The sequence below is a fragment of the Myotis daubentonii genome, chromosome X, assembly GCF_963259705.1.
Source record: "Myotis daubentonii chromosome X, mMyoDau2.1, whole genome shotgun sequence".
NCBI lineage: Eukaryota > Metazoa > Chordata > Mammalia > Chiroptera > Vespertilionidae > Myotis > Myotis daubentonii.
In genome coordinates, this window is record NC_081861.1 from 126478350 (window position 1) to 126717183 (window position 238834).

Genomic DNA, 238834 nt, shown 5'->3' on the forward strand with positions numbered 1-238834 from the left:
CTCAGAAAGAAACATGGAAATACAGAAAGGAAGGAAGAACAAATAAAAGGTAAAAATGAAAGTAAATCTAAATGAGTAATGAATATAGAAAATGATGAACATATTTTCTTGTAGAGTTTAAAATATACATATAATTAAATTGCATGACAACACTAGTATAAAAGGAAGACAAGGAGGAGATAAAGTTCAATTCTTTTAAGATCTAGCATTGCCTGGGAAGTGGAAAAAGTAAAAACTTTGATTAAACTAATAAATTAAAGAAGCAGGCCATAGTCTCTGGGGTACCATTAAATTAATAGGAAAAAGATGTATAGCTAACAAGCTAACTGAGATGGGAAACTGAGTAATAAGAAATACTGATTGTCCAAAGGAAGGCAAAATTCGAGAATGAACTAGAAGTACAGGGGACCACTACAGAAACTGCCTGTTACCTTCTAATCCTCTCAATCGCTGAAATTGGACAGAGGTGATCAAGATTCCTAGTGCATCTAGGCATCTGGCAGAAGCAAATGGGAACCTGCTCTGGAGGAAAATAGGATCATCTTGGGCCGCAAATTATTTTTACAATTTTTCAAATACAATGTCCATCATGCAAACAAAAGCAGGCAAGACAACCATGAATTAAGACCAGCAGGGGGGAAAAAAAAAAACAGAAATACAATAACAAGGGAGGATGTTGGAGTTACCAGACAAACACCTTAATATAAATATGCTCACTAAATTCAAAGAGATAAAAGGCAATTGTGAGAATTGCAGCAGAGAAATGAAAACTACACAAGAGATCAAGGTCCTTCTCCCAGCAGCAAAAATCAACATGTCAAGTCCAAAAACAAGTGGACATTCTTTGTAGCACTGGCATATGAAATTATTGATTCATTTATTTAACAGGAATATATCGAGCTCGTTTTCTGTATAAGCTACAGTTAGACACTGTGAGGGAGCTAGGAAGAGAAATAAAACATTAGTACCCTGCTATCAAGGACTTTATATCTTACAGCCTCAAAAAGCACTGACCGACAATGCCTTAAGATTCTCTCTCTGTTGTTTTCTTTAAAGAGAATACGTTTTTATGTTTAAATGGTCTGGTCCTAAATCTATTCTGTAGGGAACTTGCTAAAGATGGATGGATGGGAGGCCATCATTACGTGTACAGGGATGGTCACTTTAATCTAGAATGGCAAGAGAAGAGTCACAATCATTCATACCTCACAGCACAATGGCTTCCATCTAAGTATTATGATCACACAGGACTTCAGGTCAGCACCATTCTTCAGCCCACATAGGAAGCACAAGAAACTAGCTCCCAACTATACGTATTTGAAACTGGATTGATTTGGGGGCTATTGAAAGCAATATATTTCTTTTCAATTTCTTTAAAACAGGAAACTGCTGGGGCCTCCTGGAGAAAATAACCTATTCTCAATGCTGAGAGGACACTTGAATTAAAGTGTAAGTCACTTAACTTCCATGATAAATATCCCTCATTGCAAATATGGCCTTGAAAATTTTCCATTTGGAGCCTGGGAGGGAACAAAGTTATTTCTTAGAAGCATGACTTCTCTAAGCAGATGCATAAAACAAGGGGATTAAAGCTGATCTGTTAAAAGAAAACACATCCTAAAAATCCCCTCTATTAAAGGACTATAGAAATTAGGAAAATCAACGTCCTCTTATACCACTCTCCTAATGTGTGTTCTTGTATAATGGGTAGTCCAATGGTCTAATTAAAAGTAACGTTTCTTAGGTGGTTAGGTCGTTGTTGCGTGGGTTAATATAGATGCTTGGTTAATAGTTAACTTAAGCATATTCTATAAACAGGCAACTATAAGTGTTGGACATGCATAGTCACAGAGAGTTTCAGAGAGATTCCAGATTCTACCATTCTTTTCTACTAGGAAATGGAAAAAAAATCACTGATTAAGGATAATTAAAGATAGCAAGCCTTTTATGGTTGTAATTCACTTTCTCTCTCATCACATTACTGGTGCATTGTACACAAACACATCTCTGTACTGTCCAATGCGGGTCCAAGCTGGTTCATATTGGACTCATCCTGCCCTCATATCAGAAATGATATATATATTTGAGAAGTATTCTCAGGGTAATTTATGAAAATTCAGTGTTTAAAACTCACGGCCTTCATCAAATGCATTTCTATGGCTCCATTTCCATTGCTATTTGCTAGTACAAATGAAAGACATGAAGGTTGTAACTATTCTGCAGTACATCTGAGTTTTATAATACCTTCTGCCAAATCCCTGCAAGGCAAAGCCTTTTACAACGTGTCTGCGGGGGTTCTTCACCTCTCCATCTTTAGACAAGAATAGGGAAAGTTATGGTTTGAAAGTTTCTTACAAGAGTCTCCCCACTACTAAGACCATCCTTATCTGTAAGATTGCTTCCTGTTCCCCACTCTCAGCTCCCTGGAGGCAAGAGCTGATAAGATACAGGCATTGAAATGTTTCTCTTACACTTACTTTATTTAACTGAAGAGGTGAACACCCCTGTTTGGAAACTGGGGACCCAAAGCTTCTAATACAGACTAGACTCTGGAAGTCAGGGCTGGGCACAAAATGGAATAGAGATCACTCTCAACTGGGAAGCATGGAACTGGAGCTGGCCAAACATATTCATGGGTGAAGGTAGACTGAAAATCACACAGACAGTTCAACAGAACCACTAATTCCCAAGCCAGACGGGGAAGGGAAAACAATACAGTCACAAGGCAGACACTGACCACAGTGCTCTGGATGGCTGGGTTCAGAAGACAGATGAGAGGCAGATCTGAGCGAGCACCTGGGATTCTTAAATATAAGGGACTATTTAAAGGACACATCTGGCCTTAACTATAAATGAAAAGGGATACCAGTAATGAAAGACTTGGCAAGTTTAATCTAAAAATAGGCTGTTTTTGTTTTGTTTGTTTTTACTTAAAAATATTTTTAATTCTTCAGTTGACATACAATATCAGTTTCAGGTGTACAACGCAGTGATTGATTAGACATTATATAACTTACTAAGTGATCATCCCCATAAATCTCATACTCATCTGACACTGTACATAATTGTAGTGTGAATGTTACTGGACAGGGACTGGCCCAGAGCCGGTCTGCCTCAGGCTGGGCTGTAGACGGTGAGTCATTGACTTCATGTAGGAAAGATTTCACAGGACGAGTCCAGGGGATTTTGAGAACATGTTCATTAAAGCTGGGGACAGTGAAACAAGGAAGGCCTTAGGGTAGAAGGTGCAACAGAAGAGAGCCTAGGTGGTGCTATGCTTTGGTTCTCTAGGAATGTTATAGGAAAGAAGTGAGCCAAGGAGGGGCTGTTGTCAGCTCACTGGGACGTCAGAGGAAAGGAGTGCCTTGGGGAGAGGTTTAGGGCAGCGGGTGCCAGCCTTTCAGACCTCACAAATCACCAGTGGTCCGCAGACCACCGGTTGGCAACCACTGCTCTAGAGCGACTCACACTGAATCTTTGTCCTGAGGGCTCTTTATTTTTCTTCTATAGACAAGAATCTTAGGGGAGGGTTTCAGGTGAATACTCATTAGCTTTCCAGGTGAATTTTTAATATGCTGATGCATCAAAATAAGCATATAGGGGTGTTTGGGATTATTCTTTGGTCTTCTTCACTGTTTTACTTTTATTTAGGGCCTATCTGGCTTTAATGGGGTTTTTGTTATTTGTCCCCCAGACTTCATCTGTCCTTGGCTTTAGCTGGCACAAAGGCATTCACTGGGTCTTTGTTCTCTATTTTCCAAGGCAGGGTGATTTAAGCTATGTATTCTCTGGTTAGGGAAGAGAGTATAAACCATTTGCTTTCAAGTGTCTTTGGTTGGGGAAGATAAGGTCTTGCGACTCACAAGTTGGCTGTAAGCTGTTCAATTTGTTTGGCCTTGTTTAATTTTCTTGTCTCAGTTTCCCTATTCCACGTGCCTAGGAATTTTCCTAGCTTCTTATCATCCTGCCACATTAAGAAGTCAGTGTAGAGGTTACTCTTAGAATGTGGCACAAGGGACCTTGAGGGGTTGCTGGTTATGTTCCGTTTCTTGATCTGTGCACAGGTTAAATAGATGTGCTCCTTGTGTGATTTATGATTTTACCATTTTCTGTAAGTTTGATATACTGCAACAAAACACTGACAAGATCCACATTATTTATGAAAAAAATGCATAAATAAAACCAGGCTCTTGAGAAAAAATTTTTAAAGTATTCACATTCCCCTTTTTCAAAGATGGATTATTTGATAACACATTGATTCTCTTTTTTAAACATTTAAGCTGCTGTTTCTAATGTACGGACACAATTATTCTCATAGATCTCATGGTCTCCAGCTGCCATCTGGGACATGTTTTCTTGGGTAACCTTGAGTAAAGTTCAGATTTTACATTCAGAACTATAAAATCATGGGGGTAGGGGTACTCTTTTCAATAAAATGTTCTAAATCATCACACAATTTTCAAACCACTTTCTTCTCAAGAAATGACAATAAAAGAGGGAAGCCTTGATCTCTGCAAAGAGTCCATGAATTAAGGCAAAAGGCAATATCAATTTTATTTAAATCTCCCCAAATCAAGAATACATGTTGTGGTAGGCAGAATAATGCCCCCATCCCAAAATGCCCATGTCCTAATCCCTGGAATCTAAATATGTTATGTTACACAGAAACATGGAATGAAGTTTTCTAATCAGGGGACCTTAGAATAAGGAGTTAGCTTGGATGACCAGGTGGGCCCCATGTGATCATGCAGGGCCTTAAATGGGGAAGTGGGAGGCAGAAGTGTCAGAACCAGAGGGATGCCATCATGAGATTCAACCAGCCATGGCTGACTTGGAAGATGGAGAAAGAGATCACAAGCCAAGGAATGCAGGTAGGTAGCCCCTTGTCTAGGATATGGATTCTCTCTAGAACCAACAGAAGGAACTCAGCCCTGCCAACACCTTGATTTTAGCCAAGTGAGACCCAATTCAGACTTCTAGCCTCCAAAACTGTAAGATAATAAATTTATTGTTGCTTTAAGCCACTAAACCTGTGGTGATTTCTCACTGCATCCTATTAATACAAGTGTTGAAATGCTTTGGAGCATTTTGGACTTCCTTGAGGTTGCCCGTCTCTTTAGAAAAGCTGGCCTGGAGGACAGTGTTTCTTGAGTATTCATGCATCTTCTTTCAAATAACCCCCGTGTTTCTTAGCATGCCACCACGGCCAACCAGGATTCCCCTGCCACATTAAATTATTTTCCTCCACACAAACTGCTGGGCTCCACCCCTAGAGTTTCTGATCTGGGGTGAGGCCCGGGAATTTGCATTTCTAACAAATTCCCAGGGGAAGCTGAAGCTGCTGTTCGGGATGTTATCATCGTAATTAGCAGTTAATGTTAATAAAAGAAAGAGAACAAAGGGAGAGTCAGACACTCTTGAGAGCATATACAGCTGGGAAGCAGAGACCTGTTTGCTCCACCAGGAAGGTACAACTTCAGACCCCAGGGAATAGCAACACTGCCCCTCTAAGGGGATTAACACCCCACCTTCCCCCACTCTGGTATTGGATAGTCGGAGGAGGAGGGGGAAATAAGGACATGTACAGTACAAGTCGGGGTGGCCCAGGGTAGGTGCCTGCCTGCCAATCTAACCTGGAGAATAATGGATTGGCTAGGGGGTGGACCCCATCAGAAACACACAAAATCTCGGGAAGTTAAAATCCCCAGATAAGAATTCCCTTTCTCGCCGAAACCGGTTTGGCTCAGTGGATAGAGCGTCGGCCTGCGGACTGAGGGGTCCCAGGTTCGATTCTGATCAAGGGCATGTACCTGGGTTGCGGGCACATCCCCAGTGGGAGATGTGCAGGAGGCAGCTGATCGATGTTTCTAACTCTCTATCTCTCTCCCTTCCTCTCTGTAAAAAATCAATAAAATATATTTTAAAAAAAATTCCCTTTCTCTTGCTCTTCTGCTTGTTCTCTTGATCTCTCTTGCTCCATGACCACACTCATCTGTGTGATCACCTGTTCTCTCTCTATAGCCATGTGGCCTTAAGCAGCCACATGTCCCATGGCCTTGCATACCCCACACACAATGGACTGCAGCTGGGAACACAAGCTAAGCTAGCCAGATGCTGGACTGGACTGTGCTTTAATATGGAGCAGAGATTCTGGCCAGTGACCTTCATTCAGGCCCTGCTGAAGACTGGACTTCTTCCATGGCGAGACAGATGGAGACGAGACCTTGCAGGGGAACCCCCTTAATTTTACATTATCAATAAAGCTTTCCACAAAACCCTCTGTTCCCATGGGGGCCTCAGGAAATTCCTTTCCTCGCTGCCCCCACCCAGAACTGCACTTCCACTGATAACCAGGGGACCACCCTTTGAAACCCACAGTTCTAGTGGAATAGAAAGGAGTGTAAAGAAATAATTAAATACAGTATGATCACTGGCATGATATAAACATACAAATGGTACCATGGTCACAGTGTGGAGGCATCCAAATCATGCACTTGATTGGAGAAAGGCTTTAGAAAGAAATATCGTTTCCACTAATACTGAAAATATATTTTTTTAAAAAGAAAAGACAATGAGAAGGCGGGGGTGAGGGGGAGGGATTTGGCAGAGGGAAACCTGTATGGTAAGACACAAAGGGGGAAACAAACAGCTTTTTAAAGGACACCAAAAAGGTGGGAAATGAGGCCAGAGAGAGAGACGGGACAAATATGAGGGTTTTTTTATGCTAAACAAATAAACTGACATTATCCCAAATGTTAGAGCTGTATTTGTATCTATAAACAGACTTACATGTTAGAGGGCTTACCTGGCAGATGTGTTAGATGAGTGAGACTGATGTGAGATCAGAAGCAGGGAAAATGCCAAGAAGGCTCTTCCAGCAGTCCCAGAGAAACCACGAGTGTCTGCACCACGGTAAAGGCAGAATCTACAGACCTTGGCTACCAATTAAATATGGGGAATGCAGGAGAAGTGTGGAGGCTTGTACATTTGGTTGCCTAAGGGAAATGGTTCACCAAGAGAGGAAACAGTAGAGGAGGCATTTGCTGCTGGGAGATGATGCGGTGATGGATTCATAGGGATTGGGATTGAGGTGCCTAGATCAGGGGTCCTCAAACTTTTTAAACAGGGGGCCAGTTCACTGTCCCTCAGACCATTGGAGGGCCGGACTATAGTTTAAAAAAAAAAAACTATGAACAAATTCCTATGCACACTGCACATATCTTATTTTGAAGTAAAAAAACAAAACGGGAACAAATATTTGTATTTGCATGTGGCCCGCGGGCCGTAGTTTGAGGACCCCTGGCCCAGAAGAATCCAAGGGAAGTAAACCAGATGCGAGTTATAAATACCTATAAGTTGCTAGTATATCAAAGCACAAAATGAAATTTAATGCTCAATCAAATAAAAATGTCTACTTACGGACTTTAAAAAATAACAAAGGTCATTCTATTTTCATCAGATACTTTTCATAGAACAGTATGCAACATCCTTCCAGTCTTCTCTCAATGTGTGGCAAGGCCCTTTCAAAGTCAACAGTATTGGGAAAGAAAAAAGAAAATAGGAAAAGATTTAGTAATCATGTATTTGTGACAGAATAAACCTAATGGTAATTATACTGAGGTAAGTGCTCTTTGTCAAAGCACCTAGTCTGAGTTGGCTAGTACTTAGCTCCTTCTCTCCTATAAATAGGCAACGACTTGAAGATGTTCTGTCTGTGCCCTAAAGAAAGAACTGCTGATTGCAGTGAAACATAGGCAAAGTGTGGAGTAAATCAGAGTTACTGTTTTCAATTTTAAGTGATCATATAGATATTGCCTTAAGAATTTAAATAAGTTTGGCTGGCATGGCTTAGTGATTAAGCATTGACATATGAACCAGGAAGTCATGGTTCCATTCCAGGGCAAGGCACATATCCGGGTTGTGGGCTCAATCCCCAGTGTGGGGGCGTGCAGGAGGCAGCCAACCAATGATTCTCTCTCATCATTGATGTTTCTCTCTCTCTCCTTCTCCCTCTCCCTTCTTCTCTGAAATCAATAAAAATGTTTTTTAAAAAAGAATTTAAATAATTTATTTATATTGAGCCCTAACTAAAACATATCAAATTCCACCACATATTCAAATGCAAATAAGTCATGTGGTTTTAAAAGATAAAAATTAAAAGTTGACCCTCTATAACAAGTTAATTTAATTATTAATAAAGAAAAAGATTGTACAAAAGGTTAAAACTTGAAAACTTTTTACAGAACATCATATAAATGCATGTAAAAATATGTACCAAAGAATCACCTAATAGAATGACAGATAATTTTTTTAGCCTTTCCTACATTGTATATTCAATAATTGAGTACTATTGCTTTTTAAAACTAAAACACAATTTTAAAGCTATTTTCCCTAATAAAAAATAAAAGTATTTTGATTTACATTCTTAAGTATATTCTAAACTGAAAACCTAAGATTATGCAGACATCTGCCCCTATAACAGATGTTTGCCCAACTGCCCTTTCACTGTCTAAAATGCAGCCAAGTGGTATCCAAAGCTGTGTCAATCTTAGTGACAGATATCTGGGTTTATGAAGAGCTGGGGTGGCTAATAGCTTGTTCATATGTGATTGGAATATAACAAAGAGAGATATGGGAAAGCTGGACTACATAGAGAACAGAAAGTTTTAGGATATCTTGGAATATAATAAAGAGAGAGATGGGCAAGCTGTGCTACATAGAGAAATGAAAGTTTTAGGACATCAACTTAGAAAGCCATTTTGGATTATTGGGAACCATGAAAAGATAGGATTAAATGGATGGTTCTTCTTCAAAATAGCCCATGCGAATTTAATGCAAAGATAAAGAATAGGCACCGGGTGACTATGGCTCTATATGCTCCCTGAATACACATCTGTCTGTCATAAAGAATAGAGCTTAATCTTCAAGGTAAGAGCAAGGTAATAACTCAGCTATGGCACAAATGGCTGCCACAATTTTAGGAGATCCCAAGACAGCAATTCAGAAGAGAAAATCTGGAATACGGTTTTATGCTGATAAGCTCAAGACTTTGCATATAGTCTTCAGTAATTTGATCACCAAGACTCTAGGAAACACCAGCTGCATATGTAATGTCTACTTAAGCTTAATTCTCCACAATTTGTTCAAGGTTACTATGCAGTTTATTGAAGGTTAATCATCCTTATAACTTGGATATTAATGGGGAAACTGGGAAATGAATACTAGTATGTGCAGATGACAAAATATGAAGAAAATATTTAGTGTATTAAACCCTTTCAAAGGTGAACTCTCCCCATGTCTGAACACCAGATATTTGTAATTCATGTTTTAAAATATCACATTAGAGCAAATTTTCATTGTAAAACTGAACAGTGTGTGATTCTTTGACTACAAGGAGAAAGTGAAAACAAAAACGGCTTGTGTGAGTTAGCGATCACTGTGTAACAAAGCATCCAAAACTCAGTAACTTAAAGCAATAAGTATTTATATTACTTCTCACAAAACTACAGGTAACCTGGGTGGTCCTTCTGGTCTCAGAGGAGCTCCTGCATGGATCTGCAGTCCAGTGTGGCTTAGGTTGGTAGCTCTGCTTATCTTGGCTGGGCACTCTCACATGTTTTGAGTTTGGCTAACTTTAAGGCTGCTCTAGGATGGCTTTGAATAGGAAAAATGAGCTCTCCTCAATGTGTTCTCTCATGTCCCAGCAAGATAGACCAAGTTGGTGGCAGAACTCTGGAAGAGAGTGGAAGGATACAAGGCCTCTAGGCTCAGAGCTGTCACATTGACACTTCTACCGTATTCTATGAGCCAAAGCAAATCACAAGGCCAGCCCATATTGAAGGAGGGGTGGCGGGGGGAACCAGACTCCTTTGATAAGAGGAATTGTGAAGAAACACTGAAAGGGTAGAGTTATAGGAAGGGGAGACCAATTATGTACGCACATAACCCAAAGAGAAAATCCAAGTCAAATGTTAGGAAAAAGTTAAAATACAGCAAAGCAATGTTCAATGAAGTAAGCAGTCCATTTCTTTCCTATTGTGTGATGACTTGTGATTAAAAAACACACACAACTAGATTCATTCAGCAGAGGAAAAAGGGTCTGTATCCCCACTTCATTCCAGTCATATATGAATTTCATGTATCCCACAGTTTTACCTAGGTCTGACCTTGAAAGATGCTTAAAACATAACTGAGTTCTCCCTATTAGAAATGAAATATCTCTGTTGACTATTTTGTCAAAGAAAAAATATATTATTTTATTCAGCATAATGCTGTTGCAACTGTTATGAGATATGCCAAATTCTGACACCTTTCAGAATGATTCAGATGAAACTCTGCCAAGAAAATTCCAATACCTGAGGCATTTTGCTGAATGTTGCATTTAATTATCTATTTCTTCCCCTTCCTTCATTTTTATAGACACAATCCAAGCAGATTTTATTTTCCCATCTGTGGTTCCTAAGCCATTTGAAAATCAAGAATAGCTGGGTCCAGAGTAATAATAAAAATATTTAGCCCTGGTCAGTGTGGCTCAATTGGCTGGGTATCATCCCTTGTACCAAAAGGTTGCTGGTTTGGTTCCTAGTCAGGGCACATGCCCGAGTTGTGGGCTCGATCCCCAGTAGAGGACGTGCAGGTGGCAGCTGATAGATGTTTCACTCTCACATTGATGTTTCTCTCTCTCTCTCTCTCTCTCTCTCTCTCTCTCTCTCTCTCTCCCTCTCCCTCTCCCCTCCCTTCATCTCTCTATCTAAAAAATCAATACAAATATATTTTTAATATTTAACAAGAAGGATGGCATGGGCACTGACCAGTCAGAATATAGGCTGGCACTGGACCTTGCTATGCTGTGACTCCCACCACCACATCACGTCCCACTAGGAAGAAGGGATGGAAGATGGCCGCCCCCAACCCCCAGCACATGCCCTCCCCCCTCCCCCCCACCCCACATCTGTGTCCAGAGAGCAATTCTTATCAGCTACAAAAGTGATCAGGAAATAATCAATTCTTTAAAATTATAGACAGGCCCAGAAAGCACCAATCCAGTTTCTTATAGCACCAAATCAAGTAAGACCTTTCCTTCTTCCCTCACCTCTCCTGCCCCAATCCCTTGCACTCTGACTCTGGAGAATCAAGACTTCCAGTTAGTGGAATAGGGGGAAATAAATTAAAGAAGATGTCACTAAGGCAAGAAGCTGACCACAACATTCACCCCCAACTGCTAGTTTTCTACCAGCCACAGCTGGGGAAGCAGGGAAAGGCCTGACCCTTAAATCAATTCCAAAGTTTGACCATAATATCGGACTGGACATTTAATTACTAACCACAGGGCTTAACATCATCTAAAAGACTACACAAAAGTCATGAGATAGCCCAAATTTTCACCTGGGGGAAAAGAAAATATAAAACGAAGCAAACAGCAAGAAACAAAATAAAAATATTTTATAATTACATAACACTCTTTGTTTTTCTTTTAGGGACCAATACAAAAACCCACCTGTCTTGAAAATGGCATTCTTGTAGAGGAGACAAAACTAAGAAAGCAGTAAGTTATATAACTGGTAGTGCTAGTGCCATGAAGAAAAATTAAGCAGGATTAGGAGATACAGGGGGAAGTAGGGGGTAGGATATTTTCCACAGGGTAACAAGAAAGGCATTTGAACAGAGACATGAAGTGAAGATCTGTGGGAAGATGGTCCAAGCAGGAAAAAAATAGCAAGTGAAAATGCAGAAGCAGGAATAAGCTTGGTGGTCTGAGAATCAAAGAAAGGGCTATATGGCTAGAATAGAGGGAGGGGGGAAAGCATAGAGGTCATGGGTGTGGAAAATTCACCAGCAGACTAATTGTACACAAAAGTCACGAAAAACAAATTGAACCTGAAGTCTGGGACAAAACCATTTGAGCGCCAATTTCCATTCTCAAATGATTACCTTGGTTGCTGCACACACAAAAAATGATAGACCCCTGAGAATGGAGACTGGTGACTAGTGACTAAATCTGTCAGGCAACTGCTTCCAAATCACCTAGGATACTTGCTGAAAGGGCAGATTACTAAACCCCACTCATCCCCCGAACTTACTGAATCTGAATCTTGTAAGAATAAGGCAAATGATGCTATTTTTGGCTGACTCTCCAGGAGATTCTCTCTGGCTGTCAGATTTACACAGTGACCATTGTATGAGCACCCACAAAAAGACTTCAGCTCAGTATCAGATGTATGCTCTCTGTGAAATGTGTGTATTTTGACTTGCTTCTTTGCTTTAACCACATTTCATCCAACATTAACAATGGTGCATGACCTTCATCTGGTTTAAATTTTTCTGGTTCCAACTTTAATTTAGGCTTGAGTTTATTATTTATTCTACCTTCATTATTATTGTCCATGATTTTTATTTTTATTTCTTATAAATACTATTTTTCAGTATGTATGCATCCATTTTATTGTTTTGAAGAATTAAAATGCCACTTCAGCAACCTTCAGAATAATATAATGCACTGTATATACACTTAATTTAGATTTATGTGCATTAATAGAGGCCTGATGCACAAAATTCTTGCAAGGGGCTTGGCCCTCGCAGTCCCAGCCAGCCCTCACAGCCCCTCGCAGCCCTGGCTTCATCTGGAAGGTCATCTGGACGGTAGTTCTGCTGTTTGGCCTAATTAGCATATTAGCTCTTTATTATATAGGATAGCTTCAAATTCTTTTCTGATATAAGGAAGGGTTCATATTATTTTTTTCCTATAAGAAACATTAACATTAGCCCAGATGGAGTGGCTCAATGGTTCAGCATTGACCCATGAACCAGGAGGTCATGGTTTGATTCCATCAGGGCACATGCCCAGTTGCTGGCTCAATCCCCGGAGGCATGCAGGAGGCAGCAGATTGATGATTTTCTCTCATCATTAATGTTTCTATCTCTCTCTCCCTCTCCCTTCCTCTCTCTGAAATTAATTTTTTTAAAAATAGCATTAATTGTATTATCTTTCTGCACACTACAGCTCTTCAAAGAATAACTGGATGAGTTTACTCCTAATGCCATTTAAAAATTTTATCACAGCATGGAGGGACCTGGAGAGTATTATGCTAAGTGAAATAAGTTAGTCAGAGAAAGACAAGTATCACATGATCTCACTCATATATAGAATCTAAGTAATAAAATAAATTGCAGAATAGAGTGGATCCATAAACATGGAAAAATGGAACAGAGTGTGGAATCTCAGAGGGAAGGCAGGGGAGGGTGGGTGGGTGGGAGGTAATCAACCAAGGACCTTTTATGCATATATGCATGGCCCATGGACACAGACAATGGGATGGTAAGGGCCTGGGGTGGGGGTGGAGGGACTGGAGGGGGTCAATGTGGGGGGAAAGAAAGGGACATATGTAATACCTTTAAAAATAAAGAATTATTAAAAACTTAAAAATTAAAATTTTGTCACTACGACATATATATCTGATCTGCTTTGCTGCATAACATATATTTCCTAAACCTAAATGAAAATAAATCAAGTTTTAAAGTCTGTCTTTATAATAAGTGAAATTTTATCATGATACTTTTTTTTTGGTCCAATACAATGTGTAAGTGGTTTCATACCACATTCAACCCTAGGGGATTTCGAGAAAAGCAGGAGAGCTCTGCATAGATAATGAAAAGACTTAAAGTGATTTTGGCTATTTTCTTATTCCAGAAAACATGGAATGATATTGTATCTTAACAGTAACATTTTAGTGGCTCTTAAACTCAGGCAAAAAAGGGAATCCAGTTTATACCAACCCAAGTACCTACAATAATGTAATAGAAGCATTTACCACCAATATTTCACACTATTGCCCTCTGTGCTTCTAATAACAAGGCTTTCTCACCAGAAAATATTGAATTAACACTGGACTCTCAAATTGCTAGGTGTGAAAAAAATCACTTACTTTAAAAAGAAGTGTGTTTGTCATTTCAGAGTGGTAAAGATTAAAATGTCCATTTATATTATTTCTAACTTCAGCTCTAAGCTCAGAGATGTGTTGCCATTTGATCAGCAAAAATAAGAATTTGTTTTGCCTGTATCCTGCAAGATAAAAATGATAAATTAGCAATGAGTTCATCCTTTCCCCAAAAGAAATATGTTCTAAATTCATATCTATAACAATAAAAGCATAATATGCTAATTAGCTGGACAGCCAGACGACCTTCCAGATGTCCTTCCAGACGACCTTCTGGATGAAGCTGGGCTGTGAAGGCTGAGCCCCTTGCAAGAATTTTGTGCATTGGGCCTCTAGTACTATCTATAATAATAAAAGCATAATATGCAAATCAACCGAACAACCAAACAGCAGAACAACTGTCCGGATGACCTTCCAGATGACCACACTACGACACCTACTGGCGCCAGGCCAGCCAAGGCGGGTGTGATGCTATTGGTGGGGGGCCTGGCCATTGCCCCATGATTGTCCTGCAGGGGGAGGCCCAGGTGATCGATCAATCAGGGGGCTACACAATTGCTCCAAAGAGGGAGGCCCAGGCCACTGACTGGCAGGCTGCGGTGGGTGGGTGGGGCAATCTCATGATCGCCCTACAGAGGGAGGCCCAGGCCACTGCCAGTGGGGCGATCAATTGAGGGGGCTCTACAATCACCCCAAAGAGGGAGATCCAGGCTACCCAGCCGGCGGTGCTGTGGCAGGTGGGTGGGGCCTCCCTCTGTGGGGGCGATCCATTGCAGAGCCCCGGCTGGGTGGGCAGGGCCTACCTCTTTGGGGCCATTGATCATAAGGCTCCTGGACTGTGAGAGGCCGGACTGAGGGACACCCCCCCTCGAGTGCACGTATTTCATGCACCGGGCCTCTAGTAAACTAATAAATTTATCCACATACTATATGTTTCATGTTTATACTATGTACCATTTAGCGGAGGAAATACTTCATGAGGGTATATTCAAATGATTTATAATATCCTAAGAATGTCAATTTATACATATGAATTCTGTATAAAGTGTAAATGGTCATCTTAGCAGGAATATAAGAAGTCCCTATAATGCAAAAGCTGATTGTAAAGCACCTTATAAAGCAGTGAAATTTATATAATTTAGTCATTACTTTTCTACAATAGAAAGTTATCCAGTATTCTTTACTGTTAACTTTATGCTAATATGTTCCAAGTTTAGAATCCTTTACCAATAAAAGAAATAGGAAAGAAATTAATAGCTTCTTTTACTTCAAGTAAGAGGAAAAACTCTTATCACACAGTAATGAAACCAAGCAAATGTGGGTCTGTGACTATAAGAATGCCTATCATTAATAAATTATTCAAATTCCTCCATGGCACTTAAATTGTAATTTAAAACCCAATAAGCAAGAAACCATAAGAAAAGGACCAAACTCTACCATGAAATAAGGAATTATAATAAAGTCTATTCAGCCCTAAGTATTTAGTTGAAGACAATGACTGGAGTAGCACACGCTTCGTCTAAATGACACCATTTCAACAGTGCTAAAATATAATGTTACTTAAGACTAATAAATATGGTACATTATGTGATTCCAACCATTCTGGAAAAAAATGTACTAACAAGTACTGTAACAGCATCCCCACCAGCTTGGAGCCTACAAAGTCAATTACATTGGCCATATCTTTCCAGATGATTTAGGAGTGCCTTTTAACATTACAAACATAAATCTATCACAGTGTTGGAATTCTGATGTATTTTTGTGCTTCTGGAGCTGCCTAAAAATGAAAAGGCATCCAAGTGAAATGCATTATATACTTATTATACTCAAAATTGCAGTGCCTAAAATGTGAAATAATTCTCTACCATTTAGCTGTCTGCCTTACACTATATTCTAGATTGCTACTTATATTTTGAAAAGTTAGTGGGAAACCATGTTTGTTTGTTTTTAAAAAAAGATAGTATGTGGCTGTGCTTAAGTTTATATAAAAATAGCATCTTTACAACTATACTGAAATTTAATCCTACAAAAGGTAACAGAATATATCACACACACACAAAAACACCCCAAAACAAAAACAATACTTTTGAAAGGGAAACAATGTAAATTTATTTCAGGAACTCATATTACAAAAGGTCCTCTGGGTCATTTTACCACACTAAAATAACAAAGTTGTTAAAATACAGCACATTACAGTATAAAACTTGAAATAATTCCTATGAAATAATTCCTAAAGTCATTGGTGTTATAGCTATCTCTATAAGAAGTGCTTTTCGCCCTAACTGGTTTGGCTCAGTGGATAGAGCATCGGCCTGTGGACTGAAAGGTCCCAGGTTTGATTCCGGTCAAGGGCATGTACCTTGGTTGCGGGCACATACCCAGTAGGGGGTGTGCAGGAGGCAGCTGATTGATGTTTCTCTCCCATCAACGTTTCTGACTCTCTATCCCTCTCCCTTCCTCTCTGTCAAAAATCAATAAAATATATTTTTAAAAAAGAAGTGCTTTTCCTTCCCAATATAGTCAAAGTTTAATTATAAGGTTGACTATATTTAAGTCTTTTTTCCTCTTCATCTCTTCAGTTCCCTTGTTAATATGATCTGTACAGTATTTTGTATGATCTGAACTATATGATCCAGGAAGTGAGGTTGGGGAAAGTAGACCTTGCATTGGTGAAGGAGGTAAAAATCTTTTTGATATAGGCCATATACCAGGATTTGTTTCATCTGGTTGTGGAAAGGGAGGGCCCAGAGTTTCTTGGTCTTTAGTTAACTAGGGTAAAAAGTTAGGATTGTGATGGTTGAAAGCTCATTTTCAAGCAAGTGAACCACCATGTTGAGGTAGAGGAGATCCTAGAGGAGAAGAGTTCATATAAGGTGGCACCTGAGCAATAATCTATCCAGGGGAAAAGTTACTGTTACTGGGTATAAAGTCATGGGTGGAGGTGGCTGATCCATTGTGCTTATGTGGCACACATTGCCTAGGACAGCGGTCACCAACCGGTGGTCTGAGGACCACTGGTGGTCCGTGAGGCCCAAAAGGTTGGCGACCGCTGGCCTAGGAGGTGCAGACAGCATGCTGTACTGCTCTGGTGGAATTTGACTCACATGGTCCTTGACCAGCAGCATTACAGGACTATCAGCTGTTGATGAGGAAATACAAGGATGAACCTTTTCCAGTGGAGCACAAGTAACAAGTTTTTCAGTTTCCCTATGGCAATGGTTGATATGAGCTTATAAGTCTCTTTGAGAAAAATGTTTTCTTGCATCCTTGGACAGCGCTACACGTGAAGAGAGAACTGCATGCTCAATTTGCAGCACAGGAACACTACAGCCTGAACACAATCTCCACTTTCAGGGGGATTTTGTTTTGTTTGTTTGTTTTTGCATAAGTTAGCACAGTCATAGCAAAAAGCATGCTTGCAAGGAATCATGTGCCCACAGATTTTAATAGGAAAATCAAATTTGTCACAGAAATGAACTGGTGAATCATCCCTTTTACCTATGATGTTCACCTTAAAGTCTTCCCAAAAGCATTCAGGAAAAATTTTCTGTTTTCTCAACAGTTCACCTCCATTAGAGTCAGACCCTTCTTGGTTATATTCAAATTCTTCACCAGCAGACCTCCTATTCAGTCCTTAGAGTTTGGCATGCAAATCTGCCTTTTGGTCACCTGCTTGAAAATGAACTTTAAAGGAATTCTTCAAAGATCAAGGCCACACAAGGATCCAAAACTCTCAGCACCTGGTAATCAATTCTCAGCATCTGTGGGGTCCATGTTGGCATAATGGAGCCCATTATGTAGCCCAGGAGACAGAGGTTAAATAAGATCTCACTCCCAACCTATGTAGCTATGACCTCCAAGGGCTTTCTTCCTCTCCCCTTCCCTATCACACCCCTCTGAGGAGGGAGTCAGGCATAGTTTGGACAAGGGGAAAAGAAGCTTCGGTGTTCAGGTTGCAAAGGCTCCTCTTCATGTGCCATAAGAGAAAGTGGTCTTTAACTGGAAAAGAGACTGATGGGAACAGGGAAGTAGGCACAGCCAAAAGAATAAGTTCCCAGCAGGTCCCACAGAGCATTGCCTTCTGGGATATCCTGATTTTTATCCGACTGCATTTTTTAAACTGCCTTAAATCTCATGATGGTATATGTGTGCATGTGTGAGAATGTGTATGTGTACACATATATGTATATGTGTATATACATATGTACACAGGTATATACACTGAGTGGCCAGATTATTATGACCACCCAATCAGTACTTCATTGACACTTCCAAAAATACTGAATATTTAAAACTTCCTAAGCAAATACTCTCAAGGTTTTATTATTATTATTATTATTATTATTATTATTATTATTTGCATAACTAATTCACTTCATTGTACTGATGGGGTGGTCATAATAATCTGGCAGGTCATAATAATCTGGCCACTCAGTGTATATGTACATATACACACACACATCTTTAAGATTTTGTCATGATACAATTAATTTAAAATCATCTTTGTCTTGAGGAAAGGAATACCATATTAATCTTACAAAGGAAGAGTCATATAAAAAGTAATTAAAATGGTAATTTCACAGGGGCTAGACATTTGGTATCCTTGCTTAAAGAATGATGATGGGAATTTAGGCCAAATTTCCTCAGGTTTCACCTTCCTGCAGGTAGAAACAGGACCTCAAAAATAATCACTTGGCTCCACCCCGACCTCAGGGGGTCTCTCCTGAAGACATTCACCTTTTTGGCTATGTCAACTGTCAAGTATCCACAGAAAACACCAGGGGAAAAATCACTGATCAATCAGAGAAAGTTTTTAAAACTTAACTGCAGTATAGAAAAACACTGCCTTAACAGAATCTAAATAGTGTCTTAGAAGAAGGATGATAGCAGGCTAGAATCTCCGGGACTGGGCTGGCTGATTTCAGGGCAGGTCTTTAAAGGTTAATTGGGCAGGTTTTATAACATGACAGCTATAGATTGGTAGGCACAGGGAGGTGAGAATACTGAAGTGAATATTAACGGGGACCAGGTTATTCTTGTTAAGTAAACTCTTTTCTTTGGTTCATGATTTTATCTTTTAGGAAAAAGTATTTCCTGGAAAAAATCACTAAGTTTTGCTTATTAGAATTATTTAACACTAGAGGCCTGGTGCACAGGTGGGGTCCCTTGGCCTGGCCGGTGATTGGGACCAATGGGGGGCAGGAGGCAGCCGGCTGGGGAGAGGGACCGTGGGAGGTTGGCTGTGGGAGCGTACTGACCACCAGGGGGCAGCTCCTGTGTTGAGCATCTGCCCCCTGGTGGTCAGTGCGCATCATAGCAACTGGTTGACCGGTCATTCAGTTGCTTAAGCTTTTATATATATAGATAGAAACAGAAAACTATCCCCAGTCCCATTACTGTTCTGCATGATGACAGGAAATTATGTTGGTTTACTTTTCTCTGGTCTGGCTTGTTGGACTGTTGGTTCTTGGCTACACCAATGGCAAAAGCACAATAATGCCATGAGGTACCACAGGCACCAGTACCCACCAATGACCAAAGTCACTGCTGCCCCAGGAAAGAAACAATACTCACCGGAGGTGCTGCTGAGTCCAAGAAGAACAATGCACTTCCTTCCCCTCTTTCCTTTCACTCTATTACATGGACTACAAAGCACTTCAGACTCAGCATTTCCAGTGTGTTAAAGAGGTTTTGCTGAAATCGCTCTTTTAATATTTACTTGCTCTTAACGATTGCCCCTGACAAAGACTCAGGTCGTGCAAACTGATGGTGGGTGGTTTAAATTTGAATGTTTAATGCCATTCACCTCTGCCACCTCCTCTATTTCTTGAGCCTTTTCAGTATTCCAGCAATGCTACCTTCTCTTAGGACCATTCACTCTCAGAAGGCAACTTCATCCCCCATGCAAATGCATTCCTCACGGGCCCATCTCATGGAGTCTCCACCTAACCTACCTAAACTCTACAGCCATCACACTTTATTCTCTTAAGCCAGGCCTCCTATTACATGTTGATTTAAATTGTATTAACGTGAAATTTTGTTGGTTTTTTTTAAAGCTGTATTTTTTAATAAGCCAAAGTGGCTCTTACCAATATATGGATGTTCTACCCCTATTATAACTGGCAAGTCAAAATTCTGAGCAAAAACTAAAACATAGCATTAAGACATATGCAAATGTTCCTCTTTTACAATTACTATTACTTGTTTGCCAGGCAGTTTATGAGGGTTCAGTATTTTTTTCATTGATGTGCATATAATTCAAAGACCATGAATACAAAGGGGGGAAAGTCTGTCAAATATAATGTCCATACTTCTTTCCTTTCCCAGAACCAGTGTTTTTCTGTCTAAATTGAGACATTTCTCATATGACAAAATGTCCTTACACCTGACCCTGAGGGGAAAAAAAGCCAGCTTTCTTTCCTAGTTGGCTAAATTTGCTTTTGCTGCTCATTGGGTCTACTTCAAATTATTTTGTAATAAATTCTAAGCTCAGCCTTTGCGTCATGAAAGTATTCTTCACTATAGACAAGTGATGTTAACTTCTAGTCTAGACATCCAACACCCAGGAGCTGCTCTGGTTCAGCACTTGCAATAGCTCTGCTTACAGTATGTGCTTCTTTATAGCTGGGAGCTATAGCTGGGACCTGAAAGCCCTTAATAAATATTATTTGGTGAAATTGTTGATAAAATAAAAGGTACTGACCTTCCATTTATCCCCATCAGATTTAAGAAGCTATCTTGCTATACTTGAAAAGCTGCCATTACAAATTGATCCCTATTTAGTGCTTTTAAACAAAAAGTTAAATGGGCTTCCATTCAGCCACCTCCTTTAGGGCAAAGCGATTCTGTCCTTCAATATCATTCTCTTAAAAGTTCCTAGACTTACATTGGATTGACAAAAGATTCAGTGTCAGCCTATAACAGTGACTGGGTATCAAAATATTTGGGTTTGGAGATTTAGAAGAAATTGCATCTTTTGAAATTGCTTGGACTCATGGAGGCCTGTCTGAATTCGACTGCTTCAAAAAAAATCTAAATGAGGTTGGCGATGAAGAATTATGGACTGCACAATGAAGATCAACGTGCACAATTAATGCTGGGAAACAGGATGAGACATCTCCGTTTAAGCCACGTTGCCATCTGGCCCAGACGCAGTCATTCTACCAGAGTGACACCAAAGGTCAGCGGGAGCGAGAGCCGTATGTCCCTCTGCCAGGCTCCTGGATTTTATTTCTCATTTAAGGGAATCTGATCTGTCATTCTTCTGGCTCCTGTGGGCTTTAAATTCACATAATCAACATATCACTGCCAGAGACTTAGTAATAGCTGAGGCAGTTTAAAGGTGAGTGGAGAATAATTGTGCTCCCAAGCCAGATGCCTTCAGTTTTGCAAAGAAATAAAAAGTCCATCTCTGGTCCAAAAAGTAAAGCAAATTGCCCTGTTTGAAAAAGACCTTGGCTGTCCTCCCAAATGTGCCAGTAGCTATATTTTATGTCCAAGGAGGGCTGGCCCTTTGCAAAAGTTTAGAGCAGTGGTTCTCAAAATGTGGTGCACAGACCCCTAGGGATTCCCAAGGTTCTTTCTGAGGGTCCCTCGGGTCAAAACATCAATACTAGTAGGATGTTATGTGCTGTTTGACATTTGCAATGATGTTACAAAAGCAATGGTGGGTAGTACTGCTGACATCTTAGCACTAAGCCAGGAAAAGGTACCAAACTATACCAGTCATCGCTGTATTTTTTACTGCCACACAGTAAAAAGAAAATAGCAGTTCCGTTTAAGAATGTCCTTGATGAAACTCTAAAAGTTATTAACTTATTAAATCTAAACCCTGAAGTCCTTATCTTTTTCATCGTTTGTGTGACAACATAGAAAGTACTCATTGCCGAAACCGGTTTGGCTCAGTGGATAGAGCATCAGCTTGCGGACTGAAAGGTCCCAAGTTCGATTCCGGTCAAGGGCATGTACCTGGGTTGCAGGCATGTACCTGGGTTGCGGGCACATCCCCAGTGGGAGATGTGCAGGAGGCAGCTGATCGATGTTTCTCTCTCATCGATGTTTCTAACTCTCTATCTCTCTCCCTTCCTCTCTGTAAAAAATCAATAAAAAATATATTTAAAAAAAAATAAAAAATAAAAAAAAAAGAAAGTACTCATAAAGCACTTTTGCTGCATACCAAAGGACAATGGCCGTCTCAAGGAAAAGCATTTATGTTGCCATTTGAGATGGAAGGTGAACTATCTGCTTGTTTCGTGGAACACTATTTTCACTTGAAAGAGCAAGTGACAAACTATGGCTATTCAACCTTGGGTATTTGGCAGATATTTTCTCAAAAATGAACAAAGTTAGCCTGTCACTTCAAGAAAAGCAACTGACAATATTTATTGCCAATTATAAAATTCAAGCTTTTGAATGAAAATTAGAATTTTGAAAATCATGCACCTGTCACCAGGATCCTGACAGCTTCCTAGTACTTATATGATGAGATCAGTGGTGATTAATAATGAATGTATTTTTTAATTGTATGATAAAATGTGTCAACATTTAGAAGTTCTTCATAACTCAGTGAACCAATATTTTCCAGTGGTTGATGTTATAAAATCATGCATGATTAAAAGACCCATTTAAAATCAAGACAACAATGAATTTTAATGTAACAGAGTATGAAAGTTTCATTAATATGCTTCAGATTCCATATTGCAAATAACCTTTAAGAAATTATCACTTGTTGAGTTTGAGTTTAGTTTCAAAGAAAACTATACACAATTATCTAAAAGGCTATTCAAATGCCCTTCCCTTCTCCAACAAATCTATAAGAACCTAAATTTTCTTCATTTATTCCACCAAAACCAAATATCACAAAAGATTGAATGCAGAAGCAGATATGAGAATCAGGATGTCTTCTATTTAACTAGACATTACAAAGATTTAAAAAATTTTACAACAATGCTGCTCTTCTCAGTAATTTTTTCCTTTGGGGAAATATATTTTCATAAAAGTGTGTTGATTTATTATTATGTTTAAATTAAATAATAAAAATATATTTTTAAAATTTCTCGATAGATATACTCCATATAATCAACAACTCCTTGTGGTCATCAATATTTAAGAGGGTACAGGAATCCTGAGTAAAATGTTTGAGAACTGCTGCTCTTGGTGATCTTTAACATATTTTCACCTTCCCTCTCAGAGACACGCCACCTCTCCTTACATTAACTCCCCCAAACTCTCTCTCATGCAAATTGAATTGCCCAAAAGGTCTCAGATGGTCCCCATCTTCAAAATAAGCAGATGGTGGTATGTGAAGGGAAAGAAAGATCAAGATCACTTAAAACACCAAATACTGTGCTATGAATCTAATATATGGTACCTCATTTAATCTTCACAACAGCCCTATGAAATGATGACGATGATGATGATGATGATGATGATGATGATGATGATGATGATAATGTGCCCAAATAAAGGGGCATGGGGACACATGGGGAGCTAATGTTATTGCAAGGGTCAACAAAACCACAGGTTCACTAAGAATTATCTGTAGACCAAACAAATAAAGGGTGTCCCAAAATTCACGCAAGAAGTAATTTTGATAGAAAACAGAGGTTTATTATTAAAAATTGTACGTTTTTTATCTATTCATAAAGTATACAGTACAGGGTTATGTATGGAATAGCATATTGGGTGAATGGATTATCATGTCGCGATAGCGAGCACCATTAACTGTTACTGCCTGAGCAGCCACATTTTCGAAGAATGGTCCGATGATGCCTCCAGCCCCAAATCCGCACCAAACAGTGACACGTTGTGGATGCATTTGTTTCTCAACAATCACTCGTGGATTTTCTGAACCTCAAATGCGACAATTTTATCGATTAACCAAGCCATCAAGATGAAAATGAGCCTCATCGAAATTCAGCCACATTTATGCAAAACGGTCATGGAAAAGTTCAACAAAAGAGTGCGTATGTGCCAGCAAAGCTGTGGAGGCCATTTACCCGATATGCTACTCCATACATAACCCTATACTGTATACTTTATGAATCAATAAAAAATTTACAATTTTTAATTATAAACCTGTATTTTATATCAAAATTACTTCTTGCATGAATTTTGGGACACCCTTTAAAAGCATCTTACAAATACCACACTACTAATTTTCAAATATAGGTGGGTACTGCTAGATTGAAATAAAACTTCATTGTAAAGCATTATTAAATTCACAAAAGCTTCTGGTCATTATAGTTTTTTTAAAAAAATTCAATCAATGAATCACAAAACATGTGGGAGATAAAATATTTTTGACAGTGTAAAGGGAACAAAGGGATCCTCATCTTTGAAAAATATTGAGAATCACTGCACTGTAGCGTTATAACTATACTGAATCCACAGCAAATTTAGTACTTTCAGGACAATGCTAAGCTGTTTAGAGTGACATCTTCATTGCTAAAAACTCACTTTTGCCATCAAAGCATTTAAAACTCTAGACAGGGAAGTCAATAAACACATATGAAAGCCAACAGCCTGGTACGGTACAGGGTTGAATGAAGGAAATCAACAGAAAGTGCCATGAGAGTTCTGGGGACATAGAGGACTTCTAGCTGAGATCTTCAATGAACTAATACTGGATCTGCATCTTTAAAGATCGAACTTAAATGAGCAGAGAGGAGAGTGACTGGTTTTCCAAAGGAATGACCTGGACAAAAACTCATGTGGGGAGCAGTTATATTCCAAGGGCAAGATACTTGGCTCAATATAGGGGTCATATAAGGAAACAGTTGGGAAATACAGTTGGGAAAATAGTTTAGGGCCAAATGTTGGGGGACCTGAATGGACTAATGAGGGATATAACATCCTATAGGCAATTAAAAAATCATTGAATAAAGATATAAAAAATGGAGCAGAGTGAAGTGTAGATTGGTAAACTGAGACAGAAATCAGAAAGTCCTATGAGGAAGCAATTTAGGGCTGAAATTGTTCAGGTCTGATTGTGAAATAGAAGCCAAAAAGAATGTGTATGTGGGAGACATTGCAAGGTCAGTCTGAATGGCAGCAGGCAATGGAGAGGAGGAAAAGATTTCCAAGTTTTTCAAGCCCAACAGATTATCACATGGTCCAATTAGGGAGGAACCATTTGGCCTGGGGCACATCTACTTACTCAACATCCCCATAAGTTTGGTCCTGGTCCACCAGAAAGTCTGAGGCCTTTGTTTTAGTGACATGGAGAAACTTTGTCTGAGTCCGAAAAAGAAATCAGAACGGTATCCCAAACTCATTACTAATCAATTCTTCAGCTGTTTGGAAGATGCCTACTTTTCCCCACCCTATGACAGTGAGACTTGAACTTGAATGCTGCAGTTGCTCACTCACTACCCTGGCCCATATCTAGGCTGTTCCCTTCACTGAACAAGTTGATGGATTCTCCCTGGGCTTTTGGACCAGCAAGGCCTTTGAACTTAGCTTTGTTTTTAAAGGACATTACCTTGGACTGGGAACCTTGGTTTTGTACTGTCCCATGACTCAATTACACTTGACTTTACTCCACAGCTGTGCAGAAGAGGCACCTGTTTGGGCTCCCTGTTGTTTTCCACACCCTGTTTAACTCTACCTTTTTCCGTCAGATGGAGAACAAGATCAACTAGGCTTTTTGCATAGTACTAGGTCCAGTTCTGAAAAGTCTTTGGCAATAGTTAAAAGTAAAGGGATCAGAGAAATGACAAGGAGGAGGACAAGGAAAAAGCTTAAGATAAACATTTTCATTCCAGAGAAGGGGAAGGAGGGTGGCATAATGATGATGAAACAATTGTCTTCAGGTACAGAAAAGTCTCTGTTGGAGAGAAGCGTGATTGTTCTCCCCTCAGGCCAAGGGCCAGCTAAGGGGAGCCAAGGGCTTAGTTAGAGGATGGGGGATTTATAGAAGATAAAAGAATTTCTTAGACAAATGCAGAAATGGGTTTCAGAGGAGTTTAGTGTAATTACCTTTGCAGGACATGGCTAAGAATAGTACAGCTCCTCTGGCAGCCGGATGGCAAAGAGGTGTTCTGTGGAAAGCAGAAGGTGAACTGGGGTTATTTCTTGTTGCCCTTTCCAGAACTCCCCCCCCCCCCCACACACACACACACTTCTTTTATGGTTTTATGGTAGAAATAGAAATTTCCAAACTTGGTTAAGCCCCCATGGAAGAACTCTGAATCCTTCTTCAGAGCAAAGGCTCTGGGCCAATTCCTGATATTTTTAGAATAAAATCAGCTAGTAAAGCTGTTGCCCCAGTGGTCACCAGAGCACTGTGGTGTTGATAATTCCAAAAGCCATAGAGCCAATTTCTGACTAAATGATATCCTACGCAGCCTAAAAAATTGTTTCTTTAACTGAAGGGTTGCATGGCTGGTTTTTAATTAGAATGGATTAATACAGTGTTCCCATTTACAAAAAACCAAAATTGAAAGGAAGGAAATGCAACAAGGTAATTCAAGTAAGGAAAATATTCTCCAGGACCTCTCCCACCCAAATATAACCTTAAAAAGAAAGAAAAAATAAAATAAAATAATTATTCTTTATATACCTAGACACTCTCTATATCTAAAATCTCACAGGTATCACATAGTTGTGTAAGTTTCATATATACATATATGTATATATGTATGTATGTATATATGTATATATGTGTATTTATCCATATATGTGTATACATATTTTATACCTATGTAATCATACAACCACATGCACAAATTGATTTTTGTGTATAACAGTATATGACAGTGTATATAGGTACCACTTTTATTCTATTTTCAGAATGGCACTAACACAGGGTTTCTCAGATAAACTACCTTTTTCCCTCTCAACTGGCTCATTTTGAAAATTAAGAATTTTGCATGCTAGTGCATAAGATGGTCTACATGATGTTTCACTGGAAAAATATGAAATGTGTCATTGAGTTTTCATTCTAAGAAGCATACCCAGACTAGTCTCTTACCTACATTCCTACAACAAATGCAGGATTACCCAAGAGTACCAACAAAGCAAGAGCTCAAAAAGTGAGTAGAAAAAAATTTTTTGGAAGAATATGATATTCATTATTTCCCTCAAAATGCATCAAATTAGTTATTCTGGGGGAAAATCAGAACTTACGTGGATTTCCTTATATTTATTTTACCGTTTAAAAAAACTTTATAGTGCTGCCCAGCCAGTGTGGCTCTGGGGTTGAGTATAGACTTATGAACCTGGAGGTCACCAGCTTGATTCCCGGTCAGGGCACATGCCTGGGTTGCAGGCTCGATTACCAGTGTGGGGCATGCAGGAGACAGCTGATCAATGATTCTCTCTCATCATTGATGTTTTATCTCTCCCTCTCCCTTCCTCTCTGAAATCAATAAAAATATATATCTTTAAAAAACTTTATAGTGAAATATACATCTATAAAAGTATACAAATCATTAATGTAAGTAACATTCAGATTAAGAAATCTAATAGTATCAGTATTTCAAAAGCCACACTTGTGGGACCTTTCAGTCACTTACCTTAAAAAATCAATCATTGCCCTGACTTCTAATGGCATACATTAGTTTTGCATATTTTTATGTTTCACATAAATAGATTCACAAAGTATGTTCTTTTTATGTCTGGTGTCTTTTGTCTAGAATTATGTTTGTGAGAAACACTCATATGTGTGTAGTTGTAGTTTGTACATTCTTGACTTTGTAGACTAGTGTTCAGTTATTTCCTTTACTGTTGGGCATTTGGACAGTTTCCAGTTTTAAACTATTATAAATAGTGCTTCTATGAACATTCTTCTACATGTCTTTTGGTGAGCATGTTTGCATTTATGTTGGGAATACATTATATTGAACAATAAGAAATTGCCAATATTCAACCATTTTGACCTATTAAGATAATAGCTTAATACCTAGAAATAAAATTACCATGTCATAGGATACATGTATATTTTAACTTTAGAAGATATTGCCTAATCGCTTTCCAAAGTGCCTGTACCTGTTTATAATCACAACAGCAGTATGTAAGAATTCTGCTTATGTAAATTCTTTGTTTCTATTTTAGCCATTCCACAGAGAGAGGTGTATAAATAAATCACATTGTAGTTTTAATTTGCATTTCCTTAATTACTAGTAAATTTAAATACCTTTTCATAGATTTGTTGGAAATTTGGATATCCTTTTGTGTGAACAAGTTCAAGTAATCTGCCCAATTTCCCATTGAGTTGTCTTCCATATTCATTTGTTATTATTATTTTGATTTCACAGCTGAGAGAATTGTAATTTTTTTCATTACCGACCTTTATAAATATTTTTATCCAGTTCTGTTCCCAAAGAACCCTGTGTTCACCTCTATTCTATGATATATTAAACTGCTGAAATATTTTCATGTTCTTTTCCTTATGAATTGTTAAATAATTTTTAAATCATTAAATAATTGGGAGCTACAACTCTTATTCATCATTGTATTCCCAGTCCTAGATAATACCTAAAAAGTGATTCAGTAAATACTTGTTCAGTTACCTGATACGCATTTGACATTGTATTTTTCCTAAATTTGTGTTAATTTTCTATACTCTTGTATGAAGCTTATTCCAGCAAGGAAAATTGTATGAAATAGAGCATTCTGACTGTCTCTACTTCCTTACAAAAGAACAACACTAGTTACACAAGTACAAAGATGAGGATCAGAGCAGAGCAATAAAATTCTCCATTCTCCATTAAAATAAACAACTACATATACTAAGTAATAAAAATCTCATATAATTGAAAAGAAAAAAATCAAGATCTTAATGAGCAAAAGGCATTGGTATACGGGTAACTTACAGGAAGTGAAAACCCAAAAGTTAATTAATAAAATTAGCAGCCAATTACATTTTTATATATTCAATAGATGCAAAATATTAGTTAAGCTAAAGTTAATAACACCAAAAGCTGATCAGGTTTTGCTAAATGTGGTACCTTCTTATAGTATCCTTCATTACAGTTGTTGGCTTACATATCTATTTCCCCCAATAGACTATAACTTTTTTATGGGCAAGGACCTCTTCTGCTCTGGTTGTGTTATAAAACAATTTTCGAATCCTCATACATACAACTTTGTTAGAAAGCAATTTGTTACTATATTTCAAAAGCCACAAAAGCACATACATCATTCCCCTCTGATCAAATAAATTCACCCTTTGATATTTATTCTAAGAAAACAATCAAGAGGAAAGGGAAAATGTACACATTAAGTTATCTATCTCTGTGTTATTTACAATAGTTAAAAATGAATTCACTAATCAATTTCTAACAATAAAAATGATTGAATAAATCTTCCAAAGATTATTCTGCCATTTAAATGGACTATTATAAAGAACCATGGATGCATGCCAATAATGAATGAAAACAAATAATGCAAAATTATATTATGCTCTGACTAAAATTATACCGTATAATTATGCCTGGATCTAGAGAGCAACATGGAAAAGACAAATACAATAGAAGTAATTGGAAATTTAAAATAGTGGGATTATATAGGAGTTTTGTGTTTTTTTCTTAAAATTTGTTATTGTGCATTTATTATCTCCCCTGCTACATTCCTGGACACAGCCATCTCTCAACAGCCCCCTAATTCATCTTCTTGTTTCTTCTCTGGTTCATCTACAGGCTTAACACAACCAGAATCATCCTGGAAATCATGAGTCAGATCTTTTCACTTTTCTGCTCAAAAGTCTCCAATGGTTTCCATCTCACACAGACTGAAAATAAGAGTTCTTACAATGGTCTACATGACCATCAACAATCTGAATGCCAGTTTTCATTCTGATGGCATCCAGCTACACTAGCCTCCTTGCTGTCCCTCAAAGTCCTAGGGATGCTCCTACCTCAATATTGGGAGTTTTTATTTTATGCAGAATCCAATCTTATCTTTTCTTAGCTATTATAATAAAGCAAACATGCATGAACCTTTGGTGTTTTCTACTTCTCCTAAAGGCATATAACAGTCTTTGGGGAATACATTTAAGATGAAAGGAATATATCTCTGTCCACCTTCCAAAGTTGCCTAGGAATATATCTAGGAGAATGCTAGAGTGGATTTGTCACAGATGCTCTGAGGAAATTTTTACTTATCAACAAGGGCCAAGAAAGAGAGAAGACAAGAAAAAAGAGAACTGGCAACTGGTTAGATCTAGGAAGATGTAAGCTAGGTGAGATGATAGACTAAGAAAGTGGATGGTCCTAATTTCGATAGGGTTATATGAAAACCATGCAAAGACCATTTCAGGCAAAGCAGTAAAAGTCCTGAGACTGAGAGACTAGGAAAAAGCTTAGTAAATTTGAGAAACATAAAGAATACCAGTGTAAAATACCCTGAACAAACTGAGGGCTGCCAGATGGAAGTGGTGGTGGGAGGGATGGGTGAAAAAGGTGAAGGGAGTAAGAATTTACAAAATAGTTGTGGGGATATAAAAATACAAGGAATGTAGTCAGTAATATTTTAATAACAATATATGGTGCCAGGTAGTTACTACAATTATCAGGGGGATCACCTTGTAATTTATATAACTGTCTAACCTCTATGCTGTACATGTGAAACAAATATAAAAGAAAAACAGAATACCAGTGTAACTAGTAAGAAGTAATGAATACATGACAATGGAGGACCTGTAGGTTAGGGTAAGTTGTAATTTTATTGTAAATATAATGGAAAGATCACTGAAGTGTTTTGAAACATGAATGATAATGCTATTATTATGAATTGTTTATGAAGTTTGAGGTTAAAGTCACCAAACTCCTGGATTAATCAAAATGCAATATGACTGCTAGCAATCTGCCTCATGTGTTACAGGCACATGTTAAAGGACAATTTACTTTTTTCTTATTCTGTAATAAATATTACTTCATAGATAACACCCGAACCTGGTGAGGGAGTACCTTCATCATTACTAGCATTTGTAGAGTAGTTTTAATATGCTGGAGGCTTTAAAATGGTTTTTATTCAATGTTCTCAATAAAATTGAGGCACTGAGCTTTCAGTTCCTAAAGAACCTTTTAAGCTTAAAAAGGCTTTTGATTGATTTCTTCCCAACAAGCTATGTGCATTACCTCAAATTCAATCTGCGCAGGAGCCTGCATATGTGTGCAAATGAGGGTTGAAATGTGAATCTCCAAGGACGGAACTTGGCCCTTGTAGGAAAGCAAAAATTTCCTCAGAGCATCTGTGACAAATCCACTCTAGCATTCTCCTAGACGTATTCCTAGGCCACTTTGGAAGGTGGGCAGAGATACTAGTACATTCCTTTCATCTTAAATGTATTCTCCAAAGACTAAATTATATGTCTTTAGGAGAAATGGATAATACCAAATGTTTACTCTTGCTTGTTTTATTAAAATAGCTAAGAAAAAATAAGACTGGATTCTGTGTAAAATAAAGTGTCCCAATATTCAGCAGTTTAAAGCTTTAGACTTTTTACTTACAGATATTGCTGTCTACAGACAATAATTCAGTACAGAACTATATCTATAGCACTTCTTTCAAAACAAATGTTTATTATATTTTCCCATTAGAAAACAAAATGTAGGCTTCCAGTTACTCGGATATCAATCTATTCTGCTTCTAACAAAAAAAGATACTAAAAATATTTTTAAAGACATAAGCTCACACGGGCAAAAAGAAAAGACCCCTACCAGAAGCAAGCTGAAGTACCCTGTAGAATACCAGAAGGCCTCAGGCTTTGGAAGCTTTAATTAACAGTGAATGTCAGTATACATGATAGGGTTAAACACAGGGTGACTACTGAAAAGTCTGTAACTGAACTTACAGGCCCTCAGCTCCCTACAGGCAAGATAGCAAAGGTTTTATTCTCTGGAGAAGATGACCTGGAGACATTCTGGTTTCACAAGACCACACAGAGAGCACAGGCAATCATAAGGCTGAACACAGGTAAATCAACTGAACTGGAGAGTTATTTCAGCCCAGAAATTCAGGACTTAGGGTCACCACAACTATACGTTTGCCTATTGGAGTGCATGGATAAAACTAGATTCAAACCTGGCCCTGCTGTTTGCTAGCAAAATAATCATGGGCAAGCCAATGACCCTTCCAAGCTTCGGTTGCCTTACTTATAAAATGGGAATGATAACAGGATATCAGAGCTGCTGTAATAATTAAATTAAATATAGCATTTAGTGCATGTCTGGCAGGCACATGGTACATGCTCACTAAATAGAGGCTAACATCATCAGTGTAGAACAGGTTCTGGGGCGCTTTCTGAAAGACTCAATATGGAACTACCATCAAGTACAAATACCTGTAATCTGATTCCTGTCTATGGAACATAACCTGAAATCCTAATAAGTTCAAGGTCAATATCAGGTTTGTGAATATTGTCCCATGTGCTCAAAAGAGCTTTGAAGTCAGACAAAATCAACTTTATTCCTAGCTCCTCCAATAACTGATGTGGTCTTGGCAAGCCATGCAAGCATTCCTCACCTGTGAAGTGAAGACACAGTAAGTAGTTGCAAGACTGTTGTGAAGATTAAGCTATAATGCATGCTAGACACTAGCAGAGTGCCAAGGACATGGTGGGTGTCCAGAACTGAGAGCCCTTTTTATCGTGATCATTATTAGGGGGGAAAAATTTACAAATGCCAACTAAAAACCTGGACGATTTTGGAAAAAAATGTGCTCTGGGCTATGTTTTTTTCTTCATCAAATGTCACTGGAGGTGAGGATTGTGTGATTGTTACCAGGGAACTGATTCTGCTGACTTCTAAGTCAGTTTGGAAGTTGACAGAGTATACTTCTAATTGGTAAACACTTCTCTTTTCGCCTAGGACAGTGGTCGGCAAACTGCGGCTCGCAAGCCACATGCGGCTCTTTGGACCCTTGAGTGTGGCTCTTCCACAAAATACTGACTTCTGCGCATGGGCCACGAAGTTTCAATCGCACTGTACATGCACGCCCGCACCTGGTATTTTGTGGAAGAGCCACACTCAAGGGGCCAAAGAGCCGCATGTGGCTCGCGAGCTGCAGTTTGCCGACCTCTGGCCTAGGACATCTGCAGACATTGCAGCCCAACTGGCAGCATAAATGATAATCAATGATTCAGGTATACTTTACAAACTGGTGATTTTAATTTACTCACTTAGTTCTTCTTTCTCTGTAAAGTGGAGTCTCAAGCCAGAATTACTTCAAACAGTACTTTGGTGGCTTGGACATGGACACTTATCTTCATTTCTTGGATTCTGAGCTGCAATTTGTCTTTCAAGTAGAGAAAATATAAAACAAGACATGATGAGTAGAATTTCTCATCTCATAATGAAGTAAAAATAAATGTCACATAAAATCTCTAAAGATACTAGAAGACATAGCATAAAAATTTATTTCCTAGGATATTTTATTTACTGTCTCAATGGAGTATATTTTAAAAATTTAGAACATATTGTAAACCCGTGGCATAGCTACAGAATCTTCTATTCAGTTATCGTCCTAATTGAAACAATTAACCAAACAAAATACACATTCAAATGAGATAGGTATCTAAACCATTTAGAAATAATTAAAAATTATAGATCAAGTTTTCTTTCACTGATCACAAACTATGGTAATGCTTTTGTGGTGCTCATTTCCTGGCTCACTTTTGTGTGTTTATTAAAACACGGTACTGTCAGATCACAGGGAGTATCTTATTTTCATTTTCATATCTCCAATCCTAAAGGGGATTAATTTGTCCAATTAAGCTGTTAATTAAAAAGACTCCTACAGAATGAACTGCAAGCTACCAATTGCATTTTACATTTTCATTGTGCTGTGCTCAAAAGTAATTTCCTAAATCCTTAAGAGCTCAAAAAGTTACTGCTTCATATTTCACTTTTGAGGGTACAGCTGGGATTGCTAGCTGATAGCCAAACCCATTTCCTCTTCTTTTGGGGCACACAGCTAGACTATATATCCTAACCTCCCCTATGGTAGGTTTGGCCACATGACTAAGTTCTAGCCAATGGAATATGAGCAGAAGTGATGTAGATAACTTCTAGGCCTCTACCAAATCTTCTACTCAGTATTTCCCATGGCCTCTTCTCCTCCACCAGCTTCTTGAAGGTGAGCATGCATTGAATCATGTCAAGAATGGTGAAATTGCAATATGAAAGGAAAATGGGTCCCTAAATCACCAACTAGAAGAGAGAAGCACACTGATCATTAATATCTACTGTGTATGTAATGAAAACAAGAACTAAACTTCAATTGGATTAAGACATTTAGATGATCTGCTTTAACAGCTAATGTGATCTTAATAAAGCAAGCAGCTGAACTTGAGGAACATGCAAATACGTACCTAAAACCTAATTGGAAATATTAGCTTCCTTCAAATTTTTATCATACATATAAATCGAAGCAGAATCAATACCTCTAGTTCTCTATCAGGGTGGGTAACGTCTAGGCCGCAGGCTGTATAAGGCCTATGAAATCATTTGGTCTGGCCCTGCCAAGGCATTAGTGGTGAGTTAATTAAATGATTGACCAAATATAGCAGGCTCATTTTTAAGTTAAGTCTGCATGGCCCGCAAATTGTGCTGTAAGTATCTAAATGTCACCTGGTAGAAAAAAGCTTTCCCACCCCTGGTCTATATAATCTATCAGATAAACCATAGCAAGATATTCTAGACTCCTGCCCTCATTCCCCCAAAGTCTCTTCTTCCTGTCCATGCCTCAGAGATCACTCATCAACTGACATTTTTATGCATCTTTCCTTCTGCCACTACCCTATACACAAAAATTGTTATTTCAAAGGTCAGTTCAAAACTTTCCAAGAAGGGCATTAACAGGCCATACTCAGTTACTTACTACCTACCAAGTCTGCATCCCATCTGAGGTCTAGCTCCTATACATGGATGTTGTTGCACAGCTACTACAAACCATTGCATACTTTCCCAGATCTTAGAACATATTCATGCCAGAAAGATCTTTAAAATAATCAACAGGGTTGAGGGGTGAAGGCGGACTGGGAGAGGTCAATTGGGGAAAAAGTAGACATATGTAAGACTTTCAACAATAAATATTAAATAAATAATCAACAGGGATTATTTTATTTGTTAATTGAGACAATTAACAAAATACACATTCAAATGAGACATGTATCAAACCCATTTAGAAATAATCAAAATTATAGATTAGGTTTTCTTTCACTCATCACAAATTATGGTAATGCTTTTGTGATGCTCATTTCCTGGTTCACTTTTGGTGTGTTTATTAAAACACGGTAGTGTCAGATCACAGGGAGTATCTTATTTTCATTTTCTATACTCGCACTGACAGCTAAACACCAAAATTCACCAGAGAAGTTAGTATGAATGCAATGGTATGCCTCTGGATTTGTCTGGACTCAGGTAAGGCAGTCAAGCTTTTGTTGTCCTGCACCACTGAGTCATTGTCCAGAGGTCGCCAGGGGACAGAAACTTTCCAGTACTTACAGTTCTCTGAAAGTTGCATGGGGCAAAGAGACTCCAGTAGCCTGAAGGCAGCCACCCTAGAGAGCCACAGCTATGTATAAAAGAAAGCACACAGAAGGTAAGGCTAGGGTGCCCAGTAAAAGGGCTTTTCCCTGTGGTGGTTGATAACTTGCTCAGAAGCCTTTTTTTTCCTCAATAGGAATATAATTGCATAAGCAATAAGCCACATGTGTTGACTTATGTCCTGGAAGAAAATGCAATGATGACCTCGCAAATCTCTCATTGCCTGTGGATAAACTTACTGCATTCAAAACCCACTTTCCTAAGCCAAGAAACCTAGTTTAGTACAGTGATTTGTGTACTTTATGGGCAATTATTGTCTAAAACAAAACTAAATATGCTAGTAGATGTAATATATTTTAATATTCTTTAAAATAAGAGATTTGAAACAGACATTTTTCAACTTTTTATTGTCCTTAAAATGATTGTTCACATTGTTTCACAAGCAGGGGAAGAAAATACAATGACCATTTAGATATAAAATGCATAATCCAAGAACATCTTTCTTTAAACCAGTGGGGCACTGCCACTGGCGATGAGAATGTTACTGCATGAGATAATCATATATCCTTCTATAATTTAATATAGGACTGAGACATTGTGCTAAAAATATCAAGGACGAAGCCTATCAAATGCTGAGATTATAGAAATATTGATAAAATAAATGTATTTAGAGATGGGTAATCGAAGGGATGAAGGCTAATGCCAAGGTCAGCAGCCAAAACATGGAAGCTCTGCCTTTTCTGAGTCTGGAATACTTGACAAGTGACTTCAAACCTTTCCACTTCTCTGGCACGAGCACAACCTGTATGGCAAGCCATAGCTCCTACTTGCTTCTTAGCAATGCTCCAGGGCTAAATCAGATAAAAATTTATGTGCTATGCTTTAAGCTCCATTGAGGAAAAGCACTGAATAAACTTCAGGATAATTTATGAATCCTGAGCTTGCATTAATCATGTCCAAATCCATCTCATAAAAGGAAAAAATGGAAATAGGAGGCCAATGCTGTGTGGTTGGTGAAAAGCTCAAGAAACTTTGGGCAATGGTGATAAGCCCAAACAATACCATTTTATATACATGAAATCCTTGACTAATCCAGATTTTCACACACACACACACACAAAACAAAAAACAAAAAAACAACAACAAAAAAAACTATAACTCCTTCCAATGCCCAGAAATAGTTCACTGGCAGAACATCTGGTATATGAATCAGAGAAGTGTGCTATGGCAGTCCTAGTCTGAGATCCAATATCTAATTTCCTTTTAATTTACCATAATTATTTTTGTAAAACTTTATGGCTCTCCTTCAGTGGATGTGCTTAGAGAAGATTGCCAAAATACTGCCTTTTCTTCAGAATCGCATTCTTAGGCCAGCTTCTCTCTACTTGTTTCCTTCCCTTCCGATTGCATTTTACCGTCCACCCCTTAACCACTGTCTGCTTCTTTTAGCAATCTGTATTGAAGAGAAGGGACAACAAGAGTGTAATCTGAAAACTTAAACACGGGCATGTATTTGGAAATACAATCCAACTAGTACATTGTTCTAGCTAGTAGTGACTTGGTACTAATGCTTTGGCTTCATTTTATTTTAATAATGGCCATCCTTTCTAAAATTTCAGTGTAACTGAGTTATATCAAATAGAGTTAACGAGAACAAGGCAGGCTCATCATTTAGAAACTGTGAGGCTCCCAAGTGATCACCAATCAGTTTTTCTAAACCAATAAGTGACTGAACAATTCCCATTTTCAAAGTCATAATTCTATGCTTTTATCAAACACGTTCTCTGATTTGCAGGAATGTGTTTATTTGGAGTTTAAAAAGACAAATGTAGAAGGAAAATGCTTTTCCTAAAAGCATAACAAACCTCAGCTGATTTTAAATGTCCAAGAACAGGAATAAAACAAGGAGTATCTTGTTATGTCTAAAACACAGCAGAATGACTCCTCCAGAGAAAAGGGACATATGTTTCCATCACCTCTAACCTACGAGTGCTTGTTTTTAAAATTACAAACTAATGGCATAGTAAGCCATAGTTAAGAGGAGGAAAAGGTAGCTGCCCTTCAGAAGTTTATCCATTCAGAGAGGAGGAAGTCAAGGGGAAAATCACTCTCCTCTGACTAACACAATATAATTCTTTTCCTCATGATGGTGCCCCTGTATTTTTCTCCCTTTGAAGTTCCCATGGTTACAAAAGGACATGCCACACACACACACACACACACACACACACACACACACACACACACATATATTTTAAAAGGATGACAAATCACAGGGATGCAAAATGGCCTCCTATAGTTGGTCTGAATTTGTCATTTTGCTTTAGAGATTTTCTCATTGGCCCACTTAATCCAGAATCACATGGACAATGAATAATGTCAACAGAGGGATGGCTATTTTAAGAAACCGTAAATGCCAAGTAACCATTTAAAGGCCATTACAATTTTATCCTGTGCGTGTGTGCACACACACACGCACACACACACACACACAGATAAAAGATATATGAGTTCACTTGAAAGGATAAAGCTCTGAAGCTCAAAACGGTACGGCTCTTCCTTACAGACTCTTTAGAAGAAGACTTGAAGCATAAAAATTATGTTTATTTGAACTATGCAAAGACTTTTACATTTAATCAATAGATTAGAAAATGACTTCAATCAAGAAATTTTTCAAAAAGGCTTTTTAAGTAAGAGCTAACATTAATTGAGCCCAAACAGAAGGGTACTTTGTGCCCTTCTCAATGTAGTGTTTGGCCCTTTGTACTAAAATGGGATGAAAGCTATCTGTTCCTAATGGGAAATTCAAACAGCATTTATTCGGTGACTACTAGTTTTAGAAACAGGAGAATGCACATATAGGAGGGTAACAAGACAAACAGCAATTGGACTAAAGAAAAGTGTCTGGAAGACAGACATAATCACTGAGGTTTGAGCAGACTACATCAAATTTTGGAGATTTCATCTCCTAGTGTCCCTGCTATTACATGAGTAAGAGTTTTGACTTCTCCTGGGACTTAAAAATGTATCCTTTTTTTCCTATTTGATAACTCAAGTCCTTTACCAAGTAGCCTTTCTCCCAGCCTTGTTCATGCTGACTTGAACAGGGCAATCGGCTACATCAGATACAAGCTGTGAGGCCATTTTCATCCCAATAGATTCCAAAGCTAAAGTCAAGAATGTCATCAACAATTACAAAATGAAGATATAACATATTTCTAATGTAACTACCTAAGATTTAATAAATGCTGGGTAATGACAATACATAAAATCTAGTAACGCATTCACAGAGCAAGAAAACCTCCCAGATATCCAGGAACATGTCCTCTTCATTTAGGGTTAAAAGTTTAAAAGGCAGAATTTTTTTCTGGATACATTCTACTTAGGCCCCTGCAAAGCTGGAGATTAAAATGTTATATACCACTTAGCTGTGGCTGACACACTAAAATGGACAATTGCAATAGTTCAGCAGATAGCGTTTTAACAAAAGTAAGTATCCTAGAGATTTTTGTTGGTTTGGTATTTTTAAAGAAACATGCTTGGTTCACTTCTTGTATTCCATTTTTTTAAGCCTTACAACTTTGAAAAGATACTGTTTAGATCCAAGCAATACCCAAATAATGAAGATGCATTAAAAATAAAGGTCCTCAGGGGAATATAGGCCTAACGCAGTAGGCGGTGCATGCTCAGTGAAGCCTCTACTGGTGCTGTACAACTCTCTCAGGATGGCATACACCAGCAGTCCAGCTACCAGAGTCGGCAGGAGTCCGTGCCTCTGTTCATCGTGGAATTGGATGGACAGTTAAAAGCTTTCTGGAATTCTTCAAAGTTGCTAATTGCACCATTGACCCTACAAAAGATATTTAATGTCATTTAATTCTTATATATCAACAGGTTCTGGATAAAAGTGTAGCAGCATATTGGTAGAAGGGATGTTGCAGTAATTTAATCTCTGTATAGGACAGATAACTGAAACCCCAACTGTTTAAATAAAACTTCCAAAAAAAATTTAACAGAGCTGAGGCTAGAACCAGCACCTCCTCAATGCCAGACAAACAATCCTATCCATCTTCCAAATATTTTCAATTTCCTATGAACTGTAGGATTTACAGTTCCAATATGAGTATAAGATTGCATAATCCTAAAACTTTATAAATGCCTATAAACTATAGAATTTACCAATACTTAGCTTCTCTATTTCTTTATCTTTGGGGGGAAGGTATAACTGATATAAAGTGCATGTCTTAAATGTAAAGCTCATAGTTGTTGGTTTTTCATGTGTATAACATACCCATGTTACTATCACTCAGATCAAGACATGAGATATTTCTAGCACCTAGATGGCTCCCTAGTGTGCCCTACCAATAGTACCTCCAAGGAAAGCAACTAGTCTGACTTCTATAGCCATAGATTAGTTTTACCTGTTTTTGAACTTCATATGAATGGAACCACACACAGTAGGCACTCTTTTGTCACTGACTTCTTTTATTCAATATTTATGTCTGCAAGATTCAATCATGTTGCTGCTATAACTATCTTTAAATAACCCATTCATTCTACACAAACACTTTCTCTAAATTCCTATTATGTTTGAAGGCTCATATGTATCTAGAATCTGGTTCATGTAACAACACACCAATGAATGGTGTCTAGTAGCTATTGGTGAGTAATGCTTTACTGGCATTAACTTCAAAATCTGGGGTTCTTGCAAGTTACCCCAACTGCAGTAAAGGCTGAAGATTCCTACTTAGCACTCTGGTTGTAACTGCCTTGTGGAAGTAGTACTTCCATTGTGTGATTTCTGCTGTATTCAAAATATATAGTTATTGCAAACAACACTAATAAGCCAGCAAAAAACTCCCTCTCCATTTATTTCTTACTCAACTGACTTGGAGATTCAGCATTCTCAGTCACTGACTATTTCTTCGCTAATGATTTCTTTACCTATGAGTATCTGAATGAATATAATGGCCAATATCCAGAAAACATCCCCATAATCTCCTGTGTTTTAGCTGAGATGTGTAGGTAGGGACGTATATTTCATGGTGTGATTCATCCTGGGTAAGTGTTAAAGATAGAATTTAGTTGATAATTAGTAAGTATGCTCTGCAAAATTATCAGCTAAAATCCGATATTACAGGCAACTAGTTAGTAAAAGGAAATTCGTTTCTAAGAACTTATCTGTTGAGTAATTAATTTGTCAGAGGGCACACATTTTAGTCCATTAGAGACTGTCAGCATTCTTGACAGTTTAGGCTAGTGGGGGAGAATTTCTAACACAGTGATTAGATTTTATGCTATTGGGTAATTTATAGTCAATTTCTGAAGCAAGGTTTTAGGAATAACATTTTAAAATATAGGAGAAAGTTTAGATGACTTTCTTGCAATATGCTAATGGACTCATTTAAACATTAAATATAAAAATATACAGATATAATATGTTCTAAGCAAAGAATGAATAAATATTGTTAAGGTTTCCTATATTTCCCATTATAATTCTTGTCCCCTACTATAGTTCCCTCAAGCCATGCTAGACATCCAGCACAGGCTAAGTAATATTAACTTTAATTTTGTTTTTACTTAATATTTTATACATTTTGAAAATTAAATAAGATTGTTATTCATAATCCTTTACCCTTCATATGTAAGCAAGTGTTTCAAAATAACATTCAAACTAAAAACCAAAATGTAGAGCTTTTGACTCTAGATATGAATTATAATAGCTTAATATGACCATATATCCTCCTTTGTGTTCAGAGCTATTCAGAAAGTGGCCACTCATTTATGTTTGTTGGTTAGCTACATGAAGAACCAGATGCATTAAATAGATATTCTAGCGCAAAATAAACCAGAGCTCTCCGTGTTTTAAGACACAGTCCGTTAAGATCACATCCTTGTCTAAGAAGAGACTTTTTGGGCCCATTTTAGTTTCTATTTGGCCAGTATTTTTGCCTGTAAAATGGAGATATCACTATTCACAATACAGGCTTAGGTTCAAATCACCTATTTGGTAAAGCACTGAGATGGCTGCATAGGGTGGGGGGTGGGGGGAGATGCACATTAAAAACTAGTGTTACCCATTTGCCCTTTTACCTAAACTCAGGAGGGCTGTGAGCACCAATTTGGACTTGTTCTCGGGCAGCTTCCGGTCTGTAGGAATTGCACCTGACCTAGAAGAGAAAAGCATACTGGTAATTACGTTTCCATTCCAATTACACATTTTCTACTGCTTTAACTGCTCCAAATTACACTGAAATTTTAGACTCAGTGGATGAAAGTTTTAGTAAATCAGATAAAACCTTAATCTGTAGTAACATCTATTATTCTAATCCCTGGAGTAGAAGTTTTTATCATTGTAAATAATTCCACAATTTGAGTAAATTAAGAAGGTTTTCAGACAAATGCTATAAATCAAGAGAACGGTACAGGGGTCCTCAAACTTTTTAAACAGGGGGCCAGTTCACTGTTCCTCAGACCGTTGGAGGGCCGGACTATAGTTTAAAAAAAAACTATGAACAAATTCCTATGCACACTGCACATATCTTATTTTGAAGTAAAAAAACAAAATGGAAACATATACAATATTTGTATTTGCATGTGGCCCGCGGGCCGTAGTTTGAGGACCCTGGAACGGTATATATGCCCAGGAATCAATCAATGTATTCATTCAATTAATATCATGCTTGGAATAGCCCTTACCAAATGTAACCATATTCATTTGAGTCAATAAAATGAATCAACCACCCATTATTGAGTATAGTCATAAGAAGTCAGTTTTTTGCTTGCCCTACCTTAGTCCAGCCCTTGGATAGGAGAACACTTCTCCATTCCTTTGAAGTTAGGTATGGCTATATCACTTGCTCTGACCAATGAAATATAATAAGTGATATATGTCACTTCCTAGAGAAGCTTTAAAAACTGGCAGAAGTTTTAAGAGCCTTCAGAACAATTTAAGTTGCTACATTAAGAACCAGTACACATTTTCTCATATTTCTTTCCTACTCCTGTGGTGACCATGGAAGCACATATCAAGATAAAGACTCTAAAACCCAGGTCCTTGAGTAATAACTATGAGCAGAGACCCATTAGTGACCAATGTTGGACATAGAGCATGAACAAGAAATAAACTTCCCTTGTTTAGTTTGTCCCTGCACCATAACCTACTTAATCCTGACTTGAAGCATGACTTGAAACATGATATAGTCTTTAAGTATGAAAAGAACTAGGACACAGGAATATGATTGGGGGGCAATTTAAAGTGGAGGAGAAAAGGAAAGCAAAGATATATTTGAGAAAAAATAAAAAGAGCAAGACACTCAGCGTGGCTGAACTGTGGTGCCTAATGGGCAGCAATGGGAGACCAGGGGCGATGGTGCCAGATTTCTGAAATTCTGACCAATACCCTAAAGTGTTTAAACTATACTTAAACACCATTATGAGCAGAAAATGATAAAATCGCATTTTAGAAAGATGTATCTGTCAGGGGCATATAGAAGGAAATTATAAACTAGTTAGAAGATTATTTCTGTATGGGCCCCAGGAAGGTTCCCAATGAATATCCACTAAATGAGTAGAAATGGGAATAGAATGAAGTAGAAAGATAAGAAGATATGAAGGGGGAAACTGGCAGGTCACAGGAACTACAGGGACATAGAAAGCAGGAAAGGCTATACGATGCTTTGCTTTTCATAAAGATAAACCATGAGTCTCTGTGGTTCTAAATTTAACTTTGAAGATGTTTTTTCTAATATGATTCCTTGATTTCCTCAGAAGCTAGCTATTGTGAAGTTGTTTCTGGCACTCCATTTTTCTTATATTCTTACACCAGAGGCCTGGTGCATGACATCCGTGCACTGGGGGGGGGGCGGTTTACTCAGCCCAGCCTGCTCCCTCTTGTAGTCTGGGACCCCTCAGGGGATGTCTGCCTGCCACCGACTTAGGCTCCCTCGGCAGGTGGACATCCCCAGAGGGTCCTTAGCGCTGCCAAGGAGGCTCCTGCCACAACCACTGCTCTTGCCAGCCATGAGTCTGGCTTCTGGCTGAGCAGTGCTCCCCCTGTGGGAGCACACTGACCACCAGGGGTAGCTCCTACATTGAGCATCTGCCCCCTGGTGGTCAGTGCGTGTCATAGCGACTGGTCATTCCACCGTTTGGTAGATTTACATATTAGCCTTTTATTATATACGATTATTGTATAGTATTGTCTTTGCTTCCTGTATCATTTAGGATAATGTTAAAAACACATTATGATTGTTATTGTTTTTCTAGTACCTTCTCAGGAGGGAAAATAACTTTGCTCCCTATAAGCAGACATATTTCAATGTGCAAAATATTTAAAATCTCCTCACTCTTCAGTAGGAAAAGCTTCAAGATAAATTTCTCATTAGTGATATAAAATGGTTTTCCATGTTTCCTAAATCTCTTCAGTTTAAAAAATCAGATATGGTTTGGAATTTTATTTGGAGACCTTTCAAAAGTATGACTGTAATGTTGCTATCAGTTAACTTCATTCATCTACAAGGAGCTGTTGTGAACTAGAATGTAACTAAGATGGACCTTAAGTTAGTAAGTAAGAACCTGAGTAAGAACTGATGGACCCTGCACTTTAGAGTAGGGGTCAGCAAACTTTTTCTGTAAAGGGAGAGATAGTAAATATTTTAGGTTTTGCTGACCATAAGGTCTCTTTCAACTACTCAACTCTGCTGTTGTAGCAGAAAACCAGGCATGGACAATACGTAAAAGAAAGTGCATAGCTGTTTTCCAATAAAATGGCATTTATAAAAATAGACAGCAGGCCATATTTGGGTCCTAGTTTGCTAATCCCAGCTCTAGAAAGTTCTGACTGTGTGTGTGTGCTAATTTTAGATATATGACCCAGTATTGACCTATAACAAAGTCTCTTTCATTAAACTGTGTTAGTCTTATACTTATGAAGTGTCTTTAATATACCCAGCATCTTTGCTGGGTGCTATGGAGATACATAAGAAATGTAAGGATCCAGAAGTTTAACTATGAAGTTAAACTAGAAATCTTCAACATTTTGAGAATAGTTAAATATTCAACTACATGGCAATGAAGGTAAGTATAACAGAATCAGAGGTTTACAAAAATGAGAACTGGAGTCCTTGTGGAAGTGTGGATGATGTGGAGGAGGTGGAACTTGACATGGATCCTGAAGGATAAATATGAAATTCAATAATCTGAGGGGGAGGAGTAGACAGAGGGTCACATTATAGAAGGAAAATCAAAATCAAAGCCAAAGAGACAGTAATGGGCATGGCATCATGGAGTGGAAGTGAGGCCACCTTCCCAGCAAAAGATGAGTCTGATGGAGCTGTGGGAATTAAGAGCTGGTGGGTAGAGTTGGATAAGGTTGAGGACAACTTTTTAGAAAGCTAGATGAAAGTGTTTGGCCTCAATTTGTTAGGAGCCACTGCAGTTCTTTAGCTGGTCAGTAGTGAAATAAAAGTGGTATTTCAGTGGCACATAAGACAGACAGTGTTGGAAAGATGCCAAAGTCTAGAAAACGTGCCATAAAGCTGGTGGAATAATCCAGAGTAGAAAAGATCAAGGCCTAGCCTACAGATGACAAAATAGGGTAATGGGGAGAAAGAGAGGCTGAATCTGAAGAGCAGTTTAAAGAATGAAACATCTAGCTTTGGGGGCATATGTCATAAAAAGGATAGATAAATCAAATAAGACCTAAGAATCCAGACTTTCTATGCAGAAATATGCAAAGGCTGGGGGTGGGGGGGTATTAAAAGAAATGGGAAAACTAAAAAGAAAAGTCATTTTGTTCATGATTACACTTTTGCTGATATTGGGTCAGTAAAAGATAATTTATTGAGAGCTGTCATGTCCAGCTTTTAGAAATAAAAGACCCAAGACAGGTTAGAGTCACTTAACCAGAGTTAACTGAAGAATACATGGGAATGCACGAACTTACTGAGAGAGAATACTAAGACTTAGGAACCAAAGGTTGTACTGATGAAAACTCTTGTCTAATGCTGAGCATACAGATACACATCTGCCCACTTGTGGCCGTGTGTCAGAACCTTCCACAATGCACCTCTGAGTTTTTGAACGTGAGGCCTACACATTTGTGACATAAACCACTGGAATAGTTAATAGCAAAGAATTGGCACTTGCTTTATTAGCCAAAGACTGGAACTCAGAATTGTGCCTTATTTAGTGCACGTCTTTCTATTTCTGCTCAGAGAGCCCATTAAACTCACAAAAGAGTTAATGATTCTTCTTGCCTTTATTGTTGTTGTTTTCAGCTCTAATAGTCATCATATATTCATTTGACAGTTCAGAACACCAATGAATGAGTCACTAGAAATGGTTATTAATAGTATCAAATAGTAACATTGAGAAGCCAGGCTATATTACATAAATACCAAGTGATAGTAACCCTTGATTTAAAAAAAAAGCCAATAAACTTTGATTCAATCAATTATGTCTCATAGTTGGGGGACTGGGTGAAAAAGGTGAAGGGATTAAGAAAGTACAAATTGCTAGTCCAAAAATAGTTCCAGGGATGTAAAGTACAGCATAGGGAATCCTATATAATAAAAGTGTAGTATGGTACCATCTCACACCTGTCAGAATGGCTATCATCAACAAATATACAAATGACAAATGCTGGCGAGGATGCGGAGAAAAAAGAACCCTCGTTCACTGCTGGTGGGAATGCAAACTGGTGCAGCCATTGTGGAGAACAGTATGGAGTTTCCTCAAAAAACTAAAAATGGAATTTCCATTTGACCCAGTGATTTCACTTCTAGGAATATATCCCAAGAAACCAGAAACACCAATCAGAAGGATATATGCATACCTATGTCCATAGCAGCACAATTTACAATAGCTAAGATTTGGAAACAGCCTAAGTGCCCATCAGCAGATGAATGGATTAAAAAACTGAGGTACAGCAACACAATGGAATACATTGCTGCTGTAAAAAGGAAGGAACTCTTGCCATTTGCAAAGCATGGGTGGAGCTGGAGAGCATTATTCTAAGTGAAATAAGTCAGTCAGAGAAAGATAAATATCACATGCTTTCACTCATTTGTGGATTATAATGAACAACATAAACCGATGAACAAAAACAGATGTAGAGACAGAGAAGCATCGATCAGATGCTCAAAAGTCAGAGAGAAGGTAGGGGAGGGTCGGGGTTAGGGGGAGAGATCAACCAAAGGACTTGTATGCATGCATATAAGCATAAGTGATGGATGTGGACAACAGAGGGTGAGGGTGAGGGTGAGGGCAGAATTGGGGGGATGAGAGGACATTGGGGGGATAAGGTCACATTTGTAATATCTTAATCAATAGAGGAAAGTAAATTTTTAAAAAAGTGTAGTATGCAAATTGTCCCCTCGACAGGGAGTTCATCCGGGAGTCCGACCAGGGGGCGGGGCCAGCTTGGGGAAGGGAGGGAGTACCCGGCCAGGAGCCAGCAGCCGTTAGGGACCCTACCAGTGCATCTATTTCATGCACTGGGCCTCTAGGATAGTGAATAATATTGTAATAACTATATGTGGTCGAGGTGGATACTGGAAATATCATGGGGAAGGTTTTGTAAAGTATATGATTATCTAACTACTATGCTGTACACCTGAAACAAACACCAAATAATACTGAATGTAAAAAATGCTTCCAATTAAAGTATAATCAGCTAAAACTTTATGTCTCATAGAGCACTTAAAAAATGAAATTTTCCCTGCTGGCATGGCTCAGTGGTTGAGTATGGACCTATGAACCAGGAGGTCACAGTTCAATTCCCAGTCAGGGCACATGCCCAGGTTGCGGGCTCAATCCCCACTGTGAGGCATGTAGGAGGCAGCCGATCAATGATGCTCTCTCATCATTGATGTTTCTATCTCTCTCTCCTTCTCCTTTCCCCTCTGAAATCAATAAAAATATTTTTAAATGAAATTTACCCTGAAAACAAGCAAGATAAAATTTCAGCTAAAATCAACTTTATGCTATTAAACTTTTGTTCCAAACTTTTGATCAAGGAAGCAAGCAAGCCAAAGACCCACATTTCATCTTTGATGCCCCTTCCTTGTTCTACTCACATGAGCATAACTCAGGAAGAAGAGCTGGTTATTGGTGAATGTGATACCTGGTAGCAGAGGCTCCTCAACTCCCTGCCTCTTGTCATTTATCCATTTCCTATAAGCCTGGTGAGAGAAGCAAAATGAATGATCTTCTGCAATGATGGCTTTTCTCTTTTCCCATCCAGTGCAGAGGTATTAAATACATCCTCTCCCATGTACATAATATATTTTGTCAAGGTTTCCTTTAAGAAAACAAACCTGGAAATGCAAATCAATGTTGTATGGCTTAACAGTGAGGCAGGTTCACCTGAAAAAAGACCTTACATTCAATAAATACCAAAGCAATAGGGTCAAAGTGTTCAATAACTACCCTTCCTGCAAAAAAAAAATGTTCTTTCTCTTCCTACTAGGGAACAAACAAATCAAGCACAATAACAAAGCCTATGGAAATAAATTTTGGGGTCAACATACTGCCAATTTTAAATTTTGCCAAGTAAGAGGGAAAACAATCATCTTCAATAACCATCATCTTGTAGAAATAAAATATATTTTAACTAGAATAGAGGAAGGATTTAATCTTGGAATAACACCCTGGTCTTTACATTGAATGGATTTAGCTTTATGAAAATCTTTCCATATCACCCTATGTTTCTTGTTTCACCACAAACCAGTGGATGATGAAAGCATTATTATGGACTCTTACCTGGCCCACTATATGAGAACCACTAGCCTCTGGTCATAATGTATAAGTTTGATATTTTAAGAGAAAATTATTAGGAAGGAAAACTCATATGAACCTAGCCCCGAGGAGATTTCTGTAGCATGCTTTGATATTATTATGCATCTTCTGAAAACTATCTTTTAAATACATGATTCTTAATAACAAAGATTTTTGTTTAGGAAGTAACTTTACACCCTAAAAAGAAAAAAAAAGAAATGTAGCTCTATTCATTTAATAGAGTATAATAGAGTCAATGGGGCAATATAATTCTACTTACAGAAATTCACAGAATTTACAGAAATCTAAGTCCTCAAGAACATGACTATGCTGTAAATTGAGATGTACCCATACAGTGTTTTAGAGCTTAATTTTAAAAATCACAGCAAATGTTGTAGTACATACCCTAAAAGCTTCCCGCAGGCCTCCATTATCGGCAATATTTTCTCCCAGGGTCCTCTTCCCTTTTACCTAATGAGAAGAAAAAGAAAAAAGAGTGTTTCACAGTCAACTATCATTCAGCAAGAGGCATAAATATGATAGCGATAAAAAGTGCCACATTTTAAAGAGAAAATTACATTCAATAAGTCAGAAGTAGTCATAATATACTTTGAGATAGAAAACTAACCCCAGCAAGGTGCTCCTGAATATAATAATTTCTATTTTATTATGCAACACATTTTTCCACCAACCTCTTTATTCTCACCCATTTAACCAGCTCCAATAAAATGTTAAAAAATATTCTCATTGACTCTAATTTAAATGGGAAAAATTAAAATGTCAATATACAGATTACTTTCTCTGATTAACTCACATAATGTGAGTATTCTTTTCAGTGTGTTCATGTTTCCAAAAATTTACCATCACATAGTAACAAGAGTTTCAGACCAACCATCACCATTTCACCTTCAACAATTTCCAAGAAAAATTAAAAGGAGAGTAGTTTTCATGGGGAACAAAGGTCAAGGCTTGCAATATGCATGATAACTAACCAAGCATGGTGAAGAAGTCCTTCTAAACTTTTGAAGATTGTTCCTTAAACCCTTTTATAGGCTATGACAAAGAACAATCTAAACCAATATAGCCCACAAGCCAAAATCCAACCTGCTGCTGTGTTTGTACAGACAGCAAGGTAAGACTGGATTTTACACTGTTCAGTCTTTGGGGAAGAAGAATAGAAGAAAGCATAATATTTTGGGGTATGTGAAAATTATGTGAAGTTCAAATTTCAGTATCCATAATTCAAGTTTTATTTGCACACAGCCATGCCTATTCATGTACATATTGTCTGTGGCTGTTCTATCACTACTGTGGCAGGGTTGAGTTATTGCAACAGAGAATTTACAGCCCACAAAGCCTAAATTATTTACCAACTGGTCCTTTATAAAAGTTTGCCCATCCCTGCATAGGAGGCAGAATAATGTTCTCTGCTAAAAGATGCCTATGTCTTAATCCCTGGAATCTATGAAAATGTTGCCTGATGTGACAAAAGAGGTTTTTAAAATATGATTAAGGTAAGGATATTGAGATGGAGACATTAGCCTACATTGTTCAAGTAAGTCTAATCCTATATAATAAAAGCCTAATATGCAAATCAACCGAACAGCAGAACAACTGGTAGGCAGGGTTGAGGCTGGTGAGCGGGTGGTGCCAGGCTAGCCAAGGCAGGTGCCAGTGGGCAGAGGGAGGGGACGGTGATTGGTGGGCGGTGTGGCTGCAGGGTGATGGGGGCGGGGCCAGCATCCTCCAATCAGCTCCACCAGTTGCCTCCCTAAGCAGTCAGTCAGACATCCCCCGAGGGCTCCTGGACTGCAATTGGGTGCAGGCTGGGCTGAGGAAAGCCCTCTCCTCCCCAAGTGCATGAATTTTCGTGCACCAGGCCTCTAGTGTAATTATAAGGGTCCTTTTCAAATAGAGAAAAAGGAAGTCAGGAGAGTGAGTGTCTCAGCATGATGCAATGTGAAAAGACTCAACCCAGCATTGCTGGTGCTGAAGGAGGAATCTGGGCAGCCTGTAAAAACTAGAAAAAGCAAGGAAACAGATACTTCCCTAGAGCAGCTAGAAATTAAAGCAGTCCTAGTGAGACCTGAGTCAGACATACAGAACTGTATAATAATAAAGTTGTTTTATTTCAAGTCACTAAGTATGTGGTGATTTGCTATAGTAGCAACAAGAAACAATACACCCTGTTCTAAACCTTCAAGCCATGGATCCTATCAACTCTTTATTTTTATGCTAGCCCAATCACCCAAGTATCAGGCAATACCAATGAATTTAAACACATCTTCAGAGAACAGTGATCTCTATAATCACCCAGGACCTTCCCAGCTTCAGTCTCAAAAAGTTACCACTCCAGCTTTACATATCATCTTACAACACAAACAAAAATTAACTCAAAATGGATGATAGACTTGAACACCTAAAAACCATAAAACTCCTAGAAGAAAACAGGCAGTGAGCCCCTTAACAGTGCTCTTGGCAATAACTTTTTTTTTATCTGACACCAAAAACAAAAGCAAAAATGAATAAGTGGGACTGTATTAAACTAAAATGCTTCTACACAGCAAAGGAAACCATCAACAAAATTAAAAGGAAACCTACTGAAGGGGAGAAAATAATTGTACTAGTATATCATGTATCAAATAAAGGACTAATATATAAAATATACAGAGAACTCATACAACTCAATAGCAAAAAAACAATTCAATTTTTAAAAATGGACAGAGGATCTAAATAACATTTTTCCAAAGAAGACATAGAGATGGCCAATAGGTACATGAAAAAATGCTGAACATTGTTAATCATGAGAAACATCCAAATCAAAACCACAATAAGATATCATCTCACAGCTGTTAGAAGAGCTACTATAGGAAAGAACTCCTACCATTTGCAACAGCATGGATGGAGCTGGAGAGCATTATGCTAAGTGAAATAAGTCATTCAGAGAAAGATAAATATCACATGTTCTCATTCATTTGTGGATTATAATGAACAACATAAACCGATGAACAAAAACAGATCTAGAGACAGAGAAGCATCGATCAGATGCTCAAAACTCGGAGGGAAAGCAGGGGAGGGTGGGGGGTGAGGGGGAGAGATCAACCAAAGGACTTGTATGCATGCATATAAGCATAAGTGACGGATGTGGACAACAGGGGGTGAGGGTGAGGGCAGGATTGGGGGGATGAGGGGACATTGGGGGGGATAAGGACACATTTTTAATATCTTATTCAATAAAGGGGAAAAATAAAGTAAATAATAAATAAATAAATAAATAAATAAATAAATAAATAAATAAAACTTGTATAAAAATTCTTGTACAAATGCTTTTTGTGAACATGTTTTCTTTCTCTTGAATAAATACCTAGAAAAGGAAAAAAAAAAGACAAATAACAAGTGTTGGCAAGGCGTATAGAAGAAGGAACCCCTGTACACTTTTGGTGGGAATGTAATTAGTGAAACTACTATGGAAAATGTTATGAAAGTTCCCCCCAAAAATTAAATATAGAATTACCATATGATCCAAGATTTCCACATTCCACTTCTGGGAATGTATCCAAAGAAAATGAAAACACTAATTCAAAAAGATATATGCACCCCCATGTTCACTTCAGTAGAAACAATCTAAATGACGATTGATGATAGATGCATGGATAAATAAGATGTGAAACACACACACACACACACACACACACACACACACACACAATAGAATACTACTCAGCCATGAAAAGGAATAAAATCTTGACATTTAAGACAACATGGATGGACAATAGAGGGTATTATGCTATGTGAAATAGGCCAGAGTGAAATAAGTCATACAGAAAGATAAATACCATATGATCTCACTTATGTGTGGAATCTAAAAAAACAAAACAAAAATGAAACTGAATTCATAAAGAGAACAGAGTGGTGGTTGCAAGAGGCAGAGGGTGGGGGTAGGGGAAATGAGTGAACTTGTTTTTGTTTTGTTTTCAGTTTAAATAAACTGAATTAAAATTATTTTTTTGTTAATCCTCACCTGAGGATATTCTTCCATTGATTTTTAGAGAAAGTGGAAGGGAGGAAGAGAGACACACAGAGAGAAACATCAATGTGAGAGAGACACATCAATTGGTTGCCTCCTGCACACTCCGACTGATGTCGGGGATTGAGCCTGCAACTGGGGTACATGCCCTTGACAGGAATCGAACCTGCCACCCTTCAGTCAGCGGGCCGATGCTCTATCCATTGAACCAAACCAATCAGGGCTGAATTAAAAATTTTTAAGAGCAAAAAAAAAATAAGGCTATCGATTTTCTTAGCAGCAGCTTCGTTGACACTATTGCTAGTCTACCAGCTGAAGAAATAGTTTAGCTGAGCTCTTGATAATTGTGACTACTGATTAGGGTGGGTACATACCTTGGACATTTTTTCATGGAAATATTTGAGCAATAATCGTTGAAAAACTACATAATTTCATCTAGTCATTACTGGAGGTGGACAGAGTATTTATAAGGTTGCTGTACTTTGCTTCAGTATAAAAAAAAGCAGCGGGGCATCAGAGAAATGCAAATTAAAACTACAAGACATCGCCTCACACCTGTCAGAATGGCTACTCTCAACAAACATGTGTAGAAGAAGATATGGAGAAAAGAGAACCCTCATGCACAGTTGGTGGGAGTGCAGATGGGTGCAGCCACTATTGAAAGCAGTATGAAGTTTCCTCAAAAAATTAAAAATGGAATGGCTTTATGACCCAGATATTCCACTCTGGGAATACATCCAAAGAAGCCCAAAACACTAATTTGAAAGAATATATGCATCCCTGTGTTCTTTGCAGCAGTATTTACAATAGCTAAATTCTGGAAGCAGCCCAAGTGTCCATCCATAGATGAGCGGATAAAAGAGTTATGGTACATTTATACAATGGATTACTATGCAGCTATAAAAAAAAATAAGGAAATCTTAACATTTGCGACAGCATGGGTGGATCTGGAGAATATTATATTAAGTGAATTAAAGCAGTCAGAGAAAGACAAGTACCATATGATTTCACTTATATGTGGAATCTAATGAACAAAATGAACTAAGAAACAAAACAGAAACAGACTCATAGAGAACAGACTGACAGCTGTCAGAGGGGTGGGGTGGGGGCTGGGTGAAAAGGGTGAAGGGATTAAGCAAAGAAAAAAAAAGACTCATGAACACAGGCAACAGTATGGTGATTGTCAAAGAGAAGGTTAGGGGAGGTAGAAGAAGGTAAAGAAGGAGTTAATGGTAATGGAAGGAGACTCACCACTTGGGGTGGTAAACACACAATACAATAAACAGATGATGCATTACAGAATTGTATACCTGAAACCAGTATAATTTTATTAACCAATGTCACCTCAATAAATTATTTTTTTAAAGTTATGAGTGACTAGATATCTTGTTCAGGACCAAAAGTTAGAATTGTCCCTTGCCACCCTGTAGCAACCCAATGGCTATAAAGTAAATCCATGCTTCTTTTAGTTAACACCTAAAATCCCTTGGACTACTAGAGACTTGGAATTCAACTACTCCCCAAAACACAGCACATCTTGACACAGTCTTCCTCCCCAAATGTGAGTGAACTGGAAAAATAAAAGGGTTTGTATTCCTAAATGTCCCAGGGGAGAATGAAGCTGTTGGCCTGGGAACCACACTTTGAGCACCAATGGTCTAAAGCAAGCTAACATCCCAAGGAGAAAAAATCTACAATATGTCCCCTTCACCACAGTCATACTCACATTTAGGCCAGCTTTCTTCCAGTAATAGTTGCTATACTGGTTAACCATGCACTTTGTTTTTTCCTTAAACTTTTCTTCGGAGTCCAGAGACCACCAAGGATCCAGGTTTCCATTTTTATCATATTTTCTACCTAGCAAAAGGAAAGTTTAAATATATTTTTATTATTTATGGAAACTAATTTCTTCATCTTCCGTGTCCCTCGTTTCCACAAGTCTTGAAAAAGCAGTCCCAAGCAACAGAGACTACTCCTGGGAGCTGCTCCCGCCTTCTCTCCAGTGTCACAGGTTCATTGTAAAAGAGGAAAAAGGAGAAAGAGGTTTGAGGAAGTTCTTTCCTTTGAAGCAACAAAGAGCATTTCAATAAGATTCATCAGAAACACCATTCTTTTTTTTCAGTTCAAACTCATTTCCTTTTTATTAAAATTCAAGTTACCGTTACATGGTTTGGTACTCAATAAAGGAAAATTTGTTCAAATAAGGTAATATGTTATCATCAGTATTGCCAGGTGATTGTTTACACTCAAGTAGTAGTATCAGTAAATGCTTGGGAAGCCTATCGATGGGGTTTATACCTTGCCAAGGCCCAGTTCCTCTGGAGTGGAGATTCCCAGTTCATTGAAAGTTGGTCTAAGTTCCTGGATGACATAAGGGTAGATTTCCTTATGCGGTCCTGCTTTGTCCTTAACAACCTCTAGGATGCGAACAGCTCTAGCAAAACCATTTAACCGTCTGCGTGCCCGCAAAGCAGCATCAATGATTTGGGGTTCTGGAACCAGATCTTAGCCAACAAGCATGTTCATCCCTTTACGCAATTCCCAGGCATCAATATCTGGCTTGTTGAAGTATGTCATCCAGCGAGCATCAAATTCCTCATCTGTCTCATGTGACCCACGGGAGTAGCAGCGAACTGACTGGATACATCACCAGGACAGAGCCTCGGGTAATGATTGTGGTGGCAGGTAAGCCGGTCTCCTTTTTTTTCTGGCACACACCATTTTTAACTAATTTTAGATTCTTTGTCGTCACCTAATATGACCCAAAATCTTCTCTGGATTATGAAATTAAATGGCTTCAATCAGAAAGCCTGTGGAAGGAGTCAGAACACCAGTGAAATTCCAAATGATCCATAGGAACAGCCCTAATGAGTCATTCACACCCAGCAATCACAGCCCCTGACTCAACCCTATAGGAACGTGTTTCCTCCAAGTTGTCAGGAACTGAGAGACACAAAACCTGTTATGAATCATTCCACAGCCATCAGTGTGGATGGAAGGCCCATCTGTCCTGCTATGACAAGGAAGGTTGCTTTAAAAAGAGAACTTGGAACAAGAATGGAAATCTCCAAAACATAATGGAAAATGCTTTTCTTTTTCCTACAGGCTAACTCTTCACTTTCTCTACACCCTTCAAAAATGTTTGGGTGTATCTGAACTATCTTCTGTACTCACCCAAGATTACCATTGGTTTACTTTTTTTTTTTTAATCCTCATCCAAGGATACTTTTTCCATTGATTCTTTTATAGAGAGCAGAGGGAGGGGGAAAGAGAAAGAGAGAAACATCGATGTGAGAAAGACACATTGCTTGGTTGCCTCCCACACGTGCCCCGACTGGTGCTGGGGCATCGAGCCTGCAACCAAGGTATGTGCCTTTGATCAGAATCGAACCCATGACCCTTCAGTCCGCAGGCCAATGTTCTAACCACTGAGAAAACCCGGCTAGGGCTAGTTTAAACTTAATTATGCAGAGAATTCTTTGTTGGGCATAAAAGAAAGTTCCCAAACCAAAGATGTTAATTGCTCTATTGCTCTGGTTGGTGTGGCTCAATGGTTGATCATCGATCTATGAACCAGGAGGTCACAGTTCTATTCCTGGTCAGGGCACATACCTGGGTTGCAGGCTCCATCCCCAGTAGGGGTTGTGCAAGAGGCAGTTGATTAATGATGCTCTCTCATCATTGTTGTGTCTATCTGTCTCTCCCTCCTCCTTCTTCTCCTTCTTCTCTGAAATATATATATATATATATATATATATATATATATATATATATTTTAAAGATGTTAACTGGAATAATCTGAAGCTCTTCAATAAGGCTAGATGCCACTACCACCCTCTATGGAAGAGTATGGAGTCATTGTCCTCCAACCACTAACCAACCAATTATAAAATAGATACTAGGCATGTCCTTATATGTACAATGTACTGATTACAGAGTGAAATTATTAGATGTTGTCCTTTGAGAGACAATCCTGAAGGCATCTAGAAGATTCCGAGGAAGCACTGTAGCACTGTACTTAAATTTCCCAGGAAGAAAGACCCAGAACCAAGAGACCAATACTGGCTTTTGTTTCTTATCTAAGTCTATCCTCTCAGATAAACCAAGCATACAAAGCTAGAAAGTATTGCTCTGGGTATTCAGATGACTACAAGGCAGCTATATTTTAACAGGGAGGAAAGACCAAGGGAGCACAAAGCCTATGTGACTAAGTAAGGGCTAATGGGAATACAGGAAGAATTGTCCAGAAGGAGAAGAACCAAAAGGGTCTCTGGCCCTGGGAAGATACCCAGGAAAGGATGTTGGAGATATCACAGACATGAAAGAAAGGGGTCCCTCTATTAAATGTTGCCTTGAGCCAGCCGGGTTCTCGAGTCTACATGTAAATCTTTGTGTGGATGTAGATGTGATCATAATTTGCTGCTAATTCATAAGTTTTGGAGATTTCATATGGCTTTCCAATAGTACTCCAAACTTAAAGGAGAAAGAAGTGTTGTTTAAAAATGGTAACTCTCAAAGAGTAATCATTTCTTTAGTTTACGGCATATTCTGCTCTTTTCTTTTGCTTAAATGTCTTCAGGGAACATAGTATATTCTATATTATGCATTATTAGGAAAGCATATCCTTTTTAAAATTCTGAATATATGCCAGCATAGAGAAAAACAGAGACTGAGCATTGCATAATCCTTGAAACAGTATAAAGGAACCAGTCAGCCAAGCTCCAGATTCCTAACTCACTGAATCCTCATTTGGCAGCATGTATAATCATCCTCAGAGCAGAGCTCACACCTCCAGGGAGAGCATCAAGATGGTGAATAAAGAAATGACAAAGGGAAGAAGGTATAAAGGAATTCCTATAATTATTGTGGCAACTACAGCAATTGTGATCTAAATGCACAACTAACTTCATTGAAATGACAAAGTCACTTTTTATCATTCTATCCCATTGCAATGGGAACAATTATTTATTTATTGCAAGCTATCACTGCAAGACATGGGGGAAAGTTTACAATCAGCAATCATACTTCATTGGATAATCGTCAAGCTTTGATGATGCCACTATGCAAAAATAATAGCAACAATTAACATCCACATAGTCAACATTATCATAAAAGCAGCAGCTTATAAAATGAACCAGTACTTACCATTATTATCAAATCCATGTGTAAATTCGTGTCCAACAATTACTCCTATAGCACCATAACTCAAAGATCTACAACATAAATATATAATTTGGAGAAAATTATAAGCATGAATCTCAGAGCATAATCCTTTAATTCTTTTCAATGAAAAGCAAAGATAATTTGCTTTCTAGTACCCATGTTAATAATAATCAAAAAATTAAAAAAAATATATCCAGCCCTAACTGGTTCAGCTCAGTGGATAGAGTGTCGGCCTGCAGACTGAAAGGTCCCAGGTTCGATTCCAGTCAAGGGCATGTACCTTGGTTGTGGGCACATCCCCAGTTGGGGGTGTGCAGAAGGCAGCTGATCGATGTTTCTCTCTCATCGATGTTTCTAACTCTCTACCCCTCTCCCTTCCTCTCTGTAAAAAATCAATAAAATGTATTTTTTAAAAAATCCAAATGTGCCCTTCTCATTAAAATGGACAAAGAAAATATAAATTCTAACATTATCATTATGACCATGTATGGGGCTTATTTCTCCTACCCTATGAAATTAGGGGTGTGAAAGAAATGGTTTCTAAAGTCCCTTCCAGCCCTAATGTTTTTATTATTCTATATCAGCTCTAGCTGTAGTTTATATTTATAAACACCCAAAGCAGTAGCAGGGTTTGAAAAGATCCTGTCAGTCAACATACCATTTATTTTTTATCTGAGAACCTGTTGAAAAATCTCTACAGACTTAGAAGTTAAATTGTTTTTCAAATGTAGTCATAAAAAAGGAATAGAGCAGAGATTAAAAGGGATCAGCCTGCTGTCAAGGTAGTCACGTTTCTCTGCTTTTGTGACAGACACGCTCACAACTGAATGACAAAGACTGTGAAGCCTTAACCTGATTTGGAAAAGTCATTTTATCATTTCTCTTCACCTCTGAAGATGCATGTGGTAGATTACCTACAAGGGTGAACACTGACAATTCCACACACCCTGAATGCATGTGCCACCTCCTCCCAACAAGAGGCAACGACTTCCTTTCCCTTAAATCTGAATAGGCCTCCGGATTTGCTATGATCAAAAGAAGGCAACAGAAGGGGCCGGATGTGGCTTCTAGACCTACGCTTTGACAGGCCTTAATGCTTAAAAATTTCCTACCTCGGAAGTCAATTCCATGTAAAGAAGGTAGACTAATCAGCTGGACACAAAGAGGCCAAACAAGGCAAGCAAGAGACACCAAAAGTTGTCAGACTTCTAATGGAAGAGAGACCTAGCTAAGCCCCAGCCATTCAAGCCAGTTCAACTGGGACAGCAGACATGTGAAAGTCACCTTAGATCCCCTGGTCCCAGTTAAGTTGCCAGCCAATGAACACCACACAGAACAGAGACAAGCGTCTCGGCTGAATCTTGCCCAAACTGTGGATTCATATGCCAGCAGTGGTTGTTCAATGGAGCTTTGTTACATGGCAATATAACTGAAACAGAAGCATGTTAATGATGTATGAAGTAATCATAAGGGGGCTTCCACTCATGTGTGTCTGGGATCTTGTCTCTCACCTTTAAGTTCTATGAAGGTCAAACCTGTATCTACTTGATCACTGCTAAATTCTCTGTACCTAGTACACAGTAAGAAAGTAACAACGATTTAACTAACAGATTAACTTTACCGTTTCGTGCAAGTGACAGATTGATATGTACCTTCTTCTAGTTATTTAATGTATGGATAAGGATTATAAACAACTTAAAATCCTTGTTATGAGGATACTTCCTGAGATTTGCAATATGCTAAAAATACCAGTATTTCACAGTTACTTCCTGACATGCAACATCAAAGTAACCAGGCAAATAGACAGGACCAGTAAGTGGAAGGAACGAGAATTTTTGAAGCAACATGTTATTACAGGACATAATGATCCTTAACATGCTAATTGTTTGTCTCAACTATACCCAAGGAAGTGCTGCAAGATTTAATTTTTCCCCTTGGTGGCAATTCTTTCCTTTGTTATTTCTTTCCTGCAAGGTAATTTGCATTTGAAAAAATGCTTCCTACTGTTTTTCCATCATTGCAAACCTTCATTAAAGAAGTAAGAGTGAAATTATGCATTTCAATCATAGAGCTATCATAGCAGTGTGGGACAAACTTGTAATTTTACATAGTGCTAATTTTTGCAGCAGTAGCTATCACTGTGCAGCCTGTAACATTTCGTTTTTCCAGACCTCTCAGCCCTGACAATCATATTCGATTCTCTACAAGCCTTGGTCAGTGCTGCTGAATTTAAGAGATGAACAATGGACGTTTACCGGAACTGTTCTACAATAAATGTCCCTTCAGAGCGACTGCTCCAATAAGCTTCCTACTTGCAAAGGGTAATAGAGAATTCAGAAAATGATTGAATCATTGTAAGTTCTGATTCTCAGCCAAATAATTGCAATCCTTTGGACAAGAGACAAAGAAGTAATTTTACATGACTAAGCCTTACAATGATAATGGTTCATCATACTAAATTCACATATTCCATGTTATCAATGGACATTATTTAAATTAGCATATCGTAAAAATAAATAAATAAATAAATAAATAAATAAATAAATAAATAAATCTATGCCTTTTAACAATACAACTGGCTGGCCAGAACAAGAAGACTCCTGCAGAGAAAATCTAGCCTTCCAAAAATAAAATGGGAAAGATGAAATGTTTCTACCTACTCAGTTTCTCTTTTGTTCTTACTACCCAAGGGATTTAACAAATGCACAGGGTTTGCTGTCAACGGGGAATCAATCATACTGCTGTCTGGAGCAACCATTATCTCAAGCAGTCATCAAGTAAGGGCTACTCTATGCCTGAAATGTAAATTCATAAAAATCTCAGAGTTAGAAGTGTCTTTAAGGTCATCTAACTCTACTCCTTAGCTGAAGTAGGGCCCTCCTCTACAAAAACCAGTTCAAAAGGTCCTAAGACTTCTCCTTGGGCACTTTCAATAACCAGGAGCTCCCCCCACTTCTGAGGTGGCCCATTCTCTCATCAGTGGTTGTAAATAAAATAGATCTCGCCATAGCCGGTTTGGCTTAGTGGATAGAGCCTTGGCCTGAGGACTGAAGGGTCCCGGGTTCAATTCTGGTCAAAGGCATATGCCGGGGTTGCAGGCTTAATCCCCAGTGAGGGGCATGCAGGAGGCAGCTGATCAATGATTCTCTCTCATCATTGATGTTTCTATCTCTCTCTCCCTCTCTGAAATCAATAAAAAAATATTTATAAAGAATAAAATAAAACAGATCTCCCTATTGTTAAAATGGAATCTCTTTCCTATGTCTTATATCCATTGGGTGGAATCTCTCGCTGAACACTCTCTGACCCCCCACCCCAAATATAGTAAATCATTCTGCCACCTTAACTTTCTTTCAAAAATACAAAGTTATGAGGTTCTTCCTCAAATGCTTTCTTTTCAAGTTCTTTCAACTATTTTTCTTGTCGTGAGCCTAGACCAGTGGTCGGCAAACTGCGGCCCCTTGAGTGTGGCTCTTCCACAAAATACCACATGCGGGCACTCACGTACAATGCGATTGAAACTTCGTGGCCACACTGAAGGGGCCAAAGAGCCACACGTGGCTCACAAGCCTCAGTTTGCCGACCACTGACCTAGACCAACATTTCCCAAAACATAGGAAAAGAGGGATTTTAGGAACCTCTAGGTTAAACATATTTAAATAAGTTTCTTTCTTACCTGCCTGAGGACTGGGGGGGTCCCGGGTTCAATTCAGTCAAGGACACATACCTTGGTTGCAGGCTCTTCCCAGGCCTGGACCCTGGTTGGGGCTCATGCAGGAGACAACCAATCGATGTGTTTCTCTCACATCAATGTTTCTCTCTGTTTTTCCCTCTCTCTTCCACTCTCCCTAAAAATCAATGGAAAAATTTCCTCGGATGAGGATTAACAAAAAATAAATAAATAAGTTTCCTTCATACAGAGTTTCTTAGGAATTTTTATGCTGCTAAGTATTGTGGTTCTCCAAAACAAAGGGAAGGAGAGGATGACTTACCTCTATAACTACTTCATGGAACACACGCTTTGGAATATGTTATCTTAGGCCATTTACAATCCTGATTCTCTCCTCTGGAAACAATTCAGCCTACCAATGCCCCATCATTATACCCAACACTCAGGGGAGGGCTAAGCTGACCAGTGTGGGCAGAAAGGATAAGCACTAGCTGGTTCTGAAGGCTATCTGTCCAGAACAGATGCATGTATGGGAATACATCTCACTGGACTTTGATTCCCATGTGTCCAGCATCTATATATTTCCAATGCTGATCTTAATAGAGGAGGGATGGTTTCAGTGCAGACACAGAACTCTTTAGGAAAAAAAATGCAAATCTCTCTTCCACTGAAGTCTCAAATATGGCTCAGCAAACCAAATGTTGAACTAATCAACACTATTATTATTTCCTAAGTTCTTATTATTTTAATTTTTATATTAAAAATCATCTCACAGACCCAATAAACAATTTCATCAAATCGCTAACTTCAAAACTGAACCAGACTATTTCCAAGTCTCCAGGTATATAACCACAATAACAGAAGATCAGTTAAATTGCTAGTGATGAGCAGATTCATAGAATTCTAGAACTTTTTTAGTTTGAAGGGAGCTTAAAGAATATTTAGCCTAAACCTCTAATTTTATATAAATATATTTTTCCTAATCTTAACAATAGGGAAAATTGATTCCAAATATCTGAACACTAATGAAAACTATGCAGCTGAGGCCTAGGATGATATTAATGCATTTGGGCGATACAAACCACTTTCATTTTCATTTATGCTAACAACTCTGCTTTCCTACCATAGGCTTTACTGTTGCCTGCTCCTGTCCACTCAGCGCTCACCATTTCCAAGCATAACAATCCAACATCTTCCAACTGGCAGCACCTGAAGCTACAGATGCTCCTCCATTTACAATAGGGTTACATCCCAATAAACCCATTGTAAGTGGAAAATAACTTAAGTTGAAATGCATTCAATACACCTAACCTACGGAACATCATAGCTTAGCTTAGCCTACCTTAACTGTGCTCAGAGCAATTACAGTAGTCTACAGTTGGGCAAAATCATCTTACACAATGACTACACTGCAGAGTATCAGTTGTTCAGCTTCATGATCACTTGGCTGACTGGGAGCTGCAGCTCACTACCACCCAACATCACGAGAATCATACCACATAACACTAGCCCGGGAAGAGGTCAAAATTTCTACCAAATGTGTATTGCTTTTGCACCATTGTAAAGTAGACAAATCTTAAGTTAAAGCATCATAAGTGGGGGACAGTACATAGTGGCTTGCAGACTTTTCCCGCCACCAAAGCCCTCTTGGCCTAGGCTGGGGAATGCCAGAAGTTAATACAACTGGTGGAAGCCCTCAAGCAAGGATGGAAGGTGAATTGTAGGATAAATACTCTAGCTCCCTTGCCCTCGAGACAGGATCACATTGAAGCATATTCTACAGCTCTACAGCAAGACTGTTGTCCACAGTGATAACTGGCTTTGTAACAGACGTGTCATAGGCAGAAGAGTGGCCCCCAAAAGATGTCCACATGCTAACCCCCAGAACCTGTGAATATGCTATTACATGGCAAGGGGGAATTAACACTGTTAATCCGGTGAGCTTAAAATAGGGAGATGATCCTGGATTAAAGAGGACAGTGGGAAGAAGATGTGACTATGTATGAATGGTCAAAGAGATGCAACTTCGCAAGTTTGAAAGATGGAGGAAGAGGGCCATGAGCCAAAGAATGTGGACCACCTCTAAAAGCTAGAAAAGTCAAAAAAAAAATAAAATAGGTTCTTTCCCAGAGCTTTCAGAAAGGAATGCGGCCCTGCCCATATCTTGTGTTTAGCCCAGAGACCCAGGTTAGACTTCTAACCTATAGAACTATAAGCAAATAAATTTACATTGTTTTAAGCCACCAAGTTTGTGATAATTCATTATGGCAGCCATAGAAAACTCCTACAACACAATTTATTGGCTTCCTTCCCTCTTTGTCTCATTTCCCCACTCGCCTGCTAGTGTTTCCTGGCATCACCTCCCAAAAGAACTATGTGCACTTGAATCCTTGTCATAGGGTATGCTTTTGGGGAAGCCCAAATCAAAACATTGCCACCATATTTAATCATATTTAAATTGCCATTTATCAAAACCAAAATACAAGAGACTGGACGTCTAAAATCAAGACTAAATTTTCTGTGCACTAAAGCAAGCAAAAGCACATAATGAAAGTGGTGATATTACTGACAATGAATATTATCAGAATTCCCAATATGTATAGAAATTCTGCATTACATAAGTCTACAATCTTTTGGTATTAATGGCCTTTAAACTGATATACATAACTCCAGACACTGCCAATTTTAAAACTATGCATAGCTACTCAGATTATATTTCTAAAGACAAATCTGATTACTTGCTCAAAAATGTCAATATTTTCTATTGGCTATTTATGTCCAGGCTCTTTACCCGGCATTCAGAGCCCTCCAATTCAAACATCAACCCTCTTTTCTTGACTTCTTTTCCACTGCTTCCCTTCATATACCACTTAAAATAGTCAAACTAAACTCTTTGCTATTCTATCATCACATTTCTTTCCTTTTCTCACATTGTTTCTTCTATCTGGAATGTGGTTTGTTTGTTTGTTTGTTTGTTTGTTTGTTAATCTTCACCCAAGGATATTCTCTCCATTGCTTTTTAGAGAGAGGGGAGGGAGGGAGAGAAACATCACACATTGATTGGTCGCCTCCCACATGCACCCCAACCAGGGCCTAGAATGGAACCTGCAACCCAGGTGTGTGCCCTTGACCAGGAATCGAACCAGCAATCCTGTAATACTCAGGCTGAAGCTCCAACCAATGAGCCACACCGGCCAGGGCTGGAATGGTTTTAGACCCATCACCATCAACTCAAATTCCAACAATCCTTCAAGGTCCAAATATTTGTAGTATGAGTCAATGCACAAGTGAATAAATGCATAAAAATTAAAACTACCTGTATATTAATTGGCTTTTCTGTGCAGGCAGACATACGCCCTGGTAACAAGAATCAGAAAACAAATACCTAAAATGGTGAGAGTGGGTCCAGCCCATGCCAGGTTCCATGTCCTCTTTTTGCTGAACAACTACTGACTTTGTTTATTGTTTTTTTGTTTTTTTAAACTTCTATGTTCTGCCAAAGCAGCATGTTCTTCCTTATTTGTCAATAACTGGTTTCTTTACTCATTTACTTACCTCGGATATTCTGTTCCCCAGAAGAAAGGCTTCTGGAGCTCTCCTGCTGGAAATCCTGGGAGAAAGACAAACAAATAAAAGTATAAGGGATATAGAGATTGATTTGATGATAAGTACCTGGTTTCAGCTTTAGCCTCAACGTTTCAAAGGCCCATATGAAAGGTACTCCTCAGGGAGCTGGGAACCTCTAGGTCAGGAGGCCCAACTGTCTTGTCTCTAAGATGATATTAATTCAACTGAATTTGAAATAGGTACATTACATCAATTTCTCTTTTATCATTTTCATATGATTTCTTTTTTAAATTTATCTTTATTGGTAAAAGTATTACAGATGTCCCCTTTTTTTCCCTAGTGACCCCCCTCCACCTTTCACCCAACCCCTGCCCCTGGCCTTCACCACACTATTGTCTGTGTCCAAGGGTTATGCATACATGCATGAGTTCTTTGGTTAATCTCTCCCACCCACCCTCTGCCTTTCCTCTGAGGTTCGACAGTCTGTTTCATGCTCCTATGTCTCAGGATCTATTTTACTCATTAGTTTATTTATTTATTTTTAAAAAATCTTTATTACTAAAAGTATTACATATGTCCCCTTTTTCCCCCATTGACCGCTCCCAGCCTGCCCCCACCTTTCACCCCAGGCCTTCACCCCCCCCTATTGTCTGTGTCTGTAGGTTATACATATATGTATACAAGTTCATTGGTTGATCTCTTCCCACCTACGTACCCTCCCCTGCCTTCCCTCTGAGGTTTGAGAGTCTGTTCCATGCTTCTATGTCTTTGGATCTATTTTTGTTCATCAGTTTATTTTGTTCATTAGATTCCACATATGAGTGAGATCATGTGATACTTGTCTTTCTCTGACTGGCTTATTTTTCTTAGCATAATGCTCTCCAGGTCCCTCTATGCTGTCTCAAAGGGTAAGAGATGCTTCTGCACAGCAAAAGAAACTATCATCAGAATGAAAAGGGAGCCCATTATATGGCAGAACATATTTGGCAATGATACATCTGATAAGAGGTTAATTTCCAAAATATATAGAGAACTCATACAACTTAACAAAAGGAAGACAAACAATCCAATTTAAAAATGGGCAAAAGAACTAAATAGACACCTTCCAAGAGGACATACAGATGGCAAGAGACATAGGAAAAAATGTTCAATGTCACTAATCATCAGAGAGATGCAAATCAAAACGATAAAGTATCATCTCACTCCTGTCAGAATGACTACCATCAACAAATCAACAAACAAGTGTTGGTGAGGAGAAAAAGAAACCCTAGTACACTGCTGGTGGGAATGCAGACTGGTACAACCACTATGGAAAACAGTATGGAGTTTCCCCATTACATCAATTTCAAAGAAACCATTTTGCATACATATACTATTTGCATGTCTAGCCTGCTATGAACTAGAGTCCTTCATACTCAGAGTGTGCAGGAGGCTTCCAGCTATCCAGCAGCTTCCCCTAATACAAGAAGGACCACCTTTATGAACACTCACCCTGTGCAGTCATACAGGCCCTCCCATGCAGAAGGAACCTGAGCTTGGTTTAATGTTCTGCTGTCACTGTCTTGAAACTCTTAATAATTTATCTCTGAATGTGATTTTGTAAAGGGCGTCCAAAGGGACAAGGAAGTATGTGTGTGAGCAAAGGAGTCATGCATGATTTGGGAGCCTATGGTTCCTAGATGCCTCACTTTCATAAAGTATTCATGATACTCCCCAGAGCACAGAACTCTTGTAGACACACAATGTGTGGGAGTTCAGCAAGATGCAAAGTGAGTCTAAGGTAAGCATGTTACATCTAGGGCTGAGTAGGTGGGGGCTCTGACAGCTCAGAAGAGGCCTCTTTCCATTAGAACCAGAATGTGCTTTGATCACTAACAGGCAGTAATGGCATTCTCAGAAACAAGAATGATTAAGGTAACCTGTCATGCTCTTTCTTACTATATTAGCCAACCACATACACCAAAAATGATGACATAGAAGGAAAGGGAAAGATAAGGCGACCCACGGTTTCTTTTCCTTTCAGTCCTTTCTTACTCATCAGTAAATGAAAGGTAGAGAGAGTTGATAGAATGTGCGTGCATTAAAAAGTGAAGTAAAAACAGCTGAGTTAGTTTTGTGCAGTGTTCTGGTAAGAACAAAATACATATGCATGTACCAGCTACAAAATACAAATTGAATAATTTAGGTGATTCCACATACAAGTTAAAAGTTCTTATATTTGCATTTAAAACTGGCATTGCACAATATAAAGATGAACAGTAAAATTATGCTGAAGATTTAAAATTTTAATTTTCCTCACAACAGCACTAAATAGCAAGTTAAAAAAAAAATGACAAGTCTAGAGAACAAGAGGCCACAGAAGGCAGGAAAAAGCTTTATATTTTGGCACCTTCACGGTACTTTTTCCTGCTTTCTGAACAGGGGGAGCCCATATTTTTATTTTGCACTGGGCCCTGCAAATTATGTAGCTGGCTCCAGGTGCAGATGAGTGGGAGAAATGCTTCACTTTGCCATTGCAGCTCACTACTAAATTTAGCACCCCAAGTTGATCCCAGGAGCTGCACTTACAAGTCATCACAACAGGGAATACAAAGAATAGTAACAAAAAGAGAAAGAGAGATATGCCTCCTTCGATGTCCTTGCCTGCTCCAGAGCCACTGTTCAAAGCCCCTTGAGACTGAAAGCTCTTTTATAAGATAAAATGCTTTCTCTTCTCTCTGTCCCTCTCAACATTCTTGCTACCTCCTCTCCATGGCAGCAGACTATGAGAAATGAGGGTAGGAAATCAAGTCCTTTTTTAAAAAATATATTTTTATTGATTTCAGAGAGGAAGGGGGGAAGGAGAGAGATAGAAACATCAATGATGAGAGGGGATCATCGATCGGCTGCCTCTTGTACACCCTCCGCTGGGGATGGAGCCTGCTACCCGGGCATGGGCCCTGACCGGGAATTGAACCATAACCTCCTGGTTCATAGGTCAGTACTCAACCACTGATCCAAGCTGGCCGGGCTCAAGTTCTTAATTTAGAAATGAAATGTTAATTTTATGTAACTTGTAGGTATGTAAAGTCTTTATATCTTCTTAATAATGCCATAGTTTGAGATTTCAAGGTGCAAAACCCTAATTGCAAAACAGAGATGGTTCCAGCTAGCAGTTCTCTCTTCCTGTTGCTTTCTGACTTTGAAGGGTAACATCATATTAACCTTCATAATCTCTACATTTCCTTTCATATCTTTTACATCTTTGTATCAATAGTCCATCCTTTCTGCTGGTGATTACTTTTAGTAACTCATTCTGATTTCTATATGTACAAACCACAGTTTTTATAAGAAAACTAGGGGCCCGGTGCACGAAATTCGTGCACTGGGTGTGGGGGGGGGGGGAGTGTCCCTCAGGCCCAGTCTGCCCCCTCTCACATACTGGGAGCCCTCAGGCATTGACACCCATCACCCTCCAATCGCAGGATCGGCCCCTTGCCCAGGCCTGACGCCTCAGAGAGAGGTGTCAGGCCTGGGCAGGAGACCCTCATTTCCCCCCATCACTGGTTCTGCCCCCAGCCCAGGCCTGATGCCTCTGGCCCAGGCGTCAGGCCTGGGCAGGGGACCCCCAGACCCCTCCGATTGCTGGCTCTGCCCCTTGCCCAGGCCTGATGCCTCGGCCAGAGGCGTAGACCCCCATCACCCTCCGATCGCCTGATCGGCCCCTTGCCCAGGCCTAACGCCTCTGCCAGAGGTGTCAGGCTTAGACAGGGGACCCCCATCTCCCCCGGATCACTGGCTCTGGCCGCCGCCCAGGCCTGAGGCCTCTGGCCCAGGAATCATGCCTGGGCAGGGGACCCCCATCTCCCTCTGATCGCTTGCTCCATCCCCCGCCCAAGCCTGACGCCTCTGACCCAGGCTTCAAGCCTGGGCAAGGGGACCATCATATCCCCCCAATCCCCGGCTCAGCCCCCCGCCCAGGCCTGATGCCTCGGCCAGAGGAGTTGACCCTCATCACCCTCCGATCACCAATCACCGGATCGGCCCCTTGACCAGACCTGAGGCCTCTGGCAGAGGTGTCAGGCCTGGGCAGGGGATCCCCAGCTCCCCGCAATCTCCCGCTCCGCCCCTGCCCAGGCCTAACGCCTCTGGCCTAGGCGTCCAGACCAGGCAGCGGGGACCCGCAGCTGCAGCGGCCCCGTGATCGTGGGCTTTGCTTTAGGCCCAGGCAAGGGACCCCTAGCTCCTGGGACTGCCAGCTTCGACCGTGCCCAGCTCCCATCGCTGGCTCCACCCCTACTTCCTGCTATCACTGGCCAGGGCGGAAAAGGAACCTAATTTTCCGATCATGGCTGGGGGGCAGGGCAAAGGCGGCCCCAGGGCCGCCTTTGCCCTGCCCCCCAGCTCTTAGCTCCCCCCTGGGTTTCCGATCACTGTCAGTGGCAGGGAGCTTCTTCCTGCTTTCCCTTTCGCCTCCCTGCATTGTGCCTACATATGCAAATTAGCCGCCATCTTGTTGGCAGTTAACTGCCAATCTTAGTTGGCAGTTAATTTGCATATAGCCCTGATTAGCCAATGAAAAGAGTAGCTCGTATGCCAATTACCATTTTTCTCTTTTATTAGTGTTGATTCCATCTCACAAAATCTATGATCAAAGCAATGCTATTTCCTAATAAGAACAATGATCATAAGCAAATGTGATTTAATTATTAAATCATTCTGGCTTTCCTGCTTGGAAGTGTGCCCAGCTGGAAGCATTTAGCCCACTGCCAATCTCTTTACAGGAAAACATCTAACACTCCATGAGCCTCCATTTTGCCACTTTAGCTGTTAGATAGAGGCCCCATACTCACAGGTGGTGGCCATCACAGCCCCCTGATCAGCTGTATCTTTCCAGCTTGTGGGGGCCATGGAACCCAATACTGATCAACAGAAGAATCTGATGACCTTACAGCTGTTCTGCTGAAGTGAATGGATTAACAGTTTAAGCGGCATTTTTGGAGATGTCGACTGGCAAGAATGATAGATTGAATCCCAACAGGGTCAACTCAATATCTTATCTCATAACTGGGTAAGTTGTATTTAGCAAAGGTAGAAGTAAAAGATCTATAATAATAAAAGCATAATATGCAAATCAACCAAATGGCTGAACAGCGGAATGACCATCCGGACAACCTTCTGGACAAAGCCGGGGCTGCAAAGGCCTACTCTTGCACGAATTTCTTGCACTGGGCCTCTAGTAATTAAATAAAAGGAAAGGGAATTCTTTCTCTTGCCCCTTTTAATAGGCTTTTCTTATGTTTTCTTGCATCTCCATTGCATTTCCTTTCTTCCCCATTTCAGCACTGCCTCACCACATTTCACACGTTTAAACCTGCTCCTTTTTCTATCAGTGTATTTGTGGGAGGCATTCCTCACAGTGTAAATGTGTACACACATCCACACACATAATATGTGTATGAATATGAGAGAGATGAAATAGGGAGGGAGATGAAAGAGAAATTTAACTATTGGGTTGGCACAAATTAATAAATTTAATAATAAGCAATATTGGCCAGGGTGTAGGAAGTGTGTTGGTGGGAGTGAAATTGTTGCAAGCATTTGGAGAGCAATTTAGTCATCTCTTAATACTTTAAATACCATTTAAAAAATTAGTAACTATAGAGCAGGAATGGGAAAATCCAGCCCTCGGGCCATATAAGGCCCATGAAATCATTTGGTCTGGCCCTGTGAAGGCATTAGGGGTGAATTAATGAAATGTTTGACCAAATATAGCAGGCTAATTTTTAAGTGGATCATTTTGTATGGCCCGTCAGGATGTTATAAATATCCAAATGGCCCTTGGCAGAAAAAAGGTTCCCCACCCTGCTTTAGAAAAAGCATGAAGAGATGTTATTAAGTAAAGAAGATAAGTGAAAAAAAATAGCACTCAGTCATGTATGGGGTCCTTTTATGTGTAGCACATATAAATGCACACAGTCAGTTCTGCTATAACACTCATACTGAAAAGGCAAATTTGTTCCACCATGTCTGATATATTAGGGGGAAAACTGGGGCATAACTCCAATTTCACATCTGCTTATGTGCCATTTCCTTCACAAGAAATGCTCGATGAAGGCAGAAAACTGCACCCAAATGAACCGCATAGGAATACACAAAATGCACACATCCCAACATGGATGGACCAGCTACCTCCATTCACTGTGTGTTAGAAGCCACACCCACTCACATCTCATATTAAAACTGTCCTTCCAATATCAGATAACCCTCCTTCTACCACTATACAATAACTCACAAGCTGCAAGTCCTCCAGGGCCCACTTCCACAAGCAAACTTCAGGTCTTTCCTAGGGAAAGTGCCATACTTACTGCAGCATCTATGTATTTACCCATTTAACATGTGCAAAACTGTGCTATTATTTTTATTAGGCTCCTAGCTTTTTTGTGTGTCGCCGACAAAGTTTTTGATTGTTGTGTCCCTAACCCCTTTTTCCCATAACCCTTGTGGATTTTATTGTATAATTTTGCACTGCATAGTGCTGTTTAGGAACACATGTCACATTATAACAGAACTGACTGTATATGTACACACATATATCTTACATATCTATGTGCATATTGCTGGGCCCCATCCTCAGAGTTTCTGAATCAGTAGGTCCAGAGAGGAAGATAAGAATTTGCATCTCGCCCTGACTGGTTGGGCTCAGTGGACAGAGCGTCGGCCTGCGGACTGAAGGGTCCCAGGTTCGATTCCGGTCAAGGACATGTACCTTAGTTGTGGGCACATCCCCAGTAGGGAGTGTGCAGGGGGCAGCTGATCGATGTTTCTCTCTCAGCGATGTTTCTAACTCTCTATCCCTCTCCCTCCCTCTCTGTAAAAAATCAATAAAATATATTTTTTAAAAGAAAAGAATTTGCATCTCTAACAAACTCCTTCACGATGCTGATGCTGCTGGTCCAGAGACTATACTTCAAGAACCACAGCCCAATGTGCACTGTGGAGTCATGGCTAAGCCTGCACATTGCTGTGTTGCTGTAATTGAGAAAAGTGTATAACAAAATAAATGTCCATCAGGAGGGGAATGACAATTATGTATAACTACATTATGGATTGCTATGCAGCAAATGAAAAGAAAGACACAGGGCTCAACAGTCTAGCACGGAAAAAATCCAAGACATATTGTTGGAATAAAGCAAGGCACATATATATAAATATCATTTATATATTTTAAATAAATATCCTATCAGTATGAATATACAGGTGGGGCAAAGGTAGGTTTACAGTTGTGAGTATGTGAAAGAGTTTATTCCTGTATTATATATTAATTATTGTATTATCAGCCATATGAACAGCTGTAAACCTACTTTTGCTCCACCCTGTATGCAAGTAAGTGCACCTAAAAGATCTGTAAAATACATGTCAAAGTGATCATAATGGCTACCTATGCCCAGATCTATTAAGCCACAATTTCTAGGATGGAGCTCTGAGCATCAGCATGTTTTAAAAGCTCCCCAGGCAAGTCTAATGTGCAAAATTTTCAGAATCGTTGGTCTAGTAAAAACAGGGAACTGCTTATAGTTAACTTAGCTGATGTATGTAAATCAGCCCTCCTGTCTCCTTCTCCTTTCTTAACCACTCCTCAACATCATGCTTGTAACATACAATTAGCTATTTTTATTATAATTTGCAGACTATTCTTTCAAAAATGAGACTTTACATGACTTAAAAATTATGACTGTATAAAAAGACAAAAATAGCTTTAATTGCACCTGCCTTGGAATATCGAGGACTAATGCTCACTCTAAGAAAGAATGATTATTACATCTTATTCAGGATTAGTTCTTGCAATCAGATAAACTGGATACCATTCTTCTAGAATCTAGGGGGCCATCAGTTGGGACATGAAAATCGCTGCAATTACAAAGCACTTTTGGTTATGTTTTTTGCTATATGGGGGCTTCATTATCATCACTCTAAGATTAATAGTGGCTTTTTTTTTTTTCATTTGGCATCTTGCAGTAGTTTGGTGAATACCAACCTTCTCCTTTCCAGAAAGTATCCAGTTCTAACAGCTGTGACTCATATCAAGGGATTCAGCAAGATGCCTTAGCCATCTGCTGGCTTCCTGCAGGTAACCTCCTGTCACCACATCTATCAGCCTAGAACTGATAAGCAGAAAGCAGCTTCTAAAATCTGCCTTCCATCTTGAAACCTTCTTTTCTGTCCCTTCTATTCTTTTTCTGCCATAATTACCTTTGGGCTGCAACAAAGAGAACCTCATCTTCTTTCCCAGGGTGACTAACCACTCTGTTTGCCCAGGACTGAAGGGGCTCCTGGGATGTGGCATTTCAGTGCTAAAATTGGGACAGTCCCAGGCAAACCAGAATGAGTTAGTTCCTCTCCCTTTACCCAAACAAGCTGTACCTCTTTTGAATTTGCTGCATTTTTATAGCTCAGTGCTTCTCAAACTTGATCATCTAGCAGAACTTTGATAGTTAAAATATTAAAACATGGATTACTGGGCCCACCCCTGAAGTTTCAGATTTGGCAGTTCAGGGGTAGTGCCAGGTAATGCTCATTTATCACAAGTAATGCTGATACTGCTGACCCAGGGACCACACTTTGAGAACTGTTGCTATAGTTCAACACCTGACGGAGAAAACAAAATGTTCCTCCTACTTGAAGCTCAGTATCTCATATTCTACTCATATTCCAACAATTCCTTTCATACACATAATCGCTGTCCTAGGTATTCAAAACTGACACTAGAGGCAGTGATGTCCAGCCTAGGCCTGCGAAAGCAGCAGATTCTCAATAAATACTTGGGTAGGTTCATGATTTGTATCTGGGTATGAGATAATGGTCTCAAGAATAAAAATATGACTAACATTTTCTCCCATATCAATTAGACCAAAAAACTGAGTCTCTTTATCCATCTCCTTCAATAATATCTTTACGATGTATATTTGGTAAAAGAAATCCATCTCTCCTATTGTTAGAGGAAATATAAACTGGTACTGATACCACTGTAATTAGCTAGTTATTAATAACTAGTGGCCTGGTACATGAATTTGTGCACATTGAAAGGAAATTAATTAGAAGAAATATTTTAATATCGCTATTTGCCCTTTCTCTATAATAGAAGTGTCAACCAAATTCATGATCAACAATGACAGATCAAAACACGCGTGCAATTGGTGCCAGCGAGAGCTTTATATGTATCGTGCATGTGCAAGTCAACTTAGCCTTTTATAGATATAGAATAAACTTGTTTACTTAGACCTTTTTTCTGATTTAGTTAAACTTTTTCCAGCCCAGTGAAGCACCCCAACTTCTCTTTCAGGTAATTGTCAGCAACACAGCAGTAAATATCAACATGAAGCAGATTATTATTGTAGATCACACAGGGAGAACAAAGGGTAAAATATTTAACTGCAGCAGTGTTTGACTATATTCTGGGCAGTGAGAAAACCTTAAGTCATTCACAAGGTCCAACATTTCTTACTTCTTATCAGTCGGGTCAAGTTTCTAAGCTTTCTAAATCTCTGTCTTCCGGCTAATGAAAAGAAAATAGTATTCCACCAAGTCTCCTATCTACCTACTCCAGGACTTCTGTGAGGATCAAATGAGATGAGGCATGGGAAAACACTTCACAGACATTTGGTTAAAGTGTAAAATGTTTCCACCTGGCTATAAAACAAGTCATTTTCCTGGACTGAAGAAACTCCAAGGAGGCTAGTTGCTAGGGAGAGGAAGCCAGGCGATGCTATGTGACATCATTACCCAGTGCCCACAGCCACCGTTTCTGGACTGGGCTGGGCTGTGGATCACATTTTGTGCCATGGGGTCTCAGCAGCTTCGGCTGCAATTTGGTGGAGTGTCACTCTGGGGTGGTGGCGGGGCCTGTGTCTCACTTGGGGTAAGGTGAGTGTTGCTTTGTGGGCGCCAGGTACACAGTGCTGTTTCTATGTAAATGGCCAGTGTGCATCACGGCAGCTCCTGCATTGAGCGTCTGCCCCCTGGTGGTCAGTACATGTTATAGTGACTAGTAGGACAGACACTTAGCATATTAGCCTTTTAGATAGATAGATAGATGATAGATAGATAGATAGATAGATAGATAGATAGATAGATAGATAGACAGACAGATAGGAAAGGAGCAAAGGGAAGGCCAGACACTGTAGGCCTGTCATGTGGGCAGCTTAATCAGGAAGCTACAACTTTGCACTCCTCAGGGAACCAATGGCCTATTCCCTGCAGGTCACTGTGGGGAGGGGTCCAACAAAGTGGAGATGAATGCATGCACAGATAAATTGGGGTGGCTAGGGCAAGTATTGCCCATTGGTCACACCTGGGAACAGAGATCACTGGCCAGAATAGGTGTGGCCACTGTAAGCACGTGAAAATTTGGGAATACATAATCTCCTAAACAAAGTAGTTCTCTCTTGTGCTCTTGGCTTGCTCTGGGCTTCATTGCATTCACACGTGTTTCCTCCATAGCCATGGACCTGTAGACCCCACATGCAATACAATGATGGACTGCTGCGCGGAAACACAAGCTAAGCTAGCCTGATACTGGATTGGACTCTGCTCTAACATGGAAAGGAAACTCTGGACCCTGGCTCTGATTTTAGCTCTGCTGAAGCCCCAGCTACACTTCTTCTATGGCAGGATAAAGGGGAATGGGACTATCCCATCCTCCCATGTGAATATCAGAAAATTCTTTTTCCCAGGGTATCACAAGAAATCCACTCCCACTAGCACCAGGTGGGAACTAGCACCTCTCTTCTCTGAAAATAGTACCACTTTTCTCAAGAGAAGTCAGGTATACCGTATTTTAAAATCCCTAAACTGGGCATAATGTTTGACTCAGCAATTCCTCCACATCTAGGAATTTGCCCTTTAAAAAAGAGTCTCAGAGTTGCACAAAGACTTATCCACAAAACATTATTTTCTACAATAAATATTAACTACTTTTAAAATAAGGACAAAAGACAACTGATTTTTTTTTCAAGGGAGGATGTGTGAGATTGTAACCATCAAGATAAATTAGTGAGATTGCTCCCTGACTTCCTGTTCCCAACAGTATGGCTCTTTTCCACCTCCCTGATGCTCTCCTCAGTCTGGCTTACATCCAGGTTGCTCATTTCATGTGAGTGACCTACTCACACCGTACCTCTTTAATTGACCCTGATAATCAGGCCATGCTTTCTGCAACCAGCCCTGCAGCAAACCTGTTCAGTCCTCTACTATCTAAAAACAAGTGCCCTACAGGTGGCAAATGGGTCCCTCCTGGCATTGGTTCTGGGACTAACCAAATTAACAGGAATGCCATGAGACTGCAGGGCTTTCCACTTGAGAGTACCCTTGTCCTCTGGTGGCACTACCCAGAATGTCAATCTTGGCTGCCTCGTTGGTCAGGCCTCAGAGACAGGGGCTGTATGAGGACTTCCAGAGTCCTCGACTGCATCAGGACAAGAGCGTCTTAAAATAGTTGTAGCAGGTGACCCACAACCTTGCTTCTTGAGTGCCTTCATGACATGGTTGCTGGCTTCCCAAGAGTGACCAAGAGAGCAAAGCAGAAGCCACAATGTCTTTTATGACCTAGCCTCAGAAGTCATCCTCTGTCATTTCTATAATATCCTACTGTTTACAGAGGTCAGAATTATTCAGTGTGGGAGAGGGCTACACTGGGGCATGAATACCAGGAGGTAAGAATCACTGGGGTCTCTATAAATATTAAGTGAATAACTGGAAAAATTACTAAGAGTTGCTCTAAGTGTCAGGATCTCTTCTAGATAATGAGAAGTTTGGATCAGGTGACCATTTCAAGTTTCCTTCCTTCTAGCTTCGAAACTATGAAAGACTATTCCCAAAATGTCCCCCCCAAAAAAACAGCAGCAAGTGAATTCAGGAATTTAATTCCACTTTGTGGTTTTAGGCAGAGTCAACGAAGTACGAGAAATTCTCCCAGCTTGAAACATAGTTTTTTTCCTTAACAGCAAAATAAATGTTTGATTTCAGGATTAATTCTATAGTTTGATGCTAGCATAAGCCCAGCCTCTGGACAAAGGCTTATTTTCTTTAGCAGAATATCTGTGATTAAACTGAGGAAACCAAATCCCTTGTGTATAACAGCAAAGATAATAACATCATTGGTTTTAGCCCTCAGGCCTTGCCTGTTTACAAGCCAAGGTTTTATTGGCTTAAAATAATTCCTTAATATGATTTGAGGCATATGAAAATAAACTGAAATGAGGCACTTTGCAGATATGCTTTGATATTGAATATATGAAATGGATTTTAGTCTAAAGACCAATCCATCCATCCTATCTAATAAAAGAGAAACATGGTAATTGGTATACAACCGCTACCCTTCCCATTGGCTAATCAGCAAGATATGCAAATTAACTGCCAGACAAGATGGCGGCCGGCAGCCAGGCAGCTTGAAACTAACATGAGGCTTGCTTGCTTCAGTGACGGAGGACTCCAACGTTCCCCGCCTGCCTTGCCGGCCTCTGAGCCTGCAGTTTAAGAAACACTGTAACAAATATAGAAGCTAAACAAAACCCCAGAAACCTGCTTTCAGCGAGCCTGGGATCTCAGAGCTCGAGTTGATACAGAGTTTCGATTATAGAACCAAAACAAACCAGATACCTGCTTTCAGGAGCGGAGGCCTAAGAGCTGGAGCCTCAGAGCTAAAAGTTGGCCCAGAATAAAAAAAGAAAAGAAAAAAACGAGCGGTTGGGAGCTTCCATCACCCGCCAGCCTGAAAACAGCCCTCAGCCCCTCACCCAGACTGGCCAGGCACCCCAGTGAGGACCCCCACCCTGAAGGGTGTGTGACCAGCTGCAAACAGCCATCATCCCCTCACCCAGGCTGGCCAGGCACTCCAGTGGGGACCCCCACCCTGATCCAGGACACTCTTCAGGGCAAACCAGCCGGCCCCCACACATGCACCAGGCCTCTATCCTATATAGTTAAAGGGTAATATGCCTCCCAGCACCGGGATCAGTGGAGCAGCGAGGCCTCCCGGCACCAGGATCAGCATGACAGGGGGCAGTGCCCAAACCCCCTGATCGCCCTGCGGCTCTGTGTGTGACAAGGGGTGGGGCCACAACCTCCCTATCGGCCCTGCTCTGTTCGTGACAGGGGAAGGTGCCCCAACCTCCTGATCAGCCCTGCTCTGTGCCTGATACGGGGGAGCTCCCCAACCCCCTGATTGCCCTGCGGCTCTGTGTGTGACAGGGTGCGGCGCCCCAACCCCCCCACCCCACGGGCCCTGCTCTGTGTGTGACGGGGTAGAGCCATAAATTCCCCATCGGCCCTGCCTTGGGTGTGACAGTGGCGGCACCCCAACCCCCTGATCGGCCCTGCTCTGTGGGTGATAGAGGGAGGCGCCCCAACCCCATCCCCCCCACGGGCCCTACTCTGTGTATGATGGGGTAGAGCCATAACCTCCCCATCGGCCCTGCCCTGAGTGTGACAGTGGCAGCGCCCCAACCCCCTGATCGGCCCTGCTCTGTGGGTGATAGAGGGTGGCGCCCCAACCCCCTGATCCGCCCTGCTCTGTGTGTGACAGGAGGCGGTGCCCCAGCTCCCCTATCGCCCCTACTCTGTGAGTGACAGGGGGGAGCTCCTCAACCCCCTGATGGGCCCTGCTCTGTGCGTGACAGGGGGGAACTCCCCAATCCCCCTGATGGGCCCTGCTCTGTGCATGACAGGGGGCGGCGCCTCAACTCCCCAATCGGCCCTGCTCTGAGCCCGACCAGGGGCTCCACCTAGGGATTGGGCCTGCCCTCTGCCACCCGGGAGCAGGCCTAAGCTAGCAGGGCGTTATCTCCCGAGGGGTCCCAGACTGCGAGAGTGCACAGGCCGGGCTGAGGGACCCCCCTTCCCCCCGAGTGCACAAATTTTTGTGCACCGGGCCTCTAGTATAAGTATAAATGGAAATCCCAAAGGTGAGCTGTTCACTCTACCACCCTCCAACAGAGTTCCAGTACCACCACCTGATTAGATCCAAGTTTAAAAGCTGGGTCAGAACACTCGTCAAGCCTCCTGGCTCCCATCCTCCAACAGTGCTCTACAATAGGGGTGGGCAAACTACAGTGTATGTAAATAGTTTTACTGGACACAGCATGCTCACTTGTTTATGAACTGTCTGCAATTGCAATGGCAAAGTTGAGATTTTGCAACAGAGACCACATGGCTCACAAAAACAAAAATATGTACTACCTGGGCCTTTAGAGAAAGTTTGCTGATCCCTAGTCTATGCCTCTGGAGGCTTGGCCCTGAGGTAACCTGTTATTAACCCAAAATGTCTATGCATGCTATATGCTGTTCCAAATAATTTTATGGGAAAATGAGGGTGTCATTGTTTATGTTGAGGTATGACATACATACAGTAAAGGCATACATTTAATAGTAGGACTCACCTGTGCAACTACCTCCCAGATCAAGATAATGTTTCTTGTGCCTCTTCCCAGCCAACACCCCAACACAGAGAGCCATTATTTTCACTTTTGCCACTTAGATCACAGATTCATTTGCTTGTTCCCGAACTTTATGAATGGAACAATGCAGTGTTTCATTCAGCATTAAGACAGTGGCATTCTTACATACTGTAGAATGAAGCCATTTGCTCATTTTCTTTGCTATATAATATTCAATTGTATTAACATACCAATTTATTTACCTAGTCTTCTGTTGATGGACATTAAGTTCTTTCCAGGTTTTTGCCATTATGAATAAAGCTGCAATGAACATTTGTGTTACATGTCTCATCGTGAGCATAAGGATCCATCATCAAAAATGGAATTTCTGTGTTACAGGAGATATCAACAAACTGCCAAACACTTTTCCAAATTGGTTGTATTTTTTTTCAGTATGTAAAAATATTGTTGTAATTTATAAAATATTTTAAGATCAAAAGTCCAAAATATGTCCCTCCAACATTTTCATATCTTGCTGTCTAGTCTGTGATGGACTGGCTCTCCTGGGGATTACTGGCATACCAGTCATCTATATATATAAAAGCCTAAACGACTGGACGACCACTGGTAGCTATGACACGCACTGACCACCAGGGAGGTAGATGCTCAATGCAGGAGCTGCCCCCTGGTGGTCAGTGGGCTCCCACAGAGGGAGCACCGCTCAGCTGATAGACGGGTACCAGATGCTGGGCTGACGGCTGGCAAACACAGCTGCAGCGGCATGAGCCTCTTCCATGGACACTCCCCCTGCGCACCTGATCAGCAGTGGAAGCAGACGCACCTGGGCCAGGATGAGTGGGAGTGGTGCGGCACTGTGCCCTGCCCGGCCTCGGGCTCCTCCCCGGCTGCCTACCGCTTCCTGCACTACTTCATGCTGTGCAGGGTCAACGCAGACAGTGGGCTGGAGCCCAACAAGCTGGCGGATAAGGCCGGGATGCGGTGGCACGGAGGTCCACTGATCCCTGCTGGCCAGGCCAAAGGACCCCACCAGTGCACCAGGCCTCTAGTAGATATATAAACCCTAACCTTGGCAATGTACTGGTACTTTTCAAATTCATCTCATTAAATCCTTACCCAAGACTCTGTGGACTAGGTAATCTCAACATGTAGCAGATGAAGAAAATAGGGGCAAGGAAGGAAAAATACCTTGACCAAAGTCAAAACTAAATCAGTGGAACTCAAGGTCTCCCATTGAGGTTCTCGCTATTTCCCTACCCAGTGGTCAGCAAACTCATTAGTCAACAGAGCCAAATATCAACAGTACAACGATTGAAATTTCTTTTGAGAGTCTAATTTTTTAAACTTAAACTATATAGGTAGGTACATTGTTATTAACTTAATTAGGATACTCCTAAGGCTTAGGAAGAGCCACACTCAAGGGGCCAAAGAGCTGCATGTGGCTCGCGAGCCACTGTTTGCCGACCACTGCCCTACTCAAACTAAGTAGATCAGTTTTGCTGTTACCACAAAGTTAGAGAAGCACAAGCTTGGGCACCAATCACCTCAGCTCCTTGTGTTCTACTTAAACCACCTTATCAGTTCAAGTATAATTAAATTCTGCAACAGTTCCTGAGCATAACTCCTCCTTGAGCAGACTTAAACCATTACTATCTTACTATTCTGTATCTGAGGACATTGCTACCCAGCTTGACAAGGGTAGAAAAATAAGGAACTATATCTACCCTGCAAAATATCTAACATTGAAAGACAGTCACAAATCATAGTGTTTCATACAAAGGTGTGGATTTGCAAAAACAAACAAACAAACAACAAAAAAAAAAACAACAACAAACTATAGGTTTTTCGTTTCTCTATTTTCTACTCAGGTCTCTACTGTACGCAGAAGCAGACTTAACTGGCATAAATCAGAAAATGATAATGGGAACTGAATGAAATCCTCATAAATCACGTTACTAAGTATAGTTACATCTTAGATGTGAAACCCAATTAAACAGATGGCCACATGCTGTCAGAATCAGGCCCTAATCAATAAAGATGTTCATTTCAGAAAATCACCTCAATTTTTCATTTCTTCAGTGAAGCAAAAAGAAGGCAGTTGGGGCTGGGGTGTCCCAGGAAACCCAGTGGGGAAATGTATAAGGAGGTACTCCACCTGTCTTAATTTGTAGTCCAGAAAAATCAGAAAGGAGAGAGAAAAAAATCGCCCAAAGGATTCCTTGTCATCTTGCCTGGGAATGTAATTTACAATGAGAGCAAACACTGGTCATTAGGAAAATAGGAACAGCTGAATCTCTTAATTAAAATACCACTTCAAATTGTTCATTCCAAACCCTTTCTGCTCATGAGCTTTCCAGAAACCACTGGGTTACCCTAAAATGGCTGCTTCTTCAGTAAACCTCTGATAGGATCGGTTCTTCCCAGACAAGAAAAAGGCTGAGCAGGGGTTAATCTTGGAGACAGAATTATTATGAGACTTACTTAAATCTTCAAAGGAGCAGTAAAAGCATCCACTGACATTGGAAAGTGAGTATGGAAACATTAGTGAATAGTCTATCTCAATGCCTTTTCTTGCATAACGGCTGATCTATTACATTCACTATATTGGTAAAAATTAAGTCTACCAATGCTAAGAAATGGTTATAATGATAGTTGATGAAAACACTTCTGTAGTCTGGAACACTCACTTTGGAAAACATTTGGTGTTATCTAGTAAAGTTGAGTATTTACATACCCTACAAGCCAGTAATTCCATCCCTAGTATAGACTCCAAACACTTTTTTAGGGGACTTGTATGAGAATATACTGAGCAGTGCTGTTCATAATAGCAAAAATATAGGGGGAAACACATAGGTCTCTCAACAGAAAAGATCTGTAAAACAAATAAGTAATCTGGGATACAGTCACACAATGGAATATTATATGGCAGTGAAAATGAAATAAACTACTGCCACATGCTACATGGATGAATCTTAAAAACATACTAATTGAAAAAACACAACTGCTTAAGATTGCATATCATTCTTACTATGCTACAACATAAACAAAAATGAATATATTGTTTAGGGATACTTCAATTATTTAAAATTTATTAAAACAAAAACGCAAGAACATGATAAACACACAAATCAGAATAATGGTTACCTCTATGGTGTGGCAGAGGAATAGGATGGGGAGGAGCATGAACAGATGCAATAATATTGGGAATGTTCCAGTTCTTGGTTGGGTGGTGGATTCACAGGCATATATTTATCATATGTTTTCTTATATCCTCTATAACTTCATATGTTCTAGCATGTTCCATATATTATTTAGCATGTACCAAATATTACATAAAACATTTTCTTTTAAAGTGGATAATCTACAGAATTTTCTATTGCCCAATAGGTTATTTCAAGTAATATTATCATTCATATTATATAAATATACTTCATATTACTATAATGTTTAAATTGATAGCCCTAATATCATAAATTTCCATATGCAGCATAGTTTTCAACTTGGAGCTATATTAAAACATCATGTTGTACATTTTAAATTCAGACAATTTTTATTTGTCAATTATATCTCCATAAAGCTGGGGGGAAGAAAGCAATGGTATTTTCATGATAATAGTGAATACTTGTACAGTAAGGAGTGACATTCAAAATATTTAACTGATTTGATTACATAAATTGATGTAAAAATCCAAATTACCACCATCTGCTTGTTTTCCTTCTGTTTACTACCCTCTCGGACCAGTCCTGCAGAGACTGCCATTCCCAAGTGTGGCCACATGAGGACGACTCTAAGGAGATGTGCCCGCTGGGAGCAGGAGACCACAGCCTCAGGGCTGTCTGTCCTCTGTGGCCAAGGAGTCCTGTCCAGATGAGGGCCAGCATGAAGGGTGTACTGTGAGCATGCAGGATGCCTCACTGAAAAGGTAGCATTTGAGCAAATATTTGAAGGAATTGGGAGTGTGAACCATACAGAGCACTTAGGGAAGTTTTCCTACTCAAAGAGAGCCCAGAGTATAAATGCCAGGAGGGAAGGGTCTCATGCTTTAGGAACAGGAAGGAAGCCAATGTGGCTGGAACAGATAGGGATAAAGGCAGCCTGGAAAGAGGCCCCTGGCCATTGCAAGTAGCTTGGCTCTTAATCTAAATAAGCGAGGAAGCTGATAACGGGTTCTGAGCAAAGGAGGAAAATGAGGTGATTGTAAAACATCTTAAAATACTGCAATATTATATTTAGAATAGATTGAAGGGGGATAAGGACAGAAGCAGGGATGCCAGAGAGGAGGTGATTATAGGTATGGGGGCATGGTCAAGAGTGGCTAGTCTTTATAAATTCCATCCCCCACATTCAATAAACAGCATAGAGAGATGCTTAAAACCATGAGATTAGATGTTATTGCCAAGCAAGGGAGGGAAGATGGATACCAGAAGAGGTATAGGAGGGGGGCAGGGGTATGAGAAACGTGTAAGGGCTCAAGCAGAAGAGAACCACCTTCTCCATAACAGGTAACCACCAACCTGAACTCACCATTTGTCATTCTCATGAATGTCAAATAGAATTGTCCTGCATGCTTCTGAACCTCATTTATATAGCAACATACTCAATATATTTTCCCAAGTTGTTTTTTCCACCACACAATAGAATATCTATGAGGCTCATCCATGTTAACACATGTCACTCTAGGTGAGTGATGGCGAACCTATGACACGCGTGTCAGAGGTGACGCGCGAACTCATTTTTTTGGTTGATTTTTCTTTGTTAAATGGCATTTAAATGTATAAAATAAATATCAAAAATATAAATCTTTGTTTTACTATGGTTGCAAAGATCAAAAAATTTCTATATGTGACACGGCACCAGAGTTAAATTAGGGTTTTTCAAAATGCTGACACACCGAGTTCAAAAGGTTCGCCATCACTGACTGCTCTAGGTCACTCATTGTTCACTGCTATGTGGCATTCCTTTGTGTAAACATGCCACATTTAATTCATTTTCCTGTGGAGGGACACATAGCTTATTCCCCTTTTCCTGCTATTATAAACAATACTGTTATGAGCATTCTCACATGGGGCTTACTATATGAGACTTCTTTAGGGCAGTAGTTCTCAAACTATGTTAGAGTCACCAAGAGAGCTTAATAAAAGAGATTTCTGAACCCTGTGCCCAGGGTTTGTGAACAAGTTCCCCCATGATGTTCTTGCTGTTGTCCCAGGACCACATTTTGAGAATCACAGCACTAGGTCACATGCCAAGAGCGCAAATGATGGTCAGAGAGATGCATGCACAACTTTGTCTTTCTATGTTGCCAAATTGCTCTGCAAAGTGAGTGAACCAATTTCTACTTTCACCAGCAGTGACTGTCCGTCCTGGGTGCCAACACTTGGTGCTGTCAGATTTTTAATTTGTGCCAATCTGATCTTTAATAATTTTTAAACTTATCATGGCATTTATAATTACATATATCCACAGCATGTAAATAAAAGAAACTCAAGCCTTTGCATCCTAGGGTTAATCAGAACATTTCCAAACTTTTCTTATTCTATATAATAAAAGGCTAATATGCAAATAGACTGAACAGTGGAACGACCAGTACTATGATCTGCACTGACCACCAGGGGGCAGACACTCAATGCAGGAGGTGCCCCCTGGTGGTCAGTGCGTTCGCACAGGGGGAGCGCTGCTCAGCCAGAAGCCCTGAGCCGGGCTCATGGCTGGTGAATGCAGCGGTGGTGGTGGGAGCCTCTCCCACCTCCAAGGCAGCTCTAAGGATGTCCGAGGGCTCCTAGACTGCAAGCGGGAGCAGGCTGGGCTGAGGTACCCCCGCTATGTGCACAATTTCGTGTACCGGGCCTCTACTATATAGTCCCCTCAGGTTCTATAATCTACCCAGTGTTATCTGCTTGTTTTTTTGCTCAATCCTAAAAATAAACAAAATGGTATAGACAAAATCAGTAAGACCATTCTGAGAGAAAAATGGAAGCTTGTTTCTTTTCATGGCTAACTTCATTGTATTTTTATTTATTGTAGTTGGGAGTTTTTCACTCAATGGTGATATAAAGCTTTAAAGAACTTGTAAGGTGAAAGGAGTGAGGAAAATTTGGCATATGGGTATGGAAACAAATTTCTTTCACCAAAATACCTGGTCACTTTTGGGGCAAAACTAAAAAATGCCCTACCCTTAATCATAGTCCTAGAAAAGTTCCTTCCATTTTGTACCAGATTAACAAGGAGAAGAGAAGCCGAGTACTCACGGATTTGGTTGGTAGATGCACTATAGAAAGCATTGACAGTCGTTGGATTTGTAAACCACCTGTAGCAAGAGAAACAAATATCACCAAGTGATCATCATTATCCAGGCAGGAGAGCAGCAAGAACAAATGCAATGTTAACCAGGGAACAATGGGGATATGAGGCAAGTGGGGAAATTATCGTTTCAATTTAGGGCTATTGTTCTGCTCAATAAACAATCTCATCCTAAACTGAACATGGTTCAATGAGAATATATTAACATGCCTGTTTATTCGCTGTTGCTAACTACAGAGAAAGTCAGCACCAGTGCTTCTGAAACAGTTTAATGAGAAATCCTAGACTCTAACGGGCTCTCCCTGCAGATGGAAACATGGCAACAAGCTGATGTTTGCCAGGCCCTGTTTAATGGGCCCATGGGACAGCTGAGTTACTATGCGGCGTAACCTCTGACCTTTCCTCATTAAAAAAAAAAAATTGGAATAGTGTTAACACAGGGGTCCATGTAAAGAAAGATTAATAAAGTACAACCATGCTACCCAGAGTATCTGCCTACTCTGGTGGAAAGTTTACTGATTTAACCACCAAAAGATCGATTGACTCGTTCTGCCACTATCACCAACTAGCTAGGTTGTGGTGGAATAGTCGCCTACTTTCTGAGGTTCAGCTTTAGCTATGAAATTAAGGTTGCATTAGAAGATCTTGGGAGTACCTTCCACCTATGAAGAATCTACACCCCACTTAAATTAGAACTCTGGAAAAAAAAATTTTTCTGTGAAGAGTCAGATGGTAAACATGTAGGTATTTTGCAGACAACGAGGCAAAATCAAGGATGTTATATAGATACTGCTATAGTGAGAAATTTTTCCACAAATCTTTAATGAAATTCAAAACATAATAATCATGTACAATTTTTGGTAATACAGGACTATTAAAAAGAATGAAATTCTTTTGGTGCAGAACAACATTTTGCCTAATTGGGGTTCAAAGTTTGTGCTTTGCATCATCAAATCAACTACAAACATTTCTCTCTAAGAATTTCTCATGAGCCATACAAAAACAGGCAGCAGGCAAGATTTAACCACAAGCCATAGTTTGCCAACCCTTGACTCAGATGGCTGTGAGTTTCAGCCAATCCCCTTTATGATTAAAACAAAGCAATTTGTTTGACGCTAAATTGCTTAATATAAATTCCTTTTCAGAACAATCATTTTACTAATTTATGTTTAATAGAATACTTATGTATGTCAGTAATCTGAAACTAGTAGGAAATCTAAGTGATGATTCTTGTTGGCCCACCCATACCTTTTCCCCATCTATAAAGAAGTCCATGTATATGTCATTCTATTATTATTATTATTATTATTATTATTATTATTATTATTAACTAATATTCATTGAGCAATTACTATGTCCTCAGCACTTCCTATTGATAGGTTTTTCCCCATAGCAACTATAACAATTATTAGCTCATTACACAAATGAAGACAATGAAATTTATAAGCATTATATGCTTGTACAAAGTCTGGTCAGTCTGAACTTCAAACCAGTTCTCTTAAGTATTATAGTATACTGGAGATATTATTGGATATCAAGTAAGAAAGTTTCCCTTCTCTTGTCAAAATTGAAACCTATACTCTCTTCCATAAGTGTATATTCTTTTCATTCAACTTTAAGATTCGTATTTCAAAAGGTCTTAATGATTAACACAAAGTTACTGACTGGACTATTTTCCTGAGTAAATAAGTGGATATGAAAGCACCTTTATTTGTTGCTATCTATAAGTAGGTAGAATTATGGTTCCCAAAAAGATATCTACATACTAATCCCTGGAAACTGTGAATATGTTACATCACATGGCAAAGAGGACTGCAGAGTAATTAAGTTTAAGGACCTGAAAATAGGGAGGCTATCCTGGATTTTCCGTGTGTTCCCATTTGAATCACATGGGCTCTTAAGAGCATTAAACCTTCTCTAACTGGAATCTGAGAGATACAACACGGAAGAGGAGGAAGTCAGAAGAGATGCTACACAATCAGAAGTCCAGAGAATCCAAGAGTGAAAAGGATTCCACACACTGTTTCTGGCTCTGAGATGCAGGGGCCATGTGCAAGGACCAGAGAGAGAGCTCGAGTGAAGAGTGGCTCCCAGCTAACCGTCATGAAGGAAGGAGGGACCTTAGTTCTACAACCACAAGAAACTGGATTCTGCCAACAGTTGATGAGCTTGGAAGAGGCTTCTTCCCAGAGCCTCCTGCTAAGGGCCTGCCTAGCTGACACCTTAATTTCAGCCTTGCAAAACCTGGAGCTGAGAAACCAGCCAAGCCAACCCACCCTTCTAACCTACAGAACTGTGAAATAATGCATTTGTGATTTTGAGTTGCTACAGTTGTGGTAATGTATTACAGCAGTAACATAAAAATAATACACTACCCAAAGACCCAATCATTTGTATATCTGCTTTTTGGGTCAAGAGAGGGAGAATCCAGGTGTATCTCAACTTGTCTTTTAAATAACATTGGACTGAACTATAATATATTTAAAAGATTAAGTGTATTCCTAGAGCTCACCCCTTCTCTTCCCATATCTCACAACTCCTCTCCCTTTTGCAAAGAATAAACTTTCAGAATATTAGGGTAAGAGCCATGCAAAGAAAATGTTTCTAACTGATGATGGATCAAGGTGGACAAAACAGCCCTAACTGGTTTGGCTAAGTGGGTAGAGTGTCGGCCTGTGGACTCAAGGGTCCCAGGCTCGATTCTGGTCAAGGGCATGTACCTTGGTTGTGGGCACATACCCAGTAGGGAGTGTGCAGGAGGCAGCTGATTGATGTTTCTCTCTCATCAATGTTTCTGACTCTGTATCCCTCTCCCTTCCTCTCTGTAAAAAATCAATAAAATATATTTTTTTAAAAAAATCTTTTAAAAAAAAAAGATGGACAAAACAAAGAAATCAAATAACCACATGGGTGCTCTGAAGCTTCAGCAAGAATACCTAAAACATCTTATTTCAGATACATGACTTCAGTTTTCCTGACCTCACAGAGCTCTTGCTGATTCTAGGGCATGTTTAGAGCCCTGAATATAGCCAGAGGTCATATCAGTTGTGGATGCTATATTTCTTACTAGAGGCCTGGTGCACAAATTCGTGCATAGGTGGGGTCAGGCCACCCGCCCCAATAGGGGCCAATCAGGGCCGGGCTGGCAGGGGTGGGGGAGAAGGGGATGTGGGAGGTTGGCCAGCCGGTCCCAACCCTGATCAGGATGGGGGCGCCAATCGGGGGTGGGGCTGGCCAGGAGGAGGGGCTGTGGGAGGTTGGCCAGCCCCGCCCCTGATCAGGATCGGGGGAGCTGATCAGGGGTGGGGCTGGCTGGGGGGAGGGGCCACAGAAGGTTGAGGGGAGCTGACTGGGGCCCCAATCAGGCCGGTTGGTCACCGCAATGTGCATCATAGTGACTGGTCATTCGGTAGCTTGGCTTTTATATATATAGATTGGTCAGTGCCCACGCTGTTAAATATTTTCTATATCACCCTTATTACATCCAAGTTTATTATATATTTAGTTTTATTATTCTCTAATATAAGGCTACCTGCTAGTTCTAATCTGTAATTTTTTTTACACTCCTATTAAGAGGTGAAATCTAAGCTCCTCTCCTCTTGATTATGGGTTAGCCTTGGTGACTCACTTCTAAAACATACACTGCAGTGGACAATGACACCATGTGACTTCCAATGCTAGGCAGTTAAAGATGATACAACCCCTCTCCCCCATCAGGTGACCACATGTGCTGCCCTCCCTCACTCTCTCCTTCTTAGGAAACTTGCTCTTTGAAGTTTCTTGCTCAATCAGCATGCTATAAAGAAGCCCAGTACTCACAGAGAGCTGCAGCAGGCATTCCAGCCAACAGCCTGCATCAACCACTAGATCCAAGAGAGGAAGTCTTTCATGTGACTCCAGTCTCAGTCACTATCTGACTGTGACTTACATGAAAGACCATGAGCAAGAACCACCCAGCTAGACCTAATGACCTCCAGAGCCACAAGAGAGAATAAACAATTACTGTTGTTTTAACCCTCTAAACTTTAGGGTGGCTTGTTATACAACATTAGATCATTGAAATACTGAAAAGTTGGCTGTCCAGAGACTAAGTGCTACCTAATAGGTTGAATTTTTCCATAAAAACGTTTCATTTGTCCAACACGGTGGTTTTAAAAGGTACTAAATTGGAATCCCTTAAAATGAGATGTATGATCACTAGTGCTCCATAGTACACTCCATTCCCTACCATTTACACCTGTCTAGGCCACCATTTGTTAACTCATGGGCCCTGAAGGCATTTGAGTTTGCATAACTTATCTCCCAACAAGATTTTAAGTTCCTTATGGGCTAAGACTATTGTCCAAGTGGTATGTGCTAAGCAGAAGATCACTAAATCTATTTAAATGAATTTATTGCTATGTATAAATTTATTTGGATAAATAAAAAATGTCATTCATGTGCTTTAAATTTTCCTTCCTATGTCTTTAGGGTGTTCCTCTATGCTATGTTTGGGTAATGATTTCGTGGATAAGGAGGGAAGAGGTCTCATATAAATTTCAAATCCAAAAATACATGGAAATAAAATTAAACTGGACAATGGGATATATAAAAGGACCATAATACTGAAATACAATAATCTAAAGGAAAGGACATTGGCACCCTGATTTATATGAACCCTATAAAATAGATGTGCATGAAGCTAGAGTTTTATATTTTACCTATCAACTCATAATGATAGTCTAAGGAGTATAGAATGGAAAAATCATGGAGTATTTACTGCTTTATTTCTAATATCCTGTAGATTATATCCTTCCCATTCCATGTTATAGATAATGCTTTTGCAAATAAAAATTCGGCACAGGACCATAATTTGTGTAGACATTTGATGTATTTTTACACATTTTTTCAGAACCTAGAGAAAGAAAATCCAGTCATGTTTGGTCACGGTAGAGTGAGAATGAGTTAATAGGGAAGCTAGCTTAAAATCATTTCTGTCAAAGAAGGGGGATCCTGGGGGAAAGAAATTACTTTTGATTCAAGCTGAGAAATGAAGTAAATTCCCTATTTTTAAGCAAGATGATGAAGTGACAATTCTGAGAACCAACACTAAATATGTACCTTCAGGGATGACCACCCAATTAATTCCATTCTTGCTGACATTTATCATCACATTAGAAACTTCTTAATGTACATTAGTGCAGCAAAAATGGTTTCCATGAGAATGAAAGATAAAGGGTATTTATCTCCTATACCCACAAAGAAGCAAAATGTTATTTCAGGGCTTTATAGAAATATAATCATGATGTGCTGAACTAAGTAAACCAGTGTAGTGGAGATACTCCACAATCGTCCTCACTTGATTAACTCATGAATTTTTAGGCCTAAAAGATATCTATTAAAGCCAATGAGTATCATAAAGCTAAAATTATCTACCACACCAGAAAAGGACCAGCCCAAAATTTCTTTTAAAAAATTAACTATCGCATCACCTTATCATGTAAAAAGGACCTTAAATTCCTTAATGTTGCTTTCCCTGAAATAGACATATATCAGAGAAAATAAGATTTGCTAGCATTGTGCTGATTTTCATTCCTGGAGAACTTTCCAGAAACATTAACCAATTTAATGTCCTTCTGAAATAGTTATTTGTGATAGAGAATAAAACTTATGCAAATCACTGTTTTTCTAAGCGCACAAAGTCAGCCAGCAAAAAATTAGAAATAGTCAAGGCTTTTAGAATCTGACAGCCCATCAGTATTTTAGGATGATGTTAAAAATGACATAGATAGGAGTTTTTCAAATAGCAACCCAGCCTTTGCTACACACCCAAATGAACAATGTCATTTTGAAACTGAACAATTAACTTGGCAGCATCTCCAATACAGAAGAGTCTCTGAGAAGACCCAGAAGTTTCACAGAAATACTCGTAAGAGCCTTGCATTTTCCACAAGTTGGAAAAAAAAGAGTTTGGATTGATCTGAAGTAGATCTGAAAGGGCAGGATGATATTCACAGATCTGTGACTACCATACTATATGCAGATGCTCATTGGGATATTGGAAACCATTTGCTGAAGTCATTGGATTTGAGAAGCTAATTTTAGAACCCTAAAGGTGAAATTACTATTGAATTATTTAGGTTGGGAATGAAGTAGGATAGACTAAACAATACTATGATGAGAGGAGAGAACCAAGGGCAGTGGAGCAGATGGCTTTAAACCAGTTATCTGTCATTTCCAAAGAAGTTCTAAAGCTTTCTGCTCTCTTCCTTTGTGCTTTTGATTGGCATCAGGGATGGGTAGGGGAGTGATTCAGCTTTAGGCCTACTCCTGAAGTCAAAGTTTTCACTAACTGCGTGGGTGCGTGTTATAGGAAGGTTTGAATGGCAGAAGGCAGGAATGGCTAGATGGAAATCATGGCTATGAGGGAAAGGCAGTAATCCCAGTTTAAGGCAAGGGATGGTATAGAACGTAGAGTGTCTAGAGGCCAGAATAGAGTAGGGAGTTGGAAGGAAAAATAATAAGAGACCCAGAGAGCATAAAAAGAGCCAGCCAAAAATCTGGAGGCCAGAATATAAGACAGGTTTAAAAAGTGAGCCATTCAAAAAAGGTGGGCATGGAACCAGGCTTCCAGCTATGATGTATGAGAAGGTCAACAAATCCTTTCCACAAAAATCGCTTGGACAAAGTTGTTAACAAACAACCATTTTAGGGCTCTGGAAATTGATCAAAGGCAAACAGCAAATTGGAAAAAAAAAGGTTTAATTTAGGGAAAACTGCTAGAGCTGGAAGTAAGTAGAACAGAAGTCTATAGCCTAGCCGGGCACTGCTCCCATCCCTCCCAGCTCAGTCCATGAGAACTTTTCTCAGGATAGGGCTGGCTGAACAATCAGCAGCTTTTTGCCACAGGGGGTGGACTCAATTAGGAGTGGAGGTGAAAACTTGCAGCTATGTCAGCTCAAATTGTTGAACTTGTTAAAAAATAAATGAAGACAACCCATAGCTTTGATAGCCTGAAATTATAATTCTCATTGGGCAGAGCAATGGACCAGCCAGAAATTTAAAAGTAAGATCCTGGAACTAAGAGTCGTAGAAGGGTGAGATAAGCTCGCCACACATCCCTGGCTGACTGGGAAACCAGGAACATATAGAGGGGACAGCAGAGAGTGTCCAGTGGGAAGTAAAATCTAAGGCAGGTTGTAACTTTGAATGCACTCCCAACTCCTACCACAGACCAACTGGCAGAGGGTAAAAGCCCTACAGGCTAGAAGTGTTTGCGTAAAGCTCAGTCCTGATCCCCTGAGCACTAAACTATGCAGATACAGGGACAAACTCTAGGAAGTGAGGCTAATACAGTGGTTCTCAACCTGTGGGTCGCCAACCTGTGGGTTGTGACCCCTTTGGGGTTAAACAACCCTTTCACAGGGGTTGCCTAAGACCATCGGAAAACACATATATAATTACATATTGTTTTTTGTGATTAATCACTATGCTTTAATTATGTTCAATTTGTAACAATGAAAATATATCCTGCATATCAGATATTTACATTACGACTCCTAACAGTAGCAAAATTACAGTTATGAAGTAGCAATGAAAATAATTTTATGGTTGGGGGTCACCACAACATGAGGTATTAAAGGGTCGCGGCATTAGGAAGGTTGAGAACCACTGGGCTAATAAATAAAATTAAAAAGAATTTAAAAAATAAGCAGAGACATCCACAGCTGCATACTATAGAGGACACAGATTCTGTAGTGTAAGTCCAGGAACATTACTTTTTAAAAAGTCTCAGAAATATCAGAACCCACATTTGCTAGAATATATTAAATGTCATTTTCACCCTTTCAACAATGAAGATTAAAAAAAATAAAATGTCATTTTCAACATGACAAAAATATGCTATGCAAAGAAAAAATATAAAGCCAAATAAAAAGCAATCAATAAAAACTGACTCTAAATGAGCCCAGTTGTTGGGTTTAGCAGACAAAAACTTGAAAGAAGCCATTATAAATTAATTCAAAGAAATAAAATAAGCTATATTCAAAGAATTAATGGAAAATATGATGATAATGGTTCAATAAATAAAGAATCACAACAGAGAAACAGACTATAAAAGGCATCCATATGGAAAGAAAAGTCCAATAATCAAAATGAAAAATGTGTTAGATGAGTCAACAGCAAATCTGAGAATATGCAAGAAGGAATCAGTGAATTTGAAGCTAGAGCAATAGAAATGATCCAATCTGGAGAACAGAGAGATAAACACATTGGAGAAGTGGACCTTAGCAGATCAGAGTCACAAGTGCTAGCAAGAATGAACAAAATGTCATCTAAACCTGAGCAGAAGAATGTCTCAATTGTAAGCCTCTTATTCATTTGTAAAATGGGGATAATAAGTAGTACCTAGACCTCACAGAATTGACAAGAGGATAAAATGAATTAAAACATGTGCAGCACTTCCTGACATACTATAAGCACATAATTGTTACCTGCTGTCATCATCATCATCACACACATTTTGTTAGGGGGAAAATATCAAGGCTAGCCCTAGCCCAAAAGTTCCTAAGGAAACTTTTTTATCTTCAGGGACAGTACCTATAGGCAACTGAAAAGAAGGAGGCTAAATCATAACTACTATTGGAAGGAAATAACAGAGCTATCAGTTCTGTGGCACTCATTATCTCATCAAATATCCTCTAGTTACTTACTAATTATACAATTACTTCTACATTTGTAATCATACTTTATGTTTTTAATATTTGTTCTTTGAGATCTTTAAAAGTTTCTACCTGAATGTGACATTCAGAAATTTATTTCATATATACATATATGAAATATATACATATATTCATATATATCCATATATATTCATATATATATAATATTCACATATATATGTATATATATATAATATACATATAACAAGATCTAGAAATGCTTTAAATGCTGGCATCCTGATAAACTCTAATAAGCCTTATTTTGATATGTGTTGATGCTAGGAGTGAAGGAGCCATAATTAAACTGAACAAGTGATTCATATAATAGCAGAAATAAGAGTTGCCAAAACATGACACAGATTTTGCTAAAGCAAGATAACTGGCAAGCCAGTTACTCTGACTTGAGGGAAATTACAAAGTCTGGTCCAAAGAAACTCCTTTTCCCACCAACATTATTTATCTATTTCACTTATTTTTTTTTTTACTCACTCTGTTTTTGGAACAGCTTTCCTCAGCCAGAAGAAATCAGACTGTGCTAAATACTTGCGCGTTTGCAGGACGTTGCCAAAGTAGTCAGATTCTGAAAACTTGATCTGAATAAAACAAACCATAAGGATCATTGTTCTAAGTGCAGATAAGAGATGGCTCTGAAAAAAAAGACTTCAGTGCACAAATGAGTGATCAACAGAGAAGCTGCCCTCTTCACAGCCTCTCAGCCATCATCAGTTAACAAAGTATTCACAAAGCCATGAAAATTTCATCTCAGTGATTTTCTTTTAAAATAAAAAGCACAAAAATCAATATGGTCATTTCTGCATCACAGAAGGAAAAAAAAGAAGAACAAGGCAAGCTGCAATAATTCACAATATGTTTCCTTTGCTTTATAATTGAAAAATCTATTTTAACCCTTACAGAACATATTATCATAGGTTTGAAATTTCTTGGCCCACATGATTCTTTGAACTTTTCTAAAATGTGTACCTTATTTATTTGTCACATAGGTTCTTCTAATAACATTCAGTTTTGTCAACTGAAACCTCATTTAGCTTATAGATGACTGTTTTAGTCAAATGTTCAATCTAATTTACTGTATTGGACATTTGCTCATGAAGGAAAAAAAATGAAAGCTATTCAGAGACTTATTTTCCACCACAAGCACAATTGAGTCACAAGGACAATTTAATTATTAATAGAATTTATCTATTAACACCCAAAAATGTACTGGTCACCAAAAATTAATGCAATTACAGAGGCAAGTCATAGATTACAGCTTGCATAGAAAAACAAGAAGTTGTTGGCTCACAACAATGTTGTCTAATAAAATAGGGAAACAGACATAATTGATTCTTGAGTTCCTTTTTCTTTTTTGGAAGGAAAATGGCAGTTTCAATTCCATAGGCACTCTCTACATAAAATTAGCAGTATTTAGCTAAAACATTGTAAATAATATCTGTGTAAAAGCAAAAGCTATGGTTTTAATGATCTCTAATGCTTTGGTCTTAAAATATAATATTGTATCAAATAAAACAAGAAAAATATACATTGTAATAAGCAAATAACTAAGAGTAATTAAATCCTTATTAGTTGTTATATTTTGTAAATTTAAACCATGAAACTCTTTTATAGGTAAAAATTAAAGTGCAGCAAGTGAATGTACAGAAAACCCACGGGGATTACAGTACAGATATGAATGTATATTTACAACTTCATGATTATAGACTTGACAGCGGCCTATTTGTTGGCCAATATCTGGCTTAGGCTTATCTCTACCCTAACATATAGTGGGTACCCATTATGTCTGTAGAGTAACTTGTTAGTGATTCAGCTTAGTCTTTTCAGGGGACCAGGCCAAAATAGAAAGGCGTAAAATAACTAAAAGCACAGGTAGGAAAGGCAGTAATGAAAATACCAAATTCTGGCATCCTTGGTGTTCTACTTGACCAACCAGTTATAAAGAAATGACTTTAAATTGTCCCTCCATCAGTCATCTTATGGGGGTAGCTGATAAATAAATAAATTGTGGTATAATCACATAATGGAAAACAATATGGCAGTTTAAGCAAATGGTCTGTATGCATGAATATGAAATCATCTGAAAAGTAATGCTGAGTAAGACAAGTTATATGTATGAAAGAATTTAAAATTTTATAACATGTAAAACAATAATGCATGTTGCTTATAGATATGAACCTATCTTTAGCAAAAGCATAAAGAAATGCATGGGAATGATAAACACTGAATTCAAAATAGTGTTTATACCTAGGGAAGAAGAAGGCAGGGGAGAAGGACATTAGGTCAATGACAAGTGCACAAACAATTTCCAATATATCTGTTTTATTCATTTAAAATATGTGTGTGCATGTATAAAAATATGGCAATATGTTTAATGTTTGTTAAAGCTATTTGTTCAAAATATGATTTTACATACTTTCCCAATGTTTGCGATTCTTCATATTAAAAGGAAATCTTATAATCAATTGTATTTTAAGGTAGGTATTTGTACTCAGTCTTAGAAGAAACACAGTAAGTGCCTTGTTTTAGGAAGCAACCTCATCTAATAATCCTAATGCATTCCCAGTTTAAAAATTGTGTCCACTATTCAACCCTTAGCTTTTTTCCGTTTTGTTCCCAAGATAGTTCTGCCAGAACTCTCAGAATATGACTGTAACAGAAAATTCAGATACATTCTTGGGTTCAGAACAATTTCCAGGAAATTCTCCCAAAGTTATTTCTGTCAAAAATATTAACTTTTTGCCCTGGCCGGGTGGGTCATTTGGTTGGAGCTACATCCTGTGCACCAAAGGGTCACTGGTTCAATTCCTGGTCAGGGCACATGCCCAGGTTGTGGGTGGGTGCATATGGGAGGCAACTGATTGATGTTTCTCTCTCTCTCCCCCCTCCCTTCCTCTCTCTCTAAAAAAAATCAATAAAAACATATTTTTTAAAAAATGTTAGCATTTTTGGTAATATCAGTGGAGTCAGTTGTTACTTTTAGAAGAGTTTGCTATTTGCGAGATTATCCTGTTCATCTGAGAGAAGAAACTTGACGTTCGGGTTGTTCTACAGATATCAAAAGAAAAACCAACCAAATGTTTCCTAAAGAAGAGTCCCATGGCTAAAAATACTTTTAAGTAAATAAGGTCCTACCACATCCATGAAAATAACCATGAGGACCAAAACTCAGAAGTAAGTAATTACAATTTGTCAACAGCTTATCATCTATGTTTAGAAGAACAATTTAAAATCTGTTTTATGAAATGCATAGTATTTGCTGTTTCTTAGCCTGGTTTAGTTGGTCTATTCCATTTATTTAATGGAAGTTACAGGTGATAAGAGACAAATTTTACTTTTTCCTGTGAGACAGGTTAAGTGTGGGGGTAGGAAGAGGTCAGCCGCAGTTATTACCTTGTGATAGATGGGACACAGTTAGAGAAATTACGCAACTTGGCAAAGCCATACGGTCCAAATCATTAGGTTCCTACTTCAATGTTATTTTCATTAGTCTTACTAAGAAAACCAGTGATTTAACAGAAGGGGTACAGGGAAGAAGGAGGAAAAGGTAAGAATTATGGTAAGAGAAGCACTGACTAAATAAATCATGGTACAGTTTAGTTTACTTAAAATATACAGCTGTTAAAATAATGGTAATGAAGGCTACAGAAGACAAGGGCAAAATAATAAAGGTCAGTATACAAAATTATATATAAACATCAATTACAGCTATAAAAATAGAAAGAAAGAAGACACTAAAACGGAATTACGTATTAGTATGTTCGAGCACCAATATCACAGGTACTATTGCATGCCTTTTCTCTATTTCCCAAATTTCCACCATGTGAGAATACTTTGATAATTTCAAAAATTTTAACAGGCCCTTGAGTAAGAAACAACTATGCAACACAGCAACCATTGGGAAAGTTCCACTTGTAGAGATAGCAACAAAAATGAATGCACATGAACATTTTAAAACCACTTGTAATCTTCAAAAAATGTTTAAACTCTGCAAGGGACAATTGTTGGCTGAACAGCCTCTTGTCCTTTTAGTTACTGGTGAAAATCTAAGTCAAGTTGGTAATGACTTTTAATCAATTCCATCGCCTGACTTTTCAATTGAGCGACCTTTGCAAAATTAATTGGGGCTCTTCTGTCCTTTCCTAAGAATAGCTATCCAGATCATAAAATTTAGGGGAATCTGAATTTCTCATCAAATGCCACAGACTAAACAGAATAAAGCTAATCCCCCCACCAAAGGCAAAGAACATGTAATAAGGGCAGAGCACGTGTGTTCAGCTTCTCTGCAGAATCCCTAAGTACATGTTGATTAAACACTACATAAGTCAATAGAAGTATAGATTCTAGAATACTTTCTGTTTATGTTAAATCCATTTAAAGACACTCAGAGATATATACAAATATGTATAAGAAAGATTTTAGGTTAGGCACACAAAGAACTTTCTGAATATTTAATGCATCCAGATTTTTTATTTATGTTTTCCCTTATTTAAATAGGAAAGTAATATGCAAGATTGTTTTTAGATGGCTTTGTCCATAAGTAGTGTGAGTGTGTGTGCATGTGTGTACACACCTACATTCAAACTGTTTAACAACCTACATATACGGTACACTGCGGAAGATGCAGTTCCCACAAGCAGCCATGTAAAGGTGAGGTAGCAGTAGGTAGCACACCAAACAGGAACTAGATGGCACCAGATGCCCTGTTGCCACCTCCAGGGGTAAAGGGAAGTCTTGGTCTGCTCTGGCCAGTGGAGCACTCTAGATGAAAGCCAGGGCATGGGAGTTAGAGGGCTGGCTGGAAGGTTGGTGGATATCCCCTTCCAATGCCCACTCTTGGCTCTCCAGGGCCATGGTGGCCAGAGATCACTTGGGAGGGCTGAGCACAATGTTTTATTTTGGTCTTCTACTAAATAGTACAGAGGTATTTCAATGTTTTAACAACCTGTCTTTCTGGAGCATTCCACCTAAATATTACCTCACTCTTGCATAGTGGCAGTAGCACTCTCTATCGTTTATACACACATAAAACACACAACACATATAAATAGTTATACATTATTATTCACACACACACACACACACACACACACACACACACACACACCATATATATATGCTCCACTGGCCAGAGCAGACCAAGACCCACTCTAGATAATATTATGTGGGTTCACATAATACCTATACATCTCTATATGTATATTTATGTTTATATATATATATATATACTAGAGGCCCATTGTACGAAGAGATTCATGAAATAGGCCTTCCTTCCCCTGGCTGCCGGCACCGGTTTTCCTCCAGCACCTGGGACCCAGCCTTCACTCCAGCCACAGCATAGAAGCCAAGCCTGGAGGCTTCTCTGCTCTGACCACAGCAGAGAAGGCAAGCCTCTTCAGTCTTTAGTCGTCTTCAGTCTTCAGTGTCTTCAGTCTTCGCTCCACACCTGCATATGCAAATTAGCCGTCATCTTTGTTAGGTTAATTTGCATGCTCATCCTGATTGGCTGGTGGGCATAGCTGAGTGATACCAATTTGCATGTTTCTCTTTTATTTGTGTAGATGTATCATTCACCAGAAACATTGATCTTTTCTGAAAATTTACCCATATCCAGCCCTGGCTGGTGTGGCTCAGTTGGTTGGCATTATCCTGTACAGTACACCAAAAGGTTACTGGTTCAATACCCATTCAGGGCACATGCCCAGGTTGAGGGCTTGATCCCTGGTAAGGGGCGTGTAGAAGGCAGCTGATCAATGTTTTGCTCTCACATCTGTGTTTCTCTCCCTCTCCCTTCCTCTCTCTCTAAAAATCAATTGAAAAATGTATTTTTTGTAAGTTACCCATGTCCAATTCTCCTAAGTAAACAGATGTCAGCTGTGATTTTGACTTTAGTCCCTACTACAATTCTCTGCTGGCTTTCACAAGAATAAGTGCCTAATGGTGTCGATTGCTTACTGATTGTCTCTCAGATACATGCCCACCCTTTTACTCTGTTCTATAATGCTGGGGCTGGGCATCTGAAAACTATGTTTCCCAGGCTCCATTGCCAGTTAACCCCCTGCCAATAGGAGGGACTGGGGGAAATCAGCAGGTGGCAGGAAGGGAAAGAATTCTGTGTTTGATATCTTTCATTATTTCTCTCCTTTTTCTTTTTCTGACATCGACTGTAGAAGAATCTTCATCTCCTCCTCACAGCCCCAGCTAAAATGGCAGTTCCTCCTCTGGTCTCCTAAATGATGGTACCATCACTTCCTTCCTTTTGTGCCCCTAGATACAGGGATGGTAATAGCTTCCTGAAGTTATTATCTCTGGTATACCTCACCTTCCTGATTTTTGCCTTCCCAACTATCTCCTGTATTAAATCTCCTCTCTCTGAAATACCTAGTGTGGTCTGGGCTTTTTTTAATGATACAGTAATCTTTCCAAGGTTGATATCATACCAGTCTTGCGTCTATATCCACCAAGGATCAATAAAGGACCAGTTAGTAAGGCTAATTTGAAAATGTACTGACACCTACCTTTTTTGGCTAATTAGTAGGCTTTCCTGTATGCTACTGGGGGTTCACATAAAGGACATTTCCTTTATTCTTGCTCTTTTCAAAGACTACAAAAAGATCATTATTCAGAAAAAAAATGGGAGTATCAATTTATCTTCTCTTCCTCAAATGGGGGGGGCAATTTTTCTCTAATTCTTTACATTTGCCTCTAAGTTCTTTCCCATTTGCTCTTATCTCAACACAGGTCCAATTTCAGTTTTCAGCCTTTCTCCTTGACCTTCATCTAATCCAGTACCTAATGTCTATCCTCTTTCCTTTTGCGTTTGTACCTGGTGAACCATATCTTCACTTGTGTCAAATAAACTAAGCTGTTTTTCATTTGTGAAAGCCTCTCTCATGCTCAGAGCTTGTATAACCAGACATTTCTTTTAGGCCTATAGTAGTCCTTATCTATGTATTTCTCCAAACTGAAAATACAGTCCCATTGTGTACCTGCAGTACTTTAGTCCTTTTGCTATTAACATCAGTGACACTATTGCTATCAAATCAAGCAAGCATCCTTTACCTATTTTCAAGTTGCATTTTATTCATTTTCTCTATCAGTTTCCAAACACAAATGTATTTTATTTTCATGGATTTGGATTTTTTTCACTGTCTGTTTTTTAAAGTGTTAGAAACTCTTGGGTGTAATTGTGTCTGCTTTTTTTTAAAAAAAAAAATTTATTGATTTCATAGAAGAAGGGAGAGGGAGAAAGAGATAGAAACATCAATGATGAGAGGGAATCATTGATCAGCTGCCTCCTGCACGCCCCGCACTGGGGACCGAGCCCAGAACCCGGGCATCGAACTGTGACCTCCTGGTTGACGCTCAACCACCTAGCCATGCCAGCCAGGCAACTGTGTCTGCTTTGGCAGCAAGTTAACACAAAAACCATTTCTTCACAAAAGTGCTTACAAATCTTGGTATCTAATGGCTTCCATTCAGACCTTGGAGAAATGAGGGGAAATGCCCAACACTGCATCTGGTTTCTTTTTACAAAAGGTACCAGATTCAGTGAGTCCATAAGTGTGGGGCACTGACTTTAAACAGCTGCACACTGTCAACAAAACATGATCAACTAAATAGTGTGAGTGAGGACTAAATACTATCTTATTTGATTAAAGCTTGAGACCGTTCCCTTTATACAGCCTTTTCAATCAATTTGAGATACCTGGATAGTAGATGAGTTAATTCACAATGACTTTTCCAAACAAAAATAATTTAGTATCATAAGTGCAAACTGAAGATGTCATAACTAACTCTTATACTGTGCTTATTGTGCCCCAGGATCAGTTCTAAATACTTTAAATATGTTAACTTATCTGATCCCCACAGCAGCTTTATAAGGGAAGGATTATTGTTATCTCCATTCTGACATGAGGAAACTTAACCACAGAGATCCTAGTTCACATAGTTACTAAACGGTAGACCGCTACACCAAATTGCCTCTCAAGCCTTCTTATCTGTATCCTTGACTCGGAATATTTGCCGATCACATCTAATTGTACAGGTTCTCCTGCAATGATACTTGGTGCCCTGATGATGTTCTTCTTAGCAGCAACAGTTCTCATACTAATCCACAAAGTAACAGCTACCATTTATAGGGAGCCTACATATGTGCCAGTCATTATGGTAGGTGCTTTTACATTCATATAATCTCCCTTAGTCATCCCAGCAATACTAAGACTTGGTTATTATTATCTCCAGTATCCATATAACCAAAAGGAAGCTAAATGAAGTTATGCAAGCTATACAAAACCAAACTAGTAAGTGGAAGAGGCAGAACCACTCTAAAGCCTGTGCTGTTAACCACTGGACAATACGACCTCCCCTCTTCTCTCCTCCCTTCCAACCAGCTCTAGGCAAGCAGCTCCCACCAATTCTTCAAACCTACCCCTCTATCCCTCCAGCACGGCTCCCTGACAAGGACCCTGCAGAACCCCTTTTCAGATTACAGGCAGAGCTTCCTAGGCCCAGATTTCAGTCCTGGCTCTGATACTCTGTGTGGACTGAGGAAATCATTTAACTTCTTTGAGTCTCTACTTCCTTTTCTGCAAAACGGGGCTAAGCACCATGTACTTCAGAGGATCACTGTGATGCTTAAAAGATAACGTACACGAATGTGTCAAGTGCATTAGTATTTTTAATTATCATAATAACTGTGAGTTTTTTCAGCATCAAAACAATGTAGAATAAGATGGGTTGTCTGAACTTTGTGATACTGTGAAGCATAATTATCTTCCTCCATGACAACTAGATCAATACTTGGAAGGGCATATCTTAGAGCCCAATGGAAAAACTTTCTAATTAAAGCCTTCTCTCACTTTTGAATAATCTTGCAAAATTCTGACATTCATCTACAAAGCTGGAATTGCTTTCAGATATACAACTTGTCAAGCCTCAATTTCAGGAAAGAACTATACCTCAGAACCAGTTATTTAAAGAATTCTAAAAAAAGTACTTTTACAAGAAAATCCAGTGAATGGTACAGACAGGGGTTTTGTAAGGAATCACAATTCTTTATCAGAAGTATTTAAAGAAAAGGAAATAACAGTGGTTGTGAGTAGAAATACCTGTAGTGAATACATCTATTGGAAAATACATGTCCCAAAATACTGGAATAAAAAAGAATTATTAGTATTCCTACATCACTAAATTACTGCAAATATACAGTCCAAGTCACAATAAATTACAGTCATATATATATACACACTTAATTTGCAAAAACACTCACAAAGTTTAATGAAGTTAACGCCTAGCTGGCAGATTTATTACTAGTCATTTAATATGAATGAAACACATAAAGATTGTTTAACAACAAATATACATTCACCATAAGAGCATGCCCACTAATTGCAAAATACTCAATTTGTTTCATTATTTCCTTTACGATTAAATTAGGCCAAATCCAAGTGTTTTTGCTTTATGGTACCTGCTCAGCTATACATTCTTTCTGACACTTCCTTTATTTTTAATCTGTTCTAAATCTTGTGATATGCCTGAATATTAAGGCTCATACCTAGCCAAGGAATGAATAAGAAGTTGGTGCTTTCTGGCACCGCCAGGTTTAATTGCTTGGACTTGGGTTAGTTGAAAGGCATGAGGCCAGTAAAACTTGCCAGGAAAAAAAATACAGTAAATTTAGCACTTACTGCTTTGAGGTCTTCATTAACATAAGTATCATTCATTATAAACTCAGGATAGCCAACTTTGGACAAAACAGCTCTTGCCTACAGAAAGGAAAAAGAAAATTTATGTCAGCGTTTCAGCACTTACACCATTAATAATCACAGGATGTAGAAATGCAACCTTCACCTGAAAACTACATTTACTGAATGTCTACTATATGCAACCCACTGTGAAGGGCAAAAAAATTGTTAGTCACTGCCCTAAAATACTAAAAAAAAAAACAAACCACACAAACTATAGTGAATATAGCAAATAACTATATGTATAACATAAATAAAATAAAGATTTTAATAAAAATAGACACTATTGTTATCAAAGTCCAGAGCAGAGACTATTTCCACATGAGGAGAATGCTTAATGGAGCAGGGGCCAAACTGACTCTTAATAGAATGGTTGGGATTTCAAATTGCAGAGCCGAGCAGAAGGGCACTCCAGGAGAGGAAGCAGCAGGGGCAAAGTCAGGGAGATGGAAACAAAGGGCATGTGGGAGAGAGGGTGAGTAGTTGCTATACTTGGACCAGGAAGCACATGGGCGGGAAGCAGAGAACAGTACAGAAAAACTGCTTGAGCTAGATCACAGGGATTCCCGAATGCCATGCTAAAGAGGCTAGATTTTATTTTACAGATAACAGAGAACTAAATATTTTTAGCAAGAGTAAAATGAGAAGAGCCACACTTCAGCAAGATTATCCATGCAAAATTGTGAATGGTGAAAGACTTGAGGTAGGGGGTCCAGCCTAATTTAAGATGCATTATAACCATCCTTTTGACAGCCATCCTAATTATTCCCTGTGTTTTGCAGCATATACAGAATGGATAAAGCAATCACCTTAGGCACATACAAGGAACCTCCACAGGAGGAACAGGCAAACTATGGCTCCTAGGCCAAATCTATTCCTCCCTCCCTCCGTCACATCTGCTTTTATAAAGCTTTATTGTGACACTGCCATGCCCACTCATTTACATGTAATCTATGGCTGCGTTTGCACCCATAATGATGTTGTTGACTGTTGACTAGTTGGAACAGAAACTCTGTGGCCAACAAAGCCTCAAATATTACTACCTGGCCCTTTATAGAAAAGGTTTTCCAACCCTTGCATTTGCAAGTGAAAATTTTTCTCTCTTCTCTCCTCTCCTCAGATTCTGGGTTTCATAAAAACAAAAGAGCAGTTTACTCGAAGAGTAAATACATTATTGGGGCTTTCCCCAATCTACTGGGATCCCTTTAATCACTTCTGTACATCCCCTCCCCAGCATCAATATTCTTTTTCCTTTCTTTTTTTACAATATATTTTTTATTGATTTCAGAAAGGAAGGGAGAGGGAGAGAGAGATAGAAGCACCAATGATGAGAGAGAATCATTGATCAGCTGCTTCCTGCATGCCCCACACTGGGCATCAAGCCCGCAACCGGGGCATATGCCCTGACTGGGAATCGAACCATGACCTCCTGGACACTCAACCACTGAGCCACGCCAGCTGGGATCTTTCTCCTTTCTAATGGCCAGCATCTGAGACTCTTCGGAGGTCCCTGGGAGTTTATCTGTCTCCAAACACAACCCCACACCAGCAGCCCTCAGCTACTGACTGACTGTGTAGGAGCATGAATGCCCAGCAGCTCCGTTGCTGCAGTTCAGGACAAACTTCAAGGTATAACTGGTGCTCCAGAGTTCCCCCAAGGATCAGGGTGTCTGAGATTTCCCCGGAAATTGCACCCTTGCCCATCTCTCACCCTTCCCTGTCTGGCTTCACCCATTCCCTTGCTGGTTTCTCTTGAGAGCACTTGCTGAATAAATCAAAAATCACTTGCACACAAATCCTCATCACCAGCTTTGCCTCCAGCTTTGCCAAGATAAGACTCCAGGCAACCCCAAAAACGAGTATTTTTCCAGCAAAGCTAAACCAGTGACCTTTACATACTGCTCTTGGTAACGAGTTTTTTCCTTCATTCCCTTTCAATTTTCCTCACTCAAAATATAAATAGAATTAAGACAGTACATTTTCCTCATCTTCTTTGAGATAATTCAAATGTTAAATATCAGCAGACACCTGAAACTCAAGACTCAGAAAGGATTTTACAAGTGCCGTAGGACACAGTTATAATGGGGTTTGCTGTTCCAGAGACGCAAATATAGCATAGGTCAAATTCTGCCTTCAAAGCCCAATGAGTTACACTGAAAGCCTGATGTGACCCAGATACCAGATAAGTAGAGATTACAACTCTCTCCTCAACACCAAACAATATGGCATCTGTCTATAGGTTACCATGTTCCAAGAAGGTTTTATTATTTTCCTCATTGTATTTAATACCTCATTGTATTTTATCAGCTCACCACAAGCTGCATACATACCTACAGCAAATAAAGAGCTCCAGACAGTTTCCCCCAAAATAAAGACATGTACAAGCTGAGTCATCCACAACTGTTTTCTGAGCACTGGTCTTTCCACGGCATACTGGTGAATTATACATTGTTTTATAAACCTCACGCTCTGAGACCAACCCCCCCACACACACACTGCATTATGAAGCTACACAGAATATATTATCTTCTGCACCAGCTATGCAGGTCATTGAATCCTTTTATTTATCTATTTATTTATTTAGCAACACCATAACTTGAACAGAGCCAGAGCAGAGAAACAATTCCTATTCATCTTCCAAGGACACAGAGGTTGAATAAGGTAATAATACTAGTAGCAACATTGCCAAAATCTGAACAGAGTTCTCTTCTTCCCAAAATGTGCCAAATAAATGTCTTTATTCAAACTTAAATGCTCCTTCTGCCAATCTGCTGTCAATTCCACATCATCCCACTCCACCCCATTCTCTATTCTTCCCTGAGAAGCTTCAGAACTACATCTCCCAGAATTCCATGGGCATGGTTCCAGGTTAGACTCTGCCAATTAGAAGCACTAGCAGTCACTGTTGGTAGCCAGGGACAGGTACAAAGACATCTGCAGACAGCAAATACTACACTTTGTCAGAAGCTTCCAGGCATTCTCCTGAGAAGACCCCTTTTGTGTTAGTGCAGCAGACATCATTGGCAGACTCTGCTCTTCACTCCCCAGCCTTCCCAATGGTTGCATAAGCCTGCAATTCCCCATATTACATATCTTCCTGCTTCATATTCTTAGAAGGGCATCTCTATTCCTGAATAAACTCTAACTGATATACACTTTAAGGCAAATAGTGATCACATCACCTTTTTTTTTTTGGAATAAAAGAAATGAAGCATCAACAGTTTACTGACTTGTTGAAGGGTAAAAAAGTATTAGTGAGGCAGGCCTGAAATCAATTGTCTCAGAGGCTACATGGACAAGAAGCAAAGGCAAGTCCCACTGCAAATACTGAGAGAACAGTGGCATTAATAGGTAGTAGACTGCATATTATGTCCTGCAAAAAATATTTCCTAGCCAACTGTGGTTGATAAAAAATTCCAGTTTTCCTTAACCAGTGCATGTATCCACATCCCTTATTCACACAAACCTCTGGAAAGAGTATGCTCATGACAACCGCCTATTGTCTACCCAATCTCCATTCTCCTTTCCTTCCCTTACTATCAGACCCAAATCCTGCTTGTGGTGATAATGGACCCAACAAAAAATAGATGTATTTCCCAGCTTCCTTTGCAGCTAAAGTTGGCTGTGGGATGAGATTCAGGCCAATTGCATACAACAAAGTCTTTGGTCCACTTTCACGAATCCATTTTCAAAGAGGATAGACTTGCCTGGCATATGCTTTCTGCCTTTATGCCAGTTTCTCTCCCTTAGCACTACTGACATTTCAGACCAGATAATTCTTGTTGTGAGCACTGTCCTGTGCACTGTAGATTAGCAGCATCTTTGGCTTCTACACACTAGATGCTAGTAGCAATACACACACACACACACACACACACACACACACACACACACACACACCAAGGTTGTGACAACCAAAACTGTCTCCAGGTGTTGCCAAATATCTCTTAGGGACAAAATCACACCCAAATGAGAACCACTGTTTTAGCCTTTCCTCTTCTTCCTCTCTGTAATGCTGATGCAATGCCAAGGGTAGAGCAGTTATAACAGGCAATAAACATGAGAGAGCAATCTACATGCTAAAGATGCTGGAAAGAAGCATTAATGGTATCTGAATCCCACCATATCAGGCCTGAAATGCCTTTTCCCCCCTCCAGGACAAGAGGAAAATAAACCCCTTATTTAAGGCACTGTATGACATGTTTTCTATTAGCTGTAGTTGGATGTAATCCTAACACACCCTCCTTTTCATCAGATATAGTTTGAAGGGGAAAAACCAGTACCTACTTCATAAGGTTGTCTGCAGTGATTCAGGATGACATACATAAAGCACTTTTTATGCCTTGGTCCAGACTACATGATGAATAAATATTGACTGTACACTACACAGGGAAGTAGAAACATGACTTCTTCCAAGGATTTAGAATAACTGTTGGGTGCCTGTTTGGAGGGTCTTAAAGAGGAGCTCAGACCACATTGCACCCTTAATGGAATACCTGAACTCCCCTGTGGACATGTCACTCTCTTTGGTCATAGGCCCAGTTTCAGGAGGCCACACAAAATGGTGAGAAAGAAAGGCTGTTGAAGCAACTCTGAGATCAATGAGGAGACAAATATACCCACGGGGTTCTTGGAGCACGGTGAAAAATTTCTGGAGCAAAGCCAGACTCTAAGCATGAGCCAGATAACCCAGGCTATTCACACCCCCAAAAAATTCTGAGGATTCTTTTGAGCGACCCTATTTACACACCTCAGAAAAGGGACACAAGAAACACTATGAAAGCTGATTCTAGAAAAGATCAACAGTTGCCTCTACTATTTGCCATCTTAATTTTGCCTTCCTGTCCTTTCTCTTTCCTGCATCCATTCCTCCCAACACCTAGCAGACCCTGGGTGTCATAACATTTGCTCTCAGATCATACGCAAACTGGCCTTTCCTTGGCAATACACTCTGCTCCAAATTCATCTCCCTTCCCCTCTTCACCCATCAAAAACGTTATTCCTGCAAAGTAGCTTATCCATTAGCTGTCATTGGGTCCTCAAACTAATTTAAAATAAAATGTGAGTGACTAATAGGAATCATTAACCCTGAAGAAATATCTGTATTTAAGAATGGTTCATTAACCAAAGGGATAAATCTAATTATATGGGAGATTTTTATAACTAAGAGAGCCTTCCTTTTCATACTACTCAAATTAAGCCAATGGCCTGTTCCACATAATCACGATTGTGTTCCCCACATGGAACATAGTGCCAGGCACATAGCAAGTGATCAATGCCCAATATATATTGACGCATATAATTATTAATTTAGTTGATAACCCTATTCTGATCAATGTCACCAATTGTATCAGAAAATATGAAAAGTTATAATCTAAAATATGACCAAGAACATCACTCAATGCTGCTCACATCATGACATATTTCCATGTTAACTGACCTTACCATAGAAGAAAAATGGGGAGAAAGAGAGAGAGACTTTGTAAGAACCAAGGGAACTTTCTTTAAAATGAAGCAATGTTTCAAATCCATTGAAACCTAGTCTTGATGATAACCAAAACTATATTTGTAATTTATTTATAGTGTGTGTGTGTGGGGGGGGGTTAATTTAATTTCATAAGACTACAAAGGACACAGATCCTTAACATTATTGGAAGGTAGTAGATTTGGAATACCAAAAATATCTTCCTTTATTTCAGTATTTCTCCATGATTATAATAAATCATCAAGAACCAAAATATAAGAAAAGTGTTTAATTAAAATGATAACATCCATGTTCAATCTCCCTGATAAAGTGAGAAGATCCTCTTAAAAAGATAAGATTGCTTATATTAAAGGAGAGAACAGTTTCACAAGGATGATGCCTTATTTCTTTTTAAAGTTTCCATTAAAATCCTTGGTAATACCAATTTTTTAAAAAAAAAATTATACTTAAGATTGCCAACAAAATAGGAAATTGACTTAGATAAAAAACTATATTTTTAACATAGCTTTTTCAATCAGTTGACAAATACTAATAATAGAGTCTGGGTTCAGGACTCTCCTCGGTGCTAAAAGAACATAATATATAAATGATCCATGGCCTCCCTGTATTTGTATAAAGGAACTGAGGAAAAACATTCTATGACAACCTGACATTATCATGACTACAAAGCATCAGCAGTACCTTAACTTTCTTAACCTTTCTGGTCCTCAGTTTCCTCATTTGTAAAATGTGGAAAGCTTACTTCTAATACCTACACAGTGAAATGAAGAGTTGAAAGAGATATTTGAATGATAAAGGAATTGGGAAAGAAGAAGTTGAATTATCTAGATCAGGGGTGGACAAACTTTTTTCTGTAAAGGGCTAGATAGTAAATAATATCATTTTTGCAGACAAGATTATCTCTATCATAACTTTTTTAAAAATATGTTTTTATTGATTTCAGAGAGAGGAAGGGAGAAAGAGAGATCTATATAATAAAAAGCCAGTGTCATAACGACCGATTACGACCGAAGGCTCAACCAGACCAGAAGTCAGTGCTGGGCTGCCGTGGACCCAGCACTGACTGGGGCCACTGTGGGTGCCCTGACCCAGCACTGACTGCCTAGGGCACTGCAGATGAGGCCTGGAGAGAGGCCTGCAGAGAGAGAGGCAGTGTCTGATCCATAGCCTCTGTGGCAACCGTTGATCAGAACTTGCCTCTCTTACTCTCCCGGCCTGGCCAACAGCCGGACCTTGATTTCTCTCCAGGCCTCCACCGGGGCTGCTGATCAGCCCCACCTTTCTGATCAGGCCCCATTGATAGGCCCAGAGACGCTGGCTGGCATAGAAACTGACCAATCAGAACCAAATCTGGGTGAATATAAGGAACCAATGGCTGCCTAGAAGGCAGAGCTTTTGACACTGACTGGCATAGAAACTGACCAATCAGAACCAAATCTGGGTCAACTGTGAGGAGCCAATGGCTGTCTAGGAGGCAAAGCTTTTGATGCTGACTGGCATAGAAACTGACCAATCAGAACCAAATTGGCTGGCAGAGGAGGGCAGCTGAGAGCGAGATCAGGCCACCAGGGGAGGGCAGTTAGGGGTGATCAGGCAGGCAGAGGCAGTTAGGGGCAATCAGGCCAGCAGAGAAGGGCAGTTTGGGGTGAGATCAGACTGGCAGGGGAGGGCAGTTAGGGGCGATCAGGCAGGCAGAGGCAATTATGGGTGATGAGGCAGGCAGGTAGAGAGGTTAGGGGTGATCAGGCCAGCAGGGAAGGGCTATTGGGAGTAAGATCAGGCCAGCACGGGAAGGCAGAGGCAAGATCAGGATGGCAGGGGAGGGCAGTTGGGGGTGAGATCAGGCTGGCAAGGCAGGGCAGTTAGGGGTGATCAGGCAGGCAGAGGCAGTTGGGGGTGAGATCAGGCCAGCAGGGTAGAGCAGTTGGGGGCTTGCTTAGGCAGGCGGGCAGAGGCAATTATAGGCGATGAGGCAGGCAGGCAGAGGGGTTAGGGGCAATCAGGCAGGCAGGCGAGTAGTTAGGAGCCAATGGTCCCAGATTGTGAGAGGGGTCCCCAATTGAAGTGGGTGCAGGCTGGGCTGAGGGAACCCCAACCCCCCGTGCACAAATTTCGTGCACCAGGCCTCTAGCAGAAATATAAAAGATGAGAGAAAAGCATGGATATGGATCAGCTTCCTCCTACATACCCCCTACTGGGGATCGAGCCCAAAACCTGGGCATGTCTCTTGACCAGGAATCGAACTGTGACCTCCTGGTTCACAGGTCAATGCCCAACCACTGAACCACACTGGCTGGGCTCTATCACAACTTCTTAACTCTGCTGTTGTAACTGGGAAATCAGCTGTAGATGACATGGACATAAATGGCTGTAACTATGTCCCAATAAAAATTTATAGGCTTCCAGTCAAGATGGTGGAGTAGGTAAATTTGTATCCTCCCACAATCACATCAAACTTACAAGTAAACTACAGAACAACCATCATTCATAACCACCAGATAGCAGGCTGAATGGAAGTCCTACAACAAGGGAATTAAAGAAGACTGGTAGGAGGAGCTGCAAAGCAGGCCCCACCCCCATATATAGAGGTCTTCCCTGAGGAGCGAGGGGTCCCAGCCCCTCCACAGGGTCCCTAGCCTATGGTTCTAGTGCCAGGAAGAGAACTCCCCATAGTTTCTGTCTATAAAAACCAGCAGGGATTGTGGTTTAGTGAGATGGAGGGCAGCTGGAGCCCTAGGCAATCTTCTTAAAGAGCCTATGCACGTACTTACTTGGACTCACTCCCTCTAAGCTCCAGCACTAGGACAGCAGCTCAAAAAAATGTCAGGAATATACGGGGAGGAATTGAATTATTTGGCTTCAGAGCAAGAGCTGGAGGGGCAGCTTTCTCCCAGACAGAAGTAATGGCAGAGGCCACAGTGCCTTTGATGAGCCATTCTCCCCAAAAGCCGACAGGTAGGCACTATATCTGAATCTTCATCAACCTGGCTAGCACTGTTCACTCCTCTGGTGATTCCCTGAGATACCACCCCACCCAACTTGCAGGCCCACCCAAGCCATTTCCAGTGGTTTTTCCATACAAATGGTCTGTCTTGGCTCATGCTACGGACTTTCCTAAAACATCTCAAATAAGCAGCATCTGGCCTTGGCATGCCCTGAACCTCTCCTTAAGTGGACTTTTGCCTGACTCTAGCAGCTGGCCTTGGTTCACAGCTTGGACCCTCACAGGCACATACAAACCCAGCACAAGTAGCAGGTATCTGAACATGGCTTTGTAGCTCATGCCAGGTGGCTCCAGGTAGGGCACAGGTGGTGCCTGACATTGGCATGCATTTCCCAGGAGGCCTCAAAACCAGTTCATCCAGTGGACAGCTTCTGGACAGCTTCAGACCACACCACAGCACCACCCAACCACCTCCACAAGCGACACACTCAAGAGGCAGACTCGTCCAGCACTCATCCAGAGTCCTGCTGAAACAAGTCCTGCTCCATGGGTTGAGATCCTCCAGAAAAACAACTAAACAAAATGAAGACAAGCAATCTACCAGATGCAGAGTTCAGAACACTGATTATAAGGATGCTCAATAAACTTAGGGTAAGAGTAGATGAACTTAGTGAGAACTTCAACGAAGAGATAGGAAACATAAAAACAAAGATAGAAACCATAAAAAAAGAACCAGTTAGAAATGAAGTATACAATAACTGAAATGAAGAATACTTTAAAGAGAATCAACAGTAGAGTAGATACAGCAGAGGATCAAATCAGAAATTTGGAAGATAAGGAAGCAGAAAAAAATCAGAACAGCAAAAAGAAAGAAAAAGAATTTTTTTAAATGAGATTACTTTAAGGAGCCTCTAGGTCAATTTCAAGCATACCAACATTTGCATCCTGGGGGTGCCAGAAAGAGAGGAGAAAGAGCAAGAAATTAAAAACCTATTTGAAAAAATAATAACAGAAGACTTCCTTAACCTGGTGAAGTTTTGAAAAAGACTGACAAGTCCAGGAAGCACAGAGAGTTCCAAACAAGATGAACCCAAAGAGATACCAAGACACAGTATAATTAAAATGCCAAAGGTTAGACAAAAAGAGAATCTTTAAAACATCAAGAGAAGAACAGTTAGCTATTTACAAAAGAGCTTCCATAAGACTTCCAGCTGATTTCTCAACAGAAACTTTGCAGGCCAAACGAGATTGGCACAAACGATTTAAAGTGATGAAGTTGGAGCAAGGAGCTACAACCAAGATCACTCTACCTGGCAAAGTGATTTGAAGGTCAGATAAAGAGCTTCCCAGACAAGAAAAGCTAAAGGAGTTCATCAACAACAAAACAGTATTACATGAAATGCTAAAGGGTGGGGGTGAGGGGGGTAAGATAAACCAAAGGACTTGTATGCATGCATATAAGCATAAGTGATGGATGTGGACAACAGGGGGTGAGGGTGAGGGCAGGATTGGGGGGATGAGGGGACATTGGGGGGATAAGGACACATTTGTAATATCTTATTCAATAAAGGGAAAAAACTTTAAAAAAGAAGAAAAAAAGTAATAAAAATACAAATAAAATGGCAATAATGACATATCTATCAAAAATTATTTTAAATTTTTTTAATATATTTTATTGATTTTTTACAGAGAGGAAGGGAGAGAGATAGAGAGCTAGAAACATCGATGAGAGAGAAACATCGATCAGCTGCCTCCTGCACATCTCCCACCGGGGATGTGCCCGCAATCCAGGTACATGCCCTTGACTGGAATCGAACCCGGGACCTCTCAGTCCGCAGGCCGATGCTTTTCCACTGAGCCAAACCGGTTTTGACATCAAAAATTATTTTAAATGCAAATGCAAAGGAATTAAATGATGTAATACTACATGTAAGCTCTAACTGAAAAATAAAAATTATTTTTTTGTTTAATCCCTTCACTTTTTTAACCAGCCCTGCAATGCCCCTACCCTTTGACAGCTGTTAGTCTGTTCTCTATCTATGAGTCTGTTTCTATTTTGTTTGTCAGTTTAATTTGTTCATTAGATTCCACATATAAGTGAGATCATATGGTACTTGTCTTTCTCTGGCTGGCTTATTTCACTTAGCATAAAGTTCTTCAGGTCTATCCATGTGGTTGTAAAAGGTAAGATGTCCTTCTTTTTTACAAGTAGTATTCCATTGTGTAAGCAAAAAAACCCATACAAAAACAACCACCTTACAAACACAGACAATAGTATGGTGATTACTAAAGGGAAAGAGGGGAGGGGAGAAGTACAAGAAGTTAAAGCGAGGTATAAATGGTGATGGGAGGAAACTTGACTTGGGGTGGTGAACACACAATATAATATACAGATGAAATTTGTAGAACTGTACACCTGAAACCTACATAATTCGATTAGCCAAAGCCAGTTAGTATTAAGTTGATCAGCAAAATTGTCACCCCAATAAATTCAATAATAAATAAATAAAAGAAAAATAGCCCGGTGTGGCCCATCATCTGTACATCAAAACAGTGGCAAGTTCGATTCCTGGTCAGGGCAGATTCCCAGGTTGCAGGTTTGATCCCCAGTCGGGGTGTGGGTGGCAAATGATTAATGTTTCTCCTCTCTCTCTCTCTCTCTCTCTCTCTCTCTCTCTCTCTATCTATCTATCTCTCTCTCTCTCTCCCTCCCTCCCTCCCCCTCCCTCCCTCTCTCTAAAATCAATTTTAAACATTTTAAATAAAAAGTATTTAATTTTTTTAATATTTAAAAAATTTTATAGACACAAAATATTGACTCTCATATACTTTTATGTATCATGATATAGTCTTCTTCTTTTGATTTCTTTAAACAATTTAAAAATGTAAAATCTGTTCTTAGCTTTTGGATGATACAAATACAGGCAGCATGCCGAACATAGTCTGAGAGCCATAGTTTGCTGGGCTGACAAAGATAATTCAATGAGGGCAGATTGTTCAGTGAGCTGCCTCAATTAGTGGCACAGGGCCTAGTATACAGTAAGTGCTCAACAATGCTTTCCAAATTGAACAGTATTAAGTGTGAGTATGTATGTGTGTTTGTGTGTGCACGCACATGTGGGTTGGTGCATCTGTGGCTTAGCTACATTTTTTTGTTTTGCTCTTTGCTATAACTTACATGTATATACAACACATCTTAATTGCTTGGGAGTTTATTACTTGCCCTAAAATCTTAGGGCTACAGCTTTTAAAATTACAATTAATTTCTGTGGAAATAACAGAGCTCATAAGTGAAGATTATTATTTTGAGAGAGGAAAAATATCACAATTGAACTCCAAAAAACCACTGAAAATTTAAAACACAATATGATTTAAACTCAAGTCACCCCCCCCCCTGGGCAGAAGTTTCCACAAAACTTGGGGAAAGAATAGAACCAAATGTAATTCTGCTTTATTTGGCTGTGAGCTCTGAAACAGATGACCAAACTGATTTAAAGATTGGTTAAGTTGACTGCTTTACTTCTGAATTTTCAAAGCCACTTAGTATTAAGCCGATCGGCAAAAAGCAAGACAGAAAGCTCATTTGTTCTAATCCCCACTGACTTGTCTATTTAGGAGAGTCAGGTAAATTCTCAAATGCATTGCATGTATTACATCAAAGCCTTCTCTTTAATCACTTAATTAAACAGCTTTGTGTTTTTTCTCTACATAGTTAAGTCTCAGCATATTTTTCCTTTTTATTAAATTAACCAACATAAGACACCATGGAACCACCGATGATCAACTGCCCTTTAATAAACAATTTATAGCGCAACATTCTTAAGTTTGCAATGGCTTTGAAAGTTTCAGTCAGGCTTAACCACACCAAGGCCTTGTTCTCTGATGAGTTCTATAATAATTAATAAACATAAATCATGAGCTTTAAGCACTCAGAAGTTCAGGAGAGTGTACATAAATTATGCTATCCTTCAAAGCAATGGCTGTTTCCACAATGCCAAACAAATGATTGGCTGAAGATATTATCCTAAGCAGAGCTAATGGTATTGATGAAAATTAGCCTGAGGAACAGGCTTTAATATCCTTTGAGGCTATCTGGATCCCACAAATAATAACAATGCAGTTATCTAACAAATCTAATTTTATTGTCTTCGATAAGAATGACACTGATGTACTATGAATCTTCAAAAACTTTAATTCTGCAAATTGCTTTTGGGTGTGGTTCACAGGCTCATGCATCATGCTGGGGTGGAGGCTGGGTAAGCATTCCCATGAATCAGAGAGTACAAGTACAAGTCACAGTTTTGATTTTAAAAGAGCTGGAAGACAGGAATGCACAGATTTCAGGTCTCTCACCCTTAACCCTGCCTGAGGACCCTCTCAGTGCAACAGACAGTCCCCATTTCTCTCCAATATGGACAACATTCTAGGAAGGCATGTTCCAAATTATAAGCCAGCTCCATCCATCCATCCTCTCTCTTGAAAACACCAACTCCATGTATCTTGGAGGTGGACAGTTTTTCCAGTCTGAAAAAGGAAACTACTCAGGCCCAGGTAAATCATAATTGAGCCACAATGACACTAAACACTTCCCTGGCGTCTTTGTGATGGTCCTCTCACTTGGGTGGGTACTGTATCCAGCAGAGTTAAAGAAAGAAATCGATATTTATGTTTTCTTAGTAAATAAATGGAACAGGGAGCAGCAATAGAATTAAGAACCCCAAACCATCCTATGATTAATCAATCCATAAAACAACAAATCCTCCTGAGGGTAGGGGCAATATTACCTTAAAAATATAGACAACTCTCATACATCACCTTCATAACTGAATAGGAGAGTAGCCAGATCATATAATCTTTTTTAAAAAATTAATACCTTTTTATTATTTTCAATCATGTAGTAAATTGCTCACAAAGTTTTTGCAAATAGAACAGCTACTAGACCTGCTCAAGTGAGTATCCTAAGTCTCAATTAGCTAAATCTATATGTTCAGACACAGCCAAGATAGATATATGCCCACGAGTCAGAACAATCCTATATTATCATTAGATTTGTATATGGGTAAAAGTTAATAATATCTTTCTCTGTCCAACACACCAGGCTCTACCATCAGGGATTAGTAAACTACAACCTGCAGGCCAAAACCAGCCCACCACCTGTTGTTGTTTTTTCAATAAAGTTTTACTGGAACACAGTAAAGGGGTCCAGCATATACCTCTGTGGCGTAAGAATTATTTTGACCTGAAGGCATTTGAGAATCAACAAATGCAACAAGAGCCTTTCTCTGTACTACCCTTATCTGCCCCAAAGCAGATACTTACAAAAGAATTCCATGTCCTAAGTCCCCCTTAATGGAGGCTTCCTATTCTAGAGAGAAAGCATGACTCCTATCTCCAGAGATGAGAAATCAGCACCAGGATGAGAAACTGAACAGACCTTAGTTAAACAAACCTTACCTTCCATTAGTTTCCCCCATATAGTTCTCAGCCATTTCCCAACATTTAATGTCCCCTGAAATCCTAATTCTCTCCACTTGTTAAGGGGGTAAATAAGGCCCAATTTTTCACTGTTTCTCTGAGCTACATTTTCTGTGTTCTCCCGCCCACTCAAGGGAATATGGTACTTTGTCTTTTCTCTTGCTAATCTGTCAGTTTAACTCACAGGCCCTCAAACACTGAACCTAAAAGGGTAAAGGAAAAGTTTTTCCTCTCCAACAACAGCCATGCTCATTTGCTGATGTACTGTGTATGGCCATTGTCATGCTACAGACACAAAGTTATGTAGCTGCAACAGAGAACAGAGGGCCTGCAAAGCCTAACATATTTATTATTTGACTCTTTGCAGATAAAAGTTTGCCAACACTTCTTCTACATAACAGGTTCCAAAATTTTTCAAAACGAATAGTAAAAAAAGCAAGGAAAAACTAAGGGAGAAAATTTAATTTTTATCGAGGTATAACTGGCATATAACATTGTATTAGGTTCAGATGTACAACATAATGATTCAATATTTGTATATACTGTTAAGTGATTACTACAACAAGTCTAGTTACCAGCCATCACCATACAAAATTACAAATTTTTTTCTTGTGATGAGAACTTTTAATATTTAATCTCTTAGAAACTTTCAAATACATAATAGAATATTGACTGTAGTCACTATGCTGTACATAACATTACATCCCCATGACTTATTTATTTCATAGCTGGAGTTTGTACATCTTGACTTTGTTCACCCATTTTGTCCACCTCACAACCCAATTCCCCTGTGGCCACCACAAATCTGTTCTCTGTATCTATGCATTTTGTTTTTTGTTTGTTTTTCATATTCTGCATATGAGTGAAATCATACAGTATTTGTCTCTGCCTTATTTATTTCACTTAGAATAATAACCTCAAGTTTCATCCATGTTGTCATAAATAGCAAGATTTCATACTTTTTATGGCTGAGTAGTATCCCATTGTGTGTGTGTAAAGACACACACACACACACACACACACACACACACACACACTGAGTGGCCAGATTATTATGACCACCTGACATTTGTAGGCAAATTAGCTGTAATTTCCCACTGAAATTGCTAGAGGGCCAGATCATTATAAATATCTGAATAGCACAACATACCTAAGTATCGTTGCCGATCAAGTTCATCCTATCATGTTGATGGCGTATCCCAATGGAGATGGCTTCTTCCAACAAGACAATGCGCCATGCCATGGTGCTCATATTGTGCAGGAGTGGTTTCAAGAACATGAGGGACACTTTACCTTGCTTAGGTGGCCCCCACAATCACCAGATCTCAATCCAATTGAGCATTTGTGGGACGAAGTTAAAAGAGCCATCAGGCAGCTGGTTCCACAACCATCAAATCTCACAGAACTGGACAGTACTATTCATCAGGCAGGGTGTCAGATTCCTCACATCACCTTTCAACATCTCGTGGAGTCAATGCGCAGAAGAATCACCGCAGTATTGAAGGCAAAAGGTGGCCCAACGAAGTACTAATGGGGTGGTCATAATAATCTGGCCACTCAGGTTCAAATATATCCCACATTCAAAGGCTGTTACATCGTGTTGCTTACCCATATCTTCAGAAAAAAAATCACTTCTACTGTCGTGGTAAACAACCTGCTTCCCTATTTATAATGGTCTGGCCCTCTAGCAACTTCAGTGTGAAATTATAGCTAATTTGCCTACAAATGTCAGGTGGTCATAATAATCTGGCCACTCAGTGTGTGTGTGTGTGTGTGTGTGTGTGTGTGTGTGTGTGTGTATGTATATATATATAATTCATCCATAAATGGACACTAAGCTTGGCTATTGTAAAAAAAAAAATACTGCAATGAACACAGAGGTGCTTATATCTCTTAATTGTTTTAATTTTTTAAATTTATCTTTATCGTTGAAAGTCCCCCCCCCACCCACCATTGATCTCCTCCATCTAGCTCCTGCTCCCTCCCCAGGCCTTCACAGCACTATTGTCTGTCCATGGATTATGCATATATGCATATAAATTCATTCTTAATCTCTTTTCAACCCCCACCTTTCCTCTGAAATCCATCATATATCTTTTAAAATTAGTGTTTTCATTGTCTTAGGATAAATACCCAGAAGTGGGATTGCTAGATCATTTGTTATTGCTTGTCTTTTTTATGATAGCCATTCTAACAGGTGTGAGGTGATAGCTCATTATGGTTTTGATTTGTATTTCTCTGATGATTAGTGATGTTGACCATCTTTTCATGTACCTGTTGGCCATCTATATGTCTTCTTTGAAAAAATATTTATTCAGAACCTCTGCCCATTTTTTTAATCTGATTGGTTGGGTTTTATTTTTTGTTTTATTTTGTTTTGTTTTTGCTATTGAGTTACATGAGGTCAACATATTTTTTTGGATATTAACCCCTAAAAGGTTAATATTTTTGGATAGTTCCAACAAGATATAAAAATGTGATGAAATTGTAATAATGCTTCAAGTTTTGTTGAGGTAAATACCTGAATTTTAAAACACAGCCAGCATAAAAATATTAACCAGAAATGGGAATCAATACCATGCGGAAAAAAATCAATGCACTGGGATAAAGAAAAATGTATACAAATTATTAAAAATAATTTGCAAATGTCAAGAGTCAAAGGGCTTAGAAATGCACATGCAACATCTGGTCCCTAACACTTAACATTTCTCAGATAAGTTTAATCAGCTACTTAGTCCTCCTCCAATTGTTAAACTATTTATTTAAACAGGCAAGCTGGAGATTAACTTAAATAAGCATACTCCCGTTCTCTCATCAACAGCTCAATTGAGTGGGAATTGTCATCCATTAAGATTTACCTCTGGGAAAGGCAAGTACCATACGATGTCACTTATATGGGGAATCTAATGAACAAAATAAACTAACAAAAAAAAGAGAAACAGACTCATAGATACAAAGAACAGACTGACAGCTGTCAAAGGGGATCAAGCCCACAACCCAGGCATGTGTCCTGACCTGGAATCAAACCGTGACCTCCTGGTTCATAGGTTGACACTCAACCACTGAGCCACGCTGGCTGAGCTGAACAGTTCTTTATTAGCCTAAAAAAACCTTTTGAACAACCATCCTCATAAAAATGGGGGAGAGATCAAATGATATAACTTTTCTGAATTGTCATAGTTTTTCTAACAGAGGGGGATACTGTAGGGGCAATGCCCATACATACTGCCTGTTCCTTAGACCCAGGAGTTCTCTAGTTCGGGGCTTTTTAAAGCTTTAGACTGGCAGCATCAGCACCACTTGGGAGCTTGTTAAAAATTCAAATTCATGGACCTACCTCAGACCTACTAAGTCAGAATGTCTTTGGGTTGCAACCCAGGAATCAGCATTATAACAACCTTACCATAAAGCAGGGATTCTCAACTCAGTACTACTGACATTTGGGCCAACTTATTCTTATTTACAGGGGTTTATTCTGTGCACTGTGGGTTGTTTAGCAGCATCCCTGGCCTCTATCTACTAAATGCCAATATTTCTCCTTCTCATTTTCCAGTTGTGACCAAAATCATCTCCAGACCTTGCCAAATGTCCGCTGGGGGTACAATGTCACCCTGAGTTAGGAACAATTGCTATAGGAGATCCTCATGCATGCTCGTGTTTGAGACACTCTTTGCTCTAGGTCAGTGATGGTGAACCTATGACACACGTGTCAGAGGTGACGCGCGAACTCATTTTTTTTGGTTGATTTTTCTTTGTTAAATGGCATTTAAATATATAAAATAAATATCAAAAATATAAGTCTTTGTTTTACTATGGTTGCAAATATCAAAAAATGTCTATATGTGACACGGCACCAGAGTTAAGTTAGGGTTTTTCAAAATGCTGACACGCCGAGCTCTAAAGGTTCGCCATCACTGCTCTAGGTTGTGGAGTTTGCCAGGTTTCTGGACCCACTTCTGGGAAGCCATGACGTTGTAATATCCAATCATAAGAAGAGGGTTCCTCCACTCCTTCAATATTCCTTAGGGATTTCACTAATAGTCACCACTATTATGCCATTAGGAGCATTTTATGGGAAAAAAAAAACACCATAACATTCTTTTCCACAAATTTTTTAATGTGTCTCATGTATTTACAGTTCAACTGAATTTCTGACCAATGGCACCTAAATCCCAGGATGATAGGAGCAAAGAATTAATCAACAATTGGAAAATGCTTTGCAACAATAATTCATTATACAAATATAGCCCAAGATCTCAAAGTTGTTTAGATTAAAAGTTCCAATAACTTTTCTCTCAGTAATTTGGCAAAATCCATTTGTAAGTACTTTGAGTCATCTAAAAAGCCACGTTAATACAATTACAGTTCACTGAAAAATTAGCATGCAATCCAGTTTGAAAGCTAAAATCAGTCATAACAGGGTAATATTCCATTTAATTATAAAGATTAATTCAACCTTCATTTATTTGTGTATGTGTTTGGTCTTTTCATTTTTCACAAAACACCTGAAATTCAAATACCATCTGGTAGAATTGTTGCACAAGTGTCAGGAGCAATTATTAGAGTTGCAGATTTCATTTCAAAGTAGAATTGAGAAAAAGGACAAAGGGAAGGAAGAAAAGATGGAGGTGAAGGAAGTGGAGACTCAAAAAATGAGGTTTTCCACCAATTTGATGGGCATGTCTCCTTCATTCCCTGACATGCCACCTGGACACATGGTCCTAAATAACAAGTCCTGAAATGCCAATTTACCATATTTTCTGAAACAGGTGAAGATTCAAAGTGTTATGAGTAACAGTGTGAACTCTAATTATGATTCTCATCCGCCGTGTTTTTCCAGATTCTATTTACAACTTCCATAAAACTTGGCCTTTTAATCTTCCTTAATCATCTGGTGATTAAGACTGACCACACTTTCTTCATCATAACATCAGTTCAATATTTGACCTTTTACTGAATGACTACCAATTGCCAAACAAGCACTAGAGACTGGAAAACATCTTTTAAATTTTTTACTGAATTATAACATATACAAAGTATACAAATATTAAGTGTACAGATCAAGGATGTTTTAAACGCACACACACGGCTATATTTGTAGCTCTGAGACAAGATTTAAAACATTTATAGTACCCAGAAGGATGCCCTGGGTGCCCTGCCAGTCAATAACCCTTCTGATAACCACTATTCTGACTTCTATCTCCATAGATTAGGATTGCCTGTTCTTGAACTTAAAAATGTGTTCTCTTTGGTGTTTGGCTTCTTTCACTCAACAGTACATCTGTGAAAGTCATCGTGTTATGTGTAGAAGGAGTTGAGATACACAGTTTAATAAACTGCATCCCTGTCCTCAAGAAGTTCACAGTTGGTCACATAAGGAGAACAAGGCGCAAAATAAAATTTTGAAAAGCCTACTAGAAGAATGCAGAGGATGGGATAGGACAGGATAGTCTGGAATGGGAAGGAGAAGGAAGTTCCTTATGAAAAGGTCATCTTCAAAGAGCAGAGCTAAATGAAATAGTAACACTACAAACAACATTTTTATTAACAAAAACAATGCTCTTTACTGAACCCCTACTAGGGACTAGGTGCTGGACTAAGTATTTCCTCATCACATCTAAAGTTTACTTCAACTCCACAAAGGGGTACAGATCATGTCTATTTCCTAGCTTAGACTCAGAAAGGAGAAATAACTCTCCCCAAATCCTATAGGCTATGGGCTAAAGCCAGCTTCTGAACCCAGGTTAATTTAGCTTTAATCTAACTTCAAAAAGCCCATGTTTTCCCAAAATGCCCTGTATTTTGCAGGTTAAAAAATAATATTATACAAATATTACTAATTTTTATAAATCCACATGAACTAAAAATTTATAACATATAGACCACCTCTGCATCAGTAACCATATTAAACATGCTACGGCATATAATATTTTCAGCTGTAAGAATGACAACACATTTGCAGATTGAGTTTATGTATACTTTTAAGAAATTCTCCATCCTGCCCTAAGACCTGGCCAAGAGAGGAGGTCCAAACAGAAAAGGAAAGGTAAGAAAGTCTTTCTATTTGGGAAATATCAGAACATCTATTTTTCAGGCCAGTCAAGGTAATGAGCTAAATGAGATTTCACGACTAAGAGAAAGGTCCCAGGGAACTGGGCCCCAGGGAGGGAAGGCTGTCAACCTCATGGAAGAGATCCACTGGCAAAAACACCCTGTGAAATGGAGTCCATCCAGCCTGAGCATCCCTGGCTCAAGGATTTTTGGCTTTCATCCTCCCATTTCAAAAGAGGAATAACATCTCTCCCTTAGGGATCTTAACATTGTCATAAAGACAAATGAGAACCAGTTTCCATTTTGAACCAATACAACTCCAAACTTTCCTGAAGCTTAACTGTGGCTAGCTTTGGAGTTACAAGTGCCGTAACGTACCATAAGCAGCAGACCAGGAACCTTTGAACCTTACCCCAGAAGCCCATGAGATGGAACATGGATCTTTGGAGTAAAGAGTCCTTGGTTCTAAATTTGGGTCCCCCAAAATTGACAATTTGGTCCTGCATTATCTGCTTGTAAGAATATATTACCAGCAACATGTAACTTTCTGCCGCTGTAATAGCCATACCTCTGGGTATGGCATACGTCAATGTGAATCACATGGGTCTAGGTGCCTCGCTGCTCTCTACCTCTCAGATAGTCACAGTACCAGCCTCCATCCCTACAGACTAACCTCCAGATGTGAATGGAAGAAGACAGATAAAGAAGCTGCAACCCAAAGCCACCCTCTGCCTCCACAGTTCAGACCTGATTATTTATTCTGGGATGCCCATGGGCCATGTTTTGGAACAACTCTTAGCTCTGTTTTGATCTATCTTTGAAAAGGCAGTCTAAAGAAGGAAATCGGAAAGGCCACCTATACGCAAGGCAAAGCAATGAGACACAGCCAAGGGACAACGTGGACTGTTTGTAAACAGCAGCTTAAATGTCATCATCAATTATTCATCATTCAACAAAGCCACTGAATAAACTCTTACAAAACCACTTCATTCTTATTCAAGATTCAGCCCCACAAGAGAGGAAAGCAGCAAGATGTTAGTCAAAAACTTGAGACTAAGAAAGTTCTAGATGAGGTCGGCAAGTCATGGCTTGCAGTCCAAATTCCAGCTGCTGCCAGTTTTTGTAAATAAAGTTTTATTGACACACACCACACCTGTTTGTTCACATGTCATCTATGGCTGCATTTGTGCTATGCTAGTACCTCTGAACAGCTGCAACAGAGACTACATTGTCCATAAAGCCCAAAATATTTACCATCTGGTCCTTTACATGAACAGTTTGCCAACTCCTGCTGTACACTATCACTTCTCAAAATATGGTCCAGGGGCATCAACCTTTCCTGGGAGCTTGTCAGAAATGCAGAATCCCAGGCTCCATTCCAAACTTACTAAAAAATCTGCATTTTAACAAGGTCCCTGGGGGATGGGTATGTACACTCAATTTGAGCAGCACTGCTCTAATAGGGCTCTGCTTCTCAAACTTGATTGCTTCAGTATTTACAATAGCCAAGACACGGAAAAAACCTAAGTGTCCATCACTGGCGAAATAGATAAAGAAGTTGTGATTAACATACACATAAGAATATTATTCGGCCATAAAAAGGAGGAAATCCTACCATTAGCAAAACATGGATGGACCTTGTGGGCATTATGCTAAGGGAGATAAGTCAGACAAAGAAAAATACAGTGTGATCTCACTAATATGAAAAATCTAAATTGTTTTCAAAACCCAAATTCATAGGAAAAAGTTGTCATATTTGTGGTTTACAGAGATAGGGGGTGGGGAGAGGGGGAATTGGAGGAAAGTGGCCAAAAGGTACAAACTTCCAGTTATAAGATAAATAAGAACTAGGGATGTAATGTACAACATGATGACTATAGTTAACACTGCTGTATGACATATATGAAAGTTAAGAAAGTAAATCCTAAGACTTCTCATCACAAGGAAAACACTGTTTTACTTTTTTAAAAATCTCTATGAGATGATGGTACTAACTAAACTGATTGTGGTAATCATTTCATAATATACATAAGTCAAACCATTATACTGTATACCAGAAACTTATATAGTGCTATATGTCAATTACTTCTCAATTAAACTGGGCGGGGGGGGCATGGCTGCTTTTTGGAATCACCTTTGAGGAGTTGTTTTTTAACTACTAATGGACTAGTCTGAGGGGCGTCCAGAATGAAAGTTTGCAGAGCTTCCAGCTCCTCCTCAAAGATCACGTGGCACCCCACACAGCTCTCATTCCCATTAGATGTTGAGAAGGAACACTCAAATAAGTTACCAATGGTTATTAGGGAGGGTCTGGGAAGTGGGGAGAGAGAAAAAGGGGAAGAGCCCTAGCTGGTTTGGCTCGATGGACAGACCGTCAGCCTTCAGACTAAAGGGTCCCAGGTTCAATTCCAGTCAAGGGCACATGCCAGGTTGTGGGCCCAATCCCCAATGTGGGCCCAATCCCCAATGGGGCCTGCAGGAGGCAGCTGATTGATGATTCTCTCTCATCATTGATATTTCTATCTCTCTCTCTCCCTCTCCTTCCTCTCTGAAATCAATAAAAATATATTTTAAAAACAAAAAGAAGGGGAAGAGATTCTCTCCTCTTCTATGCTCTCATTTTCTCATTTCAAAACTGCTCAAATGAGCTCCTTTTTGTGAATAACTTTTAATGGAAATTAGAAATTACTTAGAATTTATAGGACCTCGTTGGAAGACAATTTACTACATATGTATACAAACCACTTTGCCAAACCTTAACTTTCATTTCCAAAAGCCTAGAACAACCAGCCGAATTTATTTCATAGACTTGCAGATTTGTTTCATAACTTAACATCAGTATTAAGCAAAGGTGCTCTTACTGCAGCCCTAAAGGACGCAACCTCAGCCTTTTCCTCAACTTTATCCTGCTCTGGGACAGTCCCATTTGGCTCATTAGTTTAATCCTTACAAACCCCCACCAGGAAGCCCTTGTTAGCCTGCATAGTGAGTGTCAGTGCTGGGGACACCAGACTATACCAAAGTAGCCTATCTGCCCCCTTTACCTTAGCTCAGCAAGGACACAAAGTGAAGCATGGTCCTTCCAATGCCAGGAGTCTTTGGTTATGAAGTACATACAGGAAATCAGTGTAGGGGGTGTCTGTACTGAAAGTTAAGTTTATTTAGTAAGGAACTCAAACGTAAAACTGAAAAAAAAAAATGATTTGTCTGCTAAGATGGGTTTGGGTTCGTTGTGGCTTAGTCCAGTTCTGGGCTCTAAAGCCCAATAGGAATTTCTTACACCTATGCAGGCAGGTCTTACAGCCTGAGGCTGGACCTTTCCCCATCATAGTTCAATAATAACTAGGTTTACTCAAATAATTCTGTGAGTTAATGTATATACTGGTCTTGAGCTAAGGGGGGAAAAATCAGTCAATAATAAGAAACAACCTAACCAGTGGAATAGGAAAAGAGAAAAAAGTTAAAGGTGCCCAGTGGTCAGGTGTTAAAGATGGGGTAAAAATACTTCAAAATCATCTAATGCACACAATACAAAACTGAACACAAATGAGAGAGGCAAAGAACAGAAATTATAGTTAAGTACTCTCCAAAGATGGCTGCCGATAATGCCTACCCTCACTGTGTATTCATGTTGGTCCTCACATAGAGAGACTGAGTCATTCTCCTGCCCTTGAATATAGGCTCGCCTTGTCTTTGGATCTTACTAAGAGAATATAGCACATAGAGCATTATGGGACTTCTAAGCCCAGTTCTTAGGAAGACTAACAACTTTGCTTCCTCCTTCTTGGAACCCATAGGTCCCTAGAAGAGGATCATGCTATCCTGCTGGAGAAAGAAGCCCAAACACTGAAGTACCAGACACATGACTGAAGAAGCTACTAAGACATTCAGCCATGGCCGCCATCTGAATGCAACTGCATGCGAGACTCCAGGTAAGACCAGTAGAAGAGCCATCTAGTTGAACCCCAGCCAACTCACAGAATCCTGAGAAATAATAAAATGCATGTTGCTTTAAGCAAGTTTTGGAGTGGTCTGTGACACAGCAATAGGGAACTCAAGCACAGAACCACTGCAGTAAGTGAGTCATTCTACCAACATGAAGAAAATTAAAACTTGCTCTCATCTCTCTGGCAAATGATCCAGAACAAAAACAGCACAAAACTCCAAAATCTACTATAAGGAATTAATCCTTCAATAAATTCCTTTTTTAAAAAAATAAATTTTATTTATTTGAAACACCAAGAATAATACTTAAAATCACACTGAGATTGATTTTATAAAATTGGCAGTGCCTCCTTCTATCAGCATACTTTGGTCGTGTCATTTCTTCCTAGCCCTGCTTCCAACCCCAAATCTTTGCCTTCTTTTACAATTTCTTTCACTCGTCCTACTGTTGATATTAGGCTGTTTCTCTGGTTCATAAATGAGATTCTGTCAGAAGTGGATTTGCTGTCACACCCTCTGCCTTTCCCCAGCTATACAAGGTCTAGAAAATGACAACTCAGAAGACCGGGTTAAATACAATTTCTCTCTCTTCACCTATTTTCCACTATCTGCCTGTCTGGCCCTTGGGTTATTAATGGAACTGACATTCCCATACAACTGACTGAGCAGGACCAGCAGCCAGATAAGAAGGGAGCCACTGACAGCAGCCGACGCACCCCAGAGATAGCAGATAAGCAAACACGTCATGGCTATTAGTTTCATCTTGGGCTGAAGGGGAGAAGCATCCCAAAATATACACAGGGAATGTAAACATTCCTAATGGACTCTTTCCTTATGAACTTAAAAAATCAATATATCAAAATTGATTCTCCAAAACCAACTAAACATGTATTTTATTAAAATATATTTTATTGATTTTTTACAGAGAGAAAGGGAGAGGGATAGAGAGTTAGAAACATTGATGAGAGAGAAACATCGATCAGCTGCCTCCTGCACACCCTCTACTGGGGATGTGCCCGCAACCAAGGTACATGCCCTTGACCGGAATCGAACCTGCGACCCTTGAGCATGCAGGCCGAGGCTATATCCACTGAGCCAAACCGGTTAGGGCTAAACATGTATTTTTAAGTGAATTCCTAACATACTCAATTTGGATTTGGACCAAAGACAAATAATAAAGACAGGCTTTAAACCTCCCCACCCATGGCAAGAATAAAAGTAATAATTCTCCATAACTTTTAAAAACCATCTGTTGGCTTTGGGCCTTCGGAATTTTACTCTGAGGCTATCATGGCACTTCCCAATTGCTTTCAAAGTCCTACAACCAACCAGTCCCTTAACCCAAAATAATCCCTAATACACACTTAAAAACTAAACATTTTTACAGTACCACATTTACACTATTACTACTTGCCGATATTATGTTTAAATATTTACTACTCCAAGTTTCATCTTTTAATACAGTTCCATTGTTCCACATTGTGCAAATTAGTTCTATTCTTTGACACTAGCACTATTTTTTAATGTAAGGCATAGTCATACACTAATTGACTCTTATTTATATTCTTGATGATCAACATTGAGAATGAACACTACAGAAATTTTCAAAACCCATAGAGTATATATTACATGTACGTCCACTGACATGCCCCTTACAAATGATAATTAACATCCACTTCTCACCCATATTTCTGCAAATTTGCTTTTTATTGAAACTCTGTATTTCAAGTTGGTAAGGAGCCTCTCTCCTCCCCCATGACAATAAAAAATCAATATACTGCTCATTGGTGAAAGAGCTAATTAAGCCCCTGATTATAAATTGTTCAAAACAGTTTGTGATTAAATAGAAGTCAAACACTACAGAAGATACCTTGTCATGCCAGAAAACAAAGACACTGTCAAAAACAACTGCAGTGGAGTCAAAATCCCCTAAAGGATGAGCCTCAAGCTGGCCAATATGAGACAATTTGAGCTATAAAATAATAATTATTGTAATGGATTCAAACAAATCAAATACATAAAATTCCCTGGGTTTACCTAATTCTTTTTAAAAAAAAAAAACTGCCTTGGCATCTTTGGAGTTACTAAGCCACCAACTCGTGAAAATTAATAAATACAGACAGACATTTATGCTGCCTTTTTATATCATTACTAGAGGCCCGGTGCACAAAAATTTGTGCACTCAGGGGAGGGGGTCCCTCAGCCTGGCCTGTGCCCTCTCGTAGTCTGGGACCCCTCAGGGGATGACCACCTGCTGGCTCAGGCCTGCTCCCCGGGGGGATTGGGCCTAAGATGGCAATCAGACATCCCTCTGGCAGCCCAGCAGCCCTCGGGGGATGTCCACTTGCCAGCAGGGAGCAGGCCTAAACTGCAGTCAGACATCCTTAGCGCTGCTGAGGAGGCAGGAGAAGCTCCCACCACCACCGCTGTACTGGCAGCCATCAGCCTGGCTTGTGGTTGAGCAGAGCTCCTCCCATGGAGCGCCCTGACCACCAAAGGGCAGCTCCTGCATTGAGCGTCTGCCCCCTGGTGGTCAGTGTGTGTCATAGTGACCAGTCATTCCCAGTCCTTCTGCTGTTAGGGTCAGTTTGCATCTTTTACTATACAGGATAGAGGCCTGGTGCACGGGTGGGGGCTGGCTGGTTTGCCCTGAAGGGTGTCCCGGATCAGGGTGGGGGTCCCGCTTGGGTGCCTGGCCAGTCTGGGTGAGGGGATGAGGGCCGTTTTCAGGCTGGCGGGTGACTGAAGCTCCCAACCTCTCCTTTTTTTCTTTTTTTTTTTTATTCTGGGATTTATTTACCTTCTATGGCTGTCACTAGAGCTGAGAGCTGGCTTTAGCTCTGAGGCTCGGCTCCAGCTCTGAGACCTCGGCTGCTGAAAGCAGGTATCTGGGTCTGTTTGGCTTCTATAATTGAAACACTGTTGCAGTTCCAGCTCTGAGGCCCGGTGGGCTGAAAGCAGATTTCTGGGGTTTCTTTAGCTTCTATAATTACAACATTGTTTCTCAGAGTGCAGCTCAGAGGCTGGCAGCAACAGGTGGGGAACCTTGGCTTCCTTCATCACTGGAGCAAGCAAGCCTCCTGTTCGCTTCAGCTGCCTGGCTGCCGGCCGCCATCTTGGTTGGCAGTTAATTTGCATATCGCCCTGATTAGCCAATGGGAAGTGTGTTGGATGTATGGTCAATTACCATGTCTGTCTATTATTAGATAGGGTAAACTATATTCAGCATAATCAAGTGGTTGATGAGAGAAAGTCCTTTTCTAAAAAATATTTTTATTTATTTTAGAGAGAGGGGTAGGGAGAGGGAGTGAGAGAGGAAGGAAGGGGGAGAGAGAGAGAAAGGAAGATCAATGTGAGAGCGAAACATCAATGGGCTGCCTCCTGCATACCCCAACCAGGGATCGAAGCAGCAACCTTTGGTGCACAGGACAACACCCAACCAACTGAGCCACACTGGCCAGGGTGAAAATTCTTTTTATTTAAAAAAAAAATCCAGCTAATAAATGCAGAAAGAATGATAGAATTTTGAAAATTACCAGTTGCAACTCCTAATGAACTTGTACATCTATTCGATATTATCAATGACTTCCAAAATTAAGACAATTGTTTTCAAACCTGATTGCACACTTGTATCTCCTGAGAAACTTTTAAAAATGCTGATGCGTGGTCCCCAGAGAATCTGATGTCATTGGTCTGGGGTTTGGGCTGAGCATTAGGATTTTTTAAGCTCCCCAGGTGATTCTAAGGCACCGTCAAGAAGGAGAACCACCACCTTAGGTGAAAGGTTGACGGGGAAGTTAAAATGGAACGATCAGGCTGACAACACCTGAAATCCACCGCTTGACCTTTTCAGTGGAAGTGGGAGAGCCTGGCATCGCGTGCCTTTTGGTGGGCTGTAATAGGAAGCACACAGCACTGCCTATGAAGCCTTCTTGGCAAAAGAAAACTGAACCTGAATCAATTCAAACCTCTAGATTCAACTACAATTTACAAGAAATGTAAAGAACAGAAGAACACATTAAAAGATGACATTAGGATATAATCAGCCATATCAAGTTTGTTGAAAATTCTACCAACCAAATGACAATTTCTTCAACAAAGAAATTTCATGGGTAAAAGAGAAGAGGATGGCTCTTAAAATTTTTAAAGTCTTAAAAGATGTACCTATTAACTACATTATGTATATCCTGCTTGCATACCGATTTGAACCAACCAACCATTTATAAAACAGAAACAAACATTTTTTTAGATAATTACAGAAAATTGCACACAGACAGGATGCCAATTATCTCGGTATTGTTGATATTGTTGGGTTTGTTAACGGTATTGTGGTTAGTTTTTGAAAAATCCTTATCTGTTGGAAATAGATAATGAAATGTTTACAGTAAAATGATGTCTGGGATTAGCTTTAGAATTCTCAAGCATAAAAACAGGTGGGGTGGGGAGTAGATGAAATCAGGATGGCAAACATCTCTCACTAGAGAGCTGGGTGATGAGGACCTTGGGGTTTGTTATATACACTTTCATGCACATTTTTAAATTTCCACAATAAACTTTCCAAAAATATCAAAGTAAAAAGTAATACAAATCCATTTTGTACCTCTACCTCAAAGAAAAAAAATGCAATTGCCTTTTCTTTCCCAATTATAAGAGCTCACAATAGGGCACTACATTATTTGTGAGAGGGAAAGAAGAGAAAACTTGGGGGGAAATGAATATGTCATCTTACTAATACTGAGCATTTGCTCTTTGCTAATCACTGTACATATATTAGTTGTTTAATATTCCCAAACACGCTGTGAAAACAGTAGTCTACTTCTCATTTCATGGGTGAGGAAACTGAGCCGCCTCCCCACCCCCCACCCCCACCCCCCAAAAAAATGTGCTCCTTGCCTAAGGGTTTGGTGGAGCCATGATTCTTAATAAGGGCTGCTCGGTGGCCAAAGAAAAGAGTGCCACGCCATGTTAGGTTCTAAGCATATTAGAATAAACCAGCCGGCCACAGTTCTTCCCCTATATTTTGGGGGTAGTTTTTCAATTATGAATAAACACTACGATATTTCAAAATCTCACTACAGACAGGAAATATCTCACTATCAGAAATGGTAAAAAGGGTTTGTTATTCTCTTTCCAAGACTTAAATGGGAAATTAGATAAAAAAAAGGATGAGAGGATATGTTACAACATGGTTGAACCTAGAAAAGGTGATGCTAGGTGAAATAAGCCAGGCACAAGAGGTTACATACTATATGATTCTATTTATATGAAATGTCCAGAATAGGTGAATTCATAGAACGCAAATTGCTGGTTGCCTGAGGCTGGGGAAAGGAAAGAATGAGAAGTGACTGCTTAATGAGTCTGAAATTTCCTTTTGGAAACTTTTGGGGTGATGACATTTTTTTGGAAGTAGATAGAGGTGGTGGTTGCACAAAATTGTGAATGTAGTAAATTGTACACTTTAAAATGGTTAATTTTGTGCAGAAAGAATGATAGAATTTTGAAAAGTGCCAGTTGCAACTCAAAAGTTTAAAGGGATAAGAAGCTAAGGGAGGAAAGAACTATGAAACAAAAATGGTAAAGATTTGAAAAGTTGTTTGGAAGTAAGACTGAATGGGATTCGGGTTCTTCCAGCTGGCTGGGAGGGAAGACTGAGATTTCTGGTTTGGGAGTCTGAAAAGCTGGCTGTACCTCATGGAATGATGTGATTTGTACTGAGGATAAGACAGGGCCTTAGAAAGAGTGGGAGCCCAGTGAATGTTCAATTTCATCAGGTTGCCACTTTTTAAATAGACAAATAGATTGATAAATGGTGTAATACCCTACAATACAGTGTAACTGGGTTATAGCAAGGCATTGGAATTATCTCATACTTCTCGCAGACAAAATGGAGAAATCGGATGACAGTTCCATGGACTAAAAATCCTTTGGTTAGTGAATTAATTAATACCTAACAAAAGGAGTCTCCAAAGGATGAGCAAATAGGCTAGTTCCAGTTCCATTTTTTGAGCTTGCTCATCAATAACCCAGGTACACAATCATATAAAAAAAGCAGATTTATCAAATTATGAATAAGACAGAGGTGAAGACAGTAGTTAATATACTGAATGAGAGATAAGGTTTATAACAGTCTTTTGAAAAGCCATTCTAAGGAATTAGTCCTGAATTTGGGGGAAACATTTATATACAAAATATTTATCATAGTACATCAATAATACATCCTAAATACCCAACTGTGGAGAACTGTTTAAGTAATCTCCTACACAACCACTAAAAGAATATGCAATAGCAGTGAAAATTCTTTTATAAAGACTATGTAGTAACAGGAAAAATGCTTATAATATAAATGTTAAGAGAATGGAGAAAAAAGGAAACAAATTCATACAGTCAGCATTATTCAAACCTATGTGCAGAGGAAAAAAACAAAGTTGTGCATCAAAATGTTAGCAGTGCTTATGTTTGGATGACAGAACTAGCAACATTTGTTTTCTTTCTCCTTTTGTATTTCACTTTCCAGATTTTCTTTAAGGAGCACAGGCCATTATAACAAAAACAAACACAGAGAAAATTCAGAAATATAGACTTTTAAAAACCAGAGCCATGAACAAAAATTAAATTGACTTTAATAAAAATATATATAAAGTTCTTGGATGAGGGTTTTTTTTAAATGCCAAGTTTAGGACTTAAAGTGACAGCACCTAACAATGGTTCTTGGGATTTAAAAAAAAAAAAAAAGACCTAGAAATTAGCTGACTGTAAATTCATTATAAAACAACAGTGACATGGCTGAGGGGAAAAGATAGCCATAATATAAACTTCGGATTTCTTAACATAATTTGTATGCAAAACAAAGGCAGCAATAATACTCCCATGTGCTGTGTGAGTTGGACTATATCTAGAATATTGTGTTCAGCTTTAAACTTAAGCTTTAAAAAAAAGATGTTGAAACCTGGAGAGCAGCCAACAGGATGAGGCATCAGAAGCACAGCACAGAGCAGTGGTTCCCACACTTTGGCTGCATCAGAATCACCTGGAAGGCTTATTAAAATGCAGATTCTCCCTATCCTATGTGGCTCAGTGGATAAAGCATCGGCCTGAGGACTGGAGGGTCCTGGGTTCAATTCTGGTCAAGGGCATGTACCTTGGTTGCGAGCTCTATCCCCAGCTGTGGTCAGGGCACGTGCAGGAGGCAACCAATCAATGTCCCTCTCTCACATAGATGTTTCTCTCTCTGTGTTTCTCCCCTTCCCTTCCACTCTCTCTAAAAATCCATGGGAAAATATCCTCAGGTAGGATTAACCAAAAATAAATAAATAAATAAGTAAAGGTTAAATCCTTCAAAAAAGTCCTCAATTTGATAAATGCTATTTTTTATTTTATTTTTTTAAAATATATTTTATTGATTTTTTACAGAGAGGAAGGGAGAGAGATAGAGAGCCAGAAACATCGATGGGAGAGAAACACCGATCAGCTGCCTCCTGCACATCTCCTACTGGGGATGTGCCCGCAACCAGGTACATGCCCTTGACCGGAATCGAACCTGGGACCTTTCAGGCCGCAGGCCGACGCTCTATCCACTGAGCCAAACCGGTTTCGGCTAAATGCTATTTTTTAAATGCAGATTCCTGGAGCCCCTCTCAGAGTTTCTGATTCTATAGATCTGGGTTGGGGCCAAGAATTTGCATTTCTAACTAGTTCCTGGGTGATATTGACGCTGCTGGTCTGGGGCCACACTCACACTTTGAGACCCACTGGCACTGCAGATAAAAGCCAAGACCAAATTGCCAGAGATGGGGTCCCAGTTCTTCTACCTACTAACTGTGTGACCTTGGGGAAGGTTGCTTGCCCACTCTGGGCTTCAGTTTCCTCATTTGTAAAATAGAATGTTTTTATCTACCTCAGATGGATATTATGGCTTTGAAGTCGTTAATATTTACTAGGATAATGCATTTAGAACATCCAGTCTGGCATATAATGTTTGTTAATTTAATGAAGAACACTTGAAATAGTTCATCTGAAATAGAAAGACATTTAAACATCTTGAAATATCAGAAAGGCTTGTATGTGGAAGACATATGCTGCATGGTTCCTGGGGACAGACATGGAATGAAAGAGTGGAAGTGACCAAGAAGAAGCATCTGGATCTATATCAAGAAGGGCTTTTGGTACAGAAAACATAGTCAATGACATGGGTACTAGACTTATCAGGGGTATCACTTCATAAATTATATCATTGTCTAACCACTATGCTGTACACCTGAAACTAATATAAAAGAAAAAAAGGAGTATATACTCTTCTTTAACTTATTACACATTAGAATATTAGGGCTCTGAGCAGTTAAAAAGAAAGAACACAAGTTACCTTTGTTTTAAATAATATTTCCCAAACTTCTTTGACCATAAATCCTTTGGTGGTATAACAACTATTAGTAATATGAGGAATTCAGGATCTGAGAAACACATTTTTAGGAATGCCACCTTAATGAAGTATCACTGTCCAGGTTATCAGTAATCCAGAGTTAACTAACCTTACTAATGTTCACCCCTCTACCTAAACTCATACAGACTAAAGTTGAGTAATTTTCAGTAATGATTTACTTCAAGAAAGCAACATGCTATCTATGTATGCAAATACAATGATTGGGCCTCCCTTCAGGTTGTTCTAAATATTTCATAGACATATAAGAAATATATAAATTGAATGAGTCCATTAAAAAAGAAAACAACATGCATGAGTAGTTTTACATTATGTAAATTATATCTTAATAAAGCCTTTAAAAAGAGAGAGAGAAAGAAAGAGAGAGAGAGAGAGAGAGAGAGAGAGAGAGAGAGAGAGAGAGAGAGAACTGAAAATTCCACATTAAATTGCTTTGGCACCTTTGTTACAGATAAGTTGGCCAGATATAAGTGAGTCTATTTCTATATAGATATAGATATAGATACAGATATAGATATAGATATAGATATTTTATTGTTTTGTTTTTTTTACAGAGAGGAAGGGAAAGGGATAGAGAGTCAGAAACATCGATGAGAGAGAAACATAGATCAGCACACTCCCTACTGGGGATGTGCCTGCAACCAAGGTACATGCCCTTGACCGGAATCGAACCTGGGACTCTTGAGTCCGTAGGCCGATGCGCTATCCACCGAGCCAAACTGGTCAGGGTGTGAGTCTATTTCTTTACACAAATACTCCACTCTCTTGATTGCTCTAGCTTTGTAGCATACCAACTTTGCTTATTTTTTTTCTTTTCCGGAGTTATTGTTGCTTTTCTAGGTTCTTTGCATTTCCATATAAATTTTAGAAGCATCTTTTTTAATAAACACAAAAACACATGCTGGAATTTTATTGTGGTTGTGTTGACTCTATAGATCAACTTTGGAGAGAATCAATATTTTGGCATTATTGAGACTCTGAATCTAAGAGGATTAAAAGTTTTACTCCATTTATTTAAACTTCTAAAATTTCTCTAAGCTATATGTTGTTTTTGATGTTCAGGTTCAAAGCCTTTTGTCAAATTTATTCCTATTTCATACTTTTTGATGGTATTTTAATTTCTAATTGTTTATTTCCGTTACATAAAAATACAATTAATTTTGAATATTGACAAAAAAGAAAGGCTTTTTGGCAGATGGATCAATAATGGAGCGGGTTGCCTGGATGGGTTATGAGTGTCCCAATACTCACTTAGAACACACCCCTGTGAGAAATGGTGAAACGGGATTCCTATAAGGGGTAAGACAAAGTAGTACCTCAATAAATATTAGCTAGTCTAGTAACACAACCTTGTTCGCAAGGGAGTTTTCACCTGTAATCACCTACACTTCTCAAAGTATTACCCCAGACCAACGGCATCACAGAAAACTTGTCAGGAATGCAAATTCCTAAACCTCAACTCAGAGCTACTGACTTAGAAACTCTGAGGATGGGGGTCTGGCAATCTGTGTTTTAACAAGCCCTCCAGATGGTGCTGATGTACACCAAGTGTAAGAACCAATGACCTATAGCATCACCCAAAGCAATATTAGCATGAGGCTATCGAACACTGAAAGACGATTAAAGTAAGCTGACTCCAATAAGGTATCTGGTTTAAAGTGCCTTTGGTAAATACATGCATCAAACTCCTACTTATACCGAATATTTGCTTTTGTGTTTAAAATACAGGGTGGGCCAAAAGTAGGTTCACAGTTGTTTGTATGGAAAATAATATAATAAGTAATACAAGTTTTGCGTACTCACAACTGTAAACCTACTTTGGTCCCACTCTTTATAGATCACAAAGATAATGCTAAATTTGTTCAAGAACAGAAAATCCAAAATCCACAGAGAAAAGCAATGCCCTCTTGACAGGCTCGCTATTAACCACCCTGCAGGGGTTGGGTGAGGGGATGCCATGAGAGGAAGGGCAGTGTTCTGACATGGAACATAAGAGCACATGAGAAGTGAAAGGGTCCTCAGAGACCATGCTCTTATGTCACCTCCTTCATAACCCAGAGGAAACACAGTGACCTGGATACATACACGAAACCTCACTTCGCACCTCCCTCCTCTCACTAACCAGTGTGGCCAAAGCCTCTCTGCTCCCACAGGACAGTGGTTTGGAAGAGGCAGCTGAACACACTTGGCGAGCCTTTCTCATGCTCCGGGCACTCTTCTAAGTATTAAAGGTATATTAACTCCTTATAACAAATCTTTGGGTAGGTACCAATCTCCTCATTTTATAGACGTGAAAACTGAGAGTCCAAAAGGTTAAGTCATTTTTAAAGGGTCATACAGCTAATATGGGGTAGATGTTGGCTGTCGACCAAGGCAGCCTTTCTCCAGAGTCTGTACACTTAACCTCTATATCAGTGGTTCTCAACCTTCTGGCCCTTTAAATACAGTTCCTCATGTTGTGACCCCAACCATAACATTATTTTCGTTGCTACTTCATAACTGTAATGTTGCTACTGTTATGAATCGTCATGTAAATATCTGATAGGCAGGATGGTCTTAGGCGACCCCTGTGAAAGGGTCGTTCCACTGCCAAAGGGGTCGCGACCCACAGGTTGAGAACCGCTGCTCTATATGGTACTCCCTGTTGAGGACAGTGAGGGAGAGGAGATACAACGCCACTAACTAGGCTTGTCTGTGCATATGACAGTCAGAGAGATACACAGCCAGGGAGACAAGAGCCAGAGAGTACTTACAAGCTCAAGATGGTGACTCGTGTGAACCAGGGACCCTGAAGGGAGAAATCCCAAAAGATGGTTTACATGGTTTTGTCAGTCCCTGGCTGTCCCTGGGTATGCACTGGAATGGAGGCAGGAACCAAGGTGGCTGCATTCTTGAGCAGTTACGCAAACAGGCTTGAATCTGTACCAGGTTAGGACAGGAGATAGTTTGATAAGCCTTTCCTTGGCCTTTCTTCTACAAAACAATTTAGAGGGAATGTGTGAAATGAAACAGGAGTGGAGGTCCCAAGGGAAAGTAACAGCTGGAAGCAGAGTTGTTGGGATTAGTAAGGAAGAAAGAGCCGGAGGAAGCCCTGCCCGCAGGCTGCAGGGACACATGTAGTGATGAAGAAGGGAAAGCAGCAAAGTGGGCACTCCCCGAGTCAGGTGCCCCCACACAGCATGTTTGGGCTCAGAAGCATCCTCCCCTAGACTCCCAGGACCGCTTTGTGTCTCCATCACATTAACTAACACTTCTCCCCATCTGCTTGGGATCCACGCCCTGCTGTGCCTTCCTGGGACTGTGAAAAGCCCTGCAGAAAAGGGACTGCAGTTGATCACCTCTGAATCTGCAGCTCCTGCTACATGTCAGTTCCGGAAATGTCTGTGGAACTGAATTTGCTGAAGTGGTGCTAGCATCCAGATGCTAGCATCCAGTGTGTTGTCACCTTAAGGCGAGGAAGGATGGAAAGAGCGCATACCCCAGGGCTGTGTCCTAGCTGGGGAGCTCCTAGAACTAGACCCTGAGACAAGGATTCACGTGCAAGCAGTTCATCAGTTCATTTGGGAAGTAGAAGAAACACCAAACACCGATAGGGGTCTGGGGAAGTGAAAGGAAAAAGGGAGGGTATCTGTTTGAGCCAGCTGTCAGTGTGAGCAGCTGGAGTTCACCCCACTGGAGAAGCTCTGGGAGCCTGTGCAGAACACACACTAGAGGGAGGAGGGTGCTGGGGCACATACATGACAAACCCCATCAATCTTTGGGTGTGCTCATTCCCCCAGACTATTGGGCCTTTTGTGTGGGTGGCATAGCAGACTCCAGCAGGAAGAGAAAGCTCTCAGGCAAAATGCAGATGCTGGCGGTTGGAAGTCAAGATAAGGGTGCTGTGCAATGGTAATGGCAAGGGCAGCGGGCCTCAAACCTGAGCATGCATCAGAATCACCCAGAGGGCTTGTTAAAATGCAGGTCACAGGATCCCACTCCCATAGTTCAGCAGGCCCGGGGAGAGAACCAAGAATTTGCATCTCTAACAAGTTCCCAGGTGAGGCCACTGCTGCTGGTCTAGAAGCACTTGAAAACCACCGGACTCGGGATGTGGGCCCAACACGGTTGGTACAGACTGGATACTTGCGGGAAATCTAAAATCTAGAGTCAGGCAGAGCTTAAAGATGAAGGAACCCAGAATGTCACCACAAAATATGTCTCTTAAACATGAAAATTATTTTGAACTGAAGGTAACAGAAGCAACAGGTATAAGTTCTCTGCTCTCCTCCAATTTGCAAGACATAAATTTTCAGTTGTCCTCCTCCCCTCTATACCAGGAAGGATAAAAGTGAATCAATGGAGACAACTTTAGACCCTAACAGCCTGGAGATATACCAGAGGAGTCTATGTAACATATTTCACTAACTAACCTGTACCTACCATTAGTTTCCAATACATTTGCCTTCCCACAACTGCCACATTTGGAAGTCTAAAACCACTTTCCTTTGTCTTGTCATTTTTCTCTACAAATTCATTGTTCTTTGTGGAAGATGCCATATAAGCCCGAGTTCTAAGCCACCTCTTTGAGTTACTCATTTCTCTGAGTTTCTCTCAGATATGTATGAGATATACATGTTAATCAACTTCTGTTTGTTTTTCTCTTATTAACCTACTAGCAGCCCAGCGCGCAAAATTGCAAGAGGTGCCCCGCCGTGCTGCAAGAGCTGCTGCTCACAGGCCAGTGGGGAGGGACCAAGGGGTGCTCCATGTACCTCCTGGTGACAAGTCATTTGGTCGTTACAGCGTTATGGCCAGTGGCTTTTTATAATATAGATCTTTTGTTATAGTCAAGAGCTTAGAATGGTAAAAGGAAACATTATTTCCTCTCCAACAGAGACAAAACCAAAGAGATGAGATACACTTTTGTTTGTCCTCTCTATAGGAGCATTCCTCCCACCTCACCAAAAGCCTGTGCCCAGGAGTCACGTGACTGTGGAAATGGGGCCATGCAGCAGGAACTCTCACACCTGCCAAGGTTAGAGCCACTCACAGCATCCTGAGGATATAGCTCCCCTAGGAGTCCCATCCAGGTCTTTTTCTCTGGGGGTGGCTTCGCAAGCATAGGTTCCAGGGCAAAGAGTACAAACAAACAATTTTCCTAAAACGATCCAGCTTCTGGCTACAGAATCAAATCCAACTGGTGACCAATGGAGTTCAGGAAGCTGCTCCTCCTGATCTGACACAGAGCTCTCCAGCAGAAGCCTTGCCCCCACTGCCAGGACAGCGGAAGGCAGTGCTGTGTCCCTTCCTGCCACACCTCAGAATCATTACGTAGTGACCTTGAGATCCTCCTGCTCAATTCTGGAAAAAGTAAACCTTTCAGAAGACAACCCCAAAATAATCTGTATCACTTTACATGCACTCAACATCTATGCTAACCCAAAAAAATAGCAGGCCTCCTGTCTTTTGCGGCTTGTTTACAATAAGAGCACAGGCTGGCAGGGAACACAGAATCCTAAATAAAAATTGGTGCTTATTTCACCATATTAAACTCCCAACTGAAACCTACACTGTCGGTTTCACAACACAAAACCACTCGTGACCTCTTAAGAGATGAGAGGGAAGGCAGGGAGATAGAGATAACAAATTTATCCTTTACAGGAACAGAAGCATCCTTGTTTACCTTTTACAGTGATCACCCCTAGCCAAGAGCATGACAAAGCCACATCCCCACACTTACATTTTGAGACCAAGGTGTTAGCCTCAGACCACTGCAGGTATCTGGACCCTCCCAGTTCAGGAGGCCAGTCACCAGGGAATGCTGAGGTCAACACCCCTTAGGAGATGCTGTAATTAGCTGCAGTCCAGAGCTGAACAGTAAAGGAAAGAAAAGCTTCTCCCCTTGCAATTCGGAACATTTGTTTCCATTTTCCCAATGGGTTGCCAAGTGACTCAGCATTGGCCCGTGTGGGCACTATTATTGATGAGAAATCTTCCACTTGGGTGATATACTGCATACAACACATGCCTACAGAACAATGCCAAGTCATACCAGGAAGAGCAGGAGAATTTTTCACCTCCACTTCCGATGTAGGCAAATTCTGTCTTAATGCAGGGGCTACTTAGTATCAGAAAGACAAAGCCCTAAGATTGTCAGAGAGTTCCTTCTAAGATTCAAGGAATCATTAGGCTGAGCCTCTCCTTGCTTGTTGACTATTAAAAGGCAATCAAATCGAGGACAGCAGAGAAAAAGGGCAAGAAAAAAATAATTTTTCAAAAACAACCCAGGGCAGAAAAGCTGCATAAAAGCCTTCAGCTGTCTAAATGTTGTCTTTGTGAGTACTACGAGCTCCACCCAGAGGTCATTTCTAGAACTGCATGTTCATTGAATTCGGAGGAAAAAATCTCCATCTCCTGGGGTCCAGGGTCTGACCGGCCTTTGAAATCTGTTGGAAATTCTTGGACCACATTCCCTCTTTCTTGCCTTTCATTACAGGAACTGCTCTGAACTCTGAAATACAGATATACTCGGGGAACCGGATGAGATCCAGTAGAACAACTGCCTTTGATATCTGCACTCCTGGCAGGTTGAACTCAGCTCAAAGACAGCCTGGAGTGTTCAAAGAATACAACAGGTCCTCAGATAACATTATTTCACTAACATCGTTTTGTTAGAACATTGATGAGATACCATAGGAATTTAACTCTTGTGTATATCGATTAACCTATGGTAAAACTGGTTTCATTATATATCGTATCATTTAAAGTTGCAGCACCTACTGATGACCTTAACTGGGGACTTACTGTACCTTTAAAAGAAAAACTGAAGAGTGAAGAGCAACTCAGGGGGGCAAGCACAAACATGCCTAATATTAAGACTGAGAACAATCCTCCTTAAAGAACCAATTGGTCACTTGCCTTGAAGGCCTAAAGGTAAGGCATCCACTCCCTTATGCAACTCAGAAGATCTCTGTGGGGGCAATCGCCAGCCATACTTCCCAAAGAACTGACTGCAGAACCCAGAACATTCACCTAGTACCCATCCATTCATAACAGGCACACACCCCTCACCACACTACCCCATCCTCCACACTGATGACCCTTAGTCCACAAGGGGTCAGGTGAGGATCAAGAGCCCACAATGCACCAAGCTGTGATCTACCCAGTAGAAAAAAAATCCTATTCCAGATAGCACAAGCTAGCCTACAAATAAATGAAGCCTTAAAAAAAAACACAGTATGTTGGTGCTGAAAGTTGCATCTACCATCTGGAAAGCTTCTCCTCACAGCCTGCATGCTCCTGCCTTCATCAGCTTGCGCCTTACATGACTTAAGACAGCTTTGACAGATTCTGAAAGTGGAAAAAAATCAAACTTGCCCTTTGTCTTCCTCCAACACCCCCAACCCCTGCTGTCCAATTCTTTCTTCACTGTAAACACTGAACAGCCTTTTTCTGTCTATTGATAAAAATATCTATGGCAATGTTTATCCATCTCAGGAGTATTTAAGCTCTAGGAAATATCCTTGCTAAACCTCTGCATATTCTCATTTCAACAAGGCTAAGCATTCCCAGAATGCTGCCCTTTTTTTAATGGACTTTATTTTTTTAGGGCAGACTTAGGTTCACAGCAAAATTGAACAGAAAGTTCACAGATTTCCCATACACCCTCTGCCCTCACACCTGCATAGCTGCCCCATTAACAACATCTGCACCAGAGTGGTACATTTCTTACAATCAATGAACCTACACTGACACATCATCATCACCCAGAGTCCATAGGTTACATTAGGATTCACAGAATGTTGTACATTCTATGAGTTTGGACAAATGGATCATGACATGTATTCACCATTACAGTATCATACAGAGTAGTCTCACGGCTCTAAAAGTCCCCTCCCTCTTTGTTTCTTGACCAGACGGCAAAAATATTTGTGCACAGCATAACTCAATATGACTCTAAGCGGTATTCCTTGGGCCGGCCTAGTGATAAGAATCACCAGGCTGACTGATTATCACAAATGTTCAGACTTCACCCTCAATTCACTAAATCAGATCTTGTTGGGGAGGGGCTCAGAAAGCTATAGAGAATCCAGACACCCCAGGTGATCGCTATCATCAGAAAAGTCTCAAAAATACATCTCTAAAGAAAAGATGCTGCTAATTTCAGAGTTTCCCAGATGCACAGCAGCATCTGTTAAGAATGTAGCAGGGATTGCCTACCCACTTGAGCTCCAGCTCCATCAGAATAACTAGAATTCAAGGTGGGTCCCATTCTTTATTTTCAAAAGCATGGCTGCTAATACTTTCCTCATTTATTCCCTTATCTGGTTGCACAGTACCAGAAATTTTTACAAGGCCTAGCAAGTGTCCACTTCTATTAGGAAATCTTTTTTTCTATTCCTCCACAATGGCCTACCACTGGTCTCCAGTTTGCATGCATGCTAGGCGGATCATTTGTGCAAAATAATGGGTTAGAAAGTAAATCTGCTAGGTTACAGGAAAGGATTTGCCTGAGGACATTTGCACACATCATGCACGAACAGAAGGACACATGGCCAATATGGATTTTTCTCCTTTGTGCCTTGAGGGCTTTTCTGCCAACTGTTCCCCGAGGCTCCCCACAGCTCTGCATTCTGCCATAGCCAATGATGGTTTATGGCAAAAATGCGCTGGGCAGCAAGCCATGTGTCTCTTATAGACGGCAATTAGGAGGAAAGAAGGAAAGGCTGAATTACAAGGTGTTTAAAATGTAATTCAAAAAAGAAAAAGTCATCTTATTTTCTCTTACCTGCTGGTGATGAGATCTATGTATTCATCCCAAAAGAGAAACCCAACTTTAGGGTCATTCGGAGTCAACAGCTCAGTCAATATAAAAATCAACCACATAATGTTGAGCATGAAAATCCATTAAAGCAAAAGTCAGGATTTGGTTTCTTTTTTTTCTCCATAAACTGGAATCCTTACCTTTTCTTTGGCTTTCTTTTTGGTTCCTGCATCCATCCACTCATTTTCCTTCTCCAGCATGTCAATAAAGGCCCAGCGAACACCCTCAATCATTTCTTCCATCTACCAAAAAAAAAAAAAATACCCGAAGATGCAGATTAAAAAATCAAAAAGCTTCAGACCAGGTTTTCTAGGCCATGAGAAAGTTCAATGCTAAACATGGTGGGAAAGAGGCTCCTTTCAGCTTGACTCTATGCTCTAGCAACATTACCTTTCCTAGAAAAAAATCTCCCCCCCCACTGCTAGAGATAATTAACCATTTATTTCCATGAGAACAATTATTAGCCCATCCTTATCAAGGTAGCAACTAATTTCAATAGTTGCTACCTTTAATAAGGGTTTGAAAGAGAGAAGCAAAGGCCCTTTAATTAGGGTTTGAGAGAGAGAAGCGAAGGTCTGGGCTGTATATTTCAGACAGGTATTGCAGAATAAAGTGAGTGAACAGTTGAAAGAGATGCTATTAACAAAGAAACAGGCAGGGAGAACTAGCACCCCAAAGTATACATCTCCAATATAAATCACACTTATGTCAGAAGCCCAGTTCTTTCCAAATTTAGTGCCAGTGGTTAAACCAAATGTTTGGCTCTTCTCTGTTGTCTTCCTACTCTCCTCTCGACTCCCTTGCAGCTCAAAAAAAGTCTTATGTTATTTCAAATCTCAAATGGTAGGTTTAAGGGGTGGGTGCTACTGAAAAGCTCTCTTCTGAAATGCCTGTCCCAAAATGTTTCATCAATGAGACCACACCCATGTTCATGATGTGTTTGCCCTGGCTTTTCTTCCAGTGTGTGATTGTGCATCAGCAGAGGGGGTGGGGGAGGGAGATGCTAACACTTAACTTCAGAGACCTTGCCTGGTTATGGATGTAAACTTCTCAAAATCTCATTCTCCTTCTGAGATGCTCCAGTTTTCTCAACGGGAGACTCAAGAAAGAATACATACTGGGTTTAGCACCAGAATTAAATTTTTCATTTGATATTAGGGGGTTGTAAATCCATTTTTAGAATTAATTCTAGAAGGGAAAAGGTTTAGATATTCCCTTGGTTCTATAATGAATTGTCAGCACAAAGCTCAAAACAATTTTTTCCTGTTTAATAAGTTTTCAGCTATGTTTTCAGTTCAATAACAGTTGTAAGGGAACCAGAGCTGTAAATCAGTGGGCTGGGTTCCATCATATGTAAATAAGAACAAATAGCAGATGGAAAAGGGAGGGGGGGACTTCACAGCTATTTCTTCCCAACTTAGTAAAAACATTAAAAGAGAAATCTCAACGTGGGATTGGGGCATGATAAAAACATGAAATGACAGAAGAGCAAAGACCCTTTAAAATTACTAAGTCACTGATTCTCAATCTCATCTGCACATAGGGATCATTAGGAGTAGCTTTAAACAATCCTGAGACCTCAGCATCAGGATTCTGATGGCATTGGTCTGTCTGGGTGTACCCTGGATGCTGGGAGTTTTAAAAGCTCCTAGGTCCATGGTCGGCAAACTGCGGCTCACGAGCCACATGCGGCTCTTTGGCCCCTTGATTGTGGTTCTTCCTAAGCCTTAGGAGTACCCTAATCAAGTTAATAACAATGTACCTACCTATATAGTTTAAGTTTAAAAAATTTGGCTCTCAAAAGAAATTTCAATCTTACTGTTGATATTTGGCTCTGTTGACTAATGAGTTTGCTGACCACCGTCCTAAGTGATTGTGCACACAGGGTGGAGACACAGTGTGTGCGTCTCCACCTATTTTACAGATAAGGAAATAAAAGTCAAGGCAGTCCATAGTCCCAGCTAGGGAGGGTCAGAGCCAGGACCTCACCACAGTGCTAAATGACAGCCATGAGCTCAGAACTCCTAGAGGTGTCCCTAATAAATCGAGGAAAATGCTAGGGAAACAGAAGGGAACCAACAGAGATGCATAAGTAAACATTTCAAATAGGAAACCCACACAAGGACAGTGTTAAAACAACAAGGAAGTCTCTAGGGACTGGATCTTTTGCCTGTGCAGCTATCAGCACCCCTAGTCTTTATGACCTCATCATGCAGCAGCTCACATCATCTAGTCCATCACCTTCACATAAAGAGAGATGCAGTATCTTCCCAAACTAGGAAGGGACAATCAGGATGGAAAGAAGTGAATGGATTGACTTTAGAGGGGTTCAGTGACCAAATTAATGGAATTGGGTGATTCATTTGTATGTGGAGAGGTGATGAAAGTGGAGAGATCAGATTAATTCCCAGATTTCAGGTGGGGGCAACTAAGTGGTTCCTGCTGCCATTTTCTAAGACTGGGAAAGAGAAGGGGCTGGAGACAGAAGCCATACATCAGTGGGATGAAGAGGGCATGAAAGGACGGCAAGTCAGAGAGAAAGCAAAGACAGAGTAAGAGTGCTTGTAGGGTTCAGAGAGGGGTCTGTGGGTTTTGGGTTTGGGTTGTGTGCATGTTTATTGATGCTGCTACTGCTGCTGCTGTGTGGTTGTTGACCATATAAGATGTTTGACTATTTATTTATTTATTTTGTTTTATTGCTTAAAGTATTACAAAGAGTATTACATATGTCTCCTTCCTCCCCCCTTGACCTTCCCGCGGCCTCCCCTACCCCCCAGTGTCTTGTGTCCATTGGTTATGCTTATATGCATGATATTTGACTATTTAAATAGCAGTGGAAACTCAACAATTAAAAAACAAAACAACAACAACAACAAAAAACCCTGATTTTAAAATGGACCAAAGACACCTCATCAGGAAAATGCAAACTGAAACAACAATGAGATACCACAATACACCTACTAGAATCCACAACACTGGCAACACCAAATGCTGGTGAGAATGTAAAGGAACAGAACTTTCGGTCTTGAGAATACAAATGGTATATTCACTTTGGAAGACAGTTTGACAAGTTCTTACAAAACTAAACTTACTCTTACTATATGATGCAGCAATCATGCTCCTTGGTATTTACCCAAAAGAATGAAAAATTTCTGTTCACACAAAACCTGCACATAGATGTTTATAGCAATTTTATTCATAATTGCCAAAATTTGGAAACAACCAAGATATCCTTCAGTAGGTATTGAATGAATAAACTGTGGTAAAGCCACATAATGGAGTATTATTATTCAGTACTACAAATAAATGGCTGGGTGGCTCAGTTGGTTGGAACATGATCTCTCGATCTCTCTCTCTCTCTCTCTCTCTCTCTCTCTCTCTCTCTCTCTCCCCTTTCCTCTCTCTCTAAAAGTCAATAAAAACATATCTTCAGGTGAGGATTTAAAAAATAAATTAAAAAAATAAATATGCATATAAATTCTTTGATCTCTTCCCTCCCCCCTTCCCTTAAAGAATCCTCAGTCTATTGCATGCTTCCATGTCTCTCCATCTATTTTGTTTGTCAGTTCAATGGGGGGAGGTGAGAAGGGGAACATCTGTAATACATCTGTAATACTTTCAACAATAAAGATAAATCTTAAAAATTAAAAAATACAAAAGTTAAATAAAATAAGTGAACTATCACATAAGAAAACATGAAAGAACCATAAATGCATATTACTAAGTGAAAGAAACCAATCTGAAGAGGCTACATATGGTATGATTCCAACCATATGCCATTCTGGAACAGGCAAACTATAGAGACAATTTTTAAAAAAATCAGTGGTTCCCATGGTTGGGGGTGGGGAGAGAAAATGAATAGGCAGAGCACAAAAAAGATACTCTGTCTGACATTATAATTATGGATATATGTCATTATACTTTTATCCAAATTCATATAATGTACAACACCAAGAGTGAACCCAAAGGTAACCTATGAACTTTGAGTGATTATGATGTATCAGTGTAGGTGCATCTTTGGTAAACAAATATACCTCTGTTAAGTGATGTTGATAATGGTAGACTACATGTATGGGATCAGAGGGTATATGAAAAATGTCTGCACATTGTTCTCAATTTTATTGTAAATCTAAAACACTCTAAAAATGTCTTTTTTTAATTGAAAAATATATAGTGATTTGACCCAGTGAAGAGGAAAACGCTGACAATATGGGAGTGAAAAAACACACGAATAAACCATGAGAGGGTAAAGGGAACGGTATCCAAAGAATACAGAAGCCCCTTGAACAACACAGGTTTGAATTGCCATGGGTCATCTTATATGTGGATTTTCAAATGCCATTCCTGGGCATTATGATAACTATCAAATTAACTAACATTTTAAGCATTTTGCATAAGTTTCCAAAGCTCTCTATCTGCCCACTGCTGATTAGCGTGCCAAATGTAAACAAAAATTGAGGCAAAAAGATTTCAGCCTATTGCCAGGACGAAGAGTAATAAACAGTTGACTCATATGCAGCTTCCTTCTACCTCTTCCTTTCCTTCTTGCCCCTCTCCCCCGCCCCGCACCCCACCTGTGTCTTCCCTAAATATCCATTCTTTGGTAACTCAACATCCTTATGGCCCTCTCATAGATGTCAAAACCCAAGTAATGATAACTTCCCTCTTTGCTTTTCCATGAGCCTCAATACTCTCTGCCCTAGGCCTCTCAGGCACCACCACCCCTCGCCCCAGGCCCCAACACAGGTTCTCAACTTTCTCTTTTTTATAGACTTTACAGACTTTTTATATAAAATTTCTGTGAAATGGTGCTGAACTACCCCAGCAGACTTCAAGAGCAAGGAAAATCTTTGAAGCTAATTAATGTCATTAGTTGGCATGTCAATACAAATAAGAGAAATAATGATTGTAGCATGCTGGAACTACAAAGATAAATCCACTGAGCACTTCTGATTTTTATCTTTAAACTACTCCACAGCATCACATAATAATATCACCTTCAGACAAGTCATGTTCCCTGAGGCAGCAAAAGCCTGCTATAATTTTAAAATGCATAAAGAGAGAGAAATTGTATTACTTCATCAAACCTTGACCTAATGCTCCAACAAGGCAACATATAATATTAATAGAAATTACTTAAAGTGGAAGTCATAGGGTGAAGTTATCCATAGAAAAATATTTATTTAGAGTCAAAAGTCAAAATATAACATATAAAAATTAACCCAAGTGTTATGATAAAATCGGTCACATTCAGGATAACAGCCCTCCAGGCAAAGCAGCAACTTATTAGGCATCTATTTATTTCTGATTTTATGGATCTACAGTGTGAAAATACAGTTCATTTGATTGGTCTATGGGCAGTTGTTATTTCTTTACCTCAACCAGTGTTATTTAAAAGTTGGTTCCCCTTCTCTTTCTCTGTACCCCAGGATTTTTCCCATAACGTTCTACATCAGACACTGGTGAATCCACATGCATATGCATGCACCTGTTATGCTTCCATCAAAGGTTTTCTGTAATGAGATTCTTCTACCTTAGTAAATTACAAATTGTCTCACCTGTTATTTCTCTTTTGACCTCTCCTTAACCTTTTCCCCATTACATGGATATAGGAACTTCATGTGTTTTATAGAGTCAAGATGGTCCAATTAATGCATTTGAAGGGACATATGCCAATACAGGCATACCCTGTTTTACTGCGCTTTCCTTTGTTGTGCTTCACAGTTATTGCATTTTTATCAACATCTCATAGACACCCCCCCACCACCAGCAAAAAAAGATTGCTACTTATTAAAAGCTCAGGTGATCATTAGCAATTTTAGCAATAAAGTATTTTTAATTAAGATATGTAACACTGTTTTTAGACATAATATTACTGCATGCTTAATAGACTATAGTACAGTCTGTAGCAATAAATCCTATGTGGCCAAATCAGATCCTACCTCATAGGCATGAATCCCAAACACTTAAGCCCACACATTCAGTGCCTTCTCTGAGATCTGTTAGACATATAATCAGAATATAGGTGTGCGTTTAATTGCCATTTATATTTATTTGGATCATGATTTAGATCAAATAAGACCATAGATATATAAGCAAACTCTAAAGTGTTGAAGGGGATCAGAATTTGCAACCCCACAATATGCCTCTTTGGCATAAGGATTACTGTTAAGAAACAGCAGACAAAGGAAAAGCTCTGAAAACTTGTAAGAGACATGGACACTCATAAGGGGAATCTTCATTTGTCAGGGTATCTCCCTCTCTTCACTAGGAAAAGGAGGATGACTCAATATCTAGAAATAAGATCTTATCACTAGAGAAGGCAAAGATTTAAATCTGTATTACAACCTTACCTTCATGTACTATGCTTTTCCTGATCACCCCCCATAACTGGCTTTCCTCCCCCCGCCTCAATATCTTTTCTCTTTTGTCTTTAGCTGGGGATGGTATTTAAGGTGGAGGCTTGGTCTATTTTGAAGAGTTACTCAATTGTCCTGGATCTCTCTCATGTATACAGGAGTGCACATGTTATTAAAATTCTGTTTGTTTTTCTTCTGTTAATATATCTTTTAAGTACAGAAGGGTCTCAGCCAAGAACCTGAAAAGGTAGAGGGAAAATTCATTTTTCCTTCCCTACAATGTTCTGTAAACTTAAAGTTATTAGTTTTACAATATTGTGTCTCACATATTTTTCACATGATATGATTTTCATCTCTCACATAATATAGCAGTTGCTCAATAAATACAAATTGATTTATGTTTTCATAACCTCCAGTGGGAATATAGCTAATATGTGAAACTTAATCAAATATTGTTTGCATATGCTAAGGTACAACAGTTATCCCAGCAGTTATTCCAGATATAAACTTTAGTGAAAATCAAATGACTCAGTAAGTTAGCCCAGTCCATTCTGAGATTGGTGATTCCAGCATGATATAGGACAAATGGCTAAGAATGGTTTAAATATATATTAATATATCTGGTAGAAATACTCATAGGCTGATAGTGTTACCATTATAATTAGCTAGTTATTCATATTAATAATAGAACAGATGTGAAGGGAAGGCAGACATTATAAGCATGGCCGTCTGGGCAGCTTCACCAGGAAGTTGCAATTTCACACTCCCTGCAGATCACTGGAAGAAGGGGTCCAACAAAGGGGAAGATGAGCGCATGTGCCATAAAGTTGAGGTGACGTAGAGTCTAACCTGGGAACAAAAACAATTGTCCAGAGGGGCTGGAGCCACTGCAAGCCCATGAAAATTTGGCAATACATAATCCCCAAAGGAATTCTCTCTTGTTCCTCTTGTTTCACTCCTGCTTCCTTGCACTCGCCCATGCTCCCTCCATAGCCACGTGACCCTAGAAGCCCAGATGCAATGGACTACAGCTGGGAAAATAAGCTACCCTGGCCAGATGCTGGACTGGACTATGCAAATATGGAGCAGAGACTCTGGGCATTGGCTTTGATCTTAGCCCTGATGAAGACAAAATGGGGCTTTTTCTATGGCGGGACGGAGGGAGGTAGGACCTGGTAAACGCAGGAGTTTAATTCCACAGAAATAAAACTTTCCACTATACTACATCCTCCTATGGGGGCCTCCATAAAATCTTTTCCTCATGGTACCCCAAGAAGCCCATTTCCACTGGCAATTGGTAGAAACACAGAGGACACCCTACCAATTACAATAGAGTTCTTAAAAAAGACGAAAAAGAAAAATCTTCAAGGTTGAGTATGTGTATTAATTTTAAAATAATGTAATTTTAATGAAATTCTTAAATAAGACAATGCTGAATAGATTTTCCTCTTTAATAACTTAGAAATAATAAGTAATATCTTAATAAAACCTAACATTAAAAATTCTCCTGTCCTAGCCAGTTTTTCTCAGTGGTTAGAGTGTTGGCCCGCAGTCCAAAGGGTCTCGGGTTTGATTCCAGTCAAGGGCATGTATCTCAGTTGCAGACTCGATCCCCAGCATTGGTTGATGCTCATATGGGAGGCAACCAATCAATGTGTTTCTTTCACGTCGATGTTTCTCTCTATCTCTCCCCCTTACTTCCACTCTTTCTAAAAATCAATGGAAAAAATATCCTCGGGTGAGGAACAACAACAACAACAACAACAACAAAAATTCTCCAGTATCCCCATTGTCTTGATCAGGGCAATGTTCCTTAAGTTATAACCACTTGACTAGTGAATGTGAAAAATGAAAATCATTATCATTAATTTATGTGGCTTGCCCTGAAGAAATAGGCTACAATCTGAGGGAAGTCCCTAAAAGTTTTCTTTCTGACAATTTACTAGAAATAGAGACATTAAATAAATCAATGTACCAATAAATATTAAATATTCATTTACTCATTATTTACATACTCTATTTATAAACTGGGTTTGAATTGATTCTTGATAAAGATGTAATAATGGCACTAAAATAAGAAGTAAAGAAGAGACCCATATTGAGGTGGGAGAAGTGGTAAATTCAGAAAAACTAAGGATAGTTAGAAAATGCTGAGGTTTCTAGCAGCCAAGCGAGCTAATAAAACAAATCATACCAGTTTGTCAGGATTAACAAACTTGCATAGCTAGTTTGCAAAAGAAAAATCATGTTGGCAAAAGGAAAAAGGATATCAAGTTATTTGAGCCCCAGACATGCTATAAAGCATGTTAGTTTGGTGGTGCAAAAGTTTAGTGTGTCCTTTTATCAAAAAGCCTGAGACTGGGTCAAGGACACATGCCTGGTTGTGGGCTCGATCCCCAGTAGTGGGTGTGCAGGAGGCAGCTGATCAATGATTCTCTCTCATCATTAATGTTTCTATCTCTCTCTCTCCTTCTCCCTTCCTCTCTGAAATCAATAAAAATACATTGCTTAAAAAAGCCTGAGACTGGGGTGAAGGAAATAAGGAGTAAAATCCTATTTACTGAATATGAACAGATAGGTTGTATTCTAATTTCATAACTCATCTTTTTCTGTTTCCCACTTTCCATATCTGAATGGGAATGGAATAAAGACCAGAATAAGGTTTAGAAGTCAACTGGTCTCATAATGATCAGGCCTTGGGCTGTGGGTAAACTCCCCCGAGCAAAATAATTCTTCCTGGTCACTTCAAAAATTCAGCTCTGTTGGAGGGCAAAAATGCTTTCTTCCAGTGAATGAATTTCCAGTGCAGGGTCTTCGCAGTCCACAGATCTGATCAGATAGGCTTGACAAGACTCTATGTGGCAAAGGCAACAGAGTCCAATGTTAGTCAGAGATGTAGACAACAAACAAGAAAGGTGGACCAAATGTGTTGTCATTGTAGAAGCATACTCAAGGATAAGGCAAGAGTAGCATCCACACTTATTTCAAGAGAATTCCAATGAGATTTCTAAACTATTTGTTGGGTGTCTTTTTATCAAAGGTTGCTTAAAAAGAACTGTCATACTTGGGGTCTGATTACATTCTTGTGATGAGATTTAGTCAGTAGAGAGTTGTGAAACCTGGATCTGTTATGGAAATTATATTTGACTCCTTGAGTAGTTTCATGAGACTCTCCTATGAGCCAGATTTAGCATTAAATGATATAGCAGGTTCTGAAATGTGGCCAAGGCACTAGCATTAAAAGGATCTTTACCCCAACTGAAAACTACTACATGGGCATGTACGGAGGACTAGGAACAGCAAAAACCCCAGGCACTTTCCTCGCTCTCACTTTTTCTTTTCTTCACTCTCACTCTTTCTAAGAGAAATTAGAAAGAGATGAGATCTCAGTGCAGAAGAGTTATCACAGTTTATGCCAGGACTTTGATGATATGAATTATTTCCATATGATTAATCTTAGGCACGACACACAGTAATAACAGTAGCTAACATTCACTGGGCATTTACCATGCACCAGACATTGTGCAAAGCCTTCTATGAAAATTATCTCATTCGGTCCTCACCATAAACCAATGAGGTAGGTGCAGTAATCCCCCTTTATCCACTGTTTCCCTTTCTGTGATTTCAGTTACCTGTGGTCAACCACAGTCCAAAAATATTAAATAGAAAATTCCAGAAATAAACAATTCATACGTTTTAACTTGTGTGCTGTTCTGAGTAGCATGATGAAATCTTATGCTGTCCCACCCAGGATGTGAATCATCCCTTTGTCCAGCGGATCCACACTATGTATGCTTCCCACCCGTTAGTCACTTAGTAGTTGTCTTACATATCAGATCGGTGATGAGAGAGAGAATATTCACAAAACTTTCATTACAGTATATTGCTATAATCGTTCACTTGCTCACTTGCACCTCTGCTATCACTATGAGAACATGGCAAGGCTAGCCAGGCTGAAAGAAGTAAGACAACTGGAGCAGAGCCGAGTCATCCAGATCACCTCTGCTGAAGCCAACCTAGACCAGCCAACCCCCAGACACTCGAGAAGCCTGCCAAAATAAGCAGAGTTGCCCCTGCGAACCCAACTGACTCCAGCTGTATCAGCAATAATTGTTTATTGGTAAAACCCACTGAGGTTTTGTGATTGATCATTATGCAGCATTACTTTAGCAGCAGAAACTCATGTACCATTTATACAGGAAGACAGAGGTACAAAGAGATTAACTATCTTGCCCAAATTAATAAGAGTAGAGCTGGGATATGAGATGCTAATGCAACTTTGCAGAAAATAGGATGCGACTTCTATATGTCAATGTAACTATATTTAAAGACCTTTAAAATTCAAATCTCAGAGAAACTGATCTTGACATTGTAGCTGATACCATTGACTAGACACACAGAAACAGGCACACTTGGTGCCAGAGAGGATATCCTTTCTTTGCATGACTTGTGTAGAATGGCTATCCTGAGACCAACCCTCATGAGTACCAGCATCTGCAAGGAACGAAGAACCCCTTGTATCAGAGCATTGCTATAATGAATGACACTGACTTTCATGTGACTTCTGCCATCAACGTTAGAGTTACATCTCATTTCCTCAACCACTGAGAGAAACAGTGAGTGGGGGAATGGGGGAACTTGAATATTAATTGCAGGACATCAATTCAATTATCTTGGTTCACTAATGAGGTGGACTCCTAGTGTATGGAGGTTGCAAGTTCAAACTCCACCACTGCAATTGGACCCATGTGGGTACTTAAGTCTTCGGCACCAGCTGCAGCAGTATGGGGTGGGAGGAGAAACCTGTTCTTGGAATAAGAATTACTACAGGAATTGCTCACCAGAGCAGCTCGGAAACTTGGAAGCTACTGTAGGTCATCTATTTCATTACTTGAGGACATGAACAATGTCTTTACCATAAAGAGAAAAGAAGAATAAGCTACGAGAGTACAGGAGAAATTAGTGAATTGTTTTACACAGTAAGTAAAGGTTTAATTCTTCACTCAGTAAAGTCTGTATCTGAAGTGTAATAAAAGGTATGTTCCTCGATAACTAGATTAACCTTCTGTATACAGAATGTTTTAATGTATAAGAGACCAGTGACTTTAGCTTTGATTTGAGGGTTGACAAAGACTCTCTCCTTGACTAAACTTCAGCCAGATTCCTCTAAGCCAGCGGTTCTCAACCTGTGGGTCACCAACCCTTGGGTAGCGACCCCTTTGGGGGTCAAACGACCTTTTCACAGGGGTCGCCTAAGACCATCAGAAAACACATATATAATTACATATTGTTTTGTGATTAATCACTATGCTTTAATTATGTTCAATTTGTAACAATGAAAATACATCCTGCATATCAGATATTTACATGACGATTCATAACAGTAGCAAAATTACAGTTATGAAGTAGCAACGGAAATAATTTTATGGTTGGGGGTCACCACAACATGAGGAACTGTATTAAAGGGTCGCAGCATTAGGAAGGTTGAGAACCACTGCTCTAATCCCTCTTCTTTTTTTCTTTTTCTTTTTTTAAAATATTTTTAATTGATTTCAGAGAGAGGAAGGGAGAAGAGAGAGATAGAAACATCAGTGATGAGAGAGAATCACTGATCAGCTGCCTGCTGCACACCCCCTAGTGGGGATCAAACCCGCAACCGGGCATGTGCCCTTGACTGAAATTGAACCTGGGACCCTTCAGTCTACAGGCCGATGCTCTATCCATTGAGCCAAACCAGCTAGGGCTAAGCCCTCTTCTTTATTAGGTCTTGACCTTGGCCTCCATCCTGTCCTTGCCAGGCCTGCACAGCCCAGTTTTAGCAAGAATCCTAATTAAGTCAGTTTAGAGAGAATCCTCCACCCTTTATAACTGAGAAGCATACATATCTATTTGGTCAAACTCCTCAAAACCTGTCCCCCTTGCTAGCTGAGCACTCTGGCCTGCCTTCAGCAAAAGTCCCCTGATCCTTGATGTCTCCTCTTAGTAATTTTCCATCCATTGATCCCCTCAATATGCTGGTTGGCCATAAATTCCCAGCTGTTTAATCCAATCTCTCTCCCCTACTGTGAGAGTCTTCATACCTTTTGCAATAGTCCTGAATAAAGTCTTCCTTAGCATTTTAACAAGTATCAGAATATTTTTTCTTTAACAGGGTTCACCCTATAACAAAAACACAGAAAATTTGAGGGAACAGCAAAAAAAAAAAAAAGAAGAAGAAGAAAAAATGCCTATTGGCTGAATTGAGTATATGAATAAAGATAAGTAGTTTGGGACACTATCATGAAATAAAATAATATGGTTTAATAACTTGCTTCAGTGAAAATGTTTAAATGGGAGCTCCAATTTCACTGAATTTTCTAGAAATGACAGTTAAAGCAGAAAGATTGTCTGTGGATTGGTTGTTGTTGTTTTTTGCTTCAACACTTAATAGAAAATTGTTCTTGGACAATTTCACATTTGCCTTAGTAACTAAAGAATGGTAAACATTTTAAAAAGACTTTTTGATGAAAAATCTTACAGAGCCTTAGGTCACCATACCAAATATCAAGGATCACGCCTCAGAGTGATATATGTAGAAAATACTGGAAATTGAACTCAGTGTGTGGACTGAGCCAAAAAATATACCTAGAAAGTTGCTCTTAGATGAATTTTCTGATATCCAACTTATTTCTTATTGTTTCTTCTGAAAATTATGGAACATAAAAATGCAATGTCCACTGGTTAGACTTGAATTGATTAAAATTTCAACTGTATTTGTCTTTAAAATATTGAAATACTAGAAGCAAAATCTATTCCAACTGTTTCCTATCTCTAAAATACTAAGAAATAGAAAAATGTGTCTTTTCTTTTTATAATATATTAATATATGAATAAGTAATATCCTGATAAAGGTGAATTAATTATTAAAAAAGCTGCTGAGTCTCCTCATTATGACAGGTCTCTCCATGCCAGTCATGAAAATGGTGAAAATTCTAGTTTTTTGTTTAGAGAGAAGCAAGGGAATAGAGCACTGGCTTAAAGCTAGATCATCTTGGCTTAAAACCTACAAAAACCATTTTTAGGCTGTATGTTCTCCGGAAATTTACTCTCTGAACCTCCATTTCCTCATCTGGAAAATGGAGGCAGTAATAGCAGTAATAGGTCCATTGTGAGGATTGAATGAGTAAACATATGGAAAGCACTTAGAAGAGTGCCAGACATTCAGTTAAACCTCAGTCAAAGTTAACTACTTTATTGCCACTGCCATATTTTTTAAAACATTATAGCCTGACCATCACAGTCACACTAGACCCCTGGAGACCATCCCTTCCCAGCCATCACTGGAATCTTAACCTGCCCTCCATGGATGTGGATATCTATGTGGGAGCATTTATTCACATATTACAGATATCAATTCTCAATAATAAAAAGGAAATGGAAGAGGAAAATTACAAGTAATAACTTTAGAAATCCCTTTTCCCCCCATGTACACACATACCCCTCCCTAATCCTCTCTCCAGTCATGTAGAGGTCATGAACATACAGAACAGGGTGTGTCACAGTGGCACTGGAGCAACATCTCTATTTACAGTGACAATGCATCGTGGATTCACTAAAGGAGTCCCACTTTCATACTCTGTGTATAACTTTCCACACAATGTGTTAAATATTCAGCTAATATGCTATATTGTAAAATTATGCATGATCTTCAACTAAATAACAAAAAGTTAAAGAAGTTCTCTGAAATACAAGGTCCTGATTTGGAGTTCTGAAGATTGGGGAGAGAATGTTAGTGTTTAAAAGCACAACATTGTATTCCCCAGGATATATTAAGTTTGGCTTCCAAAGTATTGACCAAGATTTAAAATGTGGGAGTTTTTTTGACCCTGTGATCCCACTTCTAGGAATATATCCCAAGAAACCAGAAACACCAATCAGAAAGGATATATACACCCATATGTTCATAGCAGCACAATTCACCATAGCTAAGATTTGGAAACAGCCTAAGTGCCCATCAGCAGATGAATGGATTAGAAAACTGTGGTACATCTACACAATGGAATACTATGCTGCTGTAAAAAAGAAGGAATTCTTACTATTTGCAACAGCATGGATAGAACTGGAGAGCATTATGCTAAGTGAAATAAGCCAGTCAGAGAGAAAGATAAATACCACATGATCTCACTCATTCATGGATAATAAAGACCATTATAAACTTATGAACAATAATAGATACAGAGGCAGAGCTGCCTCAAACAGATTGTCAAACTGCAGCTGGAAGGCCAGGGAGGGCTGGGGGGCAGGCGGGAGGGGGGTAAGAGATCAACCGAAGGACTTATATGCATGCATATAAGCATAACCAATGGACATAAGACACTGGGGGGTAGGGGAGGCCAGGGGATTGTCAAGGGCAGGAAAAAAAGGAGACATATGTAATACTCTTTGTAATACTTTAAGCAATAAAACAATAAAAAATTAAACAAAATAAAATAAAATGTGGGAGTTTTCACATAAAAATCCATATTTCTGACTTTTCTAAAAAACAAAACAAAAAAACACTCCAGAATCCTTGCAACCCTTGATGGGCATCTGCATGAAGACAGCCAGAGCTGGATCGTGGGTAGCACATGCATGTCTCTCCACCATTATTGTGTCCCAGACACTGAGCCCCAGAGACAATTACCATTCATCACTGGACTTGCCCTGGTTTTTGCTGATACCCAGCCAGCTTTGCTCATGTATGTTAGTTAATGTTCCTAATTGACTGTGTGGGTATTTGAGCTTGGATCCTCTGGCTTTTGATTGAGTTCTTTGCACTCCCAGACACTAAACATCTTTTAACATGCAGACTCCACCCAACCCAGTCCCTGATCCAACAAGAACCAAGCCTCCAAGATGCTTACATCAGAGTAGGGTCTGGAATTCCTCTCCTCCTCTAAGCTGGTATGCCAGAGAACCTGAAACATCCTCATCAAGTAGCAGCTTGGCTCCCACTCCTATTCCCAGGCCATGAATCCTGGTATTGTTTGAGTCCTTCCCTGCTGATGTTAGAGTCCTCCATGAAACCTGGCAGGTCAGGAACCAAGGACCTCACCTTCCCAGCCCTGGCTACTAGCACCTGCTCACCCAGGGACTGAGCTCTGCTACACTGAACTCACAAGATCCCTCTTCAATTCATTAGATGGTCACTGTTCAATATGGTAACCACATGTCCAATATAACAGCTATGCATGGCAATTGATATGTGGCTAATCCAAACTGAGATGTGCTACAAGTATAAAATACATATGGGGTTTCAAAGACTTAGTATGAAATGAAGTATATAAACTATAACACTAATAACTTTTACATTATTTACTTGTTTAAATGCTCTCTCCCAAACTCTATGATAAAGGGTGCCAACCAGAAGCAACCCTGTCATTAAGAGGCTATAGAAACAGAAATACTGAGAAGCAGGAAGTCCCTTGGAGAAACCTAGGTACCAGTTTTCCAAGGAAAACTAGATATTTGGAGGTGTGGGGGCCTGGAGGCCCTCACACAGGGTTTGGGACAGTCCATTTAAACCAATTTGAACCAGGGAAAAGTTTCAATGATCTGAAAACTGAAGAGGTTCCTTGTATTAATGCAATGGACTTTCATAAATGAAGTACTGCTGTCCAACTCAGCAGCCTGCCCTGCTCACATGAATCACCAGGACAGGGTTTTTTAGTGGTTAACTGCAAATGAATGATGTGAAAGCCTTGCTACTCCAAGTATGATCCCTAGAATTGCAACATCAGCATCACTTGGGAGCTTGTGATGCAAATTCTTGGGTCTTACCCCAGACCCAAGTTAAAAAGATCCTTGTTAAATGCAATGAGATCCTCCTGTGATTCCTGTAGAAGTCAGAGTTCGAGAAATACCTGAAGTTTAACCTTCTGACTGTGTTCATTTGCTTAACAACAGATTTTTGTAAATAAAACAAAGGCAGCCTTCCTTCTAAGTTAGAGTCTCTGGAATTTGTCCCATTGGGGATCTTTCTGTTTTCCTTTGGGCTGGAGCTCATAATAAAAAATATTTTTCATGTAAATAAATCAGTACTTCCAGGTAGTTCTTGAATGGGAGCCCTGTAGCAGGGTATAAAAAGCCAGATATTTCTCATGTAAGTTTCCAATTTAAGTTTTCCCTGAGGCAAACAGCTTCAGCGTAAGGGATGCAAATAAATTTATGCATAATAGATGAGTATCTTTGTTAACTATCACACTACCTCCATGGCCATGTACATCAAAATAAGGGGGGGGGTAGGAATGCCAAAATCTACTTTGTTTTAGAATGTCACACTCTAACACATGAAAATGAAACTTTCACACCAAAACTGAGAAAAACAAATTAATCCACATACCTTTCATATTACTTAAAATTCTTCTACTGCCAAAAAAGTTCCACTATATTAAAAAAAAACCATTTTCCCTTAATTGTTTTTATATCCTTCCAAGAGGTTATGTTACCACTGTGATTATCTGATAAATTTCAACCCATTTACTCCAACCAAGGAGTGAAAGAAAGCACACAATGGGAATATTGAGTATTTTGAAATAAGACATTAATTCTTCAGTGGAATTATTTGCAAGAAGAGGACTTGTAGGTTCAAATATAAAATCTCAAACATGGCTTAATTCTCCAAAGTATCAAAAGACATCAAAAATCCAGGTAAACGTATTTAGATTTATGGCATTCCAAAACGAACTTCAACACATAATACATAGTTATGCATTACATATCAACACATAATACCAACCAGTTGGTATTATCATGTAGCATCCCATAATACCAACCATGTGAAATAGCATAACAGACTTTCTTTTCTCTTTGCCTCTAAATTCAAGCTGCTGTTTGCCTTTAAATTCAACCTGCATCCAAGCTGCTCATATATTTGTATATGGTTGACTATAATGTACTCTTATTACTGAAGGGGAGCAAAATATACCACCCCAAAATATGCCTCTTTGTCAGAGTAATTATTTGGGGCTGATTAGTTTTGAGAGGCCCCAGACACAAGAGAAGCTCTAAAAATAGAGAAGTTACCTTTTTGTGAGAGAAATTAACGTTTGCAACAAAAACCTCCATTATAAGGGTGTCTGCCTCTGTGTACCATGAAGAAAAGGATGACTAAGTCTCCGGAAACCCTTATCACTAGAGAAGGCACAACAACCTTACCTTCCTTTACTGTGCTTTTCCTGGTCACCTCCCATAACTGCCCCTCCCACTCCAACATCTTTTGTCTTTAGCTGGGGATGGTATTTAAGGTGGTGCTTTGGCCTATTTCCGGGAATTAATATTTCTGGGTCTCTCCCATGTACTAGTATACAGGAGGTGTACATGTTACTAAACTTCTGTTTATTTTTCTCCTATTAACTGGTCTTTGATTATGGGGGATCTTAGCCAAGAACCTAAAAGGATAGGGGGGAAATCATTTTTTCCTCCCTTACATTAGTTAATCATGCCTAGATATTTTGTTTCATGCCCTTTGTAATAAATATTTCTTCACAGCCCTAGCCTGTTTGGTTCAGTGGATAGAGCGTCAGCTTGAGGACTGAAGGGTCCCAGGTTAAATTCCAGTCAAGAGCACATGCCCAGGTTGCAGGCTCAATCCCCAGTATGGGGCATGCAGGAGGCAGCCGATCAGTGATTCTCTCTCATCATTGATGTTTCTATCTTTCTCTCCCTCTCCCATCCTCTCTGAAATCAGTAAAAAAACAAAAACAAAAAAAAACATATTAAAACAATACACAGCTTCCTCCAATGCAGCTGAAACAGATGAACAAGAACGTACTGCCAAGGTAAGGAATCTCTTTAAATGTATGAACTTCAAACTCACCTCGACCTTTACTGCCTCCAGGCAGCCATACTGCATTTCCTCAGTTTTCTCATTCTCCCACTCCCCTGGACAACTATTTCACACCTTCTCCTCTCCCCACCAACCTTCAAATACTGTCCTAAACTCAAAATTTATATACCCTCCTGCCTCCTTGACATCTTCACTTGGAAGTCTAATAAATCTCAAATTTGACAGGGACAAAACTAAACTCCTGATCTCCTCTTCCAAACCTGGCCTTCCCACAGTATTCCCCTTATCTATTAACAACTCCATACTTCCACTTAATCAGACTCAAAGCTCTTACTCTCAGATCCCTCATCCGATCTGTCAGCAATCAACTCTACACTTCTGAATATATTCAGAATCCACCCCCTTCTCACACTCCTACTGCTACCACCTAGTTCAAGCCACTTTCATCTCTGGCCTAGTGCCTCCAGCAGTCTCCTAACTCCTCCCTGCTTCTATCCTTGATGCCCTAGAGCAGTGATGGCGAACCTTTTGAGCTGGGCGTGTCAGCATTTTGAAAAACCCTAACTTAACTGTGGTGCCGTGTCACCTATAGAAATTTTTTGATCTTTGCAACCATAGTAAAACACTTATATTTTTGATATTTATTTTATATATTTAAATGCCATTTAACAAAGAAAAATGAACCAAAAAAATGAGTTCGCGTGTCACCAGTTCGCCATCACTGCCCTATAGTCTCTTCTGAACAAAACCGCCAGGGTGATCCTCTCAACATAAGTCAGGTGACATCAGGCCTCTGCTTAAAAGCCTGCCTTCGATCTCCACTTCACTCAGGGTAGAGCCAACATTCTTACAATGACCTACAGGCCTTACAAAATGCCATCATCCCTATTACTGCTCTGACCTCGGAGTCTATTTCCCTCACCTTCATTCCTCCCACTCCAGTCTTGTGGACCTCCCTGCTATTCCTAGATCTCTCCAGGCACATCCCTGCCTTATAGCTTTTGCTGTTCCTTCTGACTAGAACACTGTTCCCCCAGATAGTTGCCATACCTAATTTCTCGCCTCCTCCACATCTGTGACTAATGTCATCTTCACAGTGAGGTTTTTCTTGACCATCCTATTTAATCCTACAACACAATCCATACACCCACACTTTCTGGCATGCCTGATTCCTCTTTACCCTAGCTCCTTTCTCATTTTTCCAGAGTTATTGTCATCTTCTAACACACCTGTTAATTTATACATTGTGTTTTCTACTGTCTACCCCACTTCCATTTGGATGTCAACTCAGTGAGGTCTGCTTTGTTTTCTTATGTATCCCATGGCCTAGAACAGTGTCTATATTCAGCATATAGCAGGTGTTCAATAAATCTTTTTTGACTGACTAAATGAAACTTAACCTCACCTCTTATTAAATGTATTTGGCTGGGCCATTAATGCCAGTGCATCAATTACAAACAGCCAGGGACCACAGGTACCTAGAAATTCATTACACAGTTCTTTCCACTTTCATATGTTTAGAAATTTCCAAAATAAAGGGTTTCTTTTTAAGTTTATGAACAAAATAGACACAACGTGTTTTCTGTGAGATAAGTGTCACGCCCCTTTATTTTTTAGAAAACAGTATAAGGAGAGAAGAAAAAAACCTGCATCTTATTTTTAAGCCACTTAAAAATTGTTAAATAAAATTGTTAAATATATTGCAAATCACTCCATCTCTGGGCCTCTGGCTTCCTCATCTCTAAAACAGAGAGTCCTGACAGGAAAAACCCCTACCTTTTGTAATTACAATAGTTCAAATATCCAATCATAAAATTATCTAGGCCCTTTTTTTCCTAAGCATAGACTTCACACATTTAATTTCTCCAGGGGAAATTCTGACTCTATGTGGCTTGATTTCATACTTTTCTCAGTACTAAATTTCTTCATTTTCATGATTACATTCTGTGTTTGAGTTTTTAGTCAATATGAAACTGATAGCAGGCTGTTGGCCATATCCATGTCAGATCTGGTTAGCTGCCATTGGCTTTGAGTTGGGGAGCAGCACTTACCATCTCCTTCTTATCTTCCTGGAAGTGCACATCCACAAACATTTTTCCAACAACATAAGGAAGGGCACTTTCGATAAAGTTTACACATTTGTCCCATTGAGGCAACAAAGTTGTCGTCCCCTGGATTACCTGTGGGAGACAATCAATCCAGATTTAGTTTCACTTGGATGAAACCTATGGCTGAAAAAAAAAATCAACAACCTGAAGAAAACAGTCTATGAAACAGTGCACATCCCACCCATATACATGAGTCTGATAGTAGAGCCAAAGGTAAAATCAGATGAAGAAAAAATTCTGCTTGTCCCCAGGTATATTTAAATTGAAATAAAGCCCTAGCCAGTTTGGCTCAGTGGATAGAGCATCGGCCTGGGGACTGAAAGGTCCTGGGTTCCATTCCAGTCAAGGGCATGTACCTTGGTTGCAGGCTCCTCCCCTGCCTGGGCCCTGGTCGGGGTGTGCAGGAGGCAACCAATCCATGTTTCTCTCACATCGATATTTCTATTTCCCTCTCCCTTCCACTCTCTCTAAAAATCAATGGAAAAAATATCCTCAAGTGAGGATTAAAACCAAATAAAAACATTTTGACAGTGGGAATAATGTAACTGTCCATCCCTTCCAATTTATCCCATTAAACAAAGGATCTAGAAGCATAGCTTTTCTGCAGTTTACAGGGATGTGGCGGGATGCTATCCAAATGTCCAGGGAATATTTAATATCCACTGAGAACTTAAGCTCCACCAAGAAAGGTCTAGAATCAATAGGGGATCCAAGTTCCTGCCCAGTGAGGGTTTCCTTGTTCTGGGCAGAAACTCACAAGGCAGACCAGGAGAACATGGCCCACCATGAACAGCGCAGGAAGCATATTTACATTGTGTCATAACAAAGAACACACTGGTAACCAAGGAAAATCCAGATGTAAATGTTTTTCCCATCTGTCCCAATTAAATCATTATAAGAAAATATTTACAAACAAGTAAGGAGGTTCCAAAACAGGATTTGCAGGCTCAAAGGTTTACTCTTAGGGATGAAAGCAAAGAAATAAATATTATTTAATTGCACTCGGAGGTTGAGCGTTCAGAGCACTCAAAATGTAAAGTGAAGGCAGGCAGTAAGGAAGGGAGGCCCTGAGAATGGTGGCTGGAGGCGTCCCTTGAACAATGTTAGACCCAGGTTGTTGGCACAAAGCAAATGGGATTAATGTTTAAGTTCATCTATTCTTCCTCTACTCTCTGGTCACACAACCCCTCTCAGAAGTAAGGAATGCATCTATTTTTAAAACCTCTAGAGAGAACGACTCTACAACTTTCTCTGGCAATTCAATATTATATTTAGCACTTTACACTCAAGAAACATCCCCTCATACCTAACCTCAAAATTTTCACACTCTACTTCTTATACCTCTCTCTCTGACACTCTTCACAGTGGGGGTAGAGAACAGCTGGGTACCATCTTTTATGTGACCCATAGGAGTTAAATATATATACATATATATATGAAATCTGCTAGTTTTGTAGTTTAATCCTTTGATATGACCTCAATATATATAGTTGTTTTATGCTGTTCTATATAAAGCTCAATAGTCTAGTGACTTTGAAAGGCCAAAATATATTCAAAATAACTGTGTTACTCCTCAAGAGTAATGACCCACTAAGAATTTCTGTATTTACCAGTTTCTGTAATAACTAAAACATTTGTGAAATGAAACCACAGCTTATAGAATTCATCATTCAAATACAGAGAAAAAATATTTTTTAAAGTCACTAAATTCTTAAAATGTTACTTTTTAAAAATATATTTGTATTGATTTCAGAGAGGGAGAAGGAGAGAGAGATAGAAACATCAACGATGAAAGAGAATCATTGATCGGCTGCCTCCTGCAAGCCCCCCACTGGGGATCAAGCCCGCAACTTGGACATGTTCCCTTGACTGGAATCAAACCTGGGACCCCCCAGTTCACAGGCCGATGCTCTATCCACTGAGCCAAACCAGCTAGGGCTTAAAATGTTACTTTTTTTAAAAAGCCACAAAATTCTTAAGTCCTCTAGTGGTGGGAGAATTATTCAGACAAAAACCTCCAAAACATCCCTAGCCAGTTTTGCTCAATGGATAGAGCTGCGGCCTGCAGACTGAAGGGTCCCAGGTTTGATTCCGGTCAAGGGCAGGTACCTTGGTTGCAGGCTCCCCCTCCCCGCACCGGGCCGGGTCCTGGTCAGGGTACGTGCAGGAGGCAACTGATCAATGTGTTTCTCTCACATTGATGTTTCTCTCTGTTTTTCCCTCTCTCTTACGCTTCCTAAAAATCAACAGAAAAATATCCTAGGGTGAGGATTAAAAAAAGAACCTCTAAAACAAAGACAAGCGTTAACCCCAATGAGAATAAGAGTGGCAGAGAAGAAAAAGTGTTTCAGACAGTTGAATGAGGTCTCCCAGGAATCTAGATTTAGGCTTCTTTGGCCTAGCAGAGTTAAGAGAGATTCTAAGGTTGAAGATCAAGATAAAATTAAAGATGAAACTCTATGTCTAAATTAAGGATGAAACTTTACTATCTAATACATATGCCATGCACATTTTAAATATTCAGAATACTAAAATGAAAATAGTTACAAATACATCACTAAGAAATATTAAAACTATAATTAGAGAGAACCAGTTAAAAACACTGGGGGCCCTTGTTGGGGGTTAATGGGGGGGATGAGGACACATTTGTAAAACCTTAACTAATAATAAAAAAAATTTAAAAAAAACACAAAAAAATAAAAACACTGGGGGCCCTTGGCCGGTATGGGTCACTTGGTTGGGCATAATCCCTTGCACCAAGTCTGCCAGTTCCATTCCCAGTCAGGGTACATGCCTGGGTTGCAGGCTTGATTCCTGGTAGGGAAAGTGCAGGAGGCAACCGATCAACGTTTCACTCTCACATCGATGTTTTTCCTTCTCCTTCTCCTTTCCTCTCTCTCAAAAAAATCAATAAAAGTAGTTAAAAGAAAAAAAAAACACATGGGAAAAAATGGGAATAAATTGACGAAAGATGGAGTGTGAAAACAATGTGATGTCCCAAGTATTGCCCTAAATATCTTTACATAGCCTCATCAACTATATATATTGAGGTCATAGCAAAGGGCCATAACTGCACCTTACTCTAAGTCTCTATGTACCTCAATAAAAATAAAGAAAGAAACGAAAAAAAAGTAGAGCTTGGCCTGCAAAACTCCCTCTGTCCAATTCCTGAAGATGATTTTTATTGGATTAGCTAATATATAAACTATTCCTGCATGTAAAGTTATCAAGTGATGTAACATTGCAATCTTTTTAAAACTTACCCTTGAGAATTCCAGCCACCTATACTGAAAGCGCCTGCTAAGGTTTGGAATTCTGGAATAAACCATCCTCCACACCAAATAGTTGGCAATGGTCCTGTTAACAGAGAGATGCACATTTATTATATTTAGGTTGCTATCTGATGCTCTGCAAAACACCTTAGGGAAAACTGTTGGCAAAGCCCCTTGGAGGAATCTCTTGCTTATTTAAAAAAAAAAAAAAAAAGCTGCAGAACTTTCACTTGAAAAATGACATAAGATGATACAATGTCAATACACTTAACCACAATTGGCTTGCTTTTCACCAACTACTACAGATAGATGAAATGAATATTCCATCTCCAGGCCTCATTTGTGAACATTTTGCTTTCCCTCTCAGGGCATGGAGTCCACTATTGCCCAGTGTTTCATGTCTAGAAATTGTCCACACCCACACCTTTGAATTATTAGGCGACTTGATAAAAATGCAGATGAATTCTTATCTTTGGAACAAACAGCAATATATTGGCTAATACCAATTATCTAGAATTGCACCCTGGTTCTATGCTTACTAGATATGTGAGCTTGGGCATGTGAGCTTGGGTTAAGAACCTTGCTGATGTTATCATCCTTTGTCATACAATGGGGATGACTCCTACCTTACACGGTTATTGTGAGGTTAATATAAATTAAGAACATACTTGGAAAATTATAAATTCCAGATTTCTGTTGTTGTTATTCACTTCCAAACATATAAACAAACCCAAATGCTCGTGTAATACTCATAATACATATCTTAAAAATCCATTACACTCTATCAAGTGTTGCCTTTTTCCATAAGCAAAAGATGCCTTGACCTCAGAGGATGTGTGACCTGAGTTAACTTCTAACTCAACAGTGATGATGAATTTTTAATGACCCATCTCCTCCCAGCTGTGCCATTATCACAGTGACTAATAACACACATTCCTGAGACAGCTCTTGAGTCAGACAGTCATGTGAGAGCAGTGTGACATGATGATGATAACTGGGCCATCAAGAACAACCCACATTTGTACTAGATTTACGGGGGTGATTGCTTTGTAAGTTATATAAATGTCTAATCACTATGCTGAATATCTGAAACTAATATAATATTGTATGTCAACTGCAATTGAAATATTAAAAAATATTTTTTTAAAAGAACGCTCTCATTTGCCTGGCACTCTAACCCAGTAAACGTGCACTCCTAGCAATAAAGTGTTTTTTCAGCATATAGCCAATATATGTATAGTTATTTTCATTTACATAGAGATAAGCTATTGGACTAACATATTACAAATGTTTTTGACAAATGCAGAAATAGAAATTTTGAAAGTTAAAGTGAAATAAAGATGTTTTCAAAAATCATTAGTTCTTCAAATACCATTAGTTAATCCTTCCAGACACATTATCCATATAGGATTAGGATTATAATGACAGTGGCTGTAAATCCCTATTTCATATAGTCTTCTTGGGTATTTCAAAACATTTTGGCCCATGGCCTTGTCATATCTGGTTAGACCACCACTGTTTTTAGCTTGTCATCTGGCTAACCAAGATGACAAACTTGAGTAGAAAAAGAGGCGCTTCTGCCATTTTCTTGCCACTCACTTGTGCTTACTTTACTAGTAATGGCTTCAATTCCTGTTTCTCCGCAAGAATTTTTAAAGTCATTTGTCCATTTTTGGTAGGGGAATAAACTAGATAATACAATTTATAAACCTACATATATATATATAAATAGTTTGAAATTATTTTCCATATATCTAATAAAAACAAACTACTGCGGGTGACACTACCCCCACGCCCTGTGTGTGCCATACCGATCAAATGCAGAGTTTGTGGCCACCTATATAGAATATAAAACCTAATTATTTTTTTCAAAAAAACCAGGCATATACAAGTTTTCAGATTTTCTCTTGAATTCAGTGGATATTATTGGGATATGTGCACTCCTTCTCAGAAGCCCCTGTTCCTATCAGTAAAGTCTAGCCCTTATCCATGCTCTGAGGCTACTACAATAAATATGTAGTTTTAGATCATTCCCTTGGATCTTTTCAGTTCACATCCCTACTCCTGAGCAAGACAAGAAGTGCTCACTGAGCATTTACTGCTGCCCAAGTATTGTTCCAGATGCCATGAGGAATGTAAAGAAATAGGAATCCAGGGCCTACATTCAGAGAACTTAGAGTCTAGTTGGGGGACACAGGACTTCAGATTTCAGCTTGTTCATATAATCAGGTTTCTGAATTGAAGGCACACACAATAAGAACATATGAGATCCTCCTTTCACTCAATCAGCACATTCTTGGCACCTAGAATTGTACTAATAGTTCTAGGTACTGGGGAGATGGAAAGGCAAGAAAGATATAGTCATTGATCTCTTGAAGCTTTTAGCTGAGCAGGGGAAATGAGGCAAGCACATCAAGAATGTTTTGGCAGCCCTAACCAGTTTGGCTCAGTGGATAGAGCGTCGGCCTGCAGACTGAAGGGTCCTAGGTTCGAATCCAATCGGGGGCATGTACCTTAGTTGCGGGCATATCCCCAGTGGGGGGGGGGGTGCAGGAGGCAGATGATCGATATTTCTCTCTCATCAATGTTTCTAACTCTCTATCCCTCTCCCCTCCTCTCTGTAAAAAAACAATAAAATATATTTTAAAAAATGCTTTGGCAGACACTGGCATCCAAAAGTATGTGCCGGACACTTCACAGCTCAAACTGAGGGATGAGAGTAAGCACCATGAGAGGGACAGGGCCTGGGCTGTGCCCAAAGGCTGGAAGGCTCAGGGGTGTGAAGCAAGAACATGAACTGTAGACAAGCTAAATAATGTAGGAATAGCTTGTCTGGAGGGGATGGTGAGCAGGGTCATCACTCTCGGAGACAAAAGGCCAGCTGCAGTAAGGGAGACACAGGCAACAATCAGGGTCCAGGGTAGAGAATGTCAATGGGGCAGAGCCTGACCCTAACACAAAGTCCGTATGTTCTTCAATCTTAGAATACTGCTTGTTGGGTGTGACAGCTATGCCGGATCCATAGGTACAGATTAGAAGGTCCCTGGCCAGCAGATATCCTATGTGAATTCAAAAAACATTCCCTCAAGGGAGCAGTGATAAGCCAGATTAACTAGGGACACTGTTAGGAGGGGCCTGATGGCAGTAGAAAAGACATGGTGGTAGAAGCATACTGAAGATTTAGAAGTGTGGGCCTTTCCAGCTCCCTTGAAATCATATGGCATTTTCTAGAATCCCCACAGCAATTGCTATAGAAGAGATATTATTGTACCCATTTTACATACAAGGAAACTTGAGGCCTAGAACCATTAAGTAACTCCTCATTATTATATAGTCAGTGGGTCTCCAACTTAGTAAAATCACCTGGGGAGTTTTAAAGATCCAGATGTTCAGGCCCCTCCACACCAATTACATCAAAATCTCTAGGGTGGAACCCAACATAAATAGAACTGGTGTAATAAACGATGGAGGCTTGACCAGACTTGGGTTTGTCTAACTCTAAGCCTGTGTGCTTTTCCCCATGCTACACCGTGATGCATGAATGCCTATAATTCAGAAAAAAAATTCTAGACCAAATCACGGAGACCCCAAAATACTCTGACAAAGGCACTTAAGCAGAAATCTGTAGGTATGATGAAAGAACAGTGTGTGAGGAAAAGCCAGGAGATGGAATGCAGGAAGCTCGCACAGTAAGACAATGGTGCTGATGAGCTGCTCCAGTGTGTGATAAATACACTGACAGAACTCGGGGAGCACACAGCTGCAGAGTGCTAATATTACCAAGCCAGGAGCAGATCTGACCATAATGACTGAATTACTGCCACCTAATGCTCAGATACACCAAGAAAAAAAAAATTAGACTCAGCAACAGCACTTGAAAATAGCAAATAATATCTTTGTTTTTTCCAAAAAGCATTTTCAGCAGTATGGTGCTTTCCCCAAATGACAAGAAATAAAGTGGAGAAAAGCAAAACACCTCAGGAGAGAACCCGCCACTAACAGAGCAACAGGAAAGCATTTCCCAAAGCCTCTGACCAGGAAGATGTTTTTAAAGAAGCTTCTGCTGCCCTTTGTTCTCAACTAACATCAGTGGCAACTAACATTTGTATTTCATTTCAAAGATCATAAAGTACCTTTTATTAAAAATATATATTTTATTGATTTTTCACAGAGCGGAAGGGAGAGGGATAGAGAGTCAGAAACATCAATGAGAGAGGAACATTGATCAGCTGCCTCCTGCACACCTACTACTGGGGATGTGCCCGCAACCAAGGTACATGCCCTTGGCCGGAATCGAACCTGGGACCTATCAGTCCGCAGGCCGACGCTCTACCCACCGAGCCAAACCGGTTAAAGCAAAGTACCTTTTTTGATCCTCATTACCGATGTTATGGGGTGGTTATTATTATTATCTCCATTTTCAGATGAAGAAAACAAAGGTCAAAGGTCAAGGGACTTCCAAGGATGTGTCAAATCTGGGACTAACATTTGGTCCTCAGATTCCAGAGCTTGCATTTGCTCCTCTCAGTCATACTCCCTAAGGTGAACCAGTTTCTTCTCAAAGGTTCTCAAAGCCAAAGAAATCTCCCTAAATCCTAGAGGCTGCTCAGAGGTATGCCTAGGGCTGTGATTCCCAAGTTGTGTCCCTAACCCAGCAACTTCAGCATCACCTGAGAACTTGTTAGAAAATTCCTGGGCCTGCCCCAGAGCAACTGAATCAGTAACTGTGGGGTGGGGCTCAGCAGTATGTTTTAACAAGCCCTCTGGGGGTATTCTGATGACTGTCAGGTTTGAGAACCACTGATCTAGGAAAACTCCATCTCCTCATCTTTCTGCACACACAGCTAAACTAGGACTTTCTAAATCCCAGATTCTGTATTCCTAACAAGCTCTCAGGCGAGGCCAATATTGCTCTCCATGGGCCATACTTTGAACAGTGAGGCCCTAGATCACCATCAGCATTGCTGAACCCTATAAGAGGTCCACAGAACAACACATTTTCCAGGTAAGCCTCTAGGACAGTGGTTCTCAACCTTCTGGCCCTTTAAATACCGTTCCTCATGTTGTGACCCAACCATAAAATTATTTTCGTTGCTACTTCATAACTGTAATGTTGCTACTGTTATGAATCATAATGTAAATATCTGATATGCAGGATGGTCTTAGGCGACCCCTGTGAAAGGGTCATTTGACCACCAAAGGGGTCGCAACCCGCAGATTGAGAACCGCTGCTCTAGGAGCACCTGTGCAACAAGAGTCATCTCACTTTAATGTACACTGTGCATGCTTTATATGAAAATAAAATTGAGGACAGAAAAGATCACAGAGGCTTGGCAAAAGCTCCCAGAGTCTGCTTTAGGCCAGGCTGCTAAAGTACGGGTTGCGCGCGCACACACACACACAGAAGATCCCAAGTCGAATTTCTCTGACCTCATCTTTCCTCAGCCTCCCCCTCCCATTCTTGCTCCTCAGACCAAATAAGATGGAATCTAAGACAACCTCAAGTCAGGAGTGGGTGGAAGAACTGAAGGGAGGCAGAAGGGGATGGAAGTCTGCAGCACCCATCACCCAGTGATGTGCTAGACCTGTGGTCGGCAAACTGCGGCTCGTGAGCCACGTGCGGCTCTTTGGCCCCTTGAGTGTGGCTCTTCCTAAGCCTTAGGAGTACCCTAATTAAGTTAATAACAATGTACCTACCTATATAGTTTAAGTTTAAAAATTTGGCTCTTCAAAGAAATTTCAATTGTACTGTTGATATTTGGCTCTGTTGACTAATGAGTTTGCCGACCACTGTGCTAGACAACTGGCTTGCCAAGAAAAACTTGATCTGTAGCATTTGCCGATTTCCAGGTTGTAACTATTCCCAAGCCAGGAACAGATCTGACTATAATGACTGAATTACAGCCACCTAATGCTCAGACACATCAAAAATTAGAGTTGATTTCAAACTATGCATGTGATCTCACTCCACATGGAGTTGGAAAGACATGCCCGTTACTTGAGGGACCCAGCACATCACTGCATCTTCACGCCCCCTTTCCACCTTGAACTCCAACTCCGTTTCCCTATAGGCAGCCTCCATGTCAAGCCCTCAAATGGCCCTGCCCTGGCCACCTACTTCCTTGTCCCTCAAGGGCCAACACAATTTCTGGAACAACCTCTGGAGGATCTCACTGCTCTAGTTTTGAACCAACTTTCAGAGTCAGTGCCTCTGTCCCCAAAGCCATTCAGTCAGAAAGAGAGGCCTATTCCCACCAGGCTGGCAGGAGACATGATATAAGAGGATAAGAAGCAGTCAAGAAATAAGCAGTTGCCCTAACCGGTTTGGCTCAGTGGATAGAGCGTCGGCCTGCGGACTGAAAGGTCCCAGGTTCGATTCTGGTCAAGGGCATGTACCTTGGTTGCGGGCACATCCCCAGTAGGGGGTGTGCAGGAGGCAGCTGGTCGATGTTTCTCTCTCATCGATGTTTCTAACTCTCTATCCCTCTCCCTTCCTCTCTGTAAAAAATCAATAAAATATATTTAAAAAAAAAAAGAAAGAAGCAGCTAATACCAACCCAAGATGGTTTGGTAATCCTGAAAATTAAAGGAGAGTTGTCTGTCTCCAAACTAACAGGGAAGTGTCTGAAAGGTGTCTCATTTCCATACAGAGACATGTATGGGAAATAGACAGGACATAGAAATGAGGGTCACCTAGTTTAGAATCTCAGCTCTGCTCCCTCTAATAGGTGTGTCCTTAGGCAGGTCACTTAACCTCAGCTTCCTCATCTGTAAAACGGAAACAATATAGTTATTTTAAGGTAACTGTTAGTCATAATGGTGGTTAACATCATCATGACCCATGTGTGATTTTCACTGGCAGATTTTCAGAACAGAGGCACAGCAGAGACATCCAACTTGAGAAGGATTGGCTGTTTCTTCAAAGGTATCTCCAGGGAAGAGGTGAAAGGATGTTAAAAACCTTTCCTTTATACATCCTGAGCCCAAACCAACCCCTCAAAGCCTCCCCAGCTCTCTGGACTCTTGCTTCGAAGGCAACATGCTAGTTTCATCACTGGACATATGCAATATCCCTTTTCTACTCTCCTCTACCTGGAAAGCTCCTCCTTATTCTCTGTGGTTCTGCTTACATATCACCTCCTGGATAGTGGTGATTGGGGCATCTGGTTAATTTCTAGAAATTTTTATGAAGTATCTACTATGAAAAGCACTGTGTTAGGCCTTGAAGTTACAAAAGCAATTACAGCAGATCCTCAAATAACATTGTCTTGTTACAACCTTGATGAGATGCTATAGGAAGTGAACTCTTATTTATATCAATTAGCCTATGGTGGCCCTACCTGGTTTGGTTCAGTAGATAGAGAGCATCGGCCTGCAGACTGAAGAGTCCTGAATTCAATTCCGGTCAAGAGCACTTTCCCAGGTTGTGGGCTCGATCCCCAGTAGGGGGCATGCAGGAGGCAACCAATCAATGACTCTCTCTCATCATTGATGTTTCTATCTCTCTCTCCCTCTCCCTTCCTCTCTGACATCAATAAAAATATTTTTTTAAATCAGCCTATGGTAAAACTGGTTTCATTATATATCATTTCACTTAAAGTCATAGAACCTATGGATGACATTAAGTGAAGACTTATTATACAAGAGTGCCCACCATCAGGTGCTCACTACGTCATTTGGGGGCAGAGTGGAACAAACAAGAAAATGTCAACTCAAGAAAATTACATCATTTATGTGATATTTTGCTCCTGGGCACACAGCTTAACTATACTTCCCAGATTCTTCTGCGGTTAAATGGGTTATATGACTGTGTTCTGACCAATGAAATAGGGGTAGAAGGGATATGCACCACTTTCAGGCCTGAGCACAAAAACTTCCTCGCGATCTTCTACCCTCTCTCTTTCCCCACCTATCAGCTGAATGGAGAAGATTCCAAACATCCAGAGAAGGAAAGTCACGAGAAGAAGGAGCCTGGATTAAAGTCCCTACTTGGAAGAAAGCCATCTTATAGGGACACCCACGTTGGACCGTTCCATGAGCCAAGAGTATAATTTTTATTGTGCAAGCCAATGAGAGTTTAGAGAAACTTATTGCAGCAATTGGCATGTCCTGACTAATATGTAACTATGAGAACCCACGGGGATATTTCCTGGACTGGAATACAACACAAGTGAGGATCAAATATGATTAGCAGTATAAAAATGCACTGTGATGTGCAAATAAAGTATTAATCTTTTCAATATGTAAAGTGTCTTGAAATCTCATAAGAATATATAGGATACAAGTTGTTTTTGATGAATTGGTTTTTGAGGCATAAATTATGTGAAAGAGATGTTTTTTGTCTTTAAAACTGAAGTTTCATAATGTCTAAAGGTTATTTTATATCATGGATATACTATCTGTAGGTAACTTTTCTATCTATATATTCTTCCACTGCTGTTCACTACATTTACATCAAGTTATCACTTTGACAAGAAGCAGATTAAAATCTCCCTCTACTCATGATCTTCTTGGTCCCTTTTGTTATAACAAGTCCTGCAGTTCTAAAGTATAATCATCACCATAGAGATGATTTTTCTAATATAGTAAGCCAAGGCCCAATCTATCATGTTGTTATAAGTTAGGCTTTTATGGAAATAAAATTAATTTCCTAAAGCACCTACTAATTTAAAACCAACTCACTAGGTCTGAAGAATACATATATAGCATGGTGAAAACTTCACCTTTCAACGCAAATTACCACCAAAATTTAAAATGTGCCCAATAACTCAATGGCATAGGCGTAGAAAATCATTTGGATCATATTTTATAGTATTTCAGAGCTAGGAAGCACATATGAATAAGTTATTCTAATGTAGTGAATTCCCCCCTCTCCAAAAAAAGTAAGCATAAGACTTTCTTGAGTTGCTTGTTAAAATACAGATTCCTGGGCCTCGCTCCAGATCTACTTTATAGGCTTCTATGGAGGAGGGGCCTTGGAATCTATATTTTTACCACAGGCTGCTGGCATTACTGGTCCATGGAGCACAGTTTGAAGAGCAAGGCTCTACTCCACCCAAACACTATTTACCTCTAGATTCAATTTTTGCTTAGAGAATTTTCAAAGAATCACTGCTTATTTCTGGTAGAATCTTAAGTGAATTTATTGTTTCTTCTCCCCCTTCTATGTATGTTTACTGTCCTGCATGCTTTCCTCAAGGAAAACATACTGTTTTTTCCATAAGAATATATCATGTTGCCGAAACTGGTTTGGCTCAGTGGATAGAGCGTCGGCCTGCAGACTGAAAGGTCCCGGGTTCGATTCCGGTCGAGGGCATGTACCTGGGTTGCGGGCACATCCCCAGTAGGAGATGTGCAGGAGGCAGCTGATCGATGTTTCTCTCTCATTGATGTTTCTAGCTCTCTATCTCTCTCCCTTCCTCTCTGTAATAAATCAATAAAATATATATTAAAAAAAGAATATATCATCTTAAAAAGAATACAGCTCTTCAAACGTGTCCTTCCGTAGGTGAGGATGGATGCTGAATTTTATTACTAGGACTTTGACAGGTGCTTTTTAAAAAAATAATAACCCTTTGCAACATGCCTTGTATAAGTCCAAATAAGAAAATATGATTTTTTTATCCTGACCTGGCAATTTGCCTTTGTCTTTGTAAACTAGTTGACCTTTCTGTGCTTCATTTTCTGTAGTGAAACCTGAATGGCTTCATAAAGATATAAAATTACCTTTCCCGGGCATTTTTTGGGTTTCCTTATTTTGTAGTGCTAAAGTAGCACCCCAACAAATCCTAATATATTCTTTTTTTAATATATTTTATTGATTTTTTACAGAGAGGAAGGGAGAAGGATAGAGAGTTAGAAACATCGATGAGAGAGAAACATCGATCAGCTGCCTCCTGCACACCCCCTAACTGGGGATGTGCCTGCAACCAAGGTACATGCCCTTGACTGGTATCGAACCTGGGACCCCTTAGTCCGCAGACCGATGCTCTATCCACTGAGCCAAACCAGGTAGAGCCTAAAATATTCTTTCTAAAAAGAAAAACCTGGCAGTTCCTGAAATTCTTTCATCAGTGCAATTTTTCTACAGCTCTCAGAGTGATCTTACGTCTTTGCAATATAGGTACCTTGGTTTATTGCCACAAAGTGACTTATTGGCTAAAAAGAAACAAGGGGGCGAAAGCAGCAATAGACTAAGAATTAACTGGGGGGAGAGAAGATGTTCATATGGAAGTCTCAGAAAACATTATTATATGACTAGTTCACAAAACTAACAAATAATTTAGGTTTTCAGAGAGAAACTATGGAGAAATACTGGAAATAAGAAGCAAAAACATTGTGTATGTGCAGTCATTGCAGCAAGTAAATCACAGCAGACGATGGTTTTGGCCAATTTGTCACAAAGGGCACCGTGATTTCCCCCAAGACTCTTTTAATGCAACTTTCATTAAAAACAGTTTTCAAAGGATGTGAGAGGTAAGGCCTTAATATTTACAAGGAAAAACAAAAGTCACAGCAAAATACACAAGGAAACTCTTACTTCTTCCTCTCAGAGCCTAATATCCTAAACAGATCCTTAAAGTACTGCGGGACACGAACCACCACGTTCTCTGAAGGGCCGATGTCCTTCAGGTCAGGGTAGAGTCTGGTATCGATGACCTTCTTGATATAACCCAGCCAGTCAAACTGAGGAGTAAGAGAAAAAAAACAGAGTGAAGTACCTCTTGCTAGGCAGCAAGCAAGGCAAATATCGTCGGTTTAACAGAATCCATTGCTTGTGATTTCAAACCAAATAATTAAAAATGCAACTGCTCAAATTTAGAAAATAAATGCCCAGTCACTGCCACCCATACCTACAACTTGCATCATAAATGGAACATGTGTTCTATACCATCCGCTTATGGACAACACATACACTCACCTGGTAATACCCACACTCACTCTGCTGGTCCCTCCAGTACTCTCTGCCCCTCCCTCCTCCACTCTCCTCTCCTTCATTTCCTCTCTCCCCCTCCTGTACTCCCCTCTCCATTCTATGCTCCCTTTCTCTCCTCCTTCTCTCTTTCCTTTCCCCCCTGTACACTCCCTTACTCACTGTCACATCCACAAACACACAAATGCCCCAGGACATTACCGGTCTTCCTTCTGACACAACCTTTCTTGCATAGGGGAAACAAGCAGCAACAAAATGTGACATCCCCTCTTCAGAGCATCACTATCTTGCTGTTTGAATTGGTCCCTCCCTTGCTTGCCTCCACTATTGAAATGAAAAACCAGCTACTCACAGGCCCAGCCATTCCTGTAGGTAGGGATGGCCACATACATGCCCCAATTCTACTCAATAATAAATAAAAGGAAGCCACCTGGGAATAGTCTAGAAAGGTTTTGGTTTTTCCTGGTAAAAGAATTAGATATGGCCATCACTGTCCCTTCCCCCTTCTTCCTGCCCTGATGGCAGATGTGATATATGGACCTGTGGTAGCCACCTTGCATGCCTGAATCATCCAACATGAAGTCAAAAAGCCAATACACTAAAGAGAATGGAGTGGAAAGAAAGAATCTGGGCCTTTGACAACATTGTTAAGCAGCTAAACCAACACCAGTAGCCACCTATGTCTGAACTTCTGTCATGTAGCAAAATGAGCTGTCAGTTTTTAAGCCACCTTGGAAAGGTTTTCTGTCCCAAGAGCAGAAAGCATCTTGATGCACAGAAAAGGGATAGTGTATGTGATAATGGACAAAGATGATGATAACCAAAAAGACTGGTGGTAGGTTTGACAAGGCAAAAATTTACACACAGATGAAATGCAATCACTGGTAAACTAACCAGTTAAAATAAAATCCCCTGGATTGTTTTCACCAACCTGGGGAATCATAGCACTCAGTTGGGAAATGTTCATTTTGTTGTACATGGCCTCGCTGGTTCGGTTTTCATGTGGAATCATTATCTGTTGAAAGGAGACTTTGGTTATTTTTTCAAAGGAACAGTTTCTTACTGCATGACACCTTCTACATGTGCGCAAACATCTGCAGAGTATCATACGGTTTTTCAAGATTTTGGTGTGGTGCTGAACTTGGGAGAGAAAAACAAAAGACATCACTTCAGGCAAGATTTAGAAATAAAAAGAAACGTCCTGTCCTGTTCACTGGGAAACATTGTCCTTAGTACAAATATAACTACCCAGAATCCCTTCCTCACCTACAATGTGGATGGACAAAATCTATTATTGGCCCAGTTTTGACATCAAAGTCAATTGAGACAAACACCTTACCTTCACCTGTGGTGTCCAGATAATGAGCTCAGTGTGTCAGGAGCCACAGACCATCCCTCATCCCTAGGGCCACATTTTCACTGAAGAACACTCGACAATCTGGACACCACTGCCTCCTGTACTCATTCTGTCAACAGCTCATTCCCTCACTTCCCTTCGTCCCTCTGGTTTCCCTGGCTTTGAGATTCCCCTGGCCCCACTGCTGGTCTCACCATCCTGATACACATTTCCAAGTCAGCATCTCCAGCCCTGACCCTTCACACTCTTTCCATTCCCAATATGCATGCCCTTGCCATTTTGCCACCACCAAAAAAAAACTGAAGCTTCTAGCCTTTGCCATGTTGAATCTAATCAAAGAAGAGCCGCAATGATCACCTTCCTCATGGGCCATCCTAATCACATCCATGAACAGGCAGTCGCTCCCCATACCCACCCCTGAGTCACATCATCTGGTTCCCTTGCATTAAACTTGCCACTTACCACCTCCACAGGACTCTCCTACTCTTACACCCCCATTCACAACCACCACACCCAGGGTTGGAACTATGATTTCAGACTTTGCCTAGATTCATTTCCTCTGTCAAATCTTGCCATTAAACTCCATTTGCCTCCAATCACAGGGGCCACTCCATCACTAAGACCTGCCCTGGTGCACACACCTCTATCTGGGATTGGTCAAATGCACACTTCCATGGCTGTCTTTAAAATGACTTATTTGTGCTGGACTAAGCTGTCCTGCCACCCGAGGGAAGCTTCAGAAGTTTCCCTAGAACTCTATTTCCCACTAATTTTGAATGTCCTCGGTGACCTGGGGTGTAAGAGACGGAAGTGCGCACTACTAGCATGCCAAAAATCATGTGCCATGGATTTTTCAAGGCAAAGACACAGAGGGCTGAGTGGTAGACATCTGCCCCCTCTTTTCTAAATGATTCAGTGCCCTTCGCTTCCCCCTGTCACCCTCCACAGGAGAGACTTCATGTGTCTCACAAACATCTTCCAGGTTTTGTTTGAATTATTGCCTCAGACTGTCCACTCCTCCCTCTACTCAGGCTTGCAGCCCCAGGTTGGAGCCCTTTGGCCTCAAAGCTGTTTTGAGCGCTCTGCTAGCTTTCTCCCCATCCCATGGATTTGTCACTTCATTTAGCCTCTTGACAATTCCCAGTCTTGCCTCAGCCCAGCTGTTTTTAGTTCCCTTTTTGGTCTAAATCCCTGGCTCAGAACAAGGCCTTCCCTGATGTATCAGAGCTTCAGTCCAAATTAGAGCTCTGGGTCTCCTATTTGCCGAGGAAGGGAACCCAGACAGCCTTTAGGCCTGGCTTAGAGGCACAGTCTTTGACTCCAGAACATCTGCAGTGACCTTCATCACACAGTCTTCAAAGGTGACACGCAGGAATGGACTTTTTGTGCTGCAAGTAGAAGTTTAGAGAGAGGTCCACACATACATCACTGCTGCTGAGAGAAAGACTAATTCCTCCTCCACCTTCTCCATCACCCCAACTCCATACCTCAAAATCCCACTGCACTTCACCAAACACAAGCCAAGCAACACTTGGAGTCACATGAACTTCAGGATTTTTAGCAACTTGTTATAAAAGACTAACAGCCCATATACAAGTGTTTCTTGACAAAAGTTTTTTTTTCCCCCCACAGCAACGTATCCCAACAAACAGATCTCACGATACTTGTTCTCTCTGGTTTGGGAATGTATAGGGGTTTTACACTTTGGTTCTTCTAGGAAAAAGAAGTTATTCTATAAAGAAAGCTAACCATTTAGGATTTCTCACTCTCCCTTAAGTTGGTTCTTATATCTTTTTGTTCCCAGCATTAGCCTGGAAGAATTTAAGGTGACCTACACAGAACATAGTAACACAATGAGATTCATTAAAGCAGGGCAAGAAAAGAATGAAAAAACAGGGCTGGATACAAAGTAGTACCAGAAAGGCAGCTAAAAATGCTCACCCTATACACTTCTACATCAAATTTGTGTACCCAATATGGTGGGACAGACTTCTCTAAGTCCCTATCTTAGGTCAGACTGACCCTGAGTGGCAATGGGAAAAGAGTAGGTTAGGTAAAAAATTATCTTCCAGCCCTAGCTGGTGTGGCTCAGAGCGCTGACCTGAGGACTGAAGGATCCCGGGTTCGATTCCAGTCAAGGTCACATGCCCAGGTTGCAGGCTCGATCCCCAGTAGGGGGCGTGCAGGAGGCAGCCAATCAATGATTCTCTCTCATCATTGATGTTTCTGTCTCTCTCTCCCTCTCCCTTCCTCTCTGAAATCAATAAAAATATATATATTTTAAAAATTACCTTCCACTCAAACCAAATCAATAAGGATCCATTAAATAACTATTCTTCTATTGGAGCCATACAGGAGTTTCTCTTGGAAAATATAGTCAGAGAGTCTTTGGCCATAGTTGAGACTTTCCAGAGGAGGTGCTATTAGTTATACCTTGGACCCAAAGGACAATGTTATGCTATTTTATATATTTTTTCATTCAGGATATACTGCCTTTAAAATAAAGAAAATAAAAAAGTAAATTTTAGATTAAGTCTTACCTCAGCTATCTTAATTTCCAGTCTAAGCACTGACTTCATGTCATGCTCTGCTCGGGAGCTATTAGCACCCAGAAGTACGGCAGTATCCACCATGAACTTGTAAAGGGCCTCCCGATACTGTAAAAGATAAAGAAGCAAGTGACCATGACAACAGTCTATTAGAAAGTATGTTTCAGAGACATTGGGGAGCAGAAGCAGCAGGTGGAAATAAATTCCCTTCATTTTCACTTGTACTCAACGTACAGTACAGTCATTATGTGATACCAAACACCCACCTACCACTTTGGGAGAAAGAAGAGTGACAGCTCCTTGGATACTGTTCCCATGAAAGGCAGAAATGTCCAGCCACCGAGAATCAAGAGAACTAGTTTTGTAGCAACCGACAATATTATGGATATGTGAAACATCTCCCAATGAGCCCAGAATAGAAAGTTAAAGGTCAGACTCCTCTTTCCAGGCAAGAGAGGCTTAATAAAATAATGGGAAAGAGCTGTTGCTAAAAGCAGAAGGCATGATCCATGAAGACTAGTGGGAACAGTGATTTATTCTCTTCCAGCTCCATTTTCCCACCTTCACACTAAAAAAAAAAAAAATAAAAGACCATCAACTGCAGCCCTAGGTCTTTCTAGTTTTGCAGTTTTTACAAAGTTCTCCTCACCCCCTCAGGAAAAAAAGAAGGGAGAGATGAGAGAAATGATGAAGTGAAACTGAGCAAAGAGCAAATATAGAATGTCTTCCCTGCATGTCCATAAACCCATTTTCATGACACATATTCCTGGAGGGGAGAACCTTATTTTGTGGGAACTGCAGAATCTCATTGGGGGTCATATTTCTCCTTTCAGATATACTTGTAAGAACTCAATATACTAGGTATTAAATAATCTCACAGTTATGCTTTAGGAATAAGATTTCCTCACATACACCTTGAATCTGTAAGCTATTATTACTGTGTTTATGATGTTGGAACCTATACAGTGCTTGGCATATAGCAGGCCCTTAATAAGTATTTGTTGAATCAGTAAGCAAGCTTTGCAAATCGGCTCAATTAGAAACAATCTTTTGCAATTCCCAGTTTGATTAAAAAATATTTAATTAATCAACACATGTGCAGATGTCTCGCTAGGCATTCTGTGCATATGAGGGGGGTACAGATGAAAAATTAAATAATACTTAAGTCTGATTTCCCAGTGTGTGATCTGTTTCTCAGTGTGTAAGAGAGATAAACATGTAATTATAAACTTTAATATTAGAGAGACCAACGTAAGTTCTTTAATAAAGCTGCTAAGTGCTTGAAGATTAAAGAGCTGGAAAAGAATTCCAGCCTGGAGAAATCGGAGACATGATGTTTGAAGGAGACAGGTTCAGGAGCAGTGAGGAGACCTCCTGTGAGATGTATGAGCTGCCTTTGCTGAGTGGGGGAAAATAAATAGATGGCACATTAAAGCTGGTTTGGGACCAGGTCATGAAGAGGCCTTGAACTCCCAATGAGGAATTTATATCCTGCCTTGTGAGCAAAAGTATGATGTGAGCTGCACTAAGAAGAGAATTGATCAAGTGGTACTACAGAGGCAATGAAAGTAATGAATGGAATGGAGGGAAGAAGGTAACAATCAAAATGCTATCTGCTGTAATAAAGCCAAGAGTTACCAAGGGCCTGAACTAGAGTAGTAAGAATAGAAAGGAGGGATCCTGTAGAAGAGAGATTTTGAAGGTAGAATCCACAGGACTTGACTGATTGGTTATGGGGGAAATGATTTCAAGTCTAGTTGCTGATAGGGTGGTGACCCCAGCAGAAGCAGAGGTGCTCCCAGACTGAAAAGTTCATTACATCCACTTTCACCCTGGCTGGGTGGCTCAGATGATTGGAGCATTGTCCCATACACTGAAAGGTTAGGGGTTCAATTCCTGGCCAGGTCATATAACTAGGTTGCAGGTTCAATCCCTTATTGAGGTGCATACGGAAGGCAATTTATCAATGTTTCTCTCTCACATTGATGTCTGTCTCTTTCTCTCCCCCCCCCCCCCTAAAAGCAATAAAAAATAAATAAAAAACGTATCTTCAGGTGAGGATTAAAAGTATTTTTTGAAGTTCATTCCATCCACTTTCAAGAATGAAAACTTGCCAACCTTCTTTGATGACTGCCCTCAGCCAAAAGATTGCTTAGGATCTTGGCTACCTTCCTGCCCTCCAGAGCCTTCTAGATATAGGGTCTTGTATCAGCAAAGGAGCAGGGACTTACTCTGTGAGCTAGCACTTCCCAGTCTAAATTCCTGTGTTCTCAGGCTGGGCCAGAAACCAGAGAGCTCCCTGATTGAGGAGACCCTGGGTCTGAGGCTCTTTTGGAAATTCAACAAAGTTTCCAAAATGAATTGAAAGTATTATGAATGAACCAGTTCTAATCTATAATGATAAAAGCATAATATGCTAATTAGACTGGATTCCAGACGACCTTCTGGACGAAACTGGGGCTGTGAGGGAAGCCTGGGTCCCGGGTGCCAGAGGGAAGCCGGTGCTGGCAGCCAGGGGAAGGAAGGCCTACTCTTGCACGAATTTTGTGCATCAGGCCTCTAGTCCAATATAAAAAATAAAAAAAATGTAGGTTTCCCAGTCAACCCAAAAAATATAACCTGGTTGATCCCATCTGGTTCTTATTAATCTGGGGCAACCTGATAAGAAAACAGATTGCTAGGCTCTACTTCAAGTCTACTAAATCAGATTCTCCAGGGCTGTGGCCCAAGAATCATACATTTAATAGAATCCCAGGTGATTCTTAAGCAGTACAATTTAAGAATCATTATTTGAGAGGGTATCCCTCCCCACATGTTACTTCTGAAATGTGTAGTGAGCTCTCTGTACTTCTGAGGAATGACTGCAAGCTAATTTCTTAGTTACTTCATTTGGGTGTGCTGTCTCCCCAGCTCCAACATGAGAGCACTGAGCATGAGGACTTGTACAGCCTTGATACCCAGACTTCTAGAAGTGCCATTTATGTCTGAATAAAAAGCCTTTAGTTCCTTAATTGGAAATACGGTCATCAAATAGCCACACTGCTGTCCTAGACAGTTTGGCTCAGTGGATAGAGCATCAGCCTGTGGACCAAAGGATTCTGGGTTCGATTCTGGAAAAGGGCACATATCTAGGTTGCAGGCTCCTCCCCGGCCCAGGCCCTGGTCGGGGATCATGCAGGAGGCAACCAATTGATGTGTCTCTCTCACATCGATATTTCTCTCTGTTTTTCCCTCTCTCTTCCACTCTCTTTTAAAAAAAAATGCCACACTGCTCATTTCCAGTAGTGTCAGAAATTCTAGAACAACTTATGAATCCATCAACAGCCTGACAAGGTGCAGAGTGGAAATATAAAACTTACAGATTTGGCTTCTGTGCTATTGTCAAGGTAGTCTTCCCTCACAGCTAGGGAGAGCGTTGCTTGGTCCAGCTGTTGAAATAAAAACAAAGTATTTTGCTTGCACTGTAAATTATTATGTACCATGTTAAGAAGAGTCATGAGATCTGAATCCCAGTCATATTTTGAGCTTGTGTTACCATTACAAAAACAACTCAGTACACTCAGATCTACCAGTAAATAGACACTTCAGCAATGATAGATATTATGAAGTAGCAGAGACCTGCCTCTGCTTCCCCAATTCATGGCTTCTACCCCTTTCAAGGTTCTATCAATAGTAAATAACCTCAAAGATATTTGAATGGGAATAGTTCTTAGAGATTATCTGATTTGTCCCCTTACTTGATGGGTAGAGACAAAAGCCAGAGAAGTGATGTGAATTTTCCAAGGTAACATGGTTGAACAGAGCTCATAGAATCACTGTCTCTTGTTACCAGATCCAGAACTCCTCTCACGCAGTATTTTGCAAAATGCCCATCTGGATGGAACAGACTGTCCACTTCCCCACCCCTAAAATACTGTGTTGGATTGATTTAAATTATAATTTTGAGAAATCTTAACAAATTTAGAACCCTCCCTGGACAGTTAGGATAGGTGATAAAAATACAAATAATAGGAAACAAAATAACTAGAATTATTATGGAAAAGTATAGCATAATCATTGGAATTAAAACTTTCAGCACTTTAAAGGTAATCAAAGGGAAGAAGGTAGTTTTTTCCAAGAACATGCTAGAACAACTCGACATCCATATGCAAAAAAAAAAAAAGAACCTCCACCCATAGCTCAAAAATTAATCCAAAATTAATCATAGACTTAAATGCAAGACCTAAAAACTATAAACTTCTAGAAAGGAAAATCTTGTGACCTGAGGTTAGACAAAGAATTCTTAGACATGACAGCAAAATTGCAATCCATAAAAGAAAAAATAAATTAGACTTCATCAACATTAAAAAATACTGCTTTGTGAAAGAGAACAAAAAGACAAGCTACAGAGAAAATATTTAAAAATCACATGCAGGATGGGGCAAAAATGGGTTTACAGTTGTTCAAATGGAAAATACAATAATTAATCTATATATATAAAAGGCTTAGCAACCATCCGACTGGCCAGTAGGTATGATGTGCACTGACCACCAGGGGGCAGACGCTCAATGCAGGAGCTGCCAAGCTGCAGTGACTTGGCAGCAGTGGTTCTCGGGTAACACACCCTGCAACCAGAGAGGAGGGAGCCTGATTCCTCACTGGGCCGCGGAATTCCACCTTTGGCCCTGGGTTATGTTGTTGCAGGGCACTGTCGGCCCTGAATCAGGTTTACTGCACACTTGCCTTAACATGGGAAAATTTTAATCACATTCTGAAAAAGATAAAACTACAGGGAAAGAGAACAGGGTTTGGGGATGAGGAAACTGGTTGACTACAAAGGGGCAACATGAGGTAATTTTGGGTGGTGGTGATGAAACTATTTTATTTCTTAATTATGACGGTGATTACATGACTCTGCATTTGTCAAAACTTATAGACACATGCATCACAAAAAATGAATTTAATGACATTAAATTTAAAAATGAAATTTTATAAAGAACTTTCTCTAAATCTATGGTCATTTTTTTCTTGAATGTCAACAACTGCCTAAAGGCTAAATTATGTGGATCCCAACAGCAGATTTTCTCATTTAAATTTGATTCAGACATAAAAATGTTAGGTCAAATTAACAGGATATGAAATCTAAAAGACAAATAAAAAATTAGTAGCATCTTAATAAAAACCGGATCCCATATTCCTATATCATTAGTTTATACAATGCTAGATTGCTTGAGTCTATCTCTATTTTCTTCTTCATTTTACTATAAGCTTAAATATTTTCTATGTATAGGGTTATAGTTTTCCATGAAAATCTTCTTTATAAGCAACAAATTCTACAAAGGCCAAATTAAGAGTTAGCAAAGTCATGAAAATTTTAAGAAAAATATTGCTCTTGTTTCAATGCGGGGGGGGGGATGCTTCCATAACATTCACTTTGTCTGTGTGTATTACTAAAACCCTCAAATTATTGTGTTCAATCTTTTTCTCTAATTGGCTCAAAACAACCAAGTCACAGGCCAGCCTGGCTTCATCATAATGCAATTCCCAATCCACCACCATTTCTTCCAAAATTTAAGCAAGCCAGAACCACAAAACACAATATTATGATTAAGATGTTTTGGATTTCAATTAGATTTGGACCACTTCAAGAATCTTTTGATCTTCAGTCTCATAGGAAAGGAAATTGAGTAGACAACATTAAGAGAGCCAAAGCTTCCCTCTGATGAAATGAAGTTTAATCCACTTATTGTAAAAGTCTCAATGATTAAAATGAAGTTACCTGACCTTTTTTAAACCATCACATTGTTATGGTTTCTAGGGAACATTTTAAATACACAAAACAGATTAAATAAGGTCTGTCAACTAAATCTCATTAGGAACATACAAAGTCTTGAGGCAAAAAACTTTCTCAAGAGGCCAACATTAGGACACTGTTATTTGAGGTTTGTTTGTTTTTTTAAAATTCTTATGTCTGAATATTGCAAGTTGAAAATAAAATATCTGTTTGGGAAACCCAACACATTGAACTAAAATATGAATTGTTTTTCTCCAACTGCAATAAACCTCAGGTTAGGAAGCAAAGTAGTAATAAAAAAAGAAGCATCTGACAAATTATGATATAAGAAAAGGACAGACAAAGAAATGAGAAAAACGTCATTTCTAAGAGAGGCTGTCCTTGTCATACTTTCGGATTTTGCTATGAGTCAGACAAAAGCAGGCCACTGAGTGATGATGACTTTAAGTCAATGTTTCAGTAACACATACTGATGAGACAACCCTGGCCTTCCAAACCCTCATGATCACATATATTCAAGTATTTCACTATCCCTTAAATCTTCATTCTTGTTATCCTCTTACATAAATAAACCCAAATACATGTAACAAGGATTGGGGACATCAACTTCTGTTGTTTTCTGTATGTTTCTACCTTTTAAGCCTGTGATAAATCCTGTACCATCTCACCACAGAGGAAAAGGAAGTCTAAGTACATTGAGGGAGGATGGTTTGAGGTAAGGGAGACGTCTCCCAAAGCAAAAAGAGGTTCTTCTAGGTAGCCAAAGAAGTCAAAATGTCTCCTGAGCAGAGGGACCAATCAATATCCCTAGAAAGTGGCAGGATCTGAGAGGGAGTGAGGGCCCAGGGCCCCAGCAGCAGAGACGCACACTTGAAGGGCAACATGAACTGGGATAGTGGGTTTATTTTCAGAAACAGGTAACTGATGATTGGAGGATCTCCCAGTAGCCAAGAAGAAGGCTGAGAAATGGGGCAACCAGGAGATAGGGAAGTGACTAGACTAGTTCAATTTCCCACTAAAAGGTGGGGTGGGAGCTCAGTCATTGATGAAATTGACTAAAGAAAATGCCCATTTCTCACATACCTGAATTTGAAATCTGAGTGTTATGTTGGTTACAAAAATTGAACCAAATGGTTCTGACCAGTTGCCTGGTCATGCTCTAATACAGGGGTGGAGAACATCAGGCTGTTGATGGGTTCATGAGCTGTTCTGTTTGTTTTTAAAAGAGAGTAATCTATTGACACAAGGCAGAGGTCAATTGGACCATTACCATCATTGTGTCTTGCACAGCATGCCTTGCCCTGATAGCATTAGAATATGTGTCAGTGCTGTGTTGTTTATCACCCAACATGAAAATAACAGCTGTCACTGGAACTAAGAATTTTCTCTTGAGTAGATGGGAATTCTTTCAGTGTCTAAAGACTTCCACTGTTGGTAGATATGGGCAAACTACAGCCTGCAGGCCAACCAGCCACACACCCACTCATGTCTACAGCTGCTTTCCCAAGTACAAAAGCAGAGTTGAGCAGTTGAGACAGAGATGCCATGGCTCACACAGCCCAAAATATTTACATCTGATCCTTTCCAGAAAAAAATTGCCAGCTGCTTGGTATAAATCAAAAAAATAATAAACTCTAGCCGAAGTTGGTTTGGCTCAGTGGATAGAGTATCTATCGGTGGAATGAAGGGTCCCAAGTTCGATTCTGGTCAAGGGCATGTGCCTTGGTTGCAGGCTCGATCCCCAACCCTGGTTGGAGCACATGCGGGAGGCAACCAATTGATGTGTCTTCTCTCACATTGATGTTTCTCTCTGTGTGTCTCTCCCCATCTCTTCCACTCTCTCTAAAAATCAATGGGAAAATATCCTCAGGTGAGGATTAACAAAAAATAAAAATAAAACAAATTAATTCCAGAATGTGGATTTTAAAAAGTTGATATATCAGGAAAGGGTAACACACTCTAAAAGTTTTATACTTCTGATTTGAATATAAATATATTATTAATATTTTCTAGCTCAAAAAAGGACAGAACTGGGAGGGAGGAAGCAGTAGCTCAATAAAATTTTCATTATTAGTCAAAGTAACTGAGGAGGCAAAAAAATGGTAGAATCAAAGCAAAACATTTTGAGAAATGTTATTTGAAGTCTTGCCAAGCTCTTTTATTAATGAATCTTTCATTGTTGGTAGTCTCCTGATTTTACCAATCTGTGTCAAGGTATGTCTGTGTGGCCCATTCCTTGGAAGAGAAGGGATGCTTACTCTCCCAGTAGAAAATGCAAGCCAAGCACTTGGAAAAAGTTTCAATTTATCTTATGAAAGGAAAGGAAGAGATTCAGACTGAATTTGACAATGAAATTTTAGGCATATATGCAAGAAGACTTTAGTGATGGAAGAACAAGGAATCATGGCATGTGTTCTCTCCTTTGTCAGGGGAATGAGAAGGTGAGGGGAAGAAGAGAGTTCAGAAAGTCTTTGCACAATAATCCTATATAATAAAAGGCTAATATGCAAATCGACCAAACTGCAGAACGACTGATCACTATGATGTGTACTGACCACGAGGGGGCAGATGATCAATGCAGGAGCTGCCCCCAATGGTCAGTGCGCTCCCACAGGGGGAGTGCCCGTTCAGCCAGAAGCTAGGTTCACGGCTGGCAAGCGTAGCAGCGGTGGCAGGAGCCTCTCCCGCCTCCATGGCAGCATTAAGGCTAGGGAGCAGGCCTAAGCCATCAGTTGGACATCACCCAAGGGCTCCCGGACTGCAAGAGGGTACAGGCTGGGCTGAGGGACCCCCCCTCCAGAGTGCACGAATCTCTTGCACCAGGCCTCTAGTATCATAATAAGTATGTATGGTGCAGAGTGGGTACTAGACTTATTGAGGGATCAGTTCACAAATTATATGTGTCTCACCACTATGCTCTTCACCTGAAACTAATATAAAATAATACTGAATGTCAACTATAATTGAAAAATAAAAAAAGAACATGCTAAATGAAAAAAAAAAGAAGGAAGTCTTTCCAGCTCTCTTCCCACTGAAATTTAGGTGCCCACACATGCTTAGAGTAGACATTGAGGGCCAGATCACAGATCACTTGAAATTAACTTGCTCACTAGATTCTTAAAAGGCTAATAAAACTGGTTTGTTCATGATTTACAGTCTGCACATCTGTGAAGGGGGTAATACTCTAGATCAGAGGTTCTCAACCTGTGGGTCACAACCCCTTTGGGGGTCGAACGACCCTTTCACAGAGGTTGCCTAAGACCATCGGAAAACACATATATAATTACATATTGTTTTTGTGATTAATCACCATGCTTTAATTATGTTTAATTTGTAACAATGAAATTGGGGGTCACCACAACATGAGGAACTGTATTAAAGGGTCGCAGCATTAGGAAGGTTGAGAACCACTGCTCTAGATCCTAATGTTTAACATAATTTTTCCTTATCATTTCACTAAGGTAGTATGAGTCTCTTTCCCTAGGAAGCACCCCAAAAAGCTAACCTTGGACAGAACAAACGGGATAACCAAGTCTTCACTATACCTTCAAGATGTGTTCATTGGATGCCTTGTCATCAGGGGACACATACAAACGGATAAATACAGAATTGCTGTATTGACCACGAAACGTTGCAAGTGTCTGAAGAAGGCTGAACTTTCTCTCTGACCAAACCCCTTCAGGACCAATATTAGACTCGAGCACAGGCCAGCGAAAAGGTGAGTGCCGCAGGATGTGTAGCAATGGCTTGGCATCTGCCTTTTCGATCGCTTCTGAAAGGGAAAAAAGATTAAGGGAGAGTTAGAATTGCAAACTGGATTTCCAAGCTAGAATGCAAAGGTATCTTCTCAAGAGAAAATTCCTGTAAGACTCCAATTTAACATTTCAGCTGTTATGGAGAGGTGCCGTAGACTGAAGATAACCAGAGACAGAACTACCTATGACTCACACAGCAATGTCACTGTCTAAACCTGGTATTCTTGCCAGGAGAGCTGACTAGGGAACCTGCTGGATATTCCCTACTATGAAAGATGGACTTACTACACTGACCCCAGGCAATGGGCGATGTTAGGTTGATAATACTCTGCAATGCTAAGGAACAACCCTAGGTAAAAGCAACTGCTCAATAAAACCAATCACACCCCAATAAAAGTGAACTAATGCTTCAGACTTTTTCATCAACTTTTTCTGCTCTCGTCTAGCTCACTGAATAATACCCAAAATCCTAAACAAGTTAACATACTTCCCAGAAGCACTGGCTTCTTTCTGCAATGACCTTGAAAGAGCAGACGAGATAAAATTATGTATCTCTTTTAACTCCAATCAGACCCAAGATACGGAGACATGCCTAAGACAACCAACAGATTACTCTCAGGCTGATGGAGAAGCAGGAGCCTGGCCTGCCTGGGAATCTGGATTTCCCTAGGCCCCAGTAGGTCCTTAGGGGACTAGCAATACTCCCAAGTGCCCTCTCTCCCAGGTTCCTTCTCAGACCAGACCTGGCCTCTAGATTCTGGTTTCTGTACCGCATATAGTGGGGTTTGACCTTCTGATCCCACCCAAATGTCTCATAGAGTAACTGATACCTAAAGAATCCAAGCCATAGAAATAGAATCATTTTCTCCATCAAACCAGCAAGAGAACATTAAGACAGGGCAGGGCTAGTCAAAACCCAGTTTTTGAGAATTGTTCCTTTTCTTAAATAATATCTTTAAACATTAAAAGAACTCTGAAGAATAGGGGTGTTAAATATTTTATTTATTTCTCTTTATTTCTTTATTGATTTACTAGAGGCCCAATGCACGAAAATTCATGCATGGAGGGGCAGTCCCTCAGCCCAGCCTGCCCCGTCTCACAGTTTGGGAGCCCTCAGGGGATGTCCTACTGACGGCTTAGGCCCACTCCCCACTCTGGCCTCCCTCTGCAGGAGGCAACTGGGCTGATCAGGGGAAGGCGCCACCCCCATCACCCTGCCGCTGCCGGCCACCACAGCTGCCTGCCCTCGGCCCTCAAAGCTGCTGCGGCTTTATTTGGAAGTACGTTTGGCTGTCTGGTCTAATTAGCATATTATGCTTTTATTATTATAGATTACTCACTCTCATTCATGCAAGATGAATAAAGGATTTTGGCTTTCTGTATGGCTTCGGTGTCCCGCCTTCTACTGATTGATTTCTCCAAAAGTGCTAGAAGGTTAAGAAAGGATTTATTAGTATCCATCCACATGTGGTGCTGAGTGGGAGGTCACTTGATAATCACAGTCTCCGCCTCCAGAAAATTAGATGTAAAGACAGACAGCCCTAGAAAAGAGACTTCTATAAAAGATAGGCAGACAGCAGAGCCGATTCCAACTTGCTTGAAGTTCAAATAAAAACAATTTAACATTATTTTCTCAAAGGTTCTACTGACTCAAAGAAACCAAAAGTTCAATTTCCAACTGAGACGGGACCTTATGCAGGGGTTAATGTTTTCTGCCACCTACACAAAAAGAAACAGAATTCATTTATTCAAGAACCAAAAATAACTAAATTCTGTTCCTTGTTTCTGCACCGAGTAATATTCTCAACGGAGGCAATTTCATCAGGGTCGGGTTTCTTAAGGTTTCTCCACAGTCCAGCCTCTCAGGGAGGTCACCTGGAAGAAATTTCCCATTAGAAGTTTTATTCAATGTTGTATAAACATGCTGTGGACATGGGAGAAGTTGTTTAGACAGGAAATGGAGAGGCGAGATTGGAAAGCCTAACCAAATTGCCTAAAAACTTGTCCATTTACACATTTGAAATCCTGGCCATTTAAATGAGGCCATGTGTATAAAATGGTTGCCAGCATAGACATAAGCCTTCCTGGAAAATGATTTTCTATTTACAAAATCACTGATGCTATTGTTTGAAGGAGGAAAATGACAGTTGTCACTATTTCAAGGAAGGAGGAAAACCAAAATTCAATAAAAAGCTACCCTCCTTCAAAAAGACCACCTTGGTTATATACTTGAGAGTATCAATTTACCAACACTAAGCCAAGACAAAGAATCCTTATGCAGCACCCTGGCACTGCCTCTATTGATCTATGTCAAACTGGTATTATCAAAGCATTTGGGGGTTATTTCTGAAATGTAGCAGCCTCCAAATGACGTTACAACAGATGCTCCTACAGTACTCTGAATTGCTTCAAAGCACAATGTACAAAGCTAATCAAATTAATAAATAATTACATATTCTCTGAAGAGGAATCAACTTCTAAACTAGAAGTTCTACATTTCAAAAATAAGAGAAAAGCAATCCAGAGCTCCTGTCCAGGTTTTTTAAGCATCTGCAGTATGTCAAACAAGTCCATGTAACTAGATGGATTCAAATAAAATAAATTGAGTTGGATGTGGGTGTTTTCAATTATTTCAACTTGTATAGTGCTTCTTTCTTGTGTATTACACAGCAATAAATGTGGAATAACTGGCCCCAAGGATAAAGAAGGGAGATTTTTTTTTTTAGTAAACAGAAAGCTCTAAAACCATACCCATATATATTTCTATTCAAATCAGATCATGTGCCTTTCCACCATATTGCTTCCACGGCCACTGACTGGATTGTTGGGGAGACACGTTTGGAATAATTTCCACATCTCCAAATTTCATTTAGAGATGTGATATTATTCCAACACTATAAACACTCCATAGGCTGCAAACATGAAGGCCCTGAAAACAAACAAACAAATAAGCAAAAAAAAAAAAAAAACAGCAGCAAAAGAACTCAAAGTATTATATATCTACCTGAGTGGACACAAAGACATTCTGTATCAGAAGAAGGAAAAAAGACATGTGTATGCTAAGTAGGGCAATCCCAAAAAGCTAACCATGCACAAATATCAATAATTTGTATATCTCACAATCCTGTTCCAGAATTTGTCTTTTAAAACAAATTCAGCTACCACGAATATCTGGCTTACCCTTTTCCTTCTCTCTTTCTCTTCATACCCAAGCAGGCAGAGCATTGATATGCAGACAGTGATGTGGCGATCAGTTAGCAGCATCCATTTAATCTATCTCTGTATCTGAATTAGTGGTAAGAGAAATAAAATCTAGCCTAGGGAGTCATTAGTAAGCAGAAAACAAAGTATGCCTATCAAAGGCAATTGCTCAGATTATTAAAATGTCCCTAACGCACAGAGAAGGGCTCGTGGGTCACCCATACAAGGGCATTCCTATAATAATCTGACTTGTTTCCTGGAGGATTTCTCAGTCCTCCATCCACCCCGTATCCAGTTATTCCTAATCATGTTACAACAGAAAAGGAAAATTCCAGTTCATTAAAAAACCTGTAGTGCAGTAAATCTCAGACTTTAAAATTGATTTCAAAGTGTTTCTGGTCATCAAATTTAAACATTACATATATTATGTATTTTTTTCTTGTCATTATGCTCCATCAAATACAATTTTTAAAGGCAACATAACAGACATATAAAGGGGGTGAGCTTTCAAATGACACAGACATGGGTTCCAGTTGCAGCTGGCCGATATGTTCCAGCGAGAACTTGAGCAGGTTCTTTGATCTAAGCCTCAGTTTCTTCATCTGCAAATTTGGATAAGCATAGTGCCTACCTCCCAGGGTTGTGGTAAGAATCAAACATTTTAATGCACAGAAAGTGCCTGCTTCAACACCCGGACACATGATAGGTGATCCATCAATGGTGGCTTAAACAGGATTACAGGCTGAGTCAGCCATGCCCAAAATTGTAAAGCAATCAACCTTATTTCTAGTGCTTCCTCCATAAATGGTCTTTCCTCCTCCTTTCTTAGGATATTGTAGCCACTCTGTGTGTAGGATGATTCCACAAATTGAACCTGCCCTGGCCACCTTGCAAAACCCATGCTCTCAACACTTCCTTTGCTTTCACAGTAGAGGCAATGCTCCATGAGGAGGGATAATTTGCAGTCAGTGTTAACCTCTGAGAATATTTTGTTCCTCCTGGAAACAAGGCATTTTCTTTGTTATGTAAACACTTTCAATGAAATTACAGAAAAGTACATAATTTGCAGGACTTCCACAAAGTAAACACACCCACATAACAGACATTATGACCAGAATCTCAGAAGCCTCTTGTGCTCCCTTCCAGTCCAATCAAGGCAACCAACATCCTCTTACTCCAAGTCACCTTACTCAAGTCTATTTCCCATAAACTTTTTGGGTAATCTACCTTTTATCAATTTTATCAACACAAGTCCTTTGTTGAGTATTTATATTGCAAAATCTTCTCCCATTTCATAGACTTCATTTTATTAATGGTATCATGTGATGAACTAAAATTCTTTATTTTAATGTAGCTTAATTTGCCCACTTTTTTCCGTCTATGGTTAGCATATTTTGTGTCCTATTTAAGAAATCTTTGCCTGCCCTGAGGTCATTAAGATATTCTCTTATGTTTTCCCCTAGAATTCTTATAGTTTCACATTTATATCTATAATCCATATAAAATCTGTTTTTGCCCATGGTGTGGACAGCCGTGCCTTTTTAACACAAGCCTGGCCTCACAGAGAATGAGTTATGTGAGAATTTCAATAGAGAAGGTATTTTTGATCACTGGGCCTCAAATATTATCACCAAAAAATACTTTTGGTGCATAAAATTTACATTAACAATGGCTATTTTCTATGAGATCGAGTACTCTCTAGCTCAGGAGCTGGATCACATTCATCTTTGAACACCCAGGGCTTAATGCTTGCATTGTTGATGTCCAATGCACATTTGCCCTAGTTGAAATCCTGACAAGGAAAGTCTGAGAGAGAGTTTTTATCACACTGGAAAGGAACTGTGAGAAATTAGACTGACCTATTCTTTTTAAAATCAACAATGTCCTGATTATGCTAACATCCATAATCTCCTTTTCTCACATTTTAGTCCCTAGGTCATACAATGAAATATAAGAGGTCATCTGTTTTCATGAACAGCAGGGGTTGTTGTTTTTTTGTTTTTTTAATATATCTTTATTGATTTCATAGAGGAAGGGAGAGGGAGAGATAGAAACTTCAATGATGAGAGAGAACCATTGATTGGCTGCCTCCTGCACATCCCCCACTGGGGATCAAGCCCGCAACCCAGGCATGTGCCCTTGACCAGAATCGAACCCGGGACCCTTCAGTCCGCAGGCTGACGCTCTATCCACTGAGCCAAACCAGCTAGGGCAGGGGTTGTGTGTGTTTTTTTAATTGAATTCATTGAGGTGACATTGATTAATAAAATTATATAGGTTTCAGGGGTACAATTCTATAATATATCATCTTTATTATATTGTGTTCACCACCCCAAGTCAGTTTTTCTTCCATCACCATTGATCCTCCATTTACCTTCTTCTACCTCCCCCCTCTCCCCTTTCCCTCTGGCAATCATCATACTATTTGTTGATTGCCTATAAGTTGTTTGTTTGTATAATCCCTTCACTTTTTCCACTCAGCCCCATTTGGGTTTACCAATGGTCTCAGCTTAATCATCCACTTCTACTTCTCCACTGAGGAAGGGGCAGGGGGCGGATTCTTAGTTAACATTCAACTTCCTTAAGTGCAGAGGCCAGATAGGACTATCCATTCTATTCACTCAATTCACTTCTCCTGCTCAGACAGGCTCTTTATTTAGAGTTCTGTAATAGGAAGAGGCAATTTCCAAGGAAAAAGAATGAGACTCCTTAAGAGTTGGCACTCCCCTGGTAAGGTGAGAGCTCAAGGCAGTCATTTGAAGATTCTACAATATTTAGCACCTTCTCAACTAATAGTTTTCAAAAATCCCACATGCATAATGTTTTAGGCCTTTGAACAAACACCTACCAAGAATCTCATTGTTGAGCTGAAGCCATTTTAATGAGATGGCTCCAGATAATAGGAATTCTTTCAACACAGGCTCCTTTGTGTCCTTTCCCAGACCCTGCACTCCTATATACCTGTTATACAGGAAATCATCTGACTACTTGCTGAAAGACAATAAATGCTGGAGCTGCTTGCCTGATTTGCTTTACAGAAACAGTAATTGCAGTCTAAAACATTCATGTCAAATGTCATCAAGGTAATTCCTCAATTCAGAGTATATTAGAAATCAGGGGGAGTGTCCTCTTAATTCTAATGAGAGAAAGGGTATGAAAAATACCAAGTTTGGAAAACCAAATCTACATTTTTAAGGAAAGGTGTGACCTTCCACACCTATGTAATGAACAGAATGTTCTCTAGACATGTATATTTTTTAAACCTATCATATCATGGCCTGCTTTCTCCTTTGGTGGTACTAAAAAACCACCTTCGGATGGTACATGGTTGAATGTCGCCTCTAATCTTACTATTTTTAGTCCTTGTTGATTTTCCGGGCTACAGACTTCAATTTGGTTTCCAGGCTCCTCAGTTTATTTACTGCACTGAAAGGCTTCATTTTTCTAACGCACACATGCAAGGTATTAAACTTGTATGCAGTTAAACCTGGAGACTTTAAATCAGCTTGCAAAACCCGGTGTTATTCTCATTAAAAAATAAAATTCAAGTTAACTAAGTCATGGTCTGTGGATCCCATAGCTCTCAAGTTTTCACATGAATTGTGTGAAACTCAACTCTGCAGTTCCTGGGCCCCACAGCCAGTCAAGCATGGGATTAACTCAGTCTGTCTGACGTACTGAAAAGACAATAAAAGCTGATATTTCTCATTCTTCTGGAAATCCCCCACCTAAGGATAAGGAGAGAACCTGTCAGAATTCTTTTCTCTGTTCGTTTTTATGATCATCTTATAAATGATAATTATTGGCATCAGCCTAAGAAAAGGGGGCAGATAAAGATTTTTTTTTAAAAAGAAGTCTGTCAAAAAAAAGAAAAGGGGGCAGAGATTATTGTAGGGGAATCAAAAGCCTCTAACTCATCAATCTAAATCATGGGTTAGCAAATAACATAAAAATATCCCCCGTTTAACACAAAAGACCTCTTTGTCCAAAATGAAATCAATTTTATAAAACTGCCAGATACTACAATAGTCTAATAGAAGGTAACTTTTTTATTATGTTCACTCATAAGAGAAGTTCTAAGGATTATACTTATCAGGGTTATACCTCAAAATAATTTAAATTAAATTCTAACATTACTCTTTGATAGCATGTTATTACAATGAATTTGCCAATATATTTTAACTCATAAAATTAACCTTCCTACTTACATAATTTGTATCTTAGCAGGTAATTCAATGTAAGGCCTGTGCTGAACTTAAAGTCATTAAAATCCACCTTCGGTTTTTTGCCTATAATAAAACCCCTAATTATATTTTCCCTGCCTCCTATTCCTACCATCTTAACATTACAAGGAAAAGGCCATCTGTGTGGTTATATACCCCCTGTAGTGGTCCTTCCTGAGCAGTCCTCAGATATCCAAGGACCCAATGGTGACAGCATTCATTTATTAAGTACCTGCTCTGAGCCAGGTGTATGATCTCCATTAATCCCTGACCAACCCTAAGAGGCAGGTATTTAACCGCATTCTAGAGGTGAGAAACCGGTAAGAATTTATCCAAGGAAACTCAGCTAGCAAAGGTTAGAGCTTGGGTTTGGACTCCTGTTCATTCCACCAGCAAGTAGCCAGTAAAATTCCACCAGTTGCTTTCCTGTGTGAGAACTCGGCCCCCAGTGGCTAAACCAGAGGCAGCACTGCCCTCATGGACTTTCTTGACAGCTCTCTCAATCATAACCAGAAGAAAGGCCTTCCCTAGTTACATAGAGACTTGTTTTCTGCAGTAGTCGAGTGACTCTGCACTGAGCCATCTAACCCCTTTGCCCTATCACCCTACTGTGATCAGAGACACACTCCTGAGGCACCTAGCTAGAGATGGCAGGCCTGGTCAGGTTAGAACAAAACAAAGTTAGCTGGTCCCTAAGGCTGGACTTCACATAATGTCCTAGTCCCGTGGTCGGCAAACTGCGGCTCTCGAGCCACATGCGGCTCTTTGACCCCTTGAGTGTGGCTCTTCCTAAGCCTTAGGAGTACCCTAATTAAGTTAATAACAATGTACCTACCTATATAGTTTAAGTTTAAAAAATTTGGCTCTCAAAAGAAATTTCAATCGTTGTACTGTTGATATTTGGCTCTGTTGACTAATGAGTTTGCCGACCACTGCCCTAGTCTAAACCAGTGGATTCCAAACTTGAGCATGCAGCATCAGTATCATCAAAAGGGCTTGTTAAAACACACTGTTGGGTCCTGGCCAGTGGTTGTCAGTTGGCTCGCATACCAAAGGGTCTCGGGTTTGATTCCTGGTCAAGGGAATGAATGGGATTCAGATTCTATTCCTGGCCCCAGTCAGGGTGCATTTGGGAGGCAACCAATCAATGGGTCTCTCTTCTCACATCGATGTTTCTCTCTTTCTTCCTCTCTCCACCCCATCCTTCCTCCCTTCCACTCTCTCTAAAATTCAATGGAAAAAATATCCTCGGGTGAGGATTTTATTTTTTTAATATATTTTATTGATTTTTTACAGAGAGGAAGGGAGAGGGATAGAGAGCCAGAAACATTGATGAGAGAGAAACATTGATCAGCTGCCTCCTGCATACCCCCCACTGGGGATGTGCCTGCAACCAAGGTACATGCCCTTGACCAAAATCGAACCCAGGACCTTTGAGTCCGCAGGCCGACGCTCTATCCACTGAGCCAAACCAGTATGGGCGACTCAGGTGAGGATTTAAAAAAAACAGTCTTGGGTCTTTTCCGCCAGAATACCTGATTCAATAGGTCCGGGTAGCATCCAGGAATTTGCATTTCTAACAAACTCCTAGGTAATGTCAATCCTACAGATCAAGGGAACACACTTTGAGAACCCCTACTTTAAAGCAACAGTACTCATCAGCCCTCCTTTCCCCAACTTTATTAAGATATAGTTGATAATTATCACCAGTTCTTTTTCATGCCTGTGATCCCAGGGCACATCACCAGCCCAGATTCCCCCGTCCCCCATTCTCCACCCAACCTAAGGTCAAATTAAGGAGCTTTTGTCCTTTCTTTGCTCCTTTCACTCTGCAGCTCCATTTTAGTTCAATGTCAACAATCTTTAAGGAGATCACTACTTTTTTTTTATTCTGGAACACTTTCCTTACATTGGCCCATTTAGGTCTAATTTAGTTCCTCAATCTCGCAAAACCCAGCTTTAAAAAGTTCCCTTCTTTTTTATTAAATTTATTGGGGTAACATGATTAATAACATTATGTAAGTTTCAGGTATATAATTCTATAATACATCTTCTGTATATTGCATTGTGTGTCCACAACCCCAAGTCAATTATCCTTCCATCACTATTTATCCCCTCTTTACCATCTTCTACCTTCCCCTATCCCCTCTTCCCTCTGGTAATCCCATACTGTTGTCTGTGTCTATGAGTCTGGTTGGTTTGATTGTTGCTTTCAAAAATGATGAAATCCTGCCATTTGCAACAACATGGATGGATCTTGACAGTATCGTGCTAAGTGAAATAAAATGAGTCAGATGGAAAAGGATAAGAACCATATGATTTCACTCATAGGTAGGATATAAAAAGTTCTTTACCTTCCTCAAAGATAAAATGCAATAGGGGTTTGAGATGATGGTCAATTCACTTGTTCAAGAGGGGTAAAAAAGTAGCACTATGCCAGGAAGATTCCTAAAGTGGAGGGGAAAAAAACAACACAGAGCAGCTATTTTCAATCCCAGCCTATACCACACCCTATGAGGAGGAAGAGTGGGATAAATACTGCATCCCTGAAATCCTAAAAAATCTGAGCTTCAGACTTCACAATTCCTCCCCTCATCTATGACAGTGGCATCAAAATACTGTAAACATAGGTTTAAAAAGCCACTTCCCAACTAACCCCTGTTTTCACTCCCACCTTTTCACTCCCAAGAGGAGGTGAGAGCAGCAAAGGTTCTATTCTTGGCTGTTCAAACCACAGTATGTGGTGGAGGGATGTTGTTCCTCTAAAATTGGGTTTCTGACAGTGAGGGATTGGGAACTGGGCTCTCTTTCCTTCTCTACCCAGAATCCTCTTCTCCAAAAGAGGGGAAGCAAAAGCACCTTTGACACAACTGGAGGACCCAAAGGGCAAAAGAGCCAGTGAGCCGAGAGCTAACTTCTACACCCACTGGCTGCTGCTGTGGCTTCTGTAAAGGCTTCTGCTGGGTGTCTGGGGGGTGTTTGGCAAAGCACCTAAGTTTAAAAAAAACCAGGAGCTACAGAGATGAGACAATGACCCTTCATTGCTGAACTGGGGGAAAAAGAGAGAAAAGGATACCCAATAATGCTTGGGGATTTCTGTAACAAGGAAAACAAACTCTACTTTTGTCTGGATCTCAAGCTAGAGAACAGAACAGCATGATGGGGCCTTCTGAATTGGTCTCAATACATCATCTCCCTCCTCCAAGCCATTCTCCACATGCAGCCAGTGTGCTCCGGAAAAGCACATCACTCACAGAGGCCCTTGACATGACATTTACAAATGGCTTCCCATTGCCTAAGGACAGAGGCTAAAATCTTTACATGACCTACAAGGCCTGCATACTCTGGCCCCTCCTTTTTCTTTAGTTTTATCTTTTGTCCCTTTTCCCTTCTAACTCTGAGCTCCAATCTCACTGGCCTTCTTGGGTTTCCTCAAAGGCACCAGCTAGACATAGACTCTGCTCATGTAGCTCTTTCCGCCTGGGTTAAAACGGGAGACATTTGAATTGTTAGACCCATAATCTGTGGGGGACAAATGATATGGCTGGACTGGTTTGGGCAAGTCACATAATTTCCTTGACCTTCACTTCCTCGGATGTAGGGCAAAGATAGAAATAAACAATGATGGCCGACATCACAGAATTAAAGTGAGGAACCTCTGAGAAAAAAATGATATGCTAAAGGAATAAAATTAGTAACAAAAATCATTTAGGCCTTGAGGAAGTGGATTTATGAATTCAGAATAGACAGCAGGTAATAGAAACAGTTCGATTTAGAATAATATAAATGGTCACTACAGGAAGTCTCTGGTTAAGGACACAGGTAAACTTGTGAAAACACTAGCACATATTTGTGTGTGTGCATGCGTGTGCACGTGCACTTCTCTCTCTCATAAACGTAAGTTCCTGCATTTATCTTAATTGTTGATAAAAATTCCCTTCTCATTTTATAAACTAAAAGGTCCATGCATGTTTTAGAAAGTATCTTTCATAGTGCAAATATCAAAACCAATAAGGCTTTCCAAACAAACATATCTTGCCTGTGACAAGCTATTATCTAACCAGCATATAATTAATTTTCCTATTATGGGTAGTGCCTTTTTTAACATGGAATGTTCTCTTGACACTTTAAAGTAAATAGTCCTTCATTACTAATTCATTAAGCATTCACACAGATGCTATTAATCATAAAGAACTAATGTGGTATTAATGGGTAGGTTATTAATCTGCAATTACATGCAGATTTCCTAACAAATTCAAGTTGCCCAAGTTTTTTGAGAGAAAATGAAATGAACAAATCTTTCAGAAAGCAAATCAAGGGGAGAAATATCTCTCCCTGTACCATAATACAAAATTATTTTCTTTTTATCCTAAGAAATCTTTGTATTTATCCAGTACAATGACATTTACAATATATAGGTCTTCATCAAAATAATAACAGAAACCGAGGAAAAACTAAACTCATGCACTTGGGGAAGGTGCAGAATTTCTTCAGTGATATACTGTGTCCTTAGATGTAGCAAGGCCTGGGCTACTCAGTGTGTGGTCACCAGAACAGCAGGGTGGGCATCACCTGAAAACGTACTAGAAATGCAGACGCTCAGGTTCCTTCTCAGACCTACTGAATCAGAATCTGCATTTTAATAAGATTCCCAGGTGATCTGTATATACATTAAAGTTGGGAAGAATGCTATTAAAGTACAGCTTTGTAGCTGCAAATTGGAGAAGAAGGAAGGGGGGCAGGGGAGTTGCTTATATCCCATTGAACATTAAAGCCTAGGTATGCTGAGGAGGAAACATCACACACATCTCATTAAAACTGTTTAAAGCACAAAAAACAAGATGGATGTGACAAGCAGATGGGGAGCCTGGATTATCGGAAATACAATTTACATACCATATTTCCTCAATTCTATGAAGCACATTTGTTTCACATCTGCACATCTCTGAAATTGGAATCCATCTTAAAACTGTCAGCCAGGCACAGTCATGATGTAGTGGCCATTGCCTGCCCATGCGTGACCTTATCTAGCAGTTTTACAGTTAGCACTTCAAATGAGTCGGTTGCATGGCTAGTAAATTGTCACTTAAAATATCTGCAGAAAGATTTCGCCACAATTTGGCAATGAAATGCAAACTTATTGCATATCCAAAAAGTCAGTCTTGGAGGAAAATCCCTGAAACAATTGGGAGCACTTTTTTTTTTTAAAGTATATTTTATCGATTTTTTTACAGAGAGGAAGGGAGAGGGACAGAGAGTTAGAAACATCGATGAGAGAGAAACATCGATCAGTTGCCTCCTGCACACTCCCTACTGGGGATGTGTATGCAACCAAGGTACATGAGCTTGACCGGAATCGAACCTGGGACCCGTCAGTCCTCAGGCCTATGCTCTATCCACTGAGCCAAACCGGTTAGGGCGAGGGAGCACTTTTTAAAGAAGTGCTGAATCACTGCTGTTGTTGATGAAAAGAAAACAATATTTTTGTGAGAAAAGAGCACTGATGATGTGAAATCAAAAAAGACTATGAAGAAGTTTTAGGAATACCTTAACCAATCTCTTTGGCTTGCATTTTCCATTTTAATTATATTACTATATAACCCTTTCGATGAAAATAAAATTAAATTCTCAAGTGATAAGAAAGCATTGTGTAATAACTTAGTCTTTCCTAGCATACATGAAATAATGGTACATCTTACAGTTGACAGTATTTTTGATTTGATAAAATGTGGTATTAATTTAGTTAAGGCTATGGATGACACAGCATTGCGTGTTCTCTGGCTTAATTTTAAATCAAATAAAGTTAACCAAGAAAACTGCATGTAACTATAGTGCTACCACTACAGAAGACCACGTATTTTTCTTTCTGGGAAATAATGTGTCCAGAATACTAAAGCTGTGTTTGGATTTAAATCAAAGAAAGCATTATAAAAATTAGTCCAAATGACTCCAAAAGCATTTTAAGGACAACGGAACCTCCGGGTGAGATGAAACTTTGAATTCCTGAATATCAGGTCTCAGGGCAGAAACACACGTTTGGCCAAGTGGGAAGGTGGTGTGAGGCCTTTGGAGAGAGTAGCTTCGTGGGCACCCTGCCACACCGTGGGCTATGCAGCCTTCAGACCTCAGCCAGAGCCACAATTGCCTCCTTTCCTCACCCAGCATTTCCCACGCATTCCTCACTTGACAAGTTTCACTCTGGCAACGACCTGCAGCTTTCAAACCCCAACTTCCTCTTCTCCACAGCTCAGAGTTTCCAGACTGACATCAACACCTTTGCCCTCAATTAAAACAATATAATTTTATGTCTTAATTTACTTGTACTTGTGTGTATCCAGACCAGTGTGTAGATCCGTGGGGGGGGCAGAGGGAATAAATCTTTTCTTTTTTTACATTATCCTGGGACTTGGCAAAAATGTTGGCAAATGTAAATTGAGAGGAAGTCATAAATTAGCTAGGGCATTGTCTGGCATCATTTAATGTCAACTAGAAAAGCATATGACCAGAGTAGTTATTCTGAATGATTCTCATTTCAGAAAACTCATAGAATCTTCTCAAATGAATGGTGGCTACAGTTCTCCACCAAATTAGTTTTGGCATCATCCTTGAATAGGTTCTCAAACTTGGCTGCCTATTAGAATTGCCTGGGGAAGGTTGTTATCAAAAATCCAGAAGCCCAGGCCACAGCCAGACCAATTACATCAGAACCTCTGCAGATAAGACCCAGGCTTCTGTGTTTTTAAAACTCCCCAGTGATTCCAATATGCAACCAAGGTTAAGAAGCACTGTTCTAGAACTACCCTGTCTAATACAGAAGCCAGTAGTCACATAGGGCTGTTGGGCACTTGAAATGTGGTTGGCCCACCAAGTGGTTGTTCCACACAGAGATGTGTTGCAAGTATGAGTATCAGACTTAGTAGGAAAGAAAGAATGTAAAATGCCTTGTGAATAATTTTTTTATATTGAGTGTGTGAATGAAAGTATTTTGGATATGTCAGGTTAGATAAAATAATTTGAGCTGTTTCCTTTTTATTTTTTTAATGTGGCTATTAGGAAATATGTGAAATGACATGTCTCTTGCATTTGTGACTCACATTTCTCTTGGACAACACTGCTCGGGAAGGTGCCTTTATAGTTCACTAGCTGTGTGGAACTAAGGGAATTACTTAAGTTCTTTAAGCCTCAGCTTCCACAACTATAAAATGGGATAACCTACCTTCCTAGTTGTCAGGGTTTTAACCAGGCACTAAGGGTCAACCCGTGTGAATTCTAATCCTAGCTCCATTACCTATTAGCTATGTGATCCCGGGCTGGTTATTGTACTGCTTGGTTGCCTTTATTTCCTCCTTTGCAAAATGTGGATAAATCTTACATACTTTAGGCTTATTGAGAGTGCCATTTAGAGAGTTCAAGAAATAGTAATTAAGGCTATTATTCAATAAGGGCATCTCTATAAAGGGCCTCGCCTGTTAGGCCCTACTCAGTGTGAAACATTCACTTACGAATTTTCTTTGGAATCTACTAAAGGCTCACTTCACAATAATGAGAAGAAATTCCCCCATTAGTAGTAAATTGGGGGAGAAATGAGAATTTTGCCACATCGTAAAGATGCTCAAGCCATATACAACTTCAAGTTGCAATTGAAAAGTTGTCAGAATTGAGGGTGAGAGCATAGCTAAAGACATCTATCTCATCAGCGAGTTTGGAAGTGCAACGATGAAATTTTCAATTCAGTCTTGCCATGCATTTTCATGTGCAACCATCTTTTTAATTGTTCTAATGCCTAATTTTTGCCAGTGACCAATCAGAAGTATAGTCAAGATAAAATATTTGAGCCATTTCTCTAAGATGCAGGTTTCAAGGCCTAAGAAATCTGAGTTCTCTTGTTTCTGGTATGAAATCTGGATGATGCTTGGAAACTCCTGCAAAAATCCCATATTCTCAGCTCCATTATTATTCTAGCTTCTGGCAACCAACAGCAAGAATACATGGGGCCTTAGCCAGTTTGGCTCAGTGGATAGAGCGTCGGCCTGCGGACCGAAGGGTCACAGGTTCAATTCCTGTCAAGGGCAGATACCTCAGTTGCAGGCTCCTCCCCAGCCAGGGCCCTGATTGGGGCTCGTGCAGGAGGCAAACAATCGATGTATTTCTCTCACATCAATATTTCTCTGTCTTTCCCTCTCTCTTCCACTCTCTCTTAAAAAAATCAATGGGAAAATATCCTTGGGTGTGGACTTAAAAAAAGAATACATGAGGACTTGGAGGAGCTTCAGGAGTCATTACACCAACGCTCAGGTGCATTTGCCTCTGAATTGTTACCATCAAAGCCAGCTAGGATTTTTCTTCCCTTTCCAAACAGTCTTCCTTTTTCAGGGAATGTCTTTCTAAAAACAGGTCACTCTTCTACTAGATTTATTGGAGTGATCACTTTGTAAGGTATATAACTGTCTAATTGTTATGCTGTATACCTGAAACTAATATAATGTTGTATGGCAACTGTAATTGAAAAATAAAATTTTAAAAATATGCAAGCCCTCTGAACATCTGCAAAGTAAAGTACACTTATACACACCGACCATGCAAAATGAGGCCTGGGTATAGGCAGGCTGAGAAGTGTCACTGTAGGAGTATATATGTCTTTCTCAGGATGCACATATCCTGTGTCATTAGTCATGTAAAAGAACTTATATTTAGTCAAAAGAACCTAAAATCGGTTGGCAATCTTCTTTAAAAAAAATTAAAAATATATATATATATGTATATATATTATTGATTACAGAAAAGAAGGGAGAGGGAGAGATAGAAACATCAATGATGAGAGAGAATCATTGACAGGCTGCTTCCTGCATGCCCTACATTGTGGATCAAGCCCGCAACCCAGGCATGTGCCCTGATGGGAACTGAACCATGACCTCCTGGTTCATAGGACACTCAACCACTGAGCCAGGGCCAGTTGGCAATCTTCTAAAGTAAAATATGTCTTTCTTCCCACAACATTCAAGCTAACTAGTAGGAAACTTTTCATAATGTGTTGCAATATTTATGCTACAAAAATGCCCCCTCATCTATTTTTCCAATCCTTTTCTTTAGTCAATATTCCCATGTGTAACATATCTAGGCTGTCACTCCACTTTCAGCAAGCTCAGCATTCTCTGTTGCAAGGCAAAATCTCACAAATGGATGTTGACATTCTTCACCCGCCCATCTCACTCCTGTCATTTCTCACCAACAGCCCTGCTCATTCCTTCCTTCCAACAAAGCCAAGATATATTGATTTGATCTTCTCCTTGGAATTTGACTCACAGAACTTCCAATTTTATAATCCCTCTCATGCCCCTACCCTTTCAAGCTCAACCAAGAGTCCCTATCTTCAAGATGAGCAAGCTCTTTCACATACCACATAACATGTACTTATGCATAAAGACTCTACTTGGTATATTACTATTTTCAATCATTTGCACTCTTTGCAAATATCTGTAATTACACCACAACAAAAACTGTACCATCTCTAGTTGGGCATAGGCATGTGGCAACACTCAGTAATTTCATCTATAAATATATTTATTCCGTGGTAGAGGTAATCCCATAAAGCTTGCACTTAATCAGTTCAAGACTTGGCACAAATTTCCAAACACAAATCTCTGGTTCCATTTAATATCCTTATAAACACAAATTCACTGTCAGTAATGTACTCATTATCCAGGGATTCTAGACAGTGGACTGTTCGAAGATTGGGTATGAGTGGACCCATGGGGCCATAGAATAGCCAACTCCACTCAAAACACCTAAAACAGGATGCAGCAAAAGGCTGGAATTAAATAAAACTAAACCTTCATAAGGTTTGCCCCAGCAATCCTTACGTAGGCAGGGGGTTCTTAATCTTCTTTGTGCCATACATCCTGTGGGCAGGCACTTAAAACCTACAGACCATTCTCAGAATGTTTATGAGTGCACAAGAAAAGGAACACAGCTGTAACCGGTTTGGCTCAGTGGATAGAGTATCGGCCTGCAGACTCAAGGGTCCCCGGTTCGATTCCGGTCAAGGGCATGTACCTTGGTTGCGGGCACATACCCAGTAGGGAGTGTGCAGGAGGCAGCTGATCAATGTTTCTCTCTCATCGATGTTTCTGACTGTCTCTATCCCTCTCCCTTCCTCTCCGTAAAAAATCAATAAAATATATTTTTTTAAAAGGGAAAGGAACACAGATTTATAAAGGAAACCAGTTATTCGGAAACAGTTAACAAAACAGTTGTTTTACTATTTGACATCATGTTTGTGATACTTCATTAACTCATTAAATAAAATCCAGCATTGGGTCTAGCCACTTTATGATTTTGAAGTGGTGATGTATGTAAATAATATCTTAAGATACCTGTAACATCTGTATTTAAGAAAAATAACAATGACTTGCAATAAAAAAGTGACAGCTAATAATATCAGAGTTTGTTGCTTCAGTTCATAATTGAAAAGCTAAAATTCCATCAAAGGTTAGTAAAAATAATGGTGCATTTTTCCCCATGCAAGTTCCTGAATTCTATCAAGCGCCTTCTTGAGGGGTTGTGGGCCTGGGTTAAGGATCCCCTAGGGATGAGAAAAGAAAGGGGCATAGATGTAATTGTTTTAATGGCATCTAAAGAGGATCTAGAGCAGCCTACGATGACACTCTTTCTTATTTTCCCTGATTCCCCTTTCCTCTTCTTTCTTTTACTGTAGGAGTGACTTAAAACTCACATTCCCCAAGGAGTGTGTTGTCTGACCAATTTGATTATCAAGACCTTGCAGGATTCAAGGTAATGGCCATGGTCTGTCAATAAAAGTTAGGAATACACACAACTATCATAACCTATTGTTTTCCCTCCTAGGCCTGCCATTTTCAGGACAGCTGCCTTATTTACAAGTATGTAATACTTTGGGGGGGGGGGAACTGGATCACAATATTTTACTCTAGTAATGCTCTAAAGTTTTTTTATAAATTCAAGTTATAAAATTTGTATTTGGCTTTGAAACTAACATTTCTTAAGCATCTATTATGTGCCAAGTGCTTTTAAAACATTAATGTAAGCCTCATGAAGTTAACAGTAATAACAGATGCTAAGTATTGAACCCTGTGCAGAAGATATTCAGCACATCTCAGTCAATTCTTCCAACAGTATAACCAGAGAAGAAACTGAGGTGCACAGGGGAAGTGGTTTGCCCACTGTCACATAGCCAGTAAGTGGAAGAGCCCCAATTTTTTTTCAGAGACTGAACTTGAACACCACCCGTTGAGCTCTGATTTCCCTTGTTGTAACTTATACAAGACCACAGCACCAGGGAGTCTTGGAGCCCCGGGAGGACTCTGGACTGGCTCACTATCCTCCCTTCCTGAGGCCTAGAACACAAACGGAGAACAACTAACAATTACCCTTCCCCTCCTGTCAGGGCCAAGCTCTGGTTATATCTCAGGACTTTTCTGGGGGAGCATGCAGAATCCCAGGCACGGGAGGAGGGGGAGGAAGAGGAGATGAGAAAACCACTTCTCCCTGTCCAGCCAACCAGCCACTCCACCTCAGCACCCAGCCACACAGAGTGCATGATCATTCTCTCCTTTCTTCAACAACTATTTCCTCGGCGCCAACAATGTGCCAGTCACTAGGCTGTGGTGCTGGATCACAGTGAAGCCAAAATGGACAAGATTCTGGCTCTCAGGAAATTTACCCTCTGTGGGGTGACCAGGTGGGGAGTGGGGAAGGACGACACGCATAAGAGAGAACATGGAACAAGTAAGAAAGTACAGAAACAAGATAATTTCAGATGGTTATACATGCCACAAAGGACAAACTTACAGGTAATAGGAGTCAGAGAGACTGGGTAGGAGTAGGGGGTTATTTTTAATAAAGATGTTCTCTGACCCTTCTCTATCACTGAAATAAATTTGAATTCATTCCAAGATAACTCACCTTTCTAATGACCTCTTCAGGGCTCTAGAGAGCACTGTCTCATAAAAATATTATCTGAGCCACATATGAAATTTTTAATTTTCTTGTAGCTGCATTTAAATAAGCAAAACGGGTGAGGTTATATATATTTTATTTAACCCAAAAGATCTTAAAATAGTATCATTTTAATATGTAATTATAAAATAATCAGATACGTCACATATTTTAAAACAAAGTCTTTGAAATTTGATATGTATTTTACACTCACAGCACATCTCAATTCCAGCCAGCTATATTTCAAGTGCTCAAAGCCACATGTGGCTAGTGGTTACCATAAGTGAACAGTGCAGTGCTAGAGTCTTGACTACCGTACCTATTGAAACATTTTGTGATATGCAAATTTTTCATTTCCACAAGGACAATCTTGGGAGTTTTATTAATCTCTGCACTTGTGTATCCTCCTATGTCTAACATGATACCTCTTGCTAGATGTGAATGAGAAAGTGTAAATTCTGGTTGCTATTGGCAATAATCTTACACCAAACAGACTTAGGAGCATAAGATGGTGGACATCAGAGTAGAGAAAGAAAGGAATGTGATTCTTGAGTCTGCAGGCCGATGCTCTATCCACTGAGCCAAACCAGTTAGGGCCTGGAATGTGATTCTTAATGACATAGTTCAGCTGCTGGATCAACCCTTACCTAAAGTCCACTAGGCATTTTGGTTACATAAGCCAGTTAATTTTTCTTATTGTTTAAGCCAGCTTGAGTAGGTGTTTTTGTCATTTGTGACTGAAAGCAACTGCTGCCAGGAAAAAAGTAAATGCTCAGTAAATAATCTTTAGTCCACAAATTAATTAATATGGTCACAATGCTGTGCATTTCTATTTAAAGTGAATGAATTTCTCCCAAATTAAAGAGCATACTCAGAATGGATGCAATGAATAGATCTGGTTCTTATCAAGCACAACCAACTTATTTGTAATATTAACCATTATGACAGAAGAACTACATGAAATCCATCTGGCTAATATCATATCTTAAAATCAAATGCTTGGAGCATTTAAGAGTCAAAAAGTAAGACAAGGAAATATATGGAGGATGGAAAAAACACACAAGAAGAAAACCTAAAATGCCAACTGCGAAAACTACTAGAACGCAAGCTTTTACACATGGGAGCCATTCCCATGGCCTCTTCCTTCAGCCAGTGAAATAGAACATATCTTAAAGCTACATGAACATTCTTCACAGTCTTCAGGAAGAAATTCATTTCTATATTTGAAGTGAATATCTCCTAACAGGAAATTTCTACACTTTTAAAATTTGACAACTTCTTTCCCCTTCCTCACACTCCATGCATCCCCACCCCCACCCGAACTCAGATGGTGTATGAAAGATTAGGAAAAAGGTGAACAACAACAAAAATCTTTCCAAGTAAAATCATTTCATTTGACATTCTCAAAGTCCTCTATACAGGCCCAAACCTTCATGCAGGACCCCTCTGTGCATACAAGAGTGATGGTGACATGTGTATAATCTAGCAATCTTTGCTTCCTGTGTGGCCACATGGAAAAGAGCCAGCATGATCAGAAAAATGGAAATCTTCTCTGAGTGGGCACACCCAGTCTGCATAGCAGATTCACTGAGGCTGCCAGGGCCTGAGTTTTCACCAGGAATAAAAAGCCCACCACAATGGCCCCAATGCATCCCCATTTTGATTTTTCCAGTCTGATATCATTTATTTCAAAAAACTTAATGATATCAAGGCTTAGATTGGTAATTCATTACATTATGTTCATGGTACGAGGAAAACGCCACTGTTAACTGTATCTTCAATAATCTGATCTTCCTAGTTATCAAATCACTTTACTGGAGCTAAACTGAAGTTTTCTTTTATATGTAAAAGTTGGTTTGGCTAGGATTATTTGTAGGGGGGAAAAAAAGATTATAGAGGGTTATTTAATTATGGGAATCATTTGGATCTCAACCAGCAAGTATTTACAAATAAACAACTGATCTATGAATCACAATCATCTTTCTCTTCTCATTAATGCATAGCCCCTACTTCGCTTTATTGTTCCACTGATGCTGTCTGTGCTTGAACATAATAATATACTGCATTTCTTTACAAAATATTGGCAAAGATTGTTATTCCATAATAGAGATGAGCTGGCCCTACCTTGAGTCATCTGTCTTCTGTTTGACACAAGTGTTCTATCTCACTCATTGCCTCATGTTTCATAAGTGCTCATTTGCAACATTTTCATCTGCTCGTTCATAAGCAATGCGTGCTGTGTCATCTCCATGGTCACATAAAGACAAATTTGGGAGGTTTTGTAGGAAGGAAATTTTAAGACATTTAAACACATGACTATATTCAGCCTTTTTTAAATAAAATCCTGATTCTTGAAGAGAACAAGAAATTATTTTATTTTCCAAGTAGAAATCTGAGTCTTATATGCCATTTAAAGAAAAAATTCACAAAGCCAGGTTGCTGACTTCAATAGAGGGCAATTTTTCATCAGCCAGGTCTGTCAAATCCATTTTATTTCACAAATTGGATGGCCATATCTGTGTGTTCTCTATCAGACATAAGAAAATGGTTTTCTTTTGATTGGTAGTATTGCATTTTATTTTTGGATGTTCTCTTTATCGAGGGTGAGAAAAAATATCTAGACAGTATTCAATATTTTTGAAAGCACATGATATTTACAAAGGATAAGACCAGAATAATACTTAAGAGTTTCATAGACATTATTTGTGAGACTCAGAACTATCTTTGAGATAAAACTGAGGAGCAAAGGACAAATATTTATTAAGGGCCTGCTATATGAAAGGAACTGGACTGGATAATTTATATGGGTCATCTCCTTTAGTCCTCACAAACCCCATGAATTGGGTATTGTTATCTCCACTTGAAAGATAAGAAAACTTGAGCTAGCTAAGTAATTAACCAAAAGTGACACAGAAGAGAAATGAAAGGGAACCAGGATTCAAATCCAGTTCTGTGGCTTCAAAACTCATGCTCTGAGTAGCTTACAGTAAGGAAAAAAAAATTGTAAACAACCTAAGTGGCATCATAGGAATCGCTTAATCAGGGGTGGGGAATGTCTGGCCTATGGGCCATATACGGCCTGCAAAATCATTTAGTCTGGTCCTGCCAAGGCATTAGGGATGAGCTAATTAAATATTTGACCAAATATAGCAGGCTAATTTTTAAGTTGATGATTTTGCATGGCCCACAAATGATGTTATAAATACCCAAATGGCCCCTGGTAGAAAAATGGTTCCCCACCCCTGGCTTAAATAAACTGTAATCCTATATAATAAAAGGCTAATATGCAAATTGACCAAACAGCAGAACGACCAGTCACTATGACGTGCACTGACCACCAGGGGGCAGATGCTCAACACAGGAGCTGCCCCCTGGTGGTCAGTGTGCTCCCACAGGGGGAGCAATGCTCAGCCAGAAGCCAGGCTCACAGCTGGCGAGTGCAGCGGCAGTGGTGGGAGCCTCTCCCACCTCCTCAGCAGTGCTAAGGATGTCCAACTAATGAACATCCCCCAAGGGCTCCCGGACTACAAAAGGGCACAGGCCGGGCTGAGGGACCCCCCCCCCCTCCAAGTGCACAGAATTTCACGCACCAGGCCTCTAGTGTATCCATAAAAAGCAATCATGGCAAATGATGTTATAGATCTATTTTTATTTACATGAAAAGATGTTAACATGTAAATATCAAGTAAAAAGAGCAGATTATAAAAAGAGAACATATTATATGATTCCTTTTAAGTTACACATATAATTTTATATGTATATTTGCAGTTAAAAAATTATAGCTAGGTGGTGGGATTTGAAGTATGTTTCTTCTTGTTATTCATTTATAGTTGGTGTACAATGAGCTTCTATTGCCTGGATGCTTGGATGAATGGGCAGATACAGTGAGAGATATGTAGATACATAGATATAGAATATATAAAGAGATATAGACAGAATTTAAAGATCTAGTGTTTAAAAAATAAGATTGTAGCCACATCTGATATTTGAAAAGCTCTATTATACACTTTAAGAATACTCAGGTGCAACATACCTGTAAGAGTTCAGAAAAATATATCTATAAGTCTATCTGTATATCAATGTCTATACATTTATAGATATATTTTCTCACTATCTATATATAAATGCATTGATATAAACAGAATAAAACAATATCTACACATTTATAGAGACAATGACAGAATATTATAAAACAAATATAGCAAAATGGTAGCAACCAGGGAATCTGGGTGAAGAGTATATTGGAGTTTCTTGTGCTATTCTTTCAACTTTTCTGTAAATGTGAATTACCTCAAAGTTTAAAAGTTTAAAAAAGTAATACACATTTTATATTTCAAACACATAGTCTGGTACAAGATTATACCAATTTAAAAAGAGACACTACTCCACCATTTGGTCTCCTTATTGGCACTTGAAACAAGAGCCTGTGATCAATTTTTTAATTCACCCTTTACAGTGCTTGTCACAGAATAACTTGCGATTTATTTGGTTGTCTTCCCCAGAGCACAGAAATATATGGGAAGCCTCCCATTTTGTTTCACAAGGCCAGCACAATTTTAATAACAGAATTGGACAAACCTAGCACATAAAAATCCATGGACCAGCATGAATCATAAATATAGACACAAATGTAAAAAACAAATAATAGCTTATTCAAGTATAATAATTCCTTAAAAGAAAATAATAAATCATTCACAGGTAGGGTTCATTTCAGGTTTATAAGGTAAAGTCAGCATGAGAAAATCTAGAGAATTTAAGAGATATTTCATCTGACTTTCTTGATAAATAGTAAAGAGAGGTTTTTCTTTCACAACTCCTTTTTGTAAACTAGAAATAACAGAACAGAATAAAGAAGACTACCTATTACAAGGAAAAATATATTTGAGGGGGAATACTAGAGACATTACTACCCAAGCTAGAAATATGAAAAATATACCCATTATCATTGCTATTATTCAATTCTGTTCTGGAGGCTCTAGGCAACATAGTAAAAGGAAATTATAATTACTTCTTAATTTTATGATAACCTCTCTAAAAAATCCCAAAGAAGCCACAAAAAGCTATTAATTAATAAAGTTTTAATCAGATCCAATACAGTATATCAAACCTTTATGCCAGACATTGCAAGTTGGCAAACTTTTTCCATAAGGTTCAGAGAGTAAATATTTTAGGGTTTGAAGGCCATACGGCCTCTGTAGCAACTATTTAACTCTGTCATGCAAAAGCAGCCATAAATAATACAGAAATGAATGGATGTATCTGTCTTCCAATAAAACTTTATTTACAAAAATAGGCAGTGGGCCGGATCTGGCCCACTGGCCACAGTTTGCTGACCCCTACTTTATACCACACACAAAAAAAAGTCGATGGAGAAAAGTTATCATGTCAAACAGCAAAACAATATGTAAAGACCTAGAAATTACTTTCTAAAGGGCGATTCAACTATATGAATCAAAATTTAAACTATGAATACTCTTTCAACATAACAAGTGCATTTCTGGGAACTTATACTAAAGATATATTTAGGGAAGGACATAAAGATGTGTACACATGGATATTTATTATAGTGTTATTTGTAATAGGAAAAAATATCTCTTACATAATCCATGTCTATGAAAAATACATCATTTTTAAAGGTGACAGAACAGTATGCATATCAGTTAATTTTTAAGTATATGGGTGTGTGATGGCTATGCATATGTAATCACACATGAAAAAAAATCCTGCAAAGATATATACCCAATTGCTTCATCAGTAGCTACTCCTCGGGGTGGACTTATAGGAGGCTTTCTTCTTTCCTTTTGCATGTTATTTTTGCTCTTCTCTATTTCCCATCTACGCTTGGAAATGAAATTTTTCATTTTTAAAAGAAGTAAGCAAACAAAAAACTCCAGTGCTGCTCTGAACAGTTTACTCTTGTTTCTATGAATTTTAAAGAAGCCTGTATACAATATCCTCCTCAAATAAAACACATCAATACTGATTTTAATTTTTACATTAAGACATCTCCAAAAAGTTCTTTAAATTACTAACTGTTTCATGCCCTGAAGATGGAAATCTTTTTATTGCAAGTAATGTAAAAGGAGCATCTATCTGGAAATCTTGTCTTTCTCTTATTCTTCAGTGATATTTCTGCACACGTGATTGGATTTAGAAAGCCACAAAAGGGAAACAGGAAATAGGCAAGATTGGAAAGTGATGGACCAACCTGAGGTAATATCTTATAGGGAAATAAGTATTAGCAAATTCATTCCTTGAAGTCTTATTTATGGTTGCATAGTATGGGAATTTCACCTGTTGGGTTGGGGTAAATCTCTGACATTCTTGAAAATTCTCATTTATAATTTATGACGACTAAGTTTGGGTCTCTTAGTAGAAAATGTAAGTTCATATGATTTACTTTTTTTAATCTTTATTGTTGAAAGTATTACATAGGTCCTCCTTTTCCCCCCCATAAACCTCTTCCAGCCCGCTCCCGTCCTCCCCCGGCCCCGCCCAGGCCCTCACCACCCCACTGTCTGTGTCCACGCGTTATGCATATATGCATTCAAGTTCATTGGTTGATCTCTTCCTACACACCCTCTCCTGCATACATATGATTTATAGTTAGTGACATTTAAGCATGTTTTCCCTTACAATTGATAACAATTATCTATTTTATCATGTTTTGGTTATAGTATATCTATAAATTGGTACATATTTGATTTTCATGTATTTAAAATCTTGGAAAAAAAGAGTTGGGGAAGAAAGGAAAATAATGATCCCTGTAACTGCTCAGAAATTCTTTGTAGGTGTAAATGAATGCAAGTTATACAGCATAACTAACAGTTACCACAAAGAGGAAAAAAACATTATTTTTGCCTTCTCAAAACACCGAACTTATCTGGCTTTGAAATCTACCAATTTCCCTCCTGAAATGGCGGTCTCCAATAGCTCAGCATAAAACTTAGATCCATTGCAAACAGAAGATCCTCTGGCAAAAGACATTTTCAACTTTTAAAGGGTGTGTGCACACACACCTATGTGAGTATGTGTATGTACGCACATGTGAGTACGTGTGTGTGATCTTGTCGTTGCAAGAGAGGCCATGGTAGAAAAGACAGTCTCCCCAGAGCCAAGTTAGAAGTTAACAGGAACAATATGACAAACACAAAGGTCATCCAGAGTTCTCAAAAGTGATGGCAAAAAACGATGAGGTGTCAAGTTTATTTTGTAAGCCATAAAAATCTAGGACACAATGAGCAAGTGATAAAGTTTCCTCTGAACACAACAGACAAATAAGTACATTGATATAACATGGTTTGCATTAACTATTCCTTTGCTCCCAGTCTCAATCAGATACTATTTGTCCTTGGGCAGCAGAAATTACTACTGTGAAACATGAACGTAATGACTCAAGCTTGTATTGAGATCGGGGAGATTGGAATTCCACAACTTTCCTCCCAAGCTTCCATTTTTAAAAATCTTGAACATGAATTCAGTATAGCTAAAAAGTGAATAGGGAAATTATGGTGTTTGGGTTTGTTTTTTTTTTGTTGTTTTTTTTGGTCAAATACTGATCTCTGTAAAGCGTGTCACCATCCCCAGTAGAAACTTACCCTTCAACTTGAGGTCCACATTATGTCTCAGCCAAGGATAAACCCCATAGCTTGGCATATCTTCGGGAATCGGATTGCTGTTTATCCAGCCATCACAAGCAAACCGGAAGAAATTATCACAAGGGTCCACAGACGGATTTACTTTACTCAAGATGGCAGCAGCTATGTAAAAAGAAAATCATAGGATTAATGACAATCACTGAATGCTGTGTATTGGCCTCTTCCAAATTAAACAATGATTTCCTATCTACCAGTTCCCAAGCCTTAGCTTTTACATTTCCCTGAATCAACTGCTATCCAGCAGTGAACTCTGGGTTGTAGAAGGCTGCTAACTTGGCCCTATAAGACTCCTTGGCTAGAGAGCAAGGCAAAGTGGGCATTCTAGATGAGGGACCCAAGGCAGGGGCCGCTCTTACCCAGGTCTAGGAGCAGAACTGAGTATTTGTATAAGTTAACAGAAAGACAAAAAAGACTGATGTATAATTTTTTTCCTCTTTCATAAGTCCACACACAATTACATATGACATATAGTCGATAGGTAGGAAGTTTGTACAAATGTAAATGTTTCCATGAGCTTTAAAAACATTCATTACAAAATGAGAAGGTTCCAATATTCCCAACATTGAACTCCAACTCTCTTCCAACTGTCATACAATTGCTTACTACCACTCTAGCACAGAGATATCCACTAACAAATTTTTTTCAGCCAGCCAATATTTTGATATTGGAAAGATGACATCCTAAGTAGTTTTCATACTCTCATTAATGCCAGAATACATTTCTGTTCAAAGTAATGAAAACCCAATGAGTTTTCAGCTAAATGTGAATAAATTGCCCCCCAAAGTAAAATCTGTATACATTTAGATACACATGTTCATTTGGCTACATGTGTGGTTCCTCCAGGCTTAAAAGTAAAGCTAGATATTTCTCTTGCCTAGACTTTCTATGAAAATTTCAAACAGCTTTTTGTCTTCAATAAAGTAAATAATATACAAACATCCTCATTTCTATAGGACATCAAAATTCCTACTATTTTCAAACTCCCCCCAAAAAAGAACAAAGCAAAAAAATTGTCATTAATCCTATCTATGGTTTATAAATTTTAAATTGGCTTAATATTTTCATCTTTCAGAATTCAGTTTTATCCAATTACATTTTTACTTACTGCTACTATATTATTATTATTTAACATGCAAATATACTAGGACACACAAAATCTTCATTTCAGTTTCTTTTTAGTTATACTGGCTGTGCAGCCACAGAATGAATCTTCTATGTGACACCTCAGGGTCACTGAACATACAAGTTTCAGTCCCACACAATATTTACACTCACACAAAGGAACCCCACACACATTATTATTATTATTTTTTGCATAAAGCTGTATTGTTTCCATTTGGTCCAATGCATGGGAGAGGGCTTCAGGGTGGTTAAAAGAACGGCTAGTAGTTTCGGGGAGAGGCTCAGACAAAAGCCAGACACCAGGGGAATGCAGAGGGCGCCCCCCCCCCCCAAAGGCCTCTGTGTTCCAAAGGCTTCTGGTTGTGCTTAAAGATGGGCCTTTCAAAGAGATACTGCCCAGCCCAGCCTGGGGGTGGAAGCCTGCAGATGTTAGTCAGGTGGTCACTCGTCTTGATGAGTTTCACCTGATCATCCAGGAAGCAGTTCTGCAGGAAGTCACAGAGCTGAGGGTCTGTGACTGTGCGAACAGAACCCAGGGCCTGCAGGTTCCTCTCCCAGGACAGGGCGACTTCCATGGCGGCCTGAGTTTCACCCACTCACTGTGGGGAGGCTTCAGCATGAACTGGAGAGAATGCGGCCACCTCGCTGGTTTTACATCTTTAAGAGATGCTCAGTGCCGAAACCAGTTTGGCTCAGTGGATAGAGCGTCGGCCTGCGGACTGAAGGGTCCCGGGTTCGATTCCGGTCAAGGGCATGTACCTGGGTTGCAGGCATATCCCCAGTAGGAGATGTGCAGGAGGCAGCTGATCAATGTTTCTCTCTCATCGATGTTTCTAACTCTCTATCTCTCTCCCTTCCTCTCTGTAAAAAATCAATAAAATATATTTAAAAAAAAAAAAAAAAAGAGATGCTCAGCGCCCTCGCACTTCTTTTCCACCAACTCCTGGAAGAAGTGGCCCCGCCCTCCAGAGCCACATTGTCGGGTGGAAACAGGAGCCCAGAGAGAGGTGAGTGTGGGGGGCCCGCAGATGCAGGGTGACCGCAGCCTCCACCTCAGTGGAATAATTCTGACCAATGTGGGAGCTCATGGCTGTTCGGCAATAAGGAGTTAAGGTAGAAAAAAACAAACAGTGTGTTGGCTGGTCCCGGAAGTGGTTCTGAAGGTGGTGACTGGATGAGACGCTGGAGAGTGGCTGGAGGCTGGAAGAAGGGGTGTCCCAGGGTCTGTTCCGTCCCAACACTGTAGAAGCAGAGACAGATCCGGGGCCACCGAGGGCACTCTTACACATTTTTATTCACACAAGCACATTGCTTTTTGGGTGCCTCCCAACCCTCAAATGTAGCCCTCCCCATCTCCTCAGTATTCTTGCAGGTACCTAGAAAAACTGCAAGGTCAGCTCCAACCTCAGCCCTGATATAAAGTGAAGGAATACATCACTCACTGAATTTGGAACTGAGCCCGGTGAATGGGGAAACTCTAGCTTCGGCCTTCAAATTCATCATTCACATTTCCCAGCTGGGCACAGAGCTGCATTTTGAGAAGGGAACTGTGACTTCAAATTGCAAGGGACCATACACCAAAACTCCTTTCCCCCCACTCGGCTTCATGGGGAAAACCCAGACTCTTGTTTTAATAATAATAATTATTATACATATATATACACATATATGTATATATACGATGATGAAGGAAACCTGTGTTATGTACTCTCTCAAGTTATCTATAATAATGAAAGCATTGCCCTAACTGGTTTGGCTCAGTGGATAGAGCGTCGGCCTGCAGAAGCAAGGGTCCCAGGTTCGATTCCGGTCAAGGGCATGTACCTTGGTTGCGGGCACATCCCCAGTGGGGGGTGTGCAGGAGGCAGCTGATTGATGTTTCTCTCATCGATGTATCTAACTCTCTATCCCTCTCCCTTCCTCTCTGTAAAAAAAATCAATAAAATATATTTTTAAAAAATAATAATAATAAAGGCATAATATGCTACTTAGACCTTCCTGGCGACCTTTCAGACAGAGCCGGAGCTGCAAGGGCCGAGGCAAGCCACCGCGCCTGCGAGGGCCAAGCCCCTTGTACAAATGTCATGCATTGGGCCTCTAGCTGTATATAAGGTGAATTGTTATGTGGTTTCCAGCTAATGTTTATGTAGTACAGATGGAGGGATCACCCCATATACCAGGCTGAGTTTGTAAGTTTAATCAGGGCTCAAGAAAGAGGGGGAGGGGTGGTAATAATAATAATAATAATAAATACTGGGCATTTCCTCTGTGCCAGGAACTATGCTAGCCCTTTCCAGACAGTATGGCATCATCACAGACTCCAGAGCCAGACTATCTGGATTTGAATGCCAGCAATGCAATGCAGTAGCTCTGTAACCTCAGGCAGGTTACTTAACCTCTCTATGTCTTAGTTTCCTCATCTGTAAAATGCGGACCATAATAACACCCCATAGGATTTTCAAGATAATTAAATGAGTAAATATATGTCAAGTGTTTAGAACAGTGCCAGAGACACTGCCAAATAATACAGTTGCCAGGTAAAATACAAGATGCCTAGTGAAATTTGAATTTCAAATAAATGACTAATTTTATAGTATAAATTCATAGCAATTATTATATGGGACATACTTCTGCAAAAAAATTAGTGGTTGCACGTGTGCAACTCAAATTTAACTGAGCATCCTAAATGTGTCTGTAGCTAAATCCGGCAACCACACATATAAATTTTTAGTACTATAATTCCACGAACACTTATCTGAAACTTGAGGCCAGATGTTTCAGAGCTCATAGATTTTCACATTTTAGAAAAGTTATACAGTGCATATACCACAGATTATATAACAGAACGCCTACAGCAACATCTGGAATGGCACTCCTGAAACAAGCACATTAAGAATTCTATTGGGAATGTATACATATTCTCATACGGGGAAAACAAAGTCTAAAACAGCCTCACATAAGTTAAGATCCAGTTTTGCCACCACAGGAGTTGAGATCAGGTCCAGTCTTGCCAACTGAGAATTACCATGTTCTCTGGGTTTGGGGTTAAGGATCTGGAATTGTGGACCTGGATTACTACTACCACAATCATTATTTTCTTATATTCTCACTGGCATGATAAGTGAAAACTATTATCCCCACTTTACAGATGGTGAAACTGAGACTTAGGGTGTCTATTGTACTTAACTCAAGATCATGTGGCTTTTAAGTGGCCACATTATGCTTCAAACCCATGCCAGACTGTTTGCCCTTACCCACTATCATTAACATACCCGTTCCTTCATTCCTTCATTCCTTCTTTCCTTCTTTTCTCCACTTCTTATTTTGAAACACCGGTTAAAATAGGAGGAAATAGAAAAGGTGAAGAAAAGAGATTTATGGGAGAGACATCTTAGAAAAGGTTCCGAAGCCAAGCACTTTCTAGCGTGCTGCACCCACATACACACACAGCGCCCACGCATGCACGCACAAGGCGCCCAGATATGCACAAAGTGCATACGTACGCGCACGCGCACGCACGCACGCACACGGCACCCGTGGACGCAGGCACGCACGCACGCACGCAGCACGCACAGATGCGGCATGAACGCACATGCTCGTGGTGCACGCACACACACGTACACACACGCCACCCGTGGACGCATGCACGTACACATACACACACATGTGGCATGTACACACACAGGCACGTGGTGCACACACACAAGCCACCCATGGACACACGCATACAAACAGACATGCGGCATGTACGCACAAGGCACGCCGGCACGCACACACAAAGTGCACATGCACGTGGCTCCCACACACGCACGCACGTGACACACACATGCACACAGCATCCGCGCACACAGCATTGCTCTGGTCCTTCCCTTGGCCACCATTCTGCGACGTGTTCTGCAGGTGTTCTACAGACCCCTGTGCATAGTGGGGCTCATGTGCTTAACTTATCCTATGGCTTTCTCTTTCGAAAACACACTAGTGTCCCTGCCCACCTGAAAAATGGGGGTGGGGCTGGAAATCTAGGCCCTAACACTGGTTTATGGAAGGAATCTAATAGCTGAGGCAACTTTCAGTACTCAGCTTCACTTTAAGGAATTCACTGATATACGGCCTGATCACCTCAAGAAAAATTTGACTTGTAATGTGGAATAGAAGGACCCAAAGAGACTCCAGGTAACCGAGGAAGCATGGATTTACAGAGAATCCCTGCGTGGACGCAAGCAGGGTGGACCCACTAACCAGAAGATTCAGAAAGACTGTTTAAGATAAATAGGAATCTATCGAGTTGAGGCCATAGGAAGGTCAATGGAATACCTTGGGGGGGGGTTCTTTTTTTATTAAATTTATTGGGGTGAGACTGATTAATAAGGTTATATATCGTTTTCAAGTGTTTTATTGTGCTTTGCTTTATTGCTCTTCACAGGTGTTGCTTTTTTTTACAAACTGAAGGCAAGACCCTCCACCGGCAAAAAGACTACAACTCATTTTGTTGCAATACTCATTTTATTGTGGTGGTCTGGAGCCGAAATCGTCATATCTCTGTCTGCCTGCAATGACTTGAAATACCGCACAGCTGTTTTTTGTTTTTTTTTCAAGGAAAAAGAAAACAGGAAACCTGCGCTCCACAACTTCACACCCAGATTTGAAAGTAAACTTAAACTTTCATCAAAATTGCATTTCATACTTTGTAAACCTCAAGCAAACAGGATACTAAAAATACCACCTGTTTTCTCTTCCACTCCCCAAGGTACCATAATTATAACTTGACACAGGATGGAAAACTGACTTACCAGCTTCGATGCATTCTGGCTTCAGGCAGTACTCCTGTTTAGCTTGGAGACTTAAGAAACCTTGACTCACTGAAAAAACAAGACCAAAATAAAGAAATGACTGCTTGAAGCAGATCACCCTCAGGTAACCCACCATCAGGCACATATACAAGACATTTGATATCAGTTCATCCTTCTCAGTATTGACACAGAACTAAAAAATCCAGTTGGCTCAATATCACAGAACCAGACTCTGGTCATTAGCTAAGTAACCTTGGTGAGACTCTTGGTTGCTCTGCAATTCAATTCTCTCAAACATAAGATGATTGGGCACCATTAGACCAGCGCTTCTCGGAATGGGGTCCCCTGAGCAGTGGCAACAGCATCACCTGGGAATTTGTTAGAAATGCAAATTACCAAGCCCTGCAGTCCTTCTGAATCAGAAACTCTGAGGTAGGGCCCAGCCATCTGCATTTTAACAAGTAAAAAAAAAACAAAAACAAAAAAAACTACTGGGCTAGAAGATCTCTAAAGTCTCTTCTATTCCCTATTATCTATGATTTAAGTCTCATAATTTTACTCTTTTGTTTGCAACTACATTCTGGTTTTAGTGATGGGAAAATTGAAACGTCATTTCGAACAAATCCTGAGTGGAAAGAGATAGAGTTCTGGGTCATATCTAAACCATCCATATAGATATGGCCCAAGGGGGAGGAAGGTAATATATGTTGTATGTAACTCAGTCATCTAGCAAGAGAGCCATTATTTGCCTGCTTTGTACCCCACACACCCTCCTCCCTCCAGACCCAGCCTAGCTACCAGACAGACGCAGCTCCATGGACCAAGCTTCCAACTACTTCCACCAACACAAAGCAGAACAAAACCCCCGCAAGATGGAAACAGCTTTCCACCAATAGCTCACTTTCCCCCATCTGGTGCAACATTATCTAAATGGATTTCTGCGGGAGTACAGAAGGGTACCCATTTGTAAACTCCAGGTAGCACCTGGGCATTAGCAGATGTGAGCTTAGATTTCAGAAATATTTTTGGTAGCCGAAGAACTGGTGGGGAATTCATTATCACTGGGCTCTGTGGGCAGAACTAGGGAACCATTTGGAGATGTGGCTGTGGGGAGATGGAAGTTGGGGGTGGAGGGCTCTTTGTGGCATCCTCAACTGAGAAGCAGAATCAGAAAGCGTGGTGGTATCTATATTTCAGCTAGAGATAGAATACTTGCCAGCCTGTCAATCTGGTTTGTTTATTTACTTGCCTGTTTGTTTATATTCTGTTTTATTTATTAACCCACATTCTGAGAGGAGCCAGATTTTTCTCTGTTCATATCTCTGCTGCCATCCTCCAAACAGCCTTTTTACCTATTACACTGCAGATTCGATGAACTGCTTATGAAACATCTCAGGCCTGCTTTTAAGAAATGAAGTATTGACCTAGCCTGTTTGGCTCAGTGGATAGAGCATCATCCTGCAGACCGAAGGGTCCCGGTTTCGATTCCGGTCAAGGGCACATGCCCGGGTTGTGGGCTTGATCCCCAGTAGGGGGCATGCGGGAGGCAGCCGACCCATGATTCTCTCTCATCATGGATGTTTCTATCTCTCTCTCTCCCTCTCCTTTCCTCTCTGAAATCAATAAAAATATTTTTTTAAAAAAGAAATGAAGTATTGTAGCATAAAGATGCATTTTGATTTCTTTAAAAAGCAAAAAAAAAAAAAAAACAAAACAGTGGTTAGGTAAAAATATATCTGTGCAGTTTAAAAATTAGTATCAAATATTGCAATGTGCTTGGGTGGTGGAACCATGGAGGAAATTTCCCCTTCAGTCTACTTCCATATGTTTTCCAAATGTTCTTTAATGAGCATGTGTGTTTTTATAATGGAAAAATAAACTTTATTGTAAATAATATTTTATGGTTCTGGACAATACCTTCTTGATACTAGCCTTGTTTTATTTTATTTTATTTTATTTTATTTTATTTTATTTTATATATTTTATTGATTTTTTACAGAGAGGAAGGGAGAGGGATAGAGAGTTAGAAACATCGATGAGAGAGAAGCATCAATCAGCTGCCTCCTCCACACCCCCTACTGGGGATGTGCCCACAACCAAGGTACATGCCCTTGTCCAGAATTGAACCTGGGACCCTTTAGTCTGTAGGCCGATACTCTATCCACCGAGCCAAACTGGTTAGGGCAGCCTTGTTTTATTTTAAATATGTTTTTATTGATTTCAGAGAGGAAGGGAGAGGGAGAGAGAAACATTAATGATGAGAGAGAATCATTGATCCGCTGCCTCCTGCATGCCCCACACTGGGGATCGAGCCCACCACCTGGGCATATGCCCTGACTGGAAATCGAGCTGTGACCTCCTGATTCATAGGTCAATGCTCAACCACTGAGCCACACCAGCCAGGCATAAGACTGAATTTGAACAGGAAGAAGAATATACCACAAAGTCAAACTAGAAGCATCTTGAAGAGGGGAGGACCTTAGCCAGAATATTATCACAAAGAGCATTGCCTGGCAGGTCCCAAGAGATTTCCAGACAAGGTCTTTGCTGGTTGCAAGGTGGCGGTGGGGGGGAGGAGGCAGAGCCTGGGGAACTAGGTAGTGAAGAGGGAACAGAAGGAGTCTGACATAGTGCAGAGATATCTGACCAAAATATCATTTACTTTTTAATTTGAGAGTGTAAATATATTTTAAAGCAAATGTCTCTGTCGGTATGCATCCAAATGGATGTGGTCACCTGAAGCAATGCTTCTGAAACTTTAATTTGTAAACATGCAGATCCTGAATCAGTAGGTCTGGGGTGGGTAGAGCCCAGGCTTGCAAGTGATGCTGATGCTACTGGTCCACAGACCACCCTTTGAGAAGCAAAGGTGTAGAATAGCCACACCCTTACTCTCTAACATCATTAGAGCTCCTCTTAAAGATTCCTAGTGAGAACCAGGTTATTGGGCACACTGGAAAGTTCTTTTTTTCTATTAGATACAGACCTCCTTGGGTCTGTATATAATGGCTTGGTGAGTTTTACTGTGCTCTAAAAACTTAACTGCTGACCCCAAAGAATCATGTTCTCTCAAAGAAAAAAGATTTGCTGCCATCAAAAGTATTCCAGCCCTAACTGGTTTGGCTCAATGGATAGAGCGTCGGCCTGCAGACGGAAGGGTCCCAGGTTCGATTCCAGTCAATGGCATGTACCTTGGTTGCGGGCACATCCCCAGTAGGGGGTGTGTAGGAGGCAGCTAATCGATGTTTCTCTCTCATCGATGTTTCTAACTCTCTATCCCTCTCCCTTCCTCTCTGTAAAAAAATCAATATATTTATTTTAAAAAAAAGAGTATTCCAACTTATATGCTTCAGCCTCAGAATGTAATCATAACAATGGAATTTCAAAATCATTTCAAGAGGCAGTAATATAATTCAAAACAGTACATATTTTTACATAAACAATCACCATTCGGATTTTTAAGTTGGGAGTGTTTTCAAAACACAAATAGTCTAGCTTTGTGGTCACTTCCTACACAGTATGTAGTCCCTTGGCATGCCCCTATCAGTTTTCCTCCAGTTTTGAATTTCAGGATAGGACACTTGCCTAAAACCCAAAAGCCAAGAGATCGCATAACAGTTTTCGAGAGCCACAAATTTGGCTGCAGGAGTAGGAGATTTAACTGTACCAGAAAGCAATAAAGCCACCTAATTCCCTAAATTTTCAGCCACAGACAACATGGAAAGATGGTTTGCTCATTTTAGCAGAGTTTTCAACCACACAACCCTAACTCTTTTCAAGTTTAATTACTGGTTTGCCCCTGCCAAGATAAACATGGCCTCCTGCATCCTGTATGTGCCAAAGAATGTTTCCAGGCATGCTACATTTCAAACTGCACCTAGAATCTGCTAAGTATAGGGCTTGGTCCTATACAACTTTCAAGCTCATGAGATAGTATGGGCTTATGAGAAAAATACAAAGGTTGATAGGCAAGGGTTCAGAATGCCTATAGTCTTTCCAACGTATTACATTCTTTTGTATAGGAATATGTTTTTATCGTCATATATTCTCCCTGGAAACCTTATTCTCACCAAGAGTTAACATAATTCAATCCTAACACCTTTCAAATCTTGGAAGAAAACCTCTTTTCCTTCATATTATTTTTTAAATCTAATAGAAAGGCAGAGTTAAAATTTCATCCCACCAGAGTCACTGGGTTGGAAAGGAAGAATATCATTTAAAGGTGCATTTATAAAAACTAATTTGTATTTTGTGTGTTAAATTTTGTGATTCATTCAGGCAAACATTGACAGAAATCAAATGGAAAGAAATTCCAGCATGGTTTTGATCACGGTGTAATTCTTTCCTCGCAAAATAAATGAAAGTATCTGCCTATGAATTCATAAACACTCATTTTGCTAAATGTAATGCATAAAAACAATATTTGCCCAGTGCAACCGAATCCTCCAGCCACTCGGAAGCCACTTTATACCCACTTCACATCCTGGACTACGCACCGAGTACTTGCGTGTATTTATTTATTTAGCCTCCTAAAGAAAAGGCTCCCACTATTTGCATACTTAATAGAAACTAAGGATGCACCATCGACCAACACAAGCAAACAGCCCTCCACCTGCATCCTGATGAGTCTGACAGAATCAAGCACAAAGACATTTCACTGCATTCGCCCAGCTCCCTGGCCTCCAGTGCCCCACTTACCTAGAAAGAGGATGGTGCCCAGCACCAGGGTGCTACCAACGAACACCACCAGGGCAATCCGAGTGCCTTTGCTGGCCGATTTCCCAGTCTCCCTGCTGCTCCCCGTTTCTGCTTCCATTGGGAGGGGTGTGAAGGCCAGACAAGAAGAGAGTCGCTGTTTGTGGTCTGTTGGCCGGTTTCAAGAATCTGGTAGGTGTTGACATCCAAAGTTCTCTTGCTCTTCTGCTAATGGACAGCTGAAAAAGGTCCTATCAGGAAAGAGCCCCTCACCAGCCCTTCTCAAATAGTTCTCCACACAAATGAAGTAAAAGAAACCCAAAATATTGGTTGCCTCGGCTCTCCCCCTGACCAGACAAAATAAACAGCAGTTGCTTTATCTTGGTGTGCTCCCCCCAGCAAAGTCCCTCTCAACCGATGGTTTGGCAGGCTCCTCTCTCAGGCGTTCCGGGTGTAGATGTTTTACTATGTTGCTGAACAGATGTTTTAGCTATTTAAATGTATAGTCACTTGGGGAGGAAAAAAAACAATTGTCTTTATCACAACTGGATTCTCGTCAGACTCCCCCTGATCATGACAAGTTAGGTGGCAAGGATTCTCCGGACCCACTTCAAGATTGCAACATCACATAATTCTTTTCACAATAGTCATTCTGCTCGCCTGAAGTGTCTTTATCAAAGATATGCTGTCAGTGAGCAAGTCCGTTTTTAAAGCCTTCTAAGAGTTCCTGGGATATCCTGGAGCATTTTATTTTAGGAACTCTGTGTATGACCACATGTGCCAAAAATCAGAGTCATAGTCCAGTGCAATGCAAAGTAGCAATTAAGACAACCTACAGAGGCTGATGGTTTGGACCGGAACATTTTTTTTTTTTAAGGAGGAAGGAAAAGCACATCCGCTGTGTAGTGCTAAGAAGTGTACAAATGACAGGTAAGTTTTCAAATTAAATGTATTATGGTAAAAGCATTTTTTTCCTGCATGGTTTGATGAAAAGTGTCCCCCATGTATTTTTACTCTAGTCCCACGGAGGCAGTCACTGGTTACTATGTTGTGTGTGTGTGTGTGTTTTAAAAAATATTTTTATTGATTTCAGAGAGGGAGAGGGAGAGAGAGATACAAACATCAATAATGAGAGAATCATCAATCGGCTGCCTCCTGCACGCCCCCAACTGGGGATCAAGCCCGCAACCCATGCATGTGCCCTTGACTGGAATCGAACCCGGGACCCTTCAGTCCACAGGCCGATGTTCCATCCACTGAGTCAAACCAGCTAGGGCGGTTACTATGTTTTTATGTTTCCATAAGCACCCATTTAGCAGATTCCCCAGGATGAATTCAAAGGCAATTGGTTTCACTGGAAAGACAAATTAATGACTGGATCTTTGGTTTCTTTGATTATGCTAACGTTATGAAAATCTGCTTTCTTCATGGGAAAGGGCAACCAGTATTTCAACGCTATTGAAATGATATGCATTTTATGATCTGATTATGGGGGTGGGCAAAAGTAGGTCTATAGTGTGAGTATACAAAACAGAATTTATTCTTGTATTACTTACTTATTAGTGCACTATTTTTTATTAATAATAACCTACTTTTGCCCACCCCTGTATATAGATACCAGGTTTTTTTCATTTTTAAATACATATTTATTGTTGCTAATATTACAGTTATCTCCCATTTCCTCATCTCCCCACCTCCTCCCAACCTATACACCCCTCCAGGTCTTTACTACCCTATTGCCCGTGTCCATATAATAAAAGGCTAATATGCAAATCAACCAAATGGCAGAACGACCGGTCACTATGATGCACACTGACCACCAGGGGGCAGACACTCAATGCAGGAGCTGCCCTCTGGTGGTCAGTGCGCTCCCACAGGGGGAGGGCCACTCAGCCAGAATCCAGACTCACGGCTGACGAGCACAGTGGCAGTGGCGGGAGCCTCTCCTGCCTCCACAGCAGCGCTAAGGATGTCCAACTGCTGACTTGGAGCGGGCCTAAGCCATCAGTAGGATATCCTCCAAGGGCTCCTGGACTGTGAGAGGGTGCAGGCTGGGCTGAGAGACAATGCCCCACCCCCACCCCAAGTGCACAGATTTTGTGTACCGGGCCTCTAGTAAGTATATAAATTCTTTGGTTTATCTCTTTTTTCTTTTTTTTAAAATATATTTTATTGATTTTTTACAGAGAGGAAGAGAGAGGGATAGAGAGAAACATCGATGAGAGAGCAGGATCGATCAGCTGACTCCTGCACACCCCCTACTGGGGATGTGCCTGCAACCAAGGTACATGCCCTTGACCGGAATCAAACCTGGGACCCTTCAGTCCACAGGCCGACGCTCTATCCAGTGAGTCAAACCAGCTAGGGCTGGTTTATCTCTTCTTGTCCCCCCTACATATCATTAATTCACAACACAATTATTACTTACCTGTTCTTGTTTTATTGGAGGTCATAGGACAGTGGGTGTAGGGGGTGGAGGATTCAGCTACATTTAGAAACCAGTGGAGCATTTTTCTTTCTCATACAAAACTTGTGCCTGTGGGCCTGGAGGTCACACCAAAGCACAGCAAACACCAATGAGCCCAGTATAACATGGCTCATGGTCTTACCTGGCTGATCTTGGTGAGGCTTTAGATCCTTTCATGGGATTCTCCTATGTCTTTAGACTTATTTCATGACATATCCTACCTTACTTTTGGCTCAGTTCATGTTGCCTCAAAGTCAGAAGAGCATAATCCTTCTCTAAATTATGACATCATAGTAACCTGTAGTTAATATTTGCTCATTGGCTATTGATGTTATTGTGTTTTTGTTGTTATTCTATAACACTAGCAAACCTTTGGCTCCTAGGTTGGAATTCTCCCAATAGTTTTTAGACTTGACTCCATAGTACTTCTTAGACTTTGAGCTCCATGAGGTCAAGAATTGTGTCCATCAAGTTCACTGCTGCAGGTCCAGCCTCTACAGTTCCTTGCCCATAATGGCAAAGGGAGGAATAAGAGCAATGAAAATCACCCAAGTTAGACGTAGCTACTTCCTCTTAAAAAGCAGCTTCAGGAATCTCAGATACTAGTAGCTGGAGGTGGGGGCGGCTCAGCCTCCTAACTCCTTCTAAATGCTCAAATGATAATGATACTTTACATGGGCATAGCACTTTCATATCCCACTTTAACCTCAGGCAAACCCATATACTTGATAATAAAGGTATATTTACGTCTAGTTAGGAAATGAGAACATTGAGACCCAAGGACTGGCCTCAGATGGCATAGGAGAACCAGAAAATGGAAACACGGTGAGGAGGATCACTGCCATATACATTCTCCAAATCTCCTCACATATTTTGGGTCCAGACTGACATGCAATGGTGGCCATGCAATGCCAGCTGGAGTAGCCTTTACCCTCCTTAGACTGGCAGTTTCCCCACAGGTGAGGGCAACTGGGGCTTACCCTGAAGTACACCTAGCTATTACTTAGCAGCATGAATTCATTCCCAAACATTCAACTGCTGAATGAAAAACAAAAACCAAAAAATACTTTAAATAATTGTAATGGAAAACTTATGATGTATTCCAACCTAAACTAAGATATGCAAATGCAGACAGAAAAATGTATTAATTGAACAATGAAAACACCTCTATAAAAGTAATTAACAGCCCAGCCTGCATGGCTCAGTGGTTGAGCATTGACCTATGAACCAGGAGGTCACAATTTGATTCCCAGTCAGGGCACATGCCAGGGTTGTGGGCTCAATCCCCAATGGGGGTAGGGCAGGGGTGGGCAAACTTTTTGACTCGAGGGCCACAATGGGTTCTTAAACTGGACCGGAGGGCCGGAACAAAAGCATGGATGGAGTGTTTGTGTGAACTAATATAAATTCAAAGTAAACATCATTACATAAAAGGGTACGGTCTTTTTTTTTTTTTAGTTTTATTTATTTCAAACGGGCCGGATCTGGCCCGCGGGCCGTAGTTTGCCCACGGCTGGGGTAGGGGGTACAGGAGGCAGCCAATCAATGATTCTCGCTCGTCATTGATGTTCCTATCTCCCCCCCTTCCTCTCTGAAATTAAAAAATATATATTTAAAAGTAATTAACAGCTTCCAGGATTTTGAAAACATTTGTTTGTATAATGTAATATAATGAAGTTTTGTGGGGTTTTTTTTACTCACCAAAGGAATAAAGGAAGACTTCCGAATGAGTGGGACTTGGTAAAGGGTACAGGTTAATCATCTATATATATAAAAGCCAAGCGACTGGAATGACCGGAAGAACTGGTCGCTATAACGTGCACTGCAGCTGGCCAACTGGCCTGATTGGGGGTGGGGTTGGCTGGCCAAGCTCCCACAGCCCCTCCCCCGGCTGGCCCAGCCCTGATTGGCCCCAATCAGGGCAGGCCAGCTGGACCCCACCTGTGCACGAATTCGTGCACCAGGCCTCTAGTTCATTATAAAGCACATTCTTCATTGTGTGCTATTTTCCACATTAATTTTCAACCTTTTGGGAGATGATGATTATCTTGTACTTAAAGTGCATTTAAAAATAGTTGTAGCACAGAAAAAAATCCCTAGGCCAGGGGTCCTCAAAATATAGCCCACAGGCCACATGCAAATACAAATATTGTATTGGTTCCCATTTTGTTTTTTTACTTCAAAATAAGATATGTGCAGTGTGCATAGGAATTTGTTCATAGTTTTTTTAAAAACTATAGTCTGGCCCTCCAACGGTCTGAGGGACAGTGAACTGGCCCCCTGTTTAAAAAGTTTGAGGACCCCTGCCTTAGAGCAAAATACAAAGTCCCAAACACAGAGAATTAATGAGTGCTCACAAAGACAAAAGCATGGGTCTGCATATTAGGGTACATAAACCAAACCTGGCCCACTGCCTGTTTTTGTAAATAAAGATATAGTGAAACAAAGTCACACCCATTTTTCACATATTTATTATTGCTGTGATCCTACAAGGTCAGTTGAGTCATTTTCCAACACATACATTATGGCCTGCGAAGCTTAGCATAGTTACTCTCCGGCCCTTTACAGAGAAGTTTACTGACCCATGGACTAAAAAGTAGTAGAAGATGCTGCCTCTCACCCCACCTCCATGGCACCTATCAACAGAACAAAATATTCATTGACATGCTTTTCGAAATCATTCCATTCAATGTTCTGTTGTGTCAGAGAAAATGGTCAATATGTCTTTGCCTGAAACTATAATAATGAAACTGTCGTAGGCAGTTAAATAGACAGGAGCAGAGCAAGGACGATGGGCCAGGTACAGAAGGTCAACAGGGTAGAAAGCCCCAGGTGCCTAGCAATGGACAATCAACTGTAGGGTAGGACCTTGTCCCCAGAGGGACTTTTCCTTCCCTAGAATATTGCTGGTCATGAGGTTTGGACCCCCAGACCTTTTCTCCCTAGAGACATGGTCGGCAAACTGCAGCTCGCGAGCCACATGTGGCTCTTTGGCCCCTTGACTGTGGCTCTTCCTAAGCCTTAGGAGTACCCTAATTAAGTTAATAACAATATACCTTCCTATATAGTTTAAGTTTAAAAAATTTGGCTCTCAAAAGAAATTTCAATCGTTGTACCGTTGATATTTGGCTCTGTTGACTAATGAGTTTGCCGACCACTGCTAGAGATAACTTCTAGGCCTCAAGTTGTATTTCAGCTTCAGGTCTCGATAAGCAACAAAGCCAACCACGGCTGACATCAGGACCAGCTGCATTCAATACTGACCCCCAGCCCTGGTGCCGGCCAATCAGTGGGGACCATAATCTTGAAGGGATACACCTGGAAAACTGCTGAATGTTCTATTAAGATCTTCCCCTTGGACTTTCCCTAAAATCTCCACCCTTAACACTCTTAGGACAAGGACCCAGCACTCTGCTCTCCCGGGAGCTGGCCAGTGCCTTTACCTTTCCTTCCCATACCCCTTCCCTGCACCAGGCCCATTACCGCTACCTTCCTCACTCCCAAGCTCCAAGGGTCCTTCCTTTCCCTCTATAACTTGTTTCTTAAGCCCATTTCTTCTAGGAATTACTTTTTCTACCTCTGTAATTTACCCAATAAATGTTCTCTTACAGTTTGGGTTTTGTTTTGAATTCTTTCCTAGCCAGAACCCAAGTACCCAGGTTGCTCAACCCAGGTTTGGTCTGACCCCACCGGCCTAACATCTGGTGCTGTTCTTGCTGCCTGCAACGAAACTAGTACTGCATATTACTTGTGTGTTTTGGGGTGGAAAAAAAAGTCATTATCCTGGGATAAAAAGGGGAGAGGATTGTCAAAAAATTGTATAATTTCTCCAAGAACTGTGAAAATGAGTTAACAAGTCACTGTGCATGTAAGTCTGTTAATAATTTGGCCTGCACCCACCCAACTATTTCAATTAAGAACCTCCAGGATTATCTTGAGCCTTAACTGGAATCAATTAATAAATCAACACAAGCTTCTTAATATTTTTGTTTCCTGGCCCTGTGCAAGGCCCTGTAAGGGAAGATGAAGAAGTCATGCCAGAGATTCTGGACTGGTAAACTGGGCTCAGCCTTCAGAATATGCAAAACCCTTAGCAACTTAGTTACAGAAGAGAAAAATCCAGTATGTATCCAGAGAAACCGAAATCCCTGGGCAGTTGATTTGTTGGGAAGACTTCCAGAAGGAGGACCTGCAAGAATGGACAGCTTGGCCCTAGCAGGATTGCTCAGTGGATAAAGCCTCCACCTGCAGACTGAAGGGTCCCGGGTTTAATTCTGGTCAGGGCACATGCCCGGGTTGCAGGCTCAATCCCCAGTAGGGGGCTTGCAGGAGGCAGCCAATCTATGATTCTCCCTCATCATTGATATTTCTGTCTCTCCCTCTCCCTTCCTCTCTGAAATCAATTAATAAAAAGAGTAAAAAGAATGGGCAGCTTGCATATAGGTCAAGCCCCACCCGGAGCTGGGAGTTTCCTGGCCATTTGCTTCTCTTCCTGTAAGATTCACAGGAGGATGATTTATTCAGAGATAACTGAATCCTGCAACCTCAGTGCAACTTCAGTGGCTGAGATGACAACCGAAGCTGAGCCTTTATGCTAGACAAGAATGCATCTGGTCATTACTTGGATGTGCGGGGTCTTCTGTTTCAGGCAGTAAAATCCCATGTGGGCCACAATTTCAGTGAGAAGGAAGGAAATGATTCAAATCCTGAAAAATGTATTCATCCACCTCCTGGAAGGAGGGAGGGAGGACAGAGAAGAGAGGTAGAGGAGAGCTAAATGCTGGAAACTCAGAGCTGGGGGCTATGGCAGGATTCTGTTATTTGTTGGCAGGTCCCTCAGACTAGGGAGGCTTGAAGTCCCAGGCCTTCCACTAATGAGACTCATTACTCACATTATATCTGATCTTTTTAAACATCTTTCTTAGCTAAGTGTTCTATCTCCCTTTCCAGATGAGGAAACTAAAGTTGGGAGCTATTAAGTGATTTACCCAAGGTCACATAGCAGATATTTGTCTTAGGCCTGAGGGGTTTCCAATTCCAGCCTCTTTTCTCTCTGCCATATTGCTTGACAAATTTGCTTATCTACCTTGGGTAATTAGTGAAGGTAGGTGTAGCATGTCAAACTTACACTGGAGCCAAGGAAAAGCGATAAACTATGCTTCCTCTAATTTTCTTGTTGAAAAGACTATCAGGTTTCATTTCCTTAACAGCAACAGCAGCCATCATCCTATATAATAAAAGGCTAATACGCAAATCGACTGAACGGCAGAATGACCGTTTGGTCATTGACCACCAGGGGGCAGACGCTCAATGCAGGAGCTGCCCCCTGGTGATCAGTGCGCTCCCACAGGGGGAGCACAGCTCAGCCAGAAGACGGGCTCATGGCTGGTGAGCACAGCAGAGGTGGCGGGAGCTTCTCCCACTTTCACAGCAGTCAGACAACCCCGAGAACTCCTGGACTTCAAAAGCACACAGGTCAGGCTGAGGGACCCGCCCCCTCCCCCAAGTGCATGAATTTCATGCACTAGGCCTCTAGTTTAATATATGGGGGAAAAGTTTTCAGGTGGGGAACAAATATAGCAATACACAAAATATCTCCTGATTTGAACATTAGGAAGAACATATACATTTGAAAGGCTATTGTTCCATGTGTTGTACTTGTTTATTTCTGAGCCTAAAGGGGGACTTTATTCCTTGATATTCTCATCTCCTTGGCCACACATTTCTTACTACTATTTCTTACATACTATTTCTTCAGCATGTACTCACTTTATATGTATTATCAGTCCTTATAGCAAGTAGTCCTATGATACAGGAATCATTGCCCATGTTCTA

General features: G+C 40.0%; 1 protein-coding gene across 1 annotated transcript; it reads right to left on the reverse strand.

Moving 5' to 3' along the window:
* Positions 1–35815: 35815 nt before the first annotated feature.
* On the reverse strand, positions 35816–230851 carry PHEX (phosphate regulating endopeptidase X-linked). The gene is made up of 22 exons (XM_059679129.1): positions 230536–230851; positions 225838–225906; positions 219866–220027; positions 194211–194297; positions 192661–192887; positions 186702–186770; positions 183334–183450; positions 180368–180451; positions 179044–179189; positions 168495–168588; positions 165175–165303; positions 145099–145200; positions 103762–103839; positions 94550–94653; positions 85310–85368; positions 64621–64675; positions 57378–57445; positions 53959–54089; positions 48611–48676; positions 47506–47610; positions 41519–41595; positions 35816–39275 (listed from the first exon to the last, which is right to left on the reverse strand). The coding sequence occupies exons 1-22, from the start codon at positions 230651–230653 to the stop codon at positions 39173–39175; spliced, it is 2250 nt and encodes a 749-aa protein (XP_059535112.1). The 5' UTR covers positions 230654–230851; the 3' UTR covers positions 35816–39172.
* Between the last annotated feature and the right edge of the window lie 7983 nt (positions 230852–238834).

Coding starts and splice junctions, on each gene's coding strand:
- PHEX (XM_059679129.1), bottom strand. CDS start 230,653: ATGGAAGCAGAAACGGGGAGCAGCAGGGAGACTGGGAAATCGGCCAGC. Junction 168,589..179,043: donor TTAGGCTCTGAGAGGAAGAA/GTAAGAGTTTCC, acceptor CTCTGTTAACAG/GACCATTGCCAACTATTTGG. Junction 41,596..47,505: donor TCTTCCTGAGTTATGCTCAT/GTGAGTAGAACA, acceptor TTTCTCTTCTAG/GTCAGGTGCAATTCCTACAG.